Raw genomic sequence first — 274090 nt, 5'->3', positions numbered from 1 at the left:
ATGTAAGAGAACTGCAAGCTTGCAAACTGAACCTATGTTGAAATTCAGCCACCAGCAGGTCTGCAACTGTAGCTCATTTTCTGCTATTGCAGCCGAGCAACTATAAGAGGCCAGAGACACTTAGAATAGGCAGCCGTAGACACCCCCCAGTTTTCTGGCTCATGATGCACTCAGCCGAGGATTGAAGTTATAGATTCTGTTCCTATTTAGTGGTGCCTCTGAAATTTTTTTCCTTTTTTTTTCTTTTTCTTTTTTTGCTGAGGACGATTCTCCCTGAGCTGACATCTGTGCCAGTCTTCCTCTATTTTGTTTGTGGGTCACCACCACAGCATGGCTGCCAAGGAGTGGTGTAGGTCTGTGCCCAGGAACGAGATCCGGGCAACCGAAGCAAAGCACACCAAACTTAACAACTAGGCCATGGGGCTGGGTCCCTGAAATTTTTAACATGCATGCTTAGCAAAGTCTATTCATCTGTTTTACTACCCTCTTCTCAAACAACATACAGACCCTGGAATGCTTTAACTCTGACCACCCATCTCACTTTATATGTTATTTTCCTCCTCTGTCTTTTTAAAAATCCACTCTCTGGCTCCCTGTTTTCACTAGCTGTCCAAATTGATTTTTTTAAAATCCTCAAAAGGAATTATGCTTTTATCAAAACAACAAAGAGGAGGTGGCAGTTGGACCCCTTGTTCCGTTCTGAAGTGGACCAAGGAGAGGAAAACTTCCTGAGAAAAGTGGACCAAGGCAGCAGATGTGTGAGAGGGCAGGTGGAGCCCTAGGACAAAGAGCGCAGCTAGAGGGGAGTTGGCCTGGGGCCCAGAAGTGTCTCCAGGAATTAAATGCTTGAAGCAGCCCTCAGTCCCTCTCCGTTTATGGATGATGAGATTATTAAACACAAAAACACATCCCCAAGGGAGGATCTTAGTCAAGTTACTTTCGGTTGAAAGTAATAGAAACCCTCTTCAATCTAGCTTTAGCAAAATAGTCTATTCTTTAAAAAAGAGAATGTGATTAAGGATTTGGAATGACCTCATGGAACATGAGGAGAAAGTGAACAACCAGGCCGCAAGGAGGAAGGAATCAGGAGCTGGAAAGCCTGATGTGCTGGTCAGCCCTACGCAGTCTCTGTCTTCCCTTTCCTCCCGTCTGCACATCTGCTTCCTTCTCTCTCTGCAGACCACCTCTCTCTGCTTCTGTCTGTATGTGACCCCCAGAGCTTCCTAATAGACATCTTGATAGCTGTCTCTTTGTTCACATTTCAAATTTCCTGGATAGAGGTTCTGATTGGCTCAGCTTGCGTCAGGTGTCCAGTGTGGCCCAGCCAACCATGACTAGAGGGGGCCATGCTGGTACAGGCCCATTGGGGTCTGGAGACAGTGGTTCTCAGAGGTAGGCATATATCACGCCCCACCTCCCCCCCACCCCCCCAATGTCTATAACAGTGGACTTTGGGAAACAGAATGATTTTTAAGTATGTGCTACTGCTAGCATAGGCAAGCCCCATGGGGGCAGAAAATATTAGCAGAATGGAATATAAAAAAAGGAGCAGTTGAAAAAGAAGTTATAAAATTTAACCTCTGCCTACTTGACAATTTTTTCTGGCCAAAAGCAGACCTAATGTCTAAGCCATACCTTGGCAAGGTTTGAGGACCCACAAAAAGATGGATTAAAGGTGAGCACTAGGGTATTTCTAGGGGCAGTGGAACTGGAGTCAAAAGTCAAAATTAAAACTAGACTCACAAAATATGCAAAACGGGGTTATCTACTTAGAGATCAGCCCTCTGGGTCTTTTATATCTGTAATCTTAACCCAATATATATCCACTTGGATTATGAGAAGTCTGTTGATGAGAATGAACTCTCCTACTTCAGCTTCCAAGGCATTTCTTTGCATTTCTGAGGACTGAAGTAAATTTTCGTCTGCCTGGAGAGCTGCTGAGCACCAGGAAGCAGGAGCCACTGTGTGGCCGTCCTCACAGCTGACCGGCTCTGTTGTGGTTCCTTCTCTCAGAGCACTCTACCGGCTTCTAGTGGAGATAATCTCGGGAATCAGTAGCATTGTTTGTAATTTTTTTGTCTTCGATGTTACTTTCTGGCATTAAAGTTTTAATTACATAGATATTGTAGTGCTTCGTTGTATATTTATAATACATGTATACACTGTGAGCATAGATTTAAGTGTATGGCGTGCAACAGCAGTAAAGAGCTGATGGAACATAGGTAAATAGCCCTATTTTAGAATCATTTATAAAGGGAAACAGAGGCACGGTATCAGTTAGAATAATAAATGTTAACTATTGGAGTAACTGTATCCATTTCATAGAGAATTGGTGGTGTTTTAGCATAAATAGGCATGCATATGGGGACTCAGAAAAATATAAACACCTTGATTCAAAATATAAAATATATAATCAAAATATAAAAGACCTTGATTCAATGTTACCTTAAGATTGTCAGGAAATCACTGGATAATTCCTTAATAAGATATATTATACTTTAAAAAATTTTTTTTAGCAGTAGACTGTAGTAAAGGGTAGATTTTGGTATGTCTGTGTTTTAATTCAGGTCAAAGTCGGGGCGGCCTGGTGGCGCAGCGGTCAAGTGCGTGCTCCGCTGCGGCGGCCTGGGGTTTGCCGGCCCGGATCCCGGGCGTGCACCGACACACCGCTTGGCAAGCCATGCTGTGGCGGCGTCCCATATAAAGTGGAGGAAGATGGGCATGGATGTTAGCCCAGGGCCAGTCTTCCTCAGCAAAAAGAGGAGGATTGGCAGATGTTAGCTCAGGGCCGATCTTCCTCACACAAAAAATAACAATAATAATTCAGGTCAAAGAAACGCCAAGCTATCAGCTCCAGAGGATGCAGAGCATCACTAAGGGAACTATTGTATGCTAATTTCTGAGGACAGAAATGAAGCTGGTGAAACAGGGATTTTTAAGACAGCTACCTGGGAAACATGGATTAAAACAAAACCAAATAGAACTGTAATAGAAATTCATGCTCTTTTTGTCCAGGGATGCTGTATAGTCAAAATATTTTTCTTTCTTTTCCCTGCTTGTTTTGGGGAGGAAATAAGGATAAAAGAAACTGAGGCAATTTTTTTGCAGGAAACTTGAATGGGCAAATATAGGTTTTCTAAAGTTATGTGCTTAAATGTGAGTTCAAAACCTGGAGAGGGGGATGAGCTGGTAGGGGTAGGATGAGAGAAGGCCAGGGCTGAGATCTCAGAGGATTCTCAGCTGGGGTCAGGCCTCTGTCTTGGTGAGCAAGAGCAGGATGTCACGCCCGTGGGGTGGGCCGTGGGCCTGGAATCAGAGCCCATAGCTGCAGTGTGAGTTCCATGGCTGATGTTAAAAAGAAAAGAAAAAAAATCCCAAGGGGCTATTGTTGTCCAGGAGTGAGGCCACTCAGACCACCTTGTACAGAGAGGAAAAAAGAAGTAGGTTTCGGCAAGTGGACCCTTCAACATTCACCTTGAAATGGGAGAAGTCTAAACAGGCTTTCGGGGAGGAACTTGAGTGGATAAGGACCAGAGATCTGGAGTCATGCTGCCTGGGTTCAAATCTCAGCTAACTTGCTAGTTCTATGACCTCTGCCAAGCTTCACTTTTCTCATTATTTTTTCTCATTATTATTCCCAATAATAGCATACCTCAGGGCCTGCCGGGTGGTGTAGTGGTTAGGTTCGCATGCTCCACTTAGGTGGCCCGGGTCCGTGGGTTTGCAGGTTTGGGCCTGCGGTGCAGACATACCCACCGCACATCATGCCATGCTGTGGCGGCATCCCATTTATAAAGTAGAGGAAGATTGGCACAGATATTAGCTCAGCGACAATCTTCCTCAATCAAAAAGAGAATTGGCAATAGATGTTAGCTCAGGACCAATCTTCCTCACCAAAAAAAAAAAAAACATACCTCATGGGACTGTTAGGAAGATTAAATGAAAGAATACATACAAGTACCAAGCACAGCACCTCGCAATAAACTCACTCAATAAACTATCCATTAGTATTATTGGAGTTGCTGCAGGGGCCCAGTGAATGCTGGTTGTTCAGAGTGATGCCATCTCTCAAAGTGTGGTCCTGAGGCCACCTGCATCAGAATCATCTGGAGTTCTTGATAAAAATTAGATACCTGTTGCTTCTCCCAGAACCACTGAATCAGAATCTATAAGAATGGGGTCTGATTTGAGAGGAGGGTTTCATTTTTAACATGCTTCTCAAACTAATCTATACTCCTAAACCCAGAGCACCTCTGGACCAAGGGAATCCCAGAGGCTACTTAAAAGCTAGTGCATTCGCCAAAAAGAGAGAGAAGATGATGACTGGATGAAACTGAATGTCTCTACAAGTTGGTAGACACAGTGCTTTTCTTCTGTTAAGGAGGGGTGTGTGTGTGTACTCACACACACATGCACGTTAGGGAAGAAAGGGTGGAGGCTGATGATAATAAAACTGATGATGAGAGCTACGATTTATTGTGTACCTACTCTGTGCCAGGCACCATGAGAAGTGTTTTACAACATGAGTTCATTTAATTCTTTTTTGTGTGTGTGTGAGGAAGATCGGCCCTGAGCTAACATCTGCCAATCCTCCTCTTTTTGCTGAGGAAGACTGGCCCTGGGCTAACATCCGTGCCCACCTTCCTCCGCTTTATATGGGACGCTGCCACAGCATGGCTTGCCAAGCAGTGTGTCGGTGCGTGCCCAGGATCCAAACCGGCGAACCCCGGGCCGCCGCAGCGGAGCGCGCGCACTTAACCACTTGCGCCACCAGGCCAGCCCCATTTAATTCTTAACATGAATAAAATTTAACTCAGACTCTTCTTTTATGTAAAAACATATTATGATCTCAGATTCAATTAACCGTATTTGTGAGACACCTGGATGTTACTACCGTAGACCATGACCCAGGTGTCCTGCCAACCTAGTAGTAGTGTATCCTAATTGCAGCCAAGTGGGTACAAATAATTAAAACAGCTCCTGAGGATGTCCTGCTAGGATTTTGGATGGATGGACTATCTGCTAGACATTGAGGTCACCCTGGGTGATGGCCGGACTTAGGAAAGAAAGGCAACAGTAGTCCAGTTCCCAAATCCTCTGGCAGGCCTGAGGGGGCAGAGCGGAGGAGGGGGAGAGAGTGGTAGAGCTGGGTGACGTAGGCCTCAAAGGGTTGGGGATTTTACATTGTTTGGAAAGGCAATAGCCCTGAAGCGTTATTGTGGAGTGAGGATGCTAAGACCCACCACTGTCTTGGACGTATAAGGGGCGGGAAAGAATGAGCTGCCCCTCTCAGGAGGGCTGTGAGGGAAGCAGAGTTCCCTCAGACAGATTTCAGTTAAGGATTTTGAAAGGAGCAGTCTATCAACAGTTTAAGAATTTATGTGAGAATTTGTTTTTCATAAATATTGGTCAATGGCACCTCCACCCCCTCAGTCACCCAGACCCGGATCCTGGGGAGTGCTGGTGAGGCCGAAGTGCTGTCTGTTGACTCCAGCAGCTTTATATCTCTGGAATCTGTCCACCTCCCTTCATCCTGTCACAACTTCGCTTCAGGCTATCATCAGTTCTCTCCTGGATTACTACAGCAGCTTCCTAATTGTTTTCTCTGTTCTAGCCCTTCTCCAGTCCTCTGCACCCTGAAACCAGAGTGACTTTCTAAAATGCAACTGTGCTCATGTTGGGGTTTTTTGCTGACAACATTTCAGTGCTCTTAAAATAAATAGATGGCCCAAAGATCTGATGTTCTGGCCTCTGCTTGCCTCTCTGGACTCAGCGGACAATCCTTAGCTCTAGGCTCCCGTCATATTGTGCTAGCTCAGTTTCCTCAATATGATGTTATGGTTCATTCTTTTTCTCCTGTCCTCCTTTTCCTTCCCTTACCCTCCCCTCCCCGTCCCCCCCCACCCTTTTTCTCTCTCTCTATCTCTCTCTCTCTTTGTCTCTCAATCTCTTTGTCTCTCAATCTCTCTCTCTTTCCTACCTTTGGGCCTTTGCACAAACTCCTTTCTGGGCTGAGAATGCCCCTATCCTGCTCCATCTGGTTGACTCATACATTCCTTCAGAATCAGCCCAGGTGTTCTGTCTTTCAGAAAGCCTCGCCTAGCTCTTCCCTCTGCATCTCCCCATTCCCCGGGCAGGAGACGCCTCTCTTTAGTGTTCTCACCATATCCTCTACTTAGCCTCATTCAAACACTTATCTCATTATAAGGTAATTGTCTGCTTGTTCATCTGTTTCTCTCAATACAGTATAAGCCAGTGGTTTTCAAATGTTAGTATGCAACAGAATTGCTTGGAGGGTTTATCACAACAGATTGCTGGGCCCCACCCCCAGAGTTTCTGATTCACTGGGTGTAGAGGGATCAGGAATTTGCATTTCCAACAAGTTCCTAGGTGCTGCTCGTGCTGTGGGTCCAGGGAACACACTTTAAGAATCAATGCTAAAAGCTCCTATATGAGAGAAGCTGTGGGATGATGTTTCCCAATTCCTAGCACAGTGTCTGGCACGTGATAAACCTTCAATGGATATTTGTTGAACAAGTAAATCAAAGAAGCTAATGTAAATTTTTAAGCAAGCTTTGTCACTGGTTTCATCACAGTCTCCCTCCTTTTTCCCTCTACTTTTACTATCACATCAACCCCCTATGAGCAGTGAGTCCCTTACAGTCTTCCCTGGCTTCCTGCTACACGTCTGCTCATCGTGGAACCTCATACAAGTCCTCTGTCTTGGGCTCTGCTTTGCAAACCTTGCTTTCTACCCTCACCAGCTAAAACTCACCTTCCCTGTGCCCCATTATCTCAGTACTCATTAGGTAAGTAGCAAAATTGTCTAGTAACTAATTTTAACAAGTTACTAGTGATTTGCATGTCCCTCCAGTTTAATTATGAATTTATATTTTAACAGGGCTCTTCAATGCCTTTTTGCAAAGGTCAAGTATTGGGGCCAGCCCAGCGGCATAGTGGTTAAGTGCGCGCGCGCTCCACTGCTGGTGGCCCGGGTTCGGATCCCAGGCGCGCGCCGTCGCACTGCTTGTCAGGCCATGCTGTGGTGGCATGCCACATAAAGTGGAGGAAGATGGGGACGGATGTTAGCCCAGGGCCAGTCTTCCTCAGCAAAAAGAGGAGGATTGGCGTAGGTGTTAGCTCAGGGCTGATCTTCCTCACAAAAAAAAAAGGAAGGTCATGTATTGCAAAAAAAAATTTAGGCCTGTAACTGGATTTACTCATTCATTCATAAGCATTTGTCGAGAGCCAACCATGAAGCAGGCGCTGTGCTGGGTCCTGAGGAATCAAAGATGACTAAGACAAAGTACTTACGCTTAGGAACTTACTTCTACCCATAGAAGACAGGCACATAGATGGTGTCACTGGTGTTAATAGATACATGCATGAAGTGCAATGAGAATACAGAGAAAGGAGCTACTGACCAGACTAGAATGGTCGTAGAATTCCAGTGTGAAAGAAGGCCAAGAAAAAGGGCCACGATTCCCTCATAGAGAAGGCAAGAAGAAGGAACAGTGTGGTGTCTTAGGTGAACTACAGGTAGCTTGGGAGGCTAGATCATATCAACGTACCTTATTCTTAGTCAAAAACCATTATGGTTTTGGGGTTTTTTTTCATGCTATAGATAAGCAGTTAATGAAAGTTTAATCTCATTAGGGTAAATAATTTTATAATATTCTTCAAAAGAGATTTCTGACAACGTAATTATTCTAAGATCTCAATAATGAAACATATTTCTAATAAAACAAAATAATTTGGAAGGCCTTTGAATTTGGTTTCATTTTCCCTGAGTAAACTCTGATGGGAAGAATAGCACCCAGGAACCTTCTAAGTGTCAAGAAAAGTCAGCTTAGAACTCAGCTTTTCTTCCAGAATCCCTCTGGTGAATAACCTATGTGCAGATACACAGTACCTATAACTCACACAGGGAAGAACTGGGACTGGGTCTACACAAACACAGATACAATGACCCAGAGCCGAACATACTCTACTCTGTCCAGTCTCCTGTGAGTCACAATCGGCAGGATGAACAATAAAATACCTGCTTTTGCGTCTTAACAGTATGATTCTACCTTCCAAATGGACCACTCTGAACCAGACCGTAGCTCTACAGGGCTGTCTTTACACAACCTACGTCACCTGATGTCACAAACTCTCCTTTCTACTTCCCTAGGTCCATTTGTTGCATCCTAGTCCTCTTTCTCCCATTTCCAAATAACTTCCAACTCCCCATTCATTCATCCTTTAAGTTGAAGCTATTGTCAAAATTCCTCAATTGTGGGCTCTTCCAGCGCAGGGACCATGCACTTACTCGTGTTTATGTCTCCAGAGCCTGTCTGGGCTGTGAATGGCTATGAATGGTAGTCATTCAACAAACCATTCAAGGAAATGGACAGATGATCTAAGGCTTGGTCAATGGCAGGAAGGGCCAGGTGGGGTACTGGATGGACCCACAGGGTCAAGGCAGGGATTGGGGTGGATTCCAGAGATAGTTGGTGGGAGGAAGCCCAGGGAGACAGGCAGACCCCCTCAGGAGAAATCCAACAATAGGCAAGCAGAGATCCTCCTGCTCAGAGGGGAAGCACACCATAAAAAGAGGGAGGGGCAATCCTAGCTGAAGATCCAGCCACAGATCTGAGGACCAAGAGCAGGACTCTAGTTCCACAGCAGTAAGAGAAGAAGGCAGAACGCCAACCACAGAGAATTATTGTGCCAGCCAGGGAACTGTGTCAAAGCATCGGGACTAGAGGCAGAAAAGAGGGGTCCATTACTCAAGGCAGAGGCTCAATCATGGAGAAACCAGGGAAGAACTTAGTCCCTGAGCTGAGGGTGCTCTTTCCTTATTCTCATGTGTATTGTTACATCAGGTTCCTCGAAGCTTGAAAAAACTTGGGGGAGTCTCTGTTCCTTGCAACCAAGGAGCTCGGTGGAAACAAGGAGCTACTTTCAACACCTCCTGAGTACCCCTGTCCACAACCTCATCCTCCAAATATTCACTTAAATATATAAGGGAGGCAGGTCTGTGGAGGGGAGGGAAGAGAAGGAGAGAATGAGAGAATTCAGACTTTGGGGAATTCAGAAAGGAGAGGAGGGCCGTGCTAGGGATGAGAATAGAAACATTTCAGCAGGGTAAGGGGGTAGGGAGAGCGGATGTGAAGGACCCATAGGATTTGAGGAGCTGAGACAAGAGTGGAGTTGATTGCATCCAGATCTATTTGTAAAAAAGAAACGTTGCCTCCTCTCACTTGTGGCATGACTTGGAAATAAGACTAACTCATTAGGAAAGGAGAAATAAAAGCCAGCCATTGCAAATGCTCAGAGGGTTTCGGAGAAATGCATTAGCTGACTTAAACTGCAGAACAAACGAAGAGGCCCAGATTATATTGGGCTTTATTATTACATCAACAAGAAAACAATTATCTTGTCCTAACAGAGCTGGAGCTAATTGACTTCTGCATAACCATAATTCAGTTTAATAAATATCTTCTAATAAAGGTACAATTAACAAATCAACTCGCTTGCAATATCACATAAAGTTTCCCAATCTCTTTCCTATTAACGACCCCCCTGAGAAATGTCTTTCTTTTTCTCCTAAAAAACATATCTGGCGTGAAACCTTCCGGGAGTTATAGTGGTCGTTCCCTAAATAAATGGCCAGGTGTTAGAAACCAAGGGTGGTTACTTAAGCTTGGCTATAAACTGGGTTTGTCGAGAAGTGACTGAGTATATAAGCCTTTTTCCTCCCTAAACAATAATAAAATCTTTGAGGGCTAGATGAGGTGGGCTTCTGGGAAAGTCAGGTAAAACACTGTGTGATACAATATAAAGAACACAGTATTAAGAGTCAGTAGACTTTTAGTTTCCTGGATCTGCTACTGCCTTGCTGTTCCATAACAGCTTTAGATAACATTTTTGAATCTTTGTTTCTGTAATATAATAGTAATAATAATACTGATGACAGTATAATATTACTTCCCTTAGCTTGCTCACAAATGTGATGGCCCTTCATAAACCATTCATTGCTATGCAAATATCAGTTGTTATAATAGCTAAAGTGTCCAAACATGCAGCTCTATTTTCTTGATTGTGAAGCAAATGTGGAAAGATACAGAGGACTATTACTTGATCCCTAACACAGAGTTCTAGAAATCCCCACTGATTTTAGCTCTTTTTTCTGCTAGAAGTCTAAGAGTAATTCCGAAGCCAGCTCAGGTGACAGAGCAGATAAAGAATGGGGCCTGGGTGGGAGCTTCTTCCCAGAATCCTAGACATCCACTTTGTTCAGGTCCATTCCACAAGCCACACCCCAATCCTCAGTTGACCATCTTGCAAAGATTGTATTATTCTATGTATTCCAACATGTACAAGCTTGGTCTGTGCTGGATTGGGGATAGAGACCAGTGAGATGGATCACAACACCAGGAACAGCCACGGCAAACTTAATGACAGAAGCGGGTATCTAGGTATGTTAAGAAAGGGCAAGGAGGAATCGCTTGACTGAAGGCACACCCAGTCAAGACAGCATCCATCGTGTATCTTCTGTATTCTAGGCACTGCTCTAGATAATACTGAGGTAAGACATCGCTTCTGACCTTAGGAAGCAGATAGTGTATTTGGGAAAGTGACACATCTACATAAAGAAAGACACAGAGCTCTCTTCCTCCGCTCTGCCAGCAGAGGTGGCAGCCATCTCCTACCCGGCATCGTGGCCACGATCAAGGGCCAGATGGAGATGCCCAACAATGGTTCTGTGAGTGACAAGAAAGCAAAGCACATGCTGCCCAGAGGCTCTGGGAAGTTCCTGGTCCACAACGTCAAGGAGCTGGAAGTGCTGCTGATGTGCAACAGATGTCACCGTTTTGAGATTGCTCCCAATGTTTCCTCCGAGAACCGCAAGGCCTTCGTGGAAAGAGCAGCCCACAGTCACCCGCACAGAGAAGAAAGTGAATAGACAGCTCATGTGCACACTTTATTCGTGGTAAATAAAACCTTGAAAACTCTGGGGAGAAAAAAGACATGGCCATAATCTGCTTATGTGAGCTCTGTGAAGGCAAAGACTTTGTGTACTTCACCTCAGTCTGCCTGCCACTCAAAGGGTGCTTAAGAAACATTAGATGTGTGAAAGAAGAATTGAGCAAAATAAATAAATTCATCTTCAGAGGCAGTAACATTGCCTAGTGGTCAGGGAAGGCATAAATGGACAGTGCTTACATCAGGACATGAAGGATGAAGTAGGATTCAAATGGCAAAGGAGGAAAAGTTCCTCCAAGTGCTAAAGCACCCCGTCCGGAGGCCAAGAACTGGGAATGCCCAAGAGAATGACAAAAGTGGCAAGAACAATGTCAGCTAAAGATTGTTACAGAGGCTGTCATCAACACACTCCCCTTCACAGCTCTGTGAGCCGTGCGGTATTATTGCCCATTCCACAGGTGAGGAAGCTGAGGGTGAGAGACTTAGACACCTACCTCCCAGCATCACATAGTAATAAAGCAAATAAGAAAGAGAATAGAAATATGATAGGTATTTGCAACCACACAAGAAATATAGCCTATATATTTTCTTTAAATCAAATCAAATTCAACTCAGACTCTTAGCCAAATAGAATAGGGACTCCTCACCCCACTACCACCCACCTCTATCTTACCATAACACAAAGGTCTAGGGATCTAGATCTTATGCAGAGAAAAATCCTTGAGGAGGCCTCTCCAGTGTTGGCTCACATTCTCACCCCTGAGATGCCCACAGTCCCAGCCCGCAGGTTCCCTGGAATCCAGAAGCTCTGCTCCTGTGCTCAGCCTCCTGGGAGTTTCCATTCCTCTGAGATCCTGCTCTCTTCCCAGGCTTCAGGAGGCGCAGGATGTATGGGGCAGAGCGGGTGGGAGAGAGGTCTCTGCCGCTCATGGTTCCCCCAATTCTCGATACCCTTCTCAGTTTGGAAAACTCTCAGTGTCTCTGTTTTTGCCCATCTCCCACCTACCCTCTCCTCTCCCTCACCCACCAAACAGTGCACATCTCTCTTGAAACAAGGACCACGAAACCTTGGCTACCCTTTTGGAACAGGGGAGGAAAAATACTGAGCACAACACAGATAGTTTTTTCTTTTGGATAATTCCGTTGCAGTAAAAAGAAAAAGAAAACGCAAACTAATATCTCAATAAATTAATCTACCACAAATAGCTCACATTTTTTAAAAGTTTGCTGTGTGGCAGGGACTATACACCCAGCCCTTTACCCATGAGGTAGGTACAATTATTATCCCCCATTTTATAGTTGAAACCAGAGCTTAGAGAAGTCAAATATGTTACTTACGATCACAAGGCTCGTAAGTGATAGAATCAAAACTCGAGCTCAAGAATCTCTGGCTCGAAAGTGTAAGTCCTCTTCCCTGCACCATATAAGGGAAGCAATCCTTGCCCTCTAGAGCCCAGAGCACAGCTTTCTTTTTTCTTTCTCTTAAAAAAAAACCCCACATAATTACAAACTCCATATTAAATAACAAATCTAAGAAACTTGCTCTTGGTCTCATAAAAACTCAAATCAATTTTCATTGGTCTCTGTCACCTTCTAGAACTTTGCATTTGCATACTTAATTTTTACACATTTACCATAATATCATAGATAGAATTTTATAGTAAACATTTTCAATTGCCATGATACTGCTACAGTCTCATTGTTTTAATATATTCTCTATATTTTACATATTATATGTAAATATATCATGCTTACATATTTTTATTTCATATACACACATAAATATATTTCTATAATCTTGGTATTTGTTTCTCTTACCATACCCTTAACCTCTCCCTGCCCCCCCCCCCCCACAGAGACAATTGCAGCCTGGTATGAATTTCCCATACATCTCTCCACAGTCATACAATCAGAAAATAACACAAGCATTGAGGGATTGGCCATTGTTTATTTTATATACATCTTACAATATATAGTTTTATGCACTTCTGTACTCTTACAAAATATATATTTTTACTTATCGCTATATTTTCTTAGCAATATACATTGTGAAAATCCTTCCAGATCAATTGATTTCACTTTACCTCTTTCTTATTTAATAATATAATCCATAGGACTTTTATTCAACCTTTCCTCTGTGGATAGTATTTACTTTGTTTATACTTTTTGCCACAACAGATAAAGTTGCAATGAACTTTCTTGCATATGTATATTTTTCTGTCCTGGCGCTTTTATTTCTACAGGATAGATTCCCAGGAGTAGAATTTCTGGGTCAAAGGGCATATATTTATTTTAATTTAATAGATATTGCCAGATTGCTTTTCAAATAAATACAGTTTTTTGAGGGGTTTTATTTGTGAGGAAGATCAGCCCCGAGCTAACATCTGTTGCCAATCCTCCTCTTTTTGTTGAGGAAGACTGGCCCTGGGCTAACATCCGTGCCCATCCTCCTTTACTTTATATGGGACGCCGCCACAGCACGGCTTGACAAGCGATTTGTATGTCCACGCCCGGGACCAGGAGGGAGAACCCCGGGCGGCTGAAGTGGAGTGCGAAAACTTAACTGCTACGCCACCGGGCTGGCCCCTAAATACACAGTTTTACCAGCAGTATCTGAGAGTGCAGGGCCCTTGTTCCAAATGCTGGTCTGAGACCACCTCCAGAAACATCCATTTAGTAGGCATTCGGAGAGACCCAGAAACCTGAATTTTTTCAAAGCTCGTCACGTAATTTTAACAGGTAGTAAGATTAGAGAGTCACAGGTTCGCCTCACGGCAGGATTTACCACAAGGGAGGAATAAGGGGCAGGCATAAGGAAAGTCATTTGATAGGGACTTCCTTTTACGAAGGGCCCCAAATTTAAACTTTTCATGTTATCACCAAATAACATTGTAAGTATAAGTAACAGAGACATCCTGACAGGACTGAAAAAAGAAAATATTAATAATTCAACCTTAGGTTTATGTCTCATTATCTGTCTACTCCACTGGTAATGTTTATCTTTTAATGAATTTTTGTTGTTAGTACAATCATATGGTAGAACATTGCCATCTGTGTTGGAACGTTTTAAATTCAATTAAGTCTATAGTTTATGTACAACATATGGCCATTATTCAAGCAATAATTGGAACAATTCTTTCAACAATATTATTTTTCTGTAGAAATTCTATCCTTTATATTGAAGCTGGGTACCTGAGGGTTACTATAAATATTCAATAAGAACATGATTACCCTCCAACGTTGGTCCCAACACAGACACAGGTGAAAAGAAGTTAATCTTGTTAATTTGCTGTTTTCTTGTTTAACCTGAGGGGTAACTCAAGGGTCACAAGGATTTATGAGCTTGTTGTTTGTTTGGTTGGTTTTTTTGCACTTTTTTTTGTGCGTGTGTGTGAGACAGATCAGTCCTGAGCTAACATCCATGCCAATCCTCCTCTTTTTGCTGAAGAAGACTGGTCCTGGGCTAACACCAGTGCCCATCTTCCTCTATTTTATACGGGATGCCGCCACAGCACGGCTTGACAAGCGGTGTGTTGGTGCACGCTGGGGATCCCAACCTGTGAACCCTCGGGATGCCGAAGTGGAGCACGCTCACTTAACCACTGTGCCACCGGGCCAGCCCCTATGAGTTTGTTTTGCAGAAGGAAAAGGATGCATTTAAGGAAATTACGATTACCAGATAACCAGCCCCCAGCTGCCTTTGATGCCCAGAAGCCTGATTGCCCAAGGGCTTATCTGGAGTGAAAGAAACACGGATTTCCCCTTTGTTTCTCCAAAACTCCTCCTCCCAAAGCCCTTAGCTCTATAAAGATCCCTTGCTTTCTTCTTTCAGGAAGGTGGATTTGAGAGAACCTATCCTCCCACGTTCTCGTTTTGGCCAGTTCGAATATAACTTTCTCCATCTCCAAGCACCAGTGTCTCAGTGATTGGCTTATAGTACATTGGGCACATGAACTTGAGATTAAGAGGTTCAGTATCAATATCAACCAAAAATACTTCAATGTTCTAATTTTTCTGGGTAGAGAAATTATTGCATTCTATTGGATAAGATTATTAGAAGTATTTATTTGCTAAAACTAACTATTGAATATATCATATGTTTTATAATCCTGTATTGGCATTTCTCATTCTTTTCTTCTCTTTTCTATTCCTTCCTCCCTCCCAATCTCCCTCTCCCTCCCCCCATCTCCCAACCCCCATTTCCACTAGGTCCACCTCCCAGGCCCACTGGGTCTTCTGCTGGGGCTACTGCAGCTCCAACATTGGCCACTAGGGGCCCTCTGCTCCCTTGACCTGAGAGGAGAGAAAAATGTCTTTTCTCTTTTCCAACTTGCTTAATAGAAATAAGTCTCATGGGTATTTTCAAAAGAATATCCCCAAACAAACCAAGGGAAAATAAAATAAAATAAAGAAAAGATGCTTCAAACAGCAAATGTGGATTCTGAGTTTAAGATAGCTAAAATCTACTCTTAGCTGTCTTGATAGAGAAAGATGACTGAGCACAGCCTTCATTCTTCTCCTTCCCTATCTGAGGAAACAAACCAAAGATAAAATTAAATTGGCCATGCCTGGAGGGTTAGCAGGAGTCTTACTGCCTCCCAACATTTAGCTGCTAATCATCTGTCTTGGCATGACATTGGGAGGATTCTCCCAGCTCCTGCCTCTCCTCCCTGAGGAACCTTTCCTCCACAGCCATCCTGATCTCTGACTCTCCCTCCACTGACCCAGAGGGAAGATCTCCTGATCGTCCTGCACCAGTCTTGCAGGTGTTTCTTTAGTCCTCTTAGAGGTCTCTGTGACTGTCAGCATTGGAATTCTTGGTCTCTTCAACCACTTCCCTTGCTAGCATCTGACCGACTGTTAGCAGGCCTGGGGCACAGTCAAGATCATAACGCAGACCTTTTGACTGCCAACCTGGGGACTGCCATTTACACCAGAATCCCTCCTTCGAAGGGCCATGCATAACATGATATATATTTTTTAAAAAATGACAGTGACAATAAGAATAGAAAGATATGCATTTAATATGCTAGCAACATTAAAGGATCTTGAGTTCTAAAACTGAGCAAATTAAGTGTACAGAAAAAAATACATCTATGCCGTCTCAGCTGTTCAGACTTTCACGGAAAGAGATTGATTTCCTCTGCCCTGTAGTGTGCTGGTTTTTAAGGACTCATGTATTAATCTGACAGGATACTTTCTATAACTTTGGATTTACATTCCATTGCCAATTGGCCAAAGCCAATTGCTAAGAGGCAAGTTGAAATTAGCACTGCAGCAAACTGACAATAAACAGCGGAAGGAAAGCCCACTCAGGGTAAAATCTAAGGTAGGTGGGAAAGTGTTGGTAACAGTCCTGACTTTGCCTCCTATTCCCTTGGGTCTTTCCCTCATCTGGTGGTTGGCTAAGTAATTATTGCTTGAAGTTTTAATATAGCCTTTTTTTGGTCTTTTTTTCCCTCTGCTCAGCATCCATCCCTAGTTGTAAGATTTATGCAAGAATACTTCCTAGATGGTGCTACGTACTTCCTATTGCATCCCAATTTGTGATACTAAGATTGATCAGTTGTCCATCGACCATTCACCTAATGATTGATGTATCCATTGATGTATCTATTACTAATGATTTTAGTATCTGCTGATGATTATTGCCTTCAACCATTATTTCATTAAGGGTTACAAAATGGTGGTTTTAAAATTCTGTTCTTTCTTCTGCATTTATTTGCTGGAATTTTTCTATCAAGAAGAATTTTCCCTCACCTACTCTTTGGTGACATTGAAATGCAATTCTTTTTTTTTTTTATTGATGTTTTAATGGTTTTTAACATTGTGAAATCTTGGGTTGTGCATTTTTGTTTGTCCATCACCATATATATGTCTCCCTTCACCCCTTGTGCCCACCCCCACCCCCACTGCCCCTGGTAACCACAGTACAGTTTTCTCTGTCCATGTGTTGGTTTATATTCCACATATGAGTGAGATCATACAGTGTTTGTCTTTCTCTTTCTGCCTTATTTCACTTAACATGATATGCTCCAGGCCCATCCATGTTGTTGCAAATGGGACGATTTTGTCTTTTTTTATGGCTGAGTAGTACTCTATTGTATATATATACCACATTTTCTTAATCAATCGTCAGTCAAGGGACACTTAGGTTGCTTCCACCTCTTTGCTATGGTGAATAATGCTGCAATGAACATAGGGGTTCATAAGCCTCTTTGGATTGTTGCTTTCAGTTTCGTTGGATAGATTCCCAGTAATGGGATGGCTGGGTCATAGGGCATCTCTATTTTTAAGTCTTTGAGGAATCTCCATACCGTTTTCCATAGAGGCTGCACCAGTTTGCATTCCCACCAGCTGTGTATGAGGGTTCCTGTTTCTCCACATCCTCTCCAAGACTTGTTGTTTTTTGTCTTGGTGATTATAGCCATTCTTTTTTTTTTTTTTTTAATTTTTTTTTATTTTTCCCTCAAAGCCCCAGGAGATAGTTGTATGTCATAGTTGCACATTCTTCTAGTTGCTGTATGTGGGACGCGGCCTCAGCATGGCCAGAGAAGCGGTGCGTCGGTGCGCGCCCGGGACCCGAACCCAGGCCGCCTGCATCAGAGCGCACGCACTTAACCGCTAAGCCACGGGGCCGGCCCAGATTATAGCCATTCTAACGGGCGTGAGGTGGTATCTTAATGTTGTTTTGATTTGCATTTCCCTGATGATTAGTGATGTTGAACATCTTTTCATGTGCCTGTTGGCCATCTGTATATCTTCTTTGGAGAAGTGTCGGTTCATTTCCTCTGCCCATTTTTTGATCGGGTTCTTTGTTTTTTTGTTGTTCAGTTGTGTGAGTTCTTTATATATTATGGAGATCAACCCCTTGTCAGATGTATGTTTTGCAAGTATTCTCTCCCAGCTGGTGGGTTGTCTGTTCATCTTGATTCTGGTTCCGTTTGTCTTATAGAAGCTCTTTAATCTGATAAAGTCCCACTTGTTTATTTTTTCTTTAGTTTCCCTAGTCTGGGTAGGCATGTCATCCGAAAAGATTCCTTTATGACCAATGTCAAATAGTGTGTTGCCTATATTTTCTTCTATGAGTTTTATAGTTTCAGGTCTCGCCTTCAGGTCTTTGATCCATTTCGAGTTAATTTTTGTGAATGGTGATAGCAGATGGTCCACTTTCATTCTTTTGCAAGTGGCTGTCCAGTTTTCCCAACAGCATGAAATGCAATTCTTATAGGAAAGGTGGAGTAAATGTTTGATTCCTTCCTTTTATTTATTAATTTTTCAGAGGAATGAGTTAGTTACCTAGCAGTCACCAATGGTGAGCGATAGATTTTTTTTTTTTTCGGTGAGGAAGATCAGCCCTGAGCTAAGATCCGTGCTAATCCTCCTCTTTTTGCTGAGGAAGACCGGCTCTGAGCTAACATCTATTGCCAATCCTCCTCCTTTTTTTTTCCCCAAAGCCCCAGTAGATAGTTGTATGTCATAGTTACACATCCTTCTAGGTGCTGTATGTGGGACGCGGTCTCAGCATGGCCGGAGAAGCGGTGCGTGGGTGCGCGCCCAGGATCCGAACCCGAGCCACCAGTAGCGGAGCGCTCGCACTTAACCACTAAGCCAGGGGGCTGGCCCCGATAGATTTTTTAAAAAAATAACTATAAACTCAAAGATTTTAACATATTGGATATGTTCCAATCCATTGCAATTATTATTCTTTCTGCTCAAATTTTTCCTTCAGCTTGGCTCTTGTATTTTTTTGAAATGACCTCATTGAAATGTATTATTTTCTTTTTTATTTTATTTTATTTTATTTATTTTGTGTGTGTGTGAGGAGGACCAGCCCTGAGCTAACATCCAATGCCAATCCTCCTCTTTTTTGCTGAGGAAGACTGGCCCTGGGCTAACATCTGTGCCCATCTCCCTCTACTTTATATGGGACACCGCCACAGTATGGCTTAACAAGTGGTGCATGGGTGCACACCCGGGATCCAAGCCAGCGAACCCCGGGCCGCTGCAGCGGAGAGCGTGCACTTAACCGCTTGCACCACTGGGCCGGCCCCTAAATGTATAATTTTCTGATACAAGAATATGTTCCAGACTCATTCTATACACTTTCTGGTCCAGAACCAGAATAAGCCATTTCTACAAGAAGCTTTAGCTCCTCTTAATGAGAAATGGTATTTTTGAGACCACATCTGGTTGCTCGGGGTGTTCATTGCTATAGGAGTGCTCATTGCCTCTGGGTTGTCATTTCTTCTTGCCTTTTGAGTGGATAGAGTTAGAAATACAGACATTTTTTGTGTGTGTGTGTGTGTGAGGAGACCAGCCCTGTGCTAACATCTGCCAATCCTCCTCTTTTTCTGCTGAGGAAGACTGGCCCTTGGCTGACATCCGTGCCCATCTTCCTCTGCTTTATATGGGACGCCGCCACAGCATGGCTTGCCAAGCGCTGCGTCAGTGCACACCCGGGATCCGAACCGGCGAACCCCGGGCCGCCGCAGCACAGCGTGCGCACTTAACCCCTTGCGCCACCAGGCCAGGCCCGAAATACAGAGTTTTTAAGAGGAAAAATCATGAGTTCATACTGACATTTCCAATGCAAATTACTCTTTGCAGGTTTTTGCTTAACCTCTTCAATTTTATACTTGATCTCTCTTTTCCATCACTAAAAATCTCAGGTCCCACAACATAAACATAATTACTTATTTGCTTTTCCTACATAATATCTGTAATTGTTTCAAACAACAATACCAAACTACCACTGACATAAGATGACTGAAGGAGATTAAGATTTTTTTGAGGTTCTTTTTGTCCTTAGAATATATGCCACTAGAAAAGAAGTACAGTCAAAATTACTATATTCTAAACTCACTTGAAATTCTTTCTCTATGTTGTTGTGGCAGAATTCAAAGGTAGCTTCACAAAGATGATCCACCGTAATCCGCAAAACTGTGAATATGCTATTACTCCTGTGACTATGTTATGTTATATGGCACAGTTGACTTAAAATAGGGATGCTATCTGGGTAAGCCTGAGCTAATCACATGAGCCCTGAGAAGCAAAGAGCACTGTCTGGCTGAAAAGGGAACGAAGGGGAAGCCAGAGAGACTGAGGATGTGAGAAGGACTTCACGTGCCTTGGCTGACTTTCAAGATGGTGGAGGCCACATGAGAAGGATGCAGGCAGCCTCTAGGAGCAGAGCGTGGCCCCCAGCTGACAGTCAACAAGGAAATGGGGACCTCTGTCCCACAACCACAAGAAACCGAAGTCGGCCAACAACCTGAGCGAGCTTGGAAGTGATTCTCTCCCAGAGTCTCCAGGTAAGAGCCCAGCCAGGCCAACACCTTGATCTTGGTATTCTGAGCCCATGAGCAGCAAACCCAGCTGAGCCCACCTGGACTTCCTCCTAAAGTGTGAGGCAATAAATGATGCTATTTTAATATTCATATTCTCTCCCTTTCTCACACAAAAGATAACATATAATAAATAAACATTCCTGCACCGTGCTTGGTTTATAGAGAGTTTCTGCATTTGTTTGTGCTACTGAATCATAACTTATTCAACCAATCCCCTACTGACAGACAGGTTGGTGTTTTCGATCTTCTGTAATTATAAATAAATAATTTCGCCTTTTGAAGGCAACATTTTATATTTGGGATAGATTCCTACAAATGCTACTGTTATGGATCAAAGATAAAATGTATACGTAATTGATCATTTCCCTACCCTGATGCCAAACGCATGGTGTCTCTTCCAACACCAACAATTCTCTGAGTTTCCAACACCAACTGGATATCCGACAGTTCAATTCAATTCTGACACTAGCTCCTGGAGCTAGCTCAGATCCCAGAGGTTAAGGGCTCAGTCCCACAAGACCATCTCCCCTTTAGACGCCAGCCACAAATGGGGTGCCCAGGCTACTCACGGTTCTGTCTGGCCAACTACAAATTCAAGGGTTCCCACAGCCCCCCCTCAGGTTTGATAACTTGCTATAATGACTCGCAGAACTTAGGAAAGTGCTTTCTTTCTATTACCAGTTTATTACAGGGGATACAGCTCAGGAACAGCCAGATGGAAGAGATGCACAGGGCATGGGTGGTGGGGATGCAGAGCTTCCATGCCCTCCTTAGCAGTGTGTGAGATGGCCTGTTTCCCTACGGTCTTCCCGTGGAGTACGGTGTTAAACCTGTGCATGTTTGTCAGTCTGAGGTGAAATATAGTACACGAGTGTCGTTTCTAAAAACTATTTATTAAAGTATAATATGCCTACAGAAAGTGCACATAAGTATACAGATCATTAAATTTCACAGTGAACACATTTGTACAACCAACACCCAGGTCAAAAGACAGAGAGTTACCAGCACTACCCCCACCAAGTTCCCTTTGTCACTACCACTTCACTGCACCCACTAACCTGACTTCTAATAGCAGAGATTCATTTTACCTCTTTTTGTACTTTTTATAAGTGGAATCATATAACATAGACCCTTAGGGTCTTTTTTTTTAACTTATCATTATGCTTGTGAGATCCACCTATGTCGTTGTGTGAGGTTGTAAGTCATTCATTCTCATCACTGCATAGTATTCCATTGTGTAAATGTGTCACAATTTATTTCTACATTCCATTACAGATGGGCTCTAGGTAATTTCTAGTTTGGGGCTGTTATAAACAGTGCTGCTATGAACATTTCAATATATGTCTTTGTGAACATATTTACACATATCTGCTAGGAGTTGAAGTGCCAGGTCCTAAGGTTTGAATGTGTAGGTTTGGGAGGGAATGGTTCACATTTTGCGAAGTGATTGCACCAGTCCACACTCCCAACAGCAGTGTATGGGAGGGCTGTACTGGTTGCTCCGCGTCCTTGTCAACACTTGGTCCTAGAGTAGTTTTAATTTGCATTTCAAGAGTGAAACTGAGCATCTTTTTATGTTCACAGAGCATTTAACATTTCTTTTTCTGTGAACTGTCTTCATCATTTGCCCATTTTTAATTAAGTGTTTGATATTTTGCTTCTAAATTTTTACCCATTCTTCACACATTAGAGAGAGCAGCCTGTGCTGGTTGTTATCTATTTGCACCTCGCAGCAAATCCAGCTGTCCTGCTCTGGGCCTGGGAGGCTGACACTTGCATGGTCCATCACCCTGACTCCCCTGTGAGTTGGTGTCTGGGTGGGTGTGGCCAATGGGAAGCACTGGCAGAAGACTGGTGGGTGGGAGGAGAGAGGGGTGGAGCCATCTTCCCCCTCTCCCTCCCTGCTTCAGCAGGGACTGCATCTCCCTTGATAAAGCTCTCAGGAGCACTTCCTTCTCAATAGTTCAGCTCCCACTGGGCTCTGATAACTTTATTTTCTCCCCTGTCTCTTCTGCCCTAGGTGAACTAAGGACGTCCTGATGCCACTTGTTCCTGGGCGGGTCACATCCCTGGTTTGTTCTCTTAACCCTGCCTTAGCTTTGCATATAATTCCTTCATTAAAATCTCTTCATTAGGGCCATTTGGGAGTGAATTCTGATTCCTGCCAGGATCCTAATTGTCACCTAGTCCTTTGTTTGTGAGGCAAGTTGCAAGTATTTCCCCCCAGTTTATCATTTTTCTTTTGACTTTGCTTATGGTGATTTTTCACAAATGTTTTTTTAATTGTGTAGTCAAATTTATCTTTTCTATTATTATTACTTCTGGATACAGTACCATAGTTAGGAAAGTTTTTCCCACTTTGAGGCTATAAAAGAATGACTCTGTCACCCAGAGAAGTCCCTAAAACATTTTCCATGTCTAATGCTTTGTTTTTAAGTTGTGCTTGCTTATAGGAACCAAGGCAGAATGTTGCTGGATGACAAAACCACAACAGTCCAAACCAGAAAGGTCCAAGATGGCAATGGGGTGCCATGTGCAAAAGGTGCCATGTGCAAGAAGGGAAGATCTGTGCATGCCCCAAGTGCCCCCGCCCCGAGCGATGATGCGGAGACCCCTCCCTCTTCACATCCCATAAGAACCCTGTTCATCTTCCCTTGAGCAAGAAGGTGTTTTAGGACATGAGCTCTGCCTCCTCCATTTGTTGATCAACAAATAAATTTTCTGCTCTGCTATTCCCAAACCAGTCTTGTTCTATTGGTATGAGTGCCTCCGGGCAAAAGGACCCACGTGCGGGTCACAGGTCCCTTAGGGCTTGGTAACAAATCTAGCTTTCTTTTGGTAGTTTTCTTTTCTTTCTTTTTTTTTTTTTTGTGAGGAAGATCAGCCCTGAGCTAACATCCATGCTAATCCTCCTCCTTTTGTTGAGGAAGACCGGCTCTGAGCTAATCTGCTGAGGAAGACCGGCTCTGAGCTCTATTGCCAATCCTCCTCCTTTTTTTTTTTATCCCCAAAGCCCCAGTAGATAGTTGTATGTCATAGTTGCACATCCTTCTAGTTGCTGTATGTGGGACGTGGCCTCAGCATGGCCAGAGAAGCGGTGTGTTGGTGCACGCCCGGGATCCGAACCCGGGCTGCAGTAGCAGAGTGTGAGCACTTACCCACTAAGCCACGGGGCCGGCCCTTTAGCTTTCTTCTAAAATTTATTTGGGCTTCATTTTTTTTTTTTTTTTTTTGGTGAGGAAGATTGGCGCTGAGCTAATGTCTTTCGCCAATCCTCTGCTTTTTGCTGAGGAAGATTAGCCCTGAGCTAACATCTGTGCCCATCTTCCTCTATTTTGTGTATGGGACACCACCACACACAGCTTGATGACTGGTGTGTAGGTCCTCACCAGGGATTCCAACTTGTGAACCCCAGGGCTGCTGAAGCGGAGCCAGTGAACTTAACTACTATGCCACTGGGCTGGCCCAGGGTTTCATTTTTGACTTTTAGATCTCTGATCCATTTGGTATATACCCTGTAAACAAACTCTTTTTTTTTTTTTTTGTGAGGAAGATCAGCCCTGAGCTAACATCCATGCTAATCCTCCTCTTTTTGCTGAGGAAGACCAGCTCTGAGCTAACATCTATTGCCAGTCCTCCCCCCGCCCTTTTTTTTCCCCCCAAAGCCCCAGTAGATAGTTGTATGTCATAGTTGCACATCCTTCTAGTTGCTATATGTGGGACGCGGCCTCAGCATGGCCGGAGAAGCGGTGCCTCAGTGTGCGCCCAGGATCGGAACCCGGGCTGCTAGTAGTGGAGCACGTGCACTTAACTGCTAAGCCACGGGGCAGTCCCTAAACAAACTCTTAAATCACCTCCTGAACACAAACTCCATTGGTTTGGTATATGCTGTTTTCTGGGCAGAGTCATAATAGTGTTGAAAATTATTATAATCTCTTATATTCCTATTCAGCACGTTGCAGTTTAAGACAGATTCTAATACTAGCAATAATAATAATAAAATCGATGATGATAGCTAACTCACATTAAGAGCTTGCTAAGTTCTAGGCATTTTACAAGCATTATATGATGTAATTCTCATGACTACTCTATGAAATAGGTCCTATTATCCTACCCATTTCTCAAGGGAGGAACATAGGCTTAGGGAGAGTAAAAGGGGATAACTTGCCCGAAGATACTCAGTCACTAAGTGCTAGAACCCTAGCAGTCTGACTCCAGAGTTTTCGGGTTTTAAAACCAGTGTATATATTACCACATTTAACTCTCATGAGAATTCTGTGAGGTAGGTTATTACCACCCCCGTAGTGCACTGGAGAAAAATGAGATGAGGAAAAATGAATTGAATTACCCAAAGTTTTGCATTTTGTAAATGGGAGGTCTGGGTCTGGCTGGAACCCAGTTTGGGGTCTGGGAGACCAAGGCTTTTTGACTCCCCACCTCTGCCTTCCACACCTGTCCAGCCCACCAGAGGTGGGGCCGAGAGAACCCTTCAGATTTAAGGGGGCCTAGCCGAAGAGGCAGCAGAATGGAAAACCGTTAATCCTGGCTGTGTTGAGTAGCTGCCAAAGTCTCACTGGGTGGGGCTGGAAGGTCCCTCACTGCCCTGGGAATCCAGGGTTTCCACAATGGAAGATGACTGATAACATAGTAATTTCCCTGGGAAAGCTAATAAAATGTGTGGCAGAAAAAAACACTTAGTAACGTGGAGAAAATCTGAATGAACTGAAAGACCTCTGCAGGCCTTAAATCAGGGCGTTCAAGGAGGGACACAGGCTATCCTTAGTAAAAGAGTCCAGAAAATTGGGATATAGGTATATTGGGGGGGGTGTGTGTGTGAGTGTGTGTGTGTATGTGTATTGGTATGCATCTATGTATACTGGTATATGTACATACATATATTACATATATATTAGATGTATGGATATATTTCATCAGTTCTATGACAGAGTTTTTTTTTATCTTTTCCACATTTTAACATCTCTGAAATCATGATGTATCTTACAATCGGTGGTATCTTGGATTTGATGAAATACTGTATATCTACGCTTGAATAAAAACAGCCTGACTGGTCTCACTTTAAATTCATAATCAGGAAACTAATGGGCCCTCGATGCTGACATGCAGTCATATGCTATGTCTCTGGACCATTTGTTCACACCCTCTTGTGTGATATTTTCACAACTTCTTTTCTTCCCCTCAACTCTCATTCTCAATTTTGGCCTTTTATATTGTTTCCTACTTCACTGAGAAAATTGAATCATTCAGAAGAAAATGTCCACAGACTTCCACCACCACATGCACCACTGCCAGGTCCAGGGACTTCACACTCCTACCACGGACAACCCACGTGCCCCTACCTGAGCCAACCCCTCCACTTCTGCACTGGGCCCCAGCCCTCCTGCCACTCAAGGGCGTTCCTCCCGTAATTTTTGCTCTCCTACGTGGATTTTTTTTTCTTTCTACCTGATTATTTCTATCAGTATAAAAACACGCTCTTTCTGCTCCTATTTAAGAAGAAAAAAAAAAACCTTTCTCTTGACTCTATTTCCCATGCCACTCAATACTTTATATTTTTGCTGCAAAACTCCTCAGATGAGTTTCAATATTCCTCCTGTTTCTCTCCTTCTAGTCGCTCTTAAACTCACTCCAATCAGGCTTTGTCCCACACGCTCCTCCAAAATGCTCTTGCCAGGGTTGTGAGGAAAATTTACTGATTCCAAAGATCGATTCTCAAGCCTTTTCATACGTGACCTGTGTGCAGATGGTCACTCCCTCCTCTTCGACATGCTTTCTCCACTTGGCTTCCAGGACGCCTCACCTCTCAGCCTCCTCCAGCTGTCCTCATTTTCTCAGCCTCTCAAGGTGGCAGCCCTCCAGGGCTCAGTCACTGGTCCTCTTCTCTTCTCTATCTTCACTCACTCCCTTGGTGATACCAGCCTCAGTGCTGTGAGTTGAACTGTGTCCCCCGAAAAGATAAGCTGAAGTCCTAAACCCCAGTACCTCAGAATGTGACCTTATTTGGAAATAGGGTCATTGCAGATGTAATTAGTTAAGATGAAGATGAGGTCCTACTGGAGTAGGACGGGACCTTAACTCAATATGACTGTTGTCCTTTGAAGAAGAGGAGAAGAGACACGGAGATAGAGATACACGAGAGAAGAACAACATGGTAGAATACAGAGGTGGAGATTGAAGTGCTTTGGCAGCAAGCCAAGGAACTCCAAAGAGTGCCAGCAAACGACCAGAAGCTAGGAAAAAGCAAGGAAGGATTCTCCTCTGCAGGTTTCAGAGAGAGCATGACCCTACCGACATCTTGCTTTAGGAGGTCTAGCCTCCAGAACTGAGTCAATAATTATTTTTTGTTTTAAGCCACCCAGTTTGTGTCGCTTTATTATGGCGGTCCTGGGAAATTAACACACCCAATCTCGTAGCTCTAAAAACTATCTGTATACTGAAGATCTCCAAATTTATATCTGTGGCTCACACCTCTTTCCAACTGTTACTTCACATCCCCACTTGGATAACTAATAGACATCTCAAAGTCAACATGTCCAGACTGAATTTCTGACCTCCATCACTTACCTCCACCTCCAGGCTTCTCCATCTCAGTTGATGGCAACTCCATCCTTCCTGCTGCTCAGGGCAATAGCCCTGGAGTCAACCCTGACTTCTTTCTATCTTATACCCCACATCTAACATATAGGGAAATCATATTACCTCTACTTATAAAATATAGAGAGAATCCAACTCTTTCTCACCTCCTTCACTGACAGCATTCTGGTCCAAGACACTACCGTCCTCTGCTCAAAATCCTTCCAATTCTACTCCTAGTAAAAGCCAAAGTCCTCACCATGGCCTGTGCAGCTCTACATGAATCCCCTCTTCTCTCTTACCTGTCTGATCCCATCTCTTACTACTGAGATGGGGCTTGCTCACCCTGCTCCAGCCACCCCATCTTCTCACTTTTCCTTGAAGATGCAAGGCACACACCTGTCTTATATTCTTTGCACTGGCTGATCCATCTGTCTGCCATGCCCTTTCTCAGAAATCCTAATGATTAACATCCTGGCCTCCTTCAGGTCTTTGCTCAAGTGTCAGATTCTCAATAAGCCCTACCCTGATCACCCTATTTAATATCAAAAACTACCCTCTGTCCTCTGCATCCAGGTCCTCCTCATCCTGCTCTAATTTTGGTTAGAATGTAGCTCCTCGAGGGCAGGATCTTTGTCTGTTTTGCTCAGTTGTATCTCATGCATGATATGTGCTCAACAAATATTTGCTGTAGATGAAAACATATTAATATGTATATTTGGATATATTTATCAAGTGTTTGTATTTTTTATTTTAAACTTATATTTTTAAAATAATGAAATAATACATACTTACTAGAAATAACTCACTACAGAAAGTGTACAAAGTAAAAAGTAAAAGTTCCATTTTCCACTAACCCACATCCAAATGGAATCGCTGTTTCTGGTCTGGTGTATACTCTTCCAGACTTCTTTGAATGCACATACAAACGTACACACAGACACACGCATGTTTACAAAAATGGGACCATACTACTTAGATATTTTCTGGAACTTTTTCATTTACTATATTATGGGCAAATTTCCATGTCAGCACAGAGAATCTATTTCATTATTTTTAATTGTTTCAAGTATTCCATTGTATGGATAGTTAAGATATTTTTTAAGGATTTAGTCATTGGTTTGTGGAGATAGCCATTACCTAAAGTTTTCTTGTAGCAAAGCTTCATCAATTTTTAATTTGAGATTTGAAATATTTGGGAAAGAGATTTACCAAATCTATATTTACCTTTATATATAAAAAAAGAAATTGGGAAACAAGTCATTTATAAATAATATTACTAATGAACAGACAATTTAAGAAAGTAAATACTTTTATATTAACATCTAATAAAGATAGTACTAGAGAAGGCACATTTATTTTATTTTTTTTGTTTGTTTTTTTGTTTTGTTTTGTTTATTGCAGTAACATTGGTTTATAACATTGTATAAATTTCAGGTGTACATCATTATACTTCTATTTCTGCATAGATTACATCATTTTCACCACCCAAATACTAATTACAACCCATCACCACACACCTGTGCCGAATTATCCCTTTCGCCCTCCTCCCTCCCCCCTTCCCCTCTGGTGACAACCAATCCAATCTCTGTCTCTATGTGTTTGTTTATTGTTGTTATTATTTACTACTTAATGAAGGAAATCATACGGTATTTGACCTTCTCCCTCTGACTTATTTCACTTTGCATAATACCCTCAATGTCCATCCATCTTGTCGCAAATGGCTGGATTTCATTGTTTCTTATGGCTGAGTAGTATTCCATTGTGTATATATACCACAGCTTCTTTACCCATTCATCCCTTGATGGGCACTTAGGTTCCTTCCAAGTCTTGGCTATTGTGAATAACGCTGCAATGAACACAGGGGTGCATGTATCTTTACGCATTGGTGTTTTCAAGTTCTTTGGATAAATACCCAGCAGTGGAATAGCTGGATCATATGGTAGTTCTATCCTTGATTTTTTGAGGAATCTCTATACTGTTTTCTGTAGTGGCTGCACCAGTTTGCACTCCCACCAGCAGTGTATGAGAGTTCCCTTCTCTCCACATCCTCTCCAACACATGTTGTTTCCTGTCTTGTTAATTATAGCCATTCTGACAGGCGTGAAGTGGTATCTCATTGTAGTTTTGATTTGCATTTCCCTGATAGTTAATGATTTTGAACATCTTTTCATGTGTCTGTTGGCCATCTGTATATCTTCTTTGAAGAAATGTCTGTTCAGGTCTTTTGCCCATTTTTTAATTGGGTTGGTAGTTTTTTTGTTGTTGAGATGCATGAGTTCTTTATATATTTCGGAGATTAATCCTTTATCAGATGTATGGTTTGCAAATATCTTCTCCTAATTGTTAGCCTGTCTTTTCGTTTTGTTGATGGTTTCCTTTGCTGTGCAGAAGCTTTTTAGTTTGATGTAGTCCCATTTGTTTATTTTTTCTATTGTTTCTCTTGCCCGGTCAGACATGGTGCTTGAAAATATGTTGCTAAGACCAACGTCGAAGAGCATACTGCCTATGTTTTCTTCTAGAAGTTTCATAGTTTCAGGTCTTACATTCAAGTCTTTAATCCACTTGGAGTTAATTTTTGTGTATGGTGTAAGGTAAGGGTCTACTTTCATTTTTTTGCATGTGGCTATCCAGTTTTCCCAACACCATTTGTTGAAGAGACTTTCTTTTCCCCATTGTATGTTCTTGGCACCTTTGTCAAAGATTAGCTGTCCATAGATGTGCGGGTTTATTTCTGGGCTTTTGATTCTATTCCATTGATCTGTGTGTCTGTTTTTGTGCCAGTACCATGCTGTTTTGGTTACTATAGCTCTGTAGCATATTTTGAAATCAGGGAGTGTGATACCTTCACCTTTGTTCTTTTTTCTCAGGATTCCTTTACCTATGTTGTTGGAACATAGGTAATGTTGGAAATGTTGTTGGAACTTTGATAGGGATTGCATTGAATCCATAGATTGCTTTAGGAAGTATGGACATCTTAACTATGTTACTTCTTCCAATCCAAGAGCACGGAATATCTTTCCATTTTTTTGTGTCTTCTTCAATTTCTTTCAGCAATGTTTTATAGTTTTCGGTGTACAGATCTTTCACCTCTTTGGTTAAGTTTATTCCTAGGTATTTTATTCTTTTTGTTGCAATTGTAAATGGGATGGTCTTCTTAATTTCTCTTTCTGCTACTTTGTTGTTAGTGTATAGAAATGCAACTGATTTTTGTATGTTGATTTTGTATCCTGCAACTTTACCATATTCGTTTATTACTTCTAAAAGTTTTCTGGAGGATTCTTTAGGGTTTTCTATATATAAAATCATGTCATCTGCAAATAGTGACAGTTTCACTTCTTCCTTTCCAATTTGGATCCCTTTTATTTCTTTTTCTTGCCTGACTGCTCTGACTAGGACTTCCAGTACTATGTTAAATAGGAGTGGTGACAGTGGGCATCCTTGTCTGGTTCCTGTTCTTAGAGGGATAGGTTTCAGTTTTTCACCATTGAGGATGATATTAGCTGTGGGTTTGTCATATATGGCCTTTATTATGTTGAGGTACTTTCCTTCTATACCCATTTTATTCAGAGTTTTTATCATAAATGGATGCTGTATCTTGTCAAATGCTTTCTCTGCATCTATTGAGATAATCATGTGATTTTAACTCTTCATTTTATTAATGTGGTGTATTACGTTGATTGATTTGCTAATGTTGAACCATCCCTGCATACCTGGAATAAATCCCACTTGATCATGGTGCATAATCTTTTTAACGTATTGTTGTATGCGATTTGCTACTATTTTGTTGAGGATTTTTGCATCGATGTTCATCCGTGATATTGGCCTGTAATTTTCTTTTTTTTGTGTTGTCCTTGTCTGGTTTTGGTATCAGGGTAATGTCGGCTTCGTAGAATGAGTTAGGGAGCTTCCCCCCTTCCTCAAGTTTTTGGAAGAGTTTGAGAAGGATAGGTATTAAGTCTTCTTTGAATGTTTGGTAGAATTCACCAGGGAAGCCGTCTGGTCCTGGACTTTTATTTTTGGGGAGGTTTTTGATTACTGTTTCGATCTCCTTACTAGTGATTGGTCTATTCAAATTCTCTACTTCTTCTTGATCCAGTTTTGGAAGGTTGTGTGATTCTAAGAATTTATCCATTTCTTCCAGATTGTCAAATTGGTTGGCATATAGCTTTTCATAGTATTCTCTTATAATCTTTTGTATTTCTGAGGTGTCTGTTGTAATTTCTCCTCTTTCATTTCTGATTTTACTTATTTGTGCCTTCTCTCTTTTTTTCTTGGTGAGTCTAGCTAAAGGTTTGTCAATTTTGTTTATCTTTTCAAAGAACCAGCTCTTGGTTTTATTAATTTTACTATTGTTATTTTAGTCTCTATTTCATTTATTTCTGCTCTGATTTTTATTATTTCCCTTCTTCTACTGATTTTGGGCTTTGTTTGTTCTTCTTTTTCTAGTTCCTTTAGGTGCATTGTTTGATTGTTTATTTGAGATTTTTCTTGTTTGTTGAGATAGGCCTGTATTGCTATAAACTTCCCTCTTAGAACTGCTTTTGCTGTATCCCATAAATTCTGGCATGTCGTATTTTCATTTTCATTTGTCTCCAGGTATTTTTTGATTTCTTCTTTGATTTCTTCATTGACCCAGTCGTTGTTCAGTAGCGTTTTGTTTAATCTCCACATGTTTGTGGCTTTTCTGATTTTCTTCCTGTAGTTGATTTCTAGTTTCATACCATTGTGGCCAGAAAAGATGCTTGGTATTATTTCAATCTTCTTAAATTTATGGAGACTCGTTTTGTGGCCTAATATGTGATCAATCCTGGAGAATGTTCCATGTGCATTTGAAAAGAACATGTATTCTTTGGTTTTTGGATGGAATGCTCTGTATATATCTACTAGGTCCATCTGTCCATTTAGGGCCAATGTTTCCTTATTGATCTTCTGTTTGGATGATCTATCCATTGGTGTAAGTGGAGTGTTAAAGTCCCCTACTATTATTGTGTTACTGTCTATTTCTCTTTTTTATGTCTGTTAATAATTGCTTTATATATTTAGATGCACCTACATTGGGGGCGTAGATATTTACAAGTGTTATATCCTCTTGTTGGATTGTTCCCTTGATCATTATGTAATGCCCTTCTTTGTCTCTTTTTACAGTTTTTGTTTTAAAGTCTATTTTGTCTGATATAAGTACTGCTACCCCAGCTTTCTTTTCATTGCCATTTGCGTGGAGTATCTTTTTCTATCCCTTCACTTTCAGTTTGTGAGTGTCTTTAGGTCTGAAGTGTGTCTCTTGTATGCAGCATATATATGGGTCTTAGTGTTTTATCCAATCAGCCACCCTATGCCTTTTAATTGAGGCATTTAGTCTATTGACATTTAAAGTAGCTATTGATAAGTATGTACTTACTGCCATTTTTTAACTTTTTTTCTCAGTGTTTTAGTAGTCCTTCTCTGTTCCTTTCTCCTTCTATACAGAATTGATGGTCTCTTTAGTTTGACCTCTGTCTGAAAGCTGTACTCTTTAACTCCCCTCCTCCCTCATTTTATGTTTTTGATATCATATCTAACCTCTTTTTTGTGCATTTGTATCCATTGCCCTCTTGTCATGGAAATAGATAATTTTTCCTATTTGTGGTCTTCTCTTTTGCCCTTAAATCAGTCCCTTTAACATTTCTTGTAGCACTGGTTTCTTGGTGACAAACTCCTTTAATTTTTGCTTGTCTGGGAAATTTTTGATCTCTCCTTCCATTTTGAATGATAACCTTGCTGGGTAGAGTATTCTTGGCTGTAAGTTTTTTCCTTTTAGCACTTTAAATATATCGTCCACTCTCTTCTAGCCTGTAAGGTTTCTGCTGAGAAGTCAGCTGATAGCCTTATGGGGTTTCCTTTGTATGTAACTTGTCTCTCTCTGGCAGCTTTTAGGATTCTCTCTTTATCTTTAATTCTAGACATTTTGATTATGATGTGTCTTGGTGTGGGCCTGTTTGGGTTTATCTTGTTTGGGGCTCTCTGTGCTTCCTGTACCTAGATGTCTGTTTCCTTAAGGCCTATTTCTTTTAAAACTATATATTGTATGTATATATATTCCAAAAGTGACCTCTACTAAGAGAATCATAAGTACTTTTGATAGCCTACTTTCAGTTTCTGTACCATACTTGGAAGTATTAAAATCTATTTCTTGCCAAATATTCCTACCTTTTACTAATTAAGCAGCTCCTCCCTCCCTCGCCTCTCTGCACTTTTATTTATTTATTTATTTATTTTTAAATACTACTTCTTCTTCTTCTTATTTTTTTTAATAATTTTATTTATTTATTTATTTTTCCCCCAAAGCCCCAGTAGATAGTTGTATGTCATAGCTGCACATCCTTCTAGTTGCTGTATGTGGGACGCGGCCTCAGCATGGCCAGAGAAGCGGTGCGTCGGTGCGCCCCCGGGATCCCAACCCGGGCTGCCAGCAGTGGAGTGTGAGCACTTAACCGCTAAGCCACGGGGCTGGCCCGCGCACTTTTATTTTTATTTCACACTTACATGGCCCTTACTATGTGCCAGGGCTTATTCTAAGTGCTGTACAATTATTAACTCATTTAATCCTCCTAGGTGCTATTATAATCTCCATTCTATTCTTGTGTGTGTCTCAGTCCATTCAAATTTTATATGGTATAACAAATATACAGCAAAGTTCTGCTTCCTGGTTTGCACTTGGATATCTTTTCATATCCTCACACAGTGGAGAGTGGAAAGAGAGCAGCAAGATCTCTTGGGTCTCTTCTTATAAGGGCACTAATCCCATCACGAGGGCTCCATCTTCATGACCCCAGCACCTCCCAAAGGCCCTACTTCCTAATACCACCACATTGGGGATTAGGCTTCAACATACGAATTTTGGGGGAACAAACACTCCTGCATTTATTGGACATGCACTATGTGTGGGATTTCCGTTCACTGTGTCATTCACTCTTCACAAGGATCTGCTGAATTAAGTACAACTATGATCCCCGTTTACAGATGTGGATACTGAGATGAGGATACTTGTTTACTACTGTAATAAGAGTGCCAGGCCCTGGCATATAGTGCGTATTCAGAAAACAGTTGTTGATTGAATGAATGAACAACAAAATAATACTCATTTCAACATGTCAGCCCTACTAGATGACACAATAAAGTGGCCAGACACCTGCAGCTATAGATAGGAACACTGTGATGTGACATATATAAATGCAGAAGGAGTCACCCGACTTGTGTTGGTAAATCTGATACGATGAGTGGCATTGTGAACAGTGATGTGATTTTCCAAGATGATGAACAAACCTTGATGAGGCTTGAAGAAATCAAAGTACACTCCTCCCTCAGTTTACACAGTAATGGCATTCCTGAACAAACTGGTGTATAACAAAACCATGCAAAAAAAACCTACTTTGTGCTTAGATGTAACATAGTTTGGTTCTAGACTTAGAAAACTATAAGCAGCTTTTTCCTGGGTCTTTCAAAAGTCACGTGTGAGGGGAATTGCTGCCTTTGTCATACTCTGTGAGACATCTGGTATCTTTGGCCCTCACCCACTAAACGCCCTCTAATCATTGTGACAACCCCAAAATGTCCCCACAGTTTTCCAAAATGTCATATGCAGAACCACTGAGTTAGATGCTTTCTGTTCCAAGTAACAGAGAAATAAACCCACCTGGCTTAATAAAAAATATTTATTGTCTCCTGTAACTGATCAGTCCAGGGGTACATCAGCTTCAGGGAAGGCTTTACCCAGGATCAAATAGTTTGGTCAGGACCTAAATTCTCCTATTTCTCACCCCAACCCTGTTTTCTCCACTCTGCTTCCTAAGCTTTGGTTCCACCCAGTATTCTCAGCAAAATGTCCTGGAGGCTTCATTCCGACCTGTCTGCACCCCTGAATCAATCACGTGGTTGAAAACGACGGGAAAGGCTGACAAGCAGAGTCTACTCTTGAGCTGGGGGAGAGGTCAATCCTATGCAAACCGTCCTGCTGACCCTCAAGGGAAAGCAGTGATTTCCACAGGAAATTTGAGGGCACGCTCCCCGCAACAGAGGGAGTGGATACTGAGCAGCCAACAGCAGTGTCCACAAGTCCTCAAGAGTCAGGTCTCTGGCGATGGGGCCTGAAACTCAGCATTTTAACAAACTCCCCAAGGGTTTCTTTTATTTTAAAAGAGCTTTATTGAGACATAATTTACATACAATAAACTTCATTTGCTTAAAATGTATAATTCACTGGTTTTTAGTATATTCACAGAGTTGTCCAACCATCACCATAATCTAATTTTAGAACATTTCATCATCTCCAAAAGAAATGTTGTACCCATTAGCAGTCACTCCCCATACCACTCCACACCCAGTACTAGGCAATCACTAATCTTCTTTCTGTCTTTATAGATTTACCTATTCCGGATATTTCATATAAATGGAATCATATAATATGTGGCCTTTTGTGACTGGCTTCTTTCACTTAGCATGAATAGTGTTTTCAAGGTTCATCCACGTGGTAGCACGTGTCAGTACTTCACCCCTTTTTACAGCTAATATTCCATTGTATGGATAGACCACATTTTGTTTATCCATTCATCAACTGATAGACATTTGGTTTTTTTTCACTTTTTCGCTATTCTGAATAATGCTGCTGTGAACTGTTAGTAGACAGATTTTTGTGTGGATGTATGTTTTTATTTCTCTTAGGTAGAGACCTAGAAGTAGAATTGCTGGGTTGTTTGGTCACTTTATGTTTAACATTTTGAGGAACTGCCAAACTGTTTTCTAAAGTGGCTACATAATTTTACATTCCCACCAGCAACACACAAGAGTTTTAATTTCTCTACATCTTCCACAATACTGGTTATTTTCTTTTTTATTACAGCTATGCTAGTAGGTGTGACGTGGAAACTTGTTTTGATATGCATTTCCCTAATGACTAAGATGCCCAGCAGCTTTCCCCCTGCCTGTTGGCCATTTACATACCTTCTTGGAAGAAATGTGTGCTCAGATCCTTTGCCCATTTTAAAAATGGGTGGTTTATCTTTTTTATTATTGAGTTGTAGGAGTTTATATATTCTGAATATAAGTCCTTTATCAGGTATATGACTTGCAAATATTTTATCCCATTCTGTGAGTTGTCTTTTCATTTTCTTGGTGTGTCCTTGGAAGCACTAAAGTTTTTAATTTTGATGAAATCCAACATATCAAACTTCTCTTTAATCACTGGTGCTTTTGGTGGTGTATCTAAGAAATCTCCAAGGAATTCTTATATACCGCAAAGTTTGAGAACCAGAGACCCCTGAAGACACACTTTATTTATTTTTATTTTTTCATTAATTTAATTTATTGTTTTTTTGTGAGGAAGATCAGCTCTGAGCTAACATCTGCCAATCCTCCTCTTTTTGCTGAGGAAGACTGGCCTTGGGCTAACATCTGTGCCCATCTTCCTCCACTTTACATGGGACACCACCACAGCATGGCCTGACAAGCAGTGCCTCGGTGGGCGCCTGGGATCCGAACCCGGGCTGCCAACAGAGGAGCGCGAGCACTTAACCGCTACACCACGGGGCCGGCCCCACATTAATTTATTTTAAAAGTTTATTGGGTTAGGCCCTCGTCCTATAGTGGTGAATAAAGCAGATAGTGTTCCTGCCCTCATGGAATTTATGTCTACCAGCAGAGGTATACTATAAACAAATAAATAGAAAAAATAGATATAGATCAAAAACTGGGATAACTTTTATATAGAAAAAGAGTAGGGAGCTCTGAGAGAGAGCAGAGGGTAGAAGCCTCTTTTAGATTGGTCAGGGAAGACTTCTCTGAGCAGGTGACATTTAAGCTGAGATGTGAAGGGCAGGAAGGATTCAGGCTGTGAAGAGCAGGAGAATAATATTCCATGCGGAACAGACAGCACACCTCAACAGTTTTGCTATGACTAGTTGTATGTGGACTGCTGGACTGAAAAGATACTTTATATTAAAGATGTCTCATTATATGTAGATTCTTCAACCAGCATTTAGGATTCACTTGGACGAGGCCTCTTGTTATCTTAGTTCAGAAGTCTTTGGGGGGACCCCAGAGAAAATGGCTTATGAAATTGGTTTGGGAAAGGAGAATTATTATATATCTTTCCCTTATTTCTTTGAAAAAAAATTAATTCTTGCATAAAATCAATGTCATGTTTTTCACAGGACTGTCACCTATACAGTGATATGTAGTGAAATAATTACTTCAATAACAATTTTTCTATGTTTTCTCTGTGTTTGACTGAATACTGCTCAGAGCTCAATATTAGCTCTAGAAGGAAAAAAACAATCTTAAGGGAGCAATTGGAAAAATGCATTTGCTGGCAGCAATTTCTGTCCTTGAATGCACAGTAAATTCTGAGTTTATGAGCTATGGGAAGAAAAACTTTTGTGATAAATAATATATTTGATAATGAGCAGCAGGAGAAAAAAATATTTTCAGTTGAAGAGTTCAAAATGAAATAGCATAAGTATGGGAAGGACATCTATTGCATGGGGGGGGGGGGGGGATATGGAGCCAAAAGAGCCACAATTGTTTTTGATTCTCATTCTCTCCATGCCAGTCTATGGCATATATTTTCAGACTTTTCTTGAAAAAAACAACTTTCAAAAGGGCTTACCTCTCAGGATCCATGGCACCAGGTGATTTCCTTATATTATCTCATTTCACCTTTTTAACTCTACAGACAGGCAAGTATGAGTATGCCTGTTTTATATACGCATAAGCTGAGATTCGGGGAGGTGAAATGCCTCCCCCAGGGTCACAAAGCTTAGCCAGTGTCTGAGTCAATGCAAATTAAAAAATAACCAGGATTTCAGAATAAAAGTCTAAAATACTCTTGAGAACAGATCGCTTCAAGCTCCTTCAAGCATCTGGCTTGCTGGTGACCTAGACTCTGAGAGGGGTTTCAGCTTCCAGTTTTCGACCAAATAAAGCATCTATCCCACAGGAGTATTAAGGCATCCATTTGCTTTTTGACTCCCCCTTATCCCATTTGTCCCTGAAGACAAGCTGGGTGTTTGGCAGGTGCTAGCTAGTGAATTATTGTTCTAAATGGCGCCTCAGTGGCCTAATAATAATGAAGCAGCAGCTCCCATAGTGCCAATTTGTAGACAAGGGAATAATTAATGCATGTATCAAAGCAGATGGATTTCAGAGGAATTTGAATCCTGCTCTGGGCACAGGATCAATTTTTGCTGGAGTTTGGTGAACTGCGCTTTATAACTTCTTATCTGATTCTTTTGCTGCCCTGTTTCTCCCTTCCTCCCTCCCTCCCTTCCTTCCTTCTTTCCTTCACTCCCTCCCTCCTTCCTCCCTTCCTTTCCTCCCTCTCTCCCTTCCTTTCCTCCCTCTCTCCCTTCCTTTTCTCCTTCCCTCCCTCCCTCCTTCCATCCGCTGTTTTACTGTTTCTTTCAACTTGTCGTCCCCTTATTAAGACTGCTGCATAGAAAATGCAGGAGGCTAGGGAAGGTACAGAACGTGGGGAGTGAGGAAGGGGAGAAACATTACAAGAAGGAACTGTTCTGTCCTCTGAACTGGCAGCGCCCTGGTCTGTGTATTGTAATTATTGCTCCCCGGCCTTTTGGTTCAGAGCGAGAGTAGAGTGGCATTGTAAAGATGTTTACATCCACCTTCCCATTCCCAGGGGCTGTGGGTTCCTCAAAGGCCGGCTTCGCGGTTGATTCACTGTGATATTCCCAGGGCGCAGGACAGTGTCTGGCTCATACACGTTGGTTGGATGAATGAAAGGTGAGCAGGAAATGCCCGGGGGAGTCCACGGCGAGACCGGAGGAGGAGGAGGAGAATGGGACTGTGCGGAGCCCACGGGAAGAATCCGAAAGTATAAGTGTGATGGAGAGAGAAATGGAAAGGGGACGTCCCAACGACTGGAAGTGGGACGGAGGAACGGGATCAGGGAAGGCCCGAGCTGGGACCACAAAGGTTTATAGGAGAAAAGTGGGGCGAGCCGAGAGGGTAGGGCGAGACAAAGAGCAGCAGCTGAGGCCGATCGTGGGAAGTGGCTGGAGGCAGGGCAGACGCGAAGGAAGGGGCGTGAGGATGCAAGCGCAGCGCCCGGGGGGGCCGTGCGGGGCGCGGGGGGCTGTGTGGGGCCGGGAGCCGGGGGCCGGGGGCCGGGCCGGCCGCGGACGAGGGGGCGGGCGGCGGGGGCGGAGGCGGGCGGGAGCGCCGGAAAGTTACTTGGCCTGCGCCCGGCCCGGGTCCGCGTGCTGGCGGCGGGGCGGCGGGAGGAGCGAAGCGGGGCTCGGCGGCTGAAACCCGAAACCTCCAGTCCCCGAGCGCGGCCGGGAGGAAGGAAGCGGCGGCGGCGGCGGCCGAGGCGGGGAGTTGGCCCGGCCGGGCCCTGAGCTGCCGCGGCCGCGGCTCCTGGGTGAGCACCAGGCGGGGGGCGCAGGGCGGAGTCGGGGGCGGCGCGGGCCCGGCGATGGGGGAGGCTTGCCGGGAGGGAGCGGGGCTGAGTTCATTGTGCCGGGCAGGAGGGCGCGGGGGCGCGGGCCGGAAGGGTCCTCGCGCCTCCTTCCCCCACGCCTCCCCGCCCCACGATGCTTTTCTTCTCTGCGCGCCCCTCTTGGATGTAGGGGTCTGCCCTCCCGGCTGCACTCCGCCTTGCTTTGGGGCGCCGGAGCTCTTTGTAGGAAGATCTTGGGGGCGCGTCCCTCAGGGCTTCTGAGAGGCCCTTCCCACCAGCCCTCCCCATGTCTACTGTGCCGCCAGAAGCCCCCTTTAAGACCCCCGGGAAGGGAGGACAACGGTGCGTGCCCTGGGCCCGGCTGATAGGGGTCGTGCCGCCTCGGGCCAAGAGGCTTCACGCCCCGCTCTGGGACAGGTGTGTGGGGCGAAGCGGCCTCGACCCTCGGCTGGAATCCGTGAGGACCAGGTGAGCAGCATCCTCCCATTCGGCGCTCAGGGCGCTGTCTCCCCGATCCTGGGCGGGAGGGGCGCCCAGAAGTCTCCCGGCCAACACTGGCGCCCCGGGGTGGGCTCCTCTGCCCTTCAGATCTTCGAGACGGAGATTCGGTTAGCTTTGGGGGGACTTGGCCAGCCTTCTGCGCCAGAGCTTAACCCCCTTGCAACCTTTTGACAAAGGCATGTGGGGTGAGAATGTCTGTTGGATAACTGGGATGTTCCTGCGCTCCAGAGAGGGCTGCTGTCCAGTAAGCACACCGCCATGCACTGGCATCACTTTATAGCACATCTTTGAGGCTATTTTTGTTCCTTATTGTACCTTTCATCGTTTTGCGGAGTGCTTTCAAGAACAGGTCATTTGATCTTCCTCCCTTGAAGCAGGGAGGTGGTGTGGTTTTGGAGGGAAAAGACCTCAGTTCCTTGATGTGTCCACTGGGGGTAATGATAACCTCAGGTGAGCCTGTCTTGGCTGCTGGAGGCCTGGGAGGATGGGCATCGCTGTGCCTCCTCCCCAGCCAGCCAGGCGGGATTCAGCCCAGCCTCTTCTCCAGCTGGACCTGGACGTAGCAATGAGCTCGGGAGACTGGGTGGCGTCGGGAAATAGATGGCTTGCCCTTATAATGCATCTTACTGCAGCCACTGAAACAGGTGAGAAGAGGCGTTTCCCAGCCCTCAGAGCAGAAAGACGAGGTGGGAGGGACCTCAGTTCACACAGAGGGAGGCTCTTTTTTCAACTCCCTTTAACTGGGATGCATGCCACCCATTTCAACCACTTCTTCCAGAGCATCCTTCTTCCTGTCCTAGTTCACACCCATCTTCTTTTATACTTGTAAGATGCTTACAGGCACTTTCATATACACTGTTTTGTTTTCATTCACGTAACAGCCCTATGAAGTGCTATTAGCCCATTTTATAGGTGAGAAAACTGAGACTCCAGAGAGGCGAAGTACTCTGCTCAGCTAGTAAGAAGCCAAGATTGAACTCTGGTCTTTTCAGTTGGCAGTGCTTTTCTCTGTGGCTTCCATTACACAGGCGGCTCCTTGAACTCAGGACATGGCAGGAGATTAGAGACCCCTCATAGAGAGGCCTGCTTCACATTTTAGAAACTAACTCCAAGGCCTCAGGTACTCAAATCCTTCTCTTTGTGCTGCAGCCCTGTGCAGTAGAGTCTGAAAGAGAAGGAGAGCCATGTGGTCACAGGGGCTGAGCTCTTTGTTTTGGTTCCGTGGAAGGCACAATGGGCTGAACGGGAACTAACCTAAATGTCAACCAAAGGAGGTACAGTTCTGTGGTGTAAACTCTGCTGCTGGCTGGGGCTAGCCAGGAAGCCGGTGTGCAGGAGGAGGGTGGGCCAGAGGGCAGGGTGGGGACTGTGTGTAGAGCATGCCTCTCGGTAAAGAGGCAGGTGCAGGTGTGACAAGGCGCCAGCACATTGTTGCCTGATCTGAATTTTGGGGGAAGCTGTTAATTTTTATAGAAAACTCCATGTTTTTAAAGTTGGCAACAAATTCAAAACATTTTTAAAAATGTGCAGGGCAACCAAATTATGTGTGCATGCTGGTCATGGCCTGACCTGAGACTGCCACTTGCAGCCTCTGAGTTAGACCTTAGGAAGTACTTGCTGTCATTCAGAGATGCAATAAAGCATGACTGGAGGGGAGAATTGGTGTCTTCTTGCTGTTTTTCTTTGAGAACAAAAAACATCAACAAAGCTGGAGATAGCTGTCAGTGTACCTGGAGTTTGGAGGAAGGATTGACTTTATGAGTCAATACTTCATTCCTTCAGCCAGTACCAATCTCATCTATGATTCTAGTCCTACACCAAGAGAGTGCCTATGACTGATTATCTGTTTCCTTGGCCAGTTTGTATGCCCAGCAGGGCAGAGGATGGCATTCATGGCAGATACGTTCAGGGAACGCTGGGAGCATAAAGGAGTGTGGCCAGGGTGAAACATGGTGAGGTGCATTTGACTTGGGATTGTGTTTGTTTTATACTCAAGTAGCAATTGAGAGAGCACTGCATTAAGAGCACAGTCTGAAGTCAGACAGCCCGCCCCCAGCCCCGCTGCTTACAAACCTGTGACCCTGTGTAAGTAATGGAAAACGTGCCTGGAATATAGTAATTTTTTCAAAATATGAGTAATAAAAGATTTTAAAAATAGAGAAGTATATAGGAAAATAAATTAAAGTTCCTTCTACCTCTCCTCCACTGCATCTCCCCACCTCAGAGGTAACCACTGTTATGTAATGTATTATTTTCCAGGTCTTTTTCAGTGCATAAATATATACTCACCAAGTCAAATACAGGTGAATATATAATACATAGTGTATTGACATTAGATTATAAAACATGATAAAAATATTGTCTGCATTTTCAACTTTAGGACCAACCTTAATGTATTGAATATACTTTTAAAAATACATAAACAGATGTCATATAATTATATGCTCTGTGACTTACTTTTTTGACTCGACAGTATGACTGGGACATCTTCCAATATCAATAACGTAGATATGCTTCATTCTTTTTAATGACTATGTAGTGTTTCATAGTATAGATTCACTATAATTTAAACATTCCCCTGTTGATGAACTCTTAGATTGTTTCCAACTTTATTATAAACAATGCTGTAGTGAACATCCTTGTACATACATCTCTGTGTATATGTAGAGTATTTCTGGATAAAAGTTATTCTTAGACGTGGAGTTGTTCAAAGGGAATGTATATTTTAAACATTTATTTAAACAGAATTCCCTTTGTTTATTGGGATCTGGAGATTGTGCAGAATGAATTTCTTTCTTAGGTGGACTTGTTTGGGGTAGGGTATTTGGGGATAGGTAGTATTTGGGGTATGATATTTGGGGATAGGTAGTATATATAAGGCACAACATTCGAAGGGTATGAGAGGTAACACCTCCCTCCCACCCCACCCCCCCATTTCCCTTTTTTTTTTTATAATTTTATTTATTTATTTTTCCCCCAAAGCCCCAGTAGATAGTTGTATGTCATAGCTGTACATCCTTCTAGTTGCTGTATGTGGGACGCGGCCTCAGCATGGCCGGAGAAGCAGTGCGTTGGTGCGCGCCCGGGATCCGAACCCGGGCCGCCAGTAGCGGAGCGCGCGCACTTAACCGCTAAGCCACGGGGTTGGCCCCTTATTTCCCTTTTTGGATACAACTAATTTTGCCAGTTTCTGTGTATTCTTCTAGAGATAATTCATGCATCTGTAGGCAAATAAAATGTATCTTCTGTTTTCTCCCTCTAAAAAATAAATATGGTGGCATACTATATACCTGCTTATAGAGTTTTAAAAATCTAACCTACATCTTGGGGACTAATCCAGGTCAAAGTTATGTGCATTGTTTTTTTTTGTGAGGAGATCAGCCCTGAGCTAACATCTGCCAATCCTCCTCTTTTGCTGAGGAAAACTGGCCCTGAGCTAACATCCATGCCCATCTTCCTCCACTTTGTGTGGGACGCTGCCACAGCATGGCTTGCCAAGCGGTGCATTGGTGGGCGCCCGGGATCCGAACCGGCACACCCCGGGCCCCCGGCGCACTTAACCACTTGCGCCACCTGGCCGGCCCCGTTATGTGCATTTTAAATGCTGATAGAGTCTTCCAAGTTTGCCTTTAAAAAAAAAGGTTAATCAATTTACACGCCGTAAAATTGCTCCATCAAATCCTTTTCCATTTTTTTCCATTGAATTATTGTGATTTCATCAGTTTGCGAGGCTCTTTCTAAATTCTGGACTTTAATCCATTTTTTCTTAATAAATCACATATCTTGCCTTTTATGTCTTCTTCCCCAACTTTGCTTATTGTACTTGTTTTTTTTTGTGAGGAAGATCAGCCCTGAGCTACCATCCACGCCAATCCTCCTCTTTTCGCAGAGGAAGACTGGCCCTGAGCTAACATCTGTGCCCATCTTCCTCCATTTTACATGGGATGCTGCCACAGCATTGCTTGACAAGCCGTGCGTGGGTGCGCACCCAAGATCCGAACCCGCGCTGCCAGCAGCGGAGCGCACACACTTAACCGCTACACCATGGGAGCGGCCCCTTATTGTACTTTTGATTGTGCAGACGTGTTTAATTTTTATGTAGTTAAACCTGTATCACTTTTCTCTGTGGCTTCAAGTTTTGTCTTGCTTAGGAAGTCCTCTCCTATCTCAAGATTAAATTTTCCTGAATTTTCTCCATTCTTTCTTTGCTTTTTTCATTTAAAAATATTTTATACTACTGTTTCTTTTCTTTTACTTGTTTTTTTTCAGTTTCCCTCCTCTCCACCACCTGGGAGGTCAGAGTTTGAATTTTCCTGTAGCATCTATATTTTTGTTCACTTTTATAGTGACTTTTTTCACCAAGTCTTAAGGATGAGCTGTTCTCCGGGTGGGAGAATAGGGAGAAAGAGCATTCTGGACAATGGAAACATTGTCATGTGCAAAGTCATGGAACTAGAGAACAGCAGTGGGTATTTGGAGAACTTCGAGTGATTCAGGATGGCTGAAGTGGAGGGTACCTGCCAATGAATGAATTCTGCAGGTGGCAGAGAATGACATGGCACAACTAGCCTTGTGTAGGGGACAGTCAGTCTGGCAGCAGTGGGGTGGACAGATTGGAGTGGGGGTGAGATCAAAGATAAGGAGATGAGATGGAAACGTCTGGCAGTCATCCAGGGGGAAGATGGTGAGGCTCTGATCTGAGGTAATGGCCGTGAGGATGAAGTTTTGAGTTAGAATTTAGTGATATGTGAGATGTCTGTGATAGGGAATGAAATGACCAACATTTATTGTTTTACATATGTTATCTCATTGAATCCTAGTGAGTCAGTATGGACATCCAAGGCTCAGATATGTTCATTAACCTACCCAAGGTCACACAGTCAGAAAGTGCCATTTGGGCCTTGGCCCCATCAGGATTACCTGGCAAGAGTGGTCTAGGATGTCCTAGGTTTCTGTCTTGAATGATTTGAGTGGGTGGTGATGTTTTTTCTAGAGTAGAGAAAAACATGAAGAATAGCATATTGAGGTGGTAGAAGCAGAGATGATGAATTCCATTTTGCACATGTTCTATCTGAGGTGCCTGGGTGTGACATATGGGAAGAAACATCCACTAGGCGGGTGGATGTGAGTCTGGAGCTCCTTAGAGTTGTCTAGGCTATAGATGGAGATTTTGGAGTCTCATTGTTTTAGTGGGTATAGAGAGGGAGCATAAAGAGAGGTGAGGTATCAAATAGGACTCTTTCTTTTGTAAGTTGTAGAAAATCCAGTTCAAATTGGCTTAAACAAAAAGGAAAGTTATTGGCTTAGGTCACTGAAAAGCTCAAGAGTGCATTTGCCTTCAGGCATGGGTTCAGGGAACAAATGATTTCATCAGGACGCATTTTCTTACCTCTTCTTGTCTCAGCACCCCCCTCCCCCCTCCCCCCCCACCTCAGTGACGGCTAGGGGACGCTGTCTTTCTCCCAGCTATCCCAGCAACAGTCCCGTTGGGTCAGAGGGAGTAGGAATATGCTGACTGGCAAGGCATCAGTCATGTGTCACATTCATGAAGGCACATGAGCTCAGCATATGAAAGGGTCACTCCCCAGAAGAGACATAGAGGAGGAAACGAGTTAATTCCCTCTGTAGACAAGAAAGGAGAAGTACTGCTCCCAGTGGTGTCTTGGGAAGCAGGGCCGGATGATTGCAGGTCAGTAGGACTAGTAAGGAAGGAAAGGAGGGAGAGGCAGGAGGGAGCGGGATCAGGGGAGCCCAGGGAAGAAGGAGTCTCAGAAAAAAGTGGAAGTGTCCAAGGTGTCAGATGCTGCAGAGAGCTCAGGGAAGGGCCTGTTGGATTCTGCTAGGAGGTCATTGGAGACCTTGCCCAAGACAAAGACAGTCATTTATTTTGCCTTCTAGAGGGTTCATATTCCTACCACCCAGCCCTGGGGATGGCCAGGTAGGGCACAGGTGTGGTGATGGCAATCAGGAAATTTGGGCTTTGCCAGTAATTATGACTACGGGTAACTCACTTGACCTCTTTGGGCTTCAGTTTCCCCATCTGTAAGATAACACAATTAGAATGAGTCACTTCCATGGCCTCTTTTAGCTCTAGAATGTTGGAGATTAATGAATCTGATCACTTCTCACCACAACCCTGCTCCGAGCCGTCACCTATCCTCGGGTTCTTAACTGGTGTCCCTGCTCCACACTTGCCCCCTGCAGTCTGTTCTTCACCCAGCAGCAGAGTGACCCTTTTAAAACACAGGTCGGTCACATCACTCTGGTGGCCTATCACACGTGGAATGTAACGCACATGCCTCACGGTGGCCCACAGCGCCGTGCAGCATCTGGTCATGACTGTCTCCGTAGTCACCATTCTCCTCTTCTCTCCCTCCTCTCCAGCTTTCTCGACGTTCCTTAAACATGCCAAAGCTCATTCTGGCTCAGGGCCTTTGCAAGGCTCTTCTGTCGGCCTGAAATGCCCTTGCATCATTTTCTGGTCTCTGCTCAAATGTCACCTGCTCAGAGAGACTTTGCTGACCACCGACTCCTGGCCCACCTACCCAGGCCTTCTCCCCTTCCTCTGTTTTATTTTTCCTCATAGTGCCTACCACTCTGTGGAATTATTTTGCATATTTATTGTTTATTTGTTTGCTGTCTGGGTCCCCTGCCCCCTGAATGTCAGCTCCAGGAGAGGAGAGATTTTGGCATCTTCTTCAGTCTGTGTCCCAGCTGTAGCATAGAGCTTGGCACAGAGGAGGTGTTCAGTAAACATTTTTAGGGGGTAGCTGAGTGAGGAATGAGAAGGGGGAAGCTAGGAGTGTCCAGGAACCCGTGGCAGTGTGGTGAGGGAGGGAAGGGACATCCCCTATTCCTCAGGGCTATGTATGTTGGCATCTGTGTCAGATATGGTCATCAGAAAAAATGTATTCAGAGGGGACACTCCTGTAAGCCATTTTAAAGTAAGATTCTCAATTTTAGCAATATGAGTTTAATTAGTTTGCTGGACTGTAAGAGGATAATGAGTAAAACAAATAATGAAGGGTAAAAACCAGTTAATGTAGTAATCATTGTTTATCTCGTGATAGAGGTAATCATCTCGGTCTTATTCTCAGCACAGCTTCTGTCTCTTCTTCTTGGAGCACATGTGTGTGTTTATGGAGGGAGTTGTTTTATTTTTCTTTGATCTGTTTATTGAGTATATATAGTAAGAAACAGAATGAACCCAGAGTGCTGCTGTGAGCAGGGATTCTCAGCCTCGGCGCTGTTGCATTTTGGGCTGGACAGTTCTCTGTTGTTGGGGCTGTCCTGCGTGTCATGGGGTATTGAGCAGCAACCTTGGCCTTAGAGGCCAGTAGCACCCCCAAGAGGTGACAACCAGCAGTGTCTCCAGGCATTTCCAGTTGCCCGCTGGAGTGGGAGGAAGGCAGAATTGCCCCTCCTTTGAGAACCACTGATGGAGAGTATTAAAGTAGTGCCTGGGTTTGAATGTTATCTAGAGTCTTCTGCTTGGACGTTTCCAGACCCTTCCCAGCCATCCTGATTCTCTTTAGCCTAAAAAGATGGGATTTGCTCTTTCAGGCTTGGAGTTGTGAGCATGGAACAGCAGCCCCCTTCCCTCAGATGGAGCTAAGTTAAAATGGCGTGTTTCTCAGTCAGCTGCTTCCCTGGGTGCCCGCGACCTGACGCAGCTCGAGCGTCTGTGTTACCGGGCACTGAAGCTGCTCACTTCTTCCTGGGTGGGAGCACTGTTCCGTGGTGACTGAGCAGGTAGGCTTCCAATCTTGGGGCCCTGAGCCCCTAATGGAGTCAGAGACGCTTCCATTTTGCGGTCTCTTGCAGCTCATCCTTTCTCTCTTCTGTTTCATCCACCTAAGTAGTCAAATGAAACCTGTTTGGTTTTGATTCAAGTTTGAAGGAGGAAAAAAAGATTGAGTTTTTTTTAATGTCTTAAATAACTTTCTTAAACATTTTTTGAGTTTATCTTCCGATGACCACTCTCCCAGCTGCTTTCACACTTTACCTCATACATTCCTCTTGACAGTCACATCAAGTAGGTTAATTCCACTCTGTCCTCGAGAAATTGAAGCTCAGAGAGGTGAGGAGACACATAGGGTCACATGAAGTTCAAACCTAGATTAGGTCAAGATCCCCCAAAATATGTTCTTTCTATTGAATATCAGATCCAAGTAGATATTAATAAGTAGGAGGAATATAAAATATTTATTTTCTCCCACATGCAAAGTGCTGTTGGGAATTCAAAGGGGAAACTGAGGAAGAATTAATGAACGATGTGGAGGAGGAAGTATCTTCACCTAAAATAAAAAGTCGTACTAACACATGCATGTCTGAAAGGATAACTAAAACATAAAAGGAAAACTGTAGGTAGTAAGAAGTGGTAAGGGTCATTGTGGGGGGTGGAATGTTCCAGAAAGCCTTCTTCAGAATTTTGCCCTTCAGGTGGGCCTTGAGCTAGATGTTACTCACGTAGTGGCAACAAGGAGGTGAGTGGCCTGGGAATGGCTTATGGTAGTGACTGCCAAGCCTCATAGGCCACGTGGAGCCACCTGCCCTTTCAGTATCACTTCACTTGGAGAAAATGCTTAATTATGAAAAGCTGCTTTGAATAAATAACATTGTAAACAATGATTTGAATGTTCTTGACCACAATAGCATCTGTAGACATTTGAAGGATAATAGTTCACATGTGTGCCAGACATTATTTATTTGGTCTGCAGGCACTAACTGCTACCCACACTTTGGGAATGCCTGGTTTAGAGGATGCGTGAAAGGATAGTTTATGGAGAAAATAAAAATAAAAAGGAAGCAAGATAGCCAAGAAACAGTAACACACTACTTTGTTATGCAGGCCTGTGCAAATATCTTCTGCAAATATACCTATCATCTCTTCAAGAAATTCATATTTTCTAAACTTAGCCTTTTGGAAAATTCTAATGTTAGTCCCTTGGTATATAACATATTTGTCTGCACTTCTGTATCTGCCATTCTGGTGTTACAAAATCCAATAGGACTCAACAATCTTGCTTTTAAATTCAGCTGTTTCCCTCTTACTGCTTAAAAAATATTAAAGGTAGATGCTGAGCTCTGAGCTGTTTCAAGAGTCCCTGTTTTTCTGGAACATGCCACAGTTACCCGAGCCATATAAATACAGTTGGCATGTCACTTATCTGGCAAAGTGCTGAGAAGTAGAAAATCAACCTTCCCCAAAGGCGCAGGAGGAAATGACATATGTCTGACAGGGGCAGTGCCTGGAGAACTTTGTGCTGAAGCCCTCCCTCAGGATATTAACTCTTACTTTATGCAGACCTTTAGTAAGCTTGACAAGGAAAACTACAGGTGAGTATGCTTTGCATGGGGAAAAAGGGCAGCCGAAGGTTGAAACAAGTTGCAGAGAAAGTATAAAAAGGAAGTAGAGAACATGCCAGGCACATTTGGTGTAAGAGGTTGACATTACCCTTATCTGACCTGAGGGGCTCACTGTGTTTCAGGTCCTGCAACAGTGGCTCCCAGTGATAACCCACGAGCTGAGGGACTGGGCAAGCTCAACAGTCTTCCATGAGGTTTCAGAAGAAAGCAGTTGCGTTAGAATTGATCTCTAAGGTCTTTTCCAAATCAAAATTCCATTTATCTTGGTGTTTAATGACCTTGAATCGTCATGAAAATCATTATATTTTGTATACTTTGTTTTAAAATATAGAGAAATGTATGATAGATTTTCATGAATTTTGCTTAAAGGCTTAAAACTTATTTAAACTCTTTTGAGTTTTGATCTTTTAAGGCAATAAAACTCCACCAGTTTATAAAGTCGGCTATCCAGAATGAGGCATTTCTGAGGATTAGCTCAGGTTTTAGTGTGTTTGTGCAAGGAAAATTGTTACTGGAGGCCCTCTCTTTCTAATGATTAGACTCTTTGATTCAATATAGAGTTATCATGGGACAGGGCCAGCAAGTTAGGCTTATGGGATTGTTTGCACCATGGGGTCCAGGAGAATGGGACAGGGGTAGATGGGAGAAGGAGATGGCTGGATATATGAAGACCCCATAGCACCAATCCTTACCAGCAATTGGATTGCACCATAATATTCATGCACAGCACAATTTGCCTTCCTCACGGTCTCTCTTCTGACCTTCGACCTATGCGTCAAGTTAGGATTGCTTTTCGCAGTATGTAAAGGAAACTCGACCACAAAGATTTAACCAAAAAGGAGTTGATTAGCCATGGCTGGGCACAGTGGCTTCACAGTTCAGTAGGTGGCTTGGGCTACTTTAGTCTTCCTGCTCTGGTTGCATAGGACTTCCAGCTGCATGGTTGCAAGATGCTGCTTCACTTGCAAGCACTGAGTTTGAATTCCAGTCAAGAGAGAGGGAAAGGGAAAAGGGCAGAAGCCACAGCCGAGTCTGTTCCTTTTTATCACGAAGTGGATAGCTGTTTAGCTGTTTGCCACCTTGTAGACTTCTGTTGACTGGAAGTGGGTCTTATGGCCACACAAGCTCTGTGCCAGTGAGTATATTTTCGTAGGCACATTTGGTGCCCCATATCAAGTCAGGGTTCTGTTGATAGGGGAAAGGGGGGAGTGAATATTGACTGGATAATGAATAGTGTCTGCTATGTCTGCAAAAATAATTCTCTGAAAGCAAGAAATGCCTAGTGTGCCAAGATGTCCAGTGTCCCACTGTTCATTCCTATATTTACTTATCACATATATTGGGTACCTGCTGTTTGTCAGGCACTGTTCTAGATGCTGGCCAAAAATTTACAGACCTAAAATTCCTCGTCCTCATGGAACCTACAGTCTTGTGGGAGAGAGACATTAGCAAGATAAATAAATAAGTATATACATATGCACTAAGGAGAAAAAGTAAAGAATGGAATGGGGCCATGAATTGTTGGAGAGGGGTATGAAATGTTAGGTAGTGTGGACTGGGAAGGCTTTGCTGAAAAGGTGACTTAAGTTAAGATCTAAAGGAAGTGAGAGAGCAGCCTACAGAAATATCTGGGGAAGGGCATTCTAGACACAGGAAACAGCAAGTGCAAGACCCTGAGGTGTACGCGTACTTGTTGTGTTTGAGAAATAGTGAGGAGGCCAGTGTGGTTGGAGTGGGAATAAAAAGTAATTTTTATTATGAGGTTGGAGCAGTGATGGAGAGCCAGATCATGTAGGAACCTGCAGGGCTTATTCTGAGTGATATGGGAATCCTTTTGGGGTTTTGAGTACAGCAGTGACTTGTTAATTTATTTATTTACTCATTTACTTTTACTTACTTACGAAGATTTGCCCTGAGCTAACATCTGTTGCCAATCTTCTCTTTTTTGCTTGAGGAAGATTAGCCCTGAGCTAACATCTTGCCAATCTTCCTCCATTTTGTATGTGGGTTGCCGCCACAGAATGGCTGACAAGCGGTGTAGGTCCGCGCCTGGGGTCCGAACCCACAAACCTGGGCTGCCGAAGTGGAGCGCACCAAACTTAACCACTGCGCCACAGGGCCGGCCTCCTTGTTTCTTTATTTTGACCTCTGTTTGAACAGGCACACTGTGGTTGCTGTGTTGAGAATGGGAGCAGTGGCAGATGTAGGTAGACTAGTGAGGAAGCTATTTCAGTAATCCAGAGAAGACATAGTGTAGCCTGGACCAGAGTGATGGTAGCAGAGATAGTAAGACATAGCTGAATTCTAGACACATTTCAAAAGTAGACCCGGTAGATTTGCTAATGGACCAGAGAGGAGATGTGAGAGAAAGTGAGAAGTCAGGAATGACTCCAAAGTTTAAGGTCTGAGCAACTGGAAGGATGGGGCTACCATGACAGGAGATGAAGAAGAACGTGCAAAGAGCAGGTTTGAGAGGCAAGAGATTTAAAGTCTGGTTTTGGACACTTTAGGCTTGCGAAGCCTGTGATAGCTGAGTGGAGATGTTGATGAGCCAGTTGGATGTACGAGTCGGGAGCCCTGGAGAGTGGCATTGGCTTCTCTCTGCCCGAGCAGGGGCTCCTAACCAGACTCTTGGTCCAGTTGCCCGGTGAATCACCACAGCCGTGTCTGGCAGCAGCCTCAGGGAGACTTGGAACAGCCTTGGTAGTTCTGACCTGGCCTGACCCAGCTTTGCCTTTGGGTTTGCTGGGATCCCAGTTCTAGGCAGGATGGCTGTGAGCCAGTGTCTGTGGAGGCTCTCCTGAGCCTGCCCTGGAAAAGCTGGTGTTTCTGCTCTTCTCCCACTCAGGAGAATAACGTGGTCCAGGCTGGGATGTCCAGTGGCAAAGGAAGGATAGCTGCCTGTGTGCAGCTGGAAAAGTTATTTCTATAGTTAGGTCTTGCTCCACCTTCCAGTCGAGCAAAGCCTCCCCAGAGAGCTGTGGTCAAACCACTGCTGCCTTTTCTCCCTTTTCCACCTTTCTCTTGGGGCTTAAGACTCTCCCCTGAGTGAGTTGTCTTCATCATGACTTCAGTGGGTTGTTTGTGGATTTTCTGAGTGGCTGCAGTAGACCCTCCCCTTTCCGTGTTGACCAGGAAACAGGAGGGTGACGATGGCAGCTTTCAGTATTGCTGGTGGAGGCCTGGGAGAGAGGCCAGTGGCCCTTTGAAAAAATTCAACTGACAGTGTATGGCTCAGAGTCCAGCTTGGCTTAGTGCTGAGTGTTCCTCACATTCTCCAACACGCACAACAAAAACTGCAGCAGAGGAGTTTGATGAACAAGAAGTTGAGCTTTGTTTTACCATGTAATCTGGGGAGGGTGCAGCATGATGAAGGGTTTTATTCAGTGGGCTTAGCCTTGGAAGTCACTGCCAGACCTGTCACTTGTCAGGAAAAGTCCATGCCAGACACTGCCTGTGTTTCCTCATCTGCTGTGGGAGGTTATTCTAGATGCTGTCGAAGGTTCTTCTCTTCTCTATCCATGGGTGAGATGCCGTGAACATGGCTGGCTGACTTCATGTCATGACTCTTCAAACCCTGTGGGGAGAGAAGTGGAAGAAAAGATGCCCTGGTATATTTTTTTCAACCTTTTTTATTGTGGTAAAATACACATAACATAAAATTTATCATCTTAGCCATTTTTAAGTACATAGTTCAGTGGTATTAAGTACATTCATATTGTGTAATCATTACTACCATCCATCTCAGGAACTCTTTTCATCTTGCAAAACTAAACCCATTGAACAACTTCCCCTTCCCCCCTCTCCCCAGCCCCTGGCAACCACCATTCCACTTTCTGTCTCTATAATTTTGACTACTCTAAGTACCTCCTATAGGTAGAATCATAGAAGTATTTGTCTGTTTGTGACTGGCTTATTTCACTTAGCATAATGTCCTCGAGGTTCATCCGTGTTTTAGCATATGTCAGAATTTTCTTTCTTTTTAAGGCTGAATAATATTCCATTATATGGATATAGCATATTTTGCTTATTCATTCATCAATCAATGGACACTTGGGTTTCTTTCATGTTTTAGCTATTGTGAATAATGCTGCTATGAACGTGGGTATACAAATATTTCTTCGAGATCTTGCTTTCAATTATCTTAGGTATGATCCAGAAGTGGAATTGCTGGATCATATGGTTATTCTATTTTTAATTTTTTGAGGGACTGCTATACTGTTTTTCCACCATTTTGTGTTCCCACCAACAGTGCACAAGGATTCCAGTTTCTCTGCATCCTTGCCAACACTTGTTATTTTCTGTTTTGTTTTTGTTTTTGATAGTAGTCATCCTAATGAGTGCGAGGTGGTAGCTCACTGATTTGCTTTTCCTGAGGGTCACTGATGTTGAGCATCTTTTCATTTGCTTATTGGTCATTTGTATATCTTTTTTGGACACAAGTTGTTTGTTTTTTTGTTGTTGAATTTTAGGAGTTGTCAGTATATTCTGAATATTAATCCCTAATTGAATATGTGATTTGCAAATATTTTCTCCCATTCTGTGGGTTGCCTTTTTACTCCATTGATAGTGTCTTTTGATGCACAAATTTTTAAAATTTTCATGAAATCCAATTGTCTATTTTTTCTTTTTTTGCCTGTGCCTTTGGTGTCATATTTGAGAAATCATTGCCAAATCCAATGTCATGACTTGGTATATTTTTTTGTGTTATTCTCAAGCCTCAATTCTGCGCCCCCCCCACCACCATTTATTTGTTTCTTTGTTTCTTTCCCTCTTTCAATAAAGTTATTAGACCAATAGATCAACAACATATTTTAGACTTGTTCAGTCTATTCATTCCACAAACAGGGAGCGTATTGCAAGTAGAGGACAGGCAGAAGCAAAAGCCAGTTGGGAATGGGAGCACATAGCACAGCTGGCTGCAGCCGAAGGTCCATGAGGGGTCTGGAAGGTAGGTGAGGCCACACCACATCCAGTCTCATCTGCTGTGGTGAGTGGATGGATTGAAGGTAGACAGTAGTCTCACAGCCGTAGGACCAAGTTGTAGAGCTACTACGTACTGTTCTCTTGAACTAGGCACTTAACCTTTCTGAGCCTCAGTTTCCTAATTTTATTTATTTAACATTTATGTGGTACCAAACACTATTCTAAGCACTGTACAAATATTAACTCACTGATTTCTCCCACAAACCCTGTGAGGTAGGTACTCCTGAGCAGCAATATTATCCCCATTTTACAGAGGAGGAAGCTGATACCCAGAGAGGTTAAGTAACATGTCAAGGTCACAGAGCTAGCAAGTAGTGGAGCTTGGATTTGAACCCAGGCTTTCTAGTTCAGAGGTCATGCTCTTCACTGTATGTTATGCTGTCTCTCTGAAAAGGGGAGAAGAGTAATTCCTACCTTTAAAAGTTATTCAGAAGATCACATGAGATGATGTATGTAAAAGTGCGTTGTATGTTGCACACTCTTCTGCAATACTGATTATTATTAGTTAATAATAATTAAGCAACATTCTGGAAATGGGTAAGATTCTCAAGGGTGTAGGGAGAAAGTAATGGATCAAGGACCAAGCCTTGGGAAATGTGTGTGCTGAGGAGCAAGAGCTCGGCTTTGGAAAGACATTGGAGAGACTCACTGCTGACATCTTGTGGACCGGGTCATAGTCAGTGAAGAACCCCGGCCTCCAGGCCTCCAGCTCCTACAGAAGGATGTTGTGAAGGGCAGTGAGGTACTCAAGTTGATAATGTACGTGCAGGGGGACCAAAGTCAAGTCTGTCCCACTGGCAAACCGAGAATTCAGATAGGGTCCGTAAGGTCATCTGGGGCTCTGACTCTAGCTTCTTTTCCTTGCCCTGGTACATTTTCCCATGCAGACTAGGGCTCAGACCTGCTCTGTGTGTGAAGTGAGAGGTTTTGTACCAGGACCTTACTCGGTTTGTTGTGCCCTCATGGGGACAAAAACAAAGTGCACTGTGTGTTGTAACAGACTCTGGGCTGGCTGAGTGGGCACATCCCTCTGGGACTGCAGAGGCCAAGTCACTGTGCCCACCATCTTTGGAATGACTTTCACGTGAGTGCCAGGGAAGGATGGAGGGAGGGCAGGAAGGGAGACCCAAGGATCACGTGATGTCTTTCTGGCTCTCAACGAGTTGTGTGGTCTGGTTTGTGGGTGGGATGAGGGTGGGGGTTCACTGTCTATCTCAGTTACCTTAATGCAAAGCAAGGTGGTTATTAGAACCTTCTTCCCAACTCCCTTCCCCAACTCCTCCAGCTGGTGATTGATGTGTGAAGTGCTTTGAGGTGCTGAGAGGAAGAGCCCCTGAGAGGAGGGTCCAAATAGCATGATAGTGATCTCACCTGGGCTTGTTTGAAGTGGTATTTAGGACTGTTTCCTCACCTGGAGGGTTGTTTATTTGAACGTCTTATTATGTACCTACCTGTTGGCATTTGATTTCTTTAGAAGAGGGCATGGGGTGGTCCCTGCTCTTCAGGCTGCTCAGCTCTTCATAAAAATGGGAGGCTGTGCAGGAGGAAGTGAACCACTGCCCCGCTTGGGGATATTTAAGGGTTTCAGAAGAGAAGCTTATGCTAAAAGAAACTACCTTCTCTGGGGAAGACTTCTGGAGAGGACAGGTGTGTCTTGTCATGTCCAGTGGCCCCTTGTTAGAGAGGTGTCAAGAGTCCTGCCTCCTGACCAGTGTGGCCTCCCAGCATCCACCTAAGCCTGGGCCTGTTGATGGCCCCATTTATGAGGGGCATTGTGGAGGCGGGGGAGGCCTCCTTTTCCTTGTCGTGGCTTGTGGACTGGCGTACAGATCTCCTGATCCCAAAGAGACTGCGCTCTGGGGGGTAGAAAGCTGCTCTGTGCTTCTGTATGAGGAGAGTCCACAATAGTAGGGTCCATAGGATCACGGGTGCCATGTTCCCTGGTAGGAAGAAAAGGATAGGAAGGTTTCAAGGAGGCCGAAGGCAGAGCTGTGCCTGAGGAGTCAGCCTAACCTTGAAAAAGTGAAGGTTCCTGGTACCGATGTCAAAAGAGGTGAGGTCTTGACATGTGTGCAGATCGTGGTGTATCAGAATAATTATTAATCAGGATTCTTTAAGTTGCAAGTGACAGAAACCCAGCCAGACTAGCACAAGTGAAGGAGAAAATGCGCTGGCTCATGTAACGGAGAAGAACAAGAAGATTCAGAATCTCAAATTATTCCATCAGCATTTGAATCAGGATGGATTCATTGACCCTGGTAGGCTAGTCTGTCCTCTATCAGTTCCAGCCAAAGTCCTGGGTCGTGTGACCATGGCCTAAAAATGCAGGAAGGGTGCTTTCCCAAAGTAAAATCAGGGTAAACTCTTCAGATGGTAACACCAGCATGCAGTGGGGTCTCACTGTGTGCAGATGCTGTTCTAGGCACGTTATACAGACAGACATAAACTCACTTAGTCCTCGCAATAACTCTGTGAGGAAGAGAATATTCTTTTCATAGACGATGAAACAGACGTCAACTAAGCTTATGTAGCTATTAAGTAGAGGAGCTGGGCTTCCAACCCAGGCAGTTTGACTTGAGTCTGTACACTTAACCACCGTGCCACACCATCTTCTGAAAAATGCAGGGCACAGCACTATGAGCAGGAAAGAAGTCCACTACAAGTCGATGAAAATCAAAGAGTTCTAGGTAAAAATATGAGGTGAGACCACAAATTAAATACCCAAATTTGTACAATTAAACAAGAAAGGGAGATAATCTAGCCTTATGTTGTAGTAATTCTGTCCTTGCAAATCAAGGTGTTTCTAGAATTATTTCTTAGAAATTACAATGCAATGCAGTTGGTAAAACATGGTAGATACCTGTCTCAATATTCTGTAGTGTTGCCTTTTTTTCCTTAACCCAAAGTAATACTGATCACTCACTTGACTGACAAAATTTGGCTTTTGGATGACTGGAGGCTGTTGCCAGAGGTCTAGTCCAGCAGACGATTCACTCTCTCTGGGAACGGTCAAGAAGACTGAAGGCAGCTCCAAAAGAAGAATGACCATGACACATTGAAGTGTGATGGTAAAGGCAAGTAAATGCTCAGCCGTCCCTGTGACGTGTCTGAGAGGGATGGCTCTTTTTCTCAGGAATAATTTCTGATACCTTTATTAAAACCTTGATCATGTTACAATCGTGTTGTTTCTCAGAGTTGCAGCACAAGGTGATTTGTTTGGTCAGGGCAGGACATAGTGAGTGTGGGGGTTCTGAATCACCTTTGTGTCTGTCTGGCAACAGAACTGGCCAGGAGAGTGATAAGGTGAGTCACACTTGAATTGGCTTCCATTCAGTGGGCCCTGGCTTGTCAGGCCCTGGGTAAGCTGGCTGCCTGCCAGGAAGCCTTCACTGGCTGGGGCATTCCGAATCCTCTCTCTTGTTCTTTAAAGGTACACCCCTGGGGGATTTGCTGGGGCTTGTGCCTTCCCTACTCCAGGCCTCCTGGCAGAGGCTAGGATTTTGGCTTTTCCTGGGTGGGCAGCTCTTTGGCCCACGTTCCCCCTCTGTTTCCTGGGGGAGGTTGGACCGAGGACCTCAAGGATGGTGGCCAACCCTAGGCTCTCCGATTCTATAGTTCACTCTTGTGCCTGCCAGCTGGGCCACTGCAGAGTAACAAGGTCAGGCAGCACTTTATTCCTTTTCTGTCTTTTGGAATGAAGTATTGCATCCTATTTTTATTCTTTTAGTGGTTACCTTTATAATGTTAACACTCATGTTTGAGTTAACAATGACAAAGTTTTGAAGGCTAGTCTTTCATCATCAGATAATTATTGAGTTACCTGCTGTGTGCCAGGCACTTGTTCAGGTGCTAGGGAAGCAGCCATAACCAAAGTCTCTGGCCTGAGGACATTCTAACTTGGAATATTTTTACTCCAATCAAACCTTTAAGTGCTTCCATTTTGCTTAGTATTTTAATTTCATCTTGTTTTCAAAGCTCCCAAATTAGCTACTTTTATAAAAAGTGTTGTTGATATTTAACTTTTTAAATTTAAATTTAATTTTAAAAGATTAATTAAAAATTAACTTTCATTTAAAATTTTTTGCAGTTCTTATTTAGATTTATCCATGTGTTTACCAATTTCTATTCTAACAGTTGATTTTTGCACCCCACCCCTTAGTTCTGGATTTGGTTTCCTTCATGAAATGTATCTTTAAATGGATCATCCAATAAAGAGTTACTGGTAAACATTCAGGTTTTATTTGCCTCAAAAGTATGTTGTGCCCTCTCTTGAATGATATTATAGAACTGTAGGACAAGAGTTCTTTTCCTTAGCACTTTCAAGAGATTACTCCACTATTTTCTGGCCTCTATTTTCTGTTTTTTTCAAAAGAAGTGTCTGCTATTTATCTAATTGTTACTTTTTTTATAGGAAAATTTGCTTTTACTATTTTCTCTATCTTGGTGTTTGTTAGTTTTCATTGTGAAGTGCCTTGGTGTAGACTTTTTCCTATTTATTCTCAGAACTTGATATACTCTTTCATTCTGAGGACTCATGTGTTTCTTTAATTCCAGAAAATGTTCAGTCAGACCTCTAAATACTGCCTCAACCTTAATGTAGATGATGTAGGTCCAACCTAATGTAAGTTGGATGCTTTTGCCTCAAGTAACAGAAACCCAACTGAAAATAGCTTTAAAAACAATTTTTAAAATGTGTTACTTCACATAACAAGAAGCCAGGATGAAGGTGACTTCAGGATTTGTTAACTCAGCAGCTCAAGGATCCAGCCTTTCTTCTTTGCCATGCTCAGCATGTCAGCTCAGCACCTCTAATGATCCCAAGATGGCTGCACAGCTCTATGCTCTCTTTGCCATGACAGCCGTTAGGGAAAGATTTTTCTTCCTAGTGTCTCTGTGAGGTCGAAACAGCTTTTCCCAGAAATCCCATCCACCCTTTCCCAGACTTCTCCTGACTGATTTGCCAGAAATGTAAGAAGAAAAGGAACACAGTGATTAGTTTAGACCAATCAGGATCCAGCTCCCAGCACCAGGAATAGGATCAACCTTCTCTGAGTCCCTGGGAGGAGGAGTGGGCACCAACACAACACAAAGTCAGAGGTCTACCTGTAAGGAAAAAACCTGAGAATGGTCGTTGGGTAGGCACCCAGCAGTATCTGCTACCCCCATTCTCTCTAATCTGCTGCCACTTCTATTGAACATATGTTGGATCTTCTTTTCCTGTCCTTCATGTATCTTGATTTTTATTTTGTATTTTCATTTTCTTAATCTTTTTGAATGCATTCTGCATAATTTCCTCAGAGCTGTCTTCCAATTCACCATCTTTCTCTTTAGCTAAATCTACTATTCAGCACATCCATTGAGTTTTTAATTTTGACAACTAAAATTTTAATTTCTAGAATTTCTGTTTAGTTCTTTTTCACAATTGCTTATTATTTTTTCATGATGTCTTGTTCTTTCATTATGGTTTCTACCTCTTTTCCTTGTAAAGTTTTTAATTTTATTTATTTTATAGTGTCTTTCATATTTTTCTGTTAATTCAAGTTCTTGGAATGTTGCTTCTCCGTTTTTTTTTTTTGTTCTTTTGACTCTCCCTCATAGTAAATGTTATGCACTCACTTCCGTTAAGTGAGTTTGTTTGTTTTGGGAGTGTGGAAATTTACTACAGAACCATCTTCTCTCTACTTGTGCAAGCATTAATTTTTACATGGATTTATTAGCTTGGATTTCTGCACTATGCAGAAGGTATAAATTTGGTACCCTCATCAGTGTGGCACATGACTCAGTGTTGATTTCTCATGGAAAAAACTTTTTAGTGCTCCACCCAGAGCCTCAGGTAAATGACTGTTTTCGCTGCTTCCCTTTGCCAGTGGGAGATGTTTTTCTAATCTCTTTTTCATGGAGGGAGCAGCCTTTCTAGAATCCACTCTTTATGCAGGGTATTGGTTTCAGTTTTCTGTCTTGTGGGGCCCAAAGTCATTCTCTCACATAAAAAAGACCCCTAGGGTCAGCCCTAGGGGTCTTGAACTGGGTATAATACCCTTCTCGCCACAGGTGTGAGATTATAACTCTGGCTTTGAGTTTTCTCTCTATTTCTGTTATCTGTGGATTTCCCTTTCTTTTGTCAAGTTTGGCTTTCTTTTTTAAATTTTGAGTTAATTTAACCCATTGTTTCTATGAATTTGGAGTAGGAAAAATGTTCACATCAGTTAAGTCCACCATGTTGCCTGAAATGATTCCCATAATAAGTGAAAAACACTATGCTTTGCTTGGGTAAAGTGGTCATACCTTATGAAGTACTTCCTATTCATTGTCTCATTTGCCTTTTTTTTTTTTCTTCAATTTCTTCATCTTTCTGACTGAGTTCCGGGAATTTCCTTGGTTGGACCTACTTTTATATTTATATGTGACTAGTGAGTTCATACTGATAACTTCCAATAACCAATCTAACACCACAGGGCTGTTCCTCACCTCTCCCTGTTCTATAATTTGCATCTCCTTTCTCGCATAGTGAGGATTGTGGTTCCTAACATAAGCGTGTGTTATGAGAGGTTCAGGGATTCGATCGGAGACGTAAAAGACACTTTCTACTCCAAACAAATGGACCGAAGGTATATTTTATTATATAGAGGATAGTAAAGGCGATAGTCCGCAAACAGATCCAAATAGGTTAAATATTAAGAGGAAAAAACATCAGCCCGACTGGAAAGGGAAAACACCCACATCGGCTGAAGAGAAATGACACAAATCAACCGGAAAGAGAAACACCAGGCTGACCAAAAAGAGAACACATCAAATCAATTACTTCATATCAAATCAATTACTTCACATCAAATCAGTTACAACATCCACGCCCCACTGCCGGGAGAGCCCTATCAATCAACGCGGCTGGGCAAGGATCACACGTCCTGGGCAAGGCATCCCTTCCACAGGTGGAACTCTCACTAGGGCTCAGTTTCCAGCAGTTTTTATACCATCAGTAATTTTCAGAGTAAGCAATTACAGAGTTTGCAGAGCAAGCATTTAGTGTTTCCATGCACAAATGGTTATCAGTGGCATACGTGCACTGAGCCCCCTGGCTAACGTCCCAGCCCAGTAGTTGTGTACGTGCATTGTTCTCTTTGGTTATCGTCCTAGCCCGGCACAGATGGCCAGTCCATTCCGGGCTACGACGCTCCAAGAGCCTTGAAATGTTACCACTTGCAACTCTCTCCGTGGGAGAAAGGCCAGTTCCCACCACACAGAAAGCAGCTTTGTATTTCTTTTTGTGCTGGTGGCTGTAGGTCAATGGAGCGGCCAAACATGGCTGTACTCATGTCAAGACATATTCGGCTGTGGCCGTCTCCATTAACCATAAGACACCATATGCACAGACAATGAACTTCGTACACAAGTACATAAGGCACATCCAAGAATCCAAAATCCAATGACTACAATAATTATAAAACTATCTCGCAATAAAGGACCCAAACCCCAAGGTAACCCATCAAATAACCCCTTAGAATATGAAATGTTATTAACTTGATCTTGCAAATCATGTACAGCATCAAAGATAACATTAGTTTGATCTGATACATTGAAACAACACATACCCGGTATTTTAGTACAAGGTGTTTGATGAAGAAGAAACAAATAGTCTAAAGCAGCTCGTTGTATAAGAGTCTCTCTACGCAGTTCTTGTAATTCTTGAGATATAGCCAAGAAGGCTCTAACAGTATCATTCATTACATGTGTCAACAAGCAGGAAAGGTGTTCAATTTGACGATGGTTGTCTACAATTAAGCCAGGATCAGGTAGTAGAAGGGCGGCCAGCGTTGCCACAGTAGAGATGGGAGCAAGGTTAACATGAGGGTCACAATCTGCAGTGAGTGCTCGTCTTACTCGGGAATTCTTGGTAGGGAAAGCGGCTATAAGGGGAACTATTGGGCCAATACCACATGCGGCAGATGTGTCAGCTGGAATGTGTGAATATGCAGCATTATCACATAACCAGAAATATCCAGTAGGTAATCGTGAGGGGGTAGGAATACTAACAGGGATAGTCTTATTACAATAGAATGGAATATATGTACAATTAATACAGTAACATGTAGTGGAAGTCACTCCTGATATGGGCATAGTTACTAAAGAAGGAGGAATAGTAACTTTAACATGTAACACATTAGGTAAAGTAACACCTAGACCCAACAGCTTAGCTTGCAGAAGTCCAGAAGGATTATTACTGTTTCTGAGACAAAAAGCAGTTTCATTAAGAACTGTATGAGCTAAATGCAACCACAGATTAGTGTTTTTAAGAGGAGTAGTGGCATTAGGAAGGATGCTAATAAATCGAGTTTCTTTAAGAAACGGGGAATCTGGATTTCCCTTCTTCCATTTAATACAAGAATACCAGCCCCCGTCACGGAGGGTAACAGAAGGCAGAGCAATGGAGAAATTATAACTAGTTCTGCGTGACTGATCAGATATGGGCTTGTACCAAGAGATTGCTTGATGTTTCTGAGACCAAATTTCTCGGCCATTCATAGTCCAGGTTATAGGTTCCACTGGTGTAGAGCAGTTGGTCCAGCAGTGCAGGGTCAAAGGTTGTCCTACGGAGACATTAGTTGGCATGTAGGTCTGCAGCAGACATGGAAGTGCAGCACAGCATAGCAAACACAGCAGGAATATCTATTCACGCAAAGAAACAGAATTTTTAGGAACATGATATAGCGCCCATATCATATAGGCGAACAAGCCAGGTTATAATGGCTTCTCCAGGCTTTTGTGTAGCCCGGGCTAAAATATCAGAAATTTCTTGTTGGTTAAAATCCTCAATCACATCTTTCCTTACAGAATGATTACCATCCATTTCCATCCGCCGACGGCGAAGAGGACATGCCTCTGTGCGTTTGGGCGGTTTTTCCTCTTCCTCATAATCAGTTTCCTCATAATCAGTTTCAGAATCATCATCCCAGATATCACCATCCCATGTGTCTGGGTCCCACTTAGGACCGGCCGATGCTATGGCCATATGAACTTTTCGTTCATTTACCTTTCCTCTCCTCTTTCTATATTTATATTTGGCAACTCTTACAGAAGCCTTTTCTGCTATAGCTTGGTAGTTACGAGCCTGATCTCCCAGTGCATGATATTGACATTGAATCATAGCCAAGCGAGACTGCAAGTCTAAATTTTCTTTTTCCGAGAGTGCCTTCTCTTTCTGTATCTTATCCCTATTTTCTATAGCCCGGCGATAAGCAGTCAACAAACACCAACCTCGCCGTGCCAAAAAAGAAACCTCATCTTTCACTTTCCTTTCCACTGTCTGCAAAGCTTTGGTCACATCCAACGGTTCAAATCGTCGCAGACGAGCATCCCAAGCTTCACATAGCCCTGACCTACGAGCCCACTCCCCAGCCAGAGTGCAAAAGGGAGGGTCCTCCCATCCTGGAATTTCTTCCACCTTGACTTCAGTTAACTGTAAATCTGAATTTTCTTTTTCCAAGAGTGCCTTCTCTTTCTGTATCTTATCCCTATCTTCTATAGCCCAGCGATATTCTGTTTCCAAGAGTGCCTTCTCTTTCTGTACCTTATCCCTATCTTCTATAGCCCGGTGATAAGCAGTCAACAAACACCAACCTTGCCGTGCCAAAAAAGAAACATCATCTTTCTTTTTCCTTTCCACCGTCTGCAAAGCTTTGGTCACATCCAACGGTTCAAATCGTCGCAGACGAGCATCCCAAGCTTCACATAACCCTGACCTGCGAGCCCACTCCCCAGCCAGAGTGCAAAAGGGAGGGTCCTCCCATCCTGGAATTTCTTCCACCTTGGCTTCCGTTACCTTTCGTTTGAATAGGAAAGGCATCTCCTTAATCGAATCCTGCTCACAGTGCCAATTATGTTATGAGAGGTTCGGGGATTCGATCGGAGATGTAAAAGACACTTTCCACTCCAAACAAATGGACCGAAGGTATATTTTATTATGTAGAGGATAGTAAAGGCGACAGTCTGCAAACAGATCCAAATAGGTCAAATATTAAGAGGGAAAAAACATCAGCCCGACTGGAAAGGGAAAACACCCACATCGGCTGAAGAGAAATGATACAAATCAACCGGAAAGAGAAACACCAGGCTGACCAAAAAGAGAACACATCAAATCAATTACTTCATATCAAATCAATTACTTCACATCAAATCAGTTACTCACAACATCCACGCCCCACTGCCAGGAGAGCCCTGTCAATCGACGCGGCTGGGCAAGGATCACACGTCCTGGGCAAGGCATCCCTTCCACAGGTGGAACTCTCACTAGGGCTCAGTTTCCAGCAGTTTTTATACCATCAGTAATTTTCAGAGTAAGCAATTACAGAGTTTGCAGAGCAAGCATTTAGTGTTTCCATGCACAAATGGTTATCAGTGGCGTACGTGCACTGAGCCCCCTGGCTAACGTCCCAGCCCAGTAGTTGTGTACGTGCATTGTTCTCTTTGGTTATCGTCCTAGCCCGGCACAGATGGCCAGTCCATTCCAGGCTACGACGCTCCAAGAGCCTTGAAATGTTACAACTTGCAACTCTCTCCGTGGGAGAAGGGCCAGTTCCCGGGAAAAGGCCAGTTCCCACCACACAGAAAGCAGCTTTGTATTTCTTTTTGTGCTGGTGGCTGTAGGTCGATGGAGCGGCCAAACATGGCTGTACTCATGTCAAGACAGCGTGTATACCCAGTTGCTCTACACTCAAAATAGTTGTGAGATTACAACACCATTAACAATGTCTAAGTCAACCTAGGAGTTGTTTTGTTTATGGAATACATACCATTAAGGGTTTACAGTCAAAATACTGTATTTTAAAAGCTGCTTGACTTAATTATTCTCTTTGTATGGTTATGTTATCAATCTAATATACAGTTGGGCTTATGTTTTTCTGTTTGCAATCAATTTATGTTCACTTTTTGCATCCATTTTAATTTTTTTTAAGTATGTAAAATATTTACAGGGTTCAAAAATCAAAACTGTAAAAAGTATTTAGAGACATTTTACTTCCATCTGTATCTTAGTTTCTGGTTATCTTGCCTGTTTTCTTTTTGCATAAGTAAACATATATTTATGTATATTTATGTGCAAATGTATTCTTATTTTCCCTTCTCACATATTGCCAATTTTTTTTTTCACAACTAATGCCTCAATGAATTAAAAAACCTTGTGCATCTTTTATTTCATATTATGGACTTCTATCTTCAAGGTAAATACCTAGAAATGGAATTGCTGGGTCAAAGGGTACATGCATAAGGTGTTTTGTTAGGTCTTGCCAGATTCCGCTTCACAGGGCTGATCCGTTTTGCAGGCCCGTTGGGGGTGTGGGAGAATGCCTGTCTCCCCACAGCCGTACCAACAGAGAGTGCAGCCAAGCTTTTAGAGTTTTACTGGCCTGAAAAGAAAGAAATGGTGTCTCAGTGTAGTTTTAATGTCCATTTCTCTTATTTTGAATGAAATAGGGCATCTTTTCATATGTTTAAGTACCATTGGCATATCTTTTTCTATGAATTCTCTGTTTATGTCTTTCCCCCCCCAGTTTTACTGTGATATAATTGACACATAACGTCATATAAGTTTAAGGTGTACAACATAATAATTTGATATATATTTTATTTTATATATATATATATAGAGAGAGAGAGAGAGAGAGAGAGAGAAAGAAAGAAATGATTACCACAATAGGTTTAGTTAACATCCATCACCTCACATGGCTACAAATTTTGTTGTTGTTGTTTATGTCTTTTATCCACTTTTCTGTTTTTTTTCATCTTTCTCAATTTTTTAGGAATTCTTTGTAAATTAGAATGACTAGTCCTTTTTCTGTGATATAACTTGTAAGTATTTTCTCCCATTTTGTCATTGTCTAATGACTGAAAGTCTGTTCTCTTAACTGCTGTGTTATCACTTGTGCAGCTGAGAATAATATGCTTATGTAGGACCTTATTTTGAGACACCAATTAATTTACTTATAAGAGTTAACAAAATGCAGAACTCACAAAAGAAAGACAAATCCCAGAAATATCCTTACAAAGGCACAGACGTAGAAGGCATGCCTATAAAGTATATTCATGGCACAAAGCTGGAGTAACTAACATATTGCATAACTGAATCATGTAAAATTCAGAATATTTTAGCAGCCTGGAAATATGGGCCAAAATGCACAGAATGAAATTTAGTGAAATAGTAGTTTGTATTTAGGCTCAAAAACATTAATTCCGTAAGTTCAAGATTGAGGACACCTGCCTTCACAGAAATTCATATGTGTATAAACTTTGAGTTTTAGTTGACCACACACTTATATAGGCCCAACAGAGTGATATAGTTGCTAAAAGAAAATGCATTCTTTTTTTTGTTTTTTGTGAGGAAGATTAGCCCTGAGCTAACATCTGTTGCCAATCCTCCTCTTTTTGGTGAGGAAGACTGGCCCTGAGCTAACATCCGTGCCCATCTTCCTCTGCTTTATATGGGACGCCACCACAGCATGGCTTGACAAGCCGTGCATTGGTGCGTGCCTGGGATCCGAACCTGTGAACCCTGGGCCGCCAAAGTGGAGCATGTGCACCTAACCACTGCGCCACTGGCCGGCCCCTGAGAAAATGCATTCTTAAGAGTGAATGGTAGGAGGAAATTATCCTGATCATGGAGAAAACTGCCCCCTTGTACTTGACACTCACCAGACCACGTCCAGAATGGTACGTCCGGTTTTGGGGACCACAAATCAAGAGGGTCGTAGACATTGTGAGCAAGTCCAAAGCAGAGTTAGTGAAGGGTCTAGAAGTCATATCAGGAGCCTGGGAGATTTAATCTAATTAAGGGAAAGCAAGTAACTTGTAAAGTATTTGAAGGTTGTCAAGTCAAGGAGGGATTTGAATTATTTGGTCCTGCTCAAGCAAGCGCACCTAGGATCTGTGGTGATAACCTATAATGGTCAGGTTCACTATTAAGGGAAACTTTCTAACTGGCATTTAGGACTGCTGGTAAGGGGAGAGCTGCCTTCTTAACCTACCAGCTCCCTGTGGCTAAACGTATTTGGATAGAGGTGTCAGGTCAACCGGCGGGGGAAGGGGGGGTGCTGTGGGGAAGGAAGGTTCTGCTGCCCTGTGCAGGCAGTGTAGGCACCGGGGTTCTTGTGGTCTGCCTCAGGGAAAGCAATCTTTTCTTTCTTTCTGGTATCTTCTGTTGGGAACAAGAGCAGGTGGGGGGAGTGATCTGTGGGATTTTTTTGACTGATTAAAGTAGATGAAAATTTTGGAGAAACATTTGTAGGATTTAATGTTAAAATGTGTCAACCTTGAGTTTTAGCCAGGATCTCGAGCCAGCGTCCTGACAACAGAGACTGCACCTTGTGGAGAATGGTATCTGTGGGCCAAGACCTCAACCTGTGCCTCCACTGACCGTTTATAGTTAGTGCTTGCACCCTGGCCCTCCCTCACCATGTCTCACGAGAGCCGCTCACGATATCTCAGTGTGAATTGTACTGATTTGAACTTTGCTCAGGGACCTCGGAATAGTCCCTGTGGTCATCTTGTTGTCTCTGATGGGCACACGAATCAACTGGGGGTGAAACCAAAATGCAGGTTCTGAGTCTGTGAGTCAGAGGTGGGCGTGAGGTTCTGCATCTCTCGTAAGCCCCAGGCGATGCTCATGCTGCTGCTTCGGGGACCACCCGGAGTTGCCAGGGGCCGAAAGCACAGTGCACAATGCATCCCCCACAGACCTCGCCACAGCATCACCTGCCCTCTGCTTGTTTAAAATGCAGATTCCTAAACTGAACCTCTGCTCCCTGGGGCCAGAGTCTCTAGTGGTGGAGCCGAAGAATCAGCTCTTCCAGCTGGCACTCCAGGTGATTCTTAAGTACGTTCCGTTAATGGTTTTAAACTGCTGGCCTTGGGAAAGTTGATAGGGAGGTTTAACTAGAGGAACGCATCGTCTGAGGGGACACGTTGAGTTGCACACAAAGTTGATTGTGGAAATAGGCCACTTATGTAGCTTGAGTGGGGAAGACTGGCTGAGAGTCTCTGGACCGGGGGGTGACCTGGGTCCTCAGCTGCTCCTCTGTAAAGTGCATATGATATGACTTGACGAATCTTTTCCTGTGCCCTGGTCTTACTTTGTTTTTCCAGTCATCCAGCATGTTCTGCCCACCCCACACCGAGGCGCACTGACCATGAGCCTCAACTCCTCCCTCGGCCACAGGAAGGAGCTGAGTAACCTCACCGAGGAGGAGGGTGGTGAAGGGGGTGTCATCGTCACGGAGTTCATCGCTATCATTATCATCACCATTTTTGTCTGCCTGGGCAACCTGGTCATCGTGGTCACCTTGTACAAGAAGTCCTACCTCCTCACCCTCAGCAACAAGTTCGTCTTCAGCCTGACCCTGTCCAACTTCCTGCTGTCCGTGTTGGTGCTGCCTTTCGTGGTGACCAGCTCCGTCCGGCGGGAATGGATCTTTGGTGTGGTGTGGTGCAACTTCTCCGCCCTCCTCTACCTGCTGATCAGCTCGGCCAGCATGCTCACCCTCGGAGTCATTGCTGTCGACCGGTAAGCTGGCCTCAGACGTAGAGAACTGAGGAATGTGTGCAGAGGGGGATCCTGAGTGACCCTCTGCTCTGTGACTTTCCAGCTGTCTTAGTTCCTTTGCAGAGTGTCGGGGGTCTCTGCTGGGAGAGGAGAAGACAGCAGAGCTCTGCCTCTTCTCCCATCTCCCATCCCTTCAGCCAGAGCCCCTCTGATTTATCTGATCTGTATTGCATATAGTTTTATCTTTTTAAAAGAGGCTCTATTGCTTAAAAAAAAAGTTCTGGAAACCTCTGATTCTCAGTTTCTAGATGAGGAACAGAAGCTGGGAAGCTGTCATGTCAGAGGGCTTATTAGGTCCAGGTCTTTCCCAATGTGCTGCCTGCTGTCTGTTGCTTTGGTTTGGGCCAGAACCAGACTGGGGAGCCCAGAGAGGAAGCACTGTCACTCCTCTGCAGAATAGGGGCCTTAAAAATCAGCTCAGTCCAGGACGGAAGGAGAGCAAGGGAAGGAAGATAACCCAGGGAATAAAGACAGTGGCACCTGGAGAGATGGTGTGCACTTTTAAAAATCTGGGTTGTCCCTCCCCGAGGTATAGCTGGCTCAAAGAGTAAGAAATGGTGCTGCTAGATATCGCTCCTCAGCGATATCTAGCAAGTTCTTTCAGCTTCTGCAGTGTGCTGTCAGATTTAGTTGTGTGAGTCTTGCAGGCTTTGACAGCAGGTTTCCAACCCTTAGATTCATCTTGTTCATTAGGATTTTGCTGATGGTCACTTCATTCCTCACAGGCAAGGGTTTGGCTTCACGAGGGCAGAGGGTGTAGGTTCAGGTTATGTGTGATTTGGGGAGGAAGCTGGCAGTGGAGTCAGGGGAAACACAGAGGGGTCTGGCCAGGGGTGTTGTCACTGGGTGACACAAGTCCCCTGGCTCCCTTGGGCCCATCAATTTTTTGGCTGAAGGTGGTGTCTGGATTGTCCATCCAGAGTGCAGGCCTCTGCTTGGCCCAGGGCCGGAATCCCGTTGGCTCTCTGCGTCTGTGGGGAACGTAGAGTGGAGGAGGCAATTGGTCAGAACTAGTCAGGTAGCTCTTCTAAATATCTTTTTTTCCGCCAATAATAAAAGTAATACAGAACATATGAAGAATAAAATAAGAAATAGCCATAATCCCACCAATCAGAAGCAATCACTGTTCATGTTTTTAGTATATCTGCCTCTAGTCATTTTTGGCTGCACACAGTAAATTTTTAAAATCGGCTCACGGCACATGTGACCCTCTTTGTCACTTAACAAGCAGTTATGAACATTTTCTCCCACCTGCCAATGTCCTTTGACAGCGTGATTTTTAATGGTTACGTGGTAGCCCCTCCTGTGGCTGTAGTAGTGTAATTTATTTTTACATTCTCCTGTGAGCTTACTGTCACGTATAGTACTTCTGAGGACCGTGTATGTTTGTGGAATTGTTGTCTTTTCAGTAAGAGTAAACACACTTGCAAGATTCTTACGTATCAAAGGCAGGTTGCCCTTCAGAAGGTTGTGCAGACTTTTACTCCAGCACCATTTGTCAGCATTCTACCAAGACTGATTGTGTAAGGTTAAAAAAAGAATTGGAAGTTTGTTGGCAGTGGGGAAGAATGGGATCTTATTGTTTTTTTAAAAATCACTGATTTTTGAATGTCTCTTCCCAGGCCCTGGGTCCTGTGGAACATAGAGTGAGGGCAAACAGCTCAGAGCAGAGCAGGGGCATTGGTTTTTAAGTGCCTCTCGCAGGGCTGTCTCTATCTGGATGCTCGGTAATTAGAGCCAGCTGTCTGCAGCTGCAGCTCTAGGAGGCTGTAAGTTGCTTGCTTGGATCTGGGGTCTAGATCAGCGAGAGAGAGATTTTTCACCAGAAAGCATGACAAATCCTCAAACCATGCCATCAAAATGCATCATCCAGGGAGGGTTACCTCTTTCAGTGCCTTATTCTTTCCTGCTGGGAATATTTGTCGGATGTCTGTTCTGTGAAAGGCCGTGTGCTAAATCCTTGGTCGGTAGGCTACGAGTGTGGACGGGACACAGACTCTGCCTACCAGGAGTTGACAGTTCGTGGCAGAGGCAGCCCTGTGAGTGCTGACATGAACACAGAGCAGAAACGACCACCTTGACAGCTCCACTTGCTGCTTCCGATGGCGGGGCAGGGCGCTGTGGGAAAGGTGGCATTTGAGCTAAGTCCTAACAGTGAGTAGGCTCTTGCGGGCATGGAAGAGGTGGAACGGGCCCTTCTGACTGAAGGAGCAGCCTCCATTTATTAATTCGATACACAATTAATGAGCACCTAATGTATGCCTGGTACAGTGGTTGGTGCTGGGATCACCCAGCTGAATAAGATGAATAAACGTGCTGAGGAATTCACAGTGTAGGGGAGAAGGACGTGTGATCAGATAATTTTAGGATCATATGATGTGTATATGATGCCAGTATGTTTAAGGTACTGTGAGAATGCAGAGGAAAGAGCAAGACAACGTGGTGAAAATGCAGGGCATGTGTGCTGACCCAGCTGGAGACCAGGGGAAATGGCTCTGAATGGAAGAGGTGACATGTATGAACAAGTTGGCACCACATTCATCCCACTAGGGCTTTAATCCAGGCACCACAGGCCCCACGACCTGGCCCCGGGGTCACCCTGTGATGAGCTGTGAGTTGGGGAAGGACTTCTGCATCACTGTGATGATGACAAGTTATCAAGGCCTGGTTATCTTTGGAAAGTGGTTCATTTCCTCCTGCAAGCACAGCGGGAAGGATTCATAGTGCTTTGGCCAGATCTTTATGACTGTGATGTATAGACTGCTGTAAAATTTGGTATCCTCAAATAATTTCATGGCAGATGCAATTGATTTTTTATTCTTGGTCATTCATGTGGCTTAAAAATACAAATTGACTGGACCAGTTAACTTGATCACATTCATATAAATGACCACCGTTTGACCAGGTATTTATATGCTCCTTCCTCTGACATCTTTTTTTCAGCAAATTAATTTTACTTGATGTTAATTTTGGAGGTCACATATTTGCCCTCTATGTTGGGAACCTAAAGGTGAACCTCATATGTGTGTGAGTGAGTGAGAGAGAGAGGTGGAGACAGAGACAGAGATAGAGACAGAGACAGAGAGAAGTGGAGGGGGTGGGGAGAGGGAGAGAGAGAGAGAGAGGAGAAGGCAGTAGTAAAAGATAAATGAGGAGAGAGGAATACCAGAGAGCATGGGAGTGGAGGAGAGGGATGGGACGTTATTGAGAAAGAAAAAGTGGAGAACAGCAAGGGCAGTGGTCACCGTCTTCACTGAGAAGTGTTTGGTGCTGATCACTTGTGAGGCATTGCACTCGGCTATTAATCAACATTTATCCCAGCTAATCCTCACCACAACCCTATTAGCCCCCATTTTGCAGATGAGCAAAGTGAGGTTTTGTAAACTTGCCTGAGGCCACATGGCTGGTAAGTAACTCGCCCAGTTCTGAGATGCTAAGGGCTGGGCCCTTGATCGTTACACGATACTGCAAAGTCAGCTGTCAGTCAAATCCACAACAGTCAGTTTAGCTAACTGTTGGGTTAGCTAAACAGGGTTTCTCAACCACAGCACTATTGACATTTGGGGCTGGATCATTCTTTGGTGAGGAGTGGTCCTGTGCCCTGTAGGATGTTTAGCAGCATCCCTGGCCTCTACTCACTAGATGCCAGTAGTGCCTCCCCAGTTGTGACAACCCGAATGTCTCCAGACATTGCCACATGTCCCGAGGGGGACAGATCGTCCCCAGTTGAGAACCCTAGCTAAAGAAATTTGTCAAACTGGTTGGCAGATGAGCCAGAAGAGTCCATCTTGTAGCCCCATGAAGAGAGAGCAGAGGCAGAGTATAAACAGAAGAGCTGAGCAGAGTGAGACTGGCCACTGAAATGTCAGTGTCCTAAACCACATGGAAATAGGTCCAAGTGGGGAATGTCATTCAACCTGGCAAGAACGTTACTGTGAATAAGTCTGTGACGTGCTCACCTCTAGCTTAGCCTTGAAACTGCCGGGGCTCCAGGTCCATTTAAAATATTTCTTATGTCTTCATTCCACACTGGGGTGAATGAAACTCCAGCTCTAAAGATAGTATATTAATAAATGAAAGCAGGGGCTGGCCCAGTGGCGCAAGCGGTTAAGTGAGCGCGCTCCGCTGCGGCGGCCTGCGGTTCACCGGTTCGGATCCTGGGCGTGCACTGACACACCGCTTGTCAAGCCATGCTGTGGTGGCGTCCCATATAAAGTGGAGGAAGATGGGCACGGATGTTAGCCCAGGGCCGGTCTTCCTCAGCAAAAAAGGAGGAGGATTGGCAGATGTTAGCACAGGGCTGATCTCCGCACACACACAAAAAATAAATAAAATAAATGAAAGTAGCTAGAACTATGGATGGTTAGTTGTAGTGAAGAAAATTGCTAGTGCTATCAGGAGACCGTTCAACGTAAGTGAACGTGTTCACCTCGAGGTAGCGGTAGTTGGCTTAGATTTTGTTCGTGTTTTTAGTGAAGGCATCTTATTAAAAACGGGGGTTATCAGAGTGATTGGTCTCATAGCAGGGGAGCCGAGGATTGGAGCCCCTGTGTGTGTTGCAACTTTACAGTTACACGTGACATCAGGAAAGCCTCTTTTGGGACCAGGGGTCGTGCTTGGGCTTATGTCCAAAAATGAGTTTTTGGAGAAAAGATCGAGAGCTTCAGAAGACAGTTAAGAGTATGGAAAACAAAGGAAATCCCTCTATGTTGCCTGCATTCACCTGCGGGGGAAGAGGGGGTTGCTTTTTTCCTGTATTTTCCTTTGAACCTGCGAGTAGCCCTAAATGAGGCTTAAGTTTAAAAAGTGAAATTTCAAATCTATGACATCCATTTTTTTGGGTGGTCAGATGTGGAAATGTTCTGTATCTTGATAGAGATGTAGATTTGTGCATTTTTAATATATATAAATTTTACCAAAAAACCTCCCTAAAACCAAAGTAACCTCTGGTGGGTGTGGATATATATGGGGGTTCTTCTGACTCGAGGAAACTGGCGGCTCAGGGGCCAGCACCACCCTTCCGGTTGTCGTGTTGGGACTTGGGCCTCAGGACTCAGCTGGGAGAAATCCTGTCGCACTGCAATTGTTCACTCTCAGAAGCTTAGTCAGTGAGTGATGGACATACCATTTGTTACAGTAAAGGAGAAGTCTTGCATAAAATCATAATAATAACTGGGTGTTGAGAATAGCCAGAAGCATGTGTTGCAAAGGACAGCATATTAATATAATTATGTTTACAACTGCCAAAACAGGGTTGGTCAAAGGAGCCAGAGACAGTTAACATTCCCCAAGCCCGGCCTCCCACGCCCAGCTGTACTGTCGCCCCTGAGGTGTCTTCAGGTCAGAGGGCCTGCACACTTTTTGAAGGGGCAGAGAAAAGTAGAAATCTCAAGTTCTTTATAAAAGTGAAGGGAACTTTGAGCCAGCCCTGCTGGCCTAGCGGTTAAAGTTCGGTGTGCTCTGCTTCAGTGGCCTGGGTTCAGTTCCTGGGCACAGAACCACACCACTCGTCTGTCAGTAGCCATGCTGTGGTGGCGGCTCATGTAGAAGAGCTAGAAGGACTTACAACTAGAATATACAGCTATGTACTGGAGCTTTGGGGAGGAAAAAATAAAAATAAAAAGAGAGGAAGATTGGCAACAGATGTTAGCTCAGGGCAAATCTTTTCCAGCAAAAAAAAAAAAAAAGAAAGCAGAAGCCAGCTGACAACTGAGCTGTTAAAAAAAAAGAAAGTGAAGGAAACTTGCCGGAAGCACTCCCCAGTCCCACCCAAGCAAACTCCCCTCACATTTTATTTGCCTAGATGATGTCACACAGGTTTTGCCTAGATGATGTCACACAGGTCAGTGTCTCAGCCCGTCACCTGACAAGGGGTGGAAGACCACCAGAATGGCCTGATTCATCCCCCAGGACTCAGAAGGACCCAGCGTCCCCTGTGGTCATGGCAGTTTTGCAGGAGCACGAATAAGATGGGGTTCTGTCCTCAAGAAGGAAGGGGGAAGGGTTGGTGGACTGGCGAGGACCAAGCTCTGCCCCTACTGCCATGTAAAGAGGAGGCAACCATCCAGGCCTTTCCCTCACTCTAGACCATTCCATCCGTGGAGCAGACCTGTGCTGGAGGTTGTGTGATTCTCATTTACAGGTGAAGGAACTGAAGCTCTGAGAGGTTAAGTCAGCTCCCCAAGGTCACATGGCTAGGAGACGGCAGAGCTGCCACCTATACCCAGAGATTTTCAACTGCAAAGCCATGCTGCTTTCGCTGGGCTGCATGGCCTTTGCAAGATGCAAAGCCAGATACCAGCGTGAGACGGTAATCGCTGCACCCAGGTCACGTGCAGTGATTCTGTAATCCACACCACGATCACGGTGGGATCCTCTCCTTGGGTCGCACACCCCCACATGCTGTCTTTCCAGCTTAGATCTTGGCCAGGGCTCCCTGCTCAAGGTCAGCAGCGCCAGGCTTACCTCTGATTAGAGGGGCCTTCATGGGGGGTGTAGACTGAGCTCCCCTGTGAGAGTCGGCTCAGGCAGCACGTGGCAGTTCGGGCTGTGGCCTCTTCCCTGAGCTGCTGGTGCCCAGCGGTGACTCAGGAAGGTGGAGAAGGTGGCTTCATAGGTGACGTGTGAGACTTGTAGCCACAGTCGTTTCCTAATGTCCTGCCTGTACCGGGCAGCATCAGTGTAGCCACCCCTGTCCCTACTATGCGTTGCCCGCATGGGGAAGCCTGTTCATTAAACAGCATTTCTCTCAGAGAAAACATCTGGGTAGGGGGTGCTGGTGTGCTTTCAACCCTGTGGTCTAAATCCTCCCACCCATTCCAGTTAAAGGGTCAGTCCTTAGCTGGCCAACCAGGCTCGGCACACCCCGGCCCCCGGCCCTGTGGCCTCTCATCTCCCCGCTCCTCCTGTGCTCCGCGCCTGCCCGGGGGAGCTCCGTGTAGCTTCCCGTTGAGCCCGTGCTCGGTCACATCTCCACGCCTCGCCAAGGCTGGCTTTCTGTCTTGGCTGCTCCTGGGCCAGTGCCTCTGATGTTTTGGGACCCAGGTTTGCGTGCATCTCCTCCAGGAAGCCCGCCCTGGCCCTGCAGTCTGGATCAGGTGCCCCGCCAGTTTGAATCAGTAGCTCTCCAAACCTTACTCCTTCATAACAAAGTGGAGGGATTAGGAACCACCCCTGGCTGTGGACTCCGGAACAAGATGGTTTGCAAGGAATTGCTGGCACGTGCATTGGGGACTGTAGGTCAGAATGCCTGGGTATGTATCTTGTTTCTTCCGCTTATCTGGGACAGGTTCTTGATCTTTTCTCTGCTTTGGTGTCCTCATCTGTAAAATGAGGATAGTGATAATACCCATCGCTTCGAACAGTTGTGAGGATTAAACACAGCCCTTCCACTCCAGACTCTCTCACTCTGCTCATGTGCCTCCTTCCCCCCATCTTCTCACCCGTATTTCCAGTGCAGAGCACAGCGCTTGGCACCAGCAGGCCTGCAGTAAACATTCATTGAATGAATGCCATAGTCCTTAGGTATTGTTCTGGTTTTTAATGACCCTCTGAAAACTGATCTAAGTGGATTAATGTCAGCAACACGGACGTGACCTGACTTGATGCTGATCCCTCGGGACTCCTGTAGATGCCTCAAGACTGACCGTACCCCCAAATATGGATGGGCTTTGGCACGGTGACTTGGAAACAGGACTGCGTGAGCCCTCTGTTCTTCCTGGCGTCCAGGTCTTCCCTGATGAAGAACCGCACAGAGCTGTGTGACATGGCACATGTCCAGGGAGAGCTGGGAGAAGGGGCTACTTTGAGAAGTATTCACCCCATGTCTGGGTTGGATGAGAGAAATTCAACAGGGCTCCCTGCCTAGGAAAACAGTGGGTGCCCATCCTGGTGTGTTTTCTCTATTTTGACTTCTCTCTCTCACCTCCCTCCATCCTATTTCTAGCTACTATGCTGTCCTGTACCCCATGCTGTACCCCATGAAGATCACGGGGAACCGAGCCGTGATGGCACTTGTCTACATCTGGCTTCACTCTCTCATCGGCTGCCTGCCACCTCTGTTTGGTTGGTCATCGGTGGAGTTTGACGAGTTCAAGTGGATGTGTGTGGCTGCGTGGCACCGGGAGCCTGGCTATACTGCCTTCTGGCAGATCTGGTGTGCTCTGTTCCCCTTTCTCGTCATGCTGGTGTGCTATGGCTTCATTTTCCGCGTGGCCAGGGTCAAGGCACGCAAGGTGCACTGTGGCACCGTGGTCATCGTGGAGGAGGACGCCCAGAGGAATGGGAGGAAGAACTCCAGCACCTCCACCTCCTCTTCGGGCAGTAGGAGGAACGCCTTTCAGGGTGTGGTCTATTCGGCCAACCAGTGCAAAGCCCTCATCACTATCCTGGTGGTCATCGGTGCCTTCATGGTCACCTGGGGCCCCTACATGGTTGTCATTACCTCGGAGGCCCTCTGGGGGAAGAACTATGTCTCCCCGACCCTGGAGACCTGGGCTACCTGGCTGTCCTTTACCAGCGCCATTTGCCACCCCCTGATCTATGGACTCTGGAACAAGACAGTTCGCAAGGAACTACTGGGCATGTGCTTTGGGGATCGGTATTACCGGGAACCGTTTGTGCAGCGGCAGAGGACTTCCAGACTCTTCAGCATTTCCAACAGGATCACAGGTAACTTGTCAGGAAAGGGCTGCCCATCCTCAGGTAGGTGTAGCCTGTGGCCGTCTTAGGGGCTCTGACATGTTGATAGGTGGCGTCTCAGACACTGTGGCCTTAAGGCTCAAAGCACAGGTTTCCTTTAGAGAAAGAACATCCCGGAGTGTCCAGTGTGATTCCCAAGAAGCTTTCCTGAGCTCAGCAGCTCAAGGCAGGGGACACCAGAGTTCAGAAACCCATCTTCTGTCACCCCAGCCATGGCCCACTGGCCTCGAGAATATAGTTACTTCTATCTAGAGAAAAAGAACCTGTGCATTGGACCAGACTACCTTCTCCTGTTGGCCAATCCTTTCCTTTTGGTGTTCTTTAAAGCAGAGTCCTCTTTAGAGTGCTCCCTCCCCTTCTCAGCTGCTCGGCTCTGAACATACTCCTCCTTGGGCCTTTCATCACAGTCAGTGGTTTCCTCGTATTGTCCCTAGTAATTCAGGGGTTGTCAATGCCAAGCCTCAGCCCTCCACCGCGCACTGAAATGTCACTCTCTTGTCTAGATGCAAAGCAGCTCCTCCATCTGGTAATTGATTTCAGAGCTAAGAAGTTTCTGCAGACAATCCGATCACCTTTAATGAGACCCAGAGGAAGTACTCTAATCAGGGATAGATCTTTTTAAACCTTTTTCTTTTGAAATAATTTTAGATTTAGAAAAGAGTTGGAAAAATAGTGCAGAGAATTCCCATCCACCCAGCTTCTCCTAGTGTTAACATCTTGCCTAACTGCGCACAGTTATCAAACCCAAGACATTAACATTGGTGCAGTGCTATTAGCTACAGACTTGATTTAGATTTCACCCATTTTTCCATTAATGTCCTTTTTCTTTGTCTTCTTCAGTCTTTGACAAGTCTTTGTTCTTTTCTTGTCTTCCATGGCATTGACACTGTTGTAGAGTACTGGTCAGGGCTTTTGTAGAATGCCCCTCAGTTTGTGTTTAGCTGATGTGATCTCAAGATTAGAATCAGGTGATACATTTTTGGCAAGAATATTGTGGGGGTGATCATATGTCAGTATGTCTTATTACTAGTTAATGTTACCCTTGACCTCTTGGTGAAATCTGCTTAGGCTGCTATAACAAAATACCATAGACGGGCAGCTTAAACAACAGACATTTATTTCTCATAGTTCAGGAGTCTGGAAGTCTGAGATCAGGGTGCCAGCATGGTTGGGTTCTGGTGAGGGCCCTCTTCTTGGCTGTCTTTTTGCTGTGTCCTCACATGGTGGGGGTGGTGGGGAGGATGGGAGAGAGCAAGCTCTCTGGTCTCTTCTTATGAGGACTCCACCCTCATGACCTCATCTAAACCTAATTACCTCCCAAAGGATCCACATCTGAGTATCAACACATTGGGGTTAGAGCTTCAATAGAAGAATTTGGAGGAGACACGGACATTTAGTCCATACAGTTAAGGTGATGTCTGCCCGGTTTCTCCACTGTTGAGTCACTATTTTTTTCCATTGAAATTAATAAATACAACAGAGGAGATACTCTGAGGCTATGCAGCTATCCTGTTTCTCCCTCAGCCTTCGCCCACTATTTTCCGCATGCCTCAGTGTATCTCGCCTCCAGCAGTTATTGCTGTAGTGTTCTCATGAGGAAGTAGCTGGATTTTTAGGGTCGTATTTGAGGGAGATGATCACCTGGATGAGCTTTTGGAAGAGAGGTTTTGAGGGCACTTATCAGATCATATTTACGGAAGGAGCCAGTTCAGACTGCAGTTCTAATCTCTTGCTGGATGACTTTGGGCAACTAAAACCACTCAAGTTAATTTTTTGTCTTCATGAAGTAGAGAGGTCTTCCACCTTCTCTCTCAAGAGGGTGGAAAGAAATAAGAACTCTTAATTATCATGAATACTCAGTGGTAGTGATGACAAGAGATCTTTTCCATGTGGCAATTAAACAAACCAACATCACTGATTTATTTCACGGACTGATGGAGTGTTACTTCTTGAGAGAGGAAAGAATTCTGGGACTTTTTATTTTGACCATAGGAGAAAAAAATCACTCTGGATCCCAGTATTTTAACCACTGAAATGCCCATCCCCTGCCACTGGCAAGACCATGTTTCCAAGTATGACTTGTGAGCCAAGAGTGCATTCAGGGTCTGGTTTCATTTTACTGATTAACTTACTTGTTCAGATTTTGTAAAATCACTTATCTTCTGGGCAAAAAATATTAAATGTTTTCCATTCCAATGAAGTTAAGAATGAGGAAGGGCAAAAAATGAGGAAAGAGAATGGAGGAGGAGAGGGTAGACAGAACAAAAAGAAACATCTGCTTTTTGGGCCAAGATTTTCCATGCAAGTCACTTGTGATTATCCTAGAAGAGTTCATGAGACTGTGAAAACAGGCGGAAAACACCAGCTGTGGTTGGGTTGGCAAGTCCAAGGCAGCTGGCAATCTCCTCCTCATTGAGGGAAAGGCAGTCTTGTGGGATGTTTTTGGGTTGAAGAGCACGTGGGATGGTGGGTTCTGAGTTGTTGGCCTTCTCCAGGATTGGGAGCTGGAGGGTCACTGTTGTCTCTTCCCCGAAGGTCCTGATCTCAGGAGAAGGCCAGTAGCATCAGTAAGAGTCTTGGAAACAGAGCAGAATGCAGTGCTCACCCCAGCCCCACACCCCACCCTGTCCATGGCAGGAATGCCGACTGTCTTTCTGATCAGGAGGGAGAACCCTGGCCTCCACCTCCTCCCCTGGTTCCTCTGGCTAAGCCTGGGCTGACCAAACTCTGGTCTAGTGCCCTCTGTGGGCATGACTTGGATCTGCAGAAGACTCCTAAACCCAGATCGGCTTTCCCTCCCCAGCCTGATTCTGGGCCACCTCCCTCACCCCCAGAAAATGCATGTGCTCTAGTGTTAGCACTGGGTAAGAAGGATGATAAGATCTATCCCAAAGTCATCAAGAAATGACTTGGAGGCCCTGTCTTGGTTTCGTTCCTATCTGTTTGCATGAGTACCTGGAAAGTTGTAACCGAAGGAACCGGGACATGGAATTACAAAGTTCCCCAACAGTGCTTATGAGCAAAGGCACAGTGGCATTCTGCAAAGATCTAGAGCTTCCCAGCTGACCCTGGGATGCTAGGAGTTTTATAAACACAATATCATGTTTATTTCATACGTAGATTTCAGCCACAATCAATGGATTTTGGTTTTCTCATTCTGTTAGCCCCAAATGGGGTGCCGGCGATCACTGAGCCACCAAAATACCTTCTGCTTGTGTGGTCTCCTTAGCAGATTCCCACAGGGCTCACCCAGGAATTTAGATCTCCAGGCCACCTCGAGGTTGCCAGGCAGTCCTGCCTCATGTGGATAGGTCAGCCCTGGAGTGGACATTGACTTCTAGTCTAACGGTTGGTCTTAGGACACCCACTGCAAATCCAGAGTGACCCAGGTGGCTACAGGCGATCAGAGCACAGAAGGGGCCTTCGGGAAAAAGGGCAGGCAGCTCTTGCAGCAGCTCTCCCACCAGCAGATCCAGACCTTCACTCGAGCCAGGGCGGCGAGCCCAGGCCCCACCCCCACCCCGGGCTTGCAGGGTGGCTTGGGCATCGTGGGAGGGCAGCCTCTCCAAATGCTGCTCTTGCCTGATGCTTGAAGCTCCTGGAATTGGAGATAGAGCCTTCCCGTTTATCTTCTGGGGAGGAGGACACCAACTCGTATTTACTCAGAGGAAATGCCCCACTCCAGGGCCACCTTTGAGAGGACCGGGCTGGAGGGAGGGAAGGCAACCCCAGGGCCTCTGAATTTTCCTGTCTTGCTTTTCCAAGTTCCTTTCCTGGTGCCACCTAGCTTCTGGTTACTTCAAAGTGCCTGTTTCACCTCAGGATTGCTCCTGTTCTTTTAGCCTCTAAAAGGCACTGGTGACTCTTCTGGCCACCCCCAGCTTCTGACCTAGTCCCTGGGCCTGTTGCTTTGTGTTTTTTAAAAAAAACTTCGTAAAAGGGGTTGGATTGGGCTCAGCCCAGTAGATATATTGTTGTTTCATGTGAAGAAACTCAGGGCAACGGTGCCCACTCGCCAGTGATTAATGCTGGACAAGCAGAATAGCGAGATGCCACCTGGCTGCCCTGTGTCCAGACCTTTTAGCTGAGCCACATCGGTCTGGGTCACATGATTCCTCCCCCTGCTGGATTCTAGGACATGTTTCTGGGGTTCACTGCAGCCTCAGAGATGGTGTCCAAACCCACTGTGGCCACAGCCATCCCAGTTCGCAGTGGATGGTCCCCACAGACCCCCCCTGCCCCCCCCCAGGCCATGCTTGCTGCTGAGCCATAGTCATATTCTGAGGCCAGGACCCTTGGAGGGAATGATCATGTTTGGGGTCTTCTCTGGTACCAGCTCTCTACACACCAGCCTCCAATAAATGGGAAGCCTTCTTGGAAAAGTGAGATTCCCAAATTTCATGAAAGGGAAGTTCTGAGTGAAGCCTGCTCTGCTGTCAGTTACTGCCCTTCCCTCCATGACCATCCTCCTCCTTGACTCTGGGGAAGAAGGGAAAGTGTATGTTCTATCAGCTTGTACCCTCAGAAGAATTAGGATGAAAGTAAAGAATGGAGTCCTCCCCTCTCTCTAAGTGCGCTGTGGGAGACTAGGGGGTGTCCTTTATGGTAGCTCATTAAATCCACTAGGCAGCAGGTCTCGAGAGATGGGAAGAGTTTACCTTTTGTGCCAGATTCTTAAATTCTAGGGGCTCCTTTTTGTTATCTCCGTGGTCTCCATAGCCTCCAGCTCTTTTCTTCATGGATTCATTTTTCTCTCAACTTTCTGAGGATACCCAGTTAGAATTTTTTTGTTTTCTTAAGCTCCCTGCATTGTCTTCCCTGAGATCCGTTTTTTTTCTTTTCTTTCTTTCCTTGTTATTCCCCCCATCTCTGTCTTTCGAGCTAGTGCCTTTCCTTAAATGCCTGGTGATCTTGGCCGTCCTTTCATTGTTAATAACGGGTCACCAGAAAACCCTTGGGAAGCCCTGGGCAGTGGAGCAGGAGGTGCATTGACCAGAGGGTGGTCGGTTGGGCCATTCCACGGGGCGCCCCCTCCCAGTGCCTGCAGGGCTTCCCTCGAGGGCTCCTTGGGTTTCCCTGGGGCAGAGTTCTCCAGTCTCCTGCCCAGGTTGAGGGAGGTAAGGGGACAGGGGTCCCACTGTTAACTCTGTGGACTCGCACTGTGCTGCCTCAGCTGTGCCTGTGTCTCCAAGGCCGGTCCCAGTTCTCTCCCTCCACCCTCCTGCCAGCCTGGGGGCCAGGCGCCAGGAACCTGGACTGGGAAGAGCAGGAGGGGATGCACCGCTCCCGATAGAGATGTTCTGTCGAGCTGCCTGCCTGCAGAGACTCCTGGGCCTCCAATTCCAGAGCTTTCCGGGGCCCTGGGTGAGAACCAGCCTCCTCCTAGGCCTCGCCCACTGCCAACCTCAGCTCTTTCCTGGGTCGGTTTCATTGCCCTCACCTGTACACTTTCCAGCTACAAACATTCTCTCCCCCTCTAGGGTTTAAGCCTCTTTAAAAAAAAAAAAAGTCCCTTTTTGGTATTCCAGTAGGATTTCAGGAGGTAAACATGTACCCACGTTCCGTGTTTAACTGGAAGATCTCCCACGACTGTTGACCTCGCATTTTCTCTCCTACCTGCCTGGTTGGTGTTTACGGTGTCATGAGAGTTTCTCCATTGGGCGACCCAGTGAATCCCATCGCAGTGCATACTCCCCTGGGATAGGAACGAGGGGCAAGATGGGGAAAGCGCAGCTAAGGGCTTCCATCTTTCTGTGGGTAGAGAGCACAACTTGCAAGGGGAACAGAGGACAGGAGAGCGGGAGGTGAGGCCCGTCGGGACGAGCGGAGTGGGAGGGTCGGGGCCACCTTGGCAGCGCGAGGACTGCGCAGTCAGCGCCGGCTTTGCCTTTCAGACCTGGGCCTGTCCCCACACCTCACGGTGCTCATGGCAGGCGGACAGCCCCTGGGGAACAGCAGCAGCACCGGGGACACCGGCTTCAGCTGCTCTCAGGACTCGGGTAAGCCCCCACCTGTCGCGGTTCCGCGATGCCGGGTTGGGAGCTGGGAGGAGGGACGTCCCCCACGGTGCAGGGAAGGGGCATGGGGCGAGTCTAGACTCTGCATTTCCAGCGTTTCTGTGCCTCAGTTTTCTCGTCTATAAAATGGGGATCTCAGTTCCTGTTCTTTTTGCCACATAGGGTTGTTGTGAGATTCAAATTAAGGGAGAGCCTTTGAAAGGTTAAAATGCTAAATGATTGTGCGTTGTTACTGGAATGATAATAACCATCGGCTGGTACAGGCTCTGGAGTCGAGCTGCCTGGTTTTCAGTCTCTGATGGGCTGTGTTATCTTAGGAAAGTTGCTTCATCTCTTTCTAAACCCTCGAGTTTCCCCATTTGTGAAGTGGGGGTGGTAATCCCTATATCAAGGGTAGCTCCAGCAAGATCACGAGGTCAGATACCATCATTCCTTGTCACCATCATTCCACACCCTGCGCCCCTGCCTTCGAGAAACTCGGTCTCCACCACAGGCCTGCAAATCCCCCAGAGGATCGTGCAGACTCGGCCACTCCTCCTCTGAGCAGTGGGCTCCGTGAGTCAGAGCCTGCTCCTGGCTGCCCGTGGGAGCTGAGCGCCCCATCCTGTACCCGCCCAGTGCATTATTGGGCATCTCAGAGGCCCTGGGGAGAGGCACGAGGGCAGAGGCCGGCAGTGTGTGCCCATCCGCCAGACATTCATGGCCCCACATTGCTGAGGAAGCATGGCATCTGTCACCCATCCCGGGCTGGCGATCGTCCATGTGCTGGGTGTGAGGGGAGTGGGGCCCCATCCCGAACACGAAGTAGCGAGCTGGGCGGTGGGTATTTTGCTCTGTGCTCCTCCATCTCCGCTGCTGGGAGCTTTTGAAAACTCCTCCCCACCTGGACCCATGTCTCCTCACCTGAGCCTGTGTCATGGAACTCTGGGGGCCGACCCTGGGCAAGGACCGAGACCAGGCCTTCTGTCAAAGAGAATCTTCCCTGGAAGGAGAATATTCCCTGAGAATGTTCCCTCACCTGGCAGCCCAGCAGGCTGAACCACTTGTCACACTGTCCCCGCTAGCTCCCAAGTCCCTCCTGTGATTTGAAGTAAAGGAAGGTCTCTGTGACCCCCCAGCCTATTTCCTTTCTCAGACAACCAACAGGGATCCAGAGGCAGTGTGACATTCCTTCATTCAACAGATATTTATCTGCCAAGCCCCTGCATTAGCCATCACTGTCTTAGTTTCTGGAGAGTGAGTGGTGAACTGCCCCCGTGGGGCTTTCAGTCCAGTGGAGAAGACACACATCCATCCCATGCACTTTAAAGGGGGAATTGTATGGGATGTGGATTATACCTCAATAACTCCGCTATTAAAAAAAGATGATAACTGTGGTGAGAGCTATGGCAGGGGAAGCCGGAGTGCCAGGGGGACATGGAACGGGGGTGGGAGTGCTCTGGAGAGCAGCGTCAGGAAAGCTTCTCTGAGGAAGTGATGTTGAAACCTGAAGAGGAAGTAGGAGGTGGCCAGGCATAAGGAGCAAGGGGACAGTGAGGGGACAGCATTGTCAGCAGGAGGAAGAGCGTGGGCTTTGGGGTCACGCAGGCCAGAGCGTGAGTTTCAGCCCCGTCCTTTCTTAGCCGTGTCCTTATTAGTGGTGGCTTCCACTGACTTAGCACCTGCTCTGTGCCAGCCGCCGTGTCACATCTCTACACATCTTGACTCAGTGGTCACAACCACTCGGTGAGGTAGATTGAATTACAGTCCCCGTCTCACAGACGTGGGGAGACGCCGGGGATCGGTAACCTGCCCGTGACCCTCGGCCTGTCCGACTCTCGAGCCCGTGTGCCAGACCACCAGTCCTAACGCCGGCCGAGGAACGCCCCTGCTGGAGTGGAGGTCGACGTAACGCCTCTGCAGGTGGTTCTGAAACAACCTGAGGAGCTCCGGGCTCCCCCTTCTCCTAATTTCCTGAGCACTAAGGCCTTGTAGGGTGCAAAGCTGGAGCCTAAGACAGACCCAGGCTGGTCCCAACATCCGTCTCCTCCCTGCCCCGGCCCCGTCTCCCTCCCCCTGCCTGCTCTGCCCAGCTCTCTCCAGTAGGACCTCCTAACTCTCAGCCTTGATCTCTCCACTGTTTTAGGGGTATTTTTTCAATCCTTTTTTGATCCCCAAAGAACTTTACATTTTCAAATTTTAAATGTCTATTTAGCACAATGTGTTTTAACTACAATGATGGAAATTCACATTGTAAGAAGAAGCGCTTGGAACACAGAGCTCCTTCTAATAGGCCCTCCCCCCGGCCTCCACAGCGGGTCTGGCAGACTTAACACTTCTGAGTGTGCTAGTTGTGGCACATAGCGCCCCGCTCTGGATCACGTTGCTGTATTTTGTGGGTCTGAAGCAGGCCCATGGCTGGCTGCAGACTCCCTGAAGTGGGAGGATGGGCAGAGTGTTTCTCGGGCACATGCTGCAGGGCAGTGAGCGGCACCTGGTTGTGGGTCTGGATAAATGGAGGAGAGGGATGTGAAGGGTGTTGAGAGAGGGGAGAAGGAGTCAGCGACGAGGACCTCGTATTGCTGGTTATCTGTGCACAGTCTGCCCTTGGCTTTAGGAACAGACGTGATGCTGCTCGAGGACTACACTTCTGATGACAACCCTCCCTCCCACTGCACCTGCCCCCCCAAGAGGAGGAGCTCCGTGACGTTTGAGGATGAAGTAGACCAGATCAGAGGTTGGCTTCTGTGACTGATTGCTTCAGGACAACGTTGGGGAAGGGAAAGCATCTGAGGAAAATTCCTTGGTCAGCCCTGCCCCCAACCCCAACATCCCAGGGCTGCCACCTTCGCCCACCCCCATGAGTCCTCCCTGCCTGCCGGTCCCACCTGAGTCCTCAGGCTTCCCAGCTCTCGGAGCCAGCAGCGTCTAAGGCTGGGCAAGCAGTGGCTGTTGAAGCCTACACCCCCCCGCCCCCCGCCCCCACGTAGGTCCTGGTCACACACGTCTAAGGCTGGGCAAGCAGTGGCTGTTGTAGTCTACACACCCAGCCACCCAGCCACCCAGGTCCTGGTCACACACGTCTAAGGCTGGGCAAGCAGTGGCTGTTGAAGCCTACACCCCCCCGCCCCCCACCCCCACGTAGGTCCTGGTCACACACGTCTAAGGCTGGGCAAGCAGTGGCTGTTGTAGTCTACACACCCAGCCACCCAGCCACCCAGGTCCTGGTCACACACGTCTAAGGCTGGGCAAGCAGTGGCTGCGGAAGTACACACACGCACGCATGCACGCATCCTGGTTCCCACCTCCTCCCTCAGGAAGTTGCCTGACTGGATAAAACAGTTTGCGAGCCCTCCATAGCGCCTTTACGGATGCTGTGCGGTTATAAATCTGAACTTGTCCTCTCTGAGCCTCAGCCTCCTCGTGTGAAGATGGAAGAGGTGGCCCAGGGGTGCACCTACTTGACCAGGGGCAGAGGCTGCCATCTCCATTGTCTGTTGCCCCTAAAGCTGAGGAGGGCCCTTGAGTCGTGAGAGGAGTGAGTTCTGCCACAGGCCAGTCCCTGCCTTTTTCTCTTCCTCCTGCTCTGAATTCAGCTCCAGCTCCTTGTCCCTCCGGAACTCAGGGTCTAGCTTCCCATCAGACATGCTGTCTGGAAGAGTGACGAAGGGGCGTGCAGGCTGCCTGCAGATGTACGAGTCCCTTCCCCAGATCCCACCGTGTGAGGACCCCACCAGCAGGGCTGGGTGTGGGTGTGGTGGAGTCGTCCAGGGAACTTAAGATACAAGTTCTTTAGAAATGCTGAGGGTGAAAATAAATATGGGCCCTGTCAGAGTCTTAGGTTTGTACTTAATCCCATCTCTTCTACCATGCCCTGCCTGAGTCCAGAGGAATGGAGGGGGAGTCACAGAGGTCGCTCTACTGGCAAAGTGGACTCAAGAACGGGGCTCGGACAGCAGCCTCTTGGGCTTTATAGTGTATTACCCCTGTGTGAAAAAATGAGTGCATCCCTCCCCAGTCCGCCCAGCCCACATTGGGCCAACCTCACCCTATCCAGCCTATGCGGTGGGGGAGGCAGTTCCCAAGGCACCCTCTCTGAGGCAGGGACGAGAGTGAGGCGGCTGTCAGACCGCATCGCCCCCCCGCCCCAAGAGTGGGGTGGAGCAGGGAGAGGCCACCTGTCCCTCCACTCTTTTCCCTCTTTTGTGTGTCTGAAACAGCCCCAGTGGCTGGCTTCAAAGTCCCTGAAATGGGATGACAGATGTTCGTCACAGCGGGTGGAAGTTGCCTACTCTTCAGAAAATATGAGGAGTGGGGGATAAATTGTTTCCCCCAAAATGTCAGAAGGAAAACAGGCAGTGAGGTTAATAATAGTAAGGTGCTAGGTGTGATATTGAAGACCCATCTCCCTCCCTCTCTGTTCATTTTAGTTGTCAAGGGTCCTAATCCTGGGGGGTGTTCTTGAGCCCTTGATGTTACTTCCAACTCTGAGGTTCTCTATGACGTTGGGGAATCTCTGAGCAGCGATGGACAGAAGAGAGACAGCACTCAGGTTTCTGGAGGTTCATAGCCATAGACACTACACTGCTCCAGGCAGCTGGAAGACCAGACTGCTCTTTCAGAGATATAAAATTCTGAATATCATTAATAGAAAGTATTTATCAAGGCTTTTCTATGGGCCAGACCAAGGCTAAGTATCTTAGAAAGAATTATGTAGTTGTCATAGTAACCCCCTGATGTAAGAGGTATACTGTGATCTTCTCTTTACAGATGAGGGAGGTTAGATTAAACTTCTGAGATTTCCCTGGTAATAAGTAGGAGAGTCAAGGATTTTAGCCTGGGGAATCTGACTTGAAACCCACACCCTTAACCTCAGTTGGGCTCCGTTCCCTGGGGCGTGAAGCAACAGTGGGCTTATTTTATATTCCTGGGGTGGCCACTGGTCCTGGCCCCTCCACTAACCTTTCCTCTGCCTTCTCCCTCAGAAGCTGCCAAGAACCCTATTCTTCACGTGAAGGCCGACGTGCACAAGTCCTTGGACAGTTACGCAGCCAGCTTGGCCAAAGCCATTGAGGCTGAAGCCAAAATCAACTTATTTGGGGAGGAGGCTTTGCCCGGGGTCTTGATGGCAGCACGGACCGTCCCAGGGGTCGGCTTTGGGGGCCGCCGAGGCAGCAGAACCCTCGTGAGTCAGAGGCTCCAGCTGCAGAGCATCAAAGAAGGGAACATTTTGGCTGCGGAACAGAGATGAGGGCCTCAGGGTGGACTGTCCTTCAGAGGGGTGCCCGTTACCGTCTCTGCCGGGGCCTTGGGAGCGTGGGGAAGGAGCAACATCTGGTACGCAGTCACCAGAAAAAACACTGAAAACCGTGTCTATAGTCCCTGACTTCAGAGTCTGTGGTGCGACCAGATGTGGCCTTCTTGTGGGTCCCAGTGATAGGACCAGAGGCATCTAAATCACACAGAAAAGCAGATGAAGGTGTGGCCATGACTTTGGGAGGCGGGGCACAGAAGGGGACTAGAGACTGTGGCTTGGAAGGAAACCGCTGTGTGGGTCATTTCCTCTTCTTCACAACCTTTGTCCTGGGAATCAGCCATGCACTGTCCAGAGGCCTCAGGAGTGAGCCCTTCCCAGCGCACTCTGGAGGATGGCACTTCTTCCTGACAAAACAAGAGCATCCCCCCGGCTTCTGTGTGGTAGACGCAGGCCGTGTAGGGCCATCGGTTCTACCGTCAATGGCCCCAGAGGAGCACCCAGGAGCAGAGCACCCCAGATCGAGTTCCCCTGTCTCAAGTTCTGGTTATGACCTCGCCTTTGTTGGAGTCACGTGCTGGTGCTGGTAGGGGCAGCTCACAGGCCACTGGGTGGAGGTGACAGGCCTGGGGCTACTGTTGCTGAGGACGAGGCCTACCCTGCCCACCTCCCTATTGACTGATTCTTTGATATTTAAAAGAAGGGAGAAACCACTATAAAAGACAGGAGGAAGGAGCAGATACCAGATATTTCATTGCCAGAATTTTTAAAAAACCCATTTGGTTAGGACACACCATGATTTTACCAAGCCCAAACAGGGCCGTGATGTGAAACAGGATGTAGAGACACTGTTATCCCTGGAGGGAATCCCCTTCACATAGGAAAACCTCATCGAATAGATTCTGTTTTGTGATCTTTGCTTGACCAGTTAGAATAGCTGGCCTCCTGTTCCACAGGCGATACTCCCGCTCCTCTTCTACGCATGTCGTTTGAGACTTCTGTCACCTGTCTAGGCCATCTGGAAAATGGGGTAAGGGAGTGGGGAGTTGGATTGAATGGTGTCCAAGATTATTTCCAAGTCTGATCTTCGATTTCCTCTGAATTTCTAAGTTGGAGATAGAAAAAAAAGGACTCAGGGACCAATGTTTGCTCAGCTTTTGAGTGGTTTCTAATGGGCGTATGAAGCATTGCAGGCCCAGATCTGTGGGCTGGTCCGGCTTGTCTGTTAGAGCACTTCCTGATGGAATGCCAACCACCGAGATGCGGAGATGGTGGAAGAGGGCACCTCCGCAGAGGTGGACCCAGGGATGTGATCTGTGGGTTAGCCCGCTCCCCTCTCCCTTCTGAGTTGGAACAGCAGGTGAAGTGTGGCTTCACCGGAGCAGTGGCTGTGGTGACTTGGAAGCTGTTGAATTGCCTGTGTCTGCCCTTCAGCCCTGGTGATGAGATGAGCGAAGTGCAGGACTTTCCCTGCCTTCAGAATTCCAGGTGGTCAGCAGAGGGTAGGTTCCAAGGAGATCCTGCTGTGTCTGTTACAAGGCAGCTACTCCAGAAAGTGAATTACCTTTGTGGTGTTTGCTTTGAGGTCTAGCTAGTCCTGGTGAGGCAGCGTCTTTTCGCTGTGTGGCAGAAACCAGTGGTTGGCTGGTCCCCTGGTCTGCAGTTTACAAAAGACTTTTCCTGAGGTGTGGGGGCCTGCTACCTTCATGGTGATCAACAACTATTCAGGGTCAGCTGGCTGCCAGGCACTGGTTTAGGTTCTGGGTGGGAGTGGGAAGGAGCAGACGGCTTTTCCAGAGGAGCAGAGGGCGGTTTCACCTATGGGTTCTGCTGATGAGATGTGCGGGTCAGAGAGACTCTGCTGTCACTACTGGGTGGCCTTCCTAAATCTGAGGGCATGTTTTCTGTGTGTATATATTTTTTCCTAGCACTTGTCTCGTTTCTAAAGGGACCATATTCCTGATCAACTAGTATGCACAGAGCTGGAGTAAGGCAGAGAGACCTTGACCTCGGGGCTGGAATGACCTGAGAAGGCTCCCCAGTGAGGCCTTGCTGCGTGCAGCACACTGGCTTGGACCCCAAGGGTTGGAGAGTGCTGCCCCTGGACCACACCAGGCTGGGCTCCAGGGAAAGTCCTGAGATCACTAGTCCCCACTGGCTGATCCCAGACAGGTGGGATATACTAAGATTTAATCTAAGCTTACCTAGAAATACTGCACTTCACAAAAGGCTTCACTGTGTTTCCCTTTTTCTACTGAGGTCCATTCATTTATTCATCTCCGAGACACCACACATCCACTGTGTGCAGAGCACCAAGCTGGGCTCTGTGAGCAGTAACATTACAGGGTTTCCCTCTAATTGAGGGAGAGACCTAGGGGATGCTGATGCTAATAAATAATAGCAAAGTCAAGTGATGATTATAGAACTGCAGGCTCCAGAGGGAGGTGAATATGCTCAGTTGGGCGAGTTAAGTGTACCTCAGGAAGTTGGTGACAATTGGAGCCAACCATGGGAGGATGTTTGGCAGCTAGAACCATATTTTGCATATTCAGGAATTCAAATTTGCCTTGTTTGAGCCTGAGTGAGAATGAGAGAGAAAGGAGAGCAAGAAGGAGGTGGGTGGGCAGAGGAAAAGGAGATAATCCCATACATTCTGAAGTTTCTGAGAGGCCACCAGTCCCAGGCCCACTCACTTTATACTGCTGTGTGGTGCAGCCTGAGGCCTTCCTCAGGGGACCACATGGACAGTGGCAGGTAGACATTTGGCCACTTGTTGGCTTCAATACCTCAGAGTCTTGTGCCTCCGGGTTTTGCAGGTTTAGGGCTGTTGCACATCTCTGCTTCTTTCCTCGAGATTCCCGCCTGACAGGGTCCCCGTGCTGTGCTCCAGGTAACCAGGCTTCGGGACTACTGCGCACACAGCTCCACACCCAGTCTCTTCCTTGGCCAGAGGTGCTAAGATTGGAGTTCAGGGCCCTGGACACCAGGGGGCAGCAGTGTGACCGTGATGCCACTGGCAGTTCCTGAGAGAGAAGAGCTGAGGGTAAACCTGAAGGCTTTTTTGCTTCTGGCAGAGACCTCCTGCTCTGAACTCCTTTGTCTCCACTGCAGTCCTCAGCCTTGAAAGGACCACCCAGCGAACTGCTTACACGTGTGACCCCACTCAGGGTCGCAGGTCCTGCCACTGCTCAGCTGTGTGATCCTACGTAAATCACCCCGTAGAAGCGAGGTGGAGGAATGTAAGACAAGGGCCCTGTGGTGCGGATGTTCTGATTCTCATTTAAGGAGCTGCTGTGTAGTCTCTCTGCAGAGAACTGAGCAACCAGAGACTCACTCAGTGTTTGCCATAGGCCAAGGCAGTCTGGAGGACAGGAGAGGGAGGAAGAATGCTTTGATACAATGAGAGATCTTACCAGCCTGTCCAGATTTACTATATGGGTATCTTTCCACCCTAACAGTATATCCCTGAGATCGTTGCAGATTAGAGACATGTCTCTGGATGGACCTCAGGACAGACAAGTGTCAAGCGTTGAGCCCCGGCTATCTCCTGTCTGGAAGAAACTGTGGGGGTGATGTGGCCACAAAAGGGTGAGGCAAGGAACTAGCATGTATTGAGTGCTTACTGTGTGCCTGACCTGTTAGGACATTTGAGTGCCTGTTGTGTGCTAGGCATTAGTTAGGTGCTTCCAAATGCTTTCTCCTTTCACAGCAGTGCAGATGTGATGGAGTGGGCCTGGTGCAGGCTTTGGTGTGCTAAGTTCTGGGTTCAGATCGCACGCTGCCACTTATTATAAGCTAGGCGTTCTTGGGCCAGTTACTCAATCTTTCTGCATCACAGTTTTCTCATCTATGAAATGAGATTTTGTAGTCTAATTCTATGTGGGGCCACAGAATCCAGGGGAGCCTCCCCCATAGGTGATGATGTGGGTTAAAACATCCAGCACAGCACCTGGGGTGGAGCTGATGCTAAGCCACTGCTGTTTCTTCTCAGTAACTCTGTGGAAGAGTGTATCACTCTTGTTTTACAGGGATCTCCATGACGAGAAGTAAGAATCTTGAAAAGATAACTGTTATCCTAGATAGCAGGTATTGGAGGTTGTTGCCATGGGAATTGTCATGTTTGCTGTACAGCACAAAGGATCTTTTTTTTGGGAAAGAAGGGATGAGGTGAGGAAAGGGACAGAGAAGATGGAGGAAAGGCTAAGGAGCATCTGGAATTCAAGAGGTCTGAGGGAGCAAAAATAAGCTTTTCTACTAATGGCTGTCAAAGATGATGGAACCCCGGGGCCTGGTGTAGAGCCCCAATTCAGCCTTGACCTCTCTTACAGCCTAGAAGGGACGCTCTCCCTGAGATGTGCCCTGGGTGCTAAGGACAGCTCTGTCCTGCAGTGACAGTGTCTGCTTGCCTCTGGCTCTTGGATTCACATAATCTCTGATCCTTTGAGCCCCTGAGGGAAGAGGCAGTGCAGGGACAAGAGTCCATGCTACTCCCCGAAGTGGACACAGAACCCCAGGAGAATCCTGTGGGAGAGAGAAGGGAATCAGTTCTCTCCCTGAAGCAAAGGAAAGTGGCTGTGAGCACAGTTGTATATGACTGTAAGAGGGGGCAGAGCCAGACTGGGCTTCTGGGTTGGGGAGAAGGGACACACAGAATCCAGGGAGGCCTAGGGAAGTGAAGGGAGTTGTCCAAGGTCTCAAAGTGCATTAAGCCAGAGTCAGGGCCAAACGTCAGGTCTTGGCCATGTGACTGAGAGAAGGCAGGAGCCAGCTTCGGAGCTTGAGGACAAGGGCTAGTTAAAAGTCATCATTATTCGAGACTAGGCCAGCTGGGCTTTATCAGGTAGGTAGAAAGAACTGTTGTAAACCAAGGAGCTTGGGAGATTGGAATATCCGCTTGCCAGACCTAAAAACTCCTGCAGGCCCAAGGAAAGTTATTGGCTTCACTGGAAAGAATTTAAAGCACAAACTCAAATCTGCATAAGATAACCAAGAGCACAATTTTGTTCGTTATTTTCAGAGCATACACATACACATGTGTTCATTTCTATCAGACAGCGTTTTTCCTGAGCAGTATTAATAGGAATTAGAAGCCACTTCTGTTTTTCCTTTTGACTCCACCATTTTGAAATATCACAAATCATGGGCGAGTCAGCCCTCCCAGAGGAAAAGGCAGTCCTAGAGAGGACCAGAGGCCTGGGCAGGCAGGGCCACACTGCGTGTGCAGTGGAAAGAGCCTGTTTGCCTGGAAGTAGGTCTGTCAATCAGCGATGTGGACATGCTTAAATGACAGAGTCCTGTGCTGATAATGGACCCTTGGATGCAAAAGTGGTTAAAAAAACCAACCTTCAAAACAAAACAAAAACAAGCTAATCCTGAAATATATTTCACTTGAAGTTTTTGGAAGATTGTTTTAAAGATAAGAAAAATGTTGTTTAGGATTATTATAAATCAGTATTTATAACTAAGTGTATTTAGAATAGTTTTGTCTTTCTGATTAAATACCTGTTTTGGTATGTGTATAGCTGTAGAAATTGTGAATTTGTACTCTGACTTGTGAACTGTGGACTTTCTTGGGGTCTCCCCCTTTACCCCCGTTTTTCGCACCCACATGCCTATCTCCAGCCTCCCTTCCCATGGGCTAAAAAGAGGAAGGAGACTGAGCAGGAAGGGGCCAATTGTTGCCAAACTGGGGGGTGGGGATGTCCATACCACAGTCACCTGGGTACATCCATCCATGCATTTTTCATAAATTCCCCCAAGACAATTAGATTCATGAAGTATTGTTAAATGACTTCTCAGCATGACCAAGAAATACAGATCAAACACTCTTAACCCAAATTTTTTAAAGGAGGTTTAATGAACAGCAGTGCTCTATCTCTATATGTCCATCCCATAACCAAAGTCAAAGGGTGGGTGGCAGATTATCACTGAGACTCAGAACAACTTCAAGGCACAAAACCCACCGCCTTTATCTGACCCCTCACCTGCCACAACTGAAGTCATATTCCTTTTTCTGGGTGGGTAGGTGAGCTCTAGGGTCCCGTCGTTAACTTACTAGGGTCCCTTCCCCGACAGACACTGACTCATGGAAGCGGCCAGCACTTGTCCACTTGGCCTCTGTGGAATGTGTTGTCTCTTTGCGGTCTCCTTGACTGCTTGTCTGGCCTGCCCTGCTCCTTTACAACATGTAACACCAAAATTCTGCAAAATCGCTAAAAGTAGGGGATTTAATTCCTTTGACAAATACTTTTTTTTTTAAGTAACAGTTTTAGAGTAGTTTATGTTTCCAGCAAAACTGAGCAGAAAGTTCTGAAGTCCCATAGCTCCTCTGCCCCCTCCCTATCAACATCCTGCAACAGAGTAGACAAATACCATTTTGATTTTCTTCTATTGTTTTTTCCTGCCAAAGAGTTACTCTTTGACCCCACAGAGTCCTCCAGTAGCTTCTGCTCTGTCAGTTTGCCAACAGCTCTCTACAGCATATTCTTGCTACTGTGTTATTACAGTGGAAGAAATAATATATTACATGCTTACAGTCATCTTTTCGGTTATTCTGTAAAGCCCTTCAACTTACTTCCATGGTTTCATGTGGTCTCAACATAGCCCCTGGGACATAGGTGATGCAAATATGATTACCTCCATTTTAGAGCAGAGGAAACAGAAGCCCAGAGAAGTCAGATGGCTTGAGCAGGTCACATAACTAACTGGGAACCAGAAACTAAGACCCTTGCCCTTTTCGGAAATCATACAGTTGCCATATTTGGCTAAAGCTCTGATTCCTCTTCCCTTTGACCATTTATCACATTTCCTAATGTGGATGTATATGTGCCCTGTCCAACTGAAGTTCCTGAACCAACAGTAGAGTGATTTTTCCTCTTTTCTTTGAACAGCCAACCTGTCTTCTCTCAGCAGCAGGTGTCCCTGGGCTCACAGCCATCTTGTGGGGAAGAGGATCCCTAGTCTCTACATGGGAGACGGATGCTTTGCTTGGCTACACCTGTCATGGGCCAGCCAGAGAGAGTAGCAGGACAGTTTAAGAGAGGGGTGGGGGTAGGACTGAGGGGCTAGGTCTGTAGCAGTTTCAGGTCATAACCTGTAAGATATAGGCCTGGGTGTCGATGGCTTAAGCTGAGTGGAGGGAGACACTAGAGTTAAGGAGGAGCAGAAATTAGAAGACGGACGGTCAACAACTTTCAGTTGAAATCTAGAAGTTGGAGACAGGAAGACCAGAAGCCAGGGCCTTGCAGAACCAGCTGGTGCTAATATATCTGTGAGCTATGATGCTCTGTGGTTTTTGCCTGAAGCCTAACTCCTGTACATGTGTAATGAGGTACCACTAATCATGAGACATTATGATTGGAGAAGAAGATAAAGTACTTTGGAAGGAGAAATGAAACAAAGCTCTTCTATGTGATTCTATCACACAGAAGTCAAAACAGAAAAGGTTATTCAATCTAGAAAAGAATACAGAAAGACAGTCCTATGTTACAGAAAAGACTGGAAAATGTGGGTCAAGGTAGCAAGGCATTAAATAAAAAGTCAAATTCAGGATATCTTAAAACAACCAACTTCTTTAATTAGAAAGCAACAAACATGCAAATGGCAAGTGTAGAAATTTATTTGAACCAACATTTTCACTATAATGAAAATTACTCTTCAACATTGATCTAAGCTCCCACATCTGAAGGTTAGGGAAATATTGCACTTTGCATTTTCTAGCACTCCTCATACATGGCAAAAAGTTTTTAAAACATTTTGCTAGTTTTGTTTTACACACTCCCCCAAATTCATGCACACAATCATTCCAAACCAATGTTAGGTTATCCCAAAAAAAGGGAAAGACTCCAAAAACCATAACCTTAAAATTGCACTAAAGCTCTGTAAAGAAAAAAATATAATAAATGTCTTATACAAATTTCAGAACATCTAAGTGCTTGCCAATAAGAGTTGATTATTCCTCATCCTCATTTTCATTTTCCTGTCCAGAGCCTTCTGATCTGTCACCCTCCAATCGGTCTGGAAAACAGAGACATAAGACTCACAAAAAGAAATATTTTCAGTATTACAGTTAAAATCATTTTCAATGCCTTTTATTTAAAACTGGTTAAAATGTAAATAATAATTCAACACATCATCATGTAAAAATCAGTTCACTGCTGTATGTAAATGAGTTACTTTTTGCCTCTTGAGGCAAATAAAAAGAGCAGAGGAAACAGCACTACTAACTTGGAATATGCATGTAATTCTAAACAAAAATTAAAAAGAAAAACCTTAAAGCTCTCGATGTATTATGGTCTACTGCAGTGGTTTTCAAACTGTGTTCTTTGGAGTCTAGGAGTCTAAGGAGATGTATCAGGTGTCACCAAGGGGAGTGAGAGGACGGCTGAGTGAGAGGGAATCTGGGGACCATTCTTGAGGGTCTGTGTATTTGTTTGTAAAAAGATTTTTAAAATTAAATATCTGCTATGTTCCAGGCGTTGTGCTAAGAACTGAGGATACACTGGTGACCAAAATAGGCACAGTCTCTGCCCTCAAGAGTTTATCTAGGGCCGGCCCTGTGGCTTGGTGGTTAAGTGCGCACGCTGCGATGCTGGTGGCCCGGGTTCGGATCCCGGGTGCGCATCGAGGCACCACTTCTCCGTTCATCCTGAGGCCGAGTCCCGCATACAGCAACTAGAAGGATGTGCAGCTACGACATACAACTATCCACTGGGGCTTTGGGGGGAAAAAAATAAAATAAATAAAATCTTTAAAAAAAAAAAAAAAGAGTTTATCTAGATTAAATACTCAAGTGAATATGTAATTACAAACTGGTGAGTGAGCACAGCATTTTCTCTCAAGCTTTCATGATTTACACTCGCTGTTCCTCTGTCTGGGACACTTTTGCCCAATTCTTCAGCTATAAAGGTTCTGCTTACTCATCTCAATACAACTATTATCCCCTTTGGGAAACTTTTCTTGGACTTTTTCAAACATCCAACCTGCAGAATTAAGAAGTCCTTCCTCCACATTCCAGAGTATCTTGTATGAGCCTTATCATGATGACCCTAACTGCAGTAAGAGCTTGTTTGCATGTCTTCTTGCAGACTAGACTGTGAGCTGCTGGGAGGGTAGGAGTTCTTTCTTTTTATCTTACATCCTCAGGGCCTAGTACAGGATGTTCAATGAAGATGTGTTGAATAAATGAATGCAAGTTCTACTAAGACAAGATACATGACATTAGGGTATATAAAGAAGGCAAGAGTATAAAATGACTACTACCACTAGAATGGAACCCTTTCTGCCACAGACGCATTTCCCCAAGGTAACATGAAAAATATTAAGATTAGACATAGGGGGAACAGTTTAATTCCACTGTCAACAGCAAGAGAAGACTGAATGCTGAGGTTTTACTTATTATCTACACAGGCTTAAATACTCCCACTGGATCCCAAGTCAGCAACACCAAGAACAGCATACAGAAGGGACTATATGTTTAATTGTCCAAGTGAATTAGACTAAATCCCCTGTATGCTGACTCCATTCAATGTCAAACTAATGAGATAATATATGTGTCTATGACTTATTACTTGAATTATACAAATTTTAGCTATTATTTGTATCTAATACACATTTGTAAAATAAATGAACAAAATAAAATTTTGATCTTCAGATCACTGAGGAATCTAAACATGGTGGAGGAATTTCTGACCAATAAAAGGCTACCTAAGGGACATTAGGCTAGAAGAGATTATACCAGTATTTTTATTGTGTGATATACTTTCATGACAGAACAAAACATGAAGTTGCTATCCTGCTAAAGCAGATGATCATGCATGGGAATCCTGGATTCAACAAACCTATTCTGTCATGTTAGTGGAGCATGAGGAAGCAGTATCAGCCTATTGCAAAATGTGTAGGGTTCTTAGCCAAATTCTTTTTGGTTGTCACATTATGAATGAAGATGGGGAAATAAAGGGTTAGGAAGAAATGTCACAGCCTTTAAATCAGAGAGTTTACAGTAGATGTTAGAATTCTGCAGAGTCCAAAGCAAGCCATAAGGAGACAAGTGAGGGCCCAGAGTGTCTGAGATAGGTCACAGAACAATTGACAGTGGCTTCTGGAATGAGGAAGAGGGCAGAATAGTTCTTTTCTCAAATCCAACTCATTCAACTGCTGCAGAGTCATCTCTTTCAGAATTTAAACACAATTTCTAAGAATAAATTAAATGAATCTTTTGTTCATGAAGTGCTACTGAGGTAGTAAAATTGCAAAGCAGTTCAACATTTTCACAAATCTCTAGTTGCCAATTATGGACCAAGGAGATCTGAGGAACACTGTGTTCTTTTAAATGAAAAATGGAAATAAGAATCGCTTCTATATCCACTGTTTTCAAAAGCAGACAATGCCAAATTGCTTTTGTAAATAAGGTTTACACTTGTGGAAAGGTACCTTTTATTCTGTTAGAAATATTTCTTCAGGAAATTATTTTTGGTTGGGGAAGATAGGACATGAAGAGATACTAAGTTTGCTGAGGGGGGCAAGGAGATAAGAAAAAAATTCCCCAAAGGAAACCTATATTCCACAAAAGTACTGGTTTCCAGGCTACCCTTCACAAAAGAATAGATGCAAGACTCATCGTTAGCTAGAATTTGACGCTAGTTCATTCACCCATTCATTCAGCAAACATTTATTGAGCAACTATTATGGGCTAGGCACTGTCCTAGGAGCTACATATCCAGCTGTGAATAAGACAAACTAGGTCTCTGTTCTTAATGAGCTCATTTTCTAGAGGAGGAAAACAGACAACAAATGTGTTTTTCTTCTTTAATCTGAAACAAATAAGAAACGAAAAGTTAGAATAAGTACTTGAGGAAAATAAGGCAATGAACAGAGAGTGGCTGAGTGAGTGGGAGGGTGTGAGAACGCACATGAAGCGACCTCACGCTGGGTGACTAGGCAAGACTTTTCTAAGGAGGTAACATTAGAGCCAAGACCTAACTGTATGTTCAATTATATGGGACGTTCAGGGACAAAGTCCTTTAGGCAGAGGAAACAGCAAGTGAAGGTCCAAAAGTGCTAACAAGCTTGATACATTTGAGGAAGAGAAAAGAGGCCAGTATAGCTAAAATGTAGGGAGCAAGGGGAAAACCAGAATGAGTCAGAGGCAGAGGCCAGCAAAGTTCAGGTCCTGTAGGACTCCGTAGGCCAGGATAGGAAGTCTAGGTTTTATTTTAAGAGCAATGGGGAGTCCCTGAGAGTTTTAAGCAGGGTGACATAATTTATGTTTTTAAAAAGGAGTCAGCAAACTATGGCCTATGAGCAAATCCAGCTCAGAGCCTAATTTTGTAAATAAAGTTTTATTAGAACAGAGCCATGCCCATTCATCTAGGTACCATCTATGGCTGCTTTTGCACTACAGTGTTAGAGCTGAGTAGTTGCCATGAAAACCATGTGGCCCACAAAGCCTAAAATATTTACCATTTTATTATGGTAAATAATAAATATTTACCATATTTACCATGAATACGGGTTATATTCTGGAGTCAAGTTACCATAACTTGCTGGTGGAGTGAATTTGTGAATGACTTGGTAAGTGACTGTGAGCTCACTATGATGTTAGGCTCTACAGACCCATCATGGGGAACACCATGGCTATCTAGATTTCCATGTGCCAAGGTCCACAGGTATCAAGGGAAGAACATCAAGAGATGCTTCGGGGTTTTATAAGTCATGTTAACACCTCTGGACTCTACCCTAAGAACACGGGGAGGCACAGAAGAATTTTAAGCAGGGAAGTAACTTGATCAGATTCTAAGATATTCTAGAAGAGTTTATTTATTTATTTATTTATTTTAATTTATTGTGAGGAAGATCACCCCTGAGCTAACATCCATGCTAATCCTCCTCTTTTTGCTGGGGGAGACCGGCTCTGAGCTAACATCTATTGCCAATCCTCCTCCTTTTTTTTTTTTCCCCGAAGCCCCAATAGATAGTTGTATGTCATAGTTGCACATCCTTCTAGTTGCTGTATGTGGGACACAGCCCCAGCATGGCCGGAGATGCGGTGCATCGGTGCGCGCCCGGGATCCGAACCCCGGGCCTCTAGTAGCGGATAGCGCGCACTTAACCGCTAAGCCACAGGGCCGGCCCTCTAGAAGAGTTTAGAATGGTCCATATACACAATTACTGTCTCTCCAAAGCCTATCAGAGCTTCTAGGGATCTCAGAACTGCCTTTCATTTCAAGAAGTGGCCTAGACTATAAGTCTTTAGTGCAGTATTCATGGGAATAATTTTGGTTGCTTTTTAAAAATGCAGAAGCTCAAACCGTATTCAGATAAAATGAATCAGAATCTTTGGGGCATAGGATCCAGGTATTTGTAGTTTTAAAAAGCCCTACAGGGGATGTGAAGTGCACCCTTCATTAAAAATCACAGCTCTACAGGAAGGAGCTGTCTCAGATCTACTGCCTGGACTTACCAGGAGGCCCTGTGGAGTAATGGATGGGCCAGCCTGTGCTTATTTGAGCAGGCCTCCTCGCATATGCATGCATTATTGTGCCGCAGGGAAGGAGGAGAAAGGCGTGGTTCACCGACTCATCAAATAAGTGGATATCTCAAGGATAAAAGCAGCTTAAATATAAACTCTTGGGTACCTTCTTCTATCTACTCTTTTACATAACAGAAGCGAGAAGGTGAGTTAAGTTGACTAAACCAACTAGAAATTGTCTCTTTTTGACTGCTGGCAAAAAGAAATGGAACAAAGAAATCTTTATATTATAAAACATCTTATCTAATCCTAAAACCAAAGAAGGATGGTAACTGCCACATTAGCACCTGGTTAAAATAAATTCTTGCACAAATGAAAAGAGAATTCGTTTTCTATAAGGAAACTCGGGAAGAGCCATTCACCAGATAAACTCTTTATAAGAACAAGCAAATTTTAGGAATCATAGTCAGCAAATGTTTTTCTTGTTCTATAAAATGCTGCCTCCTCAAATCTGAAATCCAAATGGATGAATTTTAAGGGTTACTCACTGTTACTGAAGAAAATGTATCAAAAGATATTAACTGATTAATTTAATAACATGGGAAACCAAAGAAGTATTGCAAAAATATTTTGTTGGACTACTAACATTTTTTGTTTACATTCCAGGTTTATTTTTTGTTTTGACCATTTGAAATTTTCACTCTTTCCCACCAATAGTTACTATTTACAATGTGAGGATTACTTTCCCTCCAGCTCTTTTAATTACAGATACGTGGAGCTTCTTTCCGTTCTTCAGATGTGCTACACTCTCTCTCCTCCAGGACTGTGAAGAACACGATATGCTCTTTACTTTGCTCAGAATACTTCTCTCCATTCCCCACTCTCTCTGAGGAAGTGATATTTAATCCACCTCTTATTTAGACCTGAAGAATAAGTACAAGTTATCCTAACAAAGAGTGAGGATGCGGGAGCAGCATGATTATAAAGATCCTGAAGTAGGAGAGTTGGATGTACACCAAAATTCAAAGAGGGTGAAAGTAGATGGAGTGGATAGAAAACAGAATGCTGTACATGAGCTAGAAAAGCAGTGTGAGATCAGATCACCCAGAACATTGCACGTTATATTCATAACTTGAATGTATTCCTGCAAGTGAAATTTCTAGGTCAAAGGGGGGTAAGGGCTGGAAGCTCATTACAAATTCAGGCTTTACCATTTATCAGCTGTGTGACCTGGGGTAAGTTATTACAAAAAAACCTACTTGGTAAAGGATTGAAGCTAAATGAGGATAAAAAACTAGTCAAATTGTAAAATGACTAGTATAATGCCTGATCCATTATAGGTACTCTATAAATGGTGGTAGTTGTTATTAATTGATAAGTAATATCCAACATATGAAGAAATTTAATTCATGATATCAGTGAACAGTGATAAACACTCTTTTGTTTGATAAACATATTTTATTTATAATGGATACTGGATCTTTTCAATTGTTATGAACACAGATTATTCAATTCCTTCTTGATTATGAGTTGTAATATAAGCATTTGTCTATCTGTGGCACTGAACCTCAGAGTTTATCATCTAAAACAAAAAAATATTGAAGAAAACATGCCGAGGTATTTGTTTCAACCTTCTCAGGACGTTACATTTATTTTTGTCTGGGCTATGACCAATTCTGACCAAATCTACCATTAAAGAGGATTTACTATAACATGTAGAGTTTACGGTATGATCCTCCACTCTGACAGGAAAAGCACAGTTGATAAAAGTTTTCAAGTGTCACTGTCTTCTCATTTTGACACTTTTTAATAAATTAGGTTCATGAGGAAGTAAGTTACTGTGCTAATAAGATCAAGAGTTCACAGAACTCCTAGTTCAGAAGTTAAGCTGCCTTCATTTTATGATTTAAGGAAGTTATATAAATCTCTTTAAAGCAGATCTTAAATAACAACATGCTTTTCTAATATAATAATGATTTTAATAGTACACTAACAGTTCTTACCAGCTCGGATATGATTCAGTGAAGCCAACATCCTCAACATGAAAGAGGCTGGAACTGTAATGGTGTTTCTAGTCTCTTCCAGCATAAGTTCATTTCGAGTTATAACCTATGAGGCAAGTTAAACAACTATATCAAACGCCATAGGGTAACTGTACCTTTTCCTTGAAGATTAGGAGAACAGTAAAAAATTAGAAAGTCCTAGGAGGAATTACTTCATTCTTTATAAGTATGCTATCTATATTTCCACCTTAAGGCTACTCAATGCCAAATAATTACTTTTAACTTGCATTTGAGCGAGTAAGATCAGAGAACACTACTCTTTCAAATGGCAGAAAGACAAAAGGTCAAATTTTGAGGCTACTTAAAACATTCAAGAATGAATTTATTTTTACTTGTACTTTGTTTCCCAGAGTAGTGTACTTTGTGTCCACTCATCATTTTCCCCCATAGCAGAACTGATACTTTTAGTGACACAGTAGTTAGTGTTAAATTATTATCCTTCGGTCACTTGGTTCCCTCAAGAAAACGTTACCTTGATTGAGGCAAAGTCATCTTGAAAAATAAACTTTTGGACAAGAGTTACCAACGAACTGTGTCTTAAGTACCAAGAATAGGACTAAATAAATATCCATAAGTACCTAGGGATCTAATGTATAATCATGGGCAAAAGAAAAAAGGAAGAGGAAAAGCAAAGAGCATGGCAAAGGAAAAAAAAGGAAGAGAGGAAAACATGAGAGGAAGAGAAAGATGCTAACCTGATCAACAGTTCCCCAATGATGTCACAACACATTTTCAACTCATTAGGGTGTCCGACAGGGCCCTTACAATCCTGCCCCAACCTAGCTGTTTAGTCCAATAGAGCTACTTTTTTATACGCACTCTAGGTCTCAGCACACTGATGGTTTACCTTATAATAACTTGGAAGATGCTGATCCTTCTATCTCAAATGTTCCTTTGCTCCTTTGCCTGATGAACTCAGTCCAATTCTTATTTCCTCTGTAAAGACTTCCCCGTCCCATTTACTCCATTTACAAGCACAGCTGTTCCTTTCTATGGGCTTCCAAAACACTATGTGTACATCTCTGACTGGCAATGACCACACTATATTCTAGCTGTCTGTTTATATGTCTGTCTTTCCCACTAGTCTATAAGCCCTGAGGGCAGGGTTTATCTTTTTCAACTCAGCACTGTGCCTGACATACACCAAGTGTTTTATAAATGTCTATTAAATAAGTGAACTTATAGGTGGGAATTGCACTGTGAATGTCAACCTTGGTCTAGAGTACTGGTTTTCCAACTTACTAACATTTTTAGCAATGGGTCCTTCTTTATTTCAGAGGGAAGAGTGTCAGCCAGAGCTGCACTCAGCTACCCAGAGAAGCTCACTAATTAGTTAGTAGCTGATTAGTGCAATGGACTCTTATGTTCATAAGAAATCTTATATGGAAACCCACAAGTAAAAACCCTGGTTGAACGTGGGGAGGAAAGGCCCAGAGTTAAGCTTTCCTGTCATCCACCTTCCCTCTCCCAATCCTGAAAAAACCTAGACCTTCACAGAACCCAGTTTGAAAACTATTGATTTAACAAGAAGCTGAGGAAATCTTAAAATATAATAATAAAAGAAGAGACTCTCCAATCATTTGTTCTGCTATCTATTTGGCTATGATTATGGAAGACAGCTACAGTAAAACTACTTTCTTAAAAGGACAGAGTTTTTTTTAATGATTCTTCATTGCAATAAGCACAAATAGGCAACCTATTTTTCTTAAACTACAAAACACTTTATCTGGTATTACTAATAATCAATATTCTAATTAGCAAAATGCTATTTCAATTTTTACCTCTCTAGCATTATAGGTGTTTTTATCTTAATTTTTCTTTTTCTTAAAATTTGACCTCCTTAACTGCATTAACTTGTTTTATGTTACCAACTAATGAGCTACTTTGATTCTTCTTAAGAAAGCATTTCAGGAACACAGTGAAATATGGTCTATAATAAGTATAATAAAAATCTTACTTCATCAGCAAGTTTTCGGTTAAAAATCCTTGACTCTTCTAGTGGTGACCAGATCTTTATGTCATAATCTATGCCAGATGAGGCTAGAACTAGAAATAAAATGTAGATATTAATATAAACCTTAGAAACATGCTATTTATTCAAGATGCATATGTACCGCAAAACTGAGCTGGAAAGGAAATTGTACTGATACATTTAATTGTTAACTGAGAATATTATTTTGAAGATTTCCTAAAAGTTACCGTAGAACATAATTTTAAGACCATCTTGAAATCACTCAAATTTCTTTCTTATTCATTGCTCTTTTATGAGTTTCAAACTGAAGGCAACAGCAAGCCAATGTGCCTTTGTTCTGTAAGTAAATTCAGACGTGAATACTAAAAAGGCTTGGAGGTTCAATTTAGATAAGCAGTGAAAAGTTCACTTGGCCGAACCTCTTACAGCTAATAAAAGTTAGAAGAAATATTAGGAGTAAACTCTTTAATCTATCTCCCCATACTTTCTGCCAAAAGCAGGTTATAAGTGTTTTTTTGTTTTAAACCAAAGTAGAGCTATAATTGACTCTAGTGGCTGCCTACTCAGATAATGTGGATTATTCTTATATTAAGAACTAGAAAAAAATTAGAGCTTATGAATCACACTCATGATTTCTAGCCCTTGCCTTATAAAATGTCATCTTACTTGGGTCAAACGGATGTGGCTGCAGGCAGTTTACCACATGATTATCAGCTTCCAGAAGCATTAAATGCTCAGCAGTGTGACGATCCCAGATGAAGATATGGCCACAGTCAGAACCACTCATTACAAAGTTAGCACCCCAGAAATTGGCTTCTTTTATCTAAGGATTTTAAAAAATGAAATTATAAGAAAATTCAAATCAAAGTTATTAAAACAAAGATTTATTTTATTCTCAAGTTAAAAAAAAATAATTCGTTTAGAAAATAAAATAAAAAATTGAAGAGTCTTTGTGTTAAAATCTTAGTATCTTAAAATCTTTATAGAGATTTATGAGCAGGCATAATACGGCAGTAAGTTATGAAAAGTCCCCCTGAGGACAGGGATTTTGCTTTGTTCAATACTATATTTATAGGGCCTGACACAGTACTTGGCACACAGTAGGTGCTGAATTAATAAATGCTAAATGAATGATTGAGATGTCTGGGTTTTGGACAGTATAATGAAAATTGTTATATATACGTTGTTGAACTTTCCAAAAATGGTTCCATTTTAGTTTTAAAAGATAATAAAAACAATTCACAGAAAAAAACGAATTGTTCCCTTTTGTATTTTGCTTTATGACAAAAGAAAGTACCATCTTTTTATTAGCTATTTGAAGCTCTCACAATTGAGAAGGAAAGACATAAACATATTTACTTTTATGAAGCAATGAGACAAAGGAATATGATATATTGGAATGGTTATGATGACATTTTTCAATGGCTGTGTACAAATGAACCGTCAAAAATCTCTGTACTTGATATGAGGATTTTTTCAATCATTTTATCTACAGCTGCTACTTTGCTATTTTTGGCAAAGCAAAAGACGGGAGCCAGTTTGTTGTTACCTGCAGCTATTGTTATATTTACTTCTCTTCTCTTTTATTTTCATTCGTACCCCCAATTATTTTCATCCAAAAGTTGAATCAGCAAAATGAAGAAATGTAAACTGATTACTTCTATTAATAATAAGTATTCTTTTTAGAATGATTAAATCGTTACTACCAATGATTTCTATACAGAGAGCTAATTATTTCCCCACCCCCAAAGTAGGTTGTGGCCTAGACTCTGAAGAAAGCAGACTAAAACCGATTCTGTAGATACTTTTTGACAACTCAATGAATATATGAGAACAACACTCTCTAGATATGAATGGTTCAGAGTAGCAGTTATAACATACTAATCATCTCGCAAGACTCTCTTAGTAAATAATTAATATTGCATTGGGTGTCCAGACTTGTGGATTGTAAAAACTTGAGAAGATCTTAAAGATCATCTGGTCTATTCCTCTGATTTCATAGATGAGGAAATTAAAGTCTAGAGAGACAAAGTGGACTAAAACAAATCTTCACTTGTCAATCTTAAAAGGGTTACAATTAACCCTTTTTGCAATGAACCTGGATTTCATATATCTAAATCTTTCTCTTCAAAACCCACAAAGGGTGCTAGTATGAGCTAAAAAACCTACTAGGAAGGTAGACGGCAAGTGTGAGAGAGCAAAAAAGAAGCAATGGTTACTTGTACAAGCTAAGTTTTTTAAAATTCTACAATATTTCCTCAGTAGGGTAGAGTGTTCTTGTAAAAAATAATGGTCTTTCATAACATATTATAGGACTAAAAGAACCATGTTAGGATAAAGACATACTGTGAAGGTGCAATAATGTTATTTTAGAACCACACTAACAATATATGAAGATAATTATTATGGAAAAAACGTTCATATTCTGAAACTGCAAGATCTCCAAAGAATGCCATGAGCATTTGGTACCATTGTCCTGGAGTTTCGATGGCCCTTATAAACCATCTTTACTAGTGGCCTTCTAATATTCAAAGTATCCAATTCTTCCATTTCTTTCCTTTCCTTTCTCCGCCTGAAGAACTCCTGAATGCGGGCAACAGCAGAGCGTCTATGAATTATGTATTAAAAGAGAAAACAAAAATAAATAAAAAACATTCACAGGCCACTACAGAATGAGAATAACTAACATTAAAATACAGTAAGTCTAGAAAATATTTAAACTAAACATTATCTCAATAAGGCATCCCCGACCAAAAGCATAAAAAGGCAGACACAACAGTGAGACTACATCAGACTAGTTGAGTTACTAAAACGAAATGTTTTAGTTAAGAGCTCACTTAGAAATTTGGTACTGGTTGAGAGAGTAAAGGAAATAGCATGCGGCACGCTGGTTTTTAAAGGGCTATCTTATAAAAACATAATACACACAAAATTCATGTGCAATTTACTACAAATAAAACAAATCCTAGTCAATGTTATTTCTCCTTCTCTCCATATTAGGAAATGTAAAGTCATAAAGAGAAACCAAAAGAAACTAAGGGTAACATATAATAGCAGTGGATAAACTGATGTTTTGAGATTTTATTTAAAGAACTTCCCAGCAAAGAACAGACTAGTCAAGAAAAAGAGAATAAATACTAACATACATGCAATAAAACAAGATCTTCAAATAGAATCTATTCTATATGGACTCCATATTGGAGATGTAGATTTGGAGCTACACTCTCCTAAGAACTGAGTTGGTAACAGAGCTGGAGACAAGAAGAACGGGCTCTTTTTAAGACTGATGTAATTATTAGAAGAAACTCTTACTAACACATGATATACTTAATAAGTTTTTTACTCTGCATTTGTTATTTAAAATGTATTTTGACATATAAGAGACCAAAAATCCAAAACATATAAAAAGTCTACAAATCAGTAAGAAAAACAAATATTATAACAGAAAAACAGGCAAATGACATGAGTATGGAAATTATAGAAGAAATAAAGAGTTAATAAATATACAAAAAGATGCTCAGATTCACTAATAAGATAAAGCTAAAACAACAAATTGATCTCTTTGAGTGTCTATCAGATTAAAAAGATTTTTATGTCTATCAGGGTAGCAAGAGTACAGGAAAACAGGAACAACTGGTTGGAGTTTGAAAGTGGTTTTACAGATAAAAAAGTGTACTCTTTCATTGTGAACTTTTCACTGAAGTAGAACACATGTAGAGGAAGGTATGAAATCATAAGTGTGTAACTCAAATTTTCACAAATGAAACAGGCCCATGTAATGAGCATCAGTATTGTAAAACAGCATAACCAGAATTCCAGAAGTCTCCTAGGACTCCATTCCCATCATTACTCTCCCCCTAAAGGAAACCACTATTCTGACTTCTAATATGGATTAATTTTGCCTGTTTGTGAACATTAATTAAATAGAATCAGATGATATATATTTTTTTGTGTCTAGCTTCTTTAGCTCAACATTATGTTTTTAAGATTCATCCACATTGTTTTATTTAGCTATAGTTCATTCATCCTCTTTGCTGTAGAGTACTACTTTGTGAAATATAATTTATTTATCCATTCAACTGTTGGTGGACATTGGGTTGTTTACAGTTTTTGATTACTGAAATAGTTCTACTGTCAACATCTGGTCATGACTTTGGCAAACATATGTACATATTTCTGTTAGGTATATACCTAGAAGTGGAATTGCTGGACCACAGTATGTGTATATGTTCAGCTTTAGTAGATACTCCCAAACGTTTTCCAAAGTGGTTGCCCTAATTTACACTCCTGCCATCAATAATTAGAGTTCAAGTACAATATATTTTTGAGGAGAAATTAAATCATACCTATTAAAATTTAAAATGTTTTCACTTTAATGCAATTTTACTTTTAAAAAATGCATACTGTAGAAAAACAAATATGCAAATATATATATACATATGTGTGTGTATATATATCTTCACTGTAGTACTGTAATTAAGAGAGATTGGAAATAATTTAAAAAGTTCACATATAGGGGCCGGCTCCGTGGCGTAGCGGTTAAGTGCATGTGCTCCACTGCTGGCGGCCCGAGTCTGGATCCTGGGCGCGCACCAACGTATTGCATCTCAGGCCATGCTGTGGCGGCGTCCCACATGAATTGGAGGAAGATGGGCACGGATGTTAGCTCAGGGCCAGTCTTCCTCAGCAAAAAGAGGAGGATTGGCAGATGTTAGCACAGGGCTGACCCTCCTCACACACACACAAAAAATAGTTCACGTATAAAAGACAGGTTAAATAAATTATGGTATATCCATGCATTGGAATACTTATGGCACCATTAAAAAATATAAGGAAGATCCATACAGAACTACATGAAAAAATGTCAACATTATACTGCTGAATCTAAAACACAGGTTACAGAATAATTCATAGGGGAAAAATTTTATATATGTATAGAAAGGGTCTAGAAAACCAGATACCAAATTGTTAATAACACTTTAAAAAACTATATAACAATTATGTACTCCTACTTTTATAATAAAAAGGTATTTTATTTTTCATAAAATGGTCTACTATAAATTATATAGGCTCATTTCAAAAGTGTTTTAAAAACTTTATTCTATGCTATGTATAGCTAAAAAAAAAGGGTCTACCTACACACAAATTTTTAAGTCATATATAATTAGAAACTTCCAGACAGAAAGCTGACATGTTTAGTTTACCTTGATTCTCTCTTTCTGGTTGGGAGATGAGAATGGGGAGGGTTGAGAGTTCAAATGCTCTCAAAGAAACATAATTAATATGGTTGGATCTTTCTTTTTTCTGAAGTGGAAGAAAAGAGAAAAGAATACACTGAATCATTAAAAATATGAGATTAACTAAAAAAATTAAAAATAGAAATATCATATGATCCAGCTATTCCATTACTGGATATTTATCCAAAGAACATGAAATCAATAATTCAAAAAGATGTATGCACCCCTATGTTCACTACAGCATTATTCACAATAGCCAAGATGTGGAAGCAACCCAAGCGCCCATCAACTGATGAGTGGATAAAGATGATGTGGTATATATGTACAATGGAATACTACTCAGCCATAAAAAAAAGACAAAATCTTGTCATTTGCAACAACATGGATGGACCTTGAAGGTATTATGCTAAGCAAAAAAAAGTCAGACAGAGAAAGACAAATACCATATGATTTCATTCATATGTGGAAGATAAACAAACACATAGATAAGGAAAACAGAATGGTGGTTACCAGAGGGGAAGGGGGTGGGGGAAGAGTGAAAGGGGTACATACATATGGTGACAGATAAAAACTAGACTATTGGTGGTGAATATGATGCAGTCTACACAGAAACTGAAATATAATAACGTACACCTGAAATTTACACAATGTTATAAGCCATTAAAACCTCAATACAATAATTAAAAAATATATGTGATTAACAAGAAACCAATAAAGAAAAAAACTCTTTTGCTAAGAAAGTAGACTATCAAGTAGCAGAGGAAATAGAAATAACCTTGTTGATAAGCCAAAGGCCTTAGGAACTATAAATGGAAAAAGAACTTATATGACAAATTAAGAATTTAGATGGAAGCTCAAATCATTTAAAACAAGATGTGTGGGCAAAATTAAAGCTGAATAAGTAATGAGGTGACAGTAATTAAGAATTAGTGACGATGGTACCAAATCATAAATGCTCATTTCATTTAAAAGTGTGCTCTAGATATGTTATAATTTACTGCTTAATGTTTCTTTGGCTTAACCGTCCTAATAAAGAATAATTTTAAACTCTAGATCTCAAGTTATAGAGTTTGTATTAAACAGTTTAAATCAAAGATTGGGGCACCTACCACTATCCCACTGTAGGAAAATTTAAAACAACTATGATTAATATGCTAAGGGCTATAATGGATAAAGTAACAGCATGCAAGAGTAGATAGGCAAGGTAAGCAGACAGATGGAAATCCTAAGAAAGAACCAAAAAGAAATGCTAGATATTAAAAAACACTGTTAACAAAAATGAAGAATGCCTTTGATGTGTTCATTAATAGACTGGACATGGCTGAGAAAAGAATCTTTGAACTAGAGAATGTATCAATAGAATCCTTGAAAATCAAAAAGCAAAGAAAATAAAGACACACACACATACCAAATGAATAGAATATCCAAGGACTGTGGGATAACTACAAAAGGTGTAACATGGGAATAACAGAAGAAGAAGAGAGAGAGAGAAGAAATATTTGAAACAATAATGACTGAGAATTTCCCCAAATTAATGTCAGACATCAAACCACAGACCCAGGAAATTCAGAGACCATCAAGCAGGATAAATGCCAAAAAAACCCACTACACCTTGGCATATCATTTTCAAAATACAGAAAATCAAAGAAAAAGAAAAAGTCCTGAAAGAAGCCCCAGGGAAAAAAAAATCTTACCTATGGAGGAACAAATATAAGAATCATATCCTGTTCTCCTCAGAAACCATAAAGCAAGAAGAGAATGAAGTGAAATATTTAAAGTGTTGAGAGAAAAAAAAAAATCACCAACCTATAATTCTGTACCCCGTGAAATTATCCTTCTAAAGTGAATGAGAAATAAAGACCTTCTCAGACAAACAAAAATTGAGAGAATTTGTTGCCAGTAGACCTGCCTTGTAAGAAATGTTAAAAGAAGTTTGTTAGAAGGAGCAAAATAATATAGGTCAGAAACATGGATCTATATAAATAAAGGAAAAACATCAAAGAAGGAATACGTGAAGGCAAAAAACTTTCATTTTTCATATTTATCTTAATTATCTAGCAGATTGTTCAAAATAATAATAGCAACAATGTATTCCATTATGCATGCTTATGCATATATCATATATATATGCTTATGTATGCTTGTATTACAGAGAAATGAATGACAGCAATGATACAAGGGAGAGAAAGAAAGAATTAAGATTTTCTTATTATAAGGTACGCACACTGCCTGAGAAATGGTATAGCCTTATTTGAAAGTAGACTTGGATTAGTTGTAAGAGTATATAGCAAACTCTTGCGCAACCACTAAAAAAATAAAAAAAGAAGTATCATGTATGCTAAGAAAGAAGAGAAAATGGAATCATAAAATGCTGAATTAAAAGCACAAAAGGCAGAAAACGAGTAGAAGACAAAAAGAGGAACAAAAGTCAAGGGCAACAAATAGAAGACAGTAATAAATATGGTAGACATTAATCCAACTATATCAAAATCACTTTCAATGTCAATGGTCTAAATACACCAATAAAAAGACAGAGATCGTCAGAGTGGATCAAAAACTATGACCATTGTCTATAAGAAACCCAGTTTAAATATAAAGACACATATAGATTAAAAGTAAATGGATGGCGAAAAATATACCATGCTAACACTGATTAAAAGAAAGCAGGAGTAACTACAATCATGCGTCATTTAACGACAGGGATATGTTCTGAGAAATGCGTCATTAGGCAATTCTGTCTTGTGCGAACCTCATGGAGTGTACTTACACAAACCTAGATGGTATAGCCTACACACCTAGGCCATATGTTACTAACCTTATGGGACCACTATCACATATGTGGTCTATCATTGACCCAATGTGGTTATGTGGCACAAGACTGTAAACCAACGGAGGCATTCTTTTCCAAACAGGAGCAAGATGTGATTCTACTATTATTACTAACCAGTACAAGAAAACAATGAGAATGGAAAGGAGGAAAGAAAACTCATATTTGTAATGATATGACTGTCTACATAAAAAAAACTCAAAGGAATTTATGTGCCAATTAACAGAAATAATAGAAGACCATTTAGCTAGATATAAGATCAATATACAAGTCAACTGCAGGGCAGGCCCCGTGGCTTAGCGGTTAGGTGCGCGTGCTCTACTGCTGGCGGCCTGGGTTCGGATCCTGGGCGCACACCGAAGCACCGCTTCTCCGGCCATGCTGAGGCCGCGTCCCACATACAGCAACTAGAAGGATGTGCAACCATGACATACAACTATCTACTGCGGCTTTGGGGAAAAAAATAAATAAATAAAACTATAAAAAAAAACAAAAAACAAAACAAGTCAACTGCATTTCTAAACACCAGCAACAAACAATTAAGAGAACCTAAAATTTAAAAAGAATGCATTTACCACAGCAACAAAAATGAAGGTGTCTATGCACCGACGCACCGCTTCTCCGGCCATGCTGAGGCAGTGTCCCATATAGAATAACCAGAAGGATGTGCAACTGTAACATACAACCATCTACTGGGGCTTTGCGGGAAAAAAAGGAGGAGGAATGGCAATAGATGTTAGCTCAGAGCCGGTCTTCCTCAGCAAAAAAAGGAGGATTGGCATGGATGTTAGCTCAGGGCTGATCTTCCTCACCAGAAAAAAAAAAAAAAAAGTGAAGGTGTCTATAAATAAGAAAAATGTGCAAAACCTATTTGTAGAAAATTATGAAATGTTACTGAAAGACATTTTAAAAAGGCCTAAATAAATGTAGAGATAACTTAATATTGTAAGAACAATCAATTCTCCTCCAAATTCATTTATACGTTTATTACAATTACACTCATATTCTGATGACTCAGTTGTGGAACTTAAAATGCTTATTATAAAAAGGGCAAAGAATAGCCAAGATCCTTCTAAAGAAGAATAAAGAGAAGGGACTTGCCTTAGAAGATACGAAAATTTATTATAAAGCTATAATAATTATAAGAGTATGGTACTAATGGAGAGACAGACAAATTGTCCAAAGGAACAAAACGGATAGCCCAGAAATAGACCTGTGTTTATAAGGAAACTTGCAATATGACACAGGAGGGGAAAAAGGGCTATCTAAATGGGCTGGGGAAGGGTACACATGTACATCATAAACAAAAATCAATTCTAGATGGATTAACAACTTAAATGTTGAAAGAGAACTTTAGAAGGAAATTCTTAATTTTTTAAATTCCAGGGCAGGTAGAGATTTCTTAAAAGAAAGTGATAAGCATAAAAGATTCATAAAATTCAACAACATTAAAATTAAGAATGGTTGCTCAAAACATGGCTTAAAGAAAAAAAAATCAAATTAGGAAAAATATTTGCACACTTCTAAGTGATAACAGATTAGTTTCAAAATATATTAAGAATTCCTACAAATCAGCATGGAAAAGAAAAGCAACTCAAAGAAAACAACCCAGCAGAAAACGAGATATAGTTAAAAAACATATGAGAGATGCATAATCTCATTTTGTAAAGAGGGAAACGAAAATCAAGACCATGAGATACCATTGTATACCCAATCAATTGGCAAAATAAAAAATGTAACAATACCAGGTATTGGAGAAGATGTGGATCAATGTGATTACTAGTGATTGTACTAATTTACACTCTACTTTGGAAAACAATTTGAGATTATCTTGTAAAATTAAACATTTCCTTATGTATGTACCCAAGAAAAACTCCAGGAGACATGCTTCAGAATGTTTAAAGCAACATTGTTAATAATAGCAAAAACTGCAAACAACCTAAATACCCATTAAGAGGAAAAAGGAAAAATTAAAGTATAGTCATACAATGGATTATTATATAGCAGTAAAATTGACTGAGCAACAGCTATACATAACATGGATAAATCTTAATAACACATGTTGACTGAAAAAAAAAAAGGCAAGTCCCAGTTCCATATACAGTATGATATCCTTTTTTATAAAGTTCAAAAGTGGGTAAAACAAATTAAATAATATATTGTTTTGGCATCTGTGTTTATATGATAATTTTTTGCTTTTTAAAGCAAGGTATGATAAACATAACATTCAGGAGAGTGATTACCACCAGTATGGTGGGCAGTGGGACAGAATGGGGAGGATATTGGTAGATGTAAGTTACTGGTAGTCTAATTCTTGGGTTAGGTGGTGGGTTCACGGGTATTTATTATATTATTAAATAAATGAATAAGGAAAAGGAGCCAACCATGAATCAACAGTGACACTGTGTCACAAACCTAGAATTATAAAAATACAATTCTCCCCCTCCTCAAATTAGGTTAGGAGCCCTAAATTCTCCCACTGCCTATGCAAAGCTCTATCATTGCTATGACTGTGTTGTAATTATTTATATGTGTCTATGTATCCCACTACACTGCGAGCTCATGGAGGCTGTGTTTTCATCATACTTATATCGCCAGTATCCACTACAGTGTCACAGATTTATTCAATGAATAAAATAAAAAATACAAAATTGATTCATCCAGGAATTTCAAAGTAACAACAAAAACATCTCAAGGTATCAGCTATTATTCTATTTGGGAGAGAGCATTTAATAGATGGTAAAAAAAAGGCAGAGATGGGCCAGCCCGGTGGCGCAAGCAGTTAAGTGCACGCGCTCCGCTGCGGCGGCCCAGGGTTTGCTGGTTTGGATCCCAGGCGCACACCGACGCACGGCTTGGCAAGCCATGCTGTGGCAGTGTCCATATAAAGTGGAGGAAGATGGGCATGGATGTTAGCCCAGGGCCAGTCTTCCTCAGCAAAAAGAGGAGGATTGGCAGATGTTAGCTCAGGGCTGATCTTCCTCACAAAAAAATAAAAATAAAATAATAAAAAAAAATGCAGAGAGAATCTGAAGGGCGTGAAATTGACCTAAGAATATAAAACCTAGATTCCTGACTTTACATTTTATCCTTTCCTCCCTGAGTGTCTTTTGTTTTTTTTTGGTGAGGAAGATTAGCCCTGAGCTTACATCTGTCGCCAATCCTCCCATTTTTGCGGACGAAGATTGGCCCTGGGCTAACATCCGTGCCCATCTTCCTCTACTTTATATATGGGACACCTGCCACAGCATGGCCTGATAAGTAGTGCACAGGTCTGAGCCTGGGATCCGAACCCGTGAAACCTGGCCCGCTGAAATGAAGCGAGTGAACTTAACCACTATGCCACCAGGCTGGCCCCTATATTTTATTTTCTAATTTTTTTGTGAGGAAGTTTGGCCATGAGCTAACATCCGTTGCCAATCTTCCTCTTTTTGCTGAGGAAGATTGGCCCTGAGATAACATCTGTGCCCATCTTCCTCTATTTTGTATATGGGATGCTGCCACAGCATGGCTTGATGAGTGGTGCATCGGTCCGCGCCTGGGATCCGAACCTGCAAACCCCCAGCCTCCAAAGCGGACCACATGAACTTAACCACTATGCCACCAGGCCGGACCCCCTATATTTTATTTTTAATATTGCATATCCTACAAAATTGTGTTTCTAAATGATCTATCAGTCCTATTTTTAAAAAATACTAAATTGGCACATTTAGTAGTTAACGAACCAGGATAAGATATAAGGAGAAATTCATTTAATAGCACTACAAACATAAAATATGAATTACTTCGCCTATTGTTTTCAACAAGGTAAATCATTTTACAAAACACCATTACATATAGCTAGAGTAGTACAAATTAATTGATATTACTGGTATTATTAAACTAGCTTGCAGGAGAACAAAGAAATTTTAGGGTAGAAAAAATGGCTTAAAGACTAGGCGAGACCTGATTTACTTAACCTGAAATTAAATGACTTAAGGGGTAATTCAGTTAGCCAAAGGAGGTTAATATAAAAGAAAGGAAACCCAAGGATTTAGCACAGGAAACTGTACTAAGGATAGAACATGAAGACATGACTAGAATTATAGCAGGTGAATTTTGAATTTACCTGTAGAAAGAAATTCCTTACAGCGCGGGTGCGAAACACTAAACTGAAGTCAAAAAGTCTCCTAGACCAGGTATCTAATGAACTTGATACTCACAATTATGAATATAAACTGGAATGATCTGGAAGAGCATTTTCCAAACTGTGGGGTGTTCCTAGGTATTCTACAAAATAGGTTTGTGTTCAAATAAAAGTGGAAAATAATGGATTAAATAAGTTAAACAGCTTTCTTTAGTGCAAGTTTTCTCAGAGGCTTTATTATGCTAATGTATTTTTGAGTCTCAAAAAGAGGTATACACAATGTAGTATGCCCCAAATTGTGTGACCTCATTGTAGAGTATCAGAACCCCCATCTTGCTAATCTCATAATTAAATTCTTCCATCTTAAAATAGAGTTTGTGTTTTACAAAACTTGAGCTTGATTTTTTCCATTCAAAGATTGAAAAATTAGGTTTTTATAAACATAGGGAATCTATTCTCAATCCCCCTAGTCCCTCTGCAACAAGAGAGTTTCTGCAATAATTATTACATTTCTATGTCTCTATTTCTAGAACAGCTATATAATTTTGGTATAAGAACCAAAGTTGCTATGGGTATGTGTCAAATAAACATTCCCTAGGCATAATTAAGAAAAGAGAAAGATATTAAAACCAAAGAATAAGTTTAAATTCTATTTATTTATGCCTCATTGGAAATGCTCATTATAACTCTGAATACCACTGTTCTTCAGTATACCAAGTTCAAAAACTGTAAGTTCTTTTAATTTACACTATGTATACATTCTTCTTATAATGACTTATTGGTTTTTAGAAAAGAAAACCTCATTGATTTGAATCTCCAAATTTAGAATTTGTGATTATTCAGAGTTAAGCTCAAATTTACCTTTAAATTATCAATTAAAAAAAATGCTTGCTGTCCAAATGAATCTATGAACAAGAGTTTATAAAAGATGTTGTTTTTTAAAAAATAACATTTTTAAGTGTTTTAAAGCACTTGTTTATAGTAAAAGCCATGTTAGTGTTACTAAGTCATCTATTGTAATCAACAAGAAAGGTCTATAGATTGGAATTTCAGTCATTTTGACACATATCTTCATGAGTATCTGAAATAAGAGAGGTGGACGAGAGTATCTTTCTGCTTCTGCTCCTTTTTTGGGGTGGGGAGTGGTGGGAGGGAGAAACTGGATTCCTTGCCTCACACTGTGTTAGTAAACAAAGGTAAAGGGTAGCAAGCCCTAATGCTGCTGTCTTTGGAAAGTTCTGCTTCCAAGGCAAGCCTTTGGCTGGTGTCCAAGAACTTGACTTTTGGAACCTGCATTGTTCTGCCTCCCTAGTACATTGAGTCCTGATGTACCTGCTTGCCTAGATGGTCTATACAAATAATGTGATATATGGTGAACACCTACTTTCCTTCTGAGCCTAGAATTTAGGTAGATGTGGTTGGGTGCAGAGACTGCCTACATGACCAGCCCCCAACAAAAATGCTGCATTTTGAGTCTTAAGCAGGCTTCTCTGGGCAGAAACACTACACAAGTGTTACTGCATTTTATTGCTGGAGGAAGGAGCATCTTATACTGCCCATCCCAGGAGGGAGAATGTTGGAAGCGTATGCTTGGATTCTTCCAGACTTTGTCTGATGTGTCTTTTTCCCTTGCCAAAATAAACTAAAGCCATGGTTATAAGTAACCCTGAGTTCTACAAGTCTTTCTAGCAAGTCATCAAATGTGTGGGGAGGTCATGGGACCCCTGAAACAGTAATTCATAGCTTTTCATTTATTTCAAGTTTTATGAAGCAGAGGAAGAAAACAATAAGCCAGATGATCAAAGGAAATATGAATAAAAATTTAGTTAGCTAGAGTTTTAGGTAAAAAGGTGTCTTCTTTGCCAACTTTTATTTATATATGCATGTACGTATTATGCTGGCCTTAAAGATGCTTACATCTTATATAGGGAAACATATACATATGCAATAAAGTATTATAGGTAGCATAATAGATGTACATAAGGGTACAGAGAAGAAATGTTCAGTTCTGCTTGGGATTACGAAATATATGGGCCAGGAAAAGATTCAAGAAGCAGCAGTTAACATGAATGTTGAAAGATGAGGTGGTCAAAATGATGGTAGTAGGAGGTCATTTCGGTTAGAGGGCACAGAGTAAGTAAAGACATGAGGCATAAAGTGTATTCAGAGACACTCCAAATATGGCTGATGTGGAGACTACGAGTAATCCTTGGCAGCAGCCATAACAGAGAATGCCCTACAGAACAGGCAAAGAAGCTGGAGTTTTTCTATATCATGGGCAATGGAGAACCACTGAAAGAGGACCTGAAGATGGACACAGACTGGAAGGAGTTGGCTGACTATTTAAATAGGAGACTGAGTGAGAGGTGATGAGGTAATAGTTGAGTGAAGAGTACGAGGTGATTATCATTTTATTTATTATTCACAGAAATAGATAATAGGGCCCTTATCATTCAGAATCTCAGCAGATTATAATAAGAGACATTGACAAAACACTACAGGACAGTCCCTAATGAAGACTGGCTATATGAGCACTAGAGGGAATCATGTGTGATAATTTCATTTTTCTAATTTTTTTTTTTTTTTTTTTTTTTGTGAGGAGGACTAGCCCTGAGCTAACATCCAATGCCAATCCTCCTTTTTCTGCTGAGGAAGATTGGCCCTGGGCTAACATCTGTGCCCATCTTCCTCTACTTTATATGGGACGCCACCACAGCATGGCTTGACAAGCGGTGCGTCGGGTCCATGCCCGGGGTCCGAACCTGCGAACCCAGATCTGAACCTGCGAACCCCAGGCGGCCCAAGCAGAGCACGCGCACCCAAGTGCTGCGCCACTGGGCCAGCCCCCTAATTTGGTTTATTTTAAGCAGAAGTTTACATTCCTTAAGGATCCTCAATTACTAAAAGGGAAAGCAGATTAAATGTGTTTGGTGTCAGGAAAAACTGCCTTATAATTAGAAATTTCCCCAGAAAGAAATAACTGAGGTAGAGAAGAATGAGTCTAAGCTCATTCACTCTAAGGGAAGATAAGTGTCACATTTTGTTTTACCACTGTTTACTAGTTCATAATAATCTCCATTTCAATATTTTAGCTTTTCTATAACTCACTTAAAGCAACATGGTACTTTTTAGTTGCAATCTTCACTGTAAAAGCAGAAACTGACTTTGAGTACTTGAGATAAATAAAGTATAAATCAGAAAACAAAAAAAGCTCTGAAACAAATTCCATTTTACTTCATTTAATTAGAAAGTGATAACTAACAACAGACTAATTTGCAAAAACTTACTTCAAATATACCTTAATGTTAAAACAGCCTAGAAAAACCAGCACAAAACAATTTTGAGACTTTACCATGGGAATCCTCATGCAAATGGGCCTTGACCAGGAATTTCTATACATCGACAATATTTTTTAGCTTATTTCATTATTATTCCCCATGGGGAACTCCACCAATTTTACATTCCTGATTGTTGCTATATATTATGTTTTATATTCCACTTTGTTTTAGAAACTAATGGTAAAATAACACATGTGCCACTAGAATTAGGTACAAAGTCGATTTTGTCAGTAAACTAGGTTTTGGATAGATGAATAATGGAGATCGAGGTTCACTTTAAAGTTATATTTTAAAATGTACCCCATTGTTAGTCTTCAAATTACAGAAGTGTTTAAGAGTTATATATATCATTTTTATGTGTGATATTCTTAAGTTATTAAGCTATTTATAAGAAGACAGCTTTCATTAAAAAATCAGAATCATAAACCTATGCACAGAATGAGACAAGTCCATTTTTAGTTCCTGACCTGAAGGAAAATCAGTATATGTGAATAATAACAAAAAGTTGCTAATTGTATTCCCAATCAAGTTTTAAAAACACATAAGTTATATTCTTCAACAAAATATTCAAAGCAAGTAACCAATATTTAAAGTACATTATTTCAGATTACAATTACTTTGTCATATAACACACCTGAAGTGAACATCAGTTATACCTGCACACAGGAAGTTTCTTTTCATTCTATTCCCATGCAGTGCATGCAGCTAAATACAGTTGTGAAAAGCAACCTGCTTTACAATGCTTAGCACTTAGAGCTCAGTAAGTTCAAAGAAGTATTAACTGTTAATAGGAAAGGTGGTTAGCTGTGGAAAAAGAGGACCTGGCAAATTCATCATAAAGAAAAATAAAATAATGAAGGAACATACTGAATTACCTCATTATTCTATCACCTATTGTTGTTCCTCTGATATTAAATCTAGTGAAGGGAACACAATAACTAAAGTCACTCACAAAGACTTCAAAGAACCAAATATTTAAAGCATTAAGGTCACCACTTTTATCATCAATCATTTAAATCTAAAACAATTTTGTTTCCCTTTGTGGTTTAGGGTATTATGTGAGAATATGACATTCAACTCAACGTGTATGAGAAATTAAGGAAACAGAAACACTCACTGAAGATCTATTAGACGGAAGATATTGCACTTAATGCCTTTTATCTTTTAAACAGATTAGAACCTAACCCTGTCACAGAGCTAGGGAAAGGTACTGACTCGTGGTATCAATACCATCCACTGGCAACACCCAAATTATGCTCCTCAGGGCTGAGTTGCTCTTTGGGAAATAAATAATTAAGCCTTGAGCTGACTCATTTGTTCTAACCATAAGACTATATAACAAGCAAGCAAAGAATAACAGAGCTTTTAACTCCCTAAGTGTTCAGTTCTTTCTCTATGATTACTTTTTTTTCCTATGCAATTTTCTTTAATAAAGAATAAACTTGAATCATTAGAAATACTGAAATAATGATGACTAGAAATATGGTGGCAAATTTATAGTATGCAAAGAATTTTGGCTTTAAAAATGAAAGCTATGTTCCAGAGTCCAGAGTAGGTAAATAGAACCAAATTTCTATGCAAATTAGAAATACTTTAAAGAAGTGATTAACAGGCAATATAGGATTAATATCTTGAATCTTCACAGAAAAAATCTTTAGAGTATATTAATTGAGTCTATAACTAAAAACTATTCAGGACTATGTGAGGACTTCTTCAGGAAACTTACTTAGAAGCTTGTCTTTCTTTAGAGAGCAAAAATCCTCTTGGATTTGGCAAGAGGAAGAGCTACCAGACAGGTCATCATACCATTTATTGTAAGATGGATTTGGCACTGTGAAAACAGTTTATATGAAGACCATCTAAATAAAAAACCTGACCACTTGCCTTTCATTTCGAGGGCACGTGTTTATGTTTCTAAATCCAGTATATAAAATCACTAAGGGATACACACACGACTTTCCCTTATTGTTTTTTAAATACTAGGATTAGAAAGTATATGTTTGAGGGTCGGTCCCGTGGCTTAGCGGTTAAGTGCGTGCGCTCCGCTGCTGGTGGCCCGGGTTCAGATCCCGGGCGCACACCGACACACCGCTTGTCCGGCCATGCTGAGGCCACGTCCCACATAAAGCAACTAGAAGGATGTGCAGCTATGACATACAACTATCTACTGGGGCTTTGGGGGAAAAAAATAAAATAAATAAAATATTAAAAAAAAAAAAAGAAAATATATGTTTGATTAATTATTTCTTCCTTCAATTTAGTTTCCATTTAACGTTCTAAGTTCTTGCCCTAGACAACGTTAAAGGGAACCAAGTATGTGGTGATTCATAGATTCCATTGTTTTAAACTTTGGACATCTACCAGTAGAGGCATTTTACCATAGACTATAGCTCGGTTTCTCTCTATAAGACTGATTTACTATAGAGCAGGGATCAGCAAACTATGGCTCTTGGGCCAAATCTCGCCAACTGTCTATTTGGTTACATTTTAAATGGTTATATAAGTACCTACATAATAGCTTCCATTTTACCTCTTGGCCAGCAACGCCTAAAATATTTACTGTCTGGCTTTTTAGGAACAAGTCTGCTGACCTCTGCTATACAGAGTCCCAGTTGTATTTATACTGAGACTAGCTATAGTTAATAGGAGCATTCCATTTTAAAATATCTACGTTAGTTGTTAAGGCCTTTATTTTCTAAGACATTTCCTTATCATGCTTGATCTCAGCCCAAAAGTGAAAACCTGGGTCATATTTATTTAACCAAATTATAAGAATGTAAATCTTTAAAAAGAAGTCATTACTTTGCATTACAAAGAGCTGTTTTGATATTTTTATTAAATGGATGTCAAAAATGGCTTAGCCATAAACTTTTTAGGTTTCATTTTAAAAATTCAATTTGGGGCAAAAACAACTATGAGATCCAGTATGTAATTCTTCATACAAATTAAAGTATAGATCCAAGTATATATTTTTACCACTTTTAATTCTGGGGCCATTTCTCTGCCCTAACAAACTAATCTTCACTGGGCTTCTCAAATGGCAGCAAGGAGGGACCTCTAAGACATGCATCCTTTCAGTTGGGCACTTCATCCAAGTGTGAAATGTATCCTTAGACTCTAAGAACCAAATGGTAGGATTTTTACCGTAGAGCTTTGGAATCTTTTGTCCTTTGGAAAGAGAAATTCTCAAAAATCTTATGCCTACTTACAAGCTGGTAAATGATTCTTTTCATATCCTTAAGAAGCAAAATTTCTTAAACTTTCTCTCTGTAGAATAAAAGTCAACATATGTATTCCTCCAAATTTAGAAGTAAGATAAATGGGCAGTAGTCTCAAGGATGAAAAGTCCTTAGAAAGGTGCAGAAATATTAAAAGTACACTTTACATAGGTAGTTCAGGATTTAATCAAGATGGTGCTAAGGAAGTTAGGAACTATTAAAAATTATCTAGATAAAAGTCAGAAGGAAGATTTTCACCATTTACAAATTTCTGGTAAAGAACTAGCAAAGAATAATGCAAATTTCAAAGAAAAATTGATATAACTGTGAAACAGTCACTATAATCACTTTAGCATCATCTCAGTATATACATTTTTGTATATAAATGGCTTGTGTATTGTCCTCTCTTATTCAATAAATTATTAAGTTTCTCAAAGAGTAAGAATTTTATTATTCTTGCACTATTCTTCAGTAAGTTTACTACTATGTCCTATAGAATAAAACAAAATAATATGGGACAAACTAAGGCTAAATACCTAAACTGAGTATACAGAATATTAAATAATATTGAGTTAAAAAAAAAAAAAAGCAAAGCAAGGAAGCAAATGTAGACCCAGAGGTGGTTTCAAATCTGGATCCAACCATGAGAGTATGAATTCAAGAGTACATGCAGGAAGTGGGGTCAGTTCCAAGCTGCTGCCCTGATCATCTCTCCTCTAAAATATCCTGCTATTCTAGTTCAGCACCTGGGTTTCTTGGGTCAATGAGGCTATCAGGTGCCAACTCTGTGGCAGATCTAAAACCTAGGAGAATCCTTAAAACATTTAAATCATCTAAGTATTATGAAAATGAAAATGAAAAAGCTCAATAGAAAGATATTATAGCTTCTGGTAATATCTCCAAACTAAGGATAATATACCACAAAAAGTTCTGGATTCTCTATGACCCACTCTTCCCCCAAATTATTTCTCATTGATGTTATACTATTGTGTTTAAAAAAAAAATTCTCCTTAGGTCTAAAATATACCAAAGCTCTGCTTAGGACCTCAGTTTCCTCAGCTATAAAGCAGGCTTGGTATAAAAGTGTTACAATTAGTCTGGATAGAAGATGCTAAATAATTATGATTTTTTGCAACTAATATCTATTAAAAATATATAATTTCTCATTTAAACAAAACTTGAAAGTGATATGGTGCATTTTAATGGAAGTGGATATGTGAATTTTATTTTCAATTATGACCTTAGTATCATTTTTAGCTATGTAAGTACAGGAAAAAACAAGGACATATGTTCACTTATATAAATAGAAGGCCATAAATGTACAAGCTTAAAATAATTATATATCTAGCTCTCCACCCTGAGTTTTAGAAACCATTAATGTGATTTTCATTGTGCTATGCTTGCTAACCTTATCTGCATACATCAAGTGGTACTGACATTCTAAGGGGCTCCCTCTGGGTATGGAAAGAAATTGAACTAAGTTTTACTTGTCTAAAATATATAGAGAGAATGCTGAAGACTAATGTGTGGCAAGTAAAGAGAGATGTTTGATTAATCTCTAAGTACAAATATTAGGGAAATATTACTTCCTTTACATTTAAAAATGGTGCCATTGCAAAGTAAACACTTTGACTAAATATGACTAAAGGAAGATATATATTCTTTCATAGTTAAGGAGTTTCACTGAACCGCAAGCTACACTGTTGAGGATTTTTGCTTGTTCCCTGTTCATCTTTATCCCTAGAGCCATTCTTACTGGAATTGGTTTTTAACTCTAAGTAGCCACACAGAATATCCTGGTTGTCTAATACAGCTATCACTTATTTAGTGATTTCAATGTGAGATAGGCCCTATGATTGATCAACTGATAGATTTCTTTTTAATTCTTACAATTCTAGATAATCATAACCTCATTTTATAGACAAGGAAACTGAACCTTAAAGAGACATTAAGTAAACTGAATGATGAAATATAGCTGATAAGTGGTAAAACTAGGATTCAAACCCAAGTCATTATGCTCTTGATCATTAGACAACAGTGACATTCCTTAATGGTAAATTAATCTATTCATTATATTTTTCACTTGACAGAAATGTCAGAATAGTTTACAAATAGCAACATATTGAGCACAGAAATATGTGAAATAGTTCTTCACTCCTGTGTGAGCTACGATTTTAAAGATAAAATTTGATTCTCTGAAAGAGGACAGAACTTACAATGAGATACGATGGCACTAATTGTAGAAACAGTTTTTGAAAAGTATGGAATGCAAGATACTTTAACGTGTCTATTTTATCTACTAAAAAATAAAATATATCCCTATGATCACATAAAATGAAAAATAGGAAAAGTATATGAACATGCTAGCAATTCAATTCTTTATTGTAGTCACAATATTTGTTATTTGGTAAAACTTCTCATTTTCTAAATTGAGTTACTAAGTTTAGTAGAAATCAAAGAAAAACATAATGTTCTCAAAAAGAGAACTACTATCACACTACCTTAATCCAGGGTCAATAGAAAAGCAGAAAAACTGAACATTAAAAAAACGAAACAAAACTGATAAAGACCAGGACGTCTACAGAGCAATCTGACAGCTAAATATAACTCCGACTTCATAAATAACCTGTTGGGCATTCTCAACATTCCTTTCTCTTGATCTGTAAATTGAGGAACAAGCCTCAGTGCTGGAGATACAAAGCAATGAGACCTTTTATTCCCCTCTTAATGCACAGTTTGTTCAAAGAATGTAATATGTGAAACCATTTACAGTTTAAGAAATTCTGTGAGTTATATGACTAAGACACCCTTAGAGGAAGCAGCCATCAAAAACGGAGAGACTCCTTTACGTGATTTCAAACAAAGCCTTGTAAATTATATTTTTTATAGCTCATGGTTACTAAAAATTTACCAACCTATCACCAGGTCCTGCTCGATACCTTGCACCTGGGATCAGGACTGGGTCATCGTCACTGTCATCTGTGTCCTGGAGAGCAGAGTCCCTGGCTGATGTTTCCTCACGAGCCAGAGGCCCGATGGCTTCTGTTTGTGACTGAGGCTCAGGATTGGTGGTAGGTGCATTGGAAGCACTCTCAGTGCTAGTCTGATCTGAAGTTCCTGGTTCCTTGCCTTTTTCAGACAAAGTGGATTCTTCTGGAACCCCACAAGGGCTATCAAGATTAAAGTCATTCCTTTCTCCTGAGCTGGAATCCAATGGCTCAGATGTGAACTTGTCTGATTGTGCTGTCAGAAAATAAAGTAGTAACAGTTGGTCATGTCGGCAACATTAATTATTAATCTAACTTTAAAGCTGACACAGACATTTTCTAATATAAAGTCTAATTCCCCTATATGGAGAGGAAAATTCCACAACACATCTATTTGGAAATGGCCTTTAACTCTGGAGAGACTAACATAGATTAAGATTTCTCATTTTCCTATATGAAGCAATTATTTAAAGAACACAAGACAACTCACCTACATCTACACGGTCCTCAACTATGTTTTCTGCAGCTGTACCTTCCTGGCATGTTGTCACATCCTCTGATGATTCTTCAGGAGCTTCTGGGAAATAAACCAAATAATCATTAAATTCAAATCTGTTTAGAAAAATAAACACCAATTTAATACTTTAGTTTTCCTATGTATGAGTAGTTCATAAGCCTTTTGGGGTCATAGAAACTTTTGACTCTCAGATAAAACCTCCACCCAGTATAATGCAAATATGTATGTACACACAAAACTGTACAAACGCTATCAGGAAGGGATGTGCAGTTCTGCCCACTGACTCTTCCCAAAGCCTAGGGGCCTTCAGGAACTTCACGTGAAGAATCTCTGGGTTAGATTATCCCTCATAGCAAACGTTACTTGATCTTGCTTTTTTCTAAACTTTACAAAATCTAAACTTAAAACTGAGTATTTTTCTGCCCCTTCATCATGCATTTGGTGTAATCTGAACTATCACAAACAAATAGCAAAGTTGACCCTACCATAAATTGTTTTGTCCATTGAAAATATTTATTTCTGCTATTTAACTCTAAGACTCATGAAGGATCAGGTTTTTTTGCTCCTAACTGGACATCTGCTTACCAGACAGTTGTCTTACACATATTCAATTCTTATAAACTCTGTTATACTGAGGTTTTAACTATTCACTTAATAAAAAACGGAATTCATTTATTCCTTCATTTATCAAATATTTATTGAAAATCTCCTGTGTTCCAGGCTCTGTGCTTGACACTAAATTTCATATAATAGTCACATAAAAATATTCTAGGAAAGAGTTCTGAAATATTCCCTAAATGGCACTTCCTGTATGAAATGGGATTCACTCCTAACCCGCTTAGATTTTATGCCTTTTCTTCCCCTCCATAAACCACTTACACTCTTTGAAAACATCAAGACAGATACCGTGAATTTCACTGCTAGGTATAAAAATGGCAAAGATAATTCAAACTAACATTTACATCTCACATATTTTCAGTACAATGATCACCTATTCTGGCCATTGTGGCTGCAGAGGGAAACTGAGCTTCACTGTGACTCCTCATCTTAAAACCTTAAGGTCCCTACCTTCTGCATCTGCTATTTGTTTATCAATAGTAATAGCTGGACTACAGAGGCAAGAGTAATTTATTAAAAACAAGAAACAAAACTGCAGCATCGAGGGAAGAGAAAAACAGATGGACATCCAACATCGGGGTTTTGTAATGACAAAAGCAAAGTAACCCCTTACTTGTTTCACTCTCTCCTTCTGGTGGTTGCATTGAGCTCTGTGAGACCAACGATTCCTCCTGACCCTCAGATTTGCAGTGGCTCCCATTTCCTCTAGAACTTGAGGCAGTACTGCTCCTATCATCAAAACAAGATAAGTGGTTCCATAAAGAAGTTAACAAGTATGAACTTTTAGGATAGTTTTTTTATTATACAACTAGAGAAGTAGCTCAAAAACAGACTACAAATAAAATGTAGGATTACTTTAATAGTACTTGCAAAACATCACTTTTAATAATCAAGGTGACTATTCTAACCCACTTTAATCTTAAAAAAGAGATTTGAAAACACAAAAGGATAGCTTCTTCACTGTTTTGATTCTTCTAAGATCTGGTATATATTTCTACACATCTCTCTATTGAATTTTAACTTAATCACAGTGTCTCCCCTCTTGTCCTCACTACAGATGGTTTACCATATCCAAATCCTTAATGGTTTTTACAGACTTTGATCACATGCCCTTTTAGACTTTGTCGTCTACATTACTTTTTAAATTTATACTTGAAAAGAGGCCTGGACATTTCTTTGGTCTTTCAAACTGCCCTCTGTGGATCACGTTCTGGATTGTTGCTCAAATACAGCAGGTGACTGAGCACCATAGTTTTATAGAAGGATAGGATAATGTTTTCTGTTTTAATTTTAATACCCACCTGATGATGACCATAACTGTTAGCATTTTTGGAAATAGCAGAATACTATACCAATTTAAATAGATAATTTTCAATGAATATTCTGTGACAAATCATGGCATCACATATGTGTAAGTAGGAGATTGAGTGGGAAAGAAAACAGGAAAATGTATAACAATCTGACTAAGATTAAAATTAAATTCACAGAAATGCAACAATTTCTTAAATTTAGGATAAATGGGAACAAGAAAAAGAAACAAGAGTTACAGTAACTTAAAAAACGTTAATTATAGACAAATAGCAGTGACTCAATAAACAAGGAAAATTACCATGGACTTTTTGCCAAGATTTTATGAAAACCTTTTTAGGCTAATTGCAGAAGTCAATTTGATTTTTTTTTTTAAAAAAGGACATCCAAGTATAATAAGATATTTTTAAAAAGAATGTATATTCATATGCATATATATGCAAAGAAAAATGTCAGAAAGAATCTGTACCAATGTTAAGTGTCATCTCAGTAGAATTACTGCAAGTGATTTTTTCATACTTTTCTCTAGATTCTGAATTTTTTTGCAATTACTATGTATTTTTTTTTAACTAGAAAGAAATATATAGCAATTTTGGTAAACAGAGGCCAATGTGATATATAAATCTTTTTTTCTTCCATTGAGAAAGCTACAATATGGGCATCAATAAAATGCTCAGTGTATAACAGGATATTTAAAACACTATGGTATTGATATAGGAATAGACAACCATTAGTAGAAAATACAAAGTAACCAAGTAAATATATTTAGCACATGTTAATATGGCATTTTAAATTACAGAGAATGAATAGATTGTTCAATAAATGGTACTGGGACAAAGGAACAGCCATGTAGAAAAATTAAGCTATAGCTCTACATCACAGTTTATGGCAAAGTAAATTGTAGAAGGATTAAACACAGAATTTTTGATATAAAATCATAGAAATACAAGAGGAAAATACAAAGAAACTTTTCCCCTAATCCTGGGAAGGACAAGGCTTTTCTAAGCATGAGCTCAAAGGCTGAAACCATAAAGCAAAACCACCATAAGTAAACTGAAAGACAAACAACAAACTGGGAAAAATACTTGCAAAAAATGAAAGACAAATGGTATTATCCTCACTTAATTTAATAATAAAAAAATAACTTATAAATCAACAAGAATAAGATAAAGATCACAGTAGAAAACTGGGCAAAGGATCTGAAAGGCAATTTACAAAAGATGATAATTGTAGCTAACAATTATTTAGGGCCTATCATGTGCCAGTCAATGTGCTAAGTGCTATGTACTTTTTCTGCATGATCTCATTAAATCTTCCCAACAACCTCTGAAGTAGGTTCTATTAAATACGCCTGTTTTCAAGTGAGAAAACTGAGTTTTAGAGAGGTTCAACAGCTCAAGTTCAGAGTCCAAGCTCTTAGTCAGTGTGCTCTTTTGCCCCATCTGTCATCAAAGAAACTAAAATAAAAGCAAGATACCACACTGGCAGAGATGAAAAAGACTGCAACCTTTATTGAATTTTTTTTTTACGATGAATATTGAATACTCTCATAATCAGAAAAAAGTTAATTACTGTTCTGATAAAGAAATAAGAAACCGATGAATGAGAATTTAATTTATGGTTGGTTTTTAGAGAAGGAAGTTGCATTCGAAAGAAAAGTGAGACTAAAGATTTTTTCTAAAAAAATGCTCAGATGAGATTCTTTATAAGAAATCAGCCCCTTCTACACAGAAACATGAGAACAGAATAGAAAAGACACAAAAGAATAAGTACGACAATCTTCTATGATCTTAAATTATGTATTAAGAAAAAGGGCCATAGATATCACGATTGTAAAAAGTTGAGGTCAAACACTAGGGCTCATAAAGAAATTCTATTGACTACACCTTCAAATATACATCTAGCACCCAATCACTTCTTACTACCTCCACTGCTCCCACCGTGGTCCAAGACACCAACACCTGTCACCTTTGCTTACTGCCATAGCCTTTTAACTGGTCTCCCTGCTTCTACCTATGGCCTATTCTCTACACAGCAACCAGAGTTAGCCTTTATCCTTTTAAATATCTTTCTGACTTCCTTGGCTGACCTTCTCTGCTACTACTCTCTCCTTTGTTCACTCCACTCCAGCTACACTGGTTTTCTTAGAGATCCTTGAACATACTACGTCTGCTCTGATTTCAGAGCCTTTGCACTGGCTTTCTCTGCCTAGAATGCTCTTCCCCCAGGTATCTGCATGGCTCACTCCTTCTTACCCTTCAAGTTTTTGTCCAAATGTCATATCTTCTCAATGATGCCTACCCATTCCCTAGATCTCCCAATCACCCTCACCCACTCTATTTTCTTCCACAGCACTTAGTACCTTCTAATATACTATACAATTCACTTATCTATATGTTTATTCCCTGTTTCTTCCACCTAGAATGTAAGCTCCAAGAGGGCAGGGATTTTTTGTCTATTTTTTTCACTGATGTATTCCCAGTGTCTAGAATAGCTCTGGAACATAGAAGGTACTCAATAATATTTGAAAATCCTCTTTAAAGATTTTAATATGAAATACATACACACATAAACACAAATGGAAACCAGTGAATTGGAATAAATTTACTATCATATATCAACATATAATTAATTATATATTAATAAACATATAACTATATTATATATAAATAATATATTATATATTATACCAATATATAATATATATTAATATACAATTAAATGTTAATATAATATATTAATTACACATAATTAATGTTATAAATGATTAATATAATTACTATATATTAATAGTATATATTAATATATAATTAATTATATTACATATTAAGATTATATTATATATATTAATATAATAATAGCAATAAATTTAAATAAAAAATTTTGAAAGCCGTCTCAAGCAAAAGCCCATGAGACAGTGCGAAAAAATATAAGAAGCTCACATAACTTGATTTTTTTTAAATGTAAGATTCAACTAGATTAATGAGAAATAAATACAATCAGAAATGTCATTAAAGAGAACTTATACAACCATTCAAGTTCAACTTACTAGTAATCAATTAAACAAAAGTAAATATTATTTTTAAATCAAATATACAAGTTAAAAATAAATGAATATATTGAACACTGGCCTGGAGACAGCAAAATGTGTACTTTCATATGCTGCTAGTAGAAATGTAACGACAGAAGATCCTTTTGAAAATAATTTGGCAATATCTTTTGACCTAGATATAGTTCATTTCTGGGAATATATCTCAAATCAATAATCTTAAAGGTAGAAAAAGCTTGTAAATAAAGATATTCATTATAGCTTTTTGGGTTAAAAAAAAGGTAAACAAATTCACCACCCAATTAAAGGGAAACAGTTCAGTAAACTATGGTACATCTACTTGATGGAATATTATACAGCTAGTAAAATAATATTTATGAAAACTAAGTTGTAATGTAGGAATATTTATTTTAAGTTAAGTCAAATAGATGTAGGCATGAATAGGGTATATTCAGTATGATTAAAATTATGTTTTAAAATTCAAAACAAAAATCATATATATATACACACTATTATATACACCAAGACTGCAAAAAGCTCCAAAATGTTAGGTTTGTTATTTTTGCACTAATGGTCTTTAGGTGATTATTTTTATCTTTTGTATTTTCTATCAGAAGATTATCCCAGGACCAGCAATATCAGCATCACCTGGGACGTTTTTAGAAATACAAATTCTGACCTTACCCCAAGCTGAACTCTGGGAGAGGGGCCAGGAATCTGTTTTAACAAACTCTCCAAGTGATTCTGAAGCATGCTCAAGTTTGAGAACCAATATATTACAGCAAAACAAAAACATAAAGATGATGAAGTGCTAAAAATAACATCTAATACAATCCTACAAAATGGCTAAGAACATCTTTACAAAAGTATTAACTTACCATTCATCTGTAAAGTTCAGTTTTATTGTGCTTGTAGTTGTTCCTTCTGTGCTGTAGTGCAAACTTAAAACTGGTTCACCTGTCCCTGGTTTGGGGCTCAGCTTTTCATTATTGTTATCTGAAAATTGTGTTTAAAACATTTGAAAAAGTCTCTGAAACCAACAAAAAGATGACATTTCCTAAAAGTTATAAAACTTAAATTAGGTTGTCCTTGTCATAATTCTTTCTCACATCTGTTACGGCTCTCACTTAAAGTTCACAGACAAGTGTTATAGAAACACTCTTATATTTCAAAGTGGCATTGCATCAAATCCTAGCTTTGTGTACATGACTCCCTTTGACTCAGATGGAAATCACACACATTTGAGAACCATATTTAGTCGTTTGGGAATCAAAGAATATTAACATGCAATGACATACGTTACAAATTGGTACTTTTATTTAATGAAATCCTCATGATTTTATTCTTCAGTTGCTAGAGCATCAAGAATAACTAACATTGGCTCCTTGAGAAACACTGAGAAGTAAGATGCAAAGGCTCCAAAAGAAGTTGTTCAGTAAAAACTTTGCTGCAATTAAATGCTATCAAATTCCTTCTGTTTGTTCAAATGCACAGACTTATAATCTAGGGAGGGATTACAGCCTGTACTCTATTGGGAGTGGAGGAGAAGAAAATTTATTGTGCTTTTTTATTTTCTAAAACTCTCTTTGTTATAAGATCATATATTTGGCTATATTTCTTCTTCTCCTGACTAATCTTGCAAGAAATTTGTTTACTAAATTATGCAAATAGCAATTTCACCTTAAGAGTCTATAGGTGATGTCCATGATATATATGTATCTCAAAGTATAAAATCTTTGTAAAATGGCAAATAAAATCAAGAACTCTACAGAAATTGATATAGACCACTTCAAAGTTACCCCCCCCCAAAAAAAAAGAGGACATGGATATTCAAAGACAAAATTAAATATGAATAACAGCTTGGAGGAACATTAAAATACATAGGGAATAAAAATTGCTATATAATCAAACATGTAACATTTCTGCCAGTTGCTTGCAGAAAGAAAACTCTTCTGTGACATACCAGTTCAAGAGGTGATATAATAGTACTAAAAACAAGCTTTCCGTCTTGGGAAAAAAACAAACAAAAGCAATAACAACTTAATAAAACCACAATTACTCAGGCTTTGTGGTTATTAGGTCCACTTTATATTGCAATGAAGGACTTATATCCTTTTTGCATTCCTCTTGAAGACCTTGGAGACTTATTAAAGAGAATATCATAGAACTCTGCTCTACTTCTGTGTTAGAACAACTAATAAGACTTCAAATATGAAACAGCAGGAAAAAGGATTTTCTTCATGAGATGAGAAGTCAAGCTGATAACAAAACTCAGGAGTATCTGTTTACATTTTCACTTCTAACTAATGAGGAATCCTCTAACATGAATTACTATTTGAAAATAAAAGGTGAAAGAATATAAAGCTGGCCTCCCAAATAGTAAAATCACTTTGTTTCTGTACTACTTTTGTAATGACTACGTCCTTGATAGAAACAGCTGCTGAAAATAAATTAACAACCCATTACAGTACTCAAAGATTCAGTATTACATTCAGTGTTTTAGAGGAGGTATTTTACCAAACGGCATTCTGATAAAATAATTGAATTAACAGACCGTTAGCTTAAATGAAATTATCAAGAGCAGGACTTTTAAAATATCTGTCCTACCCTTGACCATCTTTGAAAAATTTGCTGTTTGTTAGTCATTTGTCCACATATAGTTTTCCTTTATTCTTTAGTTATGTTGCTGAAATTTTTGTCCCACTGCTGCCAAAGTCACGATCATCTTTAGGCATCTGGAATTGGTGAGGACAGAGAGCTGAAAGATTGAATGATCAAGGAAACTAAGAGGCAGAACTGGGGCTAGTTCTTTCATTCTCTCTCACAACACTTGAAAAAGTGCTGTGTTATTTATTTAAGTAAAGAAAGAACAGAAAACAAAAGCAGATGTGAGAGAATTGCAGGACTGAATTTCTTAGATCCACCTTGGTTATAGAAGCATAAGTTATAAGAAGCCTTATGGAATTTAAATGCTACATCAAAATTTCCTTTTGAGGAAAATTAAAGAGACAGTTACAGGTACTTGCATGCTGTGACTACAGGAATATAGTAAACAAAGGGCTGTTAAGAGGTCAGAATTTAAATTTATAGAGCTTATTTAAATTTATACAGGACCCCTACCCCCAAAAAGCAAGAAGCTTCCTGAGAAGATCAATGTTAATTAAAAGCTTCTTCCTTATAGTATCTACTACAAAGTTATTATTTAATCTTTCATGAATACAATCTACAGTGTAAATCATGTAAAACATAGGAGTATTCGTGTAATTTATAAAATGACTATATGATAGAATTTGTTCATTTAAGTTGTTAATGAACTCACCAGCCTTGTGTAAAATTGGCCCATCACTATATAAATAGAATGCACTCTTCGTTAGCTACAAAAACTTCAGACCCCTGAGTCTAGTTATCTCCTTGTAGACTGCACATAAATAAAGTGTCTGGCAGAAACACTACACAATGCAAAACCTGACTCCTCCAACTAAGGTATCAATGGGCATATATATCCAAGGTTTAGAATTCATCTCCTAGCCTTGTTCCCTTCTACTCTTCCTAGTTTAACACTCCTCTTCTTGAGCATATACAACCTATCAGGTTGAATTTTCTCAGAAATGTAGATCCCCGGCTCACTAGTGAATTAGTTCACAATCTGTTTCTGATAAAATACATATTTTAAGCTACAAAAATGTCTAAAGAAAAATCTACTTTAAAGAACTAAAAAAAATTAAATGTTTTATTTTTACTTTATTTGAAAAAACATTTGTTACCATTTTAATATTCCCTAACCTGCTTTGTTTGTTAGAAGTTGGATCAGCAAACACCTTCTAAAAACTGTATTATTCAAAGCCTTAATTATATAATACACAAATATATATTACTCAAATATTTTGCTTAACAAGTAGATTTTAATTTAAGAGCCTTAGAATTAGAACTTCATCTAAACACACAAATGACTTTATATAGAAAGCACCATCATAATAATAAGCAAAATTTATTGAGCATTACTATGTCACAGGATATGTATGTATCCTTTTTTAAACCTTTGTAGCACATATGATCATCTCCATTTTACAGATGATGAAACTGATAATGAGCTAGACTTCTTTTTCTAGTTGCCTAAGTTTCCTTCTATATGAAATTCCTATTTACTAAACTGTCTTGGAAATAACTTGAATACAAAGTAGAAAATAAGATTGCTTAAATAAATAACTATTTTAATTAAGAAATATCAATCATTGGTGTTGTTATTCCTCAGAAATGATATACAGTTCATATCAGCAACATTAATATAACTGATGAAAGTTCTGGTGGCCCAAATTGTCACTTTGGAAACTACGCTGTATCTTCTTCCAGGGCACTTAGAGACTGAACTGTTTCTTCTTCCTCTAAAAACATTATAGGAAAATAAAATTAATTAAACTGTAGTACACTCAGCACAAGGGCAGTGTAGTAGGAAAAAAATCATTTTTGTCCAACACTGCTAAGTTTTTAGACAGCCATTCTATATTGCTTAGTAATGATAATTATTAAAAACAACTGATGATGTTAGTAGCTTAGAGTGGTCTCTATCAAGGCAAACTACCACCTATTTAAACCACATGCTTCAGAAGCACAGTAATAACATAAAAATCAAGACAATATACTGTAAAAGACTTTATTTTTCAGGGTTAGAAGGGAATAGTCAATAACATGAGATTCTGGAAACCCAGAATCCTTTCCAGAAATGGTATAAGAGCCCTTTCAGGTTAGTACATTGGCTCAAGAAAAAAATTCAGAATGAGTTGAAATATAATTTGAAAGCGATTTCTTTGAACTTGATTAGATAGCTTCAAAGCCTTTCCCATAAGAACCACAAAGTCATGTTTTTTTTGGTAATGCATATGTTTTCAAACCATATACTCTGTGTTTTCACTATGAAATTATAATCATTTGTGGTTCTAAAAAAACATGCTCAAAGACATACAAAAAAATTAAGTGTGCTAACAATAGTACAAAATACGCTATCTTGGTAACTAGGTTTCTATATCATCTAAATATTGATATGGATGTCTGGACTTTTAGCTAGGATACCCCTGGAGACTTATCCTATGTGTATATTTAAACAAAGTATTCAAAATGAATGATAATTAACTAGAATATGGCCACAATAATTTGTTTAGAACCCCTACACCCAACATTTTCTCTGCTGCTGGGTCACTTTCCTAACTGCACAATCATACATTAATCACCTATAGTAGCTTAGATAATCTGTGAATCACACAGAATAATATATTCTTTACCTAAGGGATTTTCTATTATACAATGAACTTATCAGTAGTTCTCATTCCATTATGCCAAATGTTTAAAAAAATCAAATCTAAAAGGAAACAAAATATATGCTGAAATCCTCTGAAAAAATGTAGACATGTCAATGATAAAGTCCCACTGTCTCCCGAAATTTTGCACCCCAACTTACTTGGCTTACATAGAAGAAAAGGCAAATTTCTCAAATATCATTTCTAGACAAATGCAAAATTTCCATTTTTATAGGTCAGGAATCTACAACTTTTCTGCAGACCTCAGACTACCGGATATCCAGTTCTTACAATCATTTGTATAAGGAGGCATATTCTGATTCATAGCGGAGAAACTGTTGCTAGAGTAGAGAATCTAACAAAGAACACCTATCTGCCATATAGATGACTGTGAGGCAAAACATTTTATTCTAAAAATGAGTGTTCTCATGAGTGCAATATGACTTTATATCGAAGTTAACTATTTTATGAAAGCCAAAACTAAATTGCAACATTAGTACTGATATTTATTAGGAAAAGGAAATCTCTCCCATATAATCTTTTATATTAGTCAAATTTTCCTCCTGGCAATCAAAACTCAACCTCTGTCAATTACAATAATTTTAATCCAAAAACTTTTTTCATGACATAACCTAGAAATGTGAATTAAGTTAAACTTGGGGTTAGGATACACAGAGATTCAGACTGTGCCTTGTTCCATTCCCAATGATGTTTAGAATTTATGGAGTGAAATGCAGGAGTCATTTTACCTATGCTATCTAGGCTCTCTGTCCTACTCCTTCACAACTATTAGTCTCATATCCCTCAGTTCAAAAAAGTCTGCTATCCCTATTTCACTTTCAGTGTTGAGGGAGAAGAGATAGGAAGAAAATAGGTAAGGATGCCCAGCCCATGTGGCATGTAAGCCCTGCCAAAATCCTCATTTAGTTATTTCTTTTTTTATGACTGTTTCCTCAGGTATATCCTCTTTTTAAAAATCAAACCTGTCTGCCATATGCTGATTAAACTGATTAATGAATATGTTAAAATGTGACTTCCAGAGGAAAATTAACAAATGAGGTAGACAGCTTAGGAGAACATTCTATTTAACTCCTTTTCCCTCCAGCTACTATCCTTCCTGCTTATTGTTTTGAAATGCTTTTCTTCTCATCTGCATTCCTTCATCTGCTACCCTACTCTAGCCTCTTTCTCTATCAATCCAATGAAATTGCTCTCACTAATGAGATCAATCACCTCCACATTGATTAATTTAGTGGGGAATTTTTAGAGCCCATTTCCTTGACCTCTCGGCAGCACTCAAATAGACAACTAACTCTCTGAGAGTTTTCAACTCTCTCGTATTTGAAAACGTCTCTTCTCTTGATCTCATAATACCACACTGCTCTACTTTGCCTTCTCCTTCTCTAGTTGCTCCTTCTCAGTGTCCCTTACTAGCTCTCCTTCAGCAAAATCTTTGATTCTAGAATTATTCTGATTTTCTTTGAGATGTTTTAGATATTCTACTCCCTCCTCTCACTTTTTACTTTTCTCCTGATTGATTTTATCTACTTTCATGGCTTCAATTACCATCTATATGCAGAAAATTCCCCAATTTACTTCTCTAGTTCTGACATCTTTTCTAAGCTCCATATCCATACAATCAACTGCCTAAAAGACTTTTCCACTTGGGTGTCTCACACAGATAACTCAAATTCAACATATTCAAAACCAAGCTTGTGATCTCCACCTCCTTCTATACATGCTCCCCCATATCTTAATCCTTTTCCAGGGTTACCTATTTAAGGAAGTATCCACCCACTTAATTGTGCTCAATCAAACTTGGGAGTTACCCTTGCAGCAGTTAGAAATGTCACCTGCTAATCACCATCAGTACCTCACCCAAACCACCATAAATAAATGTATGATCCAAGTAAAAACATTGTATTTACTATATGAAAGCAGATTCAAGACACATGTCCTGGCCCTGCTCCCTCCAACCAGACGGCCATTACTAAACCATCCCCATATAAAAATTCTGCAATTTATACTCTGGACTCCTCCCTCAATGCCTTGCATCATGCAATTTATCATCAAATTCTGCTTATTCTACATTCTAAATATTTCTGAATCTCTTCAGTCTCCCATCTCTCCTACCTTACTTCTCTCATCAGGTCAAAATTTATTATTAGGAGAACCTCCTAAGTGATTTAGTCTCTAATCAATTCTCCATACTCTATTCAGAACAAACCAGATCAGGCCATACTCCCTATTTTAAATCCTTCCTTAGCTTCTTACTGTTCTTAAAATAAAATCCAAAACCTTAAAATGTCCAAAACATCCTTCTCAATCTGAGCCCTACACACCTCTTGAAACCATGGCATGCTCCAGCCACAGTGGGATTCTTCTCGTTGTTCTCAAGTGATCACCTCAGAGCCTCTGCACATGCTATTCATGCTTCCCTTTACTCACTGTCCTTCACACAACTTATTCATCTTTCAGATCTCAGCTTAAATATCCTGTCCTCTGGGATGCCTTATTTGGTCCCCTACCAGAAAAGATGAAGACTCATTCTTATAGGTTCCCCACTGAATCTTGTTATTTCCTCTTTTATAACACTCATCATTAGCAACAACATGGATGGACCTGGGGGGTATTATGTTAAGTGAAATAAGCCAGAAAGAGAAAGACAAACAGTGCATGATTTCACTCATATAACACTCATCACACATATTTATTTTTTCATCATGTGTCTTTACTGTTACATGAGGCAAAGCATAGTGCTTATGATCCCAGACACCAGAGCCAGGCTGCTTAGGTCTGAATCACACTTCTAACACTTAGACACATTTACAGTGTGTGACCTTAGACAAGTTTCTTAACCTCTCTTTGCCTCATTTTCCTCATCTGGAAAATGGGGAAAGTAATAGTACCTACCGTGTAAGGCTGTGGTGAGGATTAAGTAAATTAACACATAAAAATTGCTCAAAGTAATGTTTGGCCCAAAGAAAACGTGATATAAGTGTCTATGGTGGTGGTGGTATTATTGTTAATCAACTCTATGTTCCAAGCACAGGGAGCACTAGCTTTATTCATTCATGCATCCTAGTGCCAAGCCCAGTACTTGCCACAAGGTAAATAGGCATTTAAATATCAGTTGAATTAATGAAATGGACATACAAATATGGCTCCATCACTTATTTGACTTGTCTTTACATATTTCTTGGAGTCTTGCTTTCTTCATCAGCAAAATGAGGATAATATTAGTATTCCCCTCATTAAATTAAACCAAATGACATAATGCTTGTAAAATTCTTAACACAGTGCCAGTCACATACTAAAAACTCTATAAATGTCAGTTATTTTCATCATGGACAATTCTGAGTTTAGAACACAATTTAACTGGAGATATAGGTATTGATTTGGTTAGCAGGAGAGTGGAACAAGTGAGCATATACAATAAAAATTAAATAGGGTTTAACTTACAAAAGATGAAATATATCACTAATTGGAAGAATCTAGACTAATTGGAAGAATCTAGACTTAGTAGCTGGGGAAAAGGGGACGAGTTACTTCATTTTAAGCAACTAAATGATAACTTGTTCTAAGGAATATAAAAAATTTAGAATGAAGTCTGATTTCACTAACTTATTTTTTCTCTAGAATTTAAAATACAGTATTTATAGATATATTCCAGTGTGATAAATACTAAACTTATATTTCCCATTAATATAACAGGCTTTAATCATTAGATATTTATTTAATAAAAATTAGAATTGTCAAAATGGTGATATAAAATACAACTTGATGTAACACTGTCAAGATGATATTACTAACATGAAATTTCAATTTGGTGACAGTGTACAAGCTTAAGGGAATACACACTTAATGCATAACAGGTCCAATTTTTCCATTTCCCAATCTACCCTAGTAGGATCAATAATATCTGTTTCCTTGGTTTCTGATCATCCAAAAGTTTCTTCCTATAAGTAAACATTTATTAATATCAAAAGAAGTCTGCTTATGTAAACTAATACAGAGTGAATAGTTATTTTTTTATTTGTCAAGTCTACCAATTAGCACTTACATTTCTTTAAATCTAGAATAGAAAATGAGTGTCTGACAGATGCACAATTGCCTATAAGCGTAAGTTTCAAACTTACCAGCATTATCAACTTCCACTTAATGATTATCACTGTAATGAATACAAAGCAACTTGCTTTAGTCATGGCCTAAATTTAAAACTCAGGCAAAATTATTTTCTTACACCCTCTCAAAAATTAAATGTTAAGATCATAGGTTTCTTTTGTTGTTGTTTTAATAAAATAAGGGGAAGTTGCTGGCCTAAATATTTTTAGCAGGAAAAATTTATTAGTTTTAATAATATAAATAGGCAAGGGAAATATGTCAGAAGAGGATTTTTTCCCTTATAATACAGTAAGCATAACATATTGAGAGATATAAATAAAAAGGAAAACCAAAACTACTCATAAAAGCATATTGTTCAAACTAAACAAAATGCATGACAGATATCCTTGTGCTTATTCATATAGTTTCTGATTAGCACAGAAGGGCTGGTAATGTCTGCACACAGCCCTAAATTTGGAGAATATTGGAAAGTACGTTAACAAGATAAATAGAATGTGCATTCTGTAAACTTATTTCCCTACCATTTTGTTTTCTTAAAAAAGTATTTTGATAAAAGAAAATAAAAACTATTGAGGCAACCAGGCAGCTGCATTTATGACTCTGAAGGTTTAGACTAAATATATTTTTGCTTAGCAAATGTTGTGCTTTTGTTAAAAATTCAAGATAAAAAGCAAAAACACTGATTGCAATCCATCATTTCAATAATGTGTCTGTAATTATTGAAAGAAAAAATTTTTTTTCAGTGAAGCAAGCCCATTAACATTTTAAAATTTCTTTTAGTTACGTTTTTATCCTTGGTAATTCCCCCCCATATAAAGAAATCTATGAACTACCATGGGAAATTAAATTAAACAACTATAAAAGCGCCTGGGCACCTAGAAGGTGGTGAATACTGTCAGGTAAATATAAGACTGAATTGTCAATTAAAAAAACATATATTAGTGTCTCTCTAAAAGTATGAAAAAGAAATTTAAAATATGCTTAAACAATCATTAGTCAGAGCTATCTTCAGAAAGAAAATTTATTATATGTACTACTTTTTCCATTCTGCAGGGTAAAATGTAGAACAAGAGTCTTGACAAAGGTTAAAACTTGAAATAATAGCCTATATGGGGACATCAATTATCCCCTCCCTAAACCTTTAACCTCCTCTACAAAGATTCTTTCTCGTTCTATAAACACGCTCAGTTTTGAAACTACAACCCCGCTCCAAGACATTACCCTTCCTCTATCTTTTCATTCTTAATTGAGCTTATTGAAAAAGTCATCCACATACCAACTTCTCCACTTTTTTTTAATCTTTCTCCTCAAACCACTGCCATCTGGTTTTTGCCTCTACCATATCACTCAAACTGCAATGCCAAAGCAATTCATAACCCATATATTACCAAATTCAAAAAACATTTGTCAGTCCTTTTCGTATTTGACATCGTTGCTTCACATGGCACTACTGACCAGTTCCTCCATGAACTTGTCTTTTCCCCTGGCTGTAGATATGGCATTCTTTCTGCTCTGCCTGTTCCTCTGATCGTTCCTTTTCTGTCTCCTTAGCTAGATCCTTTTCTCTGCTTGCTCCTTGTAGACTTTCCTCTTTTCACTTTATGCTCTTTTCCTAGACAATCTCATCCACTCCCCTGGTATCAACTGCTAACTGTAAATTGACGATTCCTAGTTTTTATCTCCACCTCAGACCTCTCTGGTGACTTCCATAATCATATACCTATCCAACTGTCTATGAGATTTCTCCATTTGGATATCTAAAGGTACCTCAAACTCAACATATCAAGAAAATCTCTTGCATCTTTTCCTCCTATATGGGATTCCAGTTGTTCCTCCTAAAATCCCTACCTTTGTTGATGGTATCACTATCTATCAGCCTATCAAGACACCTGGATTATCATTCTCTTATTCATTTTTAAGTAATCAGTCTCAAAGTCCCATCTTAAATGCTCATATACCTCTTAAATACTTTAAAAATCTGTCCATTTTCCTCACTTCCCATTGCTATTGCCTTAGACTGGATCCCTCATCATCTCTCACTCGGACTACTGCAATAGTTCCTTACATGGTCTTGCTGTTTTCAATGTTACTTCCTTCCAATCGACCACCTATAGTGCTGCCAAAATGATTTTCCCAATACATAAATCTGGTCCCATTTCTCCCAAGATGAAATAATTTCTATAGCATCCCAATGCTTAAAGGATTAATTTATTTACTCATTCAGCAAATATTTATTGTTTAATCTATAACAGATATAGTGTTAAGCATTGAGTATATTATAGTGAATGAAAACAACATGTAGAGAATAGGAAGAAAGCAAGCTTATTAAACAAACAATTCCTTAAATAAATGTATAATTACAAATTTTGACAAATGCAATGAAGGAAAATAGGTCACAATGAGAAAAAGAGGGGAGAACTACTTCATATTAGAAGGTTATATTATTTTTGAGACAGTGACATCTAAATGAGATTTGATAAGTAGAAGTTGCTGAGGGAAAAGTACTATTGGTAGAGGGGATAGCATATATAAGGGATTTGAAAGGGAAGGAGCTTAGAGTGTTAGAAGAACTGAAAGTAGGTCTATTTGGCAAGAGCTTAGCGAGTGAGGGAAGAATGACCTGAGATAAGGTTGGAGAGATAGGGGCCACGTCATGTAGTGCTCTATAAGCCAAGGAATGGATGTAAGTTATTTTGAAGGGCAAAGGGACACAAAAAGTTTCAGGCAGGTGAAGGACATGATTATATTTACATTTTAAAAGTTCACTCTAACTGTTGGTAGAGAACAGACTATAGCCTGAGTAGATGTGAGGAGACCAGTTAAGAGGTTATTGTATTAGTCCAGGTGAGAAAGATGGTGGTAGGCAGGTTCTCTTAATTTTTATAGTAGAAGTTATCTTTAGGTAATATAAGCCTATAATGTGGACGTCCTCAGTACTTTATAAGATGTAATCCTGCTGAACATTTAAAAGGCATCTAAAAGCTCAGGATTTAATTCATGTGGATATATTGCCCATCATTAGAACATTTCCTGCTCAGAGGACTTATCACAAAGTTACATTAATAATGGTCTATTATAATGCAGTTTCTGCTAAACCTACTAAATACTTGACCTTTTATACAACATCTCTACTTATATGACTAAAAGGCATATCATACCTTACATGGCCAAAAAAACAAAGAACCTCTTGATTTCTGCCTCCAAACTAGTCTACCCTAGTAAGTGGCATCATTATTCACCTAGGCATTGATGCCAAAAACCTGGGAGTTATCCTTTATTCATCTCTTTCTGTCATATCCTATATCATATGTAAGTTAAGTACCAACTTAAGTTGAATATAATATTCAATATAATTCTATGGAAATTATTCTATGTGATTAAATAGAATATAAATCTGGTTACAAACTCTCTGGTAGTGACATACTATTTACATTCATATATCCTTACAAAAAAAGATTATTTGATTATAGAATGGTTTTAAACAGCAGTACAATATATTATAATATGATGCTACAATTGTTTTACCTTAAAGTAATTATTCTTCACTGTTAATACCTCTACAATAAATGCATAAAGATAAAACATGCTTAATTTCTCAGTTCTCCAATTCATTTACCAATTCATTCATTCATTCATACATTCATTCATTCTCAAGAACAGAAAAACCTATAGCAATACTTGTCATCTCAGGTCTATAAAGAATTTCTTTAATTTAAGATTGGAAGTACAGAAGGAGTTTTCTAATTTGTTTTAAAATTAGTTTCTGAATATTTCTCCAAGAAGATAGTTAAAATTAGATCTATTTCATATCAAATAGGTACTTCAGCAATATTTAACTTCTCCGATACTGTTGACAAATGAGTTATCCTACATATGTAAACTTTCAGCCAACTAAAGCTTATGACCTTACTGCTAAGTTATTTTTTAATTTTTTGAAAAATATTTGTAAAATCTTTTAGGCAATCATCTGTCTTTTTCAATAGAGAAAAGTGAATATTATTTAAGTTATTCTTGATGACTTAACATTATTTATCATCTGTGTCATAATAAATTTAGAATACTCCAACAAATTCTGAGGTAAGATAGCAAAGCTGTTTGCCCTAATCCTAAACAGCCTGTTTGTTTAGTTTCTTTTCTTTTGAGGAAGATTGGCCCTGAGCTAACATCTGTTGCCAATCTTCCTCCTTTTTTCCTTTTATCTCCCAAAGCCCCAGTAGATAGTTGTATGTCATAGTTCTACATCCTTCTAGTTGCTCTATATGGGACGGCTCAGCATGGCTTGACGAGTGGTGCGTAAGTCCGCGCCCAGGATCCGCACCAGCGAGTGAACCCCAGGCCACCCAAGCGGAGCACGTGAATTTAACCACTACACCACTGGGCCGGCCCCCCTGTTTAGTTTTTTATAGTCTTCCTCTTTCCATCCTTCTTTTCAGCTGCCCCTTCTTGTTGTCAGAATGTCTTCCTCTACCAAACCCTCTCTGTGCTATATTTGATCTGCTAGTAAAAAAGCTTGATGAATAAGTAATCTGTCTATTTCATCAGGCTCTGCTCAAGGTTTTGAGGTTGACTGTATACCTCTCCTACTTCAAAAGTGCAAGTGGAAGTGAAAGCTATTTTGTATTCCGACTGATGGCTTTGGAGCTTATCTCCGGGTTCATAATTGTATTCCTTATAGTTAAAGCTATCAGGAGTTTGACCACAGGATAAGTGAGCCATAAAACCAAGTATCATTACTATACCAACTTAGTAATATAGAATATTACTATGTCTAAATAACCTTTTCTAAATTAGCCACTAGGTAAGATGGTAACCTCACATCCACAGTTCTACACAATTTTATGATAGATACCTAGAATAAAAAAATGGATATAGCTTATATCCATTACAATATTGTTATAGGAAGAGAATTCAAAGTTGACATAAAGGGCCAAACGTAGAAATTAACAGCTTACACAGAAAATAATTTGTATAGGCCAAGAAGGACCTTTGTGCACATTACCACCTATGGTAATTTAGCCCACAAAATATTGACTATTAGATCAAAATGAAATGCTATGAAAAAGTGAGAGAAAGCTTGGTTTATGCATTGCAATAAAACTATGGATGGATGGGCATAGCGCATCTCCTGTTGCACGCACCCTGTTGCTCGTCAAGTGACATGGATCCAAGCTGTTTGTTAACCACAGAAGAAGGAGAATCTGAAACAAAAATGAGATTTCAACTTAAAAGTAAGCAGCAGAAAACTGCACAGCAATGTAATGATCATCTCTAAGCTTAAGAAACAAATGTATAAGGGTGGGGAATAGAAGCAAGTACTGTGGTGTATTGCCCAAGCAGTGAGTAAGCAGGGCCATGTGCTTAAGATATGTTATTCCAGGCAAGCATTTAGCAACTTTGAGAACAAGTTGAGAAAATACTTCTACTTCCATGCATATATCTTTTATCAAATTCATTTAGCACAGGCACAAGGTGCAAGACAGATAAAATAAAAATAGAGTATCTCCTTCACTAAATAGAAGACTCTTCCCCTTCTCAAATCCCCTCTCCAGCTCCTTAAGATGGCATTCATTCTGGATTGGAGAATTCAAAGCATGAAACAAGATGCTCACTATACTTTGCAAGATGTTGTTTGTCGTACCTTGAGCTGAAAAACGAGCTCAGGTGAAGATGTTAGATATAAAGAAATGGTTTATAAGAGAAATATTCAATAAAGTAATTATCATTGCAGAAACACAGATAACTCTAAAAACTCTATAGTATTTTGTGCATATTAAAACTATACTCCGTGAAGGTTAGGTTTCTTTAGGTGCCTGGTGGGAAAAGGAAAAGAGAGGCAAAGAGCAGACTTAATGGTCTGGGCTTAATGCTTTCCACCTTGGCTCCAAAGAGAACATTTTACTTTTATCCTTTTGATACAGTGAGTTTCTATGAAAGAATTTGTTTTATAAATGGGTTCTATTGTTTGAAAAACACTGTCATAAACAGCATGATAAAATGGAAAGAATGCTGGTCTCAAGTTAGTAATTTTTTATTCTAACCCTACTTTTGACAATAATTAGCGATGTGACATAGGACAAGTCACACCATTTTTAGGCCGAAGCTTCTCCTTTTTTCCTGGTCATCCCAGGGACCTAGTAACCTAAGCAAGGCACTGGGGAATAGAAAGAGGTGGCTACTATTCATGGCTTGGGTTCCAGTGTTCCAGTGGGGCTACAGGAAAAGGGAAAACGTGGATAATAAGCATAGCTCTCCCCTAAATGTAAGAATAGAAGAATAGCTCTCCCCTAGTTTCTAAAATCCTATGCTTTAATTCTTAGCAAATGTTGCTAATCAAACAGAAACCTTGCACTTTTGCCTGATCACCGGTTTCTACTCATAATAGCACTTTATTCTCCCGAAAGCAGATATTTTGAGTTAAGTAGGTTCTTAACTCAATAGTAAATAGAAGTTTTCTAATATACCTTTGAGTCTCAGTAATTTATTACTTGATTACCTCCATTTGTACATTTAAAAGTCTGAATTCTGCTACTGGGACCACTTGTATCTACTTTAAATTGTCTACCTTCTGATATAAACAGTTTGCTCACAGATTTTTGTATTACTAGATTTTGATAAAGCATGATCATTTAAGTAATACCTTTTACTTATCCTTTCTTATCACTTCTTCACCAGAACATTCAGTTCAACAAATCTGTACTATGAAACAAAGAAAGCAGGAATGACAGTATTTCAATCAGTTCCCTAATCTATCCACGCTTCCCTTTCCGTTTTAAAACTTCTCATCTATCCGTTTCAGAGTTAGACACAACATTCCTATCTACGTTGTTTTTGAAGAACGGATAAGTTGGTCTTTAGCGAAAAATGAAATTATATTCTTTAAAGTAAAGAAAATAACAAAAATGTGAGTCATCATGAAATAAATATTGGAAAATCCTCCTAGAAAGTTTTTTACGAAATATTTTTGGAGTTAGATTTGTTATACATTTCATTATGCTCTCATTTAATAATTAAGAGCCCTCAGAAAACTGTCAACTCTCCAAGCGATCTTTTACCAATTATTTGATTTTTCCATAAATATTATGGAATGTACAAATTTTATGAAATAATGGTGCATCTTATTTTTTAAATAAAATTTAGGAAGGAGTAAGTCTCTAAAAAAACAGATTGATACAGGATCTAGAATGCGGTCATCTCAACAAAATTGTGTATTTTCAAACCCTTGAAGGATTTAAAATATTAATGAAGTTTATGTTAGGACAGAAAGAAAGTATTAAACCAAAAGGGTATCCTTTTTGGTTTTATAGTCTGTCATGGATATTGTGTACATCTTGGGACTTATCTGTTGTTCCTCCCATCTTGAAGACCAATCTTTAAGAAGGAATCCTCCTTAATCATTGCCTCTATTCTATTTTTAATCTTGGGTACCATGCAACTATTTTTGGAAGTATTATTTTCCCGTCACATAAACATTTGAAGTGACATGCTTTTATATCACTAGATATTCATAAATACAATACTCATAACTTCTAACTTACAGAAATATTTCCAAATATTAACACTGTAACTACCTGAATAGCTAATATTAAAAAAAAAATACAATCATTAGTTCAATGTCGATTGCTTCAGTTGTTTGCATACTCCACTCCATCTCTGTGAAATATTTTCCAGAAAGCACCATTACAGAATAAAAATCTGACCACATGGTCCAATGATAACTTATTATAAAATGCAATATGGTTGGTCAGCTTATTGGAAGTGTCTAGAATTATTAATATTATTTTTAAGGTAGAGATAAACTTTAGGCAAAAGCTCATTCAGTGGTAAGCTCAAGGTGTTTCATGGCCAATTACTGTGTACTTCCAAAAAATGTGCATTTTGGTCTTGAGAAAATCCTTTACCCCTTGACATCAGAAGCTTCTCAACTGTAGAAAAAAATAAAGAACTATAGTCTAATGGGTAAATAACAAGGACTCTTCAGCCAGACTCCCTGGGTTCAAATGTGGCTTTTCTACTCAGTAACACTATAACCGTGGGCAAGTTATTTAACGTCTCTAAGTCTCAGTTTCTCCACCTGTAAAGTGGGGATAATCACAATATCAACCACATCCTGTTCTTGTGAAGATATCATGACATAATCCACGTAAAGTACTTAGGTAGCAATAGGAAAGGGTCATTTAACGTTATTGTTACTTTCCTGTTTTTCAGAAACATGGTATTGAATGAAAAATAACGATAGGAAGCTGTTTTGAAAAATATCGAGCATATTCTCACGTTTAAACTTGCAAGAGACTCATCACTGTTTTGCTCAGGACTTTGTCATTCAAGGTAGTTAAGGAGTGCTTGCAGAACTAGATCAACGTGATATCTGATTTACTAAATGCTTATAAACAATAAAAACATGGATTAAAGGCATCCACTTGAGAAGTAGTACATGTGACTGTCATCAAGGACACTGGGGAATCGGATATTGTATAGAGCCTGCTTGCATAGGATTGGGTAAGTGCTGATTTTTTCCAATATGGCTCAGTTTTGAAAAGCCCTTTTTCAAAAATAATCACGAATGTTTTATACCCTTTTGGTGTATAAAAATTACTTTTTTCTTTTCCAATTGGCAAAACCGTGCCATAAAGTGAAAAAACAGTTCCTACCTGACCCTCTCTAAGCTGGCTCCATGCTCCAGTGGGGCTCTGTGGTGGTCAGGCCAGTACCAGCAGACTCCACAGGGTGTTGTCACTCTGAGCAGGAGCCAGCAACCCATGACTTTGGGGGACCTGAAATGGAAAAAAAGAGTTGGGTTTAAAATCAGCCATATGCTGAATGCCTCCACCATAGCTGTTTATGGCATTCATCTGATAAACATACATATAGCTCATTCAAAACCCTGAATGCTATCTACCTTATATGGCCATAATATGAAGATATTTTGAGGTAGTAAGAGAAAGATACTATAATTAAGGCAGTACATTATGTGTACAGCTCTACTTAGGAGTATAAAAACTTTATTAATAAAATATAGTATTGTCAACGGCATCCTCATGCCATCTCTATAAATTATGGCAGGCCACACTATCTAAATAATAACTGAGAAACTGAGGCATAAAGCAGCCAAATGACCTGCCCAAGGTCATCTAGTCATAGGGCCAGGGACAAGAAGTCAGCCAGTCTAATACCCAGGCAGTAATCTCATAGAGGCAAATTCATCTCCTTATGATTCAAGAAAAACATCACTGAAAGGCTAGAAATGAGTTATAATGTATTTCTTAGAAGCCAAGAAAAAAACGCAGTTTTTTTAAACTAAACTAAGTAAAAATATTTTAAAGTAATATATTTTGACTTTGAAAAATGAAATTTTTGGAAATTAGCTATGAAGTATTATCATTTATAGGTGTAAAAATTCTTATAGAACATTGGTTTTCAAACTGTGCTTTGGGGAGCAGAGGCATCACTGGGTGGCAAGAGGGGCAAGCAAGTGGGTCATCATTCCTGATCTCTGTTTAAATCACAATAGTGTCACTTTTATATATTTTATATTAGAACTTCCACATGAGAAGAATTCACAGCTGAAAAGAAAAAAAAAAAGGAAAACCACTGTTTAAACATCTTTTAACATCTATCTTATATAGCTCATTTTAAACAGCAACTTGAAACTGCAGGTGATACCATGTGATGCCTTGGAGTGATGTCTTAGTCTTCAATTGCCAAGAAATATTGACAACTTAAATAAATACATTCTATCTGGGATTATCGTGAACTAGCATTGGGTCCCCCTTCCCAACTGATCTCATTAAAACACAGATTATTTCTATAAAACAGCTGGATGGTTTGATCCCACTTTCCTACAGAAATTAGGTATTGTAGATTCATCTTACAGTTAGCCTTTCACAAAAGATTCTCATGAGTCATATTTTAAAAAGAGAATAAAATGTTTACTAGACAATGTAATAATTCAGAAATTCTATACTTGTTCAATTTCTTGGTTTCTAATCACATTAATATCTCCTTTGCATATCTTATACCTAAAAGACTTAAATAGGTGAGAAGACAATAGAAATATCATTTATTGACATTATCATCCATTGTTAATACTCTAAAGATATCAAGGTATAATGGGAAAATGTGTTTTTTATATATAAGAATTGCACATTCTTCTACTGTTAATAAATTAAAATCTAGAACGTTAATTTTGGTGCTTTCTATTCTGACAGGTGATTTTAGCAGTAACATCTAGCATGAGAGAATGGATCAATTAATGTCCATAATACATACACACAAAATTGTATTTAATGATTAAGTATAAGAAAATTTTTAAATTGTTATTCAAATAAAACATATCTCCCTGTTGAATTTCATAAATTTAATTCCTATTCTGTATTTTAATAATTTGTGTGTTCTGAAATGAAGAATTTTGCATTTTTCCTCATATCCAAAATCTGCTAAATGGACAAAGTATACAGATTTTATTAGTTGCCCTTTGTAACAACCCAACACCACATTATTTATCTGTTCTTAAAGCTTCTAATTACCAGTGTTCCTGTGACATTTGAGGACAGAATAAAATAAAAGTAGCACTATCAAATGAACCCAAGGCATGTTTCAGGTTAGACTTATTAAGGTCTCATATGAACATCATGTTAAAAGCGTATGATACAGATGAAGTACTTCACCTTGCAGGTGAAGGGAGCAATATACATTGAGTAATAGCACTAAAGGCCTCTAATATTGGTCCACGTGGATAGCCTCAGGAACCCAATACGTTGTTTAACAACAAAGTAAAGATAACATGTTTCTCAATTTCAAAACCGGCAAGATTTCTACTCAACTTTAGCTTTTTAAAGATTACCACAAACAGATTGGTTACTAAACTAGATATTATTTAACAAGAATGATACTGAGAGTTGAGAAAAAAGCATCTTATTTCACAGAGACGATATAATCACCCTAAAGCTTTCTGATTCTAAAAAAAAACCTGCTTCAATTCAAATTGGTGAATTGAATATGAAAGGCTGAGTCTCAAAATACTTTTCTAATGTCCACAATGTACATTTCTTTCCTGTTAATATAGACAGTTTTATTTTACACTCAAATTCATTTTAATACTTGGTTTGTTACTTGCTAAATTTCAGTATTTTAAAAATATTTAGATATGTAGGTACATTTTATCTTATTGGTTTTTATATTGCATATTTTTTACTTTTGAAATATTTTGAAATATTATGAAAAATCATAGCAAAATGTCATTAAATGTCATCACTGTAATTTAACCAAACTTTCTTATTGTTAGTTTTTATTGGAAAAGATTTCTCTATGTAAAAAAAAAGTCAGAGACATCTTTGCTTGATTGATATTCCCTCTATTAATATAACATTGAATTAAAAATCAGGTCCAAATTTGTTCCAAATATCACACCTATATCACAGTTATTTAAATCTATTTCATTTCACTACGGTATTATATAATGTGCTTTTGTTTCCACTGTTAGTGGAACAGATATTTATAAAGTGGAGGTTGTCCAGTTCTACCAATATACAAATTAATTCCAAATAATTAAATTAGAGTTTTCAAAGTAATTAATGCCCAAACTCATCACTCCTTAGGGTGGCAAAAAAAAAGTATATCAAAGCTTTATAATCTCATTAGTATGAGAACCCAGACACACTTTAGTTCTTAAAAATTTATCGCACCTACTATAGTTACCTATAGTATAGGATATAGGTTATTTATTATCCATCTTGAAAGAATTAAGTTGAAAAATTATTTTACACTATATCTTTCATTAATTCTTTTAACAAATGTTTATTAAGCATCATCAGCTTTCTAGCCATAAAAGAACTGGGCCATTAAAATACTCAATGAAAAAGAGAGTGGCATAGATTATTTCTGTCGTATCAAAGTTTTATAGCCTAAGAGTGGGAACTTGAGAGTGTGGAGTCCTTTTGCTGGCCTACATATCAGAAAGTTCATTATGTGTAGAAGGAATAAGTAAGCAAATATTGAAAAATTTCAAATAATTACAGAAAGGGATGATGGAGTTTGCATGCTAGTTATGGCCAAACAATACTATAATTCTAAACTCTAGCATTACTAGGTTTATATGGGAATAGGGATACTGGTTAAACTTCAAAGCAAAGACATGAAGAAGAGCTAGGAGCCATAAGCACAGATATCATTTCAGCATATAAGAAATTCCAATAGAAATATCAATGCAGGCTCTAAATTCACTAGGTTATTAGGAAGTAGTTCATTAGGTATAAAAGAAATATTTGCCCTGCTCCAAATATATTACGAATAAAATAATGGACTATTTTATATTCATCTCTCTGCCAAATGCTGCTGTCAATATGTCCCTCTAGCCATGTGGTGATGACTATCACCATATGCAAGAAAGGGAGGGATAAGCTGCAAGCACATCAGCTCTCCTTTTGAAGGGGAAAGGGGAAGCATCTTATTACAAAGTGGCAGTGTTAAAAAAACCAACTCTACCAGCTACTTAAGGACACTTGACATTAATAACCTGAAGCATGAGGGTCCTGTGAAGAGCCCTCATGAGAAGACTGATCAGAAGTGGAAGGCTGTTGTTTGGCACGTGCAGCGAGCTCTTGCTGCCTCTGCTGCTCAGCCTTCTTAAGCCTCAGTTGTTGCAGGCGCTTACGGAGCAAAGCTATCTCAGGCCCCCTTAAAAATTCTGACATAGATAAGAAAAGAAAGGTGAAAAGACAGTAATAAAATAGAAAATAGTAAGAATTTGATTATACATTAAAGAGAGAAGGATATAAATAAAACGCGTCTCAGAGGAATACTAAAAACAATTTACTCATAAAAAAGAAATTACTGATCATTAAATTATGAGATAAACTACACACACTTACACACCCAAATGCTTCTGTTTTAACTATGATGAATTAGACACATATGGTTCTCTAAGAATATTTAAGTAAGTAAACAGAATGAAAATAAAGTTTTCCATACGCAAAACATCTTAAAATGAACATTCCTTTCCTTACTAATTTCATCTCTTTACAACAAAATGACTAAGAAAAGAAAAATTGAAACATATCAGTCATCTCATCTAATCTATACACAAACATTACTTCACTAATTTCCCTCAAATAATAAATAAAATTCAATTAAAATTATGAGAAAGTTATGCATTTAGAAACAATTCTTGGAATTTATTAGTGGAGAGCTCTTTAAAAAATGAAAGTTACATATTTTTCAGCTAAAATGTTTCTTTTTATGTAAGAATTGTCATTTACTTTTTCTTTAAGCTCAAAAATACTTACATAATCTTTAAGATTTTCTTAAACTTTATCTGAAGCAGTGGTCATAGATAAAAAGTAGAAATACAACATGAAATTCTGCAGAGATATTTACTGAGTGCCTACTATGTATGAGGCATTGTTTTAGGCTCTGGGGATAAATAAAACATTGATCAACATAGGCTCTATTTGTGTGGAGTTTATGTTCTGAGGGGAAAACAGACATTAGTGAACACGCATATACGTAATATACATGTATGTGTTTGTATGTGTCAAGTAGGGATAACTGCTATGAAGTAAAGTGGGCAGGGTAAGGTAAGGGAGATAGAGATAGTGCGGAGGGGCTGTTGTTTTATGTCTGGTCATTAGGAAGGCTTCTCTCATAAGACGATTTTTGAACAAAGACCTCAAGGACATGAAGGAGTAAACCACGTGGATGTCTGGAGGAAGTGTTCCAGATGGAGGGAAAAGCAAGCACAAATGCTCAGAGGGGGAAGTGTATCTGGCTGTGGCATACGTATCATAGGTAAAGGCAGAAGAATTTGCTGATAGTTTGGATGTAGAGTGTTCCCAAAGTTTTCGGCCTAGGTAGCAGGAAAAATAGTTGCCATTTATTGTGATGGAGAAGAATGGATGGGGAGCAAGCAGTATCAGAGGGAAGAAAAGAACTAACAGTTATCCAAGTGGAAAAAACGAGTAAAGACTGAAGATAACCTTCACCAGTAAATTTGGATGTCACTGGTGATGCTACTTTATGCCACCCAGAAAATAAGTGATGATAAAGAAGTCTAAGAACTGAACTCTGGGACACTCCAATGTTTAAGAGGAAGGAAAATTTCTAGAAAGAGTAAGGAGAAGCCAGTGAGGAGGCTGGAGAACTGACTAAGCAGAGTTCTATAGGCTAAGTGATGAAAGTGTGTCAAGAAGGACAGAGTAAGTAGTTGTGTCAAATGCTGCTGATATAATGAAAAAGACACTGACTGAGAACTAACCACTGAATTTTGCACCTTGGAAGTCATTAACGACCTTGGTAAGAGCTGTTTCAGGGAAATCACAGGGGCCAAAACCTGACTGGAACAGGTTCAAGAGAAAGGACAGGTAATGAAGTAGAGACACAAAGCATATATATACATATATATGTACTCTTTCCAGAAGTCTTGCTGCTAATGGGGGACAGAGAAATTGGATGATTGTTGGTGGGGGAATAAAGAGTCACGGGAGGTTTGTTTATTTTAGTTTGGGAGATAATACATATGTTGGTATGCTGATGGACAATGTTCAATTAGGAGGAGGAAGAAAGAAGATGCATGAAAAGAAGTGGGCAAATGCAGAAATGATGTCTTTGAGTAGACCAAAGGAGATGAGCCGCAGTGGATAAGAGGGAGGAACTGGTTTTAGATAGGTACATAAAAACTACATCCACTATAACCAAAAGGGAAGCAGAGTATATGGGTAGAGATTTGATAGCTGTAGATTTGATGGTGGGAGCAAACAATTTCTCTCAGTGACTCTGGCAGCAAATTACACAAACTACCAAATAACTTTCAGTCTCCTGTACATAAATTATAAGGCATACCTTTCACTCTCTTGTACATAAATTATAAGGGCGCAAAATTCGGCTTATTGTTTCAGGAATCAATCATGCCAGAGATACTAACCTCTTGTTAACATATCCTCTATTTATAAAGAATTTTATTCAATTAGCCAATTGGCAGTTAAGATTTAATAAACAATTCAAGTATCATCATAGTTTCTCATTGCTAGTTCTTCCTAGAAAATGCTCCAATACCAAGTAGAATAGTATTCATTGACAAATAAATTGTGATACTCAATGGCATAGTGCCCTCTTTTTAGGTGCATAAATATACTTTATTTGGTGTCAGCATAATAGTAATGCTTTTACCAATACAAAATAAAGAATTATTATGCAGCCATAAAGTTTGTCATTTTATACTTCAAAAGAAAATTACCAAAGAGAGAGAGATTACATATATGTCAAATTTTGCTAAGAAAACAGAAAAATCACAAAAAATTCACCCAACTTCATTGTTGTTTCAAACCCTCTCTCTGGCACTGCCAAATGTTTTATGGGGATATACTAGTCTCCAACCTAGACCCACTATGTGATGTAGCAAATAAACAGCAGGCTCCAAGTGCAAGCAGTGATGCTCTATAACTTTGGAAAATCAAGGTTTAGTTATAATAATGTCATGAACCATTTATTCAATGCTTCCAGTGCTCTTTAAAGAAGAATTTGTTTGGTTACTTTTGAGGCTGGTTGTATATAGCCTTTTTTCCCTTGGGTTAAAAAAAAATGAAGCTAGGAAAAGAAGTCACCACACAGCTAACTAGGAAAGACAAATATTGAATAAAAATTCCAACCAGACATACTAGACTAAACAAATAGTTCTGCTAGCAGTTTGGAATATTAAAGGCAGGTAAGATACATATACATTACATCTTTTTAAAAATGTATACACAGACACATATAATTTATTATGTGAATAAATGCTTGGAGAATTAGGTTTTGTTAACATATGTCAAAATGAAAAGCGAATACAATGAATACCTTCGTGTTGAATTTTAAAAACCACCACCAAAAAACCCTCAACAATGTGTCAGGAACTGATAATGGGAAATTTGTACTTCCATCTCCTGAAACTGCTAACCCAATTCTTCGTGCTTTCTTTGAAAGACTCCAGACTAGTCTCCCTAATGACTTAATTCCCACTGAGAGAGGAGAACAATAAACTACGGTTGACTCAACAAAGGTCCACTTGGTTCTAACCTCATGTCCTGCCTCTCCAAAACACAGAGTCTTTTATCCTGGAATTCTGCAGTATTTTCGTAACTAATTCGCTGGTACTTTATCTGCCTGCCATCAGTCTGTCCTCTACTCCCAACCTGTTTCGTGGCCAGGTGATCCTTGTGCATTTTTTCTCCTAGAACTGGTCAGTCTTTTACTGACTTCTAAGCTCCTCTGGTCTCTTCTTGAGTTTCCGCAAAGTGGCCATTAACCCAATATTTCCACTTGTTTCTAATCTATAAATTGCCTATACCTAGTCTGACCAGACCCTGATCCCCTTTAAGGAAACTGTAATCTGGGTATTTGGGCTTTGAAAGGTTTGCTTTGATATGCTGTACAACAGAGTCCTTACTTCCCCAGCCATTTTTCTACAGAGCTCAATTTAGCTATAAAGATCTGAATAGACCTAAGATTTGTAAATCTGAGCAGAAACAGTAATTTTTAAATAAGCAGAAATCCACACACAAACCATATTATATATCATTAAAAAAAACCTAAATTGTCATGGTCTGAGTGGTCTATTTAATTATAAACACATGGATCCTTTAGGTGACTCACTTGTCAAGGTGAGCACCCAAAACTTAATTTTGTATGTACTGATATCCCCAGCCAACCCAAGGAAACCACCTTCTCTAATATATTCTTTTATTTAGATTAAAATGAAACCAAAGGAAAAAATTAAACTATCACCTGCTGGAATGAATGCCTCATTTAATACTCTCTCATTATAAGAAGCTCCTTACCATGGGAAAAAATTACAAAGAACAAACGAAATGAAGACATTTCCAGGCTTAGTTTATGAAACAACTAAAAGTGATGTCTGACAGGCATTACTGAGAAAAGAAGAAAATATTGTAGTTACTTTGAAATATGTTTTATAAGTAAAATTAAGAAGATTTCATTTTAATCTATATAGTTTCAACTCATAGTCATACCTTCCTGGTTTTTAAATAAATAATCTTATTATCACATTTTAAAAAGCACAGTCTTTTGTATATTCAAGAAAAGACCAAGTATAAGAATCAAAATGTGTGATTAAATTCTAAGTTATGTATACATAAAATATGGTTTCAAATGGTTTGACTATGTGAATTAAAATTCAGGAATACAAAGGGTGAAGAAGTCAAAAAACAATCTACCAACTGATTTCAAATTCCACTTGAGTATATTCATCCTCCTAATTCAGCTACAAAACCCAAAGCCAACTCTGCGGCACCCGTTAGATACACTATTCTTCAGGTAATGCATTTTGTATGTTCACCTCACTCGTGGCTTCATTTTATTTTTTTCTACTCATATTTCTGTTTGCCCTAGTTTCATCATTTGTAAATATAATTTTTAAAAAGTATTTCTGTAATTTACCTTAAAGTATTTTGGGAACAAAGAAAAAATATCTACTCAGTCTTAAGTGGTCTGGATAGCTAAGGGCAAACAATGGATCAAAACCAATAAATGACTGGACACATCCAATCACAGCATCTCCCTTAGATATCATCAAATTCTGGAAGCCTATCTGAAACATCCAGAATAAAGGAAGAGTGGCTGAAACTATAAAGACTAACATACATCTAAATATAACCTACATGGCTTACACTCGCTTAAAGCTAACACACGGTCTTACAGTCTCTTTAGAGAGGGACTATAGTTGAAAGAAAAAAGAGGCTTATGCAGAACAAGATAGATAATGTCTCTGTCTTTATGAGAGCATATTCTAGTAAGAGAAAATAAGTCATAAACAAATAAATCGAAAATGATTACAAATTTTTATAAGTGCCTTTCAGGAAATAAACAGGGCTATATAACAGAATAAAATTTTAAGGAAGGTAAGAAAGGAAGATGAATCTAGCTAGGGTAGTTATGAAAGACCTCCCCTGAGTGACGTCTGAGCTGAGACCCAAGAAAAAGGAGTTGGCTATATAATAAGCCAGGGGAAAGAGCTTCTCAAGTACAGAGAACAGTAAGTACAAAGACTCAGAATCGGAAAGAGGCAGAAGAGAATTGGCACATTCAAGGAAGTGAAAAGAAACCAGTACAGCTAGCTAGAGCGTAATGATCTCTAGGGACTGAGGAAGTGGTATGAAATGAGGCTAAAAAGGTAGGCAAGGGCCAGGCCATGTAGGTTCTTATATAGGCCCAGAGTAAGGAGTTTGATTTTTCTTCTTTTGTAGTTGTATTTCTAAATGCAATTAGAAGTCTTTGAGGGTTTTAAACAGCAAAGTTATATCCTCTGATTTAAATTTTAAAATACTCCTCCTGGTTGCTGCATGGAGAATAAATTATAAGGGAACAAGAGTAGATGTAGGGAGATCAACTAGTAGACAAGAAATGATTGTGAGATGGAAAGAAGTAGAATATATTTTAGATACAGAACCAACAGGCCTTGCTGATGGATTGGGCATGGGACACAAAGGAAAGCGAGGAATAAAAAGTAATTCACAGGCTGTTAAAATAAGCAAATGGGCTGGTGGTATTATAATTTACTAAGATATAAAATGACCAAGATGGAAGAGATTAGGGGACAGGAAGTGTAGGAGGCTAAATTAAGTTTTAGTTTGCATACATTACACTTAAGATGTCCAAAGATAACCAAAAGGAAGTGTCAAATAAGCAGTTGGACATAGGAGTCTGTATCTCAGGGTAGAAGATCACATTGTTGACACACATTTGGGAATCATCAACTTAGAGGAGATATTAAAAGCTATAGAAATTGACGCAATCACCCAGGGATAGGGTGTATGTAGAAGAGAGCATAGATTAAGGGGTTCTACTAAAATATTCAGAAGTAAATAGAACAAGAAAAACCAACAATGGTTACTCAAAACCAGCCAGAGTTGCTAACAAGAGTAAATAGGAAAAGTGGTGTCACAGATGCCAAGAAAAGAAAAAGTTTCACAAGAAAGGAATGACAGACTATGTCAAATGCAACTGGGTTAAAAAATCTAGTAAGACACTAACACAAAAGTATACTTTAAATTTGGCAAAATGAAAGTCACTGGTGACTTTGACAAAAAGTTTCAGTGGAAAAGGGGGCTGAAAGGCAGATTGGAGTTGGTTGATAAATAAAGAAAAGATGGTAAGAAAATGGCGACAGTATATGTGAGCAACTCTTTTGAAGACTCAGATTATAAAAGGAACAAAGATATAAGGCTGGAGGGGAATGTGCAATAATTAAGAGAGGGTTAAGACAGGAGATAATAATAGAGCATGTTTAAGGCCAAAAGGAACAACTCAATAGAAAAGGCAATAATAATGATGCAGGAGAAGGAGTAAAGTCCTTGAGAAGTTGGAAAGGGATGGGAACTGCACTGGCTAGCCTTTGACAGGAGCAGCCACACTTCTTCCCAAAATGTGTCTGCTTCTATCAGAGACAACATGAATACAGATGCTGGAAAGTTGGGAGATTCAAAAGTAGAAAAGCAAGTGCTTTTTTTTCCCCCACCGTGAACAAGAGAAGGTTATCAGCTGGGAGTGTTAAAAGTCTGAGAGAGACGAACGTGTGAAACAGATATTTTGTCTAGTTGCTGAGCAACAGTTTTGAAAGACTGCTCTGACACACAGTGTTGAGCACCCACTGAAATGTGTAATCTGACTTTGTCTTCACTATCATTCGGTGACTCAGTTGCAGACTAAGAAAAGGCAAATAATTAGGTTCAATCAGAGATGGAGTTTTGCCAGGCAAGTTTTCACACTCCCATTGTTCCTTTCCTTCACCCCAGCAAAAGTGACAGAGGAAATGCAAGGAACATGAAGGAAAAGCATTAACATCTACATAAAAAGGTATCTACAGCAAGGCAAGAAGCACACTTTTTCATTTTCTCTATCTCTATGCATGGCAATAATAGAAATCCTGGCTCTAAGATGATATTCTCACCTACTACATGGACAATTCCCACTATCCACAAACCTTTCTGGACTTAAAAGTGCATAAAAAATTGGGAAAAAAACAAAACAAAAAACTTAAGTCTTTATTGTTAAATGTTGGATGGACTCTAAAATAATGAAATGCCTACTGTCAAAACAATCACAGCCATAGTTGCATCTAACATCAAGTCATTTTCCTCAATAGCAATACTATCTTGGTAACATGAAAATATTCCTATTTTCCATAGTTTAGCTAACAAAATTCTTTTAATAATCTACCAGTTAAAAATATTTCCTGGGGCCAGCCCAGTGGCATAGCGGTTAAGTTCGTGCGCTCCGCTTCGGCAGCCCAGGGTTCACAGGTTCAGATCCCAGGTGCAGACCTATGAACAGCTCATCAAGTCATGCTGTGGCGGCCTCCCATATAAAGGAGAGGAAGATGGGCACAGATGTTAGCCCAGGGCCAATCTTCCTCACTAAAATGATGACGATTGGCAACAGATGTTAGCACAGGGCTAATCTTCCTCACCAAAAACAAAAATAATAAAATAAAATGTATTAAATATCTATAACAAAAAAGAAAAATGAAACACCAAACTAAGTACTTTACTCAGAAAGGTGTCTAAGAAACAACTGGAATTAGTTAAGATTCAGTGGAACATGAACATGAGCTAGGGAGCCTTCTTGCTAAGTTTTCCTGATAATTTATAACTGATCAAAATCTTTAAGAATATTTCCAAGAATGCTATCACTTTAAAAATTCTTGTTTTTACAAATTTTGCCTGCTTTGAAAAGCAAACTTTTTTTTTCTTCTGTCCCTACTCCCCAAACCCTCCAAAATACTTTATTTTCCCATAAATTGAAATGCTATGTCGAATAGTGTGGAAAATCTGATTTTATGGCTCAGCTTTAGTTTATTATTATAGATAAATTGTACACAAGTGTTAACAGTTACATAATTGACTCTGGCTTCTATTCCCATAGAGATTGAAAATGAATTACTGAAAATGGGATATACTGATGAAAGAGTGCTTAATTTAAAATACCCCATATTTGGTGATCTGGTGTCAGATTCCAGAAAGCAAGAATCAAGTGACAGCTTGGCAGTTAAACTATTAAGAATTATTTACAGGTTTTAGCTTAGGCCTGCCAGCTGTATCTCTAGTTGCTAATATTTTTGGTTATACGTTGAGTAAAATGCTTCCTTAGAAGAACCCAAAGAAAAACATGAATAAACGTCTTACTGGTCATTATAACTACATGTATACAGTTAAAATGCCAAGTAAACTACAGACATATCTGCTGAAAATTATTGTTATAAATACTTGTGCATTCATAGTTGCGGGCAAAAAAGTTGAACATGAGGAATTACAATATTGAGAGGAAAATAGTATTTTAACAGAATTTAGAAGTTCATTTTTTTCCACTAACATAAAGTACCAAGAAGACAAGGATTTGTTAAAACAATTCTTTTTTATGTAAATATAGGAGAAATTATTCTTTCGGTAAATTTTATATGTTGTTGACAAGCGATCATATCAAATGCACCATACAGAATATATTAAGAGTATTTCATGATTTGAGGAAAAATAACAAAAAATATAAATACAATGGAACTAATAACAATTAGGGCTATATTTTCACTATCACTTTAATACAGACTTATAACCAAATAAGTCTAGAAAGATATTTTGGTCTATAATGGTCTATAAAAATAAATTAAGTCAAGTGCATTAACTTATATCGAAACACTATCTGCTAGTACTTATATTTTTTAAAGAACTGTCTTATGTAAATTGAAGATTCCTGCTACCTGTCAAAATTCATGCAAGTTAGACACACTCGAATTTTGTATTTAAGTTACATGTTCACATCTTACATGTCATTTTAATCATTTATTCCAGCAAGAACAAGGCGATGTGATTTAGTATCTTTCAAAACAGCCCATAAAGAAGTTTTCACTATCACAAATCATCAGATGAACCACAGCCTATTTAAAGAGTAACATCCTCACCAGACTGATGATGTGTATGGTGTCCAGATGCCTCAACAGACTGCCTTTGTTCACTGTCTGGAGAAGATAGCAAAGAAGTAGAATGAGGGCTTTCTGTAGAAGATGATGTTGAATGAGCCTGAGCTGACATTGTGGAGGATGTAGAAGGCTGAAGAAACTGTTCAGCTGGAGTATCTACTTCCATTGCAGTTTCACCCACTTCCAAATCAGTACTTGACGGAACCGTAGGAAGAGCTGAAACATCTGACTGACTCGTTCCACCTTCGAAAAGCACATGTTAATAATACAAATTCAAATACTAACTGCTTTCCAAAACTAACTACTCTAAAGAGATATGTTCAGGATACATGCACACTTGCACTTGCACACACAGACACACACACACACACACACACACAAATACATAATTTCAGGATATCAAAAGCACCCACTGGTGGTTTGGTCCATTTGAGCAAATAGGCTAATCAAGAAGAATAAAAATCTATCTACAGCACATTCTTGTTAAAATAATCTTTCAAGCAAAATGCTCAATATGGTAGCTTCATTAAGACAAAGCTAAATAACAGATTGTGAGATGCCTATAAATGATGTCTACTCCTTTAAACTTGAACGTGATGATTCTGATTTAATAGCTGGATAATAGGATAAGGGATTTATATTGATATATTTCCACTCTATAACATAATGTCCTTGGAAAAATATTTAATAAAAATCTTACTGGCAAGAATCAAGCTACAAATAGGCCAGAAAAGGATTAAGTTCCTGATTCCTGTTTCATTTTGCAGTAATGTTTTAACCACTAAACTAACATGATGCAGTCCTGATTTAAAAAGGCTTGAGTGTCTACTATGTGCCGTGCTAGGCTTTGTGCTATCTGCAAAGGAATAATTAAGAATACTCAATAAACCGTAAAAATTTCCATGATTTTCCTTCAAATCTAGATTTTATTAAAAGAAAAATGGAATGGACTAATCAAGTTCATGTTTTAAAAGATCCAACTACCACAGAATATGAAGTTTTTTATTTTCATCACCATGATTTAAATATTTCTTAGTTTAAATTTAAGTACGAATTTAATAACACTTAAGCAAATCCACAGTCCAAGGAATTTTTTTAAATGTTAATTGATACACAGGAGTTAACAATAACATTTATGGATGAACAACAGAATTTTTTATTTTGGGATTTAAAACATTTAGGAGTTAACTTTCATACTCCTCATTTCTGACAGTTAAGTAACTTGCCAAAGACTACAAACCTGGAAAGCAGTGAACCAAGATACGAAAACAGGTCAGCTAATAGCAGAAATGGTGATTAATAACCAATGTATGTACATAAGTAACTAAAGGGAGAAATTATTCAATTATCTAAAACTTTATCTACAGAGTTTTATATGTTTCTACTCTCAGAGCGCATATAAAAACAACTTGAAATGGGGACTATCAGACTTAACTTTTTTTGAGAAAAGCAAAAAATAACAGCTAGATCTAGTGAAACTTGAAGGGACAAGTTATACCCAATACTCTTTGTCCTCTACTGCTTCACACAATACAATAAGAACCTTGTGACTACTGTAGATATAAAACATGGTAAAAATTAGGTGATATGAATAAAAATGACTTCAATAAACAGTTTTGCCAGCTTTCTTATGACTTAGTTAATAAGAAAAATTACCTCTGGGTCGAGATCTTCCTCGTCCTCTATTGCTTTGTGCAACTTCACTTGCTTCTTCAAACCATCTTGATAACATGTCAGACATTCTCTGCATCAATGACACATTGGGACTTTGTTCTCCTATGACAACACAGGTCTTATCAGTAAATTTAGTAATAAGTCAGGATCTTTCATTAATGCAAAAATCTAGGTTTGAAGGCCTTTAAAATGAAAGCAATTAAAAAAAAAGAATCAAATTCCCTAAATAAATTATATGAATGTACATAAATCTATTAGAGCTATCATTACATTTCATAATAAATGTTTACATGAGTGACTCTCCATCTGTATTTTGAGTTCCTCAAGAACGGGACTTTCATCTTCTACATCTTTGTCTATTCTTAGGTACCTCCACACCTCCCACCCCTATTCCAACCCACATCTTTAGTTTCAAGAGTACACAGCTAGGAAGGACTCACGAACTGTAAGGTGAACAGATTAAAAGAAAAGTTTGCCCTCTCACTTAAATTTCCTTAAACTGAATTTATTTTCATCACCATTTACTGTAAGCAAATTCCAAATATTTGAAATCAATTGAAACCAGAAAATGTTTTGTCTCTTCCCTCCCCTCTTCAAATAAATGAGAGTTTTCTCTTAAGGGCATTTGCAAGTTAAGTATGACATCAAATTAAAATTGTGAAAATTCTATTCTACAATCATATAATTTAATATGGAAATAACCTTTTACTGAATCTTCTGTGAAAACAGAACTTATTTTATACCTTATTGCCTTTATATAATGTAACTCTATATTTAAATATATATTATAAAGTAATACAAAGGATAATATACTGGGGAATATGCTTTTGATCTTAAAAGATTTCAGAAGTCATTAGAATAAGATTTTAGCTACAGACCCATTTATTAAAATACACACAGATTAATTCTTTTTTGCTGAGGAAGACCGGCCCTGAGCTACCATCTATTGCCAATCATCCTCCTTTTTTTTTTCCCTTTTTCTCCCCAAAGCCCCAGTAGATAGTTGTATGTCATAGTTGCACATCCTTCTAGTTGCTGTATGTGGGATGGCGCCTCAGCATGGCCGGACAAGCGGTGCGTCGGTGCGCGCCCGGACGCGAACCCGGGCCACCAATAGCGGAGCACGTGCACTTAACCGCTAAGCCACGGGGCCAGCCCCACACAATTAATTCTATTTTAAAGTGTGCATCTTAAAGCTCCCAAGGTAGTTTCTTATGCTTGTCAAAGGCACTTGACAGAAGGAAAAAAAATTTTATGTGCTATTACAAAACTCTTGGGTTGGAAACTGAAAGTTTTCATTTCTCTTTATATCTAACAGAAAGGCAAAAATTAAAAGTTCAGTAATATCCAATGTTTTATGGGACAATGGGCATTCTTATACACTTTCAGTGGGAATGTAAAGTAGTACATTCTTTTTTGGAGGGTAATTTGATAACTATCAAAATTAGAATGCACTTATCCAGCGACCCAACCATTCCACTTTTAGGATATTATCCTAAGATACACTTCCACAAGTAAGCTAAGCTATCTGTACAAGGATGTTTGTTGCAGCATCACTTATATAGTAGTGAAAAAAATGGAAACCAGTTAAAATATTAATTTTTAAATACCATATTAAAGAAAAAAGGCTGGCCAAAGTACAGTTACCATCTCGTTCTCGTTCGCTCTCAGGCCTTGCTCGGGGTCCAGTATCTGACCAATCACCACGAAGTCTCAAACGCTTAACTGGAGGCTGTCGTAACTAAAAGATGAGGAGAAAACTCATTTTCTCAAAGAACACTTTAAGTCTAATACATTCTTTCCATCTCTTTACTTTCTTTATTGAGTATGCAAGTGAGATGCTGGATCAAAATATGAAAGACACTGAAGAAACATGCACAATGCAAGATGTTTCCTCAGTCTTTTACAGCACTGATAATGATGATAAATATCCACTGATGTAGACAGTCTATACTTAATGTCTTCAACCTAAAGAGTCTGAATGCAACTTTGAAATCACATACATGTGATTTCCAATCCCACCTGTATCACTTTATAGCTGACAATAGGAAAGTTATTTAACCACATTGAACCTAAGTTTTCTATTACGATAATAAATATAGTCTAAAGTACCTACATACCTAACTGACAATAGGAGTTATCATTATTTTATTATTATTATCCATTTACTCTCCGGTTCCCCCCAGCTTCTATTCCAACCCTTCATTACTCACCTCAGGGTCTCTACTCTACCTTGCTGCCTTCATTCTTGGCTAATAACTTTTCCTCCTCCTTCAGAGAAAATAAAGTCAGTCCTGTAGAAATGACATCAATTTCCTCAGCTGCATTCTACAAACTTATCTATATCTACAAGTTCTTAATTCCCTCCAATCTTTCTCAGGGGATTATCACTTATTCTGTTTAAGCCTAATCTCTCCATTTGTGCTTTTTATTTCATTCCTTCAACTCTTCAAGCACCTTGCTCCAATTTTTCTCTTTCCTATACCTACATTCATATCCTCTCTCTCTTGGTTCCTACTCACAATATGCTCAAGATTCTTATTATTTTTAATAGGCAAAAACCCTCAATTTTATATTTCTATCCAGCTATACTCCTTTCCCTTGCTTTCTGGAGCCTTACTGTCAAGCTTCTTGACAAAAGTCTATACCAGTCATCCCTCAGGACAGCCCAATACCAAAATCCACAGATGCTCAAGTCCCTTATGTGAAATGGCGTGGGATTTGCATATAACCTACGCACATCCTCCCATATACTTTAAATCATCTCTAGATTTATTTATAATACCTAATACAATGTAGATTCTAGTTGTTATACTGTATTGTTCAGGGAATAACGACAACAAAAAAAGTTTGTACGTATTCAATAGAGATGCAACTATGCAGGCCTTTTGATCCACAGCTGGTTGAATCCAGGGATGTGGAACCCATGGATATGGAGGGCTGAATGTATTCACTCTATCTTTATCTACACCACTCCTCAATTCACTGTAGTCAATCTTATATTCCTACCTTTCCACTGAATTCATTCTCATCAATGAATGATCAACTGCCAAGTTCACCGATCAATGATAAAATGATCAATAATCAATTGCCAGGTCAAATGGCACCTTTCAGAGCTTATTTTATTTGACATCTATGGCATCTGACACTCTTGATCACTCCTTTTAACTTTTACATTTTTAACATTCTTTAGTGAGATATAATTCACATACCATAATATTCACTCTTTGAAAGTATACAAGTCAGTGGTATATATTCACAAAGCTATGCACCATTACCACTAACTCTAGAACATTTTCATCACCTCAGAAAGAAATCCTATACCCATCAGCAGTCACCGCCCACTTCTCCCTCCACTCAGCTCCTGGCAACCACTAATCTACTTTCTGCCTCTATGGATATGCTTATTCTGGACATTTCCCATAAACGGAACCATATAACATGTGGCCTTTTGTGTCTGGCTTCTCTCACTTAGCATAATATTTTCAAGGTTCATCCATGTTGCAGTATGTAACGGTATTTCGTTTCTTTTTATAGCTCAATAATATTGTATTTTTCAGATATACCACATTTTGTTTATCAGTTGATGAACATTGAGTTGTTCCTACTTTTTGGCCATTGTGAATAATGCTATGAATATATGTAAAGTTGTTTTTTTTGGTGAGGAAGATTGGCCCTGAGATAACATCCGTTGCCAATCTTCCTCTTTTTGTTGAGGAAGATTAGCCTTGAGCTAAAATCTGTTCCCCTCTTCTTCTATTTTGTAGAAGGGACACTGCCCTCGCGTGGCTTGATGAGCAGTGTGTAGATCCGCACCCAGGATCTGAACCCGCAAACCCTGGCCCACCAAAGTGGAGCATGCAAACTTAACCACTGCACCACTGGGCCGGCCCCGTGTACAAGTTTTTATGGGGGCATGTGTTATAAACTCATATAGGTATATATCTAGGAGTGCAACTGCTGGATCATTTAGTAAGTTTATGTTTAACTTTAGAGGAACTGCCAAACTATTTTCCAAAGCAACTGCACCATTTTAGATTCCTAGCAGCAATGTATGACACCTCTAATTTCTCACATCTTCATCAACACTTGTTACTGACTTTTTTATTTCAGCCAACCTAATGAAGTGAGTGGTACCTCACTGTGGTTTTGATTAGCATTTCCCTGATGACTAGTGATGCTGAGCATCACTTTATGTGCTTATTGGCCACTTGTGTATCTTTTTTGGACAAATGTCTGTTCACATCCTTTACCAATTTTTTAGTTAAGATATTTGTCTTTTTATTGTTGAGTTGTAAGTGCTCTTCAGTTATTTTGGATACCAGATTCTAAATCATAAATCAGAAATATGATTTGCAAACATTTTCTCCCATTCTGTGGGTCACTCCCTTTATTTTTATTTCTTTCTTTTAACGCAACATTCATTGATTTTTTTTTTCTCATAATTAAGCAGATGTTGATAGAAATTTGGTGACAGAGAGCTGTAAATTTTCTGTTTTCTCCTGGAAACTACACCCAGCAACAAGAAGAATGGAAACAAAATCTCTGTATCCTCAGCAAAGGAGACAGAAAAAGAAATTCCACAAATTCCATATCATGTGTAAGTATGGCTAAGAGCAACTGAGAACAGCAGTATCTGCACAGGAAGCCATAAGTGTGGCAGGGAATAATGAGAAGATTAGAGGAAGCCTAATGTGGCAGCTGCCCAAAATCTCAGACAAATAATCATTTCCAGAAAGAGAGGGCATCACCCTGTATGTGAATTGTATTTAGAATAATAGAATAGAGCCCTGATCCACGGTTGAGACAGAGAAATTTTTATATTATACAGGCAAAGAACTGGTGTTATAACCTCAGCACTATTTCCGGAACAAGATCTTCAAGTTAAAAATAGTCCTGAGTTTCACTTTCTGAGATATGTTAAACAACCTAGTCAAGAATGCTGAAAATGGTAAAGTGTTCATTCAGGCAGTCATTCAACAAGTATTTTTTTGAGCAACTTGTACATGTCAGGCACTATTCTAGGTATTAAGAAAAGACCAACGGACAGAACATACAAAAATCCCAATGTCACAGAGCTTATGGACTAATGAAGCAGACAAACAATACACGAAATAAAAAAGTAAAATATACAAAGAAAGTGATAAGTGTAATGGAAAAAAATTAAGTAGAAAAGGGAGCTAGGTAGTACCAGAGAGTTAAGGGTTGCGATTTTAAATAGGGTGGCGAGGTAGGGCCTCACCGAGAAGGTGACACGGGCAAAGACCTGCAATAGGTAAGGGAAGAAGAAATCCAGATACCTGGGGAAGACCATTTCAGGAAAGTAAACATAAAAGCCATAAGGCAGAAGCATGCTAGGCCTGCTTGAGTAAGTACTTGTGGCTAGAGCAGAGTAAACAAAGGAGAGAGAACCAGATGATATAAGATCCAGAAGCCACTGTAAGGACCTCAGCTTTGCTTTGAGTGAGATGGGAGTGCTGATCAGAAGAAGAGTAGCATGTTTTAAAAGATCACTTTGGCTGCTATGTAGCTAAAGGACGGGGTGGCGGTGTGGAGGTGTGAAAGTAGGGAGACTGGTTAGAAATACCATAATAATCTAGGAAAGAGATGCTGATGCCTTGGAGCGGGGCGGAAGTGGTAGTCAGAATGGGAAGCAGTACTACAGATTTGGGATACATATTTTAGGGACAAACTATGGGGCCAGGAGAAAATGAGAGATTCGATTCAACAAAACAGTCCAATAATGGGGTGGGGCAGGTGGGAAAATGTCAAAAAGATATGCGAGGAAAAGGAAAAGAGAGCAAAGACAATAAAAAGAAAAAAGGAATACAAAAGTAAAGGAAAACAAGTAAAAAACAAATTGAATAAGACAAAAGAATATACTAAATAAAGAAGGGAAAAAACTGGAACAGAATTAGAGGATATGGAGAAATAAAGAGAGGCCCCCACAAATTTAAAAAATATAAAAATATTATGGAAACATATGAAAAAATCATATATTAAACTTTTAGTCATACCTTAAAATCCTGTTCAAGCTTTTCTTATGTTCCCAATCAAAATCAATTATTCAGTCGTCCCTCAACTCCTCCCCCGCCACCTGCAGGGAACGCCAAAATCCGTGGATGCTCAAGTCCCTTAGTTGGCTCTGCATGATCTGCAGGTTCCACATCCATGGATTCAACCAACCATGAATCATAAAAATAGCACATGATCCACAGTTGATTGAATCCTCTGATACGGAACCCGGAGGATTTGGAGGGCCTACCGTATTTCCACTATCCTGTAAGTTTCTGAATGAGAGGCCATGTCTTTGTCACAATCATCCTTGAATTTCTAAAGCTTTAATATAGGACTTAGTGTATGGTACCCATCCAAGAAATATTTTCTGAGTTAGGATGAGTTTGTCTGAACACTACTGTCAAGGATTTAGCATAAAACACTGAAAGAAAAAACAGTGCGATTAAGGAGACATTATTAATTTCTCTTCTATATACACCTCTGAGTTGTTTGGTTTATTACAATAAGCATGATTTATTTTTATAATTTTAATCCATTTTCAGAATTATTTTTCTTAATTCAGTTAATTTAATAAAGAATACTGAGAAAAACACAATCAGAAAAAAACCAGCTGTTCATGACTCAGCCTCATTCACTCTGATTATATAAACATCTTTTGGCTAAGTATTCTATGGTATAAAAGCTAGCTAGCTGGCCCACTTAAAATGTTTCTGCATTTCCAACTCTTTCATTATGTAACAGTCACCAAGTCTGACTGTAACTTTACTGAAGCACATAGCTCAAGAGGAAATTACACAGCAATAACAAAATGACAGAGCAGATTTCATATTTTCAATCAGACCAATAAACTCATAAACAGCTTTCATTAGCCATCATACTCTCTTCTTCGTCAATTTCCTAATTCACTTAAATGCACCGCCACATTTAAAATCCCAAAATATATTTATAAAGTGATCCTGATTTTGTTCTAATTTTATAGCCCTCTAAACCTGCAATTATAAGAACTGAATTTAGTTTTGCATCTCATACGAATCACAAAATCGTTGTTCTTTAGTACCTTTAAAAGGTGTTCACTAATAGGAGTTAGGCCAATATCCAAAAGTCACTGATAATTAATAAGCAATGGTTAATTTCAAAAGACATTTACAAGCAAAAGAATAGAGTGATTAAATATAGGACATTATAAAATAAAAAAGCCAAAGTGAAAAACATGTTGGGGAAAGATGCTTAACAGATTAAAGCAAGCATTTTTCTACTGCTGTGTACTCTCAAGGATATATTTCTGGTTTTTGCCTTTTATAAATAAGAAAATGGGTTAACTATTTTAGAGTCATTTTAGTGACAGTAATTCTTTCACCTAGCTTTCATTCAATATATACTATACATATAAAATGTGATGTATAAACTTCCAAGAGACTAAATGTTTATGTTCATGCACCAACAGGAGTTTTACCTATTACCATTTACTATTCATACATGGACAGCAATCCCTTCCCCTTCTGGTTGTGTGCGTGTGTGTGTGTGTGTGTGTGTGTGTACTTTAACTTACCTTTTTCTCACTCTCTCATGTGTATTTTGTAAAATGTATCAAGGGATAATGTTATATGTCTCCAGTTCATATTGTGAAAGACAGGCAGAATTGGGAGAGGGGGAGATGGCTGTCCACATACAAATAGTAAATGGTAATAGGTAAAACTATTGGTGCATGAACATAAACGTTTAGTCTCTTGGAAGTTTATACATCACATTTTTTATTATTTTAATTGCCTTTTCTACAACTGTTAGAACTGTTGATCTTTCTAGCTGCTGGTATGCATCGACAGTGAAACATTTTGCTATTAAATATTTTCTCTTTAAAAATATTTCACAACACTGTTTTCTAGACTTATTTATTTATTAGCCACTGTTCTTCCATGTGTTTCATGTCCTTGTTCCCTGGACTGTAAATGCCTTGAAATTAACTCTCTTTTTGAAGCTCTTCAGACCCAAGGAGTCACTGAATTAATATTTTCTGAATCGAATAAATAACATGATTGTGAGTAAACTTACCTCTTCTCTCCTCTCTTCTGCAGAAGGAGTTTTAAGTTCTCGTGCTGTATCATCTTTTGGGTCAAAAAGATATATGTAATCTGAAGAGTAACTAACAAGAATCTCTTGACCATCTTCACTGTAACACAGAGACGTCACTCTGCAGGACTTATTATTAAGATGGGAAGGGATAAAACGGGCAACCAATCCAGTAGTTCCTCGACCTGCATAATTTCCTAAATAAGAAAACAGGAAGTTGTTTATAATGTTTTTCAAGAAAAACATTTTCTTTTTCTATTTATTTATTTTTATTGTGAAGATGATCAGCCCTGAGCTAACATCCATGCCAATCCTCCTCTTTTTGCTGAGGAAGACTGGCCCTGGGCTAACATCTGTGCCCATCTTCCTCCACTTTATATGGGACGCTGCCACAGCATGGCCTGACAAGCGACACGTAGGTGCGCGCCTGAGATCCGCACCCAGGCTGCCAGCAGCGGAGCACGAGCACTTAACCGCTACACCATGGGGCCGGCCCCAAGAAAAACATTTTAAAAACTCTTCATCTGAGAATTTATCCATTTCTTCCAGATTGTTGAATTGGTTGGCATATAACTTTTCATAGTATTCTCTTATAATCTTTTGTATTTCTGAGGTGTCTGTTGTAATTTCTCCTCTTTCATTTCTGATTTTACTTATTTGTGCCTTCTCTCTTTTTTTCTTGGTGAGGCAAGCTAAAGGTTTGTCAATTTTGTATATAAGTCAGAGGGAGAAAGTCAAATACCATATGATTTCCTTCATTAAGTAGTAAATAATAACAACAATAAACAAACACATAGAGACAGAGATTAGATTGGTGGTTACCAGAGGGGAAGGGGGGAGGGAGGAGGGCGAAAGGGATAATTTGGCACGTGTGTGGTGATGGGTTGTAATTAGTATTTGGGTGGTGAATATGATGTAATCTATGCAGAAATAGAAGTATAATGATGTCCACCTGAAATTTATACAATGTTATAAACCAATGTTACTGCAATAAACAAAAATTAAAAAAAAAAACTCAATCTGAATTATGAGATATTTATTTAATGTAGCAATATAAATCCATGCCATCATATTCTATCTCTGTAAGAGGCTCTTTTTTGCTATTTTCAGATTTTATAACAAAATAAAAAAGCATACAGTATAAAGGCTACATATCCTCAAAAAAAATTAATGATTGCCTAGAATTCGAGATTACATAAATGTTTTATCAGAAACATGAGTTAATCAATTAAAATGATTTGTGACTATAGTCACACTAAATCATCTTCCAAAAATTCCCCCCAAATTAAGATAATATAATTTTTATAATATAAATAGGAAAGCTGACATTTATTAGCATACTAGATAAAATAGTGCAGTATCCTTTTAAAATGATTTACCTTTTACTCCGTGTTTTTAAAAGATTTTTGATTGTTGTGAAACTTTCCTCTTATAAGATAACAAAGTGGGACTACTACTCCAATTTTAATTAATTTTGGTAGTCATCAATACAATACAATATAATAGGGAGAGGTATAATTGGCATCTTGTGCCCTGGCAGCCCAGGGATGCTCAATTCTAAGAATCCCAACAAGTCTGTATAATCCTGCACGATGAGATCCTGCCCTGCCCAAAATGTCAACTGTGTTCCATCTATTGAGAAACAATAATTACGCCCACAATTTCATATTGTATTACTACTGCTTCCCCTAAATGTGCATATCCAAATAGACAAGACTCCTCAATCACAGTTCAAAAAAGAAAGATCCCATTCAGTCTTCCCATTTCAATAATCTATGTCCATTTTTACTGGACATAAATTGACATTGAGATTGACATTGTTAGTTTCTGGGGAAATACACTTTTATTTTTAACAATACAGTCATGCGTTGCTTAATGACAGGAATATGTTTTGAGAAATGCATCATTAGGCGATTTCATTGTTGCCTGAACATCATAGAGTGTACTTACACAAACCTAGATGGTATAGCCTACTACACACCTACGCTACATGGTACTAATCTTATGGGACCACCATCATCTATGCGGTCCATCATGGACCAAAACGTTGTTAATGCAGTGCATGACTGTATAAAATATGTGAATATACATAAATGTATGTGTATTTGATGTGTGTGTGTGTGTGTGTGTGTGTGTGTGTGTGTGTGTAAGTAATCCTGGCCTTCCTTTACTGATAAAATGCTAATGGAAGTTGGCTTTGAATTGGATACTTCAAAAGTGGTTTGATACCATAGTGGATGAGGAGGAAATGAGGAGTTTAAGGTAGATTCAAATTCAGTACTTCAGCATCATTAACAGTACTTTAACTAGGCTATGCAGGCATAAACATATGCTATATATTAATACACACCCAGGTCACTGTTCTTTCCTAACTTTTCTCTCCACCATACTTACTATTATCCTCTTGATTGAAAAAACAGCAAAGAGAAATTAGGAAAAACAAGTGTTATGAGCTGAATAGTGTCCCCCCAAAATTCATGTCCACTCAGAACCTCAGAATGTGATCTTATGTGGAAATAGGGTCTTTGCAGATGTAATTAGTAATATGAAGTCACACTGGATAAGGGTGGGTCTTTTTTTTTTGTTTTGTTTTTGTTTTTGTGAGGAGGTCAGCCCTGTGCTAACATCTGCCAATCCTCCTCTTTTTTTTTTTTTTTTTTTTTTTTTTTTTTTTGCTGAGGAAGACGGCCCTGGGCTAACATCTGTGCCCATCTTCCTCCACTTTATATGGGACGCCGCCACAGCATGGCTTGCCAAGCAGTGCGTCGGTGCGCGCCCGGGATCCGAACCAGCGAACCCTGGGCCACCGCAGCGGAGCGCGCGCACCTAACCGCTTGCGCCACCGGGCCGGCCCCAAGGGTGGGTCTTAAATCCAATATGACTGGTGTCCTCATACAAAGAGGGAAATGTGGACACAGACACACACAGGGGAGAATGCACGTAAATATGGAAGCAGAGGCTGGAGTGACACATTTGAAAGCAAAGGAATGCCAAGGATTGCCAGCAACCAACAGAAGCTAGAAAAGAAGCACGGAACAGATTCTCTCTGAGAGCCTCCCGAAGAAAACAACCCTGCAACACCTTGATTTCAGACATCTAGCCTCCAGAGATGTGAGAGAATATATTTCTTTAATTTTAAGCCACCTGGTTTGCGGTAATTTGTTACAACAGCCCTAGGAAACTAATACATCAAGTGTTATAACTTTTTACAATGATAAACTGCAAAAATATCACTCTGATAGGGTCATAAAAACTTGGTTAAATGCTATTTTTTATAATAATCCATACTATTTAAATATATTCTATTTACTGAATTTTATGACAAACTAATGCAATTTTAAAATTGCAAATATGTCATGAAGATTTGTTCTTTGAACTGATAGGATCTTAAATTTTCTCTAATATACATCATTTCACCTGTAGCCCTTGTGCCCAGCATTCGCCGATCATATATTCGTACTGAGCTATCAGAACAACCAACAGCAAGGTAATATGGTATTGGTGGACAAATAGCTACAGATGTGGCGGCACGTCGGCAGTTAATTAATATATCCTACAAAAGAGAAAATAATACCAGTTACACAGAGCTTTACAGTAGAGATGATACTACATTAACACATTTTTCCTTCGATTAGAGGAAAACAACCTTTCTCAGAAATCCCAATTCAGTCAGTATGACAATGAGGGGGAAAACAAACAACAACATGGTTTTCTTTTAATTTATTTTTCAGATTTCTATCGGTAAGTGCTTCTAACATTTGGCTTATGTGAAACCAAAATAAATACACTCAGTCAGTATTCCTCCTCAGCAGTTTATCACTCTAAGGAAAATTCTGTTTTCCTTTACAGTTTGCTATACAACTCCATAATTGACTTCTAATATGATATTGTACACTTTCCTTATGAACTAATCAAAATAAGAAAACACATGGAAATACTAAATTTAATTAAAGCAGAGATTCAAAACACAACCAACATCTGAGTAATGCAAAATACATTCTGAAGAGGAAAAAAATAAAAATGACTGCCAGATATAAGACTAAAATACTGAGCAATTATGCTAGATCAGCAATAGCTACAAAAAACTGATATTAATTCAAGAAACTAATTATTTATATTAAAATGGTTTAAACCTTTTTCAAAACTAGCTATATTTCATATAAAGATATAATACAATTTGAATTACTTCTCAGAAATGCCTCCTAAATATTCCCATACTCATGAATAATGAACATTTTCTTTAGAAATGTAAAAAACTCATACATTACCTAAATAATGTGTCACTAAGTCATTAATATTATGAGAAATGCATGATATTGATTCACTGTGAAGATGGAGGTATAACGTACCTTTCTTTGTCTATGATAAGTATTAATGATTATTTTATATGGCACTCAATATTTTAATTATAATTGTTGCTACTAAAATAAAACAAAAATATTACCTGATTTTAAAATGTTACACTTTTCTTAACATGTAAAAATTTTTTCCTTACTGGTCCCAAAACAAAGCACACACTTATATACAAACAGTATGTAAGTAATACATGTAAAAGACAGGTATTACTATACTGTCACTACTTACCTCTATACAAGCATTAGAAACTGTAAGAGCTATCACCCCAAAGATATCCTTAAAGTATTCTGTTAATTCTATACTATTTTGTTTATGACTCTAGCTCCTCACTGTTCTCAGTATAGCCATGTTTTTAAATTACATTTACCATAAGTATGCTTTTCATAATTCTAAGTTTTTGGTAGTTCAGAATTACTTTAGTTACCAGTTTTTCTTTATGATCTGCCTCTATGCATTTTTACATATAAAGAAATCAAAAGTTTTATTAAGAAATTTTAACAATATTTTCAACTACTAGTCTTGTTTTTTCCTTATTTTTATGAGGTTTTTGGTTATAAAAGCACAATTAAATTCTACCACATTATACACTAAAATATAGCTTAAAAGAATTTGGCAAAACAAATTTTAGTACCCACCATTTACTAAGAAACAGGCATGCCAAATGCCCCTAATAAACAACCTAATATTTTAAACTTATTTCTGCCTTCAGTTCAATGCTTTCCCAGTTGTGTATGTGTTTGTGTGCATACATACAGATAACATAAAAACTGACTTAAAAACTGTACATTTTAAAAAATTTTTATTTCTACTTTTTCTTCGTTTCAAAATATAAAATAATTTTTTTCTCCCCAAAGTATGTTAACAATAGTAACTTGTTTAATTAGGAAGCACTTAACCTGATTACTAGTCATTTTATGGGGGGAGCAGACGATAACTGTCAGTAAAAAGGTATTTAGCAATACTTTCTTATTTCATTTACTAATTTAAAATGATCCAAGAAAAAAGCCACTGTCTCTAAATAACATTTGAGGTTAACTGTCTGGGGTCATTACATTGAATGATTTGAAGGATTCCTCAGGCCTTTTTCAAGTTTAAAGTAGAATTAAAAAAATATATAATTAACAGTGAAGCTACATCTGAGAAGTGAGCTAAATCTGAATGAACAAGTTGATAGAATGGTATCCTATTAATTAAAAAAAAAAGATAACATACAATTCTTGGCTTAAAGGACAGGATAAAAAAACACTAAACTACCTCATGCTTTCATCACTGTTATTGGTAAACCAAAAGTGTCTCCATAAGTAAACAGGAAATATTGATAAATGCTTCAGGTTTTTATAATGCTGGAGTATATACTGAACAATTATGCAAATTTTCATAAATATATACAAAATGTATAACTAAAATATAAGTTCCCTAAACCTCACTATTAATATTTTAATTAAAAATATTTTTGATTATAAAATATATGCTTCTTGAAAAATTTTAGCAAAATAAATATTTTAAAATTCACCCATAATCTCATAACCCAGAGATAACTTACTGTTCAACTTTAATTATAATGTTAATATTTTTGCATGATTTGTACAAAAACTTACATCTTTGCAATCTTCTTTTGTACAGCTAGTTTTGATGCGTGTATCAAACCACCTAACAGTTCCATCTTCACCACAAGAGAGAAAAGTATACGGGTCATTGGGTACAGTCATAATCTGAAGATGAAAACCAAAGTACAGACAACATTATTAAACATTTAAACAGATGGTTTTGAAAAACATTGCTACTATTTCAATGCCTAAAATGATTAAGGCAAAAGGAACTAAAAACCATTTATTTTAATTATTTATGACTTACCCATACCATGATTCTAAACAGTACAATACATAGAGAAATATGCAAGAAGTAACTGTTGAATTAATATGACTTATCACTTTGAAGTTTGAAACAAATGCACCTTCATATAGAAAGTTCTTTAAAATTATAAACGCCTAACAACTTTGACAAGAAAAATTATCCCCTAGTAAGCTTGTTCAAACTATTCAAAGTCTAATTTTTATGTTTTCTGAATATGAATGTACACTTGTATTATAAATACATAATAAAATTTTCTTCTCTGATAATGTTTAAGAAAACTATGGAATGCTGAATTAGGCATTTAAACTGACCTCTCAAAAAAAATTTTTAGTGGTGGTAATGGTTATAAAACAGTGTTAGTGTGAATGTACTTAATGTCACTAAACTGTACATCTGAAAATAGTGAGAATGGCAAATATCATGTTATGCACATTTTATCACCATAATTTTTTTAAAAAGAAATAAAACATTTTATCTCAAATAAGTAATCTTACACTACACCTAAAAGAACTAGAAAAAGAAGGACAAACAAAGCCCAAAGTCTGTAGATGGAGGGAAATAAAAAAAATCAGAGCAGAAATAAATGAAATAGAGACAAAAAACAATAGGAAGAATCAATGAAACTAAGAGCTGGTTCTTTGAGAAGATAAACAAAATTAACAAACCCTTAGCCAGACTCACTAAGAAAAAAAGAGGGAAGACTCAAATAACTAAAATTAGAAATGAAAGAGGAGAAATTACAACAGATACCACAGAAATACAAAGGATGATAAGAGAATACTATGAAAAACTATATGCCAACAAATTGGATAACCTAGAAAAAATGGATAAATGCTTAGAATCATACAACCTCCCAAAACTGAATCAAGAATAGAGAATCTGAGTAGACTAATCACAAGTAAAGAGATTAAAATAGTAATCAAAAACCTCCCAAAAAACAAAAGTCCAGGACCAGATGGCTTCTTTGGTGAATTCTAAAAAATTTTAAAAGAAGATTTAAGGGCCAGCCCCGTGGCTTAGCGGTTAAGTGCGCGCGCTCCGCTGCTGACGGCCCGGGTTCGGATCCCGGGGGCGCACCGACGCACCGCTTCTCTGGCCATGCTGAGGCCGCGTCCCGCATACAGCAACTAGAAGGATGTGCAGCTGTGACATACAACTATCTACTGGGGCTGTGGGGGAAAATAAATAAATAAAATCTTAAAAAAAAAAAAGAAGATTTAATACCTATCCTTCTCAAATTATTCTGAAATATTGAAGAAGACAGGATGCTTCCTAACTCATTCTATGAAGCCAGCATTACTCTGATACCAAAACCAGACAAGGACAACACAAAAAAGGAAAATTACAGGCCAATATCACTGAAGAACACAGATGCAAAAATCCTCAACAAAATATTAGCAAATCAAACACAACAATACATTAAAAGGATCATACACCATGATCAAGTAGGATTTATTCCAGGGACACAGGGATGGTTCAATATCTGCAAATCAATCAATGTGATACATCACAGTAATAAAACGAGCAATAAAAATCACATGATCATCTCAATAGAGCAGAGAAAAGCATTTGACAAGATCCAACATCCATTTATAATAACAACTCTCAATAAAATGGGTATAGCAGGAAAGTACCTCAACATAATAAAGGTCAGATATGACAAACCCACAGCCAACATCATACTCAATGAGGAAAAACTGAAAGCCATCCCTCTGAGAACAGGAATAAGACAAGGGTGCCCACTTTCACCACTGTTATTTAACATAGTATGGGAAGTTTGGGCCAGAGAAATTAGGCAAGAAAAGAAATAAAAGGAATCCAAGTAGGCAATAAAGAAGTGAAATTTTTGCTGTTTGCAGACGACATGATTTTATATATAAAAAACCCTAAAGAATCCATCAGAAAACTATTAGACATCATCAACAACTACAGCAAAGTTGTAGGATACAAAATCAACTGAAAAAATCAGTTGCCTTTCTATACTCTAATAACGAACTAACAGGAAGAGAACTCAAGAATACAATCCCATTTACAATCACAACAAAAAGAATAAAATATCTAGGAATAAATTTAACCAAGGAGGTGAAAGACCTATACAATGAAAACTATAAGATTATTGAAAGAAATTGATGATGACATAAAGAAACGGAAAGATATTACATGCACATGGATTGGAAGAATAAACATAGCTAAAATGTCCATACTACCTAAAGCAATCTACAGATTCAATGCAATCCCAATCAGAATCCCAATGATATTCTTCATGGAAATAGAAGAAAGAATTCTAAAATTCATATGGGGCAACAAAAGACCCCGAAGAGCCAAAGCAATCCTGAGAACAAAGAACAAAGCTGGAAGCATCACACTCCCTGACTTCAAAATATACTACAAAGCTATAGTAATCAAAATAGCATGGTACTGGTACAAAAACAGAAACACAGATCAATAAAACAGAACTGAAAGCCCAGAAATAAAAACACACATCTACAGCTAATCTTCGACAAAGGAGCTAAGAAAATACAATGGAGAAAGGAAAGTCTCTTCACTAAATGGTGCTGGGAAAACTGGACAGATACACACAAAAGAATGAAAGTATACCATTATCTTTTACCATACACAAAAATTAACTCAAAATGGATCAAAGACTTGAAGGTAAGACCTGAAACCATAAAACTCCTAGAAGAAAACAGAGGCAGTACATTCTTTGACATCAGTCTTAGAAAAATCTTTTCAAATACCATGTCTACTAAGGCAAGGAAAACAAAAGAAAAAATAAACAAATGGGACTTCATCAGACTAACGAGCTTCTGCAAGGCAAAGGAAACCAGGAACAAAACGAAAAGACAACCCACCAACTGGGAGAAAATTATTTGCAAGTCATATATCCAACAAGGGGTTAATCTCCAAATATATAAAGAACTCACACAACTCAACAACAAAAAAACAAACAACCTGATCAAAAAATAGGCAGAGCATATGAACAGACATTTTTTCAAAGACACACAGATGGCCAATAGGCACATGCAAAGATGTTCAACATCACTAATCATCAGGGAAATGCAAATCAAAACTACACTAAGCTATCACTTTACACCCATTAGAATGGCTATAATCACGAAGACAAAAAATTACAAATGTTGGAGAGGATGTAGAGAAAAGGGAACTCTCAAACACTGCTGGTGGGACTGCAAACTGGTGCAGCCACTATGGAAAACTCCACTATGGAGGTTTCTCAAAAAATTAAAAATAGAAATACCATACAACTCAGCTATCCCAATACTGGATATTTATCCAAAGAACTTGAAATAAACAATTCAAAGAGACCTATGCACCCCTGTGTTCACTGCAGCATTATTCACAATAGGCAAGAAGTGGAAGCAACCCAAGTACCCATTCACTCAGGACTGGATAAAGAAGATGTGGTATATATATATACAATGGAATACTACTCAACCATAAAAAAAGACAAAATGGTCCTATTCACAACAACATGGATGGACCTGGAGGGTATTATATTAAGCAAAATAAGCCAGACAGAGAAAGACACACACCATATGAATTCACTCACATGGAAGATAAACTAACACATGGACAAAGAGAACAGATTAGTGGTTATCAAAGGGGAAGGGGGTTGGGGGTGGACATAAGGGGTAAAGGGGCACATTTATATGGTGAAGGACAAATACTAATGTACAACTGAAATTTCACATATGACCTCAATGAAATTTTTTAAAAAAGATAAAAATCTCAATAAAACAACAGACAAAGGATTTGAACAGAAAATTCACCAAAGAAGATATAGAGATGGCAAAGAGCACACAAAAAGTATGCTCAACATCGTTGGACAATTGGGAAGTGAAAGTTAATAACACAACAGATTCCACTATATGCCTATTATAATGCCTTATACGAGAAAGACTGACCATAGCAAGTGTTGTAAAGAATCCAGAACAACTGAAACTCTCAGACACTGCCTACAGAGATGTAAAATGATACAACCACTTTGGAAAATAGGTTGGTAGTTTCTTGAAAAGTTGAACTTACACCTCTAATACAATCCAGTCATTTCACTCCTAGGTGTTTACCCAAGAGAAATGAAAGTATATGTCCATACAAAGACATATTTTATACAAATATTCGAAATAGCTTTATTTGTAATAGCTCCTAATTAGAAACAACCCAAATGTCCATCCAAAGATGAAATATAAAGAAAGTGTATTATAGCTCTATAATGGAATACAACTCAGTAATAAAAAGAATTAATTAGTGATACTCCAAACAACATGGATGAATCTCAAACAATTATGCTAAGTGAAAGAAATCAGACCAAATAAAGGATATGTATGGTTTGATTACATAATCTCATTCATATATAATTCTACAAAGTATAAATAAATCTACAATAAATGAAAGAAGGTCAATGATTTTCCACGGATGTGAGGGTGAGTAGGTACAAGAAAGAGAAAATAAAAATGGGAATAAGAATATTTTGGGATGTGATGGCTACGTCCATTATCTTGACTATGGAAATGGTTTCAAGGGATAATACATCTGTCAAAAATTATCAAATTGTATGCATTAAATGTATGCAGTTTATGATATGTCAATTAAACCTCTTAATAAAGAACTTTCTAAATTCAACATGCATTCAAGATAAAAAACTCTTGGCAAACTTGGAATAGAAGGGAATTTCCTTAATCTGATGAAAAGCATCCATGAAAACTACTTTTGAAATATGAGACCGAATGGTAAAATGGGAAAAACTTTGCCTGTGAGATCAGGAACAGGAAAGGCAATCTGCTATCACCATTTTCATTACACATCACATTTGAGGTACTAGCCTGAATAATAAAACAAGAAAAAGAAGGAAAAGGGATAAGGATTGAGAAGAAAGAAAGAAAGCTGTCATAATTCACAGAAGATATGACTGCTGTATACAGAAAATCCAAAAGAATCTATAGTTGAATTCCTAGAATTAATAAGTGAATAACGAAGTTGCTAGCTTAAAAATATTCCAAAATCAACCGTATTTTTTATACCAGCAACAGTTAAAAACCAAAATACTTTAAAAAGATAACATTTACAACAGTACCAAAATATCAAATACTTACAAAAAATTTAAGGAAAGTTGCACAATAACTCTACATAGAAAATCAGAAAATATTATTTAGAGAAATTAAAAACCTTAATAAATGCAAAGACACATCATGTTCATTGACTAGAATATACAATAATTGTAAGATATCAGTTTGCCCCCAAATTTATCTATAAATTCAAAATAATCACAATCAAACTCTCAGCAAACTTTTTTATTGGAAATTAGTACACTGGTTTGAAATGTTATATTGAAACAGAAAGGATCAAGAATGGTCAAAATGTTCTTGAAGTAGAAACAAGAGAACATACTCTACTGGATATCAAGATTCATTATAAAGCCACAGCGAGGAAAGAGGTTCAAGATGGTGGCATAGGAAGACCCTGAACTTGCCTCCTCCCACAGACACAACAAATTTACAGCTACATATGGAATAATGTTCCTCTGAAAAGGACCTGAGAACTGGATGAATAGTGCCTCCACAACAAAAGATAAAGAGAGACACATTGAGATGGGTAGGAGAGGCAGAGACATGATCTCTCCTGGACCCCATCCAAAGCATGGTGACCCACAATTGGGAAGGGATCCCCAAAGTATGGAACTTTCCCTTGAAGAGTCAAGGGACTGTGCCCCATATCAGGCACCCTGACCCTTGGGTCCAGCACTGGAAACACGAGACCCCAAAATGTCTGGTTTTGAAAATCAACAGGGATTAACTCCAGGGGAACTATAGAACTGCAGGTAATGGAGAATCTGCTCTTAAAGGGCTCACATGCAGATTCACTCGCCTTGAGATCCAGTGCAAAAGCAACACTTTGAAAAGCACCTAGATCATAAGTAAGGAGACGCACTTACTAAAGTGGCTGCTAGAGAGGCAGGAACCTGCAATGACTTTCTCCGAGGATGGAAGAACTGGCAGGTACCATTTCTGCAATCTCATTCTCACTTGCTGGTGACGGAGTTGGTGGGCACCACTTTTGGTGCCTTCCTTCTAGCCTGCTAACACCACTGGACGTGCTCCATGCCCTGCCCACCCCCACAACAGCAAAGCCACACCAGGCTGGGCAAGCGGCCCAAGCCCCACCCACCCCACACCACAGCCACAGCCCTGCCACAGTCAGCAAGTGCACACAGCCCACATGAGGTGTACCCCTTGAGAGACACCACTTGAGCACCTAGCTTTGGAAGCCAGGGAAGATTGTGCTTCTGGGCCCCATGGATCATCTCCTATACAAGACCGCTCCTTCAAGACTGGGAGAGGTAGCTGTTTTGCCTAATACATAGAGAAAAACAAAGAGAGTTAGATAAAACGAGCAGACAAAGGAACATGTTCCAAATCAAAGAGCAAGACAAATGCCCAGAAGAAGACCTTAACAAAACAGAGATAAGCAACCTACCTGATAGAGTTCAAAGAAACAGTCATAAAGACGCTCACCGAAGTCAGGAGAAAAATTGATGAACACACTGAGAACGTCAACAATGAGACAGAAAATATAAGTAAGTACCAAACAGAAGTTATAACTGAATTGGAAAATACACTAGAGGAGTTCAACAGCAGAATGGATGAAGTAGAAGTGCAAACCAGCGAACTGGAAAACAAAGCAATGGGTCTCACACAGAGCAGCAAAATGAAAAAAGAATTTTAAAAAGTGAGAATATACCTTAAGGGACCTCTGAAATAACATCAAGCATACTAATATTCAAATTATAGGGATCCCAGAAAAAGAAGAGAGAGAGGAAGGGCCAGAAAAATTACTTGAAGAAATAATGGCTGAAAACTTCCTAATCTGGGAAAGAAAACAGACATCCAGGTCCAGGAAGCCCCAAGAGTTCCAAATAAGAGAAACCCAAAGAGAACCACACCAAGACATATCACAATAAAAGTTAAGGATAAAGAATCTTAAAAGCAGCTGGAGAAAAGCAACTTATTATATACAAGGGAAACCCCACAGACTATCAGCAGATTTTTCAGCAGAAATTTTACAGGCCAGAAGAGAGTGGCATGACATATTCAAAATGCTGAAAGGAAAAAATTTCCAACCAAGAGTTCTCTACCCAGCAAGGTTATATTCAGAATTGAAAGAGAGATTCAGAGTTTCCAAGATAAGCAAAAGCTAAAGGAGTTCATCGCCACTAAACTAGCCTTACAAGAAATGTTACAGGGACTTATCTACACTGAAAAGACACTAATTAATAATAAGAAAACATACAGAAGTAATAATCTCACTAGAAAAGGCAAATATACAGTAAAGGTAGTGGATCAATCACTTATAAAGTAAGTATAAAGGCCAAAACACAAAAGTAGTAAAATTACAATAATAAGTTAAGGAACACATAAAATAAAGACATAAAATGTCATCAAAAATATAAAAAGCAAGCAGGGTATAAAAATGTAAAGCTTTGGAATGTGTTCAAACTTAAGCTGTTATCAACTTAAACGAGACTGTTATACAGCATGGTACTGGTACAAAAACAGATACACAGATCAATGGCAAAGAATTGAAAGCCCAGAAATAAAGCCTCACATCTACAAGCAGCTAATCTTTGACAAAGGAGCTAAGAACATACAATGGAGAAAGGAAAGTCTCTTCGATAAATGGTGCTGGGAAAACTGGACAGCCACTTGCAAAAGAATGAAAGTAGACCATCTTCTTTCGCCATACACAAAATTAACTCGAAATGAATCAAAGACCTGAAGGTGAGACCTCAAACTATAAAACTCCTGGAGGAAAATATAGGTAGTACACTATTCATCATTGGCCATAAAGAGATCTTTTCAAATTCCATGTCTACTCAGACAAGGGAGACAAAAGAAAAAATAAACAAGTGGGACTTCATCAGATTAAAGAGCTTTTACAAGGCAAATAAGACCAGGATCAAAATGAATAGGCAACCTACCAGCTGGGAAAAAATATTTGCAAACCATATATCCGACAAGGGATTGATCTCCACAATACATAAACAATTCATGCAACTGAACAACAAAAAAACAAACGATCCGATCAAAAAATTGGCAGAGGAAATGAACAGACACTTCTCCAAAGAAGATAAACAGATGGCCAATAGACACACGAAAAGATGCTCAACATCACTAATCATCAGGGAAATGCAAATCAAAACCACGCTATCATCTTACACCCATTAGAATGGCTATAATCACTAAGACAAAAAACAACAAATGCTGGAGAGGCTGGGGAGAAATGGGAACCCTAATTCACTGCTGGTGGGAATGCAAACTAGTGCAGCTTCTATGCAAAACAGTATGGAGATTCCTCAAAAAATTAAAAATAGAAATACCTTATGATCCAGCTATCCCACTACTGGGTATCTACCCAACGAACCTGAAATCAATAACCCAAAGAGGCTTATGCACCCCTATGTTCATTGCAGCATTATTCACTATAGCCAAGAAATGGAAGCAACTCAAGTGTCCCCCTACTGATGATTGGATAAAGAAGATGTGGTATATATATACCATGGAATACTACTCAGCCATAAAAAAGACAAAATCATCCCATTTGCAACAACATGGATGGACCTGGAGAGTATTATGTTAAGCAAACTAAGCCAGAAGGAGAAAGACAAACACTGCATGAGTTCATTCATATGTGGAAGATAAACTAACACACGGACCTATAGAACTGTTTGGTGGTTACCAGGGGCAAGGGGGGTGGGAGGCGGGCACAAGGGGTCGAGGGATGCTTTACATGGCGACTGACAAACAATAATGTACAACAAAAATTTCACAATAAAAAAAAAGAGAAATTAAAAAAAAAAGAATGTGACTATACGATCAAAGAAAAAAAGAGACATAAATAGGATGTTATATGTGAAACTCATGGTAAATGAAAAGAAAAAATTTATAGTAAATACACAAAAGAAAATGAGAAAGTAATATAAACATTAACACTAAAGAAAATCATCAAACCACAAGGGAAGAGAGCAAGAGAAGAAGAAAGGAACAGAGAACTACAAAAACAGCCAGAAAACAATTTAAAAAATGGCAATAAGTACATACTTCACAATAATTACTGTAAAAGTAAATGGACTAAATTGGCCAATCAAAAGACAAAGAGAGGCTGAATGGGTAAAAAAAAAAGAGTCATGTATATGCCAAAAGAGCCAAACACAAATTTTGGAGCTAAAGAATAAAATAACTAAATTAAAAACTTCACAAGAGGCAATCAACAACAGGCTTGATCAAGCAGAACAAAGAATCAGCAAACTCAAAGACAAGTCATTTGAAATTACCAAGTCAGAGGAACAAAAAAGAAAAAGAATGAAGAAAAGTGAAGAAAGGCTAAGAGACTTATGGGATACCATCAAGCTGACCGATATACCCATGGGAATATGGGAATCCCAGAAGAAGAGAGAGAGAGGGCAGAGAACTTATTTGAAAAAATAATGGTTGAAAACTTCCCAAATCTGAGGGAGAAAATGACATCCAAATTCAAGAAGCTCAAAAGATTCCAACTAGGATGAGCCCAAAGAGGCCCACACTGAGACATACTATAAACAATCGTCAAAAGTCAAAGACAGAAAGAATCTTGACAGCAGCAAGAGAAATGTGAATCATCAAGTACAAAGGAGCTCCCATAAGATTATCAGTGGATTTCTCAGCAGAAACATCACACGACAGAAGGGAGTAGGATATTATATTCAAAGTGCTGAAAGAAAACACTGCAAACCAAGAATTCTATATTCAGCAAAGCTGTTGTTTAAAAATGAAGTAGAAATAAAGACCTTCCCAGATAAACAAAAGCTGAGGGAGTTCATCATCACAAGACCCGCATTACAGGAACTGCTAAAGGGAGTCCAAGTTGAAATGAAAAATAGTAAACAGCAATGCAAAAGCATATGAAAATATGAAGTTCTCTGGTAAAGGTATATATATAGACAAATAGAGAAATCTGTAATACTGTAATGGTAGTGCATAAATCATTTTTAATTTGGGTATAGAATGTAAAACATAAAAGCATTAAAAATTATTATAACCCTATGTTAATGAACATAAAATATAAAAAGATATAATTTGTGACTGATAAAGTAGGGGAAGGATGTAAAGGAGTAAAGTTTTCATATGCAATTGAAGTGAAGTTGTCATCAGTTTAAGATAGACTGTTATAACTATAAGATGTCTTATGTAATCTTCATGGTAACCACAATGAAAAAAACCTATAGAAGATACACAAAAGAAAACAAGAAAGAAATCAAGGCATGTCACTACAAAAAAAAAAAAAAATCAATGAAACACAAAGGTAGCAAGAGAGGAAAAGAATGACAAAATAAGTAAAAGACACAGAAAAAAACTAATGAAATGGCAACAATAAGTAATTCTCTATCAGTAACTACTTTAAATGTAAATGGTACAGTATTAAGTGGGAAGTTTATAGCAGTAAACACCTAGATTAAATATAAAAAGGGTCTCAAATCAACAACCTAACTTTACACCTCAAAGAACTAAAAAAAGAACAACAAATTAAACCCAAAGTTAACAGAGGAAGGAAATAATAAGATTAGAGCCAAAATAAAGGAAATAGAGAACAGAAAAAATATCAATGAAACTAAGTTGGTCTTTTTAAAAGATCATCAAAATCAACGAACCCTTACCTAGACTAACAAGAAAAAAAAGAGAAAAGACTCAACGAAAGTCACAAATGAAAGAAGAGATGTTACAACTTATGCCACAGCAATAAAAAGAATGTTAAGAAATACTATGAATAACTACACAACAACAAAATGAATAACCTACAAGAAATGAATAAATTTCTAGGACTCTACAACCTACCAAGACTAAATCATGAAGAAATAAAAAATTTGAACAAACCTATTGAATCAGTAATCAAAAACATCCCAACACAGAAAAGCCCAGAATCATATGGCTTCACTGGGGCACATTACCTACATTTAATTTAACACCAATCCTCAAACTTTTCCAAAAAACTGAAACAGAAGGAACACTACCAAACTCATTTGATGAGGATGGCATTACCCTGATACCAAAAGTAGACAAAGATACTAAAAGAGAATTGAAAAAAAGTACACATCCCTGATGAAAATTAATGTAAAAATCCTCAACAAAATACTAAAAAACCCAACTTCAACAGCATATTAAATGGATTATTCATCATGATCAAGTGGAACTTACTTGTGGAATGCTAAGACGGTTCAACATACACAAATCAATCAATGTAATTTAACAGAATGAAGGACAAAAACCACATGATCATCTCAACTAATGCAGAAAAAACATTTGACAAAATTCAATACCCTTTTATGATAAAAACACTCAACAAACTAGGAATGGAAGGAAATTACCCTCAACATAATAAAGGCCATATATGAGAAGGTCATAGCTAACATCATATTCAATGGTGAAAAACAAAGTTTTCCCTCTAAGATCGAACAAGGCAAGGACGCCCACTCTTGCACTTCTTGGGAGTTCTAGCTAGAGCCATCAGGCAAGAAAAAAGAAATAAAAGGCATTGAAATTGGAAAGAAGCAAAACTATCTCTATTTGTTGATGACATGATCTCATACGTAGAAAACTCTAAAGATTCCACAAAAAAACCATTAGAACTAATAAACAAATACAGCAAAGTTGCACGTTACAAATCAACACACAAAAATCAGTTGTGTTTCTATACACTAACAATGAACAATGTGAAAAGGAAATGAAGAAAACAACCCAATTTACAACAGCATCAAAAAGAATAAAAATACTTAGGAATAAACTTACTCAAGGAGGTGAAAGACTTGTACACTGAAAACTACAAAACATCACTGAAAGAAATTAAAGACGACACAAATAAGCAGAAAGACATCCTGTGTTCATGTACTGGAAGACTTAATATGGTTAAAATGTCCATACCCTTGCAGGACATTTGGTCCTGTCCAAAACGTCTATAAGACATTGGGTCCACGCCAAAAGGTCCTTGATATCTGATCATATTTGGTCCTGTCCAAAACGTCCATGGAGATAGGAGGTCCACACCAAAGATTCTTGATATCTGGTCCTATCTAAAACCATTTGGCAAAGGGCCGGCTCCGTGGCTTAGCGGTTAAGTGCGCGCGCTCTGATGCTGGTGGCCCGGGTTCGGATCCCGGGCAAGCCCCAAGGCGCCACTTCTCCGTCCAACGTGAGCCCGAGTCCCACATGCAGCAACTAGAAGGATGTGAACCTATGACATACAACTGTCTACTGGGGCTTTGGGGGGAAAAAATAAATAAATAAAATCTTTAAAACCATTTGGCATGGACCAAATATGCTCATGGACGTTTTGAACAGGATCAAATGTCAAGGACCTTTTGGTGTGGACCAAAAGTCTTATGGATGTTTTAGACAGGACCAAATGTCTGCTAATCATAGAAAAGCTGACACTGTGGAGATAAACTCAGTGAGATTTAGAAACTCAATGTATTCAAATTAATTGTTCCTATTTTAATCTAACCAAATGTGCTTGAATCCCAGATTTCTCACATGTAAAACACTCTATAATACAACCATCCACACAAACAAACCTTGATCTTGGTTTTCAGATATTTCAATGTTGCCCTTGCAAGACATTGGTCCTGTACAAAACGTTCATGAAGACATTTGGTCCATGCCAAAAAGTCCTGGATATTTGGTCCTGTCCAAAACATCCATCAGATATTTTCTCCACGCTAAAAGGTCCTAGATGTTTAGTCTTGTTCAAAATGTTCCTAAGACTTTTGGTCCATAATACATTTGGTTCACACCAAGAGGTCCTTGGTATCTGGTCATCTTTGGTCCTATCAAAATGTCCATCAAGACATTTGGTCCACACCAAGAGGTCCTTGATATTTGGTCCTGTTCAAAACCATTTGGCATGGACCAAATATGCTCATGGATATTTTGGACAGGACCAAATATCATGTACCTTTCGGCATGGACCAAATGTCTTCTGGATGTTTTGGACAGGACCAATTTCTGCTAATAATCCATACTACCCAAACCAATACAGATTTAATGCATTTCTATCAAAATCCTAATGGCATTTTTTACAAAATCAGAAAAAGAATATCTTAAAATTCAAATGGAATCTCAAAGGACACCAAATAGCCAAAACAATCTTGAGAAAGAAAAACAAAGCTAGAGGTCTTACATTTTCTGATTTCAAAGCATACTACAAAGCTACCATATTTAAAATATTACAGTACTGGCATAAAGACAGACATAGAGACCAATGGAACAGAGTAGAGAACCCAGAAAAAAATCCTCACATATATAGTCAAATGATCTTTGAGAAATGTGCCAAGGCGACACAACAGGGAAAGAATAATTTCTTCAACAAATAGTCTTGGGAAAACAGAATATCCACATGCAAAAGAATGATGTTGGACCCTTACCTTACACCATATACAAAAAGTAACTCAAATGGTTTAAAGACCTAAATGTAAGACCTGAAACTATAAAACTCCTAGGAAAAAACACAGGAAAAAAGCTTCATAACATTGGATTTGGCAATAATTTCTTGAATATGACACCAAAAATACAGGTGACAAAAGCAAAAATAGACAAATGTGACTATTCCAAATTTAAAAACCTCTGCACAGCAAAAGAAACAATCAACAGAGTGAAAAGGTAACTTACGGAAACGGAGAAACCAGAAACTACATATCTGATAAAGAGTTAATATCCAAAATATATAAGGAACTCCTTCAACTCAACAACAACAAAAAAGCAATCCAACCAAAAAACAGGCAAAGAACTTGAATGGACATTTCTCCAAAGATATACAAATGACCAACAAGCACAAAAAGAGATACTCTACATCACCAATCATTAACGAAATGCATATCAAAACCACAATGAGATATCTCCTCACATCCACTGTAATGGCCACTACTGAAAAAAAAAAAAAAACAGAAAAAAAGAAGTATTGGCAAAGATGTGAAGAATTTTGAATATAAAAACATACAGCCACTATAGAAAATGGTATGGAGGTTCCTCAAAAAATTAAAAATAGAATTATCATGATCCCACAATCCCACTTCCATGTATATCTCTAAAAGAATAGAAAACAGAATCTTGAAGAGATAGTTGCACCCCTATGTTCACTGCAGCATTACTCCCAATAGCCAAGAGGCAGAAGCAGCCCAGATGTCCACTGATGAGTAAATGGATAAAGAAAATATGGTACAGGGCCGGCCCCGTGGCTTAGCGGTTAAGTGCGCGCGCTCCGCTGCTGCTGGCCCGGGTTCGGATCCCGGGTGCGCACCGACGCACTGCTTCTCCGGCCATGCTGAGGCCGCATCCCACATACAGCAACTAGAAGGATGTGCAGCTATGACATACAACTATCTACTGGGGCTTTAGGGGAAAAAAATAAATGAATAAATAAAATTATAAAAAAAAAAAGAAAATATGGTACATACAGACAATGAAATAGTATTAAGCCATAAAAAGAAGGAAATCCTGTCATATGCTACAACATGGATGAACCTTGAGGACATTATGCTAACTAAAATAAGCTAGTCACAAAAAGACAAACACTGCATGCTTCTACTTATATGAGATATTTAAAATAATCACTCTTTTTGTAGAGTGGTGAATGGTGGTTGTCACAGGCTGGGGAAAGGGGGACTAGGAAAGTTGTTCAATGGATATAGAGTTTCAGTTTTGAAAAAAAATTCTATTCCAATTACAGTGCACATGCATTCATCAAAAAACACCTTTGGCAAATGGGTATATACTATTAAAATGTCCTCATATAGGATACCTCTTTGCTTGCATGCTGTTTGGGATTCTGACTTAATTTTCCAAGAAATATATTATGTTAACACACAAAAAAAACCATATTAAAAATGCAAAGTTTACTCCTACTTCATATTATCACAAAAATCAAATCCAGGTGAGTTATAAGATCTAAATGTAAAAGATAAAACAATAAATTTTCTAAAAGAGAAAATAGGAGAATGCCTTCACAACCTTGAGAAAGGAAAAGATTTTTTTCACCAGGATGCAGAAAGCACTAACAATAAAGGAAAAGACCAACATATTAGACAACATTAAGAAATTTTGCTCATCAAAAGACACCATTAGGAGAGTGAAAATACAACCACAGAGTAGAAAAATATATATTATACAGAAGATCTTATGCAGAAGATATAAGAAACTCCTATAAATCAATAATAAGAGGCTGGCTCCATGGCTTAGCGGTTAAGTGCACACGCTTCGCCGCTGGCGGCCCGGGGTTCCGATCCCGGGCACGCACCGATGCACTTGTTGGTGCATACAGCAACTAGAGAGATGTGCAACTATGACATACAACTATCTGCTGGGGCTTTTGGGAGAAAAAGGGGAAAAAAAAGGAGGAGAATTGGCAATAGATATTAGCTCAGGGCTGGTCTTCCTCAGCAAAAAGAGGAGGACTGGCATGGATGTTAGCTCAGGGCTGATCTTTCTCACACACACACAAAAAAATCAATAATAATAAGAAATAAGATAGACAACCCCATAGAAAAATTAGAAAAGAAATTTAATAGGCACTTGACAAAAGAGTATATCCAAATAACCAATAAACATATGGAGAGATGCTCAACCTCAGTAGTATCAACAGGGAAAAGCATCTGAAACCATAATAAGATGACACTATATAACCTGCCAAAATCAGAGATTAACAACACCAATTGTTGGCAAACTTGAGGAGCAATAGGAACTCTCATATGCTACCGGTGGGAATGTAAATTGTTATAATCACTTTGGGAAACTATCTGGCACTATCTCTAAAATAAACAAATACATATCCTACGATCAAGCAATTTTACTTCTAAGTATATACCCAATGAAGTGCAAGCATTTATGTACACAAACACATGTAAAGGAATGTTCTCCAAACTGGAAATCAAACTAAATTTTCATCAACAGTAAAAAAGATCAATCAATTGTAGTATATTCATACAACAGAATACTATCCTGCAATGAAAATGGACAAATTATCCTTGCATCCAACATGGATGAACTGTAAGATAAAAATGTAAGATAAGAATTTGTTCAGCCAAAGAAGTCAAATACAACAAACAAACCAACAAAAGACCATATAGTATGACTCCATTTATATAAAGTTCAAAAACAGAGAAACTAGGGTATCAGAAAAACTTAGGGTGTTAGAAGTCAGGATGAGGTGGCTTCTGGGATACTTAATACTCTATATTTCTTGATGTAGGTGGTTGTTACATGAATAGTTCCCCTTTGTGATAATTTACTTAGGATTTATGTACTTTTCCTATGTGTTTTGTAATCGAATTAAAAAAAAAAGTTTAATGGTGGATGGAATCAGAAGGTCTAACATACATCTAATCAGAATTTCAGAAGAAAGAAATGGAGAGAATGCTAAAGAATAACCAAAGACCTACTGACTGCAAATTTCCCACATTTTTCAAGATGCCAATTTCTCAGACAAGAATATCAATAAATCCCAAGTGTGAAAAATAAAAAGCAAACCCACACCTAGATACAATGTTGTGAAATTAATGAAAAAAACAAAAAAAGTAAAAAGAAAAATAGAATTAAAAGCAGTCAAGGAAAAGATACAGATTAACTATAAAGGAACCACAATTAGACTTAAGACTGAGACTGACTTCTCAACTTCAACAATGGAAGCCAGAATACAGTGGAATAGCACCTGAAATAGAATAACTATCAAACTAGAAGTCTATATTCAGCAAAACTACCTTTGAAGAACTGGCATAAAAAAGACATTTTCCGTGGGGCCAGCCCGGTGGCATAGCGGTTAAGTTCTTGCGCTGGGCTTCAGCAGCCCGGGGCTCACAGGTTCAGATCCCAGGCATGGACTTATACACCACTTATCAAGCCATGCTGTGGCAGGCGTCCCACATGTAAAGCGGAGGAAGATGGGCATGGATGTTACCCCAGGGCCAATTTTCCTCAGCAAAAAGAGGAGGATTGACAGCAGATGTTAGCTCAGGGCTAATCTTCCTTACCAAAAAAAATAATAATAATAAAAGACATTTTGCAGAAAAGCATAAAAAGAGAAGGAAAGAAAAGGAAAGTAGAAAAGTAAAATTGTTTTCTATCAAAAAACTCTCACTAAAGGAATTGGTAAAGGATGTATTTTAGGTAAAAAATGACCCTACATGGAAATCCTGGGATGGAAGAGCCAAAAGTATTGGTAAATATGTAGGTAAATCTAAACAAATACTCACTAATGAAACAACAATAATATTTAATTCATGAGGGAAAAATACGATATAACTAAATTCTGAACTATACAAGCATATAAAATTGGACAAGGGATGAAGAGATTATAATGTTCTAAGGTGTTTGATTCAGAAGAAGAACCGAGGTATTTATTGACGGTATACTTTGTTAATTATTCTTGTAAAACATGCATGTCTATCTTCCAATCGAGTAGCAGAAACAAAATGGACAAAACCCTCAAGCAATTCAAAATGAAGGCAAAATGAGGAGGAAAGAATTAATATAGGAAAATTTTTTTTAAAAAATAGAAAACATGTAAGAAGATATATAAATAAATCCAAATATATCAGTACTCACAATAAATATAATTCGATTAAAATCTCCCGTTAAAAGCCAAAATCATGAGAATGGATAAGAAAATAAAATCCAGCTATATAATACTATTTTTATATAAATACACACCAAAACATGAGGATACAGAAGAACTGAAATTCAAATGATGGAAAAAGATATACCAGGTTAACACAAATAATGGGAAACCAACAAATGATCTGATACAGAGAAATGACATGAAAAGATTTTAAAAGAACATTCTGAAGAGTAAGCAATTTTTCTGAACCAAGTAAAGCAGTATGATTGAGTCAAATTCATTTCACTTCATTTAATTCAGTTCAGGGATTGAGCTTATTAATATCCTTTAGGAATCTGATTCTTCTGTCTAGTGTACTGGTGCTCCTCCTGACATGTGAACATTTGATAAGCATGCCAGCAATGACTTTACGCAAGACAGTGATAAAGTGTCTAAGAGGTTAAAGCCCATGTAGCACAAAAACAGAAGCATCTTTAAAGGCTGACAACTGTTTACTTAGAGCACGGCTGCTCAAGCAATTACAAACTCACATCTTCTTAACTTTATTCACAAGCTTATCAAGATACATTTCTCAAATATTTTACTGAAATCTAGATATTCTGTCAATAAGTTGACTACATATGCATAAATGTGTACATATGCACACAAATATACACATATGTACATACACACATCTACACATACATACACAGAAAAACATACACACATATATGTCATATATGTAATTATAATAATACTGTACCTCATAGGTAGTTCCATAATGGCACGTAAATTGGCATTGTCTATTGGTTTCTGCATCTTGCTCAACATTGGTATAAAATATTACTCCATCTCCAGAGCAGGATATAATCTGCTTATCATTTGTGCATGGTAGGAACTTTGCACTAAATATATTTGCTCGGTGCCCTGAACGAATTGTTGTCAAAACCTAAAACACACAGAAAAAGTAGTTCTTGGTAATCTATTATTTCCTAGAAAGAAAACATAACTATAGCCAGGAATAAATTCTCATTAACATCCTCATCTCAGTGAAAAATTATCATTTGATTACAAACTATTATAATTAGGAAAAAAAGATACCAGAATCTCACATATTTCCTTTTTTCCCCCCTCTGAGATGTGAAGATTGAGCATCATCAATAGGAATAGTGCCATGAAAATAAAATATGCATATTTCTACCTATTTGGTGTATCTGACTCATTCATAAAATCTCAGTAAATAAGAAAGGACTATCTTGATTGACTTTTGAAACTGTTTACTAGATGATTATTTTAAGTTATTTCATTTCAAGGTGAAGAAATAAAGTAAATTTAAATGAATCATAATATCAAAGTAAAGAAATGGTTCAGATGAGGATACAACAGAAGTCTCAACATCCAATTCCTTAATTATATTTAAAAGACCAGAATTTCTGTGACAGAAATAAAGTTTAAGATAAATATTTTAGTATTTGCAACATATTTTGCAGATAAATGACCAATTGCCCCAATAGTGCTTAAAAGTTAAGAGGAAAAAAAACTGACAAAACCTGATTTTTTTTCATTGGGCAAAAGATCTGGATAGAACACAAACAGACATACAAATGGCCCTAAAAATGTGAAAAAACATCCAACTTTATTCATAAGAGAAATGCAAATTGAAACTAGACTGAAATACTAATTCTCACTTATCAGACTAGCAAAAATTCAAAAGCTTGACAACACACCATATAAGGAAGCCTATAGGGAAGCAGGCTCTTCAACATTTCTGGTGGTAGTGCTCAATGGTACAAGACCAATGGAGAGGAATTTAGCAATACCTCACAAAATGAGTTTACTTTTTGACCAGACAAGTCTATTTCTAGGAATTTACCTTGAAAATACACTTCCAACAATACAAAAAAAAAAATGCACATTTACTGAGTTATTATTTATAATAGCAAAATGCAGGAGACTGGTTGAAGAAATTATGGTACATCCCCACAACATATGTACAATGGGAATTTAACACAATGGGGATATCTGGTGGGCTTAAAAAAAAGTGCTCAAAAAAGCCAGGAATATGTCAAAACGCAGACACAACGTGGGCTTGAAATGCCCTACTTAACAAACTGGGGCAATGTGAGCATCAAAAAGAATATCAGTGATAAGTTATAATATATTGAACAAAAATTAAAATCTATAATCCTATAGTAGTTTTTTCAAAAAGGTGGCAGGAACAAAGGAAATGCTCTTATTTACAGAATAACGTCAATTTATAAATGTAGAAGGAATGACAGAATTAAAAATCACTATTTTGTAACCACATTATAACAACTGATTCAGGCAAGAATCAATTAATACTAAAACCACTGTATGAAAGATTGTTATGAAAGAGAATATTCACACAACCTCAACATACCACCTCACAGATAGCTTATTAATTTCACAGGGTAAATGTACCTAGACAATGGAGAGATCAAACTTATCACCAATAAGAAGACTAACTAATATCATGTACCACAATATCACCTGTGGAAAATTCTTAGCAAAAATGTTTAATTTTCATCTACTTATGAAAAAACAGACAAATCCAAATTGAGAGACATTCTATAAAACAACTGGCCAGATATGTCAACACAACAGTAAAACAACTAACATATTGATGTCATGAAAGATCAAAAAGTTGGACTAACTGTTCTAAAGGAGACTAAGAAAATGTAACAACTAAATGAAAAGTGTGATGTTGGCTTAGAGCCTGGATTGAAAGGGGCATGACAATGATAAAGAACATTACTGAAACAAATGGGGCACTTTGAGTATGGACTATATATGTACATGTATTATGCGTGTATATAGGTAATATACAAAATCATATTTATAGATATCATGTATACAATAATGGCATCCAGTCAATTCTCATTAGTCACAGTAATTGTTTGAAGTCACCACAAGCACTGAATTAGCAAGTACTGAATTGCTGCTCCTAGGGAAATACAGGGTTAGGTTCCTGTGAGCCTGTGGTCACAACATTTTCATCAACCGATCAATACATAACCTTGTTTTATGTGTTTTTGTTTAAAGACATTTCATTTAATATATATTGTTCATTCATTAACACTGAACTCACAGCCAACAGCACTGTAACTCATGTCTAAGTGAAGCTGATCTAACATTTTCTTCATAAGGCACATCATAGCCTTCTTGTGCATAGAAACACTAGATAACACTTTACCACAATAACTGGGAGCCACTTTAGACAGCAAAATCACCAACAAAAAGCACAAAGATGCAAAAAATGTGACACTAAATATATCAAGAAAAGTATACAGTATGTTTACAGTACGAGAGCTGAAATAAGAAGGCAGAATGTCACCTTGTTTGATCTCAGCTGGAACCTGGGTGTTGATGTGTTGGGCAACTTAAAGTTTTTGCCACTCCGCACATGTGCATGCCCATGAATGACCAGGAAAGGAAAGCACTGGAAGTACTGATTTTGGAGTTACACATAAATTTTAGTGAGTAGGTAAATTTGAAAATATGGATTCTGCAAGAAATGAGAAACACTGTATATTCAATATTACATATCTTGAGCATAATAGTTGCATTACAGTTACATAGGATAATGTTCTTGTTCCTGGCAGATATGTGCCAAAGTATTTATGAATGAGGTGCACTATGCCTCCAACTTACTCTCAAATGCTTTTTTAAAAAAATCTATTTGTGTGGGGCCAGCCTGGTGGTGTAGTGGTTGAGTTCGGTGCACTCTGCATCGGCGGCCTGGGTTCGCGGGTTTGGATCCCAGGCACAGACCTACACCACTCGTTGAGCCATGCTGTGGTGGTTACCCACACAAAAAACAGAGGAAAGATTGGCACAGATGTTAGCTTAGGCCAGTCTTCTTCAAGCAAAAAGAGGAAGACTGACAACAGAAGTTAGCTCAGGGACAATCTCCCGCTCCCAAAAACAACAACAAAAAATCTATTTGTGGATACTTGTATTATTTTTTCAAATTTTAAAACAAAGTTAGGAAAATATATTTCAACTTTATTTTGGGTTTGATTTTAAGTATTTACTGTATAACACTAACTGCCAAATTCATAGCTGAGAGTACTACACCAAATCACAACATAAATCTGGTATAAACATCAGCAAATATTTACCTTGACCAGTTTAAGTATGTAAGTTACCTCCTTTTATCTAAGACCTAGGTTACAGGGTTATGGCCAAAATCCTTATTTGCTGAGGACCATAAACTACTCCTTTGTAAGTCTTCTTAATGCACAGATTAATTAGAGTCAAATAAAAAAGGGGGGGAGTCTCTGCACCTACATCAACCAAAGCCAGTAGAGAATAAATATTGTCTGTTAAATGTTTTAAAATCTTGCATTCCTCTCCCCAAGTGTAAGGCACTAAGATCTGGCAGATTAAGGTACAAGAAATAACACTGAAAATAATGTAAAGCCTTTAAACAAGATAGGTATCACGGCCTTTAACTGTCAGATGTTTTAGCATGGTTTATCAAGTAGCTAACTACATATAAATCACTACATACAGTGTGTCTATTGGTTTCTTAGTCTGATAGGCCTTTGGCTTTGAGTAAGTCACATACAGCAGACATCATTCTTAATAATCTGTGATTTATCTCCATTTAACAGGTTTATGTACAGCTTCAAAAACACAAGCAAGAACCTATCACATATCATTAATAAATTGAAAATGATTTCTTTACTAAAGAAGTCAAGATTTAGAGAGTAAAAAATTGAAGACTTTCCTTTTGAATGAATTTCTTGACTTCAGATGCCCATCTCCAAACTTTTTCCGCTTCCAGTGTTCCCCATCTCAGTGGAACCAATATCCACCCACACAGTTGATCAAGTCAAAAACTAAGGAATTCTTCTTGCTCTTTCCTCATCCACTATATAAAAATCCACCAGTAAATCCATGTCCAAGATACATTCCAAATTACTTCTTACCACCTTCAACGTCTTTATCTTTGTCTAAGCTGTCATCCTTTCACACCTGGACTACTTCAATGGCCTCCTACTTCTGATGTAACTCAAACTCTACTCTCTGAACAGCAGCCTGAGCTATCTTTTAAAAACGCAAATCAGGGGCCGGCCCCGTGGCTTAGCGGTTAAGTGCGCACACTCCGCTACTGGTGGCCCGGGTTCGGATCCCGGGCGCACACCGACGCACTGCTTCTCCGGCCATGCTGAGGCCGCATCCCACATACAGTAACTAGAAGGATGTGCAACTATGACGTACAACTATCTACTGGGGGGCTTTGGGGAAAAAAAGGAGTAGGATTGGCAATAGATGTTAGCTCAGAGCCGGTCTTCCTCAGCAAAAATAAAGAGGAGGATTAGCACGGATATTAGCTCAGGGCTGATCTCCCTCACAAAAAAAAAAAAAAAAAAAAACGCAAATCATATCACTTGCATGTTTAAAACACTCCAGTGACTGTCTATTTCAATCACACTAAAATGTTAACTCCTTATTATAGCCTACCTGACCCCCGCCTACCATGCTAACTTCATTTTGTACCACTCTCTCCCTAATTTATTAATAGATAATTGTTGGAAGAACAAATACTCATGTGTATACAGTTAGTAATTTCAACAAAGGTTGGAATTTGTTTTTAATTGTTGAAAATGAATCTATATAACCAATACAAGCATGCATGCTACTAGAGGTAAAGAGCAATAAGGTTGGTAAAAAAAATCATGTGCACTTGCAAACAGTTCCAGTTTTTGATAGCTGGATTTATTTTCTTATTCGTGCTTTCCCTGCATCACTATATTATAATACTTATTCAGAAAACATCTAAGAATAGTGCCCTAGAGAGGTAAAAGTTGGCAGAGTAACTTAATCTGAGATGAAAATGATATTGATAACTGCAATTAGTAATAAACGGGAAAGTGAACTAGCTCTAACACCTATCACTTTGCTAATCATCAGGTTACTTTGGGTAATCTAGCCGGCCAAGCAGTTTTCTCTTTCCTCCTTCATCATGTCATATATAACCCTTCCAAAACTGAGCTTGGTCCAAGAGTATCCAGACAGAAGATACTGGTTTTTCAATCTCCTGGTAAAAATCATCCCTCTCCAAACCTGACCCATACCCATCTAAGGCACTGAATATAGAAATTCTTTGCCTTTCTTTTACTAATGTTTATAGGGCACCTACTTCATGACAGGTAATTTATAAAGTGTTGAGGAAACAAAAAGGAAAAAGAAAGTGTCACTGTCCCAAAGAAATTATAGTCTAATGATGAGCAACATGCAAACAAATATAATACAATATAATAATTGAGTTATCCACAAAGTACAATGAGAACATAGAGTAATGAGTGCCTACATTTGCCTAGGGAAGCTAGAGATACATCACAGATAAGAGCTGAGACTTAAAGGATGAATTTAAATTTGCCAAGGAGGTAGGAGATGCACGGGAAAGCAGGAGAACATCACACGAAGAGATAAGAGGACAAGCCAAAACAGAGAATAAAGAAACAACATTTTGTGTTCTGAAAACTATAAGTAACTGGCTGAGGCCAAATCAAGAAAAATTTTGCATACACTATACACTCAGGATTTCTTTTACAGAAGATGTCACATGGCTACCTGAGCACTAACTTGCTTCTGTTTCATCTATACATTGAGGAGGTGGCCCTTTGGGGGTCCCAGCATACGGTGGAAAACCTCTTGTTGGAATCCACACCTGATATGGGTCCTGAGCTTTGTTTCTGCCAACCATGGCCTTCAAAGCCATCAAAACTAAAGTTTATATATGCTTGGACTGACAAATATCTTCAGGGCAAAAGTAGCTTCCATGCTCTCTTCTCTGGATTCACCTTCTCCCTTCCATTTTGGATTGATAATTCCTTGCTATCAAGGCAGTTATTTGTTACTTTTAGGACAATTTTTCAAGTATTTAAATCAAACATTTTTTAGCTGTGGGAGGATTGGTCCAAATAAACTAGCCCATAATTTTTGAAAAAAGAAACTTCTCTTTTTTATATATTTGAGAACTATGATATATATAATTAAGATATGATACCATTAATAACAAACACCTCCACTCTCTTAAATCTATAAAAAAAAAGTGTTTCAAAACTTTTATTTGCAATATATTAATCTTCCCATGAACTCACAGGATTTAAAAATCAGTCAAATAAGAAAAGGTAATATTTGACTCAGGATCAAAAACTTCATCTTCCTATGTAATGAACCATCAGTGTTCTAAAATAAAAAAATATTCCTATATAATAGCAAATTTGGATCTATTAAAAGCACTATGTGAAAAAGATAAAGTCTTGTTATACCTAAAATCTTTAAAAGTATTATCTGATTAATCATGTCTCAAACTGGAAATGAGGAAAAGTAATCACTTTTCAAATACACATATTCTACTGGGAAACGTGATTGTCATTTTTTTACAAATAAGCAAATAAAGGAGAAATAGGACCTTTTAAAAATTATTCCATTGGGTATATTCACAAAATAATTGAAAGCAGGGACTTCTAGAGGTATTTGTACACCTATGTTCATAGCAGTATTATTCACAATAGCCAAAAGGCAGAAGTAACCCAAGTGTCCATTGATAGATGAATAGACAAACAAAATGTGGTATATACATACAATGGAATATTATTCAGCCTTAAAAAGGGAAATCTTAACACATGCTGCACCATGGATGAACCTTAAGGACATTATGCTAAGTGAAATAAGCCAGTCACAAAAGGACAAATACTGTATAAACACTCATATGAGGTACCTAGAGTAGTCAAATCCACAGAGACAGAAAGCAGAATGGTGGTTGTCAGGGGCTGGGAGTAAAAGGAAGAATGAGGAGTTATTGTTTAAGGGGTATAGGGTTCAGTTTTGCAAGATGAAAACAGTTCTGTGGCTGGATGGTGGTAATGATATCACAACAATGTGAATGCACTTAATGTCACTGAACTGAACTCTTAAAAATGGTTAAGATAGTTAATTTTATGTTATGTGTATTTTACCACGATTAAAAAGAAAAAAAAAGTGAAGCTCTGCCTCTTTTCAAAAGCAAACAAACTATTTCATTGGTATGAGTGCTTTGTATACTACTGTAAGTGTTATAATTCTGATAATGATAATCAGAAAGCATTCCACATATACATTATTCCAGGAAATTTTCTCTATTGTAAGAAAAAGATTGTCCTAGTAATTACAGACCTAAAACAAGTAGGATTCGAAAACATCAAGTTTCCCTCTGCTAAGTCAGCACAATTAAGTAAAGCTATCTCTGAAATAAAATTATGACCTGTCTTTTAATCAAGGACAGTCTCAACATGAACCTCTTTTTAAGGCTGAAGGACCACAAACATTCATTTAAATATCTTAACTGTTTAAATGTGGAAAAATAAGAAATACATGAACAACTGATTCTGTTAAGATTGCTACTATTAAATTAGACTTTGGTCTGCCAATCTACCATGTTCTCACTGATATAAAAATAGTTGTATACGTCCTCTATAGAGTCATGCGTCACTTAAGAACAAGGATATATTCTGCAAAATGCGTCGTTAGGTGATTTTGTCACTGTGCAAACATCATAGAGTGTAATTACACAAACCTAGACAGTATAGCCTACTATACGCCTAGGCTATATGGTATTAATCTAATGGGACTACCATTGTATATGCGGTCTGTTGTTGACCAAAATGTCATTATACAGTGCATGACTATATATAAAGTCAGAAAACAGTCAACAAAAATCAGAACATAGGGCAAGCCCCAGTGGCCTAGTGGTTATGTTCAGAACGCTCCGCTTCAGTGGCATGGGTTCACTTCCCGGGCACAGACCTACACTGCTCTGTTAGTGGCCATGCCGTGCTGGTGGCCCATATACTAAAAAAAATAGAGGAAGATTGGCACAGATGTGAGCTCAGGGTGAATCTTCCTCAGCAAAAAAAAGAAAAAACCAGAATATAATTCTAATTAAAACTCAATATGATATTCCCGTTTATTGAACTGGATGTCATGAAGAATTTCACTAGAACCCAGCCACTGCCTGTAAAGTGATAAAATCCAGTTGCTTAATGGCCGAAGATTAGATTCTGTGAGCGTAAAAGAAAAAAAATCACATTGTCTTTTTCCCCCACAAAGAACGGTTAAGATAATGCCACTTTTCGCAATTTTATCCACATGGATAAAATGAAGCATATTTAAATTTTCTAGAGTCAAAAGGCCAAATGAAATCTAACGTTCTCCTAAGGCAACTAAAGACCTGCAGGTAATAACTGTCGAATTATATAACAAACTTTAGCAAAGTAACAAGGATATCCTGTTACAAATGCCCATTCCACGATTATTTACAATTTCTTGATTTTCAACTTCTTGATTTTTTTTCTCTCATTAAATTATAGATTTTTTTTTTAACCACTTTACCTTTCTGCTGTAAGGATTACTAATTACTAACTTGGTGTCATCTGAGCCAGATAAAATATATTCTCCAGTCTCATTCCAACAGATTGTATTAACCTAAAAGAAAGCAAAAAAGAAATTTAAGCAAACTGGACATAAAAACAAGTATCTCATCTTTCACTTAATTGATGGTTCAAAATTTACATCACTAAAGAGGTTATGTCTACAGTAAAGAGTATTTACCAATTTACTTATTGAAAATACATACTGACTGCTATGTAGTAAACACAATGCTCTGTAAATTCACAACGAAACATCTGAGTCTTTCTTAAGTTGTATTGTTTAAATTTATTTTAATTAATTCATTTTATAACCAGAGACATAAAACCAGGTCACCTAAAAAGGAATTAGAAAAACTTACTACAGAGCTGCAGTAATCAAGGTTGTGTGGTACTGTTATGATCACAAACATATAAATCAATGGAATGGAACTGACAGTCCAGAAATAAACCCTTACATTTATGGTCAAGTAATTTTTGACACGGGGTCCAACATCATTCAATGGGGAAAGAATAGTCTTTTCAATAAATGGTGCTAGGACAACTGGATATATAAGACAAAAGAATAAGATCTAAATGTAAGAGCCAAAACTGTAAAACTCTTAGAAGGAAACACAGGTGTAAATCTTCATGAAAACTAAAACCACAATGAATTACTCATTCACACCCATTAGGATGGCTATAACAATTTAAACAGACATACAAAAAAACCTGGAAAATACAAGAGTTAGTACGGATGTCAAGAAATTAGAACCTTTATATAGTGCTGGTAGGAATGCAAAATAGTGCAGTTATTTGGAAAACAGTTTGGCAGCACCTCAAAAACTGAAACAGTTATCCTATGACCCAGCAATTCCACAACAAAGTATATACCCAAGAGAACTGAAAACATATGACACACAAAAATTGTACAAAAAAGTCCATAGCTGCATTATTCATAATAGCGAAAAGGGAAAACAACTCAAATATTTATCAACTAATGAATAGATAACAAAACGTGACTGCCCATTTCCTCATAACAAAACATCCGTACAATCAAATATTATTCAGCCATAAAATGAAATAATGATACATGCTACAACATGAATGAACCTGGAAAACATTATGCTAAGTGAAAGAAGTCAGACATAAAAAGCCACATAGTGTATGATTCCATTTATATGAAATGTCCAGAATAGGCAAATCTATACAGAGACAGTAAGTAGATTAGTGCTTGCCAATAGCTAGGTGGAGGGGGAATGGGAGTGAATGATAATTGGTATGGACCATTTTTTTCAGACAGCAGAAGTATGCTGGAATTAGATAGTGGTGATAACTTTACAACTTTATAAACATACTAAAAAAAACACTGAATTACACACTTAAAATGGGTGAATTTTATGGTTATGTGAACTACATCTAAATTAAAAAGAAAAAGAATTAGACTTCGACTTTCAGTCAAGATGGAATAACATGGACCAGATTTACTATCACATCTGAAACAACTAAACAACAGCAGAATACACATTACTTTTAAGTACACAAGAAATATTTACCAGTATAGAAAATATTTATTTATGGGCCATAAAACAAATCTCAATGTATCTAAAAGACTTCAAGTCATACAAAGTATGATCTCTGACCAAAATGGAATTAAATTAGAAATCATTAACCCAAAGAAATGTTTGGAAAATATGAAACAACAGATGGTAAAGAGAAGAAATTTCAAAATAAATTAGAAAGCATTTTGAATTGAATGAAAATAAAAATATAACATATCTCAATATATGGGTTGCAGCTAATGCAGTACTTAGAAGGAAATTTATAGCACCAAAACACCTATATTAGAAAAGATAAAGATCTCATATCAATGACCTCAGCTTCCACTCAAAAAACTATAAAAAGAACAGCAAACGAAACCCAAAGTCAGCAGAAGACTGGAAATAACGTATATCAGAGCAGAAATCAATGAAACAGAAAACAAAAAACAGAGAAAATTAATGAAACCAGAAGCTGGTTCTTTGAGAAGACAAATAAAATTAATGAGCCTCAAGCCAGAACTAATCAAGAAAAAAAGGGGGCAGGGGGACATATTACCAATATCAGGAAGGAGAAAGGTCATATCACTAACTATACATTCTACAAATATCTAAACATAAAAAGGAGCATTATGGACAACTTTATGTCAATAAATTCAACAATTTGGATAAAACTGAGAAAATCCTTGAAACACACATAGTAAACAAAATTCACTCAAGACAGTTTTTAAGGTACTGTAGTTACAATTTTTCACAAAGAAAACTCCAGGCCCAGATGGCTTCACTGGTGAATTCTGCTAAACATTTAAAAAGATAAATAACAACAATTTTGTACCAAGTCTTTCAGAAAATTAAAGAGGACAATATACTTTCCAACTCATTGGTACAAGAAAACTACGGACCAATATCCTTAATGTATACGGAAAACTTCTAAAACAAAATTTTAGCAAATTGAACAATATAATATAGAAAAATAGATAATACATTATAACCAAATGGGATTTATCTCTGGAATACAAGAATGCTTTCACACTCAAATATTAATCAATGTAATTCATGATATTAAACTAAAAAATAAAAACCATATGATCATTGCAATAAATGCAGAAAAGACATCTGACAAAATCCAGCAACAATTTCTAATAACAGCTCTCAGCAAAGTAGAAACTTTTTCAGTCTGCTAATGAGCACCTATGAAAAACCCACAGCTACCATCATACTTAATAATGAAGGACTAGATGCTTTCTCTCTAAGACCAGAACAAAACAAGGACGTCTGCTCTCACCACTTGTATTCAAGTGTACTAGAGTACAAGACAGGGCAATAAGGCAAGAAAAAATAAATAAAAGGAGTACAGACAGGAAAAGAAGTAAAACTATCTTTATTCTCATAGGACATGATTGTTTTTGTAGCATGTCCTATAGAATTAAAAAAAAAAAAAGTACTGGAACTAGTAAGTGAGTTTAGGAAGTTTGTGGGATACAGATGAATATGTAAAAATAGATATGACAGGGAATTAAAACCATACTGTGATATCACTAGATATTTATTAGAATGTATAAAATTAAAAAGAATGACCATATCAGATCTGAAGGGAGAAACAGACAACAATACAATAGTAGCAAACTTCAGTATTCCACTTTCAACCATGGATAAACCACACAGAAAATCAACAATGAAACATTAGACTTGAACTACACTTTAGATCATATGGATCTAAGAGACACATGTAGAACATTCCATCCAACAGCAACAAAACAGACGTTCTTCTCAAATGCACACAAAACATTTGCCAAGATAAATCATGTTAGACCACAAAACAAGTACTAGCAAGTTTTAAAAGAATTAAATCATACCAAATATCTTTTCTGACCACCATCGTATGAAACTAGAAATCAATAACAGGAGGAAAACTGGAAATTTCACCAACACGTGGAAATTAAATAACACAATTCTGGACAATCAATGGGTCAAAGAAGAAATCAAAATATCTTGAGACAAGCAAAAATGGAAACAAAACATATGGGATGCAGCAAAAGCAGTTCTAAGTGGCAAGTTTACAGCAATAAACACCTACATTAAGAAAAAGGAAAGATCTCAATAAATAACCCAACTTTACACATCAAGGAACTAGGAAAAGAAAAACAAACTAAGCACAAAATTAGCAGAAGGAAGGAGATAACAAAGATCAAAGCAAAAATAAATGAAATAGAGACTAGAAAACAATAGATAAGGTCAAGGAAACTAAGAGTTGGTTTGTTGAAAAGATAAAATTGACAAATCTTCAGCTAGATTAACCCAAAAAAAAAAAAAGAGAAGACAAAAAAATAAAATTGTAAATGAAAGAGAAGACATTACAACTGATACCACAGAAACACAAAGGATCAGGAGAGAGACTACTATAAGCAATTATACGCCAACAAATTAGACAACCTATAAGAAATGAATAAATTCTTAGAAACATACAACCTACCAAGACTGAACCATGAAAAATTAGAAAATCTGAATAAACCAATGATGAGTATGGAAATTGAATCAGTAATCAAAAACCTCCCAACACAAAAAAAGCCTAGGACCACATGGCTTCACAGGTTTTAAAGTTTACCAAACACACAGAAGAATTAATGCCAATCCTTCTCAAACTCCTCCAAAAAACTGAAGTGGAGGGAACACTCCCAAACTCATTTTCTGAGGTAAGCATTACCCTGACACCAAAGCCAGATAAGGATACTACAAGAAAAGAAAACTACAGGCCAATATTCCTGATGAATATAGATACAGAAATTCTAAACAAACTACTAGCAAATCGTATTCAACAGCACATTAAAAGGATCATACCCCATAATCAAGTGGGATTTACCCCTGGGATGCAGACATGGTTCAATATACACAAATCAAAAAATGTGAGGGCCAGCCCCATGGCTTAGCAGTTAAGTGCGTGCGCTCCAGTACTGGCGGCCGGGGTTCAGATCCCGGGCGCGCACCGATGCACTGCTTCTCCGGCCATGCTGAGGCCACATCCCACATACAGCAACTAGAAGAATGTACAACTATGACATACAACTATCTACTGGGGCTTTGGGGAAAAAAAAAAAGAGGAGGATTGGCAATAGATGTTAGCTCAGAGCCGGTCTTCCTCAGCAAAAAAACAAAACAAACAAAAAAAAAAACGAGGAGGATTAGCACGGATGTAAGCTCAGGGCTGATCTTCCTCAAAAAAAAAAAAATAAGTGATAAACCACATTAATGGAATGAAAAATAAAAATCATATGATCATCTCAATAGAGGTAGAAAAAGCATTTGACAAAATTCAACATCCTTCATGATAAAGATTCTCAACAAATTAGGTATAGAAGGAACATACCTCAACATAATAAAGGCCATATATGACAAGCCCACAGCTAACATCATACTCAACAGTGAAGGCTGAAAGCTTTTCCTCTAAGATTAGGAAGAAGACAAGGGTGCTGACTCGTGTTACTCTAATTCAACACGGAAGTCCTAGCCAGAACATTTAGGCAAAGAAAAGAAATAAAAGGCAACCTAATTGGAAATGAAGAAGTAAAACTGTCTCCGTTTGCAGTTGACATGATCTTATATACAGAAAATCCTGAAGACTCCACCAAAAAACTGTTAGCACTAATAAAACAAATTCAGTAGTTTCAAGATATAAAATCAACACACAAAAATCAGTTGCATTTCTATACACTAACAAACTTTCTGAAAAAGAAATAAACAATCCCATTTATAATAGCATCAAAAACAGTAAAATACTTAGGAATAAATTTAACCAAGGAGGTGAAGTAAATTTAACCAAGGAGGTGAAAGATCTGTACACTGAAATCTATACAACAGTGATAAAAAGACACTGAAGAAGACGCAAATAGATGGAAAGATGTCACATATCCATGTATGAGAAGAGTTAATATTATTAAAATATCCATATTACCCAAAACCATCTACAGATTCAAGGCAATCTTTACCAAAATTCCAATGGCATTTTTCACTGAAATAGAAAAAACAATCCTAAAATTTGTATGGAACCACAAAAGATCTCAAATAGCCAAAGCAATCTCGAGAAAGAAAAATAAAGCTGGAGGCAACATACTTCCTGATTTCAAATTATATTACAAAACTGTGGTAATCAAAACAGTATGGTACCGGCATAGAAACAGATATATAGATCAACGGAACAGAATAGAGTCCAGAAAATAACCCATGCAGGTCAATTAATTTGCAACAAAAGAGCCAAGAATACTCAATGGGGAAAGGATAATCTCTTCAATAAATGGTGTTGGAAAAACTGAATGTTTACATGCAAAAGAAATAAAATGAACTCGAAATGGAATAAGGACTTAAACATAAGGCCTGAAACCATAAAACTCCCAGAAGAAAACATAGTGAAAAGCTCCTTGACCTTGATCTTCGCAATGACTTTGTGGAAATGACACCAAAAGCATAAGCAACAAAAGCAAAAATCAACAAGCAGGACTACATCAAACTCAAAAGCTTCTGTACAACAACAGAAACAACCAATGTTCAGAAACAAACAACCAAAATGAAGAGGCTAACTACAGAATGGGAGAAAATATATGCAAACCATATATTTGATAAGGAGTTAATATCCAAAATACATAAGGAACTCATACAACTCAATAGCAAAAAAAACAAATAATCCAATTAAAAAATGGGTAAAGGATCTGAATAGACATCTTTACAAAGAAGATATACAAATGGCCAAAAAGTACATGAAAAGGTGCTCACCATCACTAACCAGGGAAATGCAAATCAAAACCACAATGGAATATCACCTCACACCTATTAAAATGGCTATTATCAAAAAGATGAGAGATAAGTGCTGGTGAGGATACGGAGGAACCCTTATGCCCTGTTGATGGGAATGTAGATTGGTGCAGCCACTATGGAAAACAGTATGGAGGTTCTTCAGAAAATTAAAAATAGAACCACCATATGATCCAGCAATCCTACTTCTGGGTATATATCTGAAAGAAATGAAATCACTATCTTGAAGAGATACCTGTACCCCCATGTTCACTGCATCATTATTCACAATAGCCAAGACAAGGAAAGAACCTAAGTATCCACTAACGGACAAGTGAATAAATAAAATGTGGTGTGTGTGCGCATATATATATCTGCACAATGGAATATTATTCAGTCACTAAAAAAAAAAAGGAAATTTTGCCATTCGCAACAACCCTGAGGGCCAGATAGAGAATAACAAACACATACAAGTGATATTTCACTTGTATGTGGAATCTGAAAAAGCCCAACTGATAGAAACAGAGAGTAGACTGGTGGTTGTCAGAGGCTGGAGGGTAGGGAAAATGAGATTTTGTTCAAAAAGTACAAATTTCCAGTTATAACAATGAATAAGTTCTGGGGATCTAACATACAGCATGGTGATTACAGTTAACAAGACCGTGTTATATATTTGAAAGATGCTAAAACAGTAAATCTTAAATGTTACCACCACCACCACCATAACAAAGTGGTAACTACACGAGGTGATGGAAATGTTAACTGACCTTATTGTGGTAATCATTTCACAATATATGTGTAACAAATCATCACATTGTACACCTTAAACTCACACAACGTTATATGTGAACTATATTTCCAAAAAGAAGGAAAAAATAGAATAGAAGGAGACTCAAGCAACTAAAACAAGTGGGTTACGTGTATAAGGGAGCAGAAAGGAATAGGGTAGACAGGAACAGGAGCAGGAGCCATATTTCTCAATGTACATTTTTTTATATAATTTATTTTTGTACCATGAGAAGGTATTACCTATTTTAAAAATTAAATGCAAAATAGAAATAAGAACAAAATGTTTCAAAAAATAGTGTGAAAGCAGAAAACATGTTTAAGCTTGTAAGAAAAGTTTACATTCCATTCATCTTTAGAAAAATATTTGAGAATATACTCAGTAAAGCCTGAAAGTAAATTTAAAAATGGGAAGATATAGAATCTACAGCTTGCAAAAACTTGAGAATACCATCAAGGCAATTGCACATTATGGGAGAATCCATTTGAAATTAACACTAGAAAATTCTCCTTTGGGTAGAGAGAAAGATTTGACCTTAGGTTCTTAAATAAAGGTAAAAAATGTAACACACAATTTGACTCTTCAATGAACAATTCCTAAGCACCACATCTGTGCTAGGTACTCCTCTTGACACTAGATGAAGACAATACATTTCTCAAGATATTTTTTTGGTCCAGTGTGCTGGGACAGAGTGGGGCAGGTGTGCAGACTATGGACAAATAAATGTGTTTGTATAATTACAATGTCAGTGATATGATCTGACTATGAAAAAAAAACAAAGATGTGGATCAGGGGTGGAGAGCTCTTGAGGGTGGTCAGGGAAAGCCTCTCTGATAGGTAATGCTTGGAGAAAGCTAAATGAAATCAGGAGGAAGCTAAATGAAATCAGGAGGTAAGCTTCACAGATATGTGGGGGAAGAGAGTTCTAGGTACAAGGCATAAAATATATAAGGCGTACTTAGTGTATTTAAGGAAAAGCAAAAAGATGAGTGTGACTGGAACAAACACGTATCACGGAGAAGTACGGGATGAACCTGGAGAAGGCGGCAAGTACCAAATCACACAGGGTCAGAAGCAACAGGCCTCTGGGTTGACTCTAAGTAAGCTGGAAACTCCCTGGAGACTTTTGAGCAGCTGAGTGTCATGAACAGATGATAGGTTACATAATTTTCTTCATAAATTTTCTTCCTACAGAGTTGAAGAGTTTAACAAAAACTAAGAAAAGTACATACACGTATAAGACTTATTAACATTGTTTACTGAATTTCAACTTTCAAAATACATAGACAAATTACAGAAGGTAACAATCGCTACAGAATAAAGGGTAAACGCAACCAACATTGACAACATAAAAGCATGTACACCTGACAGAGGTGTGAACCAGAAAGAGAAGGTGGTGGAACGAAGGGTGAAAGCATTCAACGTCTCTATCTTACAGAATGGGGACTCAAGGGATACTGTGCACAAGAGAGAAAAACAAAAGGATGTTGACGTATGTTGTTTAAAGTTAAAGTGACCAGTGGAGAGGCTGAGAACAGTAACACAAAAATTCTGAGAAGCCTAAATCTTAGAAAGTGAGAGTCACAAAAATAACTTAAATCCTCCTCTATTACAACAGGAAATCAATAGACAATGTCCAAAGTTAACAATTAAGAAAGACCACTATAAGAATACTATGTAGAGACATGAAAGAAATCACCAAAAGAGCTGAAACAAAAAAAAGATTAAAAGAGGTTGCTTTTGGAGAATAAGAAAGGAATAATGGAGAGTGGGACACATCTATTACTTTTTGTTATAACCCATTTTAACCATGTGCATTTGTTATTTTGATCCCTTTCCCCCCAAAAATGATTTTAAGTTTTAAAATAAATAATATATACCTAAACTGTATTTACAGCATAATTATAATTCTGTAATTGTGGACAAGAAAAAGATAACCATTTAAGACTATAGACACTTTTTCCCTCTTTGCTTAAGTTTTAAATGTTGGGTTCCTTAGAGTAAGGGCCTAGCCCCTCTTTTGACTTTGTAATTTCTTTCCATGTGATCTTCCTAGTTTCATGTTTTCAGTGAACAGCTGTAGCAGTGTTTTCCCAAGTATGATCCATGGATCACCTAGATCAAAATCAGGAAGTGTTTGTTAGAATCAGATTTCCTTGGCCTTAAACTCTAGGTTTGTTTTTCTTTATTTGTTTTAGTATTTCAATTTCTTAAAAAAAAAAAAAAAAAACCTTAAAACTACACTGTTGAGGTAACCTGTAATGAAACAGGGTATCCCAATGTAACAGGAATAATACATCTTTATGAATGTAAATGAATACACTTTGATTTTCAGTAATTGCTACCCCTTACTTGTCCACTGACTCTCAGAGGTATCAAAAACCAGCCTAGCAGATTTAGACCACAGGGCTTGTTTGATAAAGATGTTTCTCAACCCTTCTGCCTTTGTCAACCATATTGCACATCTTACACCCCAGGGGGAAAACAGGAGGAAATAATATAAAAGAGTAACATGACCTGATTTGTATGCATAATCTAGGATCTGTATGTTGCATGAATCAGTGGAATAATCAGGAGACCTAAGTGGAATGAAGGAGACCAAGTGAGAGGATAGTGCAGTAGTCCAGGCAAGAGAAGAAAATAGCTTAAATTAGGTGGTAGCACAGAGATAGAAGTGGATGGCTTCCAGATATATTCTGGAGTAGATAGATAGATTAGATGTGGAAGTTAAAGGAAGAGAGATCAAGGATAACTTAAAACTTTTTAGCTTAAATAGCTGAATGAATGATGGTGCTATTTACTGAGATGTAGAAAGCTGTAGATGTAGGGGTGAAAACCAAGTACTTGTTTTAGCCACTTGAATCCTATATCTATCTTACCATCACTAAAAGTAAGACAATGAAACACTGTGTGCCTTTGTATGCGATTTAATACAAAGCACATAGTATCATCTGTAAATATTCCTGCCCAAAAAGTTGAATCTGAGTCTAACCAAATCTCTAGAAGTAACTTCCATTTACAGGAAATACAAAGAATATAGAAACAAGTTAAATGATATCACAAGAAAACAAACCATTACCTAGAATGTGGGACCTTCTATAGGAAAACTGACTCAGTTTCTGTAACAAGTCAATGGCAGGGACCAAAAAGAAGAAGACTGCTCTAGATTAATAAAAATTTAAGAGGCATAGCAATGAAGGTATGGACTTTGCCTGCATCCTCTTTTGAACAAACTATAAAAAACATTTTTAAACAATGAGGAAAATTTGATTATGAACTGTGTATTAGATGGTATCAAAAATATCATCAATCTTGTTAAATTACATAATGACATTTTGGTTACATAAGAAAATGACCATTGCTTATAGGCTACACATAGGGGTGAAATGATATAATATCTAGGATTTGCTTTAAAATATTTCAGCAAGGGAAAAAAAAAGAAAAATGAAATGGAAAAAGAAAATGTGCCAAAATCTTGATAACTGCTAAATCCAGGTGATGAGTATATGAAAAGCATGTTTGAGATTTTCATAATAAAAATTAAAAAGAAAAGGGCTCCGGTTGGCCCTGTTCAATTTGGGGTGCCTATCAGACATGCAACTGGGAATGTTAACTAGAGAGTTGGACATATGAATCTGGAGTTCTGGGAAGAAGTGGAGAGGTGGAAGTCATATTTTTTTTAGCCATGGAACTGGACAGGGTCACCTAGAGCTGAGAAGAAAAGAAAAGAGGATGAGAGGAACCAGGACAGAGTCTCGGTACATCCAACATTTGAAGGTCAATATGTGGGAGTGAGCTAAGAAGAGAGAGAAGATGCAGTAAGTCAATGACAGAGAAAGAAAACCAAGAGAGTATGGTATTAGCAGAAACCGAGAGAAAAAAATATTTCAGAAAAGAGGTACTCAACCAATGTCTAAAGTTTCTCAGAAGTGACCACTAGATTTGGTGACACGAAGATCACAAGTGACCTTCACAACAGCAGTATCAGTAGAACAAAAGAGATGGAAGCCTTTTGATAACATTAGAAAACCCATTTGTACTTTAAAAAATCTCCCATATACTTTTCTAAATTCAAAATGTATTTTCATGTTTCAATGTAAAACTCTATTCTCCCATTTTATTATAGTTAGTGACAATCTCTTCTGAGAGGATTAGGACATTTCATCAAACATTAGAACACTTAGTATTAAAGTCCTTCATAGTTAAGAATTAATTATTACTTACACAGCCATCATGCACATTCAGGGTTGCTTCAAGTTTTAATCTTTGGATAAATTCTCTTCTGCCTGTTTAAAAAGAAAGAAAGAACTAAATAAATCATACAATTTATTGCTGAGAAAAGGGTAACACTGAAGTTAAGATGCTAGGATCCGGCATGAGATAGATTCAAGCCCTAATTTCAACTCCTCCATTTTTCAACTGAGTGATACTGGGCAAATTAACCTCCTCCTTAGCCCTCGTTATCACCTACCTACCTCATGTGATTATTGTAAGGATTAAGCAATTCAAGGACAAAAAAGGCTTAGCACAGTGTTAGGACCACGGTAAACACTCAATTGTTCCCTTCATTCATCCATCCACTCAACAAATATATTGAGTATTCACCCCATTCCAGGCGATGTTCTAGGAGCTAGGAATATAGTGGTAAAAAAAAAACAAAAACAAAAAACAGGAAAAGATCCCTGCCCTCTAGTGAGGTTACTGAAAGAAAATAAACAATATGTCACTTGGTGAAAGTGCTATATGGAAAAATAAAGCAGAGAAGTGGGAGAGAGGGTTTTCAATCTTAAAGAGGTTGGCAAACAGTATTTTGTAAGATGCCATGTATTTTTAAACACGTGAATTTCAGAAATGTTAAAATATTTTAAAGTCCATTTTACAATGATGAAATGTGGCAACAAAAAAATAAAATCAGCCTAAATATCCATCAATAGCAGAACAGTTATAATACTGCAAAAACAGAATAAGTTCCCTCTTTGAAAAAGAGAAATATGTTTCCTTTTAGGAAATGAATCATCTTTACCAAAGATGAACCAAAAAGCTTCATGTTTATTCAAAAGCTGTAATGAAAGGAAGCTGAAAATATGACAAAGACCGACAATTAGCTAAGTAATCAGGCTGATGAGATCTCAAATAAAATTAAATTTGACTATGCTCTCTGTATACTGTCACAAAGGACAGATTTCTCCATTATGTTTTCTTGCCCTTCAACGTAAAGATCAAAATCTTCTTGAAGCCAAACTGTTTTCTTTCTTTCCCCTTGATTATAACTGTGAAGATGGCTAGGTAAAGGATGAACATATGGGTTAAAGAATCTCTTTTTTTTTTTTTTTGCGTGGGGGGAATGCTCTATGGTTCTTAAATTTATTAGAATAAAACAACCTACAGAAATTCAGTATTTTCATGAACTAGGTTGTACTTTAATATTAACTTTTCAAATCAGATTTTTGCTTTTAGATGCTAACTGTAGTAGACCAATAAAAAATTTTTAAAAATCTTTTCCTCTGTGCCAACAGCAGGCTTGGTAATCCTACTGAGTTATAAACTAAGAGTTAAGAAATAAAATATTCCAATTAACAACATGACAGCAATTAAAATTCATTAGAATACTAAAACAAAAAGTACTAAAAACTTTTTTTTCCAAATTTTTAAAATCTGGGTTTGAAAACACGGCTCTAGCCATTTCTCTCTAGAGAAAATGGTGGTGGGACACGAGACAAAGTTAGTTCTTCTAGCAAGAACTCTTATATATGAAACTTGTACATAAAAACATGCACTGAGACATAACAGTTAAATAGATAGCTCCAGAATGATATTTTTGTACGTGACTTTGGAGATCAAACTGATTGTTTCGTCCACACATCCCATAAAATGTGCTTCTAGAACAAACTAGGGTAAACCTCCTCTACCCTTTTAGTAATTAAATGCACTACATCAAGAAATAGGAGGTGATCGCCACCAGAGAATAAGAACTGTAAGTTAAAAAAATTGACCCCCTCAAATTAAAATAAAAATAAACTCATACCTGTTATCAAGAACTGTGAAGAGTCTGGCCTACCTGCAAGCTAACAAGTCACCTGCCACCATTTCCTGGATGCCGGCAGAAGAGACAAGACTCACAAGTCAGAGGCAAAGGATTTTTCTACTCTAGTAGTATGAGCTTCAGGTTCACATGGGTTCCCTTTGTCCCCCAATTCCCATGGGGCAAGGCAGAGCAGCCTGGGTGAATACTGTACCTGCAGTGGGTTTGAATCTCAGCTGGGGAACACTGAACTGAGGGAACCCAAATCTTGTATCAAGCAAACCTGCCTGAACTTTGTCCCAAAGGGAAACATTATCTTTATTACACAGGACAATAAATAAATCTGCCTTCCGCCCCAGAGAGAGATACTATATCTTTCAAGGCTGTTCCCTATATAAACATCCTCGAAAAGATAGTCCAGAACAAAGTAGCCAGGTGCCTCTGCTCACGAGATATGTAGAAATGCAAATAAGCCATGGAGAACTGTCTCCCAACAATTATACACTTGTTATGGGTGAATTTACCTATCATTGTGGCTTCTTACTCAAGTCTTTCTTGCAAGCTTTCTTGCAAGTCTTTCTATAAGCTGCTGCTTATAATTTCATCTCTACTTTGACATTCTATTCTACATTAATAGACTATAAGCTCCATAGAAAGAGGAACACTCTTTAGTTCACACTCGAATATCCTAAGTGCCTAGAACTGGGCCTAGCACAAAGTAGGCACTCAACATACATTTGCTGAATCAGTGAATAAATGAACGGGATCGTAATAGTCATTCTGCTCTATAACGTGTTTTCACTCAATAATACAGGGTGAACATCTTTCAATGACAATATAGACCATTGCTCATTTTTAATGGCTATGTAACTTATTTATTCACATACCTAACTCCCTTATTAGACCATGGGATGCTTGGGACAAGAAACGTTAGACCTAGGTTTACATATCTAACTTGGAACACACCATACATACGCTGAGCAAAACTTAACCTCTCTCAGAGCTTCAGTTTTATGTTTATAAAAGTTTTATATTTGATGGGAACAATACTGTCAACTTTATAGGTTAATTGTCAGGAGTAAATTAATTAGCATAAGCAAAACTCATAGATGTGCCTAATAAACTGAAGATACTTAAGACTAGTACTCTCCCTATGTATAAGTGGGACTGTTCTAAGATAATATTATCTAAAAAGAGAGAAAATGATTTTAAAAACAACTTCATTAAGGACTTGAGGTAACTCGAGCTGGTTAAGGGAAAAGAATAAGGCTAACGATACCGAGAAGCAGAACTGGAAAAGCACTTGAACAAAATTTTTCACTTTACTTGACTCTATGGTCTCTTTGAGCTACTTCTCTTCAATGCCGAACTTCCCAGTCATCTATATCCGCTGCCTTCTCTAGCTCACTGCCAGCTCTTCCTTTTCCCGCATTGTTCCTTTTGCCCCCTCCTCTCCATTAGTTTTGTTTTCAGAAATCATGGTTATCAGTACATCCAATGATCTCTTTCAAGACACATTTTTTCATGACTTTATAGTATTATTTGTCACAGCTGACTGCTGTCTCCTTGAAATAATCTTCTTCTTTGGTTCTCACGGCATCTTACCAGTAACCAGGAGAACTAAACTCCTCCAAGGACAGACAGAACATAGAACTGTTTCATCTGTGACAGAACACAGGACAAAGAAACGCCATCAAAGTGTGTAAGAACAAAACAGTGAAAATTCAAACAAATGCTTAAAGGCCAATTGTGGGCTAGAGAGACAGTTTAGAATCTCTGGGATCCTCGACACAAGCAGAGTCTGCATTCAGTCAGCAGCTCTTCTCCATGAGCTCCCACCAAGTACTCATAAGTAACACTGAAAACAGGGCAGGAGACTTGAGAGAGCCTCTGTCTGGCAGGACACAGGAATGAACCACCACTCACTTTTCAGGCCCATAACTGTCCCACCTTCCCATGGATCCTCTTTTAGCTTCTTGGAATACTTGGCCAATTGTGTGTTTAAGTCCCTGACAAAGGGTGCCAGCTTGTCCTATAGAACACCCACAACGATAAGACTGGAGACAATGAGGACTGACACAGTACCTTTGTTTTCATGGGTTCAAGCTTGTCCTTCCTACCCCCAATTTACAACCATCTTCCTTTCCCAACTGTCTGTCCTGAGAATGTCAAACCCCAGCATCAGATATGAAGAGAACAACCTTACAAATACAGTTCAAATACCAGTAACCCATCTTTGTGTGAATGTATGTTTGTGTATCTCCTAGTGGTTCTGCTTCTCTGATTGAACCCATTTATGATAAATGCTCTCAGCAAACTAGCAACAGAGGGAAATGTCCTCAATCTGATAAAAAGCGCCTATAAAAAACCTACATCTTATATCATATTTAATGGTGAAAGACTGAAGTCTCTCTACTTAAAATCAGGAACATTACAAGGATGTCCACTCTCACCATTATTATTAAACACAGTACTGGCAGTTTTAGCCAATGCAATAACGCAAGAAAAAAAAGATGTACAGATTGGAAAGGAAGAAATAAAACAGTCCCTATCGGAAGGTGACATCATTTTCCATGTAGAAAATCCCCAAGAATATACCCAAAAAGCACCTAGAACTAATAACTGAGTTCAGCAAGGTCAAAGAACACAAGGTCAACACACACACAAAATTACATTTTTATATACTAACAATTAACATGTGGAAGTTGAACTTAAACGCAATATCATTTATAATTGCTCCAAAATTAAATATTTAGACATATATATAGCAAACCATGGTGAGGATCTGTATTCCAATAATTATAGAATGCTGATGAAAAGAAACCAAAGATCTAAATTAAAGTAATGACATACCAAATTTATGAATCGGAAGACTCAACATACTAAAAATGTCAGTTCTTCCCAAATTGATATATAAGTCCAAAGCAATTCCTATCAAAATCCCAACAAGGTGTTTTGGAGATATGGACAAGCTTATTCTAAAACTCATATAGAAAGGCAGAAGTCCTAGAATAACTAACACAATTTTGAAAAAGAACTAAGGAGAAAAAAATCACTCAACCTGACATTAAAACTTACTATATAGCTACAGTAAACAAGACAGTGTGGTATTTACAGAGGGACAGACACACAGATCAATGAAAGAGAATAGACAACACAGAATTAGATCCATACAAATATGCCCAACTGATTTTTAATACAGGTGCAAAAGCAATTCAATTGAGAAAACACAGCCTTTTCAAGAAATGGGTGCTGGAGATTCATAGGCATAAAAATCAACTTCAAGCTAAACTGCACACCTCACACAAAAATTAACACAAAATGGACCTTCAACTTAAATGTAAAAATGTAAAACTATAAAACTTTAGGGAAAAAGCATAGAAGACAATCTTTAGGATGTGGGGATAGGTTAAGAGTTCTCAGACATGATACCAAAAGCATAATCCATAAAAGGAAAAATTGAGGGGCCAGCCCAGTGGCATAGTTGTTAAGTTCATCAGCTCCACTTTGGCGGCCCAGGGTTCACAGGTTGGAATCCTGGGCAGGGACCTCTGTACTGCTCATCAAGACATGCTGTAGCAGCATCCCATACACAAAACAGAGGAAGATGGGCACAGATGTTAGCTCAGGCCTAATCTTCCTCAGCAAAAAGAGGAGGATTGGCAGCAGATGTTAGCTCAGGGCCAATCTTCCTCAAAAAAAAAAAAAAAAAGGAAAAATTGATAAATTGGACTTCACCAAAGTTAAAAACCTTTACTCTGTAAAAGACCCTCTGAAGAGAATGAAAAGATAAGCTATAGATTGGGAGAAAATATTTGCAAACTGCATATCTGACAAAAGACTAGTACCTAAACTATATAAATAAGTCTCAATACTCAACAGTAAAAAAAAATTATAATAATCCAAATAGAAAATGAGCAAAAGACATGAAGAGACATTTCACTGAAAATACAAAGATGGCAAATAAGCACATGAAAGATGCTCAACATTAGCCATTAGGGAAATGTAAATTAAAACCATGAGATATCACTATATACTTATCAGAAGGGCTAAAATAAAAAACAGTGATAACACCAAATGTTGGTGATTCAAAGAAACTGGATTAGTCACACATGGCTGATGGGAAGAGTAAGGTAGTTTCTTACAAAACTAAACAATGTGCTTACCATACAGCCCAGTAACTGCAATTCTTGGACATATCCGAGAGAGATGAAAACTTACGTTCATACAAAAACCTATATGTGAATGTTTACAACAGTTTTATACCTAATAGTCAAAAACTAGAAATAATCTAAATATTTGTCACCAGGTGAATGGTTAAATAGTCATACACCCATATCATGAAATACAAATCAACAATAAAAAGGAATAAACTATTGATATACACAACAACTTGGATGGATCTTAAGGGAATTATGCTGAGGGTAAAAAGCCAATCTCAAAAGGTTACATGCTGTTATTTATGTTACAGACATGTTATTTATATAACATTCTTGAAATGACAAAATTATAGAGATGGAGAACAGATCAGTGGTTGCCAGTAGTTAGCAGTAGGGAGGGAAGGTGTAGCTGTGGCTATAAGAGGGTATCATAAAGAATCGTGATGGCACTGTTCTGTATCTTAAATGTGGTAGTAACCACATTAACCAATTAAAATTAACATTAATCTATTAAAAGTAATTAAAATTAATCTGTTAAAACTGCCTGGAATTAAATACACACACACATACACACACACACAAATGAGTGCATGTAAAACTGGGGAAATCTCGATAAAGTTCATAGATTTACCTATGTCAGTTTCCTGGTTGTGATATTATACTTGTACAAGATGTTACCGCTGGGGGAAGTGCTTGAGGCGTATATAAGATCTCCTTGTATTATTTCTTATAACTGCATATGAATCTACAATTATCTCAAAAAAAAACCTTCCCACAAAGCAAACTCCAAAGATGGCTTCAATGATGAAACATATCAAACGTTTAAGGAAAAGATCATTTCAATTCTACACAAACCCTTCAGAGAAAGAGAAGACATTCAACTTATTTACGAGGCCAGCATTATCCTGATACCCAAAAACAGGCAAAAACATAATAAGGAAATTATAGGCTAATATCCTTTATGAACACAGACATAAAATTCTTACCAAAATTGAAGCCAGTAATATATAAAAGATAATTTATCATAAGCAAGTAGGATTTAGCCCAGGAATTGAAATGTTGGCTCAACATTCAAAAATCAATCAATATGTAAATATACCATATTAACAGAATCAATGAAAGGAAATCATATAATCAACTCAATAAATGCAGGAAAAAACCTTAACAAAATTCAACAGCTAGTCATGATAAACATTCTCAGCAATCTAAGAATAGAAGGGAATTTCTTCAATCGGATAAAGGGCATCTACAAAAATCCTTAGCCAACAACAAATTTTTTCGTGTGTGTGTGAGGAAGATCAGCCCTGAGCTAACATCCGATACCAATCCTCCTCTTTTTTGCTGAGAAAGATTGGCCCTGAGCTAACATCCGTGCCCATCTTCCTCTACTTTATATGGGATGCCACCACAGCATGGCTTGTCAAGTGGTGCATCGGTGCGCAGCCAGGATCCAAACCTGCGGACCCCAGGCTGCCAAAGCAGAGTGCACATGCACTTAACTGCTGTGCCACCAGGCCAGCCCCCCTAGCCAACAACAAATTTAATGGTGAAAGACAGGAATGTTTCCTGTCTAAGATAAGGAATGAGGCAAGAATATCCACTCTCACTACTTCCATTCAAGATTCCACTAGAGTCCTGACCAGTGCAACAAAGCAAGAAAAAGGAAAAGAAAAGAATATAGGTGAAAAACGAAGAAATAAAACTATGCAGTGACATAATCATCTACATAAACTCCCCAAAAATCTGCAAAAAAAATTTTTATAAGAACTAATGAGTAGGTTTACAAAAGTTGCAGGATGTAAGGACAATAAAAAAAAAAAATCAATTGTATTTCTATATACCCATGATGAACAATTTCATATTGAAATTAAAAAAAAAAATACCATCTAAAATAGTATTAAAAACATTAAATATAGGGCCGGCCCCGTGGCTTAGCGGTTAAGTGCGCGTGCTCCGCTGCTGGCAGTCGGGGTTCAGATCCCGGGCGCACACCAACTCACCGCTTGTTTCGCCATGCTGAGGCCGCGTCCCACATACAGCAACTAGAAGGATGTGCAGCTATGACATACAACTATCTACTGGGGCTTTAGGGGAAAAAAAGAAAAGACTCATTCAAAAAAAAAAAACATTAAATATATAGGGATAAATATAACAAAATATGTTTAAGATTTGTACACTGAAAAATATAAAACGTTGCTGAGAGAAATGAAAGAATACTTAAATAAATGGAGAGAAAAACCACCATCATAGATTGAAAGATTCAATACTATAAAGACTACAGTTCTCCCTGAAATAATGTATAGCTTCAACACAATACCAATCAAAACCCCAGCAGTCTTTTTAGCAGAAATTAACAAGCTGATTCTAAAATTTATATGGAAATGGAAAGAACCCAGAATAGCCAAAATAATTTTGGAAAAAAGAATCAAGTTCAAAATATCACACTAGCTGATTTCAATACCAACTATAAAGACACAAAGTACTGGCATAAAGGTAGACACCTAGATCAATGGAACATGTTAGAGAAACTGACTTATATATATGGTAAACTGATTTTCAACAAAGGGGAAAGGATCATCTTCTCACAAATGATGCTATATCAAGTGCACATTCACATACAAAGAAATGAAACTTGACCCTTACCTCACAGCATACATAAATATTAACTCAAAATTGTTCACAGACCTAAATGTAAGAGTTAAAAACAGAAAACTTCTTGAAAAAAGGATAGTAGAAAACTTTATGACCTTGGATTGGGTAATGATTCTTAAACAGGACACAAAAAGCACGAACTATAAAAGGTGCCATTAAGAAAAAGACAAGACAAGACACAAACTGGGAGAAAATATTTGCAAAATACATTATTGCACTGTACAAAGGACTTGTATCAAGAATATATAAAGTCTACACAGAAATCAAAATATAATGATGTACACCTGAAATTTATATAATTTTATAAACCAGTGTTACCACAAAAAAAAAAGAACATATACAGAATTTTTACAATATTAAGAATGTAAATCCGAACATTTAACCAAAGTATATGGATGGCAAATGAGCCATGAAAAGAGACCCAAAATCATTAACCACTAGGATTAAATCAAATGCAAATTAAAACAATAACGTTGTCATTATACCTACATACCTACTAGAAAGGCTAAAATTAGCAAGGCTCACAATGCCAAGCGCTGATGAGAATGTGGAACAACTGAATTCTCAAACACCGCTGGTGGGGATGCAGTACGGTACAATTATTTTGGAAAACAGTCTGGCAGTTTCTTATAAACACTTATCAGACAACTCAGCAATCCCATTACAGGTATTTTCCAAGAAATGAGGATTTAAAAGTGTCCTACCCTAGTTATTTGTTCCAAGATATAAATAAAATGAAGTTTCATTATTTATATCTTCTCTATTAGCTACCAGCAGTGTTTAAAAAAATTTTTTTTAATCTGCTGCAAATACTTGGGAAATGTATCCACCCTTACCTTGGAGTCAATGACATTCAATTACAATTATAAAAAACATACACCATCCAGTACAGTTTTGCAAACCTCAAGCCAAGACTCATTAGTGGATATTCTATCGGGTCAACACTAACATTTTTTAACAACATGATACAGAACAGAAAACAGAACGTGCCCCACCTAGTAAGGCTAAATACCATTTGGAAAATCTTATTTTAGTTGTGTGTGTGTGTATCACAAGTTGCCATTTAAATGCATTTTTACCGTGTATTGTGGTCAAAACATTTGAAAAGCACTGACCTAAAACATACCCATAACATAAATCTTATGCCACCAGAAGCTCCTATGCCTTCTAAGCACTTTCATCCTGTACCAGGGGGAATGAAATCCACCGTAGTGATACTCAGTTGTCTGCAGTTGTTATGACTGGTAATATGCCTTTGGTGGCCTTATCTTTAGGAATTATCTGCATATTCTACCAAATATATCTGTCATATTTGATAGCCATTTTTCACTACTAAAATCAGACATGTTTCAACTTTCATTGAGATTGCAAGACTAAAGAAACAACATAGAAATATTCCACTAACTTTTCCCCCCGTAGCTAACAAGGAGGCAAAAGTCAGAATTTACTGACCCTCATGTATTGTAACTTGGCAACACAGTATGAAGAACTTGCTAAGTCTGAATGCAGATGTATTCAGAATATACTAAAGAGTAATCTAAATGCAAAATTATCCATTTCACTACATATTGACTCTAATGATATTCGAAGGACATAGACTTCCTAATCCCCTAAGAAAAAGATTTCGGTCTCCACTATAAAGTTGTCATTGGCTGCCTGCTATAGTCTGAATGTTTCTATCGCCCAAAAATTCCTTTGCTGAAATCCTAACCCCAAAGGTGACAGTACAGGAGATATGATCTTTGGGAGGAGATTAGCATTGGATTAGTGCCCTTATAAAAGAGACCCCAGAGAGTTAGCTCCCCCCTTCGCCATGTGAGGTTACAGCAAAAAGACGGCTATGAAGCAGCAAGCAGGCCCTCACAAGACGCAGAACATGACCGTGTGGGAACCGTGATCTCAGCCTTCCAACCTCCAAAACTGTGAGAAATAAATTTCTGTTGTTTAGAAGCCACCCAGTTTATGGTATTTTGTTATAGCAGCCCAAGCTGACCAAGACACTGCCTCATCACAATTTAAACATTTTAGGTTAAACATTTTATACATTACAGCAAACAACTCCCTCAAAAAGTTTCTTTAAATTATTTTTTTGTTAATTACTGTCTTTTAATTTAGAAGGGTTAGAAAGTGTAAATTCAAGTTGTAGGCAAGTCTGTCTAAAATGACAGAAATATCAATAGAAAGGGGAAATGTACAGAAATGATAGTTTTTTATAAGCAATGTTTATCTTTATAAAACTGTATAAATATATACACAAATGAAATATATGTGGCTACTAAGTTATTATAATAATCACTAAATTCCAAAAGCGCTACTCTATAGCTAGAATACAGTACCTTGAGAAACTGAAACATTTAAACCTACAGGTGTCCCTGACTCTGGACTCTGACAATTACTCTTTAAAAAAATAAGTCCTACACTGAAATTTAAATCAGACTTATAAAGATTACAATCCCTGGCCTAGCCTCTGAATCCATGCTAGACCAAACAACACTCTATTGGTTCAGGAGAATCTTGTGAACTTGGGGACTATAAGTAAATATGTACATCTTTTTCTTCTAAATAACATATGATAAATTATTTATCTTCATTCCCACAATATAAAAAGATATTTTGTGAACTGTAATTTTCTTTGATGGGAAGAAAGGAGGTAATTAACCAAATTTAAATAAAATCACCTACGAAGCTTGAATACTACTATGGGAAAGACACATTATGGTGAAGTAATTTGAAATGTAAATGTTACAAGAAAAATCTGTCAATTCATTCTATCCCAATTTTATTGTTATTTAGCAGTAATTCATTATTAGAAATACAAATAATGGAAATAAATCCGAAAAATATTTAACCTACAAAATCGTGATAAACAAACAAAATGTTTAAATAGAAGTCTCAAAAAAAAAAGAATCTATTTACTTTCCAAAACCCTTGGGCTTGGACTTTTTAAAAGGAAAGCTTTATAAGAGTACTTCAAAATATCATTTTTAAAAAATCTCATTAATTCAGGATTTTGCTGTGTCCTGAATACTAAATCAAGATTAGCACTGTGGTGTGGAAGAATGAGATTAATGGTGTAAAGAAAGTCTACGAAGGCCAAGAAATTACTGGACAAGCTATTTTCAAATACTTAGAAACCATTTTGAAAGGAAGCTGTTGCAAGAACGTGCTAATTATAAAGTACATATTATTAGCACATTTAATATATTATTTAAGATAAGGAACTCCCTGTATGTATATACATATATTTGAAAATCTATAATTTAGACTTTCTACTAAAGTCAGTAGACTCTCACTCTTCAATTCCCCTCTACCCAACACACAAACTCCACCCTCACTAGTGACTTAGAGTAGAAAGGGAAAAAGAAAATGTATGGTTTTGTTAGATTTTAATTGACTCTATCATAGATATAACTGAACTAACTGAACCAGAAGAAAACATTAATATATAAACCTATATATAAGTACTTAACTGTCCAACTAATTGAGATAAAGGACCAAATCATAATTCATTCTCGCAGAACACAGTATTCAAGTGTGTTGTATTAAACTAAAATTTCTTTCTCAGGGAACAAACATTAAAAGAAATACTGCACATCTTTCTCGGTTACTGGCTTACAAAAAGCACTCTCTATTGACGTTTAATTTTAAAACGATTAATCACCACTCTAGGTACTCATCCTAGAACAAATGCACAAAAATCATGTACAAGGATGTTCACTGCAGTGCTGTTGGTAACAGGGACCGTCCACTTCAAGAGGAAAGGTTGAGTCAACTGCGGTACCTCATACTGTTAAATACTAAGCAACAGTTTAAGACTGAATATTCAGATCCTTTTTACCGCCATGGAAAGATCTCCAAGATGTAGTGTAGAAAAAGCAAGCCGCAAAACAGTGTTCACAAAATGACACCAATATGCAGGTCTCACACAAACACAAAACTATAGCCTTTCTATACGCACATATGTGCTTGTAAGAATGCAAAAGAAAGTCCGAAGAGTATTCAGGAAACGTTGTTACCTCTAAGGGTGTGTGTGTGAAATTGCAATGGGAGGGATCCCAGGGATTTTTGCTTCACTTTTACTGAGTTTTTACAAGGAGAATGTATTCCTCTTTCACTTGAGACACAAAAAAACAATAAGAAAAAAATGCTTGCTAACTTCTCTCAAATAATTTACAAACCAGAACTGTCAGGTGTAATGAGATTTCATTTTCTTTTATTGACTTGAAGTCAAAACCAAATAACATCAACAAATACTTACCTAGCAAAAAGTGACAAAATTGGAAAGAAAAAAATTTTAAATGATGTTGTCTTCTCTTCAAATAAAAAACAATGAGAGATTAAAGAGTAAGGAAAAGATTGCACAGGAAGAAACAAAGCAGACCCTTACTAAACAGGCCCACCTTGAAGATACCGGGCTTTTGAGGCAGTTCAGGCGTGACCCAGAATTCTCACCAAACCACTTTACCCAAAACGAAACAAAGTGGAATACTGTTCCCTCAAGTATTGAAGGTTGTTTTTAGAAAGCTTAACTAAGAAACAGTAAATGCCAAGTGTGCTTCGCGGGGGTGGGAACAGGACCGTGAAACCCTACACCTCCTTACAGCGCTCAGAACCACGCCAACAGCGAGGCACCGGGGGCGCGGGGTGGGGCGAGCTCGGCCGACACTTGCAGGGTCTGGCTCGGCGCCGCAGGACAGTTGACGCCGAGTCCGCCCGGAGGTGAAGTCCCCGAGGGTGGTCAGCGCGTCGCCGCCCACACCTGACCCTCCAAGATGGAAGGGACGGGGGTCAACAAAAACTTAGGTCCTTCGGCGGAGCGAGGAGAGCGTTGGAGGCGAGCAGAAGCGCCCACTTCTGCTCCAAACGAAGCAGCTGCGGGGGGTTCGGCAGGTCTCCTCCCGAGTCCCACTCCAGAAGCGACCCCAACACCCCTCCTGACCAGGACTGTGTGTGTGCCCCGGGCCGGCCCCCGAGGAAATCCCAGCAAGGGCGGCGCCGGCCAGCAGGCGAAGGGGGTTGGCGGCGGGAGGACAGGGCGCAGGTCCGCCGGCCGAGGGCCACCCAGCACCTGTCCGGGCGTCCCCGCCGAGGGCCGTCCCGCCTCCCACACCCCCGCGGCGACGCCCCCTCCCCCACGTCTGGGCGGCGACCTCAGCGCCTCCGCCCCGGGGCCCCGCTCACCCAGGTAGCGGTTCCGCAGCCGGGACGGGTCCTCCAGCCCGAGGGACCTTTTCCTCACGTCCCACAACAGGTGTGGGCAGGAGCCACGCCGAGACATGGCTCTGCCCGGCCGGGGCGGGACGGCAGACCACCGCGTGGGGGAGGGGGAGGGGACACGCGGATCAACACCCGAGTGGCCCCGGCACCATCCGTGCGCCGGCCCTCGCGGGAGCAAGGGCTTAGACGGCGCCGCCTTCGCCCCCGAAGCCCGGCCGCGCCCGGGCCGGAGCTCGCCTCATACTCTCCTTCTCAGACTACCCAGAACATCCTGAGATCAGCAACAGTCCCCTCCCTCGGCCCCCCTCCCACAGGACGAGGAGGCGGAGGTGGCCGCGACTCCTCCCTCTCCTCTCCTCGTTCTCGGCACGCTCCCTGCCAAGCCTCTCTCGCGAGACGACGACCACCCCGGGGGCTGATGCCGGCACGCGCCACGGCGCCCTCACCCTAGAAAAGTGGGTTCAGGCCACTCTAGCCAAATCCTTAATTCTCTGCGGATGAATGAGAAATAGAGAGAGAAGAGGCTGAGATGTGAAGTCTGTCGCTCACGAGTCTCGTTCCAAAGGAAGCAAGAGTTGTGCGGCGTCATCTTTAGTTGGGGCACGGAAGGCCCGGAAAGCCCATTTTAACTGCGGGCCTCCTTGGTCAAAGTGAAAGGGGATTACACCGGCGCAGCTTCACTTTCCCTTCTCCAACATGGCCTCGAGGGCAGGAAGGAGAAAGTGGAGCTTCGCGCTGGGCCCCGCCCGCGCCGCGGGGCGGGCCAATCGCCGTGGGCGGCTCCGCTGGCGCAGGCGCGCTGCCGGCAGGGCTCCGGGTGGACGGTGAGGCAATCCTGTCGCCACCTGTTGCCGTGACTCCTCTTCCGCGTCGGCGGCGGGAGGGCGGGAGGCGGGCCCGGGGCGGGCAGTCGCAGAGCCCCCGCCCCTCAGCCTTCGCTCACCCCGGTCCGTAGGTGGTTCGCTGGGGGCAGGCTGCGCCGCGGGGAGGGCACCGTCGGGGAGAGGAGGACGCGAGGCGCTGTGGCAGCGGAGGGTGACGAGCTGCCCTTCGTTGTCGGCCGGGGACGCGCACGCGGCCAATCTCCCACCCGGCCGCCCACGATCGCGCGTCCGCAGAGATGTCGGCCGCCGGCGCCCGGGGCCTGCGGGCCACCTACCACCGGGTCCTCGATAAAGTGGAGCTCATGCTGCCTGAGAAATTGAGGCCGCTGTACAACCACCCGGCAGGTAATGGGCCCAGAATGGCGCCTACCGAGACGTTCCCCCTCTCTCCCTCCAAGGTAGACCCTCAGAGGCCCGCTGACCGCCCTGCGGCTGGAGGCGTCGCCCACAGCCCCCACCCCTTCCCCGCGAGCGAATCCGCGCGCTCGCCCGTCCTCCCTGCTGCTCGCTTTCTCTCATCCAGCAGCTCATAAACCTGGGATTCAGCGCCCTTCGCGACCTTTGTCGCACCCCATCCCTTAGGCACGATTCAGCCCCGGGCCGGGCCTCTGGGTGTGATCTTCCCCGGGCCCCCGCGAAACCCTCCCTCTCTCCTCCTGCGCTCCACGGGTGGTGGTGTATGGACGGCGCAGAGCTGTCTTGTCGCCCCCGAGGGTCTGGAGTAAAGGTCATGCTTCTTCAGCTCCAGCTGGCAGAGGCAGGCGGATGCCTTCCCCGGGTTCAGAGTCAGTGTCCTTCCTCATCCCATAGGACTGGTGTCTTTAAGTCTGTCCTTCTTTATGAAATTACTGAACAGGCTCTCCCTGGACCTTTTCGTGTGGACAGACGTGGGTTTCATGCTGCTCTGCCGCTTTCTGTAGGTGTGACCTTGGGCAAAATCCTAAATCTCTTAGTTTCCGTAAAATGCGGTCGATGTGAGAATTAAAGATAGCATATGTGTTTGATTCTTCACAAATGCTCAGTAAATGTTAGCTCTCTCTTGTCCTGTTGGAGAACAACGTTCTTATGGTTGAAAAAAGTAATTCTTTAAGAAACTGAAAGATCCCAATTCCTCCAGCTCTTTGTTTGAGATCCAGAATTCTGTTGTCTCTCCTGTGAAAAGGGCATAATAATACTTGCTTGGCAGGGAGGGAACTATTCTGAAGTCTCTTTCAAGCCTAAGACTTAGAAAACTAGAAAATTTGTTATAAATTGAAATATAGAAGTACAACCAAAAAAGTGGCCCTTTTTTTCCTCCGTAGTTAAATCTGTCTCTGCAGTTGGTGTCATTAGGCAAGTTGTCCATTTCCAGACGTATCTGACTACGAACAGCTCTCTGACGTCTGAATTGGTTACTAAATCTGATTTCCAGTTTAATAATGGCATGAACTGTATCTTGGGATTATACTTTAGGATGATATTATTTTCTACAGCATTATACCCATTATAAAGTTGATCTTTAAGGAGAGGTATTTGTTGACGAAGAGATTTATTTAGTTTATTTGCCTTTTAGTTCTTTCAACACCCAATTTTTTGGAATTGGGCTGTGTTCTGTGGCAAAGATTCTCGGGAGGGAGGGTTGGGCAATGCTTCTGTTCTAATCTTCGCTTTAGAGTCAACTGAATTCAGTGGAGTCAACTCTGACCCTCTGTGTTTGGGCTGTAGGATAAGGCGGGATACAGGAGGAGCAATTTTAGACTACTTTAATACAGGATTGGAGCGTAGTTTTATCGGGATCTTTTCTAAGGCCTTGGCTTTAACCACCTATAATCATTGCTTATACTTGATTCAACTTTCGGAATGAAGAGCAGTTACGTTTCATTTGTGGATTGTGCGTTTCGTCTGGATATTCTTGCATTAGTTCAGTTACTGTACCCCTTTCTCAGTGTAGTGGAAGAGGCATAGGCTTTGAAGCCAGACACACCAAGGTTTGAATCTTGGCTGTGTGACCTTGTCCTTAAATTCCTCAAGCCTTAGTTTCTAATCTGTAAAATGGAGATAATAATCATCACCGTTTAAGGATTATTGTGAAAATTAAATGATATGATGTCTGTAAAACGTGTAGCAGAGTGTTTGCACTTAGACTGTTAACAAATGTTAGTTCCCTCCCGTCTAAGCTTTTAACCAATATGCAGGGTAAGAACCTATCCCTGCAAAATTATTTGTGATTGAAAAGTTGTAGGCAGGCTGGCCCGGTGGCGCAAGTGGTTAAGTGCTCGCGCTCTGCTGCGGTGGCCTTGGGTTCGCCGGTTCGGATCCCAGGCACGCACCCCCGCACTGCTTGTCAAGCCATGCTGTGGCGGCGTCCCATATAAAGTAGAGGAAGATGGGCACAGATGTTAGCTCAGGGCCAGTCTTCCTCAGCAAAAAAAAAAAAAAAAAAAAAAAGGAGGATTGGCATCGGATGTTAGCTCAGGGCTGGTCTTCTTCTTCAAAAAACAAACAAACAAACAAAAATTACGGGCTGACCCCGTGGCTTAGCAGTTAAGTGCGCGCGCCCCGCTGCTGGCGGCCCTGGTTTGGATCCCGGGCACACACCGACGCACTGCTTCTCCAGCCATGCTGAGGCGGCGTCCCACATACAGCAACTGGAAGGATGTGCAGCTGTGACATACAACTATCTACTGGGGCTTTGGGGGGAAAATAAATAAATAAAATCTTAAAAAAAAAAAAAAGTTGTAGGCACACCAATGTAGAAATGGAGAAGCGTGAAAAGTATAACTGTTGATTCACTAGTATTGAATAAAATCTGAAGAAACACTGATTATTGTTCCGAGTTATCCAGAGTGAGTATTCAGTAGAATTTTGCATACCATTTTGCATAATGGTATATTATTGAATCATCATTTAAACTTTAGACTAGATTCACGTGCTGGAGGTTTTGACAATGATATGCAAGGCTAGGATATTAACAGTTATCATATGTTGCTGATTCTAAATTTTGAGATTCAATTTTATCACTGACAAGTATGTCTAGACAAGTAACAAGAATATGTCTTTATATAGATATATATTCGAGTTAGAGTGTTGCATTATATATGTATTATATACTATAGTTAGACCTGTGGCCTTCATCATTCATTTACCTATGTGTTGTTCCTGGTGCATCATGATCTACCTCTGTAAAGTAAGAATAGAGTCCTAACCAAATGTGTGCCCCAGCAAGTTCAGTGCTCGTAAGTTATGACACTCTCCCCACCACCTCCTGACTATAAAAGTATGTGACTCCACACTAACCAGCTGCATAGCTATACTCTAGGTATTTGTCATAGAAATAACCTTGAAGTCATACCACCCAAGGTTTTCTTAAAAGCTTAGTCAGACAAAAAAAGTCATTAGTGGAGGACTGTCATTCCTTTGTATTTAAGAGCTCCAAAATGGGGTAAATTGTCCAAGGGGTGCACAAAATGAAACACTGTAATGTGGGAAGAGAAGAAAAAACTATTAATGCTTACTATTATTTTCTCCTTTTAAAGTTTCCATTGTGTATATATCTCATAAAAATATATTAGTACAGTTATAGATATGTGTGTATATACACACAACTGAATTTCACGGAGTTAACATATGTGTGTGTGTGTATGGAATATATAAACTATATACGTAGGGGATATGTGTGCAAATTTTTTTTACTGATAGGGGCATGTGTTCAAAAGAAGCTAGGAGACCGCAGCTGTAAAGAGTCTAAAAACTATCCTAGAAGCTGGTCAAAAGGTATAAACCTCCAGTTATAAGATAAACAAGTTTGGGGGATGTAGTGTACCACATGCTGTAACGTACAATACAACAATACTGTATTGTATATTTGAAAGCTGCTAAGAGAGTAGATCTTAAAAGTTCTCATGACAAAAGAATTGTAACTAGGTGAGGTGATGGATGTTAACTAAACTTACTGTAATAATCATTTAGCAGTATATACATGTATCAAATCATGTTGTACACCTTAAACTAATACAATGTTATATGTCAATTATATCTCAATAAAACTGGGGGAAAAAGAAAATAAAATAAACAAATAATGAAAATAAATAAAAAAATACCCTTTGGTTAAGTCAGCCCAGAAAACAGCTATCTGAACCATATTATTTTAGGTCACTGTAGCTTTGCTTTTATTGAGTTACATTTTGGCTTAAATGGAAGAACTTCTGAAAAAATAGTTCTGTGAAATTTGCTTCAGTGCTTAGTGTGCTGCTGAGAATATCATTCTCCACGTTACATGGTACTCTCTCTCTGTGAAGGCTGGTGAGAAAAGTTACTGTAAGCTCTTAATAACAGGAATATTAGCATTTTTCCTAGGTAAGACAATTGTCTTTTCTTTTTTGTCTTAAAGACCTAGAGAATGTTTTTAAAAATAAAAATGTACTAGGGGCTGGCCCAGTGGTGCAGCGGTTAAGTGCGTACGCTCCGCTGCTGCGGCCTAGGGTCGCAGGTTTGGATCCCGGGCGCACACCAACACACCGCTTGTCATGCCATCCTGTGGTGGTGTCCCATATAAAGTGGAGGAAAATGGGCACAGATGTTAGCCCAGGGCCGATATTCCTCAGCAAAAAGGAGGAGGATTGGCATCTGATGTTAGCTCAGGGCTGATCTTCCTCACCAAAAAAAACAAAAAACTAAATAAACAATATTAGCAGTGTTTGTAAAGGACTATCTTTATCATAAATATTCAAAATTAAATACTAAGGGAAATGATGTTCTAGGTAGCTTAATACAACTTAGTTCAGACTATATATTATTTTATTATATGTAAATATAGCCAAATGTGGATCAGATAACTAGTATAGATAGCCACATAGTTATAAATTAACGTAGTTGTTTAACATCTCTGTTAGAACAATTTATTTTCTTGCTACAGAGATTATCTGATGAATTTTAATGACATTCTAGGATAGTTATCTAGATATCTATATTATATATTATATCTGTATTATATACTATATATAATACATCTATATACAGATATATTCTTAAATATATATTTAATATATATTATGTTTAAATATATACACTAAATATATAAATATACATATATTATTTTTTACAGTAATAACCTCTGTTACCTTAAAATTAAAGAATGAGAACCAAAATAGAAAGTTGGGATTTCAAATACAACTGTAACATATTGATAAAAAATAGAGTATCTTTAAACAGTTAGCTACCAAGAAAGTTGAATTATTCAATATTTATTGAGGGCCTACTGCAAATTAGGCACTGTTCTGGCACTTGCAATATGTTAGTGAATAAAATAAAAATCCCTTGGCCACAGAGATTTTGTATTCTCAGAGGAGATCATAAAAGGAATACAATCCTTGCTGCAGTTGTTTGACACTTAACTTTTGTCCACTAACCTGATTTTAAACTAATTTTAAAAATTAAGACTGTTTATGCCTCACCTAATTTGATTCGTCGGATGTACCAAAGGAGAAGCAAGCCCTAAGAAGAGCTATAAATAACTTGTCATTTCCAAGTCATGTAAGAATATTAATTTTGGTTAGAAGAGAGTATGAAATATGTTTAAAGTATGGTATGATATGGTAGAAAGAGGACTAGGATCAAAGACCTGTGTTCTGGTCCTTGCTCTGTCCGGAACCTCCTGAGTATAAGACAAATTACTTAACTTCTAAGTGCCTTTTCTTTTTCATCTGTAAAAATAAGGGAGTTTGGATTTTCCTTACGGTCCTTTTCAGCTGGGATAATCTACAATTTGGTATCTCTACTAGGGCTTTTCCTACTTTCAGAGCCTTCAAGAAACTCAGGTTTCATTGGAGAAGACCATATAATTATTGTTAGATTAGGATTTAGGGATCTAAGTTTTTATCCTTGCTGTGCTATGTATTTTACGCAAGTAATTTCACCTCTTTGGGCCTCATTTACATGATTTATAAGATGAGTGCCTGAACTAAATGATTTCAACGATCTTTCTAAATCTAAAAGTCATTGATTCTCTGTAACTGAAGAAATATGTAAATTAGAATGCATCAACCCTAAAATGCATATTAGCTGTCTTAGCTATCTTAGCTAGTGGCTTCACCTGTTATTTTACTTTGGACTTTGCACCAAAACCTGTTTTCAGTCAACATTTTAAAAATGATTATATACCTGTGATGTTTTGGATACTGTTTGAGTGATAGCTGTTTCCCAGGCGTTACAGAAGATATAAAGAGTATAACAGCTCTACAATGATAGTCCAGTCATGTTCTCAGTGTGAAATCAGACCTAGCTTTAGTACAAATAAAAATGAGTAATTTTTGACAGTCAATATCCGTGTCAAAGAGTAACCTTTACAAATTCTAAGGATTTGTAAGTGGTTTGTCACATGATAGCCAACAGGTGGACTTGCATAATATAGGGAACTAAGAGGAATGTTGAGGGATGTTGAAAAGCAACAAATCATAGGGAAATGGCCTGAAAGGAGAGGAAGAGATAGAGGAAAGCATTCAGTAAGAAACTTTATGTTTCACGTTGGGACATAGTGAGCACCTCAGTTCATTGTATGTATGTGTGTATGATTGCAGGTGTGTGAAAGTTACTTATTCTGTTCTAAGAAGAAAGTCTTTCCCTAGGGAGAGAATCATAGACAGTAAATGACACACTTTCTGGGTAGAATTTTTGTAATATTTCATTAACAGTAATTCCTCTCAGATAAGGAAATTAGGAAGTAAATTTATGTCATTATTTTATCAACCGGTTCATCAAAGTTCATCAGGGCAACTAGCTTTGTTATTTTGTTTGAAAATGTGTCTCTTATATTTTTGGTTATGATATTCCCTTGCAGAATTTCTCAAATTCTAATGAAAGTTTGAACTTTAAAAAACATCAGTGTCACTTTAAAAATAAGACAAATCCATAACAACACAAAAGAAAATGACCTTTATATTGTGCTCTGTACTTTTTGTTATGCTTGAAAATAATCCATAGTTTTAAATATGTGTATATGTATATTTTTTGAATACTTTTTTGATATTTCCAAATTGTCAGCATTTGAGGCCTTTTTCAGCTTCCAAGAGTGGACTTCTAAGAAACAAAATGAAAATGTTAATTAATAGACACTTAATTCTTTGTCTAAAAGAATGTACATTTATATCTGATGAGGATACATTTCCCTCATCTTGGATTCCAAATTAAATTCCTAAGAGGTGATTTTTATTCAGTATAGTTTCAGCAGTGCAAATTTTCTACCTAATCAAGTTTTTTCATTCATCATAATGAATGTTAGCTAGATACTCTGCTTATACTTCTGCTTATCTTGATTTTAAGGTCAAAAATCACTTCAGGTATCATAATTATTTATCTTATTTTTTTAATACTCTCCTGTGAAAAGAGCTGTGTCGTTGTATAGAACATAAACCTGTTTATCCCAGGTATAGGAAGACAATATGACTTTGTGCTCTCGCTGTGTGAGTGATCTCTATTTCCAAATGCTTTGTTTTGTCAAAACTTTATGTTTTAGAAATGTTGAAGTAAGTTGGAATGTTTCTTCATTACCATTTCTGCTATTGATTGATTGCTGTTTTCAGGAAGACGGCCTCTGTACCTGAATTCATACATGTCTAAATTTATTTGACTTATTTACTCTTAAGGTAGAAAATGATTAGCTAAGATAAAATGGAAGAGTGAACTAAAATAAGTTTTCTTTAAAATTTTTTGTTAACCCATTGTATGATCACAGGTATTACTAGCCATTTTTTTCCTTCAACAATGAAGAAAACACTGTTTGTTTGCATTAATAGACATCCAACTCCGATTATTTGTGTCACTTGTCAGCATACCTTCATATCTCAGAAAAATTAGAAAGTTAGAATGTCTTATAATATATACTTGCTACTGATATTTTTTCCCTGTATATTTTATTGAGGTCATAATAGTTTATAATATTGTGAAATTTCAGTTGTACATTATTGTCTGTCACCATATATATGTGCCCCTTTACCCCTTAGGCCCACCCCAACCCCCTTCCCCTCTGGTAACCACTAATCTGTTCACTTTGTCCATGTGTTAGTTTATCTTTCACATGAGTGAATTCATACGGTGTTTGTCTGTCTCTGTCTGACTTATTTCGCTTAACATAATACCCTCCAGGTCCATCCATGTTGTTGCAAATGGGACGATTTTGTCTTTTTTATGGCTGAGTAGTAGTCCATTGTATATATATATACCACATCTTCTTTATCCTTTCATCAGTCAATAGCACTTGAGTTGCTTCCATGTCTTGGCTATTGTGAATAAGGCTGCAGTGAACATAGGGGTGCATAAGTCTCTTTGAATTGTTGATTTCAAGTTCTTTGGATAAATACCCAGTAGTGGAATAGCTGGATTATATGGTATTTCTATTCTTAATTTTTTGAGAAATCTCCATATTGGAGTTTTCCATAGAGGCTGCTCCAGTTTGCATTCTCACCAGCAGTGTATGAGGGTTCCCTTTTCTCCACATCCTCTCCAACATTTGTTATTTTTTTGTCTTGGTAATTATAGACACTCTAACGGGTGTAAGGTGATATCTTATTGTTGTTTTGATTTGCATTTCCCTAATGAGTAGTGATGTTGAACATCTTTTCATGTGCCTATTGGCCATCTGTATATCTTCTTTGGAAAAATGTCTGTTCATATCCTCTGCCCATTTTTTGATCGAGTTGTTTTTTTGTTACTGAGTTGTATGAGTTGTTTACGTATTTTGGAGATTAACCCTTTTTTGGATATATGACTTACAAATATTTTCTCCCAGTTGGTGGGTTGTCTTTTCATTTTGTTCCTGGTTTCCTTTGCCTTGCAGAAGCTCGTTAGTCTGATGAAGTCTCATTTGTTTATTTTTACCTTTGTTTCCCTTGCCCGAGTAGACATGGTATTTGAAAAGATGCTTCTAAGACCAATGTCAAAGGCTACTGATATTTTTATTTTATTTTATTTTATTTTATTTGTGAGGAAGATCAGCCCTGAGCTAACATCCATGCCAGTCCTCCTCTTTTTGCTGAGAAGACTGGCTCTGAGCTAACATCTATTGCCAATCCGCCTCCTTTTTTTTTTCCCCACAGCCCCAGTAGATAGTTGTATGTCATAGCTGCACATCCTTCTAGTTGCTGTATGTGGGACGCGGTCTCAGCATGGCCGGACAAGCGGTGCGTCGGTGCGCGCCTGGGATCCGAACCCGGGCCGCCAGTAGCAGAGCACGCGCACTTAACCGCTAAGCCACGGGGCCGGCCCAGCTACTGATATTTTTAAATTCAGTGCTTAGAAGTTGTTAAAGTAATTTAGGGTTTGTTTGTAGTTTAAAATGATTCACTAACTAAAATATTCATACCTCTCTGGGTCCAGGTTCTAGCAACCGTAATTTCATATTTAAAGTTTTTTTTGTTTGGTTTGGTTCTGGGGTAGAGGGGCAGGTAAAATTTTAGCATTATCACCTAGCTCGAGGCAGTTGAGTCAATTAGTTACCAGGCAAACCGATGAAAAGCTTGACTGTTCATTAACCCTGGTAAAGAAACCAGAACCTAGGCATTGCCCAGGAAACAGTTTCTGGGGTGGTAGAAGCGGAAGCATCAGTTTCAAAATAGGAAGAGAGGAGTCTGCTGAGGAGTTCAAAGCCAGAGACTAAAACAATGTGCTGACTTACCTTTGAGTGGTGAAGCCAAGCTTCGTGCAGGGAGAAAAAATAAACCTAGTAATTGATACTGCATATGACCTAGAGACTTTGTATATGACAAAAAAATAAATAAATAAACCAGGTGTGATGATAGGAATCTCCAAAGCTCAAGCTAAACAAAAGAAGCAGAGAGTTTGAAAAGATTGACTTATAGGACCAGTGCATTATGGCATCAGACTCATGGGAAGAATTTTCAGGAGCTAAAGAGTAGTGCCATGGTCTAACATAGTGCTCTGTGTTCACTGATGAGTGAAAGTCCAGTAAGCCCTGCTGTAAAGGGAGCCCGATGTCCCTAGAGATGAGTAAATAGTGAATTCCAGCCTTGATGATGAAGTGTTGAGGCAAATCTGGGTCAGACCCAAAGTTTGAATATCTTTGATTAGCACCTATTCTGGACATGGTTAATTCAATTAAGTTCTGTTCACAAATATCTGTTATTTGTCAAGGAAAAGTAAGAAACAGGCCTTGTCTTCAAGGCCTTGACTAGTTAAAGCGACAGATGCATAAACAGATCATTTTAATTGTTAAGTGCAGAAAACAATAGAAGAATACCTAGGCTGTTTTGGGAGTTCAGAGAAGGGGCATTTAACCTGGAGATGTTAAAGGAGGCTTCCCTGAGAAGCTGAAACCCAAGATGAGTTTTTGAAGGATTTTAGGAGTTAGCCAGATGAAGACAAGGCAGAATATTGGGAGGGGACAGCATCAACTAAGGTTTAGAGCCATAAAACTTCATGAAACTAGTTGCATTTTTACCTAGCGTGTCAGTCCAGCTAGGCCAGAGTTTCTTTTTTTTTTTTTTTTTTAATTTTATTTATTTATTTTTTCCCCCAAAGCCCCAGCAGATAGTTGTAGGTCACAGCTGCACATCCTTCCAGTTGCAGTATGTGGGACTCGGCCTCAGCATGGCCAGAGAAGCGGTGCGTCAGTGCGCACCCGGGATCCGAACCCCGGGCCGCCAGCAGCGGAGCGCGCGCACTTAACCACTAAGCCACCGGGCCAGCCTTAGGCCAGAGTTTCTTAACCTTGCACTGTTGACATTTTGGGGGGCTAGATGATTGTTCATTGTGGAGGCTGTCCTGTGCATTGTAGGATGTTTAACAGCATGCCTGCCTAGAGGAGGGGATCATTACATGGCTAGAGTTCTAGGTGTAATGGTGGCTGTGATGAGAACAATACAAAGTTTAAGGAACTGGGTAAAAGATAAGTACAGTAACCCAGAAATTGAATATGGATAGATTTTCACTCAGTTATAAGAACATCAAAATTTAGAACTCAGTAGTTTTAATTCTCCCAGTAACCTTTTCAGCACTGTCTCCAAATTTGCTCTACAACTTAAAATATGGAAAACTTGAAGGTACATAGGAAAACATGAAAGTGACTAGCTATCACATGTGTGTGAGAAAATGAAGTTGAGCATTATAATTGTTTTGGATCACAAACAAAGACAGGGCCTGTGCCAAGATCTTCTAGTGTTTGCAGAATTATTAGTCTAAAGATGGTATCCAGCTCCTTTGAAGACTGAGAAAATAAGACTTAGATTGCAGACAGACTTTAGGATTAGGTTTAAATGTTCTAGGAAATCAGCAAACTTACCGTAAAACTCTTAAAAGTAGAAGCCAGGGCCGGCCCAGTGGCGCAAGCGGTTAAGTGTGCACGCTGCGCTTCGGCGGCTCGGGGTTCGCAGGTTCGGTTCCTGGTCGTGCTCCAACGCACTGCTTGTCAAGCCATGCTGTGGCGGTGTCCCATGTAAAGTAGAGGAAGCTGGGCACAGATGTTAGCTCAGGGCCAATCTTCCTCAGCAAAAAAAAGAGGAGGGTTGGCATTGGATGTTAGCTCAGGGCCAATCTTCCTCACAAAAAATTTTAAAAAAATATATATGTATATATAAGCCAGACTTATCAATATGTAAGTATCAGATAAAAACAACGTAAGAGGGGCCGGCCCCGTGGCGTAGTCATTAAGTGCACGCAATCCACTGCTGGCGGCCCGGGGTTTGCAGGTTCGGATCCCCGGCATGCACCAAGGCACCACTTTTGTCAGGCCGTGCTGTGGCAGTGTCCCATATAAAGTGGAGGAAGATGGGCATCTGTGTTAGCTCAGGGCCAGTCTTCCTTAGCAAAAAGAGGAGGATTGGCATGGATGTTAGCTCAGGGCTGATCTTCCTCACAAAAAAAAAAAAAAAAGTTTATGATTTTAAAGAATTTTTCAGTTGTTTGCATATGTATATACACATATGTATATTATATATACACATACATACTTACATATTAAAGTCTGAACTCTAGTTAATATAAACTGCTTCCAACTGTGCTGGCTAACTCTTCTTTTTATTTGATGTCTATTAGTGGTAGTGGTACAAGTATGTACTATTTAGCCACTAGCCTCAAGGAAGTCATAATTTTGATAGGTAAGTAGATTTACAACTAACTACAGTAGAATATTTAAAGTACACTGTAATTGATTTTTAAATCCCACTATATTAAAATCACACTGAATGAATGAATTTAGCTGTAAGACCAATGCGAATTAGTTTGAGAGGACTCTGTTAAATTGTGGAAGAATAGTCCAAAATGCATAACATTGCCATCAGTTAATAACACTAAAGGCAAGCAATAGTTTACACTATCCTTGCGACACTTTTCTAGAACCACTTAGTAAGCAAAAGTTATAGAGGGAGTAGATGCCATTTTTTCATTTTTCAAATTTCTCTTCTTAATGTTAAGATTAACCAACTACTTTTGATAGTAGTTCAACCAAAATGCACCCCAAAAAGGAGTGTTATCGCTGGGTTCATTTTCACTTTGGGATGATGGTATTACCTAAGTGTGAAACTAGTGTGGCTTTGATGAAAACACTTTAGAATTAAGTTTCCCTAAAATGTTTTTATACAGCTCCCAGCTATGGTTTTACTTAAACAGCCTTCCTGTGCTTAGGTCATTAAAAGCCGTCACTGTATTTTGTTTACCAACGCATCTCCTGTGCCTGGTACATTGTAAAGCACGCAGTAATTATTATGGCTGAATGAATGAATGGTCTTGTCTGCAACAAATTAAACCCAGCACTACACCTGGGTCTTAACCTAGCTCAGTGCTTTTTCAACTTCCCTATCTTTTTTTTGTTTTGTTTCTAAGTAATAGGTTTGTCAGTTTTACCTTTTAAATGTTATTTATGGATATGTGAACAGAAATATTCCTTATTATTGATGACAGTGAATACTCACTGTCCAGAGGAAAAAAAGTGGATAAATGCATCTTCATCTGCTGGTGTTATTAAGAAATATTAATTAGGAATAGATGAAGAGAAGTAAAATATATGTGTGGTTGACGATGCCATTTTAGATGTGATTTTTTGATCCATAAAAACAAATTATTATTTTGCAAACTAAAGTGGAATATATTAAGGCAGCAATAACAGTCATGAATATAATAGGATTTTTGAATTGGTTATAAATCACTGTTGTTTTATATAAAGTTGCTGAATTTGTGTGTTAAGAAATAAATGTATTTTGTTGATCCAGTGTGTGAGAGCGTACACCCCATAGTAAGTGCTCCGATATATTGGATTTAGCATGCTTAGTTACATTTTAAAATAGTGTGGACAAAGTCTGTTTCTTCCCTGTGACTGTATCCCCTTGAAGGGTAAAAGAGAGGTATGATTTGGAAGAGTTTAAAGGGGGCAGAGGGATGGTAGGTAGTTAAGGAGCACTAGTTTAAGAGGAGACTGAGTTCCAGTCACAATTCTGCTGCTTATTGGCTGCATGACTTGGGTAGATCCCAGAACTTCTCTGAACACATCTGTGGAATGAAAGATTTAGATTAGATGATGTCTGAGTTTCCTTCCAGCTCTAAAACGTCATCCTTCTCAAATCCTTAAGTATCTAAGAAGCCAGAATTGTTGTCAAAACTACAAACATTTCTTTAACATTTTGCACAAGGCGGATGGGTGCCTGGATAGCTAAACAAGGACCCTGCTGTACTAAAGAGCTTACAAATCTAGTCTTTCCCCTTTCTCACGTGAACTTGAAAATTAGGTTCATTAATTTTTTACTAGAGTATATAGAATTTTTACAGGAACTTTTTTAGTAGAATACATATGGTGACATGTCGTTTATGGTAATAAATATTAATAGAATTAGTGAATATATAAATATCTACTGATGCTCGTGTCACAAAAATTCCGTAATTTGTAATTACCCCAACTTGAAGATTATCCTTGAGTGAACTAAGGTTAAGTTCCACGTTCAAGGCAAGCATTGGGATTGGTTTTCAAAACCATCTCCATTATACGTTAGCTAATTTTTAACAGGTTATAAAAATACAAATAATTGACAAGGAGATCAAAACAACTTGTATGAAAGATTGATACTGTGGTGACTTTCTAAATGTTAACTTAAATATGAAGTATGCAGAAAGCATACTTGATTGAATGATTAGAAATAGATTGATAAATCATTGGGGTTTTGAAATGGAGTGATGGCTGCTAAGAGACGTATAAAATATTTTGTTGGTTTATTTCTAAATTTTTTCTTTTTTTTTTCTTTAGGTCCCAGAACAGTTTTTTTCTGGGCTCCAATTATGAAATGGGTAAGTCTTGAGTTTTTGCAGAAGCTAGTGAAGAAAATGTTCTTTAAAAGGAACTTATTAATTTGAAGTAACTTTTATGAAGGATATACTTTTAAATGTTCATGGTATGCCTAGAAATGATTTCATGCAAATACTCTCAGATGTGTCATTTTCACTTCATAAAGCACTTTACCAACTTTAGTTTTTCTGAGATAAGAGGCCTTCTGGGAACATATTTATTATCAAAAACCTTCTAATTGTGGGCCATGGGAACATGAAACTTCAGTCTAAAATTTTATGACTAAGTAAACGTTAAACTAGTTAGAACCCTCCAAATTAACTTTTTTTAAAAAATTTTTGCTGAGGAAGATTCACCCCGGCTAACATCTGTTGCCAACTTCCTCTTTTTATGCTTGAGGAAGATTAGCCCTGAGCTAACATCTGTGCCAGTCTTCCTCTATTTTGTATATGGGTTGCCACCACAGCATGGCTGACGAGTGTTGTAGGTCCACGACCGGGATCTGAACCAAGGCTGCCAAAGTGGAGTGCGTGGATCTTAACCACTATGCCACGGACCAGCCCACAAATTAACTTTTATTATTAATTTAGTATGAGAGCTGAAGATACTAACACCAAAATAGAGGCGAGGGAAGTTAGTCTCAAAAAGTAGAAGGATTTATCCAAGGATGTGTATTAGCATTTGGTAAGAGATAAGAGTCTAGGACTTCTGACTCAAAGACCAATGCTTTTGCCCTATGCCAGAGTTTCCATCCCTAAAGTTCTCATTAAGCTGAAAAGAAATAATTGTGGTAGCCGTTTATAGCAAATCGTTGATTTTATGTTGAAAGTGCCAGTTTTGGCCTATAGCAGTGCTTCTCAAAGTGTCATCCCTGGACCTGCAGCATTGGCATCACCCGGGAACGGATGAGAAATGCAAATTTTCAGCCCCCATCATAGATTTACTGGATCTGAAACTATGAGGATGGAACCCAGTAATTTGCGTTTTCATAAGCCCCCCAGGTGATTCTGATGCCTTCTAAACTTGGAATACTACTGTTCTGTAGGCTTTTTTTAATTGTTGTAAAATACACATGAAATTTACCATCTTAACCATTTTTTATACTAAGTATATTCACATCATTGTGCACCCAGTCTCTAAAACTCTTTTTTTAATCTTGCAAAGCTAAAACTCTGAACCCATTAAGCAATAACTCCTCATTCCCCTCTTTCCCCGGCCCCTGGCAACCACCGTTCTACTTTCTGTCTCTATGAATTTGACTACTGTAGGTACCTCGTATAAGTGGAATCATACCATATTTGTCTTTTTATGCCTGGCTTATTTCACTTAGCATAATATCCTCAGGGTTCATCCATGTTGTATAGCATGTGTCAGAATTTCTTTCCTTTTTAAGTCTGAGTGATATTCCATTGTGTGTATAGACCACATTTTGTTTATCCATTCATCTGTTGATAGACACTTGGATTGCTTCCACCTTTTGGCTATTGTGAATATCGCTGCTGTGAACAATGATGTACAAATATCTGTTCCAGTCCCTGCTTTCAGTTCTTTTGAGTATATACCTAGAAGTGGAGTTGTTGGATCATATGGTAATTCTATGTTTAATCTTTTTAGGAACTGCTGTACTATATTTCACAAGTAGTATATTTCACAGCGGTTGTACTGTTTTACATTCCCACCAGCTATTCACAAGGGTTCCAGTTTCTCCATATCCCTGCCAACACTTGCTACTTTTATTGTTGTTGTTGTTGGTTGTTGTCTCATAGTAGCCATCCTAATGGATGTGAAATGGTGTCTCATTGTGGTTTTTATGTGTATTTCCCTAATGTGATTGGTTATGCTGAGCATCTTTTCGTGTGCTTATTGATCATTTGTATATCTTCTTTGGAGAAATGTATTCAAGCCCTTTCCCCATTTTTTAATCAAGTTGTATTTTGCTGTTGAGTTGTAAGCTATTTTAATTCTCTTAAGTGTACTGTTTTAAATTGTTAGAACAATTCAGAAACTCGGTTGTTAATCTAGGTAGTTGAGAATGTTAGCACTGGAATTGGCTGTCCCTCAATGTTATGGCCTTAGGCGGGTTAAGTCTCTGCCATTTTGTCTCCTCAACTGTGAAATGACAAGATCAGAGTAGGTTAGTGGTTGGGAGCTGTATTTTACAGAGAGCTGGGGAGCAGTTGTTTTTTTATATTTATATTTTGAGAAAAAAAGCCAGCTCTGGTGGTCTAATGGTTAGGTTCAGCTCTCTCACTGCCGTGGCCCAGGTTCATTTCCTGGTCAGGGAACCACACCACCTGTCTGTCAGTTGTCCTACTGTGGTGGCTGCATGTTGCTGCGATGCTGAAAGCTATGCCACCAGGATTTCACATACCAGCAGGGTCGCCCGTGGTGGACAGATTTCAGCAGAGCCTCCAGACTAAGACAGACTAGGAAGAAGGACCTGGCCACCCACATCTGAAAAGATTGGCGGTCAAAACCCTATGAATAGCAGTGGAGCATTGTCTGATATAGCGCCGGCAGGGGAGAGGATGGCACAAAAAGACCAGGCAGGGCTCCGCTCTGCGGTCCACAGGGTTGCTAGGAGGCGGGATCGACTTGACAGCACTAACAACAATAACAAATATTGAGAAAAGCTCCCATCAGTTTAAAAAAAAAGTTTCAATGTATCATCTTTAATGATTCTGCTCACGCTCTAACCATTCAAAAATAGTATGATGTGCAAAAAAGAAAAGAACATACTAATGGAAGATATGTTACTATTTTCTTCCTCTTCTCTCCCTACCAACACTTAAAATTACCAAGTAATTATATATTTATAAAGTGGACTTCATTGATGAAGTATTGTTTCTAACACTATTATTAAAAGAATAAGAATGATTTAATCTATTTACAATGAATTTGAGGGTCCTCTTTGACCCTAAATTTGCCACTAGATTTAGAAGTTTGTTTTATCAATGGCTTTGGTGTTTCTGTGATCTGGTCCATCAGTGTTTTGAAACATTGACAATATTGTTTACTCATAAGTGCCTTCTGGACTGTCTGTCTCCTTTAAAAACATCTATTTTAAGTTCGTGTTGAAATCACACATAGTCTCCTGATGACAGCATAGCAATAGAAACTTCTGTGTCTTGTTCTCTGGTGAGGAGACTTCTTTTGTTACATATTTAGTTTATATACATATTAATGTGTTTTCTTATCCCAGAGCATTTGATAATAATTAATCTGTGGTAGTCTGCACATAACATATAACAGTTACTGCTGCAAGCCACGTATGTCCTATATAAAGAATTTCAGACTGTACTTCTTCAGACATTTAACTGTGGTGGAGTCCTCTTAGCCACTTCGGTTGAAACCAAATAGTTAATCATAAAGGTCAAAGTGGATAAGCCTAAAAAACAACTAGAAATCTTAAATATTTTATTTATTTATTTTTTCTCTACACTATTCTTTTATTTTTTTTTATTTTTTAATTTTTTGTTTATTGTAGTAACATTGGTTTATAACATTGTATAAATTTCAGGTGTACATCATTATACTTCTATTTCTGCATAGATTACATCATTTTCACCACCCAAATACTAATTACAACCCATCACCACACACATGTGCCGAATTATCCCTTTCGCCCTCCTCCCTCCCCCCTTCCCCTCTGGTAACCACCAATCCAGTCTCTGTCTCTATGTGTTTGTTTATTGTTGTTATTATCTACTACTTAATGAAGGAAATCATATGGTATTTGACCTTCTCCCTCTGACTTATTTCACTTTGCATAATACCCTCAGTGTCCATCCATGTTGTCACAAATGGCTGGATTTCATCGTTTCTTATGGCTGAGTAGTATTCCATTGTGTGTATATACCACATCTTCTTTATCCATTCGTCCCTTGATGGGCGCTTAGGTTGTTTCCAAGTCTTGGCTATTGTGAATAACGCTGCAGTGAACACAGGGGTGCATGTATATTTATGCACTGGTGTTTTCAAGTTCTTTGGATAAATACCCAGCAGTGGAATAACTGGATCATATGGTAGTTCTATCCTTGATTTTTTGAGGAATCTTCATACTGTTTTCCGTAGTGGCTGCACCAGTTTGCACTCCCACCAGCAGTGTATGAGAGTTCCCTTCTCTCCACATCCTCTCCAACATATGTTGTTTCCTGTCTTGTTAATTATAGCCATTCTGACGGGCGTGAGGTGATACCTCATTGTAGTTTTGATTTGCATTTCCCTGATAGTTAATGATTTTGAACATCTTTTCATGTGTCTGTTGGCCATCTGTATATCTTCTCTGGAGAAATGTCTGTTCAGGTCTTTTGCCCATTTTTTAATTAGGTTGGTAGTTTTTTTGTTGTTGAGATGCATGAGTTCTTTATATATTTTGGAGATTAAGCCCTTATCAGATGTATGGTTTGCAAATATCTTCTCGCAATTGTTAGGTTGTCTTTTTGTTTTGTTGATGGTTTCCTTTGCTGTGCAGAAGCTTTTTAGTTTGATGTAGTCCCATTTGTTTATTTTTTCTATTTGTTTCTCTTGCCGGGTCAGACGTGGTGGTTGAAGATATGTTGCTAAGCCCAATGTCGAAGAGCTTACTGCCTATGTTTTCTGCTAGAAGTTTCATAGTTTCAGGTCTTACATTCAAGTCTTTAATCCATTTGGAGTTAATTTTTGTGTATGGTGTAAGGTAAGGGTCTACTTTCAAGTTTTTGCATGTGGCCATCCAGTTTTCCCAACACCATTTGTTGAAGAGACTTTCTTTTCTCCATTGTATGTTCTTGTCTCCTTTGTCAAAGATTAGCTGTCCATAGATGTGTGGGTTTATTTCTGGGCTTTCGATTCTATTCCATTGATCTGTGTGTCTGTTTTTGTGCCAGTACCATGCTGTTTTGGTTACTATAGCTTTGTAGTATATTTTGAAATCAGGGAGTGTGATACCTCCAGCTTTGTTCTTTTTTCTCAGGATTCCTTTAGCTATTCGGGGTCTTTTGTTGTTCCATATAAATTTTAGGATTTTTTGTTCTATTTCTGTGAAAAATGTTGTTGGAACTTTGATAGGGATTGCATTGAATCTATAGATTGCTTTAGGAAGTATGGACATCTTAACTACGTTAATTCTTCCAATCCAAGAGCACGGAATATCTTTCCATTTCTTTGTGTCTTCTTCAATTTCGTTCAGCAATGTTTTATAGTTTTCCATGTACAGCTCTTTCACCTCTTTGGTTAAGTTTATTCCTAGGTATTTTATTCTTTTTGTTGCAATTGTAAATGGGATGGTATTCTTAATTTCTCTTTCTGCTACTTCGTTTGTTAGTGTATAGAAATGCAGCTGATTTTTGTGTGTTGATTTTGTATCCTGCAACTTTACCATATTCGTTTATTACTTCTAAAAGTTTTCTGGAGGATTCTTTTTTTTTTTTTTTTTTTTTTTTAAAGATTTTATTTATTTTATTTTTTCCCTCCAAAGCCCCAGTAGATAGTTGCATGTCATAGCTGCAGATCCTTCCAGTTGCTGTATGTGGGACTCGGCCTCAGGATGGATGGAGAAGTGGTGCCTCGATGCGCACCCGGGATCCGAACCCGGGCCACCAGCATTGCAGCGCGCGCACTTAACCACCAAGCCACAGGGCCGGCCCTGGAGGATTCTTTAGGGTTTTCTATATATAAAATCATGTCATCTGCAAATAGTGACAGTTTCACTTCTTCCTTTCCAATTTGGATCCCTTTTATTTCTTTCTCTTGCCTGATTGCTCTGGCTAGGACTTCCAGTACTGTGTTAAATAGGAGTGATGACAGTGGGCATCCTTGTCTGGTTCCTGTTCTTAGAGGGATAGGTTTCAGTTTTTCACCATTGAGGATGATATTAGCTGTGGGTTTGTCATATATGGCCTTTATTATGTTGAGGTACTTTCCTTCTATCCCCATTTTATTCAGCGTTTTTATCATAAATTGATGCTGTATCTTGCCAAATGCTTTCTCTGCATCTATTGAGATGATCATGTGATTTTTATTCTTCATTTTATTAATGTGGTGTATTACGTTGATTGATTGGCGAATGTTAAAGCATCCCTGCATACCTGGAATAAATCCCACTTGATCATGGTGTATAATCTTTTTACCGTATTGTTGTATGCGATTAGCTAGTGTTTTGTTGAGGATTTTTGCATCGATGTTCATCAGTGATATTGGCCTGTAATTTTCTTTTTTCGTGTTGTCCTTGTCTGGTTTTGGTATCAGGGTAATGTCGGCTTCGTAGAATGAGTTAGGGAGCTTCCCCCCTTCCTCAATTTTTTGGAAGAGTTTGAGAAGGATAGGTATTAAGTCTTCTTTGAATGTTTGGTAGAATTCACCAGGGAAACTGTCTGGTCCTGGACTTGTATTTTTGGGAAGGTTTTTGATTACTGTTTCGATCTCCTTCCTGGTGATTGGTCTATTCAAATTCTCTACTTCTTCTTGATCCAGTTTTGGAAGGTTGTATGATTCTAAGAATTTATCCATTTCTTTCAGATTGTCGAATTGGTTGGCATATAGCTTTTCATAGTATTCTCTTATAATCTTTTGTATTTCTGAGGTGTCTGTTGTAATCTCTCCTCTTTCGTTTCTGATTTTACTTATTTGTGCCTTCTCTCTTTTTTTCTTGGTGAGTCTAGCTAAAGGTTTGTCAATTTTGTTTATCTTTACAAAGAACCAGCTCTTGGTTTTATTAATTTTTTCTATTGTTTTTTTGGTCTCTATTTCATTTATTTCTGCTCTGATTTTTATTATTTCCCTTCTTCTACTGATTTTGGGCTTTGTTTGTTCTTCTTTTTCCAGTTCCTTTAGGTGCATTGTTAGATTGTTTATTTGAGATTTTTCTTGTTTGTTGAGATAGGCCTGTATTGCTATAAACTTCCCTCTTAGAACCGCTTTTGCTGTATCCCATAAATTCTGGCATGTCGTATTTTCATTTTCATTTGTCTCCAGGTATTTTTTTATTTCTTCTTTGATTTCTTCGTTCACCCAGATTTTGTTTAATCTCCACGTATTTGTGGCTTTTCTGATTTTCTTCCTATAGTTGATGTCTAGTTTGATACCGTTGTGGTCAGAAAAGATGCTTGGTATTATTTCAGTCTTCTTAAATTCATGGTGACTTGTTTTGTGGCCTAATATGTGACCAATCCTGGAGAATGTTCCATGTGCATTTGAAAAGAACGTGTATTCTTCGGTTTTTGGATGTAATGCTCTGTATATATCTACTAGGTCCATCTGTTCTAGTGTGTCAAGTAAGGCCAATGTTTCCTTATTGATCTTCTGTTTGGATGATCTATCCATTGGTGTAAGTGTAGTGTTAAAGTCCCCTACTGTTATTGTGTTACTATTTCTGTTTTTATGTCTGTTAATAATTGCTTTATATATTTAGGTGCACCTACATTGGGTGCGTAGATATTTACAAGTGTTATATCCTCTTGTTGGATTGTTCCCTTGATCATTATGTAATGCCCTTCTTTGTCTCTTTTTACAGTTTTTGTTTTAAAGTCTATTTTGTCTGATATGAGTACTGCTACCCCAGCTTTCTTTTCTTTTTTTTTTTTTATAATTTTATTTATTTATTTATTTTCCCCCCCAAAGCCCCAGTAGATAGTTGTATGTCATAGCTGCACATCCCTCTAGTTGCTGTATGTGGGACGCGGCCTCAGCATGGCCAGAGAAGCGGCGCGTCAGTGCGCGCCTGGGATCCAAACCCGGGCCGCCAGCAGCGGAGCACGCGCCCTTAACCACTAAGCCACGAGGCCAGCCCCCAGCTTTCTTTTCATTGCCATTTGCTTGGAGTATCTTTTTCCATCCCTTCACTTTCAGTTTGTGAGTGTCTTTAGGTCTGAAGTGTGTCTCTTGTATGCAGCATATATATGGGTCTTGTTGTTTTATCCAGTCAGCGACCCTATGCCTTTTAGTTGGAGCATTTAGTCCATTGACGTTTAAAGTAGCTATTGAGAAGTATGTACTTACTGCCATTTTTTAACTTTTTTTTTCTAAGTGTTTTAGTAGTCCTTCTCTGTTCCTTTCTTCTTCTATACAGAATTGATGGTCTCTTTAGTTTGACCTCTGTCTGAAAGCTCTACTCTTTAACTCCCCTCCTCCCTCCTTTTATGTTTTTGATATCATATCTAACCTCTTTCTTGTGCATTTGTATCCATTACCCTCTTATCATGGAAATAGATAATTTTTCCTATTTGTGGCCTTCTCTTTTCCCCTTAAATAAGTCCCTTTAACATTTCTTGTAGCACTGGTTTCTTGGTGACAAACTCCTTTAATTTTTGCTTGTCTGGGAAATTTTTGATCTCTCCTTCCATTTTGAATGATAACCTTGCGGGGTAGAGTATTCTTGGCTGTAAGTTTTTTCCTTTTAGCACTTTAAATATATCTCTCTTCTAGCCTGTAAGGTTTCTGCTGAGAAGTCAGCTGATAGCCTTATGGGGTTTCCTTTGTATGTAACTTGGCTTTTTCTTGCGGCTTTTAGGATTCTCTCTTTATCTTTAATTCCGGACTTTTTGATTATGATGTGTCTTGGTGTGGGCCTCTTTGAGTTTATCTTGTTTGGGGCTCTCTGTGCTTCCTGTACCTGGATGTCTGTTTCCTTCCTTAGGTTAGGGAAGTTTTCATCTATTATTTCTTGAAACAGATTCTCTGCCCCTTTGTCTCGCTCTTCTCCTTCCGGGACACCTATAACACGGATATTAGTGCGCTTGATGTTGTCCCAGAGGTCTCTTAGACTGTCCTCACTCTTTTTAATGCTTTTCTCTTTTACCTGTTCAGCTTGGGTAGTTTCTTCTAGTCTTTCGTCCAGCTCACAGATCCGTTCTTCTGTACCCTCTACTCTGATTTTGAGTCCCTCTAGTGAATTTTTCATTTCCAGTATTGTATTCTTCATTTCTGATTGGTTCTTTTTTATATCTTCCATTTCTTTGTTGACATTCTCACTGAGTTCATCTGTTCTTCTCACCAGATCAGTGAGCATCCTTAACACTCTTAGTTTGAACTCTCTGTCGGGTAGGTTGCTCATTTCTGTTTCACTTAGTTCCTTTTCTGGGGTTTTGTCCTGTTCCCTTACTTGGAATGTATTCCTTTGCTTCCTCATTTTGCCTCTTTCCCTGTGCTTGTGTCTATGTATTAGGTAGGTCAGCTACACCTCCTGCTCTTGGATAGGTGACCTTACGTAAGTGATGCCTTAGGCAGCGTGCAGTGTGCTTCCCTCAGTTCTCAATGTTCCAGGGGTTACCCCTATGTGGGCTACGTGTGTCCTTTTGTTGTGGCCTGTTTGCTCTCCCTGTAGGTGCCCAGGGAGGCCAAGTTATGCTCCTGGTCAGCTGTTGTAATGCTCAGCTGCTTGTAGTTGTTGTGGGCCCTTCAGTCTCTTTATCAGTTGTGAGGGGCCCCAGCACAGTTGGCTGCAAGTTCTAATATCACATTTGTGTTGCAGTATTTCTTTTAAGTGAGTAGGCCCCCAGCGTGGCAGGTTGTTAGGCTCAGGGCCTTACAAATGCTATAAGCCTCCAGCCTTTAGGTCTCTTGTCAGCTCTCTGAGGATTGCAGCTGGGTGGGGCTGGTCTCAGGCACGGGAGCACCCAATTGTTTCAAGCTCTGGAAGGTGGAGCAAACCCCCTATGTGGGTCTTTGAGAAGCACAAGTTTGCTGCAGCTGACAAGCCCTGCCGCCCACAGGTCCACACACACAGTCAATACAGTCCTGTCCCGTGTGCGCGCCCTGACCTCCCGAAGTGGACCCAGTCTCTGCACGGCGGGAGCCCCACACACTCCACCACTGACCTACACTTTCCACCCGCTCCTTGTGCACGCCCTGCCCCACTGAAGTCGGCTCAGTTGCCAGGCTGCAGAGAATCCAGTCACCAATCTATGCAGGCCCACAAGTTATCTGAGGGCTTGTTGTTGAGTGGGGCCAGTCTCTAGGGTAGGCAGCCTGCCCTGGCTGAGCTGGATTAAATCGGTGCTCTAGTGCGTGGGGCAGACCTGGGCTAGCAGGCCCCAGGGAGAGCTCCAATGGCGTCTGTATCTGCACGCCCACACCAGGCCACAACAATGGCCACCGCCAATGTCCGAGTCCCTGGAGAGGTCTCACCTCTCACCGAGATGCACTCAGGGCCTATTAGGTGAGTCTCTTTTCACCAAAGCACAGTGCACCTTTCTTTTTGGTGATTTTAGGTTGCTTTCTGAAACGGGTGAGTTTGTGCATGGGCCCTTTAAGAGCCGGTTTTAATTTCTGTGTGAACCAGCTTTTCTGGGGATATTCCCCAATGTTTTAGTAGCAGGCAAAGTCACATATTATGCCACTCGCCTCAATTGTGCTGGGTCCACAGAATGCCCACAGCAGGGGCGCTCCCGGCTCAGGGCCCCGGTCCTCCAGGGAGGCTGCGTACCTGTGGGCTGCTCCCGGACGGCCGTGAGGCACTGTGGCTTGTGAAGGCGGTGTTTTTCCTCTCCAAAAGGGAGTTTCTGCCTCTTCTACCTCAATTAGGATTGTCCCTTGTTGCAGGAGTTCCTCTTATCCAGTTTTCAGTTCTGTCTCAGGGGTAATTTTTCCACGAGTAGTTGTAAATTGGCTGTGTCCGCAGGAGGAGGTGAGTTCAGAGTCTGCCTACACCACCATCTTGACTTCCTGCTACCTAAAGATTTTATTTTAACTTAAAGAAAATCAATATATATTCATTTGCCAATCATTTATTATAAGGCCAAAGCTTTTCTTTGTGTATAGATCCACTGACTTTGATTTTCACATCTTCTGTCTTGGATGAATTATACTGGTAGTGCATCCTATATAATTTCCAGTTTAGTTTTCTTTAAAGCAGAGCAAATTCATAGATACTTTCATAATAGTATGAGAACAGAAACCTGCTAGATTTTTGTGACTTCCCCCCCCAGTCTTTTTATGTCTATCTCATTCACACCAAATTTGACAGCAAGTTTTAACAACTTGCCTTTATTCAATCTTTCCAGTCACTTGAGTTTTCATAGAAATGACAACCCTCTTTTTGAATTTCACCTGTTTACCTGAGAGTTCATTAAATTATGTAAATTACATTAATAAGTAAAACTAGCATAAACAAGTTTGAGGACAAACACAGTGACTTGATAAAAAAAGAACTCAATGGGTCTGGCCCGGTGGCGTAGTGGTTAAGTTGGCATGCTCTACTTCGGCGGCCCGGGGTTCACAGCTTCGGATCCCAGGCATGGACCTGCGCACCACACATCAAGCCATGCTGTGGCAGTGTCCCATGTGCAAAATGGAGGAGGGTGGGCACAGATGTTAGCTCAGGCATAATCTTTCTCAGCAAAAAGAGGAGGATTGGCAACAGATGTTCGCTCAGGGCTGATCTTCCTCACCAAAAAAAATTCAACAGGTGGGAGCAAATATGCTTGAGTGCAATAGAGAATGAATAGCCCACTAGCCATGTGTATGGGCATGGGCATCTGTTAACTTGTTTACAGAGGGAATGGAGATCATTGGCCAACCTGGGCAAACCATGATGTAAAGGTATGTAAGAAAGTTGCTTTTATTTTTGTTCATAGTCTTTTTGCACAGTCTGAGTTATACTTAACTCTTGAATAATAGGCCATTTGGTGTAGCTCATTTTTCTATTTTCACCTTAGGAATAAGTCAGACTATTTCAGGATTATCCGTGGAAATTTTTAATACCTGTCTGTTTTTCCAGCTAGAACTACTTATATAGATTGATTCATAGTTTAAAATCTTGAGGGGTCTGCTATCTCTAAGTATTTTGGAATTGGAATATTGTATAGTGGTATTTCATTTTTTTTGTAACCCTCCTCTAAAAGTGTCATATAACTTTTTTTTAATGAATGAGAAAATACTGAAAGAAAGAAAGGAAAGAAAAAATGTTTTATACTATCTGATGAATATTTACACCCCATACCCCCCGCAGGGGAAATAATCAGGTGCCAGAAAGAATCACAAACCTAGGCTTCAGACATTTGAAAAACATTTTTTATTGATGGAAACAAAGGGAGTAGGGGCCGGCCCTGTGGCTTGGTGGTTAAGTGCGCACGCTGCGATGCTGGTGGCCCGGGTTCGGAGCCCGGGTGCGCATCGAGGCACCACTTCTCCGTTCATCCTGAGGCCGAGTCCCACATGCAGCAACTAGAAGGATGTGCAGCTACGACACACAACTATCCACTGGGGCTTTGGGGGAAAAATAAAATAAATAAAATCTTTAAAAAAAAAAAAAAAAAGAAACAAAGGGAGCTAACTTGAGTCTACTAGATGCCAAGCTGTCTGTACTAGGTTAATACATTATCGCTTTTTAGTCTTCACCAGAAAAATTCTGAGAAGTAGGTATGATCACCATTTTCCAGATAAGGGCACTGAGGTTCAGAGGACTAGATGAGTGACTGTGCTGTTATTAGCAAGTGGCAGGGTCAGGGTTTGAGCCCCCGGGTCTATTTGACTCCACAGCCTATGCTCTTAGACACTTACATGACCGCCTTTAAGTCGTCACTGGGAATCTATCTGTAATTGGTGCTGTCTTCGTATGTTACGGAGTGCTTTACATAATCTTGTGGTGTCCTCCAAGCACTCTCTGAATCTACGGTTCTGTTATTTGAATAAAGTTCATAGTAAAGACGAAAAGGAACACAGATCTTCTGCCCCTTATCCTGAGGCTAGTAATGCAGGAAAGGATACAGGGACTAATATTCTTTTATCTCTGCCGCTCTGAAGATATACGCTACTATTATGTTTGTTGTTGTTAATAATAATATTTTCCAGGCACTGTGCTAAATACTTTTAAAGCATATTAGCTCATTTAATCATATATCACTTTTGCAAGGGTAGGTATTAATATTCTCATTTTATACATGAGGAATTTAAGACAAAGTGTTATGTAACTTGACCAGAGTCACTCAGCTAGTAAATGGCAGAGATTGGATTCACAATGAGATTTCCTAAAATAATTTGCATAAGATTAGAGTGATGTAAAAGTAGAAAGGGATTTTTTAGAAACATGAGAAAGGGAGCTCAAGACCCTTGTGGGAGAGAACAATTGCTAACATATCCCTGAAAAATAAAGTTTGTCAGCCTTCCAAAACAGAAGCCAGTTTAAGAAGCAAAGAGTTTATTTGGGATCAAAGAATTGCATTTCAGGAAGCACAGATTCAGGTAGAAACCCATATAGTGTCATGCTAGGGATTAGTAGTCGGGGGCTTTTAAAGACAAAGAAGGGAGGTTGTATTACAAAGAATTTTAATTGGAGTTGGAGGTAGAGAGCTAGTCTTGGCTAAACATTCATTGACTATTAATTCTATCTTCAGAAAGTCCACAATCAACAGTCTTTGTGATCAGGATGTCCGTTCTGCTGACTTCTCAAACAATTGCTTGTAAAACAATTGCCGTTTTGGCCCAGTCCAAGGTTCAAGACAGCAAGGCAGTTTCTCTGGAAAGGCAGCTCTGACTCCATTTTAACATGGCTCCACTAAAGTTAATTTTGACATTTTCCCCTTTTGATCAAGATCTTTCTTTGAAAGCATCGCTGATCAGCCATCAAAGCATCGTTTGTCCCTCGTTACCAGGAAGGCTCGTCCCTGGTGTATCATGTCCCACGTGGGAGGAAAAGTGATTTCCTTAAGAGGCTTAGGACACATGTGAGCAACAAAAGGACCAGAGCAGAGCAAAGCCTTGCCATCAGGTTCCTTTAAGGGCAAACGTCTGTAGTTCCTCAACGTTTCTCAGTGAAGGCTCATAAGCCTCAGCAATCATTTTAAAGCTCTGAGTGACTATTATCCGAGTGGTGTTTTTATAACATCAAGCTATGCAGAGGAGACAGTTTTACAGCAGCAATAATTTCTGTAATAAACAAAATGCTAAGTCCAAATTGGAGAACAGATCTGAACCAGGAGGCAAGTCCTGAGGGTAGACAAAAGAACTATGGGATGTCACTGGGCACTGCGTTTAACCATTTGGCTTATGCTCAAATTCTGTATAGTTCTGACTCTACCCTGCCAGAGGGGTTGACCCAAGTTCAACAGGAGGTATTTACAACAGTTACAAATGTTACGTCTTAAATCTCTGGAGGTTCAATTGGTTAGGTGAGAAGTTCTAGACACTTCCACAAGGAATTAGGGGAGGAATGGCAGAGAGATTGGTAATTGTACTAAAGGATTCTCTAGATTCATGTACACAACGAGGATAATGATGACAAACCCAACAGTCAGAGAGATTTCCCCCTTTTGTAATAGATTGGGAGATACGGATAAGAGTATTGTCTTTCTAAGAAAGAGAGGGAGAAAATAAGGTAAGAGGCAACAGCAAGTGAAAGGTGTACAGGCCTGGTCCAGCCATCTGGGGAAAGCTGTCTGCCTCAGATGTCGGTTGCTTCTCTTCCTAGTCAGTTTGCTTTGGAGGACTCTAGTGTTTGTACAGGACCAGATGTCAGGTGGAGCCTTTCTTCTCTGTGAGATGTATCTCCAGGGTTCAGTGCCTTCTAGTTCTGCTGCAGTGTCAGTGGTTAGGAGCACTTGGTAAGGTCCTTTCCAATGGGGCTCAAGGGCTGTCGTCTTCTGATGTTGCTTCTAGGATCCCAGACACCAAGCTCTAGACTGTGACCAAAAGGATTCTTAACACTGGAATCCAGGGAAGCTTCTTTAACCTGTTGATGATAGGCTCGAGCATAAGATATTAGAGACTTACAGCAGGTGGTCATACTAGCATAAGACAACAAGGGATCAGCAGAAGGTTGTGTACCAGTAGACATTGATCTGATGGTGACTGTCTCATGTGAAATGAGTTTATGTCTTCCAGAGAGGGTACTGCGAACAGTCAGTGAGACCAAAGGCAATACCCTAGGCCAGGGGGGTCCAGTCTACGGGTACATAACAAAACCTCAAAGACAATTAACAGGACTAGAATCTAGTATCTACAAAGGTGCAAGCATAATTTTTCTCTCTACAATTACCTTCATTTTTTTTTTTTTTACCAAAGATAATCACAGTAATAGTAATTTGTTTATATTAAAAACTTGGCCTGATTATTTATATAAGTGAAAATAAGAATGCTCACAGAGAGTTTCTAAATTCTGGAGGGATCAGGGAGGGAGAAAAAGTAAATGTTTCATCTTTGTTTTCAAAGGTACGTCTTACCAAATTGTTGATAGCTTAAGAGAAAAGATTTCTTTAAATCTGACGAAACAAAACATTAGAGCATCCTCCTCGGTTCATGTAGTCCCATGTAATTAATATTTGTTCTTGGTCTTTTGTTAGCAGTTTAATGAAGCCATCAGTTTCTCCATTAGAGTTCTGTAATCTCTTGCCAAGTTCAGTTTTATGATCTGAAAGTTTATCAGAAACCTGTATTCTAGAGTAAGCGTCATTAGAGTCCTTTCCATGAATCTTTCTGAAGATGAAGCGTATTTGCAAAGGCATCAGAGTAAAACAATAACTGTCTGTAAATGACCAAAGACTTAAAATGGCATGATTAAAGATTTCATTACAATGCAATTGACAAGGAAATTTGGTTATTTCTGTGACATACATTTAAGATAGTGACTAGAATTATGACTGGTAACGTTATACCAAGACATATCTGAATTTTACAAATTTCATGTAATTTTTTAGAATGCTTTCATTAATAACATTTACCCACACAATATAACCTGAGAAGGTTTATCATCATTTATTTGACGATGCTTCCCGTGAGATTTAACATACCAAATAAGCCTAATTAGTTTAGTATCTCCCTTTTTATAGGAAGACAGAACAAATTCTTTAAGAAGTCCCAGGGACTCTCTGGAAATTTCTCAAAGTTACTTTCAGGTCAAAAAGATTTCATTTAGAATTTGAATTTTGGGAAGTTTGTAAAACGTATCAAGATGTTTTAAAACATTTGGTCAAATAGGATCATAGGTCACTGTGAACAGTAGTTAGTTATCCATTTAACCAAAGTGACAGTTAAAGACTTTGCAGGCAAATACAGAAAGTTAAACGGTTGGGGGGAAGAAAACACCTTGGCTGTCTTAATAGAGAGGCCTCAGCTTTATGAATATAGGAAATTATTTTGACAAAACATAGAATCCCTATTTTCCAAGCAGACCACTCTAAAAAAAAAAAAACCTTTTACAATCTCTTATCAAGAGCAGACCAACAGTCCAAGAAAACCTTGTCGTTTTAAGAGAGAGAAAACCGAATTCTGTTTTGCACCAGCTTACTTTTGATATTAAAACTCATTTACTTAATTAAATTCATTCCCATCTTACCCAGCTTGCCCATAGATAAAACTCTTTTCTCAGAGTTTCTCTTCACCAAATCTTCTTTAACTTTCTTTTTTACATTCAGAATTTATCCCTTCCTCTTTCCCATAACCAGTTTTACTTTAGGACAATATTTACTTTTGTAACAAAGATATCGCCATTCCTTATATGTTCTTTTATGGAATGCATACATTTTCTAATAGTATAAATTTTTTTAATGTTTAAAAAGAACATTAAAGACATGTTTACTGGGGGCCTGCCGGTGGCACAAGCGGTTAAGTGCATGTGCTCCGCTGTGGTGGCCCAAGGTTTGCCGGTTCGGATCCTGGGCGCACACCAGAGCACCTCTTGGCAAGCCATGCTGTGGCGGTGTCCCATATAAAGTGGAGGAAGATGGGCACAGATGTTAGCCAAGGGCCAGTCTTCCTCAGCAAAAAAAGAAAGAAAAAGAAAAAAGAGGAGAATTGGCAGATGTTAGCACAGGGCTGATATTCCTCACCAAAAACAAATGTTTACTAAGAGACTGAACCATCTTTTAGCTTTTCTGTAATAAGAAGCCAAAAGTAAATAAACCTGTGTTTAGTAATTAATGTCTAACACTTTATCTTATTTGGAAATGATCTAGATACTCAAATTTCTGTCATTTAATTTAGCAAAACTCTAAAGTTTCAAGTTACCAAAAGATTTTGAAGTTATTTTTAGGTACATATACCATTACACATAGTTATTGTTAAAAAGTTCACCTAAAAACTGTTTATCTTACTCAGATCTATCTAGTTTACTTGTTCCCAATAATTATGTTTAGATTACTTACAAAAACCTCATGAGACATAAGACAAAGTCAGCCATCAATTTTTTTTGCTGCCAACTTTTGTAACAGAGATAACGTGAATTTGTTTGACTTTCAGTAAACCTAGGTAGAACAAAAATATTATATTTAATGCTGATAACTCTAACAACATGTCTATTTTTGTTAAACCAACGAACTTTAATACCAAATAGTTTCCTAAGTCATGTGATCCTGAAATTCATTTGGGTTAGTTTCTGTTCTATTTTTGAGAGTATACTCAATTTATATAGCACTTGTTTGTTTTTAAACCAATTAAATAGAGCTCTCTTATAAACTAGTCGGGATAATACCATCCAGAGGTAGAAAAATATCACATATTTATAACATACATTATAGACACACATAAACACACAGACAGATGCAAACAGAGATCTTATAGCCTCTGTTTTAAAATTTTCCTTGGAGGGCCGGCCCCGTGGTGTAGCAGTTAAGTGTGCGCTCTCCGCTACTGGCGGCCCGGGTTCGGATCCCGGGTGCGCACCAACGCACCGCTTCTCCGGCCATGCTGAGGCCGCGTTCCACATACAGCAACTAGAAGGATGTGCAACTATGACATACAACTATCTACTGGGGCTTTGGGGAAAAAAAAGGAGGAGGATTGGCAATAGATGTTAGCTCAGAGCCAGTCTTGCTCAGCAAAAAGAGGAGGACTAGCATGGGTGTTAGCTCAGGGCTGATCTTCCTCACAAAAAATATAAATAAATAAATAAAATTTTCCTTAGATATTTTGGACAAGGGTGCTTTCATAACAGTCTTAATCTCCAAAAGCTTCTTTTCCCATTTTCTTTTTCCTTCAGTCTTAGGAATCAGGGATGGCCTAGATAACAGTTTCTGGAGAGGCTACAAGCTTTTTGAGATAAACAGGGGAGGTTAATTGCTTATCAAGGACTGACATACCCATCCAATTACATTATTCTTAAAATGTTTCTTTCCCTTTGGGTACATAGTTTTATTTTAGCTTACAGGAGAAAGCCTGCAAAATTCCTGTCAGGCTCTGAATATCAGCTTTCAATTTGGCCAAATTTCTGATCATAAGTTACTAAATCCTTTCAAAAATCTTGTCAGGTTTCAGCCAGGACAAACAGTAAATATTTCTGGCAGTACTGAACAACTCCATTAATTTTTAATTTTAGTTTCTCCTTGCCTGTTTAAGGAAATAACGTAGCAGTTTCCCAGAAAATCTCTCTGAGTCTCGTTAACTCTGGGAGTGGCCCATACAGGGTCCTCCTTCAAAGGTAGATATGGGAGTGTCTGTAAAGCCATTAACTTAACGGACTTTTGTATAGTCTTTTAGCTACCTCGTATATATTAATTTTTTATTAGATTTTGCAAGCAAACTTTCAACAAGGCTGTTTTGGAATTTTGAAGTCTTTGCTTTTAGGTACACTTGAATGATCTTATCTAATTGGAATGTTCCTTCTAACGGTCAGTGTAATTCCCCTGAGGTCTGGCAGCAGTTTGGTAGGACCCTAGCCACAAATGGAGTTCAACCCCCATTTCTTCCCAGCCACATCTGGCTGCAAATGAGGTGCAACCCACATTTCTTTCTGATCATATTTTGGGGCCCCCATCCTGCTGGTTACCAAGCCAAGTTCTCAGGACACAAAACAAGCTTAGTAAGATTTTGCTGTTCTTGGTAAATATTTACAGCTTCCAGGACCATCATTTTTAAGCAGATGTGCAGGAAGGTCACATGCTTGATTCCTTAGAAATTAAAGATTGCATTCAATTTGTCAGGTCCATGATTCTCAAATCTAGTGCACAAAAAGACAGGTTTTGGAAGCTCAAAGGAACCCCAAAGTGACCACTGTAATTACAAGTCATCTTTTGTATTGTCAGTCCACTGGGACAAAAATTTACAAGAGGAAGGACCATAGTTCTTAAATATAAACCCAGCTGGAGTGCCCAAGGGAGAAACTTCTCAGGAACTTTTAGAAGATGAAATTCCTATGTTAAAGCACAGCGAGACAAAGAGACACCAGTTGCAACCCCCGTTGTTACCTTTGCTTCTGACCCACTAGCTACAGCTGTTTGGACAAACAGCAGAAACACAGAATTTGAGTACTCACCTGATAGGGGATAAACCCTTACAGACGACAACAGCCATGAGCTGCCGTGAGCCAGCTCAGAGAAACCCTTCTAGATAGCAATAGAGTGAGCCAGCTTGCAGACAGTTGTCTCCTGGTCGATCTACCCCAGATTGGGCTATTGCCCCCAGAATTCCAAAGAAAGGCAAAGACTTCAACCAAAAGGGAGGAGGTCAGATCCCTGAGGGGACTCAGGATTGGACAAGCCGGTGATCTGTGGAAGGAGTGAGCACAAGGGACTCATGTGGGTACCAAACCCGTTTCCAGGGGACAGTGGTCCCGAAGGTGAGAGCGCTTCAGATCCCACTTCTGACACCATATGTCAAGCTTCAAAATCAGAAACCCGTTTAAGAGGCGAAGAGTTTATTTGGGATCAAAGAACTGCATTTCAAGGAGCACAGATTCAGGTAGAAACCCACATAGTGTCCTGCTAGGGATTAGTAGTCAGGGGCTTTTAAAGACAAAGAAAGGGGGTTATATTACAAAGAATTTTAATTGGAGTTGGAGGCAGAGAGCTAGTCTTGGCTAAACATTGATCAACTATTGATTCTATCTTCAGAAAGTCCACAATCAACAGTCTTTGTGAGCAAGATGTTTGTTCTTTTGCTGACTTCACAAACAGTTGCTTGTAAAACAGTTGCCATTTGGGCCCAGTCCAAAGGTTTGGCCCAGTCCAAGATTTAAAACAGTAAGGTAGTTTTTCTGGAAAGGCAGCTCTGACACCATTTTAAAATGGCTCCACTAAAGTCAGTTTTGACAATTGTATACTATGAACGTAAACAAAATCATGACCACTGACTTCTTCCAACAGAGAATGCTAGAATATAGCCTGTAGTCTTCATAGAGCTATTTGACAAGCCACAGTGTAACACGTGGGCCCTATAGAATAACAGTAGAAATCAGTCCCTTGCTTCCCCTATACAATGACAATAGTCCACCTGCAGAAGTAGAGCAAATATGAAACAGAGAAAATGTACATTGGGACCTGGAAGAAGAATGTAGGAGGTATGATTAGGAAGCATTTGGGAAGAAAATCACGGGACTGTGGGTAAAAGTTAACAAGAAGAAAAGTCGTGTTGGCCATGATTTACCTCTAATTATACTCTTGTATTTAACCATTTGCCCCCTTTTAAACCAGCATCATTGCTTTCTTGAACTACTGACTTTATTAATTCAAAACCATTTGGATTAGGCTTAAGTTTGTGTATAAATTCACAAGTATGTGTGCATTCTATTTAGGAGCAAAACTCTTTGCTGATTTATATTTTCCATGCAAGAGCATCTTTTAGAAACTACGTAAAATCTGAAAATAATTTCTTAAAAGCATATTCTCTAATAACGTGTTTAGGATTTGATTTAAAATATTTAAGGAAAAAGAGACAAAGGGAGGAGAGGAGGTGAAGCAGATGTGGCAAAATCTCAGTAATTGACTCTGGGTGATGGGTATGTAGGGGTTCTTTGTACCAGTCTCTTATTTTATGTAGGTTTGAATTTTTCATCAATAAAAATCCTTTTATTACATATTCTCTGCAATAGAGTAGCATAACTGATATTCTAGTGAAGACTCATTACTAAACTTTCTGAGAGTTGCTGATGGTAGGGTATGAGTGGGACGATTCTGTGAAAGACAGTGTTGAAAACACAGCAGAGAAGAAATGGCTGTGAATACTTTGACATTAAAGAAAAATTATCTAACCAAGAAACTAAAATTATAACAGAACTTTTCTGATACTTCCACTTTTAAAAAAGAGTAACATTGACCAAAAAAGAAAAAATGAAGAGAGGAATCTATATAAATTACCTTAAATAGCTTTCAGACGTCCTCCACAGCAGTGGTTCCCAAAATGTATAAAGAATATATAAATTCACGTGTGAAAGAAGTATCATTTGTAGAAATGTACAAGTATCATTCGTATATACACACACACTACTGATTTTCAAATATATCAGGCTGCTTAAAGTGGTTAACAAAATACAAACTAATTCAGAAAGCATCCCTGAATTCATTGCAGTGTTTTGTCATGATAACCATTTTCTCAATGCACTAAAATTATAGCTACTGTTATGTGGAAATGTCTGAAATAGTTTCAGTTTTACTTAAAGCTAAGAACCATTGCTCCACGCTCATGATGCTTCTTTTCTTCCCATGTGTTAATGTGTATTTCCAGGGGTTGGTGTGTGCTGGATTGGCTGACATGGCCAGACCTGCAGAAAAACTCAGCACAGCTCAGTCTGCTGTTTTGATGGCTACAGGTAAACTAAAAGAATATCTTCTGTGTTCCATATGGGACATTCGGTATTTTTGTTTTGTTTTACATCAATTTATTTCACAGTTTATGTTCATAAGGTATATGTCTGAAGTACATATACACACACTCACACAGAAGAATTAACAATTTATATATTTATATTCATATTTATTTATTATTATATTATTATATAAATATATATATTTATATATAGCTATAATTAACAGATTATAGCTGGAGAAGGCAGAGGACGGTTACTGTAAGTATCTGCATGGGTTTTTGTTTTTCAGGTTTTTGCCATGAGCATATTTTTATAAGTAGGAAAAAAGTTACAGTTAATATTCATTTGCCCTATAAATATTTCCCTTTGATGTACGAACTGTAACACTGGATCATAGTTTCTTTATTAACGACTCAGAGTGTAGCATTTCTCGTCCTTTATTCCACATTATGTTGTCACAGTCTCATTTATAATTATTTCACTCTAATATTAAATGTTCAGATATGATTTATGTAGTACCTGTACTTTTCTTTAAAAATATTTTGTTTCAACAGGGTTTATTTGGTCAAGATACTCACTTGTAATTATTCCCAAAAACTGGAGTCTGTTCGCTGTTAATTTCTTTGTTGGGGCGGCAGGAGCCTCTCAGCTCTTTCGTATTTGGAGGTAAGCCCACCAAAGGTGGGAAAAAGTCTACCTCAGAAGCCCCCAGGCGGCAATATGTTTTTTTCTTTTAAGATTTACATATAATGCTAAGATGGGGTGTGCCTGAAGCAGAAATTTAACATTTCCAGAAAAGTCTGGGGGTTTAATTTAAAGGTGTTCAGCAGTGTGATACCTCAGTTTGAAATCTCACTGTGTATTCTCTAGATGTACAGCCCTTTCATAGAATCTCTTTTGTGAAGACAACATGTACAATTTATGATATATTAAGTAATATTCTGCATGAACCTTTTATCACTCACTTTCAGCTATGTACAATAAAGTGGGATTTAAATGTATAGTTATATAGTATTGGAAATGATGTTTAGAGTGAGGCTACTGGTTTCTCTGGAAAGAGTGCCGTGAGCACTGGAAATTTTTAAACCATTCACTCAATAATTAACATTATTTGTCAGTGACTGGTTAACACTGCAGTGAACTCATCTTAGATGGAGGCTCTGGTTTGTTTGAACCATAGAACTTTCCTAAATTACAAAACAATGTCATGAATAACAGCTTTGTTTGGCTAAAAAAATTTAATGATCTCGATAAAGAAGTGGAAAATATTGAGTTATAATTTGTCTTCTTTTCAGAAGGCATTCTATTTTGCAGAGTATAGTACATTTTAATTTCATTCATCTTTATCATCCCTAGCTTTACCAGTATCTTTATAATTTAATCCTTTCATAATCATCTAGCACATAATTGATGGATGAATAAATAACTTACTCTTTCTACAGTATGCCTGACAATTATTTTTAGGGCTTACTTATATCAATATAAACTTTGATTTATACAATCATTTTATTCACAGAGTATTTTTCTCATATACCACCTCATTTTAACCTTATATTAACTCATGACAGTAGAGCTAAGAGAATGCTAAGTGCCACGTTTAGAACTATTATTTCGTTTTTTTGTTTATTTTTTATTGAGGTAACATTGGTTTATAACATCATATAAATTTCAGGTGTACATTGTTATATTTCTATTTCTGTGTAGACTACATCGTGTTGACCACCCAAAGACTAATTACCATCCATCACCATATACCTGTGCCCTTTTACTCCTTTCACCCTCTCCCTTCCCCCCTTCCCCACTGGTAATCACCAATCTAATCTCTATATGTTTGTTTGTTAGGGGTTTTTTTTGTTTGTTTTTTTATCTTCCACATATGAGTGAAATAATACAGTATTTGGCAAGATTCATCTTTTTTATGGCTGAGTAGTATTCCATTATATATATATATATATATATGTATGTATATATGTATACGCACACACCACATCTTCTTTATCCATTCATCCATGATGAATCCAAGAACTGTTATTTCTAATATCAGAAATTTGGATACAGTTAGACAAAAAAAAAAAAGGATTTTTGGCACCTTGCAGTTACAATTTCAGATTGGGAGATTTAGTTAGAAATATAAATGTTGGACTCTCTGGAGCATTTAGGAAAACACTATCAAATATTTGAAATCAGAACCTTTTGAGAAATCGAGGAGGTATGGTAGGCTTCATGGAATAAGTTCCTTCTTATGCTTATACTATTCTCTATTCTATTGTAAGCTTAGAATAATGGTACGTGAAGCCCTGTGAAGGGAAAGGCTCTGTGGCGTTGTGGTTAATTCTTCTTTGGATTAATGAGAATTGAAGAAACAGTCCCTGCTTCAGCAAACTTGAGTGTTTACAACTTGCTAACCCAAGTAGCCTGCCTGCATCACAGAAGTATATTTTATTTTTAGTGATTAGATAGGATCCCATTCCTATGTAATAAAATTGATTTTATTCTCAGGAAAGATTCTTTGTAAGTAAAAAATAAAAAGTTCTAGATGACCACATTTTGCTAAATTTTATACATATGGTCACATGTTTGTCATCCTCTTGTGTAGTTCAAGAATGAAAATACTCATTAAAATAAAACTTTGTACAGGAAACTGTATGTCAGTTAAATTGTTAAAACTTTTTGGCAATTGGAAGCCAGATGCAAATAAAGTTCATAGGTCACTTTCCCTTCTGCCTGTTTCTACCTGCAAGCCCCTGAGAAGATTGTATTTACAACTGTATAGCCCCTTGACTAGGGACAAAGGAGAGATGGGATAGGCTTCCATTCCCTTTTTATTATAAATTTATCTGTTGTGATCCATGACTATTTTTCTTTCTCTTTTCTTTATAGATATAACCAAGAACTAAAAGCCAAAGCAAACAAATAAAAGACTTCCTGATCACCCAAACAATCTACATTGGACATAACCACTGGGACCTACTTTGATTTACTATTTGGTTATTGATAAGGTGATGCTAAGTGTGCTAACATTTGGAAGGCATTAAAAAAAATCTAACTGTAACTGGGAGTTAGTACTTGATTCAGCAAAAAATAAAGCAAACTTTTAATAAGTGTCTCTTTACATATGACTTAAGGACCTTATCTATGGATATTAGTAACATTGTTTTCTACTGTTTGCCCACAGTGAATCCTTCTTGCTCATGTATAACCCTGGCATCCTTCTGTTCTAGTCAACCAAAGTGTCTATATATAAGAGCACACACATTCAATTAAGTTGAAAGGTTAAATAATCTGTTGTACAGTTGTCAGGTTGGGGAAAATTTCCCCCTTCCTTCCTTGGTTCTTTTGGCTGGTTGAATAATTAAAATGACATATGACAGATTAGCAGGAGAAAATCAAATTTTATACTGCACACAGGGAATTCACATAGCATGAAAAATTCCAAAAACGGTCAGGCAAAATAACGTATGTATGTCATTCTGGACTAAGGAGAAGGGGGCAGAGGCCTGGGACTTCAAAGGGAAAGGAGGCAATTTGCAGGAAGAAGAAAGAGTTAATGTTTGGTAAACAGATGTTTGCTGGGCTATCCGGAAGCAAGGGGATACAGAGAAGACTGATCAAACAGGTTGAGAGGTTCCTCCCTGTCCCCCACACCTGGTTCATGTTATACTACAGTTATGTATGGTGATATCGCCTTCCTTCAACAAGTCCTCTATCTGAATTCTTTTTAAGCAGTTGGGGGAACGTCAAGGTTCTTCTTGAGTCCTTTGGGCCTTGATTGTTTTTAGCCTGAAATAATCTGCATGCCAGAGTGGCACATCTTGGGGTGACCTATTCTGAACCCCTACACAGTGAAGGATGGTGAAGTAGCTAAAAGTGAAGGGAAATAGAGCTAACAAGAGTGAGAAATGGGTAGTGGAATGGCTAGCAAAATGACTTCAAATTTTAAAATATTTGAACTGGAAGAAACTTGAAGAATTTATTTTACATATTATATGAAATTCTTTTAAGCTACAGAATGACAAAGGATTTCTAAATTTTTGAATTAATTCAGTAACATATAATGTGGCAGAAGAGGCTCTAAATCAGCCAGACTTGAATTTGAATCCCAGCTCTATGTCATAATCTATGACTTTGGGCAAGTTGAGAAAGTGTCTAGCAGAGTGCCTGGGACATGAGTTGGCTTTCTGTAAACGTTTATGACCTTTATTCCCATTAGAGGGAGAGACTGGGCGTAGATTACTCCATACTGGAAATAACAGTCTATTTGATTTGAGTTCCAATTTGGAGTACTGAACTTTCTTCTAAAAATCCTAGTGAAACCAGTCCTGGCTAGAACTGTAGTCGGAGGAATCAGCAAAGCAAGTTATTTCTAAGTTTGAAGCAGCAAGTGAAAAAAGAATTTTTTGAATGATATGCCATAACTGATCAAAATTGGGCAATTAGCTATTGAAAAACTTGCACTTGATCATTTATCCCTTCACTACAGTCCATCCTTGAGGAGGAAGGATTAGAGAATTTGACATGGGCAAAAGTGAAGAGGTTCTGAAGAGTCAAATTATTACTGCTTTCTTTTTGTAATCCAGACTGTTAAATTAGTTTGTTTGGCGTATGTATGCAAACGTGTTATGTGTTTCCTTGGGTTAAGCACTTAGGAAAACATCTGTTAGGAAATATGGCATAGACACAAAAAGTCCGTTGAAATGTGTGTGTTGACTTGGTGTTTCACTTCCTTTTCATTAAAACCTGCTCTTGTGTGTATGCCCCTTGTCCTAAGCCCCACTTGTCAATGAAATAATTGTAGGATTTAGATGCAATCCTCCTCTTGGTTCTCAGAAGTTTCATCGACAGACCACGATCTCGTGCTTTCTTTATGCCCAGAAACCCTCATCCATCCCATTATTGAATCCTAAAAGTTAAGTGACTCACATGTGTATCTAGTTGAAAACTGACACTGCCATTTGGAACACAGCCCAGTGATCAGTTCCACAACTACTCTCAAAAACTTAGAAAGAATTTATATACTAGAAATCCTTATTATCAGTGTAGGAACTAAACTCCATAGAAATATCTTTCACAATAGTACAGATCTCTTGATCAGTCGAGTTGAATTCTATATAAAAATTTTCTAAGTCCTCATTGATGACTTCATTAGGTAAGTTTTCTCAGTGTCAGGTCTGACAGGCCTGGGTTTCAACTCAGCTCTGCCACATAGTACCTGTGAGACCTTGTTAAGCTGGTCTCTGAGATTTAGTATTTTCAAGAGTAAAGTGGCGATAATAATAGTACTACTTCATAGGATCGTTGTGAAGATTAATCAGATAATGTTTTAACACAGTGCCTGGTCCGTGATGGGTATTAAATAAAATGTAGGAAGTTTCAGAAAATGGTAAGCTTGTTAAAGGTAGATCAGAGGGCCGGCCCCGTGGCTCAGTGGTTAAATGCGTGAGCTCCACTGCTGGCGGCCTGGGTTCGGATCCCGGGTGCGCACCAACGCACCG

At 39.2% G+C, this 274090-nt stretch overlaps 3 protein-coding genes across 13 annotated transcripts; 2 read left to right on the top strand and 1 right to left on the bottom strand.

The window, feature by feature from the left end:
* The first annotated feature begins 38499 nt into the window (after positions 1-38499).
* GPR161 (G protein-coupled receptor 161) lies at positions 38500-95295 on the top strand. 4 transcript variants are annotated; one of them, XR_015553829.1, is made up of 7 exons: positions 38500-38684; positions 68350-68767; positions 76752-77476; positions 83401-83505; positions 86120-86239; positions 88488-90928; positions 91647-95295. XR_015553829.1 is itself a non-coding variant. In XM_087437622.1 (6 exons), the coding sequence occupies exons 1-6, from the start codon at positions 38678-38680 to the stop codon at positions 88751-88753; spliced, it is 1641 nt and encodes a 546-aa protein (XP_087293748.1). In that variant the 5' UTR covers positions 38500-38677; the 3' UTR covers positions 88754-95295. The 4 variants fall into 4 exon arrangements, 3 of the variants coding, with proteins under 3 accessions (XP_087293748.1, XP_004425131.1, XP_087293765.1); XM_087437622.1 differs by having other exon boundaries at positions 88488-95295; XM_004425074.3 differs by lacking the exon at positions 38500-38684 and adding an exon at positions 39185-39324 and having other exon boundaries at positions 88488-95295.
* Positions 95296-96309: 1014 nt separating this feature from the next.
* DCAF6 (DDB1 and CUL4 associated factor 6) lies at positions 96310-232425 on the bottom strand. Of its 8 annotated transcripts, XM_087437618.1 has the most exons (21): positions 231995-232425; positions 218204-218265; positions 206859-206951; positions 198217-198402; positions 179570-179683; positions 177033-177168; positions 173598-173812; positions 167178-167271; positions 165513-165632; positions 163839-164099; positions 154413-154583; positions 147040-147099; positions 133364-133481; positions 128742-128857; positions 127484-127570; positions 126922-127249; positions 107730-107868; positions 105927-106083; positions 105246-105334; positions 103229-103334; positions 96310-96772 (listed from the first exon to the last, which is right to left on the bottom strand). In XM_087437618.1, the coding sequence occupies exons 1-21, from the start codon at positions 232089-232091 to the stop codon at positions 96708-96710; spliced, it is 2814 nt and encodes a 937-aa protein (XP_087293744.1). In that variant the 5' UTR covers positions 232092-232425; the 3' UTR covers positions 96310-96707. The 8 variants fall into 8 exon arrangements, with proteins under 8 accessions (XP_087293744.1, XP_087293712.1, XP_087293707.1 ...); XM_087437586.1 differs by lacking the exon at positions 154413-154583 and having other exon boundaries at positions 127484-127567; positions 231995-232424; XM_087437581.1 differs by lacking the exon at positions 154413-154583 and having other exon boundaries at positions 231995-232423.
* Positions 232426-232951: 526 nt separating this feature from the next.
* MPC2 (mitochondrial pyruvate carrier 2) lies at positions 232952-271710 on the top strand. The gene is made up of 5 exons (XM_087437650.1): positions 232952-233259; positions 247133-247173; positions 268517-268601; positions 269153-269264; positions 271479-271710. The coding sequence occupies exons 1-5, from the start codon at positions 233151-233153 to the stop codon at positions 271513-271515; spliced, it is 384 nt and encodes a 127-aa protein (XP_087293776.1). The 5' UTR covers positions 232952-233150; the 3' UTR covers positions 271516-271710.
* Positions 271711-274090: the final 2380 nt, after the last annotated feature.

The sequence above is a fragment of the Ceratotherium simum genome, chromosome 2 (assembly GCF_057802395.1).
Source record: "Ceratotherium simum simum isolate JZ-2026a chromosome 2, ASM5780239v1, whole genome shotgun sequence".
Taxonomy (NCBI): Eukaryota; Metazoa; Chordata; class Mammalia; order Perissodactyla; family Rhinocerotidae; genus Ceratotherium; species Ceratotherium simum.
This window is presented reverse-complemented; position numbering and strand designations above follow the sequence as displayed.

Coding starts and splice junctions, on each gene's coding strand:
- GPR161 (XM_087437622.1), top strand. Junction 68,768..76,751: donor GGAGTCATTGCTGTCGACCG/GTAAGCTGGCCT, acceptor TCCTATTTCTAG/CTACTATGCTGTCCTGTACC. Junction 77,477..83,400: donor CATTTCCAACAGGATCACAG/GTAACTTGTCAG, acceptor TTTGCCTTTCAG/ACCTGGGCCTGTCCCCACAC.
- DCAF6 (XM_087437618.1), bottom strand. CDS start 232,091: ATGTCTCGGCGTGGCTCCTGCCCACACCTGTTGTGGGACGTGAGGAAA. Junction 173,813..177,032: donor GCTGGGCACAAGGGCTACAG/GTGAAATGATGT, acceptor TTTCTTATTTAG/GAAATTATGCAGGTCGAGGA. Junction 106,084..107,729: donor ATCGAAACTCCAGGACAATG/GTACCAAATGCT, acceptor TAAAATCCTTAG/ATAAAAGAAGCCAATTTCTG.
- MPC2 (XM_087437650.1), top strand. CDS start 233,151: ATGTCGGCCGCCGGCGCCCGGGGCCTGCGGGCCACCTACCACCGGGTC. Junction 247,174..268,516: donor GGGCTCCAATTATGAAATGG/GTAAGTCTTGAG, acceptor GTGTATTTCCAG/GGGTTGGTGTGTGCTGGATT. Junction 269,265..271,478: donor CAGCTCTTTCGTATTTGGAG/GTAAGCCCACCA, acceptor TTTTCTTTATAG/ATATAACCAAGAACTAAAAG.